The sequence below is a fragment of the Chaetodon auriga genome, chromosome 1, assembly GCF_051107435.1.
Source record: "Chaetodon auriga isolate fChaAug3 chromosome 1, fChaAug3.hap1, whole genome shotgun sequence".
Classification (NCBI taxonomy): domain Eukaryota; kingdom Metazoa; phylum Chordata; class Actinopteri; order Chaetodontiformes; family Chaetodontidae; genus Chaetodon; species Chaetodon auriga.
In genome coordinates, this window is record NC_135074.1 from 20,595,002 (window position 1) to 20,879,569 (window position 284,568).

General features: G+C 41.7%; 10 protein-coding genes and 1 long non-coding RNA gene across 18 annotated transcripts; 5 read left to right on the forward strand and 6 right to left on the reverse strand.

The window, feature by feature from the left end:
* The first annotated feature begins 302 nt into the window (after positions 1-302).
* On the forward strand, positions 303-17,858 carry alx4a (ALX homeobox 4a). Its single transcript, XM_076739249.1, has 4 exons — positions 303-654; positions 12,034-12,353; positions 16,523-16,651; positions 17,538-17,858. Exons 1-4 carry the CDS (start codon positions 303-305, stop codon positions 17,856-17,858), a joined length of 1,122 nt encoding a protein of 373 aa, XP_076595364.1.
* A 4,498-nt stretch (positions 17,859-22,356) lies between these two features.
* ext2 (exostosin glycosyltransferase 2) lies at positions 22,357-42,146 on the reverse strand. 2 transcript variants are annotated; one of them, XM_076729144.1, is made up of 15 exons: positions 42,008-42,146; positions 41,149-41,495; positions 40,813-41,036; positions 40,333-40,422; positions 39,156-39,272; positions 38,692-38,887; positions 38,389-38,528; positions 38,199-38,292; positions 32,028-32,159; positions 28,380-28,569; positions 26,175-26,341; positions 25,444-25,587; positions 24,886-25,014; positions 24,106-24,188; positions 22,357-23,798 (listed from the first exon to the last, which is right to left on the reverse strand). In XM_076729144.1, the coding sequence occupies exons 2-15, from the start codon at positions 41,461-41,463 to the stop codon at positions 23,660-23,662; spliced, it is 2,160 nt and encodes a 719-aa protein (XP_076585259.1). In that variant the 5' UTR covers positions 41,464-41,495; positions 42,008-42,146; the 3' UTR covers positions 22,357-23,659. The 2 variants fall into 2 exon arrangements, with proteins under 2 accessions (XP_076585259.1, XP_076585268.1); XM_076729153.1 differs by having other exon boundaries at positions 42,004-42,103.
* A 1,177-nt stretch (positions 42,147-43,323) lies between these two features.
* dagla (diacylglycerol lipase, alpha) lies at positions 43,324-78,857 on the reverse strand. 3 transcript variants are annotated; one of them, XM_076729123.1, is made up of 21 exons: positions 78,246-78,824; positions 62,848-62,949; positions 62,546-62,757; positions 62,267-62,368; positions 62,033-62,171; positions 61,808-61,895; positions 60,876-61,010; positions 60,695-60,772; positions 60,053-60,177; positions 59,201-59,351; positions 57,526-57,609; positions 56,362-56,439; positions 56,001-56,081; positions 55,633-55,775; positions 53,250-53,318; positions 53,085-53,157; positions 52,536-52,744; positions 51,815-51,941; positions 47,698-47,864; positions 47,415-47,432; positions 43,324-46,932 (listed from the first exon to the last, which is right to left on the reverse strand). In XM_076729123.1, exons 2-21 carry the CDS (start codon positions 62,940-62,942, stop codon positions 45,828-45,830), a joined length of 3,279 nt encoding a protein of 1,092 aa, XP_076585238.1. In that variant the 5' UTR covers positions 62,943-62,949; positions 78,246-78,824; the 3' UTR covers positions 43,324-45,827. The 3 variants fall into 3 exon arrangements, with proteins under 3 accessions (XP_076585238.1, XP_076585230.1, XP_076585246.1); XM_076729115.1 differs by lacking the exon at positions 47,415-47,432 and having other exon boundaries at positions 47,677-47,864; positions 78,246-78,857; XM_076729131.1 differs by lacking the exon at positions 47,415-47,432.
* A 2,185-nt stretch (positions 78,858-81,042) lies between these two features.
* On the forward strand, positions 81,043-84,138 carry LOC143319901 (uncharacterized). The gene is made up of 2 exons (XR_013077106.1): positions 81,043-81,186; positions 81,924-84,138. It is a non-coding gene; the product is annotated as an uncharacterized LOC143319901 (long non-coding RNA).
* Positions 84,139-85,145: 1,007 nt separating this feature from the next.
* polr2l (RNA polymerase II, I and III subunit L) lies at positions 85,146-86,583 on the forward strand. The gene is made up of 3 exons (XM_076737939.1): positions 85,146-85,258; positions 85,837-85,941; positions 86,288-86,583. Exons 2-3 carry the CDS (start codon positions 85,847-85,849, stop codon positions 86,394-86,396), a joined length of 204 nt encoding a protein of 67 aa, XP_076594054.1. The 5' UTR covers positions 85,146-85,258; positions 85,837-85,846; the 3' UTR covers positions 86,397-86,583.
* Positions 86,584-86,909: 326 nt separating this feature from the next.
* On the reverse strand, positions 86,910-93,789 carry LOC143319906 (cleavage and polyadenylation specificity factor subunit 7-like). Of its 2 annotated transcripts, none has more exons than XM_076729182.1 (9): positions 93,134-93,594; positions 92,393-92,596; positions 91,303-91,406; positions 91,017-91,162; positions 90,592-90,934; positions 90,211-90,314; positions 89,156-89,300; positions 88,625-88,857; positions 86,910-87,240 (listed from the first exon to the last, which is right to left on the reverse strand). In XM_076729182.1, the coding sequence occupies exons 1-8, from the start codon at positions 93,206-93,208 to the stop codon at positions 88,629-88,631; spliced, it is 1,350 nt and encodes a 449-aa protein (XP_076585297.1). In that variant the 5' UTR covers positions 93,209-93,594; the 3' UTR covers positions 86,910-87,240; positions 88,625-88,628. The 2 variants fall into 2 exon arrangements, with proteins under 2 accessions (XP_076585297.1, XP_076585289.1); XM_076729174.1 differs by having other exon boundaries at positions 86,911-87,240; positions 88,625-88,860; positions 93,134-93,789.
* Positions 93,790-93,832: 43 nt separating this feature from the next.
* On the forward strand, positions 93,833-97,749 carry sdhaf2 (succinate dehydrogenase complex assembly factor 2). Its single transcript, XM_076729194.1, has 4 exons — positions 93,833-93,999; positions 95,087-95,310; positions 95,789-95,898; positions 97,087-97,749. Exons 1-4 carry the CDS (start codon positions 93,976-93,978, stop codon positions 97,215-97,217), a joined length of 489 nt encoding a protein of 162 aa, XP_076585309.1. The 5' UTR covers positions 93,833-93,975; the 3' UTR covers positions 97,218-97,749.
* Positions 97,750-104,635: 6,886 nt separating this feature from the next.
* Positions 104,636-196,411, reverse strand: syt7b (synaptotagmin VIIb). Of its 2 annotated transcripts, XM_076729207.1 has the most exons (13): positions 195,964-196,411; positions 149,401-149,504; positions 141,854-141,933; positions 140,631-140,765; positions 136,357-136,557; positions 131,207-131,554; positions 126,762-126,884; positions 112,723-112,846; positions 108,064-108,331; positions 107,756-107,925; positions 107,313-107,427; positions 106,920-107,119; positions 104,636-105,601 (listed from the first exon to the last, which is right to left on the reverse strand). In XM_076729207.1, exons 1-13 carry the CDS (start codon positions 196,010-196,012, stop codon positions 105,497-105,499), a joined length of 2,022 nt encoding a protein of 673 aa, XP_076585322.1. In that variant the 5' UTR covers positions 196,013-196,411; the 3' UTR covers positions 104,636-105,496. The 2 variants fall into 2 exon arrangements, with proteins under 2 accessions (XP_076585322.1, XP_076585332.1); XM_076729217.1 differs by lacking the exon at positions 136,357-136,557.
* A 7,809-nt stretch (positions 196,412-204,220) lies between these two features.
* Positions 204,221-263,236, forward strand: apba2b (amyloid beta (A4) precursor protein-binding, family A, member 2b). 3 transcript variants are annotated; one of them, XM_076729235.1, is made up of 16 exons: positions 204,236-204,365; positions 221,774-221,824; positions 239,949-240,443; positions 240,741-241,015; positions 241,049-241,798; positions 244,347-244,427; positions 245,544-245,583; positions 246,119-246,264; positions 250,818-250,853; positions 252,949-253,035; positions 255,627-255,812; positions 257,559-257,738; positions 259,735-259,947; positions 260,070-260,189; positions 260,655-260,795; positions 261,849-263,236. In XM_076729235.1, the coding sequence occupies exons 3-16, from the start codon at positions 239,969-239,971 to the stop codon at positions 261,918-261,920; spliced, it is 2,802 nt and encodes a 933-aa protein (XP_076585350.1). In that variant the 5' UTR covers positions 204,236-204,365; positions 221,774-221,824; positions 239,949-239,968; the 3' UTR covers positions 261,921-263,236. The 3 variants fall into 3 exon arrangements, with proteins under 3 accessions (XP_076585359.1, XP_076585350.1, XP_076585342.1); XM_076729227.1 differs by having other exon boundaries at positions 240,741-241,798; XM_076729244.1 differs by lacking the exon at positions 250,818-250,853 and having other exon boundaries at positions 204,221-204,365; positions 240,741-241,798.
* Positions 263,237-264,207: 971 nt separating this feature from the next.
* Positions 264,208-267,844, reverse strand: sord (sorbitol dehydrogenase). The gene is made up of 9 exons (XM_076729256.1): positions 267,681-267,844; positions 267,539-267,572; positions 266,892-267,056; positions 266,415-266,574; positions 266,139-266,257; positions 265,547-265,612; positions 265,232-265,410; positions 264,832-264,953; positions 264,208-264,690 (listed from the first exon to the last, which is right to left on the reverse strand). Exons 1-9 carry the CDS (start codon positions 267,732-267,734, stop codon positions 264,525-264,527), a joined length of 1,065 nt encoding a protein of 354 aa, XP_076585371.1. The 5' UTR covers positions 267,735-267,844; the 3' UTR covers positions 264,208-264,524.
* Positions 267,845-269,146: 1,302 nt separating this feature from the next.
* terb2 (telomere repeat binding bouquet formation protein 2) lies at positions 269,147-270,862 on the reverse strand. The gene is made up of 7 exons (XM_076758310.1): positions 270,776-270,862; positions 270,433-270,514; positions 270,208-270,347; positions 269,835-269,923; positions 269,680-269,717; positions 269,497-269,585; positions 269,147-269,298 (listed from the first exon to the last, which is right to left on the reverse strand). Exons 1-7 carry the CDS (start codon positions 270,837-270,839, stop codon positions 269,186-269,188), a joined length of 615 nt encoding a protein of 204 aa, XP_076614425.1. The 5' UTR covers positions 270,840-270,862; the 3' UTR covers positions 269,147-269,185.
* Positions 270,863-284,568: the final 13,706 nt, after the last annotated feature.

A 284,568-nucleotide genomic window follows, 5' to 3' on the forward strand; every position in this document is an offset into this window, starting at 1 on the left:
GTTAGTGTAACTCTCCCCAAACCTGAGGGGGAGTTTGGAGTGTTTGGTCAACGACAGTGGTTCCTGGAAAAGATCTGAATCGTTTTATAACCAAAGCCAGCTGCGGTTTGGTGTGTGCTGCAGTCTCTGCGTACATTTGTGTGTGTATGTTCATCTGTATGAGGTAAAGGGAGAGGAGGGGGTGTCTGCGCTTCCTTTTCCGAGAGAGAGAGAGAGAGAGAGAGAGAGAGAGAGAGAGAGAGAGAGAGAGAGAGAGAGCGAAAAAAGTTTCGTCTTTTTCTCCCCTTGACTCTTTTTTAGGCATGAACGCCGAGACCTGCGTTTCATACAGCGATATGACATCCATGGATTCATATTATAGCCCCTCTGTAGCGCAAGGTAGGGATCACCAGACGGACCACTTTAGGACATTCCCAGCCGCTGACACCAAATACAGCCCCACTGCCTTCCTGCCCAACAAAGGTCAGGCTTACGGAGAAAAGTCCCGGAGCCCCTTCCAGCAGGAGTGCCAGTCATTGGATGCCGCCGCAGCTGGGCAAGGCACTTTCAACAAATACCACCTCTTCATGCAGAGGTCCTCTTGCAAAACACCCCCCGAGGAGGGCAAACTGCACCAAGAGAGCGGACACAACGGAGCGCTCATCCCCTGTTATGGTGAGTGGAAAAAAAAAAAGCTTGAAGGTGATTGAGTTACAGGTGTCCACTTGCCAAGGTGAGGCCAGCGCAGAGCGGAATCTCTGAAGCTGTTTCAGGAGATGAATTATCAGGAAAATATCAGCAGGCACATGTGATAAGAATGTTTTATCTGAGAGGTTGTGTGTTTGATGATATCATCTACCTGTGCAGATCATTTCTAACATGTCAGTCATCGCTCGTGCTCCGCTGGTTCTCACAAAATCCGCTGATACAGCCAAAGTGGTTTGGAAGCGTCGATCGCAATTAACGGCACAGATGTGTAAACGGGCCACCGTGGTTCAGATCTGTGACACGTCGCGCCGTGACTGATCCTGAATTGTCTCTTTACTGTCTGATAGCATCAAGTTCAAACTTATTTCAACCGGTTCGGTGCTTTTAAAATAATCCATTGTTTTGCTTTCTTCTCCATGTAAGACGGGAAACTGCGCATTCGTGCGTAAAAAGCACCAGCAAGCTTTTCTCTGCAGCGGCAGCAGGGCGCAGGACATCAGCTAGTAGTGGCACGGCCCTGCAGTTGTGTGCGTAACACAGTTAAGAAGAGGCATAATCTTCCCGACTATCAAATTGTCCCTTTGGCCATCAGAATTAAATTAGGGCGCATTTAATGCGATAATCTGCATTACAATCCTTAATATTGGAGCTGAGTCGGACAATTGAATTAACAGGTTTTCAGATGGCACAAATAGTGAGCTCCAAACTGATAATATTTTCATTTCATTGCTCTGCCTGATTGGCTCCAATTAGATTTAATTGCGTGGGGACGCTGTTGTAATGGGTGAATGATGAGGGTGTAAATAAAACTTTGACCCTCGTTAGACAGGCGGCCTCTTTGAAGCAGCATTAATCCGTGGTATTTTTTTCTCGCCTGAAAACCTTTTTTTTTTTTTTTTTTTAACCTCAGCTTGAAACATACACGATACCACAACGAAGAGCGGGGGATGCGAAAAGAGGCGTAAAATGCTTTTGGTGAATTAAACGGTGGAGGAACTCTCTGCGTGCTCAGAGAGGAGAACACACACACACACACACACACACACACACACACACACACACACACGGAGAGAGGATAATATTTGATATGATTTCAATATCATGATAGTACGTCCTCTGTATTTTAATCCAGATTCAGGGGTTCAGATTTGGGCCCCAACTTGAAAAAAAAAGAAAGCGACAGAAATCAGGAGACAAGCGCACAAACAAACAAAAAATGGGTTTTCAGAATTACTCGAGCTGCGGTGTAAATGCTGAGGAGATAAATGCCTCATCATCATCATCATCATCATTTCTCTGGTATCTTTCTGAGCTCAAAGATCAAACAAGGATCCATTTCCATTAAATTCATTTGTGCGTCTTCAGTCAAAATCTTTTCTTTTGTTGGCCGAGTTGGAAACAGACGGTCTGAACACTGAACTTTTGAGGTTCCGAGCACAATAGAGGCATTCTGCTCTTGAATAAAGTCACAAAGCCCGAGGGCTCTCTCTGTCTGTCTCTCCACTACCTCTCTTTGCATATAAAATGTGTTCAATTTGTTGTGGATAGCTCAAACATCTGAATATAATCTGCTCAGGACCATTGATGTAAACGGGTGAATCAAAGAAGTCTGTTCAAAATAAGATCAGATTTTAGAAAGAGATTTAAAACACATCTAAAAATGGTATATGTAACCCCCCACAGAAAGCGAGATGATATTGCAATAATAATAATAATAATAATAATAATAATAATAATGGAGGGTCAGTATCTTTTAGTCGTCGCTTTTACGCATGAAGCCATCGCTGTTTGCTCTTTGCTCGCCTGTCCGTCAGTATTACACCGAAACGTTTAGTGGAAGCAGTTAAAGGATGTTTTGACAGTTTCTGGAAATCGGCCTGCAGAAAAAATACTTTTACAGCTCCAAATTGTCAAGAAGAGAGATCAAGCTTTTCAAAAAGCGCATACCGGTCTTTTATAATCGCTGTTATGTTTTTTTTATTACCTATTAACCTTAAAATAGATCCGGTAAATCCAGATGAAATGAACTTTTTATATGATGTGGTGAATAAATCGCGGTTATTAGGCTGCGAGTAAATGAATTGTATGAAAATTTGGTCCAAACTATGAAGACAGAACGAATTATTTTTTATTTAAAAAAAAAAAAAAAAAATCCCTCCAATTCCTGCAGTGCATTTATTCAGTTTGACGCTCGGCCTGGTTGCGCACGAAGGGTTGAGTTAGCGAAATTGAAACTGAATCAAAAAATTTGACCTTACATACACATTTGTTTTCATTTTATTCAGCCTTTTAGAGTGAAACATGTCGGTGCAGGTTGTCAGGTTTACTCACACTCTGTTTTTACAGCAAAGAGGCCTGAATATAATGACCGGATTCACAGTGAAGAAGGCAGGAAAAAACATTTCGGTGCAACAGACAAGAAGAGCTCTGGCATTAATGCGACTCAGATGTCAGCGTCTCTGTTTGCTTCCCCTCACAGACAAACCTCCTTTAACTCCCCAGACTCGGATCTGGAGAGATTCTGTTTTTATATCTGAGGAATTTGTGTTTTTATCAGCTCATCTGCGACATATTTTTTAAAGCGCAAATTAATTTCGTATTGATGTGCGAAGAGATTGAGTCTTTAAAAAACACATAGAAATTAGCTGAGAGTGTTTTCCTTGCCGCTCTCCCTGACTGGGTTTTCTAGTTAACCCATCTTTTTACTGACTTCTACTCTGACTGGACACAAATTGAAGGCAGCAGTAAAATATGCTGAACTCACTAGCAGAGGAGAAAAATGATTCCTGATGTGTTTATTGGAAAATGCTGGTGTATTTCACTTCTTGCCTCATTTCTTGTATCAAACCTGTGTTTTACACAATCGCCGGGTCGTTTCAAATCGTCAGAGAGCGCCTTTGTTGTTATAATTTGTGGCTTGATCCGTTCAGTCAAAGGTGATGTGATGACTGGCCTCAGAGCAGCCTGAGGTACAGGCTGCCAACTGTAACTGAGAGGTTTTTTGGCCGATAGAAAACAGCATGTCTGTCTAATAAACATTTACATACATTAGAGTCACTACAAACACTTTGATAATCATGTTGTTGCATGAAATCAACAAGGCAGCTCTGACAGTTTGACTGAGACTGAGGGAAAATGAGTGAGAAGAGAAGACACACTGTTTGCAGGCTGCTTTACAGCAACAGGCCAGGAGATATCAAAATGACAAACTAAAAAAAGAAACAGTGCTGGAAGAAGTGTTCAGACCCTTTCCTTTAAAACAGCAATAAAACAATGAAAAAGTACTTTATCACAAGTAAAAGTCCTCAATTTAACATTTTTACACGACTAAAAGTAGAGCGACGTTATCAGCAAAATGTGCTTAATGTATCAAAAGTAAGAGTAGTCATTATATTGTGTTAGTACATATATTTTCATTAAACATATTTTATAAGGTGATCATATGTTTTGGATGTAAAATCTTAATCTGCATAGTGACTGTTAACAACAGCCGTCAGATAAACGTAGTGAAGTAAAAAGTGCAGTTTAGCTCTTAAATGTCGAAGATTAAAGTCACATAAAATGAAAATCCTCAGGTAAAGTAAATCCCCCAAAATCATACTAAAGTTAAACACGTGTTTGAGTGTGCGGAAAATCATGCAGGCCACCAAACAACGAAAAATGTATAAACTGATTCATTCACCGTACCAGTATAAAAATGGTCAAAACTGGAAGGGGACTTGTTGATTGGGAAAAACGGGGCCCTGAGGTTGATTCAATCAGACACCTCACGGTCTCAAAGCAGCCACCTACACGTCTTTGTGATCCTCCAGAGACGACACACCTCCTCTTTTGATGTGCCCGTGTCCTCTCTCAGTGTCTGAGGGAGCTGACCTTTAGCTCGGCCTTCCTGCCCTCGTCTGTTTGGAGGGCAGGGCGAGCTTCCCTGCACGCACGCTGCAGAGAAAATCCATTCGAAACCCCTCATCTGCAGGCCGAGCGCTGTGCAACATTTGGAATCCAGTTTTACACTGTGAACATTTAACTACAGCAGTAAGACAAAGGAAGTGACTTTGTTGTTGCATGGGTGTTGAATTGTAGACTTAATTATAGTGGGATTGAGCCTTTCATCACTTTTTTTGTCTTTTACAGTGACTGATTTTTCAGTGTAATGATATCTTAGCACAAAGAACACACTGCTGGTGTAATTTGAAGACATAAAAGGCTGCAGTTTATTCCAGCTTAAACCATAATTTATCTTTTGGGCAAGGCGAGAATTCGATCCTGCTGCCCTGCAAGTGTAAATGCTTCATTCCCCGCAGAAGCAGTTTAGGGACCGACGTTCAAGGTGTGATCGCACCGGCTTGTGAGATTTTGTCACCGCCATCTCCTGCCTTTGTGCTCCTTCACCATCTTTAACCCGGCACAACCATTTCAGCCTCTCGTAATGGCCGTCTGTGCTGATTGGTTCGAGCAGGGAGTAATGGGAACCAGCCATGCAGCCCAGACAAGTGAGGCACACTTCAGCGAGTCAATGACATGAGTGGAGGTGACAAGGACTCAGGATCATTTTACCATTTAGCTTAAAGCTTGGCAGGGCAATTTACATTAGGCCCGCTTTGCCTGGCCGAGTGAGAGCAGCGGGGCAGCGAGGCTCATGCAGTCCAGGGCTTCCTTTGGTCTCTTTGTCACCGCGTCATGTAAACTGAACACTGAGACGGAGAGCAAGCATGGGGGACCGCATCGAGGCTGCACACCCCCAGATTCTGTTTTAACCTGGTTCGTGTGGGATGAGTAAGGTGACCTTTTCACCGCTCGCGCTTCACTTTAATTGATGCGATTTAAATACTTATTTCACATTTTCCTGGAAGGCTGAGTCATTTGCTGTATATTCTAAACCGTAATGGCCGACTTTGAAAAACTGTCATTGTATCACCTCCTTGTGCACAGTCATGTGGCCTCACTGATGTGCCAAAAACCAGCATTTCTAAGATACTAAGCAGTCTCTGGGTTTCAGGAGATAAAAATTTTAATTACGAAGGCGACTGGTTTTAGAAACTGTCACGGCTTAGTGCTTGCTCGACCACTTAAATCAAGATATTAATACTGCATATATTTCAACCAAAGATGCTCATAAATACAGTGAAAATGGATTACAGAAACACAGTTTCCAGCAGATGTTTCATTTTCTGATACTTTTAAATCATTATGTGATACTGAGTTTTTAATATGCAGTTGGAGTGCACCACTAGGCCTATGAAAAGACTTTAATACATTATGTTCTGGCAGTAATTGTTTGCTTGTCTTAAAACGTTACTTCTGTATTTCCGTGGTGGGCAGATAGGCCTTAAGCCAGTGATCATTTCATGGAGATTTGCTCGGTGACTGAACAGTTGTATTTCTGCCGTTCGACGATCCTTATCCACACTTATGAACCTAAAAGACGGAGACTTGTGGTTCCAAAACCTACACATTGTTAGCACTGCTGTCTCTCGTGTTTTTTGGAGGATGGCTCTGGAAATCTTTGGTTGCGCTTTGTGCTGTCAAACTGCCGTATGAATATTCAGATTTTCAGAATCCTCAGCAGGAAGATGTGACCGTGCATTTTGTGCAGCCAGTTTCCCGGCAAAGTATTTTTCATTTTATGTGCGTGCACACAAAAATGTACTCTAGCAAGTTTTTTCCCACTCGGATGGAATGTTCTCTTTCGATCAGACAACAAAAACATAAGATGAAGGAAATTCTGTTTTGCTCCAACGTCTGAGAGAAACATTTGGAAGAGAGCTGGAGGGAGGGCGACGCAGAGGGGGAGAGCGCGAGGAAGACAAAGAGTGCGTGAGAGGTGATTTATCAGTCTTAGGCTTTATGGATTTGTTTTTTTCACAGTCTGTGAATTTTGCACAGCCTGCTGAGATGGATCATTGCTCTGCTCAGTCAGCAGAGTTGAATTTCAAAGTCACTGGCTACCTATCACATGGTCACAAAAGAAAAGTTTTTGTTGAGAAAAAAAAAAAACTTAATGTGCTGATGTTTGCTGAGGTTCTGTCTGTGAGACACATCGACTGTTTCTGCAGCTTTACATGAAAATGCATTGAGTCTACGGGCGGTGTGTGTGTGCGTGTGTGTGTGTGTGTGTGTGTGTGCATGCATGCATGTGTGTTTATTGTCCCAAAATGTTTTGATGAATGCACCTGACACCATACCGAGCAAGCACAGTGTCAAGCTATTCATAGTCCTGTTATTTGTACTACCAAAAGAGACGAGGTTAGATTTCCAGAACAGAAGGTCAGACAAACTTTGACTGCATCTTCAGCAGTGGTGGAAGAAGCATTCAGATATGCTTTACTTAAAGCGGCTATTATAGCTATTTTTTTAAGAAGAGTGTATCATTGACAATGTGAGGGACTGAACCTGCATCTGCATCAGCTTTACTGAGCTTTATAGTGAGTTTTGGCTCATACTACTGGTTTGTTTCACTCTCAATGATCTCATAGTTTCTCTACCAGCACCAAACAGCAGACATAATTAGCAGGTGAGCACAGTCGAGCATTTAGCCGCCTAGAACCAAATATTTCACCCAGGAGCTGGTGGAGACCAAAAATAGAGCTAAAAGAGGATGAATATTGCATTTACATTCATCAGGTATCCGTGGAATATAATGTTACTCAGTAACTGCTGGATGTGTAATAAACAGCTGTTTGCGGACAAGTTCATTATATCAACTTAATGATATGTCAGTGTTGCATTCACAGTCTGTTCCCACTGCCCTCAAGTGGCCAAAAAAATCAGTGATTGCAGGTTTAAGTAAAAGCAGTAATGCCACAATATAAAAAAGACTCACTACAAGTCCTGCATTCTAAAGCTTAAAGTACAAAAGTATTATCAACAAGCGTACTTAAAATATCCAGAGTAAATTATTTATGCATCAGAATGGACCCTGTCCGTGTTACAATATTAAACATTATTTTAGTGGATAATTTCTTATCATCATCATTCATTAGTTTTATATGTCAAATTTGTAAAGTAACTCATAACTATAGCTGTCACATAAATATAGTGGATTACAAAAAAAGTACAATAATTCCCTCTGAGGGGTTGTGGAGTTGAAATATAATGTAGCTCTGAAGTACAAGTACTTCAAAATTGTGCTTACGTACAGTAAATTTAGTGGTAAAACCAAAGAGCATCATAAATAACGTCACATATTACGTGTATGATACCGTTCTTACCTTGGCTTGATTGTCCAGCTCACACAGCGTCAGGCTTCGGTGTCTCAGCATCTCTGCAGCCAAGCAAAACTTAAGAGTGATCCTCTGTTCACAGCTCCATGTTACATCCCAATCCATATTTTAAGTCAGTAAAACAAACCTGCGAAAACACATATAAATAAATACCTTCCTCGCACGTTTCCTGTCCTCTGTTCTCTGCATTTAGTTTGACAAAGTGTTCTACTTCGTCTTTCCTTTTCTCTCTTTCTCCCCTCTGTTTCCATTTCCCTCGATTTCGGATATTTCTTTTTCAGTTCGAGCAACATGTTGTTAATCTCTCTCAGTCGCCGCGTGGAGTGTAATTTATAGTGTTTCCTCTTAACACCGTGAGCTGACCCCAGTCATCCCAGTCAATAAAGAGGGAGGGAAGGTGCCCTGTCGCTTTACAGCCAGTTAAATCACACTTTGATGTTGCCCCCTCATTTTCAACCGTGAATTAATAGCTGTCCACGCTGAATGTCTGACCCACAAGAATGCCATGTTGGCACTAATATCCACACGGGAAGTGCTTCACAATATCAAAAATGAGGCACGGTGGAAGCTTAAATCCTGGCATACTATGTCGCATACTATGCAAACTGTGTCGTGCTGCGTTGAACTGCACATCCCTGCTCAGCTTGTTCTGAAGCACTTTCTTTCTGCGTTTTTAATTCCTGCAGAGGTTCCTCTGAGCTCAGCACACGGAGCTGCAGACTCTCCTCTCCTCTCTGTTCACAGTAAACGGAGCAGATGCTGACTGCTGGATCGACGGCAGTGAAAATAGAACATTCTGTGGTTGCAACTCAAAACATTTTGCATGGCGTACTCATCTGAAAGGGGTGGATTATTGTGGGGACGTAGTTGTGTTAAAACACGCAGAAGTGCAGGTGTAAGCTGAAATTGTCTTTTGTGTGACGAGGGGAAAAGCTAACTGAACATTGAGCTTGTTTTTCACAGTCACCCCTTTCCAGCCGCTTTCCACAGACACTGCGCGCTGACGTGCTCGCAATAAGACTTTCTTATGTTCTTCGTACATATGGCGTTCCCTGCAGGAGGGCCCACTGCTGCTCACCTTGGACAGCGTCGGCGAGCCTCACAGCTACAGCAGATCGCATGGATAACAAGCAGGAGACTGTCACAATATCCCGCTCCTGCCAGAAAAACATCAATGACATGCGATATAAACAATGGCCTTTGATCAGCGAGAGGCCTCGTGATTTCAAACAGCCTGACAGCTCTTCCTTTGTGGGGACTGTGGATGCACGCCAGGGAAATATGATGAAATAACTAGAGAGTATTTACGCTCAGATAAAATACATTTGCTCCCTTCAAACCTAACAGGATATGTTAGTCATGGACAGCGAGGCGATGTTGCAGGCGTTAGACCCCCAGCAAGCTGCCTGCCACCGAAACACGGCCCCTCAGCCCGAGTCCATTTCAAGCACGGTAGGTCAAACATCTGAGGAGCCAGCAGAGCCCAGTGAATCTTGCAGGGCTGAAATGCATCTGGTCCGATACATGTTTCTTCAGTCCCATACAGTGCAGATCGTATAGCGTGGCAGGTTTTATTATCTTCTTGTGAGGCTGAATGAAAGGAAATCATTACAGCCTCTTTATCTGACGATGTTCATGTACATGCACAGCTCTCCTCTGCAAGGCTGTGGGTCATTAATAGTCCTGGGAATCAAACCTCAAAACTATTTTGGTACCCACTGAAATGTGCTTGTATCAAAAACGGTCAAATACTGACAGTTGGCATCAATTGCTCTCTAAATTTTTATAAAGTGTTTTTTCTTATCAGTACTTAAAATCTGGTGTTGGTGCTGGTATCAAAATCATTCAGAAACATCCAGCTCCAACCAGAAGCAATTTAATTATTAATTATTACCTATTTTACAATGAAGAAAATTCTGTTTCAACATCGAATGTAAAACAAAACACAAAACAAACCTGCAAAGCACAAGTTGGAGCTTAAATACCTGAATAGAGAAAAATAACATCAGTACAGCAAGTCCATATGACACTGGGTCTCTGCATGCACACCTCAAAAGAACAGAGGGTCAAAGGTCACAGAATAACAACAAAATAGAAACCCCAAATTATTACCATGGACAAACATATACTTACAAATAACAACAAAATGTCACTCTATTCATCGCTGACATGCACACCTCAGATCAGGTTTAAACAATATGTTTGTAGTTTCAGTCCTCATCTAATGGAGAAAGGCCACAACCTTTTCACCTTTTTACACATCCTCGACTTTTAACAGATACGCTTGAACTACAGACTTTTGTGCAGGAGTCTGTGAGAGAGAGAATGATGTGACAACCTACCCGCTCACCTTGCAGCACATTACCCAACATGGCTGCAAGCTGAGGGTCATTGGGTGCGTGTGTGTGTGTGTCTGGGGGTGTGAGAGAGAGAGATCTTCTGTGCTGACTGGGTACCGAGAACTGCACACTTAGCTCACAAGAGCGCACACACCTCCTGGTTCTAACCTGACAAATCGCTGGACGGGCAGATGAGCAGAGACGTCCTCGATCCTGAAAATAACTTCACCTCAGATGGTGTTGAGGAGCAGGAAGGTGCAGCGCTGCGGGTCGCCGCTAGACCGAGCCAGAGAGAGACGGCTCGCAGGCCTCGTCGAGCAGCCTGAAACCAAAACGCTTTCAACTATTACATCCTGAACGAGATGTGTGTATAAAGCGGATAATTCAGTGAAGGGCAGGAGCAGGGTGAAGAGAGCTGCCAGCTTAGACAAGAACACTGGCAGGGACACGGCTGTGGAAATTTATGATCAGAGAGCTGCCTGAGGTTTTACAGTTAAGCTGCAGCCATGAAGAAAGCAAGTGTGTGTGTGTGTGACGGAGGGAGAAAGAGAGAGTACAAAGGGTCTTTCTCTTTTTTTGCATGGCTACTAATGACTCCCAAGCAAATTAGCTGCAACAGTCTTACTGCCAGGTGACTTTGCAGCCACATGATTGGCCTCATCCACGGGCAGGACTGATAAACAGAGTCTGAGTGAAGGAGAGAGTGAGTGTGGGTTTGTGTGTGTGTGTGTGTGCGTGTCGGAGCGGAGGGTGTGGGTGGTTGGGGTGGGTATGCTGTAAAAAAGATGCAACTTTTTGTCAGTCTCAAATTATGGCCAGGGTGTCTCTTTCCACAGCACATCAGAGAATGATCTACGCACTACAACTGGATGCTGTGAGCAGCCAGTGATCCGGGCCATCCTCTACACAGGCACATAAACACACTGACACACACACTCCACCACGCCAAGAGATTTCACAACTGTCGCACAATTTCCTCACAAAGAGCGAGAAATTGCTTTGTTCCACCCTATCAAACCCATGAATTATTGCACTGATCCTACAGATAAATCACAAGTTATGAATAAGCTGCCAGAGGCAAGTGACTGAATATTAGAGCTGAGTAGAAAAGAGGCTCATTAGAAATATTTTTTTTAATCTGTTTGCTTTTTGAGGGTTTAACAAAATGAATAATGTTTGTCCCGGGTGGCCATGATGAAAATGTAACTAATTTATAACAAAAAATCTGTCTGGAAAGGTAAAAAAGGGCAGAGAGAAAGTCCTCTCTCAGCATTTGACTTAAGCATTCACATTTTATGAATTAAAGGCGGTTGTATTCCTCTGCTAAACCTCCATGTCCCAGACGCTTTTTAATGACAAATGTTGCAATATAGATGGAGAGTTTTGCAAAAAAGATGGTTTCAATATTTTGAACGAGAGTTGAGGATCTTTGAAGTCTCAATATTAACAGCTTCCCCTGTGTGTTTAATCTTATTCATCTGGAAAATGTGCACATGACTTAAATTGGTTAAGTCTGCATTGCAGCCTAAATCCTGAAGAATAACAGCAGAATATAATGCATCACATTTACATTTATCCTCTTGTAGTTTTATATGCTGTACAAAGTGACAGATTGTGACTTTTAGCCAAGTTCTAACACTTATTCTTGCTTAACGTAACAATCTTCATACTTAACTTTATTTCAATGTTCATCTTCAGTAAGAATGTAACACACTCGCAAAGGTCTGTTTTCCTTAGAAAATTATAAAAACATCAACCTCTTTTAACAGTCCCCCCTGTGTTTGCAGGTAAAGACAGTTCAGGTCTGACAGATTCTGACTTGGCCCCGGACTCCGACCCACCTGGAATGGACACCAGCTACCTGACCGTGAAGGATCAGGGTGTGAAGGCAGCCTCTGACAGGCCGCCAGGCACAGATTTGTCAAGCCCTCTGGACAAGGGTGATGGCAGCGAAAGCAACAAGGGCAAGAAGAGGCGCAACCGCACCACCTTTACAAGCTACCAGCTGGAAGAGCTGGAGAAGGTTTTCCAGAAGACGCACTATCCAGACGTTTACGCCCGGGAGCAGCTGGCACTGAGGACTGACCTGACTGAAGCCCGTGTGCAGGTAATGCAGGAGGCTCGCCAACAGAATCTCACATGCAGCTAAAGAGCAAAACAATAGGAAAACTTCAGCTGATTGACACATAAAAAGAAACACAAATCAACATTATCAGCGTCCCAATAACAGGCAGAGGTTCGTTTAAAAAGTTACAGTTGTCTAATCATGGCAGAAACTTCATGCAACAACATGCCTGTTCTGTCAATCAGTAAAAAAAAAAAAAACGGGCTCGTCATCACAGCAGAGCAGGCGATGTTTAAACAACACAACCTCGTGGATCCTTCAACATCTGCAGCTCTGCACAGATAACGTCACTCACAAAACAACATGAGAGATTTATCTGGTAATGTGGGAGTTGAGGGGAGAGAGTTGGGGAGTGGGAGCTAACAGAGGCCAGGGGGCCCATGGGGCTGAGGTTTGAGCTGCCTGGGCCTCATATGTGCAGATTTAGGAGAGCAGACTTTCATCAACATATGAGGAGACATGTTTGACTCTGCTGCTTGTCGGTCGTCTCCGTGGCCTTTTTCTTTGTACCTGCAGCCGGTTGGTTTCCTGAATTTGTGAGTTCAGATCTGCTGGTATTAGTTGAGCCTGAGGCGTACAGCTCATCTCTGACTGAACCCTTCAGGTGACCCTCTGGCCTGATTTACATACAATCAGGTCATGACTGCTGTAATGCAATCCAACATTCCAGCATCGGTGAACAGAGAAAGAGACCTCCACCATTTCTGCACATATGTGGGGTGTGTTTGTGTGTGTGTGTGTGTGTGTGTGTGTGTGTGTGTGCGCGTGCACCGGACTACCAAAGCCCCTGGATTTTCTGTGTTTTTCTTTCATTAACATCCTGTTCAGACAAGAATGTGTCCCTGCTGTGATGTCCGGGGTAGGTGCGAAACCCTTCCCATGAGCTTTGAGCAAGTCAGCGGCTGATATTTCAAGCCATGTCTGAATTTTGAGCAATTTTGAGGTATATGACGTATTCCAGGTTTAGCTAAAATGAATGCAAAGATACATTATCCTTGTTTTTGCTGAGTGACGCACAAGGGGTGAGATAAGAGCTCGATTAAAACCAATCTTTAACACGACGAGCTGGAACGGTGACCAGAAAGGCTTCGCAGTGAAACACAGGAAGTCTGTGTAGCCGCAGGGTTATAACTCAACCCTGAGGCTCTGACGGTATGCTGCTCTGCTCTGCTCTGCAGCTCACACTATCACAGACCTGCCTGCTTCAGATGGATGCAGTTTTACAGCCCTCGGCTCTCCCAGCGGCCCTCTTAAACACTCAACTTAAAAAGATAAAAGACACGAGATGCCTAGTCTGTCAGAGGACAGGGCTCTGTACGCTATTCAGGTCATTCACACGCAAAAGGACTCACAGCTCATGAATTCTGTGTCTGGAGTGGAAAAAATGTTAAGGAAAAAAAAAAAAAACCTAAAAGCCTTAACTTTAAAAATTTACAAGCATTTTTATACTAAAAAATGTCTTAAGTATGTGAGTTTGATTCTGAGGAGGGTGATATTACACCTCACTGTCTGATGGTTCCCACACAACAAAACAAGCGACTTTCAGTTAGAAAAACGTCAGGGTCTGGAGTTGTTTGCTTTTTCAGTCTCAGTCTTTCAAAGGGAGAAAGTAAGTTCAGCTCTGAGTCATATGCACTGCAGATACATGGGAAGGTCAGGGGTCAAAGGTCAGGGTTTCAACAACATCAGATTTCTCAGATTTTGCCGTTCTGTCAGCCCAGAGAGCTCAAAGAGCCGAGATCTCATCGGAGTTCACCAGGCAAACACAGGTGTCCGCATGAGTTCACAGATCCAAACAGTTGATGGAAGAGGGAACAACAGGAAAGCCTGATTGACTGATCAGGACGGAGATGATGGTTCCTTCAAACACGGGGTCAGTCCAGTGTCAAGATAGGCTAAAAAAGGTCAATAATTTTAGAAATACATAAAAACAGCTTTTAAACCAAGAATACTTTCATGCTTGCTTTGTTATAATATACTTTTATTCTAACTGAGGGATTAAATTGGTGATTGATTGATCAGCTGATGAACAGAATGAAAATAAGCTGCTTTTCTGATAATCAGCTAATCATTGAAGTCATTGTACAAACTGTCCTGGTCTCAGCTTCTTGATTGTGAGGATTTGTTGCTTCTATTTGTGATACTAAACAGAACATTATGACGACATCACTTAGACTTTAGGAAATTGTTGCGGCCATTTTTGAATATGTCCAGACATTTTAGACAAATCAATTAATCAACATATCAATTGTCAGTTTAATCAACAATGAAAATAATTGTTATCTTCAGGCCAAGTGACAGTATAATAATATATAGTTGAACTCATGAAGAATGTGGATGAAATGCATAATGCTTGAGCTGTAAGCCAGTCTTGGAAATTACAATAGATCAACACTATTATCAAAAACCTTCCTGCACCAACAGACAGGCTACGTGGTGGAGTCTGAGCATCAACAATTAGCAAAACGAAGACAATCAAATTCAAAGTGCACCACGTAAATCTTTTTGCATCCTGGACTTGCCTTTAACTGACATGGGAAATAAGACATTATGTGGTGGAGGATTTTGCAGAAAATAGAACAAACTTCTATTTAATGAACAACAACAGCGGTCAGAGGTGTTTCCATGATATTATTAGTGCTTTGGGGGTGTTGGAAAACTGAAACCAGGCTCAGCCTTGGATTTCTTTTTACTTTGGTATGGAAGCTGACATGAGTGACAGCAGAGGCGGGTTATCAATCCTCTGAGCCGGTCTCTCACTTCAAAGTGTTTTCAGCCCCATACAGCTCTCCTGCTGGGGCCAGTATGGCATTTCTCTGCTCTTTCTCTCTGGGGCTGTAACATAAATAAAGCCTCATTGAAAGTCCACCAGCTACTTAAGCTGTCATGGTCTTTACCAATTACTGTCACAACGTGGTGTGTGCAACACAAAAATATGTTCTCCCTGTATAATAGCCAACAGACTTGGCACAAAGCAGGCAAACGGCAGATGAGAGCTCTAAATTGGGATGCAGAAATACTGTACAAGCATCTTTTTATGTAAAGTAATCATGAAGCAACTTTTTTTTTTTTTTCTTAGAGGAACGCAGTGATCCAGTAGATCCTGAGTGAGACAGCGCAAAGGAAGATGTATGAAAACATGAAGGAAAGGATTACATCCTCTGGTCTGTGTGCTTCTTTAACTTAGGAGGAGACAGCATCTGAAAGCCAGGAGCTTCAGGCTTCAGGAAATTAAAAAGAAAAATGCAAACAAACCCCAGTTATAATCCCATCTCACTTTTCAATTTCCCATATTGCCTCCTTAGATTTACGACGAAGGGTGCGAGCAAAGAGCAGATACATGAAATAAGAGAAATCATAAGAGAGACAAGACAGACAGACGAGGCTTTCTGTTGTGAAATGTGTGCGATAATCAGTTCGGTCAGGCAGAAACAATCAGATAGTCAAGACTTGTTTAACAAAGCATTAAATTTTGACATTGAGCACGCCTAGTCGAAAGCCCGTCAGAGACGAATCCATTTGGAGGACTTTCACACACTCTGATGGTCATTGAAACACAGTAACGCTTTCAGTAAACAACAGTGTCAGATTTAAATGTCAAAGATGATTACAGCAAACATTAGTCAGGAGAAAAAGTCCTGCTCTTGTCAGACAACAAATAAGCAAAAAGTGAGGAGGACGAGATCTGTTTACATTTTGTTTTGAGGAGCTAAGTGAAGTGAAGGTTGCAGCACCATTTCCCCCGTCCTCATTTTCCTCACATTTCCCAGCGTCTTCGCTCCCTCAGCTCAGCCTACGGACTCACATCTACATCACTTCTGTGCTCTGTAAGAGAAGGCGTTTGCATTTCTGATGAGCTGCAGACCTGAAGGCAGGAATGCATGGGACCATTTTAAAGGGATACTTAGATTTTTATCTGCAGAAACTATTTCCTTGAGATTTGGGGGAAACTTCCTGTTAAAGGGGTTTAGCTGCATGAGTCACTTCACTTCATTTTCCCTTTTAGAAAATAAAAAATAAAAAATTTTAAACCTCACCTTGACTCAAGACCAAGACTGGATAACTTTGCGAGATGAAAGCGAGGATTCCTTGTTCTCACAGACAAAACGATCCAGCCAGTTTTATGACGTTCAGACATTTCGTCTCTGCAGGTGTGGTTCCAGAACCGAAGGGCAAAATGGAGGAAAAGGGAGCGTTTTGGTCAAATGCAGCAGGTCCGAACACATTTCTCGACGGCTTACGAGCTGCCTCTTCTGACGCGTCCTGAGAACTACGCACAGGTACAGAATGAACGCATTTTTCAGCCCATTAACTCCAAATCTCATGTATGTTTCTAGACCCAGATGTGACTGTTTTTACACTTTTACTTTGATTCCTGCCTGCCGGGTTTCAGCTCTACTTGTAGCCTGTAAATTTGGTTATGTTAATGGAGTTGTCAGCAATAACAAATACATATGAACCTTTCAAACGAATAGTTTGACATTTTGGGAGATATGCTTATTCTCTGTCTCGCCGAGAGTTAATCGATACCATTGTCATGTTTGCACCCTTAATATGAAGGTGGAGTCAGCAGGCAACTAGCTTAGCTTAGCATTAAGTAAGTAAAAAGGGGGAAACAGCGAGCCTGGCTCTGTGCAGAGGTGAAGACGTCTGTCTACAAGCACCTCAAAGGCTCACTAATTGACACTTAATACATTTTTGTCTAATCCATACAAAAACCAAAGTGTGACCAAATCTGAAACACTTGCTACACATACACGTGCTACCATGTGCAATGTTTTTTGGCAGCTAACTATTCCTGAACGCACCAATATGGAAGGTTTTCAAATCCCTTTCTGGCCATAATTGCATTACATAAGGCCAAGCAAATGCTCACCGTCATGAATTGCCTTTCTGAAGCAAGATTCAAGGCAAATTTGTGATCCTTGTGTGCTGAAACCGAATTGGAAACTGATGGCCTGAGAGCCAGGAAATCTATCTAAGGATCTTGCCAGCAGTAATTTAGTGTATACAAGTTGATGGACTTAACAGCCAGTCAGTGTTTTAGTTTCTGTCAGGAGGCATGAGACAATTAAAGAGCTCAGAAAAGAGGGTTATATAATGAGAGAAGCCAGTGGGGTAAATATTAGAGTCCTTTACACTGTTAATTTCCTGTCAATGTTTCAGATTCAGAACCCTTCCTGGATCGGTGGCAGCAGCGCAGCATCTCCTGTGCCGGGCTGCGTCGTGCCCTGCGACACTGTGACTCCCTGCATGACGCCTCACCCACACTCTGCCAGCGGGGTGTCTGATTTTCTGGGCGTGCCAAGCCCCGGAGGTCACATGGGACAGGCTCACATGGGCAGCCTGTTTGGAGGATCTCCCGGCATGCCCACAGGCATCAACACGTACGATCTCAACATGGACCCTGACCGCAAGTCCTCCAGTATCGCCGCTTTGCGCATGAAGGCCAAAGAGCACAGTGCAGCCATTTCTTGGGCCACATGATGTGTTGATTTACCTGCTGGATGGGGGACCTTGTCAACCCCTGAAGAGTCTACGCAAACCCAGCATGGGGTGAGGGGGCACTAGAATCGAAAACTCTAAAGGCAACAGTGACTACCTTCATAAATGTTGCAATAAAATAATTATGCAAATACACGGATGGGTGAAGATTACTCGAAGAGAAAACAACAAGAGATTTGGCGAGATGTGTGACGCGGCGCTGCCATGTTTCTCAACCCCTCTGGTGGGAGAAAGCAACCACAGTGGGACAGTGTGGAAAGCCTGGTGGGAGGTGATGCTGTACTGTAAAGGATGAGTTGCAGTGTTGTATACTGATGATAGGTGAAGGAAAATGTTAGGAAAAGTTTAATCATTTCAAACAAATCCATGCACTTATTTGCTAAAATACAGGAAATTCTGTTTGTACAGTGCTTTCAGTGTCATTGCAGTTCTCTGTTCAGGTGCTGTTTTGTTCCTACTTATTTAAATTTTGAGTGTTTTTTTTTTTCTCTCCAGTCATTTTTTTTTTTTATGCAAGCATCCTTAAAAAAACTGAGATTCAAGTTTAGTCGTCATATGCCATGTACATATTATTCTAAGGCGGTCCTTATCAGCCGTAGCACATGCAGAAGTGCCTAAGTCACACTGCTACGATAGTGCCACAGAAAACTGTTTATATCCAGCATATCTGTCACATTATGAAGCTTCTCAGATTCAATACAAACATTTCAGTCGCTAAAAAGGTTAGAAGTGGCTCTAACCCTCCAGTGTTTAAAAGCCAAACAGATGAGATGTGGTTTGTTTTTGTGCGGTCGGGGCGAGAGATCCACCTGCCGCACTGACTCAGCCTGCTGATGGCCAGAGAGAGGAAGGGATGGAGGAGGAAGTGGTATGTGGGAGTATGAGAGGGGCACAGCAGGCCTGCTGCTCTCAGGGCTGAAGAGCCTGGGAGCGCCAGCCTCCAAACAGAGCCAGCTCTGTTTTCACGAGGACAGACTCCAAGTGGACATGACTGTGCCCTTTGCATTTCCAGTCTCAGGAGTTTCAGAGAGAGAAGTGCCTACTAGTCAGTCAATCTGCCAGAAATAACACCGAAACCAGCAGCAGTCACCTTTGAAACAGAGGAGGCTGGTGGAGATTACACAGAGTGTGTTGACACATTCGAACACTGACAGGATGTCAGTGTTCAAAAGCCTTTTTCTGGACTTTAACACGCCTGTGTTTGGCTGTCATAGCCCGCTGAAGCAGCGCAGGCACAAGTGATATTATACTTTTTTCACTCATTAATTCTGTCAAAACCAAACAAAGGAAGCCATCGACCAGATTGATGCCGAGCAACCTCTGTTGTCTTCAGTGAGGGTTTTACTACATCTCAGTTGGAGGTGGCACCTTGGACAACTGAGAAAATATCAGCTGCAACCTCTATCTTCACCCTGAAGTCCTATTTAACCACAGAGACATGCTTCTGTTTATCACATCAAACATATCTTTGAATGATGCTGGATGACAGGATGTTAGTGAGTGAGGCAAAAGGAAGAGTCAAGCCAATTTCTATGGGAATGATGTTACAGTTGAGGTACTAGCAAAGCATTGTCCAGGGCCCCAAACTCCCACATTTGCAGTGTGTCCGTTGCTTTTTTTGGTTATTTGATTTGTGAATGTGCAACGCCTTGGTACAATAACAAGTGGGTCCTGCATTGTTATGTAATCTGTGGCCTTATCTAGCTCTAAAAACCTTAATTATTTAGATTTATATCACCCTCTCGTGGTATATAATCCGAGATAAAGTGTTTAACCAAATTACTGTACAACAAACTGACTGACATACTGGGATCAGGTAGCATTCCAGTTTATGTGTACTGGTTGGTGTCTGGGTCTCTGGGCAAAATGTCATGAAGTTGCTTGATACTGAGCTGTGTGCACTGGCCTTAATGGAGGCAGCATGGGCCCAACAGCTAGTGTCAACCCCAAACAGGTTAATCCTGCCATCGTTACAGATAGAAATGGTATCGTACCATGTAGGAACTGATCCAAAGTTTGAGTGCGGAGGTGTGGATCAGGTTCAAAGTTTGAGCCCAGTCTCATTTTTTTTTTTTTTTTTTTTTGGAAGATATCTGATCAGGACCTGTTTTAGTAAAACCACTAACATGTCAGGATGAAGCATTGAAGTGTGTTCCCTGTCTCCACTCTGGCTCCAGCCTTTACCCCCTGTTAACTTCTTTCTAGGTTTGGAACAGTATGTCTATTTGTTTGTGTCTCTGTGGAAAGAGGAGGGGGCAAGGTTCAACTGAGCTGGAACCGGCCAGAGATGAGCACCACCTCTCTGAGCCCAAATCATTTCCTTATATCCATAATCCTCCTATCATAGTCAATAACAAACCTTGTTTCCCCTGGCGACTGCCTCCTCCAGTGACAGAAATAGCAGATGAGGTTTGCTGATGAGGTTGAGCATGTTCTTCCTTTGTTTCCAAGGCCTGATTTAGGCCTTAAGCATAACAAAGGCTTTGGTGGTTTTGAAATGCAAACCTGATACCTTGTCGTACACCTCAGGCAGAGCAACCAACGCTAATTCTCTAAACTGAAGCACATTCACTGTCCTTCTGGGCAGGTAGGAGAAGCGGGATGCAGGCTATAACCTGTCAGCAGAGCAGATCACCCCAGAGTCCTCCAAATTACATCCAGTTTCACTCTCCGGCCTAAATCTAAGGCATATGCATAATCCTGACTATAGAGTGCATATCTCAAAACTGAGAGGGTCTCCTTGCAAATGCGGACATGGGGCCCCCTGTGCTCTAGCTGAGGGGTTGGACGGAGGGCGAACCGTGAGGGCGTCTGCTGTGTTCCGGTGTTCTGGGAAAAGGACAGTGCACACAGCTGTGCTCAGGGGGTAAATGCAAAACAAACATGCCTCACACATGCTTCCCCCTCAGCTGTCATGGCTCTGCTTTCAAAGATTCTCCCCCCTCCTCACGACCCACCTCCATACACATTGCACTGTGCCTCTCCCTTTTGCTCACTTCCACCGCGTCCACCGGCTCAAAGCTGCAGTCCCCCATGGCAGGGTCCGAGGCACAGCCGCACGGCCAGCCCGGGAAGGCTTTTTAATTAACACGGAGCCATGTGGAGGCTGAGGACTGCAGGATTGTGTGTCTGGACAGACAGGACCGTCTGTCTTCTAGTTGGTTTAATGTTGACTGTTCTTCTGCACAGTGCGCACAGACATGCTGGCATTCAGTAGCTCAGGTTTACACAATACTGTTTTCACTCTTTCCTGCGTATTTAAGCTGCATTATTCTTGGATTGAAACATCTCCGGCGACGTCCAACAATCACACAAGGATTGTTAATGTAAGATTAGCTTTACCTGAAACGCTTCGTCCTCCTGTATGCTGCGTTACCCATCATCCACTTCTCTCATTTTCTAATACTACTGAAGTCAGGCAATCAGTATAGGAGTAAATATGATAAATATGTGTGCTGATGTGTGCGTGTACATTTTTGTGCATGCAAAATGGATTGAAGTGTTATAAGACTCTCGGAAATGTTACTAATTAGATGTTGTGTTTTATTTTGTGAGACAATTTATCGAGTATTTGAGTGTATGACTTTTTTTTTCATTTGGCGGTACATGGTAAAATTGTATTTCAAGAGTTGTGTTGGTACATTTCTTTTCTTGATATGTAATTCTTATGAGTTTCAGAAGGTTTTTTTTTTTTTTTCCAAGTTTTTGTGGCTTTAAGCGGTCTTTTGAAATGAGTGTATGAATTTACTCATGCTTGTTACATTTTGTGTGTGATTAAAGTACAATAAGTTATTGCACTTCTATTCAGAATCAATATTTGTCATTTAATTTGTTATGAAATGCAATGCATGCCTGACAAGGTTTACACAGCAAAAGCCACAGTGTATAAAGGATAGAATTTCTTGCAAGGTAATGGTGGTTCCTTGTGAAACCACTGTAGCCACACAGTGCAGAGAAAAATCAAGACAACTATTCTATGAGTATTTAAAGGTCACTCGAGTCGCTCCCTGGTTCAAGAAAAGCCTTTCAAATCATCAGCTACAGATATTGCTTGGCCACAACTTGTGTCTGTTGTTAAAAAACCAATGAATTTGCAGTGTCTTATTGCATTGCACCACCCTGCCAAAATATTGTGTCATCCCCATAGTCACATTCTGAAATCCCCACGCATTTCAGTCCCTTTGAAGGGTCTCGAGTGCTGAAATGAGATCGCACAACCCGCAAGAGTATCACACTAATTGAAGTTGACAAAAATACGAACTGCGCCCTTTTGAACTGCTGACATTGAACAGGGTGGATTAGGCAAGCGTATATTAACAACAGGTGACAGGCTGGAGGGAACAGTGGATCGTCCGTGTGACGGAGGGTCCGGACCGTTTGAGATCCGAGTAAAGACAGACGTGAAAAAGGAAAAAGTCTTACGACATCATCTTCCCGTCTCACTCACACATATGTCGATGGAAAAAAAGAGCATTAAAACTGTGAGACATATTATTGTGGTTTTTACTTATGTATTACAAAGTCATATATACACTTAGATACATAAACCCTGTCAAAAAATTTAAAACAATTTCACTGACCGTATGAAAACAATTTAAAAAATGGGGCAAATAAAGACACCACGAGGCAAGACTGCACTGCTCCGAATTCTGAAGCCTAAATACTGGAGCTGGGACAAGAAATGATGACAAGGAAAAAATACAAACACACACAACAGGTATAATATAAAAATAAAAAAACTCCAAAGCATTGCATCGACAGCTTATACACATCTGTTCTGAAAAGTGTGGATGTGGGTAGTGTCCATTATTCACTGTACAGTATGCTTTCAAACACATGGCAAACAAATAATAACTCCTATGCTTGTGCAGTGTTCATACACATAACTCATAATGACTTAGAGGGTGCTTCATTTAGCACCTTTGTTTTTCTTATATATTAATATAATGAAAGGCTTGCTCAGGCAGTATAAAATTACAATTCAAGATGTTCCAGTAGCTCTGAATCAGTATTTTAAATCAGCAGTTACTCACTCTAAATAAAAGATTTATGGAACCAGCTTGGTCCAATCTGATTGTGTAAAAATGGACCGTATGTGAAACACTTACTGTACATCATCTGTTAGCCACCACGCTCTGTGCTATCACATTCAATTAACCATTACATAAAGCCCTCATCGATATGTCACTGAATCATGAAATATATATCATGTAAATTAAACATTTATTACTTTTTGTTTTCATACAGTACAGCTAAAAGAATCGGGTCCAGGAAAAAAGAAAATCCTAGTTGGAGCATCATAAATTATGACTATTATACAGCACTGCTGCAAAATACTAATATATACACTGTATACGCTGATTCCAGAGCAGCTGGAGCCAAAAGCGTCCAGCTCCAAAACAGTAACTGTGAGGGACCACAAGCCTCCAATCAGTCAGCCTGTCCATCAAACATTAAACTCAGGGTGTCCCTCCAGTAGCAGTAACATTAGTCTAGACATTAGTAACGGTAAATGTTTGACAATATTTTTCACTTTAAGCCCAATAAACAAATAATTCTCATCACGCTCGTCACCATTCTGACATTTCCACGTCCTCTGTCATTCAAGATCTTAACTTAATGTCCCGCACAGTTCTGCAGAAAACAGGTCACCTGAACCGCAAGGTGACAGGAGCATGTCTCACTTTCGTCTGAATACTGACGTCTTGTTTTAAAGACAATGTTGGTGACAAACCTTGAAGTTTTGAGGCTGTGATGAGGTCCAAGCATCTGTTGCATACTGGTCAGAGGCTGCCGATGTTGGGGAAGCTCTTGAGCTTCTCTGGGAAGTCGTCTTTATAGAGCACTGGGTCTGCACGGTGTTCCACCACCTTCAGAGGCATTGTACCGAAAACTGATGCAAACTTGTTGATACACTCAGATCTAGGGATGAAAACACAACATATTTACTTTAAAAGCAGGCTAAAGATTCATATTTACCTCCTGATTAGTAATGTTTGCAATATATATGGATAAAGTCGTTACCTTTTCTGTCTTTCTAATTATTGTAAGGGCTCCTCTTCCACAAATAAGTTTTTCTTTTCTACATTTTACATCTGTTTTTATCTGTAAACCTGAATTAAATGATTGAGTGTAATGTTAAAGACGTAACTAGAAAGACCGAAAACACACACAAACAAGATTCTACCGTGCTCACTTCACCCAAGATTTCCAACACAGAGCACCATACCTCTCCACCATGTGTGTCTGATCCAGGGACAGTCCATCAATGGCAGTGCACTCCGGGCACTTGAACTTTTTCCTGGGCGTCACCTAAACAGAAGCAGCACAAAGTCACATCAGTCATGTCAGCTCACTTTAGCTGTTTGTTAGACCTCAGCAGGCCAGACAGAAGCTAATAGACTGTCCGGTCTGATGAAATAAGTCTGTGACATAATGCGAGAACTTCTGTCAGGCACACTGTGGGGAAACATGTCTGAATTCTCATCAGTGGAGCTGGAGAGAGATGATGTATGGCTTTCCTCTGTCACATCTAGTACACCCCCACCCCCACCCCCCCGACACATGCCTGCACCAGACGCTCTGAACCTGTGAACGTATGTGTGTGTAGAAGAATGTGAGAGACCCCGAGAGGAAGACAGACCGGGTTAGAGAGGGTGAGTTTTTTCTGAAGTAACCTGTAGGAGATACGGTGGGAGGTGGGAGCGCGGGTGCAGGTGTAGGGAAGTGTGCAGCTTGTGATTTGATGGCAGGGTGTGCGTGAGCCCTGGTGAGCTTAGGAAAACATACTCTAAGGGGGAGTGCCAGTGAGTGACACCCAGATAAGGGAGGTTAAGGCCGGCTTTAGTTCAGGCCCCTGCACCTGGGCACAGTCAGCGTGGATGGGAGGAGGGAGAGGCAGTGAAGGGTGAGAGCTGATCAAACCCAGGGATGCTGGTCTGCCCTGTCAGACTTCAGTCTCCCCCCAGCGAGTATAAAGCACCCAGGCCAGCCAGAGCTATGAATGTACCTTTATGGGGGCTTTGCCTGTGATGTTCGCCACCAGGAAGTTCATGGCAATATCTTCACAGTTCATGTGAGCGTCCACCCAGTTCTTGATGTCTCCTGGCATCTTGTATGTGTACAAATAGTTGAAGTACTGGAATGGAAACAAATGATTACAAGGTGTCGCACAGATATACTGCAGACATGTTTATGTACAATAATGCAAACACTGTTTGACCCAAGAGTATGTAGGAGGAACCACTGCTCTAGGATTTGCTTTGAACTGACGTGAGTGTGTGAGGTTTAAGTAGAAGCGAGATAACCTTGCTCCCCCCACGACGCTCTGCTCATCTATCACTGTTATCTTCTTGCCTGAAATCCTGCACATGTCCATAACAGAAGTCTACTGGAAATTCTCTAATCCTTTCTGCAAACATATTGTTTAATTTGATTTCCAGACCTTCTCAGAATTTGTTCTGTGTGCATCATCATGAAGTTAAAGGTCTAACATCCATGAGCAGCTCTGAGGGCAGAGCTCAAGCAGCCAAAATGGCTTCATTTCAGCCAGAATCTCCCGAGTCACCTTGTGGTAGAAGGCGGCTCCAGTTAGGACCATGGACACCTCGTTGGTCCACTCTGACTCATACTTCCACTTCCCCATTTCATGGTCCCAGAGGTGCAGCCGGCCTGGGTAGCCCACCAGCCTGTCTGGGAACTCCCTCCATACCTGGAGCAGGACAGAAGATCAGACATTTTCAGGTGAACTGAACTAACATGAGAACTGATAGCTGATAGGCTAAACGATGAATGATTAGGGGGGTGTTCAAAATTTAGCCTTAGAGTTCAAAGAGCTTTGTCTGAGCCAAAAATCACACCGAAGAGTCAAATTACAACATTTTAGGTAGAAGTATCTTTAATGACTGGCTGAATGTCTTTCCACTGCAAGCAAGAAGCACTGTCATCTATTCAGACGGACAGCTCCTCTATCCCGTCTGCAATTCCACGTCATTATCCTTAAACTGAGCACAATTTTATCAAATGGTTTCTAAATGGATTCAGGTGAGTGTGCCGGGCTAAGGGTTGCCGGGCAGGTATGCGGGCATGGAAAGCATCAGCCCTCGACCTGTCATCATTCTTCACACATCAAACACATTCAGCAGGCAGTCAAATCCCCATCTAGCAGGAAAAGGAGACTGTAATCTCCCTGAATGACTTTAAACACTGGGATCAACTTGAAATGGTGTCCTGTTGGACTTGCCAGCAGAGAAAGGATGGGAAAGCATGTCAAGGTTTTGGAATGGGGGGGGGGGGTACCTCGTAGCCAAACTGCAGTTCATCAGATGTCAGCATGATGATGTCATCATCGATGGCCAGCACAGCTTCTGTCTCGATCTCGTCATAGGGGAAGAAGCGGTTACTCAGCTTGTTCTCTTTGGTTCGCACGACTTTGAGAGGAACACCGATCTTCGGCCAAAGAGACTCTGCCAAACAAACAATACAATAATAGCAACCACATTTCCATGTTTGTACACAAAGATACAGAGCTGAAACAATTCCGATGATTGATCATAACATCCACATTGTAAGTGGTAGAAATTTTGATGGTTAATTGTTGTTGTTTCTCAAGAAAAAACTGCATCAATTTGCTGGTGCAAGCTTTTCAAATGTGAAGAATCTTTGTATTTCGGACTGTTGTGCAGACAAAATAATCCATTTGCAAATGTGATGGGCATTTTCACTTCTCTCCCCCCCACATCTTTCATTTCAATTCATTGAGAAAATAATCTGCAACCCAACTGATTGGAAATAATTTTCAGTTGCAGACATACATCGATACATATATACAGTATGTGACACTACAATAACACTTGTTTCATACAGTTTTAGGGGTTGCACAAGATGATAAATATGGCCGCACTATCATAGCCTTATGATGAGTGAGGAGTTGTGATGTTATTTACCACTGAGAGAAATATCTGAAGTTTGTCCTGGCAGTGGAAAATAGTGCTCTGGGAGTTCACTTCACTCACTGACTCGTATCGCTACGCTAACCTCAAGCACGTGCAGATCCAACCACATAAAGACTCTTCATGAGGCATCAACAGAGTGCTTTTTTCAGGCCAGCGTTTCAGGGATCTTGGGCAGTGTCCATGGCACGGACTACGGCACAGACAGATCACACACAGAATGTGTCCCCTCATTAAAGGGCTAACTGGAGCCTGGCAGCCTATAAGAAGAGCTCCAGGTCCTCCTAACCACGTCTGAGGTCTCCTGTCAAAAGCTATTGTCAGGAAAAGTGCTATGTTAAATAGCCAGAGTTTCTTCTTTCACTCTGTCCATGTTGCTGTCATCCCTTCTTTTATTTCCAAGGTTGGAAAGACAGTAGGACGGAGGGAATTATTGGCCATTATCTGAATTTTAAAACTTGAGCTCCAGATTGACATAAAACGCAGCTGCTGTTATTTCTTTTGGGACTTCTGCAACTGGATTCAACAACCGACAAAACAAAATTGCATGGAATGAAAAATAATCTACGACTGCAATAATTGTCGCTGTGTGGCAGTTCATCTCAGCTGCTGTACAGATACAAGAAATCATTTATAAAAACACATAAATACTGAAAGCAGGTCAAGACACTTTAATAAACGTAACGTAAATTAAGTCTGTTTTAAAGCGTAATCCTCCGACTCACGAACACTCAACACAATATGATAGATTGTGTAATACAGAAACAACAAACAACATAAAAAACCCATTATGTTACTAGGTCAGAGCACTGCCTTAAAATAATCCAGGAGGAAGGAAAAATAGAAGCCTGTAAACACATCAGATCAAGGCTTGGTGTGAATGGGGAAGAAATCTGCCTTCATACTGGACTGAGCCCCGTGAGTCTGACCCGTCAATGGCCCCTTGTTAATTCTAATGGGTCACAAAGCTCCAGCCAGGCGCCGCTGATGCCTCTAATGAAAAGGCAACTCACAGCCACGAGGGAGCACTTCAAAGTCCTCTCATTACTTCATTACATTGGCCAACTCTTACAGCAGCAGGACCGATATAATTCCTGGTCCAGAACACTCTTTCGTCTCTCTTAGCTCTTCGTTGGGTAAGGCGCGATTAACTGTCATGTACTTAATTGCAGTATTAAGGCAAATAATTAGAATGCAAGGTGAAATAAATAACCATTAAATGAGAGCTTACTATGACACATCTCTAATGGACTACAACTGATGATGAAGAGTAATGAGAGGCAGAAAGAAACAGAGGGACAGACAGGTAAATGGTGTGACGGCTTCTTCAGATGCTCAGGGTACTGAGTACTGAGTGAAGTATTAACATCTCAGTTCAACAGCACAACAAACAACAGCCTCAACCTTCACAAAGGCCAGATTTATTGCAGGGTTGTTGCGTTAGACTGCATTGATTTTTACCTAATAGATGGCAACTGAGAGTATTTTCAACTACATCTCTTGGAAAGCTTCATGAACTTTCTTATTTCTGATGAGAATCTGTGATACTCACCCTCAGGAGGACTCTTGTTCTGGTTATTCCACACCACCAGCAGCTTAGCCAAGCTAGGCACCTTGGAGATTTCTGTGATGACCCGGAAAAGACTCTCAACACGATCATAGGTCAGCACCACTGCTGTGAACCCAGGTGCCCTCGGTGGGATGAGTGGCAGGAAGAGAGGGCTGTTCACGCTGGACCACTTCTGCACAAGAAACAAAGAAAAAACATCTTTGTTCATCTATTTTCACTTCCAAGAAAAGCTACTGTAGAGCTCGCTTCATGTCTTCTGTGTCAACCCCTGTCTGTCATGTTTTCCATGATTTAATACACTATAGCAGCGCTTCACTGGACAGTGAGGTCACCTGCAGTAATTTCCAGATGATGGTTTTTATTATTCAGCAAGAATCATCCAATAATGTGTCTCGGGGGCTAACCGAGGCAGAAGACAGAGTGCCAAAAGCCTCCAGCAAGAAAGCCAAGTAAACCCGACAGAAGCATTAATACAGAAGCACAAGAAAGACCGCGAAGGGGTTTGCAAACAAGACAGGTTGGCTACCCTTTTGTATCTACTGCTCCTGTGATGCTATTATGAGGGGTCTTGTGGGATGTAGACAAACAGGGTGGGATAGAGAGGAGGAAGGGAGAAATAAGGAGCAGTGAAGGAGTGGAGTCTGCCAGGGAGTGAACTGTGGCCATCGACCATCAATGTGGAACTTGGCTTTTCTGTCACTGCTCCCCTTTAAAATGGCTCGTTAACCCTGGGAGCCGCACTGACTTCAGCTTAGATCGAGTGACACTGTTAAATGCACGAAGCCAGAGGAGAGTTTTCTGAGGGTATGTGTGTGCTAAATACTAAACTTTGAAATTACACAGAGTCATTTGGATTAGAAGAGACAAGTAGAGTTAGTCTGTGTGCAAACAATGTTTTTTTTTTCTACTGAGGTTGTTCTCTCAAGCGAAATAAAAAGCCCTAGCTTTCATTCACAAACATGTGCTGTGCATGTACTACAACGCTAGCAACTATAGCAGCATCAGGGTTAATAAGCTCGATAAAAGTCTTCAAAGTCTCCAAAAATGTTCCACCCCGGTTACAGTGACACTCAGCCTGAGGAGGGCAAACAGAGCATATCTCAATCTGTGGCTACATATAAACCCTGTTTCTCCTCTGGTCCCAGGTGGCCACACAGTGAATATGTGGCTCCTTCCACAGCATCAACACAAGTCTGTCAACAGAGACACAGCAACTGCCTTTTACACAACATCAGTCACTCCTCCACCAATAAAAAGTCACTTTATTGGCAAGTGGAAACTTCCTTGTGGTCATTCTCACATTGTCAAACAAGCGGAGCGGGAAATAATTAAACTAACACATATACGCAGCACAGATGCGTTGAAGCAGAATAAAAGAGGCAGAGACCACTTTAGTCATTTGTCAAACAGAATTAGTTAGATGAAAAGAAAGCCACAGCTCAACATGTCACCAGCAGATCTGAAGGAGTTAATACTTTGTATGTACACTAAAAAGAAGACTTGTATCTTGTTATTTGAACTGCTTGAGTGGTTCTTCACTTAACTTAGACACTAGATAAAATGACCACAGTGGTGGTAGAATTAATCTAAACTTTAAATTTATTGCTAATTAAGCTGCAACACAAGATAAAATACATGTCATTAGAATTAGGATGGTGGTGTTTCTATTATTTTAACTCTACTTCAGCAGGTTAAAGTGCTGCCTTTGAGTGTTAAGGGTATTTGAAGTATTCACATCCACGGTGAGTGACCAGAGTCGGACTCGAACTCCTTTTTACCTGGAAGTGATTAGGTCTAATAAACTTTATGGTGCACGGTTAATCAGATGTGCATGTAAACACCCTCAAAGTAAAGCTGAAGGTCATAGCATTTTTCTTTTAAAATCTAACGTGCAGGAAAACAAAAAATGTCCAAATTCTTGCAAAGTGTACAGTGACTTTTAAACAAACTAGTGATCAAATAAGATTTTCATATGCCCAGGTGCCAATAACCACAATTTTTTTTTTAAACTCTGACAATGTTGAAAGACTAAGATGCTTCAATTCCTGTAATGTATAAACTTTACAAGTATGCGTACTATTTACAACTCCCAAACAAAAAGCAGCTTGTCCCCTTTTCTGAAACCCCCCTTCCAAAGGCACGAGCAATCCTTGGAAATGTGCTTTCAATTACCAGCCTAAAGACTACAGGAGGAGAGGGGGAAAAAATGTCTGCCTGATTTATTTAGTGCTCTGTGCAAGTTCTTCTCACCATCCATTCACTGAATCCATCGAGAAAACACTTCATCTCCCATCGAAGGCAGGAACGGCCAGAGGTCTGTACCCTGACGCAATTAACCTCCTCTGGCTCTGGACAAACCATGAGACCTGAGTGATACTGATAGATTGGACTGTGGGTTGAACGCTCTGACAAAACATTTTGACATAAGTGGGCAATGTCAAGTATAACTGCTGATTAACAAGCTACCTGCTCAGAGAAAAAACAGGCAACCAGAGTGAGCAGCTGCTTGACCATAAACCTATTAATTCTGAACGACTGCACAGACACGACTCAGAGCGCTTCATGTTTACACACTGATTGTGACTGCCACCTTTCTAACGTTAGCATTTCAGTGGATCTCCTTGTATCTAGATACTTGCAGACATTTGACAGAATCAAAGACACTATTATGTAGAATAAACAATTAATCAAAATGTGCAACATCCAAATCATAAAGGTAAAAAGTGTTAAAATATATGATTATAAATGAAGCACTGCAGGGCTACAGAGATGCTCCAGCCTACGAATTCATTTTTTTTTAAGTGAAAAATTATTCGTATTAACACCATGACTCACATCGCTCTCACAAAATCTCTCAAAATAATCGCAATCTGATCTTTTTTTTTTTTTGCATATTGTTAAGCCCAACTATCATTATGCATCTACGCACATGCTCACATGAACAGGCCTCTACCCCACAGGCTGAGGATGGTGGAGACTCTAGATCAGACCAGGCTGATTAATAACTCCTGAGAGATAGTCGCCCAGCCAAGCTGTCTGCAGCCACAAACTCCCACAACCGCAGGGACGCTAAACACACACACCATTCTTCACATCCAGCGTACTCTCTACAAACACAATGACTCAGACATGCAGGAACTTATTTTTCACCACAACGGAGGCATCCTCCTAGTGCAGAACTGCTGACACAAACTGGCTGCCTCAGAGCTAGCTGGGTGTATACCAAACTATGAAGCGCTGCATGTGTGGCGCTTCAGAAAGAGTGAAGGCATCTACTGTCACTCTGCCACAGAGGCTTTGATTTACAAGGCACAGGAGAGTGGAGAAGCTTATGTGGCACTGTGAGCGTCTGTACGGTCATGGCTGCGTTCTGGATGGCCGTCATTCACATGTCTCCAATAAAAAGACTTGTAGGAATACAGCTGAGTGTCTCAGCACAGGCTGTATAGATTATTTAACTGTTGGTCAGAAGAGAACAGCCTTCAGGACATAGACAGAGCTAAATAATGGACAGTTTTGAAAGACCAATGGAAGTTTAAGACACAATAATGTAACAAATAATCTTGTTCAATGGCTAAATGTTAGAAATACTGAAATGCACATGAACAACGAATCTACACAGTTACATACCACCACAGGTGGATTGTTCCACTGCTCGTAGGTGCGTGCAGCATATGGGTAGATGCGGTCATTGATGATCTGGAGCGTTGTTAAGCCAATAGCCTTCATGGAGCTGAAGTAGGCCTCCCAGAACCAGCGTGCCTAAAATGTAAACAGAAAAACAAAAAAAGGCAAAAAAGAGCAAACAAAAACATGTTTAGAGGATCAACATTATGCTGCATATTTCATAAAATGTATATCAAGCAAACATATTCAACTTTCAGAGCTGAGCGGTCGTACAGAATTGGATATTTACATTGATTGATGAAAATACAAACAACAACAATAATGCAATGTAATGTAATAATCATCATCAACACATGCTGCATACAGCTGTAAGAAATTAAAAAATCCTGCTATTGCTTCCAGAATTAGTCACCGTAATGGAATTATCAATAAAAATAATTCTGTGTCTGTACTGAAGACAACGACAATGTTTACATGAACAACATACATAACTGACCTCAACTTGAATAAGATGGTATTTCATTGTATTGAACTGCCATGTTCTTGCTTTTAACTCAGTTTTGGTATTTTTATGACATGATATGCCATTACATGACAGAAGATAATGTACCAGTATGAAGTCATAACTGTAAAATCCAGATTCTTTCCCCTCCGGTCCAAGTCTTAAAAGACTATTTTGCAGCCCTCTCCAGCCTCCTGACCTTCAACAACTCTTCTTCTGAGGCTTTCTAAAATTTCTTTTGACGGTGCCTGTTTCACTTCAACAGATCTCTGATGTGAAAAGCAGACTTTAATGATAACTGAACTCTTAACCCATAACTTAATGTTATCACACTGGCTGCAGGAATACCAAACTCAAAAAAGCAGTTAGCTTCAGTCTTTTCGGCCAAGGCGGAAAACGCGGAAGAGAGTACCTGTCCTGTACACTGAATTTGGTTATTCAGATAGTTTGTTTAAGCTCCAACCGCGTTACGGTCAAGATGCAGAGAAGAAGAAATTCAAAGGGATCTTGATCTCTTTTTCTCTTTTTATACTATGACACATGAAAGTTATAATGAATTGATCAATCTAGAATAGTGCTACTGACCATGACACATGTGGCTGACCTTCTTGCCCCCTGCAGGCCCCTATTCTCTTAAGCAACTTCAAGGGACAGTTCAGAGGCAAGAGACGCCTATAAGAGTTAATGACGCTTCAAACAACACTGTCTCCTGCCAGGAGGCACCGCGTTAGACTGAGCCGACTCCACCCCACCAGCTCCTCAATGACCCACATTTCCGGAGGAAGAGGATGTGAATATTTGAGTGTTTGAGCTAAGTTTCTATCTCGTGTGATGTGTGTATTGTTAGCTAATGTTAAACAAAGACAGTCCTTCGTGGCACGTGAACATGTGACCATTACCTAAATCACCCATGTTTGAGTATGGGACAGAGCTTTGGAGATGTAAAACAACACAAAAACAGCGTTTATTTTTATAGAGCGGGTGAGGAGAATCCAAAAAGACTTTCTAATCTCAGGGGGGAATCCCAACGGCCCATAAATCAACCAGTGATGAAAGTTTCTTTTCTGACCGGGAGGAGGCAAAAAGCAAACTGTGCTGGCCCGAGGGCCCGTCCCACCACCCTCCACCCTCTCACAGCGCCTGCAGGAATTTTTATGAGCAGGGAAGAAGAGACAGCGTTGCAAGAGAGGAAGAGAAAACCGTACACCATCTTCCAACTGCAGCATCTATCCTATAGCCTTCATCTTGTTTGTTTTACCAATGAGCAAAGACGTGTAGTAGTACAAATACTGCAGCTCTGGCCTATTCAGCCCATGAGCTAACCAAAATTTATTTCACCAATAAAATGCAAATTAAGATTAAAGCAACTGTGACTGTAGATCTGCTGCAAACATTGAGAAATAAAGCAAACAATCCCGAGAGAGTCAGATCCAAAATATACTCCTCTGTGAGTCAAATGCAACAGTCACCTGATGTGACGCTTGGTTAAACCCAAATTATCTTATTTCCTTCTAGTTTAGAGAACTCCCCAGCACCTCTCCCTGTTTTGTTGTTTAAAATGGTTAAATGAAGGTCGAAGAGATGATCAGAAACATGTTACAGTAGTCTGCATCACGTTTTTTTTTTTTGTTTTTTTTTTTTTTTTTAATCAGTGGAAGTTGTCAAGTGCCTGACAGATGATTCAACCTATAGACCAGAATTGGCAGCCAGTGAGCTGTGGACAGAACCAGGCAATCATTAGTGTTTTTGACATAATCAAAAACAGCAGCGAGACCAAGTCCGCTTCAATCATGTGAGCTGCTCACTGGGAATATTATTTTGCTCGAGATTTATTAGCACTTTACTTTTAACTGTGATCAAAACATTTCTGCACACGCACATACACACACATCTTGTTAATAATAATTATTCGGTCTCCGAGGTGTAAATCAATCCTTGCTAGGACGGCTACAGTAAAAACGAGCAGGACTTTGGCTCTAGAGGACCACGATGACTGTAGAGCACTGCTTTAGCTGCAGGTTTCATGTGGGATTACACAGTCGTGGTGCTCGTGAGCCCCATGGTTTCCTGGATTACAGACTACCCCACCGACAGATCATAGTTTGTGTGGCTCCAAACATTCTGCAGTGAGACTGCACTGTGCCCGACTCAAGCTTTTCACTTCAGATTTCATATTTAACTTTGGGCTGTGATAACTTATGTATAGGAGAATTGGTTGACAGTTCAAAGATATCAAATCTGCAATTCTAGTAAACTTACAGATCTGTTATTATATTTCTGACTGACGAAAAGGAAACTGACACCTGACATCATCTTGGCTAACTGTTCAGTTCTGTATGAGGGGACACAGGTAAAAAAAAAAGGATTGAAGAGAAGCAGGCAGCATGGAGGTGAGAGGAGAGTAGACAGACTTGACATATTCTATAAATCAGCTGCAGAGAGCAGACTGTTGTGCATGGTGGAGTGCTGGGGGACTACAACAAAGTTGGGAAGACAAGTAGGATCCGCAGACTACAAGAAAAAAGATGCTTGTCAGGTTGGAGCAGAGTAACGGAGGAAAGGACAAGGAGGAAGTTGAAATCCATCCCCGCCGCCCCCTTCATATATTCTAATTTAATAATAAAATGGATTTGGCTGTGCTAATCTAATAACAGTCTGAAGTGTATGTGTCATATTTTGAGGGTATGACCCAAACAAGGCTCATGGGAGTCAGCACACAAACATGGGCTCAGTGGTTATCATCTCACAGCTGTTTAGTATGTGGCCTTTTAATATGTGACCTAAATGGATGCCATTACATCATCTCAAATTTGAAAATGAGTTGTGCTGTCTGAACCGAGTCTGCTGACTATTGATGGAAGCTCAACAGTAGTCCATCACAATTTGACCTGGTCTTTAATACAGTTAACCGAAAGCTGCGTCCATGCAGGATGAACTGAAACTGCAGCGCCACTCGTGATGTTAATGTTACTCTGTGATAGCTAAGAAAAACAACAACAAAAAAAAACTACATGTATCTGTGTGAAATAAAAACACACTTGACCTGCCAGACAGGCAATTGATGAATATGAGTGAAAACTAATTTGAGGGCTTGGAGCAGCTGTTGTTTTATTGATCTCTCATCTCTGACTTTTAAAAGGAACAACAATAATTTATGTTGACAAGAACTGAAACTATACTAAATAGGTATGTTATTGCTGTTGATTTTTTGCATTTCCTTTGAGGTAAGACTGCATCTCTTCCTGTTAATACCTCAGTAAGGACAAAAGTCAGTCTATATGGGAACATAGACACACTGTGAAAGAGAGGGCTGCTGAGCCCTCTGCTGGCAGAACTAATGAAACACACCAACTCAACCAAACCAAAAAATAAATCAATGTTTACTCTTTCCCAGAATAACTGTTTGAAGAAATCAGATTCTCAGGAAGCATAAAAATGTTTTCCCACAATGACTAGAATTTAAATGATCCCATCTTTTACATCAGGGAGGCTGGAGGGCACTTGCCAGGACAAACTAACTGAGGAGCGATGCTGCATATATGACACTGTCAAGAGAAATATTAATCTATCATGTCCATTTATGACAGATTTGGAGAAATAACCTTTCAAAATAACAGCATATTATGTCTCTTTTCAGTACAGTAAACCTGCATGATTCTTCTGATAAACTGTACATATAAATAGACCCATGCAATTCAATGTTGTTTTTATGCAACAGCACTTTTTCAAGTGCAGTTCAGCATTTGGCGTTGGTTGTTTTTCTCACAAGAATATTGGCAATAGCATTTGTATTGTAGGCAGTAGTATTTTTATAATCTGTACATAATGTACATATGCAGTTGATTCTTTATTCTTTATCCTGTATCCTCCTTATCTTGACCCTTCCATGCCACTGTTTTATCTTATGTTATCATAAGTCAATTTAATTGCCTCTGAATATTACTGTGCTTGTAAATGACTGTTTTCTACTGTGTTGTGACTATGATTACAATTCTGTATGACTGATCCTGCTTATTTGTTGCAACAAATCATCTGACTTCCCTTGAGCCATGCTCGGTAATTGTATTTGAGTGAGTGATGGGATGCTCTTATTCCTCAAGTGTGTCTCTGAGAGCTTTGAGAGCTCTGATAGGAGTTACTGGAAATACGTCACACACGAAGGCACTTGACCACTCACAAGTACTGTAAATACGGATATTGGGACAGACCCATTATCTTCAAGAGTTTAATCCACGTGGCGAAAACAATCTTTTAACGTTGGGTTTTTAATAGGAAGTGCTCTGGAGGCCCATTAGGCACACGACTGCCTGTCTGGTAAAAATCCCCCATAAACACCTAGTTCTTATTTGATGCAGCCCATTTATAAAAAAATCAAGCTCTTCTAAAGTGACTTTATCTGCTCAATGACAGATTTGACCTCATGTCAAACCTTGACTGAACAGTGCACCTGCTCTGAATAATCTCTCACACATCCCACCTCTATAAATAATGTAAAATAAACACAAAGTGTTCATGGGGATTTTTATCAGGTAAGAAGCAAAGTAAAGTATCCAACGGGGCCAACAGAGCACAAAATGTGGCACAGTCTCTTCAATATCATACCTGTGGCCAAGTTCCTTTTCTATGTGTAGCAAGACAGACAGGACTTCTTCATTCATTATGAAGTATTAAATGAAGCCAATTCACATTAAATAAATTAATTTTCTTTTCCATAAAAGACAACATTTTGATCACCATTACATTCCTACAAACTTCAATCATCGTTTACTGACTAAAGAACTGTATGATTATTTCAATATACATCAATGTGCTGACAGGACAGCACACTTTGATGTTTTTAGCGTGGGTTTAGAACGTGACCTGTTACCAACAACATACAGTATACAGTGGTGTACCATTAGTTTCACCTAATTCAAAGCAAAATTACGCCTGTAGAGAAAAGTCCCGGACAAAAACCAACTTAAAGCCAATTCAGTCCATCTGTAGAGCATCAGAGCAGGCAGAGGACTACTGTGGATATCAATATAGCCATGCTACCAAGTTAGCTGTGAGCTACACACAGCAGAATACCCCCACACAACAACCCCTTCCTTGCCCTCCCCCACCTCACGAGCAGGCCACGTTTTTGAGCTTGTCTGATGTAATCCAACCCCAAGCTTGTCTTTGAGCCTTTGGCCTAAATGTCTGTTTGGCCAGTATAATTACTAAATGGACTAGAGTTGATATAAGAGAATGAGGAGCAGCTGAAGTGGTGCACGTCTCTCATAGCTGCTTTCACTTTTGTTTATTGTGGCTCAATGCAGATATGAAATGGAAAGAGAGAGTGAGCCGTCTTCTGTGAATTTCACTCAAGCTAAAATCAACATAGCTGAGTCTTCTGAAAGCTTTTTAAAATCTAGACTGAGCAAAGGAGGAAATTCAAACTTATAAAGAGCGAGGGCGGCATCCAAATTTCTGTCTTTCGCACATCACATAAAATTAGTTTTGGCTTACATTGACTTGAGTGATCGGTTGGTTGGTGCAGGCACATGTCAGACGTGACATGCAATTGCTCTGAACAACCTCTGACCACCATCCATATCAAGCTGAGCTCTCAAAGAGCAACTAAACGTAAGGCACTTCAATTGTTCTGAGAGATGTTTTCTCTTCAGTTAAGACACTGTGACTGTTACCTGTCTCTGCATCTCTTCAACTTGTCTGTGAGGAATACTCTTTAGGATGGTGTACATCTCTGATAGCTTCTCCTCTGGAATAACCACAGATGCCCTTTGTAGAAACACAAGCATTAAGTTAGTCAACTGAAAATGGTCAAACTGTCAAAACATTATCTTGTTGTTCAGTTGCACAGTGACTTTAGCAGACCTTTTCCAGTCAAGCACTTCAGAAAAGGGCAGAATGTAGGAGTCAGCGAGGATGACGGGGACACAGCCAGCCTGCAGCACATCGCTGAGGGCAGCCTGACCCAATCGTGCCCCCCGCAAAACCACACAGAAAGAAGACTCCTGTAGAGACACATTAGGTCACATTAGTTCGCAAACTAACTATGACGAGGCTGTATTGATCCATTCCACACTGTAAACTTCTTCATGAACCAAGGAACATTATAGGAACTTAAACTGCAATTTGACCAAATTAATCTGTTTTTAATGCAGTTGTGCTCCCCACCTGCAAGATCTGAGGGTAGTCATACACCTGCCCCTTGCAGCAGCGTTTCCGTGCAGAGGCAGCACCCTGAGAGAGGTTGCTACACTTGTCCAGAAGGAGCAATGCTTCACCATTTTCTTCCTTCAAGCGCTCCACTTCAGCACGGTACTCACGGTGAATGGCAGTTTGAGAGGACAGAATAAAGTAGCGCCGTGGCCTGGAGGAATGGAGACAGGAGATACGCCATCAGTTATCAAGGCATACTTTATACTGCTGACTATAATTAGTCAGGGACAAGGCCAGAAAGTGTTGAAAAACCACAATTAATTTTATTGCATTTAGAAGTCCTCTGTAAATATCACACATCATTATGTTCCCTTAGAGTACTGTCTGTGGTTAAGCTGTTGTGGATAAATTAGGTAAAGTGACTGTAATTTGGTCATGATGCACGACTCAAACAAGGTAATGAGAGTTAATGGGCTCACCCCGGCTGTCTCTCAGGCAGCTCAACATCTGCAGAAAGGGGGCTGTACACTGGGATGCTGACATCATAACCTTGTCGGTAGGTCCATGTAGAGAAACCTCCTCCAGCAAGCAGCGCTCTGAAACAAATGGATCAGGATTGTAGCAACGCTTCAGTTCAGCACACTGGGGAGTCTAACAGTCATGAGCTACAGAAACATATTAAAAATGCAAATTAATTCATTAGTTCTTTTGCTTCCAATGAGCACTTTTGCACCCAACAACGCTGATGTGAGACATGAAATGAAATCAAACAAGGCTTAGTGCCCTGGGTAAAAGATCTCATATAGTCCACTGAGTGATGAAATGTATTTTGGATTTTGTTCTGCTCTCAGGCAAGGTGAACATAAAGTGGAGACACAGTCAGCCACACACACCTGGTTCTGATGAGGCTCCATGCCAAATGGACTCCAGCTGGATGAGCCCAGGAAATTCCTTGCAGCTAAAGATAGTGTTCATTGTCTCAAGGCTGCGTGTTCACAAACCCAACCTCTTCCATCCACAACCATCACTCTAGCCTGCAGAACATCTTGAGACGCACCGGCTCTTCGCTGGTAAATACAACCAGATGAAACGTCTCCTCAAGGCCTCTTAAAAATATGTTATCTCCCAATTGCTTGTAAATATCTCTTTCATCTTCATTAAATGATTATTTTTAACACTTTGCGCATGGCTGCAGTTATGGTAAATGCTACTTAAGACTGCATAATCCATTGAAATGAATTTCATTTGTCCCAGAAACAGAATATACTTTACATAAAGAAATGTATCCTTTTGATTTTGTGCCTGCTTGTTGGAAGTTGCTGACAGGAATCCTGAAAACATGAATCCTTACAACATGCTTCCCTCCTGTCTAGTATTTTGAATGAAGTTTTCAATTTTAGATCATATTTAGGCTGAAGAATTCTGAACTGACTGTCGTAGTGCATCAGCTGATTCACACTTTTTGGCGGTGACTTTTTGATTCTGCACATTTTCTTTTTTTTGACTATAAGAAGCATGCAAAGTGAATATCATTTGAACATACTAAGACATTGTGAAAGGGAAACATTATTGGTAATTTTAGATTTCATTATGACTCAGATTATAATGAAGGCATTCTTGAATATTAGGGTAGCTTTTTAGATGCACTGTAGCTACCTGTCTCTGGGCACATCCAAGGCAGTGTTGTAGTCTGGGGGGCCTCCAGGTAACATGTTGAAAAGTAGGTGATTCATCCCTCTGTCCCATCTATCAAAACACACAGTAATTATTAATAATTAATAATATTTGAGTTAATTAACAGAATACTTCAACAAAGAAAATCAAAATGACTTGATTTCCCTGTTTCATACCAAAAAAACCTTTGGTTTGTTGGCCACTTTGGGTCCTGGTGACATATCCATCTTATGTGGCCATTATTTCTGGCATTTCAGGACATAAATGATAAATATATACATCAATATATTATTTGGTATTTGATAAATGGTGATGCGACTGTAAATAAATCCTCTGGGAGTGAAAAAGTTACATTTGAGCGCTAACACCAATGACAACAACACAGAGACAAGAGAGGGACTCAACCACATGGTCAAAACTCAGTGTTTCTTTTTCATGATGGGGTCTTGTTTAAACGTTTACCTGGGTAGCATTGACAGAGCCTGGGCGGTCTCTCTGATACGCAGGGAGTTCTGATTCAGCACATCAATAGACGGGATAAAAAGACAAGCCCTGGTGACATCATCAGTGTAAAAGTCACTGTCAGAGATGGCACTGAGCAGATCATTGTACTCCCGGGACAGTCCAGTGCTGCTGATGGGGACGCCCAATTCATCCACAAACTTCTGCAGAGGGTAGATGTAGACCTACAACAGCATCCATTTCAACAATGGGTCATAATGTTACACAAAAAAACACAGCAAAATATTGAAGGGATATGCTTAATTTGTTAATGCTCAGTGATGTGAGGGCCCATACCTTGATCCTGTTCTTAGGATTGTAGCCACATCTGTACACATCAAAGCAGGTGTGCATTCGACAGCTGAGGTCGCCCCTCTCAGGAATGGGACTGGAGACAGGCAGGCGGACCAGAGGTGCGTCGTGAACACTTCGCTTATCGAGGGTCCAGTCGGCTGCGGACTCAATGGAGTGGGGCCAGAACTGAAACATCCCCGTGGCGATAAGTCCAAGCAGCACCACTGAGAAGAGGGTGATGTAGTAGATGCGGTGCTTGGTTTTCATCCGCGGGATAAGAGCGGGGCCCCGCGAGCTGTATTTCCCAGAGGTATACATGCCTGATACCTCTCTCTCTCTCCAATCAGGGTCTGTAAAGACAGGTGTCTGATCAATGACAGATCAAGTACAGCCCAGTCTGCCTAACGCGCAAAACAATCTGTTACGGCCTGTAACGTCACTTCACAGAACGATAATTACGATCACAAGTTTCCCAAAATCTCAGTATTTTTTCAATGTCTCTGCTGTCAACATGAATAGTTGCACATCAAAAAAAAAAAAAAAACATTTTAACCGCTACCGAGCATTATGTCACCAGCGTAAAAAACAAAATACTTGTCCTGACGCGTGGAAAAAACCTTACATGTTGTAGAGCTAATGGTGAATTAAAAACGTGCTCTGCCAGCGCAACGATGACTATCTATTTTATCTTAAATTCACTCGGAAGCTAACTTGGCTAACCTCAGCTAACGTAGTGGTTAGCTAAAACAGCTGTGTAAACATTCATGCTAAGTTAGCTCTCTAACGTTAACTGACATTATTAAACGTAATAAAATGATTGAAAAAACACAGTTGTCTAACGTTATATGTATGTTTTACCCACCAAGACGTTTCAAGGAATGAGGCTCGACAATTCGGTCTTAATTCATGGCAAAAGTAAGAAAACAGGCTACACTTCTAGATACAGTATTAATGCTAATCTAACAGCAAGCTAACCCTAGCGCTCCAGGATATCGGTCACTGACTTCCGGAAGTCATTCTTCTTCGTTTCTGGCATTTACTTTTGTGACTCAGGAGGTAAATACTTTGCTTCCCTCTAGTGGATATGGAGGCACACGAAAATATTTTACCAATTCACAACTTTTGGTGCAGACGCTTCTTTCACTGTTTACAAAAACATTTGGCAGTTGAAATCCTGTGGGAGGGAAAAAAAGGCCCACTAACTTACATTTCTCTGAACTTTCAACCACACCTCAAGGTCTTCCTCAATGGTTTGTCAAACTAGCTACTGATTATGAGATTTTTGGACCGATGAGTTGTGCCACGAACATATATTTAATCTAAATTCAAGAATAACTCCTTCTCTCTGACATTTAATTAGAAAGTATGTGCTGGTACAGCCAGTGTAGATACTGGATGTATATATATACGGTGGTTGTCAAGTATAAATCATTCCATCCCATGACAGCATGAATCTCTCCTTGGACTCCAGACAAAATAAGAAGCACATGCAGTAAAACTACTATAGTATTAAATACAACAGGTTTTACAGGTTTCTACTGCAAGTCATGTTGTTGTAATTCAAGTAGGTGCAGATCTATCAGATCTGCCAGATCGGCACTGTCTGAAGCTGAGGAATGATCACAGATATCACAAACAGCTTACTGTTGGTCATCTATGAATAAACAAATAAACACATTGATAAAATGCCTACAGGCGATTTTGAGTTGTTTGTTTTGTATTTGCTGATGCTGCACAAGTTTTTTTTTTTTTGTGTGTGTGTGTGTGGAGAGCAGCTAAAAGGCTAATGCACTAATTCTACTTTGTGAGACAGGTGCAAGGTGCTTCAATGGTGTTATCAAACAGACATCTCCCATTCACGCTGTGTCATTTCACCTATGTCACCTCCATAAGGCTCAACAGTAGATTCTGATCTCTATCAAACCTACTGCACACTCATCATACAGTGCACCTACACTTGGGCTTAAATATAGCTCCAAACACCTCATGCTATCTTTGCTCAAAGTCCATTTGCACTCAGCAGCAACTGATGACACATTCTTTACATCAAACTTAAAGCACAAACGTGTATCTATGGTACTTGGCATTAGTTTAATACTATAAGCTTTCACAGACAGCCAAGTAAATCTTGAAAAACAGTCAATCAGTAGGGTAGTACATGCTGAAAGAGATATGACAGAAATTCATAGTTACTTTAATAGTTTGCAGTTTATTCCATTACAGGCAGGGCAGTGAGGGAAAGGGATTAAATACATTCTCATTGCGGGGCAGGAGAGGAAGGGAAGCAAACCAGGTAAACATGGACAAGACATAGTTGAATTATTCCTCTTTCAATATAGACCAATTTGTTACTCTGCCAATAGTCTGAATAAATATATTTCGGATGAAATATTTTTTTTCTCTATATGTCAATACTGATATCTTTTAATATAGTCATTATCTCCTTATTGATATATAGTTGTTTTCTACATGACTGTATTGGAATTCATCCTTTTTTTTTTTTTTTTTTAGACATCTGCATAAATAATTACACATAGAAGATGGTGCTGTACACATCATGGTGGAAAGTATTATAGTGCCTTCTGTCAGCAGTGTTCAGTGTATGACTGGCTGCAAGCGAAGCTACTGAACGGAGGAAATTGCTGGCCCAACCTTAACGGATTTCGTGAGAGACTACTGGGACTGGCAGCATGATTTGAGTAGTGTCAGACTGTAAACTGGCTGGAACGGTCTGCTGTGAGTAACCACAGCAAATCTTTTTCCAAATCGCGAGAGCGTGCAGATCACTATGGTGACTCCAGGCTTGACGGTGGCGCTGCACCAAAGGTCACCGTGAGCAGGCTGTCACTCTGCAGCATGGCTCACCACTATGAAACATTTGTAAAAAGAGCATATTGTCACCATGCCATGGCAGAATGTCAAATACTTTTCCACTCGGACAGAAAAAAAAAAAGAAAAAAAAAAAAGCTTAAATATATAACTCCTTACGATTGGGAAAGTCTAAAAAGTTCTCCACACTGTCCCAACAACTGAGATAAAAACCACTGACATCAAACCAATCTGTTGCAAGAGCAATAAGGATAATAATACCATCAAATATAGCAATAAAAGTGATAACAACATTAACGGTAATAAATAATGCAAATTGTGAGCCACCTGTTGACATCCAGAGTGATGTGGAAGATTGTGTGCCACATACAGAGTTGAGAAATGGCGTACGCAATGTTCAAGCCCACTTATTCGTTCAGTCCAACCTCGAGGATGTTTGAGACGAACCACATTAAAGGGAAGCAAACACCTCCACGTCCGTGATGGCTGAGAGCACCTTGAGAACAAGAGAAATGATATCCTGGGACACTTTGAGGATACACAGTTTGGTCCTGTCTGACGACCTGGGCCTCTCAGAAGCTTTGACTTTACATATACTATAATTTCTGGTCATGTTTCAAGCTTATTTACTGTGACTCAATGACAAGAGTTGTTCTATAACAGCCAAGCTACTCTGAAATGCATAAAGCATGCAGACCCTGACCTGGGCACGTTGCTAAGAGCTCTTCAAAGAGAAAAGGTAGAGTCGTAATGAAGCAAGTTTGTTATTGGTTCAAACCCAAGGTACAGAGGTTGTTCTCAAACTTAAAGCCATGGCAGTGTTTTAAGGTCAGGATGGCGTCTTTTCTGTGGCGTTGCTGTGTAACAGTCGATATGGGACCCAACAGAATGGCAGAGGGGGGAAGGAGATAATGAACTTAGCTTGTTTTTAAATAAAGCAATATACATATACAAAATTACATCTCATAAATACATTTGGCAATACAGTGTATTAAATTTTTTGGCAAAAGGGGGGGGGGGGTAAATTGAGCAATATTATGTGTGCAAGAGTATCCAAATGTCAATCGAAGTGGCTTATTGACAAATTCTCTTTAAAAATAAAGAAAAAGAAATCATGCACTATAAAGAGTAACCAAAAGACTCAAAAACATCCATAGGCGTCTGTAATAACTTTGTCACAATCACTACATGTTTTTTTTTTTTTTAAGACACGTGAATTCTCACCAATGTAACACACTTACTCTCTTTCTCAAAGTCAATTCTTGGTAGACCTGAGGAACATTTCATAATGTCTTCTCACCTCTATTGACTGACGAACACGTCCATCTTCACATTCCTGATTTGAACGAAATAAAATAAAAAAGAAAAGCTGCTGAGGGTGCAGGAAGTTGTACAGTACATCAACCCGGATGATGTGCCTATGCTAACCTCTTCTACAGTGTTAGATTTTGAATCCCTGCTCAGTTAACTGTTCTCCCTTTGATTTAGTTAAGTCAGGGAATTGATGCAATGCTGACGCGTCCTTACCTGGGTGAGAGGACATTGTTTTGGAATGGCATTGTGAAGCTACAGTTATATTATATTCACCCAAAAGCAGTACAGCCCCCTGGCATGCAGAGAGAGGTATCTTTTTTTTTTTCCTTAGTCATTGCAATAGTGTGAAAATGCTATAAACAGCGTTCAAAGGAGACACCTGAAGAATGGAAATAGTTTGTGAGTTGGTCCATTGAGTTCTATCATTGAATCTCTTGATGAGTGACTGCATTCCGTCGCATGCACGTACTGTGATATGTTTTCAAATTTGGATGACACCTCTCAGTTTAGAGCAAAGGACCACTGGAGTCTCGAGCACACTACACCATAGATGATAGCGTGTTCTCCTCAGGACAGTGGCAAGGGGTTGATGTTCGTAGGGAGGGTATGGCTGGAAGGGCACCCTCGCCGGGGGAAAGGTCGTTGAGCTCCTCGGACGACGACAGAGGGAAGGAGGGTGATAAAGAGATGCCCGAAGAGGGGTCAGCGGATCCAGCAAAAGTGCGTGGGGGCTTGGGGACTAGGTTAGGCTCCAGTGTTGCTCTGGCCAGAAGTTGCTTGTCATCCAACTGCTGTCCATCTCCGAGACACTCGCCCTGCCCGAAGGAACCCCGGCCTGACTCGGACTCCCCGTCAGACAGCTCCAGAGGCGGTGAGCTGCTGCCGTCCAATCTGAATAGAGAGTCTAAGTACTGGGCGAACTCCAGCACTGCCTGGCTGGGGTTCCCATTGGATAGTTGGGGTGGAGGAGTAGAAGCTGCCGGTCTGGTCTCTGCACTTAACTGTTTCTCTGCTGTCTCCTGCTCCATGTCTTCCTTTTCTCTATCCGTTGGTCTAGAACCAATCTGTGGGCTGAGGGGAGCGTCAGGAGTGCTCCCTGGACTGTAGACACCAGGAATCTGTTGGTGATCCCCATCAGACAGCATTTTTGTGTTGGCGTTAAGGTCTGGCTTGAAAGGCTGAGCCAAGACGCTCTGGTTTAGCAGAGTTGGAGAATGGTGTCCACTGTAGCGAGGCGTGGCGGGAGACAGCCGCATGGGGTAGTCCGGGGTGGATCTGGATTCCAGTGGTGTAAAGAAGGGCCCGACCTCACCCAGGTGCTCTGGCGTTGCCTGACAGAGGCAGTCAGCAGCCAGTAGTTCAGTGCGAGAGCTGAGAGATGGGTTCTCCTCTGGGATCGGGGCATCCAAAGGGAACGGGAGGCTACTCAGCATTGGGGAACCCCTCAGCGCAGCCGAGGAGCGTCGGGAATCCAGACTATAGAGGGACTCGGCGTCTGAGAGACTCTCCATGACGGCCAGTGGTGCCTTGCGATCCCTCAGCTCCACTGCCAGGCGCTCCCGTGCTCCACGCAGCACTACAGGCACTGGGGGAGGAGGGCACTCAGAGAAACCATCCAGAGATATTTCAGACTGGGCACATGAACTGGAGGAGAGGAGAAGAAGGGATTGGAGAGTAGTGACGGGGAAAGGAGGGGAGAGGGAATCCAAGACACAAGACAGACGTGAAAAATGGGTCAACACAACTTACGGAGGGTTAAAGAAGGGAAAAATAGGAATTTGTTAGTATTGAAACCATATCTAGATTCTACAGACGAGGTGAACACCAGCAAAACACAACTTAGATGGAAGAAAGAACAGAGAAACGGAGAGACTGGAAGGTCAGGAGTGAACTCTAGTGGCATATATGCTCTTGTATAAGCATCTAATACTGGAGAGGCAACATCATAATCCAACTGTCACTACCAGGAGTTCACACTGACTTTGGACAGGGGCTAAACCAGAGAGGGCGAGGTGGGAACTGAATACTACCATACGTTGCAACTGCTCTGTGGTCAGACAGCGTGCATGCGTGCATGAAAGAAGGGAGCACATTATGCAAAATTAGTATTGGCATGCATTGCTTACCGTGATAATGGTTTTTGTCTTGATTTTTTTTTTTTTTTTAAACAGAACAGACAGAAATGATTTTGAGAAAACAATAAAGTTGCAGTTAGTAGCAGTAGTATTGTTTAGTACTGGCTAGATATAAAAACAGACATGTCCCCATGATTATCCCTACAGTTTAGGAAGAGGTTTGCTCCATTTTATATCAGGTTAGAGGGGGAACTGGATATACAGAGGATAAAAAAACAGTTTGATATATTCTTGTAGGCTCCAACACACCCACAGCGGTGCCTGGTGTACTAACCGAACACTACTGTTCCTGCGGTGGTGGGTTGTAGGCGTCGGCTGCTGAGAAGTTGTTGATGCATCCATGAAAATGGACTCTGGGTTCAAGTCCACTTCTGTGGGGCTCACCATGATCTTGGCTGCTGACAGCAAAGCCGTTTTTCCTTTGTTGTAGTTCTCCAGCACCTGCCACAAGCACAGAGGTATACACAGGGATGTGTGACTTGACAGATAAAGGTACGACGAGAGCAAGAGAGCAGGGAGGATGGAGAGAAGAACAACTAGACAGAAAGATGCACAAGCTCAGTTTTAACTGGAAAAAACTTATTTTGCTACCCAAACTTGGCACTTTTTTTTATTTTTTTCAGACCAAACACATAAACCCACTGACATATTTTTCTACCCTGTTCTCAAAAACCTGGATGCACAAACAGCTTAATTTAGAAAATATGCCTATTTCTCTTCTATATCAGGAGGTGAGGTGGAAAAAAAACAAAGTTTAGATCAATCAAAATATCAATGTATAAATCACTGTTAATAGTTTGGGAATGCATCATCAACACACACACACACACACACACACAGAGTTTTCATCCATAGACGTCATTTATCATGTACAAGAATGAAAACAAGATCACAAATGTCTAGTTATGTATGTGCATCACCCTCAGTAAGATTATAACGCTTTTCAATGACCTTATCCAAGAATCCACTACATCTATATTCAGCTGCAGATATGATCACAGCTATTATTAAAGCACAGTGTCATTCAGATAAATGTGAAGTGCAACCTAAAGGTGAGCTTACACCTACTCCAACTGACATTAAACACCCACAATGGAGCCATAATGGCTGAGCAAGAACTAAGCAAGACCTACAGTATGATAAGGAATAGTAAACCAGAAGCCAACTGCATGTGCGACTTCAAAAACACTCGAGAAAACCCTGAACCGCAAAAACTTCAACTGTGTTGTGTTAATGTTAAATGTGAGGAGAACAAACACCGACGGCAAATCACATCAACACACAATTACATACACTTGGTTAACTTTAATGAGTTAAAACACTTGGTGGAAGCACATTGTGATATAAAAACAACTGGAACAGTCAGAGGACATGAAAACACACAGATAAAACATACAATTCATATGACAAATGAACATCTACTGGCAAAATTAAAATGGAAATTAATGTAAACACAGACTGAAAAGCTTAGGGACACACGTTCAGTACGTTGAAAACAGACATAAATAAAAAACAAACATGTCTATCATGTTTCGGGTTACGCAGATGGTTGTGGATCACAAATGACAAAAGGATGATGTTACATGGGTGAGTGTGACCAGCGACACAGGACGACAAGGCTGCTGCAAGTGATGAACTACAGCGAGTTATTTGGCATTAACAATATCAAACATATCACCTGCAATTTGCAGGCACGATGGCCACAAAAGCAAAAAAAAAAAAAAAAAAAAAAAAAACTAAACTAAAAAACAGAGCGTGAGCCTGCAGACTCTGCACTCAAAGAGAGAAATTTATACTTGGAGCTTCGCATTATGCAATAATGCACTGCAATCCCTACAGCCATAGAAGCACATTATGAAATGCACGATGGAGGATATGAGAATACCAAGAGTCTTGTTAATCAAAGCCCTCCACTGTATCAAATCAGTAATAAGAAGTTTGTCAGACTCAGTGATTTCAGCAATTTGACAGCAGAGCTTTGGAGCTGAGCAGCGTACTCCATATTTACACATTTGTTCCCGCTCGCTGCTCCGTCTGCTGCTGATGAGTAATTGACAATTCCTTGAAGGGATTATGATTGAGGAAAAGATGAATATACGCTTTCAAAGACGGCAAAAAGAGGGGGGGGGGGGGATATCCAGAGAGGAGAGCTGCAGCTACTGAAAAACCCAGCCAAGGAGGAAGAAAGAGCAGTTAATGTGGAAGAAATTAGGTTGCCATGGAAACTTTGGGAATACAAAGAAAACTTGTTAGCTCGAGGAACAGGGTTAGCAAGTTCATGCCACAGCACTTGACCGAATGTGCCCGAGGTGTGAGAGGAATGGAGACGGATGAAGGGCTGATTTGAGGAAGGCTGGATGATGAATCTCGTTAAGAGGAGGAGGAGCGCAGATGGCTTTGAACTCATCATGAAGGCTACTTTTACTCTGCACTGTTATATACACCATTAACCTGTGATGAGCCACTGAAAAATCCACATCACCTCGTCGTCGTGTACACACAAGTGCCTCGACTTGCTTTGTCAGTTCTTCACATTCCTTTAATTGTCCTGTTTCCTACTCTTCCTGAACGCCTTTAGACGGCATCCAGTGCACGTGCCCGGACTTGCTGGGCAGTGGAAAGAAAGCGAGCAGGAAGTCTTAAAGGCAAGAGAGGATGTTTTTTCCAGTTCTTCCTCAAGTGCTATACCGGTCGAGCTGCTTTGCACCCTGGTCATTTCGTGGCTTCTTCTAGTGGAGGGAGTGGCAGACGCTCTCCACCTCCTCTATGATGGCTTTTTAAATGTCAGTCTGAAGAACTCAGAAGGACAACAAATCCTGAGTTTAACATCTGGTCATCACATCACGTCATATTATTCTGGCCATTTTGTCACAGTATTAACAGCAATAATGACAACTATCTAGTCTGATGTATATGTATATGTTGTGCACAGAGGCTAATGAAGGCTAATACTGAGTTTCATTTCCTATACACGAGAATCAGAAGGACCGTTTTGCGCAGAGCTGTGTGATGTCACTATCTTAACTGGAGGATTTTCAATGGGAGTGCAGTCAGACTCTTCAGAGAGGCTTTCAGGAAGAGAAGCAGCAATCACATCGACACAAGGGTGAGAGTTGGGTGGGTCTGACGGGGTTTGTGGTGGAATGCATGAATCATCGTCAGCTGAAAGCGCCCCTGGGTGAGGGTCGGAGGGGCTGTTAGAAAGTGAGGGGACAGACACCGAGCACGGCTGTGAGGCAGAAGTACAGTCTGACGGAGGAGGAGGAAAAGACTCAGCATCTGAAAGAGAGGGAGCAGCAATGACAGTCAAAGGGACAGAGGCGTCTGCGAGGGAGGCGGCGCAAGGCAGGTCTTTGTGTGTGGGAGACGACGAATCGGAAGGAAGAGGGCTAGAGTTTAATTCTGTTTGTGAGGTTGTGAACACAGTGGCACTGCTAGTAGGCTGATTGACTTCCACTTCCTCTGGTTCCGAGTTTTCCTGCTCAGACAGGGGACAAAATGGTTCCAGCACCTGCAGAAACACCAGAAGTATCATACTACAGACTAGGCACAGCACACAACAGCACACACACACACACAGAAACACACTCTTCACACAGAGCCTAAACATCCATCCAGAGACATACTGACACAGGGTCTGCAAACAAATGCAAAAACAAGTAGAGACACACTGTACGCAGACAGGAACAAACTTCCAACTTTAACTCTTCATCCCCAAGACAAGCGCAATCCCCAAAGTGGATCCACCACATGCAAACATTCACATTAATACCCTGTTATCCGAAGAGATGTTCAATGTTTGTGATTCATACGCGCATAAAGACCAGAGGACACCATGAAACCCACCAGGAGTGCACATTTCCCATGCTTTGAAACTGCAGCAAATGTTGAGGAAAACAAGAGGCGTTTGGTCAGTTGTAGGATAATGATGGGTCACATGCATAAACTGACCTAATGCAGAGCTCAAACTTCAAAATCTTTCAAAAATAATGTTCAACTGAGCATTTAAGGGGCATACCACTGAAAACCCAACTTATACCAAATGTAAAACGTGGATCAGTGTTAAATCTGGAGTCTACTGTGTGTGTGTGTGTGTGTGTGTGTGTGTGTGTGTGTGGCTGTATAACACCGAATGTTGGCACACTGTCAGGTTTTCACACCAATTCAGTTGCTGGTCTGCATCTAAATTTTTTTTTGAAAAGTGGTATACCCCCTTACTCAACGTAACTGAATTTTTATCATTAGAGGCGATTTGCACACTCTCACCATCCATCAATTCAATTATCCAGTGTTGAAATCGGGAACAAGATTTAAAAGCTCATCTACCACCATTTCAAATGCCCCCCTCCCCCGACACCAGATCCATCTGCATGCACTCAGATAAAACAGACCTTGTTTAGGCCCTCCATCACCATGTGGGGCATGTGCTCATTAAGCATGGCGGGTGATATGATGACCTCATCAAAGGCCTTGTTGTCCCCCCACAGAGCAGAGTATGTTGGCTCCTCCTGGCCACAGCTACAGAGAGGGAGAGAGAGAAAGTCTGTCAGTAAAGGTGTAAGACAGGCTGATTTAGCAGTATCCTTCATTTACAATACACCACATTCACAGTAATTATTTTCACTATTAAATATTTCAAATCCTTACAGCCCAGCTGATGCAGGACGTGTATGTTTGATATCAGTGTCTGACAGATATCAGCATTAGAATTTCAATATCTCTAAACATTATTGATAAAGATGTGCCTTTAATCATATCCTCACGCTGTCTACATGAGACGAGAAGACTACAAAATAAAATATGTTTCTAGACAGCACAGCAGGCAGAAGAACAGGGGAGGGAGTCAACCCACACTGTCCCGAGTATGCAGCGTATACCTTTTCCCACTGAGCTGCCAGTTCTTTTATGTCACAGGTGTGAAACAAACAAAGATTTGCTTGATGGAACTGTGTCCACGCATCAGTTATACAACCACTTGTTCATTTGCGGGCTGGAGCTGCATGGTGAAAATATATGTTTTGTGCAAAGAGTCTCCAGCAAACTAACAGAAACAGTAAAGAACAACTTTCTAGGATTTAACCTCCTCACAGCTTTCAAAATCACTTTTCTCACCATGTCTCTGGAGGATGGTTGTGCACCACGTGGATGATCCTGCCAGGAGGGTAGAGGGGGGTGGAGGCTGACAGGGCAATGCTGAGGTCACTGGGGTGGAGCCACAGGCGACTGCTGGGGGGCGCTGCTGGCTGAGACTGAGGATCGTCATCCTCTAGTGGAAGCTCTGATTTCGGGATGCATTTTGTGCCTCCCGCAATGATCCTCCACTGTCGCAAAGCAAAACGCATTTTAGCTATACAACATACCATATGAATGTAAACTTATCTTACATACAATGCCTGTTTTTCTTTCTGCAGCAGGCAGGCGTTAAACTAAATGATGCTTTAGCGACAGCAGAGACGCTAGTTTACTCTAATCAGCCACTGCAAAAGAGAGTGATGCTACTGGGTTTATGTAGTAGATTCTAATGGCTGAAAACGGAAATGTGATGTTTTTGGCCCATAAAGCATTCCCCCAAATTACTGCAAGATGCCCTTGGCAAGACCTTATATCAGTACAGTTCAATGCATGTACAAGTCTATCTGACTGTCAAAGAGATTAAGTCACCTTTGGCTTGTTACTTTTCTGTAAGACTTCCAGAAGGTGGCGTCGGAAACCCTCCAGTTGTGACAAGCCGAGCCTACGAGAGACCAGCAGCAGATATTTATGTTGTGGTACTACTGCGGTAAAGTCAAGTAAACCACAGTGTGCTGGATATAGCAGAGGCGATACCTTGGCACCAGGTCTTTTCCTAAAACCACAGATGTGACAAACTCTTTGGAGTACTCCATGGCATCCTCACTGGGCAAAGAAAAGAAACAAACAGTTAAATGATAATGTCAGCAGCACAGGTGGAGAGTTAAGGGTGTGAAATGAGAGGAAGCTCAGCTCTCTGCAAACATTTCTAAGTCACAGTTCAAACAATGAAAGCCTGTACATTCTTCTACAGGTGATATCTAAACAACAAGGGATGACACAATACTGGAAATGATAAAAACATTTCTTAAAGTAAAAACAATTATGAAACAGTGACAGGAAAACAAGAAACCTGCCCCTGCAGAAGCAGTGGACCCTCACTTCCTATTTCCTTGTGGGTCACAACATGGGTGGGTGCAACAAGCAGCACCTCCATTTCTACATCTGATTTGCATGTGAACAGATCACCAAAAAGGGCATCAAGTGTGATCTCAGAGACTTTGAACAGGACACGATCAAGGGTGCCTGGTGAACAGGTCTAAGTGTTGCTCCTCTTTGAATGGGGCGGCCAAGAAGAGTGAATACTGAATGCACTTGAACACAAAAACAAACATAATCAAAGCTTTTGCTATGTGGGCAATGGCTCTTGATTGATGAAATATGGGAGCTGCAGCACAAAGGCAGACCGCACAGTGTTACTGTGTTGCACAATAACAGATTTTAGCACAAAAAAGCATTTCTCTTCTGCTTTTATGGCTTCCAACTGTCTGACCGGGAAAAAGGTTGACTGGTCTTATGAAGCGAGGCTGCAGCTGTACCACCACTACAGCACGCTCAGCATGAGGCCTAAACAAGATGTGCAGGACCCATCATGCAGAGTCCATCCACAGCATGGCTTAACATCACAGCATACTATGCCAGCATGTACCCACAAGCGGGCGAGTATTATTCAGTTAAGTTCTTCCTGTCATCCAGGAATTGTAGAAACATTCAGATAAAAGGATTTTAGTCATGAGCCACAATCCTCCGATATGAGACTTTTGGGATAATCCGGACTGTAGTGTTGTGTAGCTTCAGGGTTAGTTTTCATCTTTCTTTAATTACAATATGGAGGATATTTGTCAGGGGCAAGATTTAAGTCCAGGACAGGTGCTTCAGAAGAAACACAACACCTGGTGAAGGCAACTGACTCACAGTCACGCTGACATCCCAGTCTCAATAAACACAGGCACCAATGCCTCCTCACGCTGACTGTGCTGGCAGAGTCGACCCATTTGACGAGAATAAAGACATTTCCTATAAATCTGTATTTTAGGTGGTTTTTAAGCACTCAGTGTTGTTTCAGTTAGTTTTCCTTTCAATTGAAGTTAACTAAAATGATTTTTCACACCTCCTTCTGTTGTAGTTAACTGTAATAACTTTGCTCCAGAAAATCAGAATTTACTGTTTTTCCGCATTTATTCTTTTTTCTCTCTTTTATTTTGTCACCTGTCTAATATCTTCTGATCTAAGTCTGACACATCACATTGTCTTGACTTCAGTGAAACATCAAAAGGTGCACTGCAGCATTTAGTAATCTCTTGGCACAGACACTCTTCCAGCATGATTTGCATAGCAAACACAGTTAACCACTGCAGCCAGCTGTATGGAAGGGTGTTGGATAGAGCTCAAGCACAGACAGACAAAATGCTAATGAACTCTGAGCCACAGGACCAAAAATAAAACATACTAGAGAGAAGAGAGAAAAAAGGCAAATAGAAGTGCAGTTTGTGGGTTCATGACTGAAACACTTTACAACTCCCTGATTTTTCAGAAACATATGATGATATGCTTTCGTAACCAATTCTGTGTGACACTTCAAGACAGTCCCCTCTCAGACTTGTCTGGTTGTTTTATGTCGGATTGCTGTTACTCTGATGGTGGCTTACAGCTACCTACCCCACAACTCCTGTCTGCCTCTATACTGTCAAAAAAAAATGCAAACATGGCGCAAGAAAACAAAAAGCTGCACCAGATTGTTCACACTGTCATGTTTAATCTCCAGAGTAAACACAGCAGGGACCATTTCTGATTGAACCAAAAATATTTATATAAGTCTGCAATAATTCTGAGCTTCAGCAGTGATGTGTACTGAACAACAGCTACAGATCCAGTTCTTAAGTAAACACTGCTGACCAGGATTTAACCTGTGACATCACTCTGGAATGAAACTGCCAAACTTGCGCTAAACATGTGCGGGATTTCTTAACATAAGCATGGGATTTGTGAGTGAAAGTAGAGAACAGGCTTCAAATAACTTCCTGTACAATGTAGTCAAACAGAATCAATGAGGTTCTCTTGTGTAGTCTTTTGTGCACACACACACACACACACACACACACACACACACACACACACACACAGACACAGATTGACTCACCTGAGAAGGCCACCAGGTGGAGAGTAAGAGTAGCAGTGGAGTGTGGGGTACTGAGGTCTCAGCAGGAAGGAGAGGATAGCAGCAGTGCCTGCACCAAGAGAGTGTCCGACTATCACCAGCCCGTAGTGCATGGTGCCCTTGTTCTGTGGGAGACAGCCAGACACATTACGCTCACCACAGCACACCTTTGTCACCACAGTGAGGATAATCACTTCAACAAATTTCCTCTACCTCTAGTTATACAATTCTTTGTGTACAATAGGATTAGTGTGATGTTGCAGCGGTGTTAACACAAATGTACAGAGCAAATAACAGAACATGTTCATTATTGAGCTCAAATTCTTTATACAGTAAATTGAGTCGTGTACCAAGTCTCTTCCAAAGGCTTGTGACAAGATCATTTCCTGCTCCAGTTTCTTCTTAATGTACTCTGCTGAGTAAACCATCCCCTGAGAGTGGAAAGAAAGAGAAGATGGTGGAGAGGAGGATGGTGACAGAGGAAGAAATATGGACAGGAAGTCTGAGTCATTCATCTCTTATTAAACTATCTGTAGCAATTATTCTACTATTCATAACTGAAATGACCTTTGGTGTTGTGGACAATGTTACTGGTTGAAACCGAATTATGGAGAACAGAACGACTTAAGAGGGAAAATCTCAGAGGAAACCGTACAGTGGAGCATACTGTGTGCATTGTAAGCGAGTAGGTCCAAATGTGTAAGCCCTGACCTTGTGGCCAAGCCAGGTCCCGTGCTGCTCCTCTACAGGCAAGCGTTCCGAATCCCCCGTCAGATCAGTCAAGGCATCCTGACGCACACAAGACAAATTTAAAAAAGAAATCTACAAAAGACAGTCTAACACTGAGACGTTCATGTTCTTCATTGTCATATGCACAAGAATCACAGTGAAGCAGAAACTGGCAATTCAATTTTTAGTTCTCAGGGTCCCTCAAACAATGCTCAAAACAATATGTGTCAAAAGAAAATCAATGGAAATAAGAGGTAAAGACATAAGAAAGTAGAAGTGTAATGGAGGTAGTGCAAATAAATACTATGTATATGTCTAGACAGTATACTGTAGTGGTACACAAGTGCATGAAGTGAAAAAGGGGGACAATTAAGGCAGAAAGTGAAAAGAAAATATAATAAAATGTGTACAGATCAGGCACAGGCATTAAAAACACAAGTCAGAATCTCAGTTGCAAATTTGATTCTTATATTGTATTAACTGCACCTGGAGAGGCTAAAGCTATGACAGAGACATGTATAGGCTCTGTTTATCTCACTTCATATTTAACAAATCATGACAGTAATACTCTAATATGCATATCAGTGAAATATTATGGGTGAAATGCCACACAACCTTTAAAAGGCAGTGATCATACTGGATCACACCTCAAAGGCGAGGCGCACCACGATGCTTTTCTCTCCGAGCAAGGTTCATCTCAGCTCAACATAACTTACAGCGGTAGCTAACTGGGGCAGAGCTTTCAAAAAAGGTGTATTCTATATTGATTATGCATGTAAGAAGTTTGACGTTTATGCTGAGAGCAATAAGGGCTCAACACTTCGGATGTCCACCTTCATAAAAACTTAAACCTTTGTAATGTCCCACACCACATGTACGGATACATGAAGGTCATCAATCTCTCAGCTGCTGGTTCAATTCAGGTCTTAAAACATTTTCTCAAATGCTTATGTAAAAAAAACAATGGACAGGACACTTACTTCTAAAAGTGGACAGTCATGTTTCTGCTCTATGAGCGAAGGGTGTAGGAGTTTGAGAACTGGGCATTAAACTATGAGAACTTCACCTGCTCTGGAGGTGTTGGTGTTGTGAGGCACTGCTGAAGGAGTACTGCTGTAAACGCAAGACGAGAAAGCTGAAATTCACCTTTGGCGATAGCGTTCCTCTAATACTGATGACAACCTTCTTCTTTGCATGATCCACTGCCACAAAAAATGGAGTCTCATAAACCTGTACGGAAGAAGCAGAGGGACTGTGAACGGTGGTGAGAAAGTGAGAGCAACAGTGAGGAGCAGGGAAATACTTGTGCATCGTAGATCCACTGCCAGCTCCAGCAAACTGAGCGCTTCTAAAGTATTTGTCCTCAGAACTTTCCACACTTGGCCCAGTACACGGTCATATAAGTCACTCCATGAGGAAAATTTATAGATGGAAACACAGCGCTAACCTCACTGAGAAGTTCTCTGCTTTACAAATCATCAACATCATGCAGCTCAAGTGCGAATACTGTGGAAACTCTACATAAAAATAGAAATGAGTTTTTTGAATATCCAATGCAACAATATGATCAATATTTCCTAGTATGTAAGAGAGGGTCTGACTGGACTATTCATGGACGTGGAACAACATCACTGCCTGGCCGTCCCCATCACAACCACGCTGGAGTTTTTGGCGCCTGACTGGTGCCATTTCTGTCCAGGGATACAACGTCACCGTCTAACCAATTTTTTGCTGGGTAGATACAGCTTTACAAAAAAAAAAAGAGAAGTGGACAAGGGAGCACCCAGGCAATGATATACAAATCACACAGGTCTAAAACAAGTCTCCAACATCACCTACTGTACCCACTGATCAGGAAGTGACATCAAAAAGTGCTTGAACAATCGATCTCCGTCCAAATCATCTCAACTGGAACGTGGTTTGAGAAGTGAAATGAGGAAATGAATCAGTTTAACACTCTCATGACTGTTGACAATGCACCAAAAGCCAACGAGGCCACAATGTATGTTGAGAGCAGACGTGGACCCTCATCAGATGCACTTTAAGATTCTGTCCATCTGATCACAAACGGTCTTGTCCAACACCTACTGAGAACACACTTGACTTACTGCCGAGGATGTGGACACAGCAACTCGGCTTTCCATATCTCAGCAACTAAACTGGTGAATGAAGTGTTATCAAAACAGACACAAATGATGGCCAAAACTACCAAATAAAACCACCACATGATCAGACCAGCTTCTAGTTAAGGAGTTTGCAGCGCTGCACTGCTGCCTGTGTTAAGTGATGGTTGTTTGACAAGATTATGCTCTGCTTTGTATTTCAACATTTAACATTGTATTTTGCAAAAAATAATACACATCGAAGGACCAGTGTGCAGTATTAGTGGCATCAAGTGGTGACGTTGCAGACTGCGTTCAACTGAGGATCCCTCGCCTTACCCAAATGTTTAGGAGAACCCACAGCGGGTGCGAAACTCATGAAAAAAACGCAGAAGGTGCTCTTTTGAGCCAGTGTTTGGTTCGTCCGTTCTGGGGAGAAATATGGCAGTGCAACATGGCGGACTCTGTGAGCAGAAGCGCTCCCTCTGTAGATATAAAGAGCTCATTCTATGGTAACGAAAACATAATGGTTAACATTATATCCTCTTTCTGTCAATGACCCCCTGAATCTCACACACTGGTCCCTTATTAAAGCAAAAGGAAAGGCAAATCAAAACATTTTCTTGATGCTGTTCCTGACACTCCTCCACACAACCCATTCTTTGTGTCATTCAGGAAGTGAGGCCCAAACACCTCAGACTGCTCGTCAGATTACTCACAGCATCGTGGCAGGAAGTGTAGACAATGTGAACCTGCTTGAGGTCCCTGTCCAGGAAGTGTCTACGTATGGCCAGAACATTACAGCCGCAGCAATTGTCCTCCTCCACTGTCACGGACTGAGACAACCGAGAGCCAGACACTGATGTACAGCTGGAAGGAGCGAGGAAGAGGAAGACAAAACAGATCACACAAAGAATCCGGGACACTTCATTCACCAGTAACTAGTTGCTTATTAGCATGCATATTTGTGACTATTGGCTATTTGTCGTTATACTATATGCATGACCATATTCTACAGCTACAAGGCCATTAACTGAGAGTTTTCCCTACTAATAACCTACTAATTACTGCTTATTGATAGCAGGGAGGTTGCTGCACATGAATTCTAATCTTACTGACCTAAACCTTAATAATCCCAACCTTCAGAATAATGCATGAATAAGTGCTTTATATTGACTAATAAAGAGCCAATGTGCTGCTAACATGCATGCTAATAAGCAACTAGTTAAAGGTGAATAATTGTGCCTTAATATAAAGTGTAACCAAAATCAGATAAATAGCTTTTTTTAATGTAAAAAGGTGGGTGGGACAAACACAAGAGAAATACAGTAAACAGGTAAGATTACAGAGATGTAATCTAGCATCCCAATGCAGGCAATCTGGATAAGAGTGTGTGATTAACTCAACACTGCTAGTGTTGGTGAGTGAGCCTGACTGGAGTGGTATTGTCTCTGTGGATTACCACTTGGCAAGTGTTGACGCATGTGAAATCTGATCCGCACTGAAGAGGCTCAAGAGACACAGAAGCCGAACAGATCAAAACTGTGCGGGTGTGTGTTTTGAGTGCTTACGGGCAGGAGCTGGCGAGGCGGCACAGCCCACAGGCAGGCTTCCTCATTAGGTACATGGGCCAACCATATGCAGCCAGGGCAAAGAGCATGTAATAACACACATCTTTGTACATGTTCATCTCAGCCTGGGGGTGGAGAAAGGCAGACAGATGGACACACTCATCAGAACAAGTGAGGGATGAGAGCAGCAACATATTCAGAAATACTCAAGTCTACACGCATCTGTTTCGATGAATACATCATCAGTTCTCATCAAATCAACTGGTGGCTCTGGTTCATTACCACTGTTTGTTTTCATGGTGTGAAATATTCACAAAACTGCTTTGTGTGGAGGCAATAGCCAAGGAGCCCTGGGGGCCCTTAGTATTGTCAATTGTGTTTACATCTACTTACTTATTAAACTATTGTCATTTGTGAGCATTTCTGGAGAAAAATGATGATGTCCTTGAATAACCTTTGTTAGCTACAAGTGAGCTCTCTCACTGTGTATCGTTTGCTATCATTTATGAAACTTTAGGCAAATAAAATCCTTTCAAGGGTAAATGAAACTCACGAAAATCTGTAAGAATGGGTTTAAATGCATATTTTATTTTTGTGTAAACCTTTCAACCTTCACAAGAGTCCGCACAGACAGACACTCACCGAGTTCTTAAGGTCCAGGTATCTAGTATTACGAGTGACAGGCATCCCAGATAAAAAGGCTAAAATGTCATTGTTGGCCTTAGGAAGAGAATACAGAATACAGATGTTATTTTCTTAACAGCACATGCCTACACAAGCACAAAAAGACAGGCATCAACATATTCTTTGCAGGCAGTCATACCTGATCCAGGATAGAAGATCTCTTAGACCTCTGTCTCTGGCGGAGAAGCACCAGGCCAGCAATAATATCACTAGGCACAATGTCCAGGTCTCTGAAGAACTCTGCAAAAAGGCTGGCCACTTCTGAATACGCATCCTGCACAGGAGAGCAGCGGGGATCAGAACACGTTGGCAAAGCACAAAGTAACGAAAAGAGGGTCGAACCGCGGGGGGTTGACCACACAGCACAAATCGTCGTCATGCAGCCTTCATACTGTCTGACCCTCTGCTTGTTGCGCTCTGATTCAGTGACCAAAAGTCCACAGCAAATATAAAAACACATTTCTCCCAACCCTGGTTGCAGTTTTCTGGCCTCATAAATTAGGAAGCATAGCTTTAGCCCGAAGGTGAGGCAACGCACCTTCTCAGCTCAAGGCTTCTCAACTAAATCGTTCTTGTTTAACAACAATTTCTGTTTGTCATGTGAGGCAATGCCTGGATATTTTGAACTTTGTGAAGCACCCTAACCTGCGCTGGTCATATCCAGTGGATTTGTACCAACTCACTGAGGACAGCATATCAAGTATTAGTCTTCACTTAGTCAGAGAGGAAAATACATTGGACTGCTGGCCAAAAGCTGATGGCAAAATCCAGATCTGCAGTCTAGTCTAGTGAATGATGGAATGACTGCAGTTGTGCTTTACTCTTTTGCAGACAGCTTGTAAATGGACTTTGCCTGAAATGAAATCATTTTGCATTCATATTTTATTTGAAATTCTTTATGTTGCCACTAAGCAGCGAAGCAATGAGCTCCTTTGTGTCACAGTCTTGATTCATCCTGTCAGGGCTTATTTTAATGACTGGCTCACTGGATGTTATGCCTGACATATTTCTGGTTTCATTCCTTTCTATTTTACTTTCAGCGCACAGAGGAAACGAGTAACTGTGACTCACTGATTGTGTGTCCTGGGCTCTTGTGCAGCACATGAAGAATTTTAGTCTCCTGCTCCAGCTGCTGGCTTGGCCTTCCTCTAGCCTGTGTCTAATGGAGAGAAAAGCGCAAAGAATACTGTGAATTTGGAGGGTAAACTGGTAATATGTGCATGCCTGGACGCTGTGCTCTGGCTGAGCTTTGTGTCAAGAGAGAGAGAGAAAGAGAATCCAAGGGCCTGCTAATACCTGAGCGTGTACGTAGTGAGATTGCGCTGACGCCGACGGGTTGCTTTCAGTTTGACAAATGTCCGACCCGTAGGATCAAAGGTGCACATGAGGGTAATGCAGACGCTGAATATCACTAGCCAGTTGCACGCAACAATTCCTGCAGAGAATAGTCAAACAGTATTCACAGTCAAGCATAGCAAACCCCTTTTAACTTAAAATGTCCCATTCTCCTTTATATCCTCCTTCACTCACCCAAAGCCAGGTTTTTGGCAGTGACATCAGAGCATGGCTGGTAATACTGGACAAGCCAGGCAATTCCCACCACAGCGTACACGAGCTCGACCAGCAGAATGGCTGGAGAGCGAGAGGGAGTGGGGAGAATAGTGATCAATATCCAGCCAATCAATACAAATGCTGTTCAAATCTTAACTTGGAATTCACAAGTAATCCTGACAACCACCTCCTCCAATTCTCACAAGCATCAGGAGGTAATCCTGTTCAAAGAAAAGCGATTGTGCCTGCGTGTCTTACCTAGCCGTATATAGAGCACATACTGCACAGCTTCCCTGGGCTGTGTGTACAGAATGCTGCCCCTCATGCTCAACCACATGATGGCGCTCTCACAGATAAGGCAGCTGACCAGGATGCCCAGGTACCCTCGGCCATGGTCCACCAGCGTTACAGAGCAGGACTGGTCTGAGCCATACCGGAGGCCGAACAGAACCACGGACAGAACCACCAACCTGAGGAAGAAAGGCAGAGACGGGCTGATGAATAAAAAATGAAATATATATGCAAAAAAAAAACACAGAGTGAAAGAAACGCTGACTCACCAGATGCAGTGCAATAGAAAAAGGAAGAGGGCGGGCAGCACCAGGTCATCACTGCCAACTGACCAGCGCCGCCGAAACATCACCATGCCAGGCATCACTGCCCTGTGGGAAGACCGACGGGAGAGAGACAACTTCAGGGACATCAACGGCCACCTTGTATCTTTGTCTGAAAAGTCATTATGCCTCGATTCTCCACAGGTGTATGTCCTACATACTGCGCATCATAATCTGACATGATGTCGAGCTTCAGAACAACTAAAGAAGGTCAAAGCAATGATGGATGAACACATTTATACTGGCACGGGTGTGTCAACAGGTCAGATCTTGCTAAAAGATCGGCATCATCAACCTGAACAGGCCAGAGGTTTACTTTCTGTTTCATAAAGTACCTATATCAAAACTGAGAGAGGGCTGCAGGGATTATGATGGAAATAGACTCGCACAGAGGAGGAGAGTGAGAGATAATGGGAGGTGGAGAGGATGGGACTAAGCGGGTGAAGGGATGCAGAGAAAATGCACCACTTAATGAACAAAAAGAGGAGAACCAGCTTCGATATATGATGGTACCATGCTGGTTATGGCCCCATGAAAAAGCTTCTTTTACCTCACTCTGTCCATTCTCTTTGTTGAGGAAGCATTGTGAGTTTACGCAAGTTGCCTCTGGGCGAAACTGAAATGAACTGTGAAAAGCATGGTGGGAAGGAAATAGAGAGAGAAGGAGCCACAGAGAGGCTGATGCAGGCCTTATGGTGCTGATACAGGCTGATACAGCCCTTATACTGAGCTGTTCCTGCATATTTGCTGAAAGCAAAAAGGACAGCCTTGTCGGTTCTGTCAAAAAAAAATACGCCATCCGTCATGCCAAAACCATTTATAAAAAAACATGAAGCTATGAGGTGGAGATGAGCTTAGCAATAGATAAAATAGCACAACTTCATTTCAGATTTCTTCTTGGTCACTATCCAGCACTCCTCTGCTTTTTAGTATTGTTTCAGAACATTTTTTCACATTTTTTTAGTTACTGAGAAACTGGCAGCACCTTCCTCATTTCGCCCTTAAATACACAGTCATCACAGTTGTTAAAGTCTCACTCTGCATCGTGCCTGCATAAAACAGCACGAGGCACAGACGCTTCATTCCTCAGTCAGAAAGGTAAATGTACTATGATGCAAGATATATATATATAAGAATCTCTTGTTTGAAGCTGATAAATAATGCAGCAAAGATAGAATCATCTGGATTTCCACAGCGGGCGTAACTGCAGAGGGAATTTGGTGCGGTCATGAATGAGCAAAAAGCAGGAGTTGCAAGACTTAGGTTGCTAATTTAAATGGATCCCAAAGAGTCAGCGATGTCCAACTGTGCATTTAAGTGAACTCCACTTGCAAGTGGTCAGATTGGACAAAAACAGCCAAGTACTGACAAAACAAGTTCGAGGTGCATCAAAACTCTTCCTTTGTTCGATACTTGTTTGTTCACACTCGTGTTCCCTGACGTTATGTGTCTTGTTCGTGCTGCAAGTCTCGCACCGGTCTGTTGAAATTAACTGGACTGGAATGTATAGCAATGTTTTTTTTCTCTTGTGCATGTCAGGTAGTGCCAAGACGGCATGCACGCCATTCCATTCTCAGTGTGAGGGTGACCGGTGACATACTCGTTTAGAGGGTGATAATGCAAATCCTGCTGAACCACTGTAGAAAAAAAAACATCTGTCTGCAGAACCCGTGGCCCTTGTGCTTTGTATTTCACAATGTCATGTGAAGTACACCCCTTTTCACTATAAACAATAAAGAAGTATGAGTGTACTAAGGGTTTCTTGTGTAACTCCTCGTCCTAACAATCCCGACAGATGCACAGATGACAGAGTCTCTGAAAGGACTCGCTTTCACGAGAGATAACAAGCGCCTGAAAAGAAAATCTGCATTACTAATCATAAATGCTGAGTTAAAGATCAGACCTTGGACAGACTACAAGGAGTTTCCCCTTCAGACACTGACATAAGACTTCAAATCATTGTCATGCTCAACATGTATTAAATGTATTCAATAAACTAGCTCAGCACATCATCATTAATTCAAGAGGGATCTAAGGTTTCTGAGACTAAGACGCAAAAGAAATGACATCACCCAGCTTTATCAACGATGAGAAATTACCTGAAAATATGAACAAACAATTCTTGTGCAGAGAATATACACTTCATGGTTTGTACTTCAACAAGAATGCACCTAATTACCTCTGAAGGGAAAAAAAAAAGAAAAATCAGGCAAAGAGAGAAAAACATTCATTGAGGCATTTGTGCTACCACCTACATAGCTCTCAGTAGGGATGTGTGAGTATTACAGAGAAACACTGGCATTTCCTCTGTGCAGATCAGGTGGAGAAGTACCTTTTTACAAACCTTTCTCTTTTATATTGCTACACACACACAAACAGTGGAGACCTTGCTGTCAGAAAGGATTCCCATGCACCCCCGAGTGCGCTGGACTTTTAACTTGTAACAAAATTCAATATTCAGAGTCCGAGAGCTTCGCATCGACAGAATAGAAACCTGTCTCACGCAAACTCAAAGCATATTCTGACGGGTCTTCTTTGTACCTTTTCATGCTCAGTGTTTAGCCGTGTGCCTGTTATCTCCTTTACTGCTTATTGAGCTGAGAAACACCTGCGCTGATTTGCATTTTGTCTAATCAAAGGTTTTCACCTATTGTTGAGGACCAACATGGGGAAAATATGGGCTCCTATACTGTTCAGCAGGACAGGATGGTGACTGTGACTTCTCTCTGTCACATCTTCTATTTGGATTGACCCTGACCAACCACAACTATCTCACTCGACGAATGTTGGATTGCTCGGTTCAGATTTTCTGCTTAACGTCGCTAAATGCGCACTAGCAAACACTGGGTGATATTTCAGATGAAGCAGGCAGAAGACATTTAGTGTAAATATGGCTGGCATCTACATTACAGAAAGCTGGAGACCTACTGAGCTGTAAAAGCCAAGCTCACTGTGTCACTTTCAGACTCACATCACATGATCAGCTTTATTTTACCTGACAAAATATATTTACTGCAGTAAAACTGGGACGGAGGGATACTGTACAAAACCGTTTGCAGTAAAACAGAAAATCAGCTACGTGATGCGATTTTTGACCATGTTGCTGTAAGGTGTGCTACGTTTGTTGTTCTTCCCTTGCCAAAAAGGCCACACGCGCGTCAGAAGCAACATCTAACATCAGTGTGTTTTGTGTCTTGGGAATGAAAGAGGAGACGAGAGCAGTTCTACGAGTTTAGAAGGAAGACGGAGAGTAAATTGAGTTTTCTATGTCCTGGTTATTTGACTTTAGTGTTGGTCTAACAGTAAGTTGCTGATTACTTTCTCCAAATTCGTACATTAATTATGTTTCCTAATGTGTTTTTGTAGAGATTAAATTAGCCTGTGCAGGTTTTGAACACCGGCAGTGTTCAAAAACTACATGTTTTAACGAGGTGGGCTGTTTTGCTTATTGTTTGCCGATAGTTTCACATTATTCCACTTATCTACAGGTTGCAGTGATACACCGACACAGCAAATGTGCAAAGGCAAGTAGAAAGACTTGGCTCTCAAGGATACACACAACGTGCTTTGGTGAGTAACACTGAATATAAACAGGGCACTTCAAACATATAGAATATCAATATTAGATCTTTTAGCCATAAAAGTCAAATCAATTCCTCTCTATTCTGTTGAGAGGAAGAAGTGAATGCTGGAACTACTTTTGCTTTGTGAATGGCCTTAATCAAGCAGATGCCCGCTATTCACCTGACTGTGAAGCACCTGCTGCAGCTGCTTGAATATAAACAGTCAGCAGCAACGAAAAAGGAAAATATTAACTACTCATCTTCCATCAGTGGTCACATTAAGACCCTCCCCAGCGCTGACTGAAAGACGCTGAACGCTATGGCTTTTTTTTTTTTTTTTTTTTTTTCCAAGGCATGCCCTTGTTCCCAATGATGTCGTGAGTGCGGTTAAAACAGAATAAATGCACACAAAAATAATTAACGAGAAAACAAACACCTACAGAACACACTTAAACACAGTGACGTTCAAGGGCGTGCTCACGGTTTTACACTGAATGCTTCATGCAGCTGTTTTAATGTGTGTTGTAAAACTGTGCGGCTTAACGACACAATAAACTACTGGAACAACACAGCATTATAAAGTTGAATGTACACACAAAGGTCTTGTGAGCTTCATGAAACTGTTATTCACTGTAAGGCTACCAGATTTCATTCCAGTGTGTTTCTTTTATCTGATCCCTGCTTTCTAATTATGAAAAGGGGCTCAAAGCACTTGAGACCCCACAGACAGCACAGCATTTGACACAGAGGCTCAGATGGTAAAAGCTTAAGAGCTTTTTCAATCTTTTTCCCCATTAGCAATATTTTTCTTAATACCCCCCCTCCTTCTTCCTATAGAATGTATACATATAGTTGATTTTTTATTTTCTATTTTCTATGTTTTCATTCCCCTCTACATCTCCTTTTTCTAATTCCTGCTGCTTTTGCTGCCGCCTATAACACCCTAATTTCCCTTGCAGGGAATTAATAAACTGTTATCTTATCTTAGAAAATACGAACCTCCTTGATGTCTTTGAATAACACGCCTTACGGATATAACACACCAAGAAACTGTGATTTTATGGAGCGGGCACAAATGTTACAGGACAATTTGCGCCCTGTAACAGCCATTTCCTTCAGTGTTTTAGCGACAGAGAAATTGTATTTCACAGCCACTTGGCCTGAGCGGTGCTGGCAGGTGATTACAACTGGCTAACTGCGTCAAAGGCAGAGGGGTTAAACCATGAGCAGTGGAGTGACAGCATGATGGCTTTCCTTCCAATCAAAGCACTACAGCAGGTGGTCTCACTGATTGGCAGACCTTCAACGGAAGAGGACGGACAACACAGGGAAATTTGCTGTAGTAGTGTTTGCTTGGAAGACAAACCTCTTTGCTCTCAGTCTTACGCAGCAAATGGTCGGATATGCCAATATAAAGCTTGGGTACTTCCTGTGATTATTCCTAGAGAGCCAGAGCTGCAGAGGAAGCTGGGAACTTGAGGAAAGGACATTTGGGATGGCCCCGCTTTCCGCCTACAGATGCCATCTCTGCATTTTTACCCTGCTATGCGGCTCATCAGCTTTGACCTAACGACAAAGCCAGTGAAAGAAACAAGGGTGTGTGAATGGGCTCATGTGATTGAAGCCATCTCACATCTACTTGTAAAACTCTATTTGGGTTGGAGTACCATTAAAGAGGACGGTGGAAGGAGGGAGAAAAGTTAACGGGGGAAAGGAAAAAAAAGGAACATCTGAACTACCCCCCCCCCCCCCCCCAAAAAAAAAAAAAAAAAAAAAATCTCATTTAGGCCAAAACAATCAGGCCGGTGAAATCAAGCAGATCTCCTAAATGCAGAAGGCGCGCACTAGACCGCCAGGGACACTGTTATCAGCACTCTCCTCCAGGCCTGTTGTTACGATACGGCTTCAACTCCCAGAAGAGGCCCTGACACTGGAAAAAAACATTATGACATAATTATACATTAAATGGGATTAGAGAGTACGACCTTGTTGTGGTGTAACGGGTGAAGTTTCTAAGTAAAAGCAAAAAGTCCAATCACATAGTCCCAGCTCCTTCCATCTATCCATGCATCCATTCATTCTCTAAACCGCCAGTCCAGTTCAGGGTCAAGGGGATGGAGCCTATCCCAGCATGCATTTAGTGATTTATTACACTTTTTCCTACCCTATACTGCCTTAAGATATCCCTAATGTGGAATGATCTGTTCAATATAACAAACAACTGCTAACACGATGGCACCCTCGCAAACGTAAAATCGATTCAGACCTATCAGTGCTGAGCTTCCCACTTTAAATAGTACAGCAATGGCAACTAAAACCTGGGAAGTCATTCATAAGCACTGTCTTCATGAAATCTGGCTGTCAGAGGGTGTGTGATGTTAAAAGAAAGACTGATTAGCTTCCATTTTTAAAAACAATTTGGCGTTTCTCAGATCATTTTGACTGGTTGGTCCTTGCTTATTCCTTTTACTGAGCGTCCTTTGTTGTTTTGGGATTTTTTATTCAAGCTTAAAGGGAAAAATTCATGAAAATGTCCATCGCAATTACTCAATGACGCCTTTAAATTGTTTGTGCAACTAACGGGCCAAAGATATGCTCTCTACACTGATATGAAACAGAGAAAAAGCAGCAAATCGTCATTTTTGAGAGGCTGAAGCCGCAGAATGTTTCGCATTTTTGCTTCATAAAGCCAGAGGGACCGAATCGATGAAAAGTTTGGATTAAATGTCTGATTATCGATTAAGAATTGATTCACTGACTAATCATTTCAGTGGTTATGACCCGTGAAGCACTTTCTAAATTGCTTTTAGAAAAGGATTTTCATTAGCGCCACTATTATTATCCATTGTCTTTGGAGCCATGTAATCATTAACAATCACCTTTTTTGTTCATGTCATCTCATCAATCATTCTTAACACAACCCTGGGGAAGGCGGACTTTGCTGTATGTATTCAGTCTGTATTCAGGTTCTATCTTCTCAGCCCTCTGTTAGGCAACAACGGTAGCCACAGGTCGATCAATATTTCCGATTGATCACTCCTGAGATTCTGAGATCAATGTGATGAGATCACCTCAGAAAAGAGTCCGTTTAACCATCTGTGTGTGATCCGAGTGCAGCAGATCTCAATCTTCAAATTTCAATTTCACTCTCTGTTGATGATTAACGTCTTCAAGTCAACGCAAGTCAAAACCTCACAGTGGAGCGCACACTGGCCCGATAATCTCACACAGGCAAACCACCACGCTGCACAGTGACATACACAAATTTGAGCCTATTGCTCTTGTAATCGGTGCGCTGTACAACTAATCAGCACTGACCTCTGACGAGATCAGCTCTGCTAGCCTCATTTCATGGAAGAAGACTCTGGTCATCAGTATATGTCTCCACCCAACATCCTCGCTAATAGCAGTTCCCTCCTCAAGGGCTTTCCCATCCATCAGCCCAGGGGATGTTAGCCTATTAGTGGTGCTGTTTAGCTTCCACTATAGACATTAGCAGAAGCACTTAGCCTTTTTCATTATAGTGAAATGCTAACAGATCCTGCTCACATTAACTGTGCTGCACTGACAGTTGTGTTTGAGAATGTGGGACCACACCGGAAAGGCGGCGATGTTTTTATGTCCATAAGGTGGAAACACTTGGACTGTTGTAAATTATGACAACATACTTACTAATTCAAAACCAGCAAACGGAAAATACACATACTTTTTGACAGACATAGATGACGAATACCAGTTTCACAGCAAGCATCCAAAACACTCCAAAAACAACAATTATGAACGGTTCAAGGCACATTTCATTTTATTACGATCGAACTCTGGCAACTCCAATCGACATGATGAGTAGCCAAAAGAGACTGAAAATGGAGATGGTAAAAAGAAAAACAGCAACTGGGACTAGTCACATCACAGTCACATTTAAACATAAAGCAAGGCTTAGTTTAAATATACTGGAAGTCATATTTTCACTTTACAAGCTTTAGTCTTTATGTTTCTGACATGGTTACTATAAATCATTGGAAAAACATGAATCACAGGAAGAACTTTTGGACCATGGTGCAAAATGAACATGACTGAAGTTGGACACCATACACACTATTTACGCGTAGACAACCAGTGGATTAACAGATTGTTGTTGTTTTTTTAACGACCTTTGTTTCATACAGCCCTTTCCAAATCGGATTTCTGTTTTTCCATACCGTATGGATTAGTGTCAAATCAATCACTTTGAGTAGTTGTGGTTAATCACAACTTTTTCTTACATTTTCAAAGCATACTGATGCCCCCAAGTCACAGCCTGTGACAGCAAATTTGTCATTCCACTAATATCCAAAACTTCAATATTACTGTGCATATTAATTGAACTAACTCGTGGTTTGCTCATATAATTCAGTTATACCCTAAACGATTTTCTTGGTAGTGACGCACAGTCAGGATTATGGTTGTGAATGGCATGCCCATTTAATTGAACTGCAGAGAGTTTCTATCTTGTTAACACCTTCTGCTAGTTTTTTCTAGCGCGCTGTTACCTATTGGGATGTTGCTTGATTGAGCCTGCTAACTGTGGAGTTTTAATTTGTGTCTTTCCATTCGTTCTTCAACTCATTTAATTAAAGCTCAACTTAAGAGATTTTCCAATTATGTCTGCTTATAATACAGTAAAAGGTTTGTTTCTATCAGCATATGACATGGCCGTAGCAAATAACCACTATATTTCCATTTTATTCCTGTTTTGTGCCATAAATTCCCATGGAAAGCTTCCACCTTGAATGTTCTAGGAATTTTGCAGCCCATATACCAAGCTGATCCCTTATTGATGTTGACAGAATTGCAGAGAAACTTCCTAATGCCATTAATTGGTGGAAATTGCAAACAAGTTAGCATTTTTAAACCTCTCTAGCAGCAAATACATTTAGTTCCAGCACCTGAAGCTGGCACACATCGCGCACCCTGCTGTTTGTTACCAGAGATCAAAAGAGCATCTAAATGTCTAAAACCTGACCTTTAGGGCAACACTGATACACAGACAGCTCCAGGCTGAGCTGCTGTCCCCCGGCTCAGCTATGATATGCTTTCTGCACACAGCATGAGTCATGCACACTCTTGACTCTCATCCTGAGCTGGTGACTCTGTCTGAATCCAAAATGACATGTGTTTTGTGAAAAGGCTGTGACATATTCCTGCATGTGAGCAATGCTTTTGTGCTGTGCACGGCGTGCTACTGTGTGCCAGGCCCAGGCCCGTACCCACGTGACGCAACAACAATGATGTAACAACAATGACAGGGCTCCCCGTCCGTCATAATGGCTTTGTCTTTGACATGCACAGGGACACAGGCATGCAGCACAGCATGTTTTATTGGCAATGATTTTTGAACTGTCTGATGCATCTCCTACACATGCTACAACCTGGTAACATCCACAACAATGTTATTTTTGCTTTAACTGGGCCTATAGATGTCTTCAGTCAGATGGTGCACACGCTCGTCCACCATCGGCCGTAAAGGGTACAAGTTAAAACTCACCTGGTCTCACAGCTCAAAAGATTACACGCAACACTGTTAGTATACTACCAATACAATGTTCCTGAGGTGGACACAGATACTGGACCTGCATCTGAAATCTGCACACACAGCAAACTTGAGCTCCATCTGAACTCAGCATTGTGGCAGAGTGTACTGGTACGACAAGCAGCAGGTTTTTCGGGATCTCACTCTTCCATCTCGCTTGCAGTGAGCCCCCTACAGCAGCATCACCAGCCTGTTGGTTATAGCCTTTTTATTTTCTATCACTTTCTCCACCTGAGAAACCTCCGTCACCACTCTGTCAACCAATCTCAAGAAGAAGAAGAACATTGACCATTGACTTTGTGCGGCAAACATTTACACACACACGTGCACATATAATTTCCAGGATTTAGAGGTGATAAATGAAATTAGATATGATCAAACACGCCTTTTTTAACAGCACTACCACTTCTAACAGATAAGGTCAAGCCTGAACCTCATCACGTGTTCCCTTTCAAAGTGATAATTCAACCATAAACTGCAGGACGTCCTGAGTGTCACACACTCACCCTCTGTCAGCTTCAAAGGTCACTGTACAAAGACCGTTATTTCCTCAACCTCAACTGGATTTCTGTCAAATACAATGGATGACAAGTGTCCCCTTCTTGTTGTTGAAAGAAGTCAACATCTGAATGACCACAGAAACCTTTTGAAATCGTCAAGAATTGTCTCAGGCACGTTTTCGCCAGAAAATGGCTAAATACACAGCTTTTGTGATGCGCTACTGCCCCTCGAAGCTCTGCAGCTGCTATGGAAGCACGCAGCCATGTCACTGTGAAACTCAACCATTAGACACCATATTACTGAGCACATGCACGGACAGCAGAGAATTCGATTATGCTGCAACGGTGGTTTAAGCAGTTCCTATGGATGTTTTGATGCTTTCTTTCTGTGAAAAAGTGTCACCAGTGGAATCCATTTCACTAACAGGCACCTTTCAGGCCTACAGAGGGAGACTGACACAGACAGAGTTGGGGTAGAGCATCACTTCAAAAAACTTTGCTTTCAGAGTTCGAATTCGAAGGTATATGCTGGCAAAGCCACCAACAAACAGGTGTTTTTTTTTTATGCAGCGTGCCTTAGAAACAGGGAAGCTACGCCTGAGTAGCAATGTGTTGTGTATTTTGCAGCATTGTTGCCCTTTTGCTTTGTCAAGTGAGTGATACTACTGTACTGAAACTGTGTCCATCCAAAAGTAGGATGCTCTGCTCTGATTCACGCTCTGCTGACAACCATATATTTCCTAAATTGTGCTTTAAAAGACTTCATATTTTGACGAGCGACCTTCACCTCTTCTTCAGTAATCACGCTGGATCAAAATGTTTTGACAGAGCATTTCAAAAGCATTAACTCCATTTCTGAAGTGCACAAGAGCAAGACAGTAAATACACAGAGAACAACATGTCTAAATTAGATCATCTTGCTCCGATAGATACAGTAAAAAACCCCTGTGGACACGTTTCAATAATCAGTAGGGGTGTAATTCTTTACTTGCTCCCGCTTATAAGTGCCACTCATCGCACACTGTGAGTCTAAATGTCAGCAGAGAGCAGCAGCTTCCACTCACAGCACACCAGTAGAGAATCTATGTAGGCTAAGGTATGACCGAAAAGACACGTGAACAGACCCCGGCTTTCATTTAAACCCCCGAACGCATCCTGCTACAAGTACATGTAGTTTTTATAGCAAGTATGAGCTAAGAGTACTCGTAAATGTCATGCCGTCTGTACACACAAAATGTAGGGAAGTGGATTTGGGGACAAAGTTGACAGACCACATGCAGATGTGGAAGTCTGTTCTGGGCAGTGAAATTCAACCATGACATCACCCAGGTTTGACTCACATCAATATCAACCCAGTCATATTCACGGCGTTATGTGTGTTAAAGGACTATTGCATAATTAATTGTTGAACTATTATTAAAGAGAAGCTCTGTGGGAGCACACAGGTATGCAGTGTCCTCCCTGTCCTGGGGGTAGATTGTTATGGTGTCAGAATCAATAGGAATCAACAAGATAGGAAAAATGTTTGCTTGGGAAGGGGGGGGTGGGGTGGGGGGTGGGGGGGGCGCTGTCTGCAAGAAATGACGAGGTTATGCCGGTTGGCGCGACTGCAGCACGGTCCCAAATCTCTCCGTCTCCTGCTCTCTGTCATACATCCATCTGTTCCAGTCTCTCTCTTTCTCTGCCTGGGTCAGTGTCACACTCCGCTCAGATCAAGATTGTCTCCAGGATTTGTCACATCCCTGGCTCCGCTCCCGCTGTCTCTAATGATCCTGTCTCTCTCTATTCTGTCACACTACAGCGGTATTCTGTCCATCCTGAAGAATCCGCCGTCTCCATCTCACCCTCTGCCTTCTTCGTCTTCTGTCTTCCGATCCTCATGCTCTCTCCTCTTCTTCTCCTTCTACCCACACACTCATTCAGTATTCATATTTTAGAGGACATTTATGAGCATCAAACCGAGCATGTGCATCTGCACCATTTTCGGTGCAGAGGAAACCTACATTTTCTCCTCGAGCCTTCCCCTGTCCCCCTCCTTTCCCTTATCTAGCTAATCCAGATTCTGGTTTTGGTTTCGTGTTGCTCATCTTTTTTTAGACTGAAAGCCATGTGCCACTCACTCCTACTCTCCCTCTGCCTCTTTCTCCATCTTTTTCTCCCACTGCCACCCACTCAATCCCTTTCACCTCTTCCCACTCCATTTTCTCTTCTTTCAGTAGATGTGATAGTATGTGCACTGCAGATTGCATGTGTGTTTGTGTATACATGAATGTTGTGTTGTGTGTTGGGGTGGTAACATATGCGCTCTGTTAACCTGTCTGTGGCTTGCTGCCACAAACCATGCGCAGATCTCTACGTGGTCAGGTCCTGAAAGTAACTGCAGCAGTTGTGTCCATGCAACACACTACGGCAGCCATAGGCTTTCAGCGGTGAACGCACTGTGGTACTTGAAATTGGTGTTTTTCACACACTTTCATTGAACAGCTGTCTATTAATGGCTTCGCTGCAGAATCACATGATTTCAGTTCTGCAGCTCATAGATGTTGCAGTACATGCAAGCCCGTCCAGGAGGAGACACACACCAACACACACTTGCCGGCACCTGTCAGACCATCAATACTGGTCAAGGGTGTTATCTCAGAGCGATGCCCTTTTCTATACGGCTTATTTGGATCCCCTGTCCCTTGATGCAATGTTAAAAAGAGCAAGTGTATTAAGATGCATGCTATGACATCTACATCTCTAAAAGACCTTGCGAAGACCGTACACAAATCAAAGTCTTGTACGTGGACTGGATACAGCGGAGGGTAATTAGCAACTGCAAACATGAAAATGTTTATTGCCTCATTATCTCTCATAAACTTGCATTTCAAGCTCCGTGTCTGACAAATGAACACAAATGAATCCGAATCTTGAGAATAAACCATTTTCAGTCCATTCCAAATAAATAATTGGTTATCAAAATGCTGCTTTTCAATTAACACGTTTCACAGAAATAAAAGGTGTCTTTTATGCTGAAATTCGCACTGAACACAGACAACTAAATGACCTTCAATTTCAAGGGCCCGTGGCATTATACTTACAAAACAAGAGCATCACATTTTGTCTTGTTCATTATCTCAGACAAAGCATTTAATTCAAGCCTGGGCTCAATATTTGCAGTTAAACTAAAAGTGTACAGTTTCGCTTAAATCACTCAGTTGAGCTTATATGTTCAAATACATCAATCAAAGGTCTTCCCTAAGTGAGTGAGTAAAAGTGTCTGGGTGTTTTTTTTCAATATAGTCCATTCTTCTCTCACGAGCACTCACCTACATGTCATGACAACATGACACGACAATACAGATTGGGATTATACAGACCTACAACATTTCTGCATGACTGCATGCTTGTTAGTCTACAAGAGTGCTACCAATGTATTCCTTTTACATGGTATTTGTCACAGCAGAGACACACATATACTGTATATCCATATGCGTTGATGATTGTTGTGGCTTCATATACACACAAGCAACATACACATGACACCGACATTTACACCATGGTCAATGAAAATGGCCAGTGGGTGCGCGTTATTTCCAGATAATTGCACGGCTCTACTGGAGTGCCATTATTATCTTAAACAAATACGAAAAGCAATATAAAAGTGTACCGGAGGCATTTCATTCAAAGTGAGGCTACAAACCCACAGCCTTACTATGGATTTCACATAAAGCCTTAAGCCTTTGAGGGCAGCACAAACTATGTGAGAAAGGGGAAGCTGAGGACAAAATGAGGCAGAGGGAAGGAATCACAGAGAAAACTTAACAACAGGCACCAAACGCTGACAGGAGAAGAGGAACTGATCAAATCACACAACAAACATGAAAAACAAATCAAACAACAGCTTAGGCAGTAACATCTCACATGACTTCCTTCTATTTAAGGTAGTTACTGCTCACCTGTGAACAACTGCATCTAAATCTTTGGCTATGGTGTAGTCATGTTATATTCCCACCCAAATTTAAAAGAACAAGCTTTAGGTGGTTCTTAAATGCCACGTTAGACCTTATCCTGTAGATATAATTGATCTGAACTCCCTGGTTTACATCAGGAACATCTGAATTATAAAAAAGGCACACGTGTGACAAAAAAAGCAATACTGACTTGATTTGCAATCCTGCAAAAGCAATATTGGAATACCACAAATGATTAGATTTGCTTCATTAATATTGACAGCGGTTGCTGCGGGACTAGAACGAATACTGCAAAATCATCCAGTGTGCTGCTGCTTCATCCCAACATAGTGCGAGCCCTTACCGACCAGCATAAGACCCTGCTGAATCGAATAATCTCAAATAATTAGTCAATATTAGAGCAGAGGCGCCAGCTTTCACACACAATGCTTTGGAAAACAGAGAGACAATGTACTGTATCTGCCAGGACTCCCTGGAGGCACTTGGTTTCCACTAGGGTTGAAGCCTAGAGGGATGCCAGAGAACCAAGTGTAAACACTGCTGTTGATGCCGCCTCACAAGGCTGCGCTTGGATTGATTTTTTATTTAAATCTGATTAAATATGTATTGTATAAGCTTGTCTATACTCAGTAGGCTAAAGGTAAGAGGCAGGGCAGGAATCAGTGTAAAATAAGAAAGATGAAAATAGTGGAATAGCTGGGATACAGTCCAGAGCTCATCTGTGTGCTCTAAACACTCCGTGCCTCTGCTGATAACAAACTTATCTGGTGCCTCACCATAAAACAGGAGACAACAACAACAGGTCTAGACTACAGTATGTGTAATGACTACCATTTTCCTCATGCATGTTCCCTGACCTCATCTCTTGTTTTGCTAAAAAAAAAAAAGAAAAAAGGAATAAAATCGCTCTTTTTGACTGCAATATGAATATTATCATTCTTCAAAGCCCTTGGACGTGTTCTTTAGTGATGAAACACGGCTCAGTGAAGGCATTTGCACTCAGAGTGGCATGAGCACATTGGCGACAGAGACAAACAGTATCCACAAATGGAAGTCGTGAGAAAAAGCAGGGCCCAAATTGCCAGAGAAATATTCACAGTGTGCACGATAAACAGGTGTGACATTCCCCTTGCTGTCGCCTGTGCCAGGTCCCTGTTTTGTTTTTTGTTTTTTAAAGGGAAGCATTTCACTTTAGGTCTGCTTCTGCAGACCTGAACAAGAAGAGCAATAAGTCAACAGCAAAAACTGATAATTAACTTACTTCAACTGAATACTTTGGGGGTACTATCAGTTCACACCAACTAGGTCAAAACTGAGTCACATCACTTAAGCCTCTCCTAACTTGTGACATGCATTTGTGATCATTTTGGTATTTCGTACAGTAAATTGACTGTAAAGTAACAGACATATATGGAGAAAGTCAACCACTAGAACTGCAGTTAGCTGCAGCCCTGAGTTTTCATACGTGCAACAGCACCAGAAATGTGTGATTCCAACAAGTCGATTAGCAGCAGTAGTGCAGTAGTGTCTAATCTCATTTAAATCAGGACAGCTGCTTAAGGTGGCATCCTGCGGGCCTAGCTAATGTGGATGTGGCCTAAGAAATGTGTCTCAAACCAGGACTCAAACGTGGGCTAAGGAGGGGGGCAGGTCACAATGTCCGTGCCGCGGCGGGCTGGCTTCCCATGCATGCGTAAGTGTGCAGCTAAAGGCAGGTAATCAATCAGATTGTCAGTGTCCTCATCCGGCTGCTCACCTGAATTTTGACGATGCCTTGCCAAGACCCACTGCATCGGTTCCGCTCGTTCTCCCATAGCCTTCCGACTGCCGACCCGCCTCAGCCTCGCTCTCCCCGACACCGGCTCAGGGTTTAGGGAGGGGGATGAATTCACAAATGTCTCACCGACCGAATTATAATAACCATACAGACGTCATTACAACAGAGGGATGAATGGGCAGAGACATCAAAGAGCTGGAGCTGCCTCGGTTATCTGCCGGGTGTCAGGCAAACCCGATACATGCCATCAAAGAGCGGAATCAGTTACACGGTGGTTTTCAAGCCGCCAGAGGCTGACGGCTCGCTCCTCGGCTTAATTGCAACACGTCGTCGGCTGTGGCAGTTCACGGAGTGTGGCTCGTTTTCATGTCCCTCCGTCGGGGCTCGGCGTGATGATTCCTATCCACAGAAGAGAGAGTGCTTCGGGTTTGACGAGCAAGACCAGCCCTTCGGTTGTCACGCTGTAGTCAGTAGTCTGTGTGTGCCATCAACCGGACAACTCCCGAATCCCGGCACGGATAACAGCAGCTAAACGGAGGGAGCATTTCCCGTGAATCTGGCCCAACCCCTCGGACATTTTTTTTTTCTCACACAAAATACGCACGAATTCGCTATTCCCCTTCCGCGTTTGGCTGCGCAAATCCCACACGACGTTGTGTTTACGCACACCTGACTCGCTTCTGTACACGGCACACGGCACACACTGGAAATCCTGCGGAGAGAGGGCGCCACTGGTGGTTTGTGAATGTCAAGGAAGCAGAAACCGATTCAAAGAGAGCAGTGTTTTCCGAGAGGTTGCCGTTCCTCTTTGTGAAGTGTCCCAGAAAGGCCCCGGGATGACGGGGTGGGGAGTTTCATACTCCTTTGCTTGCTCGGTTAGTTTGAGGGAGCAGTCTATTTTAATTTTTTTTTTTTTTTTTTTAATCTGTATATTACCTTAAAGAATAAACGTTACTAGCGCATTTGATTGGGCCTGAGTGTGCCAGTGCGCATGCGTACTTTAGTATTTACCCACGTCAACGTCCGTTACCACAGAGACGAAACAACGATGCAGGCCAAGCTTGACCTGCATGGTAAATAAACATGAATTCTTAAGCAACACTGTGAACAAAACGTCTAAAACATGTACTTAAAACGGTCAAAGTCAATTGATTTCTTGTGTATTTTGTGAATCTGTGCTTCATAATTTTGTTTGTTTCTAGTCCTTGCCAATATTTGTACTTAATTTATTTTGCGTCACATCATGAAACTGAAAACGCCTTTTTTCCCCTCATATGACTACATTAAAAGAGATTTTAAATCCACATTCGGTGTAAATTGACATTGAATAAAAAATGGACATAAAATTGACATAAAAGTACTTGGTGCTCCATCTAACTCCATTTCGCAGTGTCTTTACCGTCAACCAGGACGCATTGACCGTCAACTCCGTGCTTTACCGATGCCTATCTTGTTATTACGATCGTCTTTGGATCGACGTTTGCTGGGCGTGGATCCGCGTCACGTCATAAACTCGCCAGATGAAAATAAGTGTAGTGTCATCTGTCAAAAATGCAGGCGAGCGAGCGTCAGTTATGCCAACAATCTGTTAGAAAGAGATCAAATGACTGAGGAAAACCTCATCAGGACACCTGGCCTTACGCAGTCACGGGGATTTCTTACTTTCACACAGCCTGCTGCCAAGACGGCTGACCTCAGGGCTCGGGGTTATTTGGCAGACATCTGCTGTTTTAAAATAGACTTAAAGCTGTTGTGTCCATTGCAACAGGATTCATTTTGATCAATATGTAGGAAATAATTGTTTGAGGAATAAAGGTTATAATGTGAGAAAGCGACATTGCTCTGCATTTTAAAGTAAGAAACAGATATTGCTCTGCACATTTGCAATGTAGCATTTCTCACATCATATAACACCTTTATATGTACAGGGGCAAACATTAAGCAAGATGACTTCCCTTCATGGAGAAGAAAGCAACATGACTCATTTCTTTATAACATGACTGAATAAGTTTTATGGGAACTGAGGGTAATGGGGGGAAAATGCACATAAAGTAAGGTTGATTTTGCCCCAACAATTTCATACCAATGATCTGTCCTTGTGCTCTTGGCTGTCACTGGTAATGCTCCTCTGACATTGTTCTCAGTTAGCTTAAAGAAAGGGTCAAGCCTCCACAACCCTGCACAGAACGAGGAGGTACAGAAAATGAGTATGAGGGTAAACAATGTTTTTGCCTCAATGCTTCAACATATTGGCTTTGAAGTGAAACGAAGTTCTGATTTAAAACTTTAATTTGGAGTTTACATCCACAGATAATCAGATTGTAGCCCTGTCGCTCTGCTCGAGCTCTATCAGAAACTTAGAGGGTTAAAAAGGGTTCTGATTCCTGTGCAGACTGTCAACAACATGGACATAAATGCCCTCAGACACAACCAACACAGCATTTCACCTCAGTAACTGTTTAATTTGAACTCAAATGTGTTTGAGTATAGACCCAAAATAGTGAAAATGTCATTTTCCAAATACGTACTCTCACTGCATGGTACCTCAAAAATGCAGAGAAAATAATTTTCACATGTGTAACGTGTGTTATATCTCATGATCATAGAGAACACTAAGCTTCACCATATTGAATCAACCCATATTGTAGCCATAATAACTCCCTGGATTAATATTTTTTAAAACAGGCTTTAAAACCCAGGATGTAAGCAAAGAATAGTCTCCCCCTATTTTCTGGACCAGATGGTACATCCCAGTCTCTCCTCCTCTCCCTCTCTCATTCTCCTCCCTCCTGCTTTCAGTGTCCTCCATCTCTGCGCTTTCTCTTATTTTTCTTATATTAAGGACAATCTCACTGCCAGAGACCACTACAGTCCCTCCTTCATCTGTTATCCTTCTTATCTCCACAGAGCTGTTGAAGAGGTATGTCATTTCCATATTTCCTCTCTTCACATAACTGCAGGATTGAATAGGAAACATTTTGTAAAGATGTGTCCAGCCCACATTCTGTAAAGTGCAGCTATGATGCGTTCATTCAATTTCAGCAGCGTTTATTCCTCTTCACTCTTTCTCCTCATTTGCATTTTCTCTGATTTCCTCGCAGAGACCATGGTCCTTATTTCTCTCCTCCATCTTGTCCTCCATTTATGGCACAAATGACTCATGCAGTTTTACAGTGAGAGAACAGAGAGCAAGACAGAGAAAGAGCTCTGTCTTGCTCTCTGCGTGTTATTGCATCTGGATTAGGCTCTTATTGGCGTCAAAGAAACAAAGATTGAGTCCTTGACTACGAATAAGCTCTGCAGCTGCAACAGCAATCCCTCTTCCTCCATTACAAAACTAGCGGATGAAAAAGCTTTACACAGGAAGCTGTCGTAACATTGTTTTTTCACTGGAAGATTATGGCACAGCTGCTGTGACCAAAATAAACAATTCCCTGTCCTCTGAGCATCCGAGTGTCCCCATCAATGTCATCTTTTTCCAAGGTCACATTTAAGGCCTCACCACCACATGACTGATTCTCTGCTGTACAGTAAATCGTGGATTTTAAGGGCTCTTTCATATGTCAGTGTTTCTACATTCAGCTGAGCAGATAACATGATGTCTGAGCCAAATTTAGAGGGATAATCTGGCTGTGTCTGTTTGCTGTTTTTCCTCAGTGAAGCAGCACAGAGCTGACCTTATAAAGGCTCCTCCAGACCAGACCACACCTCTGTCCCTAAGTCCATGGAAGCCAAGGCCAAGACCGGGGCTCCAGCGCCCAAGGCGGCATCTAAAGCAGAGAAGAAGGAGCCGGCAGCCCCGCGCAAAGCTGACCCTGCCCCTGCAGCCCCTGAGCCTGAGCATCCTCCTCCCCAGGATGGGGCAGCAGAAGCTGAAGCAGCAGCAGCAGGTGACGAGGCTGCGGCCTGTGGCACAGACTCTCTGGAACACCTGAAACCCTTTCTCATCGGTGGTGCCGTTATTGCTGCAGGAGCCATTTTGCTGGGAGTGTTGCTACTGGCAAGGAGAAATTAAAACCAAATCATTGTCTCATATTAAAGTATTTATCAGTCGATGAGTTAGAGCATCGTTGCTGAGTGGTTCACAGACTATGATGGTACATATGGGGGGTGGGGAGCCACTGTGCATCTTATTTTTATTTTCTTTTTTTTTTGGCCTGCTTTCACTTGTAGTGAACTGAACCATTCCAGTTTTGATCAAGGCTGTATATGGAGCATAATCACATATAGTATATGCATGAAGTTGCTTCAATATTGCATCTGAATTGTAATAACCTATTTCTTTAAAAAAAAAAAAAAAAAACTAACACTGTAATACTGAGCTGAAAAGCCCAAACTCTCTAAAGGTAGCTTATTCTACTGCTTTATCTTATTTAATTCAGTTTGTACAAATATTGGCATAAGCTTGCAATATTTGTACATTCCTGCACTGGAAATGAGCCTGGTTCACTTTGCTAAAAGATCATGAAAAACTATTGGTAATGTTGAAACTTATAGATATTAATACTGACTATCAGAGTTGTCCTAGGTTTTACTTTTAAATAAGACAGTTGGGAATATGCATTGTGATGTATTGCACAGATTTTGGCTTAAGTAGTGCCTAAGTGATGGAATTCAGCTTCTTTCCTCAGAGGACAGGGAGAGAGACGCTAAATCTCTGCATATAAAAAAAATGTCACAAAGGGAACGGCATAGTGCAATTAAAAAAAATAAAATCTTTTTCAGATATAGAAATATAGGCCTGTGGTGGTTTAGGAATGGGACGTAGGGGATCACTGGAGATTAAACATGCACAGTATGTGGCGGAGAATAATAGTAACGTTACTTCTTGCTGTAGAATAAGAAAGAGTTTTATTTTACTGTCAAATGATGTCACAAATCAATAACCTTTCATGTCTTACAACAACAGTCACAGTCGTGCTGGTTCAATCTGTTTACATCCCACAGTAGATGTAACTGTAACAGGCTGAACAGCTATTAGTGTTGTAGTATCAGGTTTTAAAGCCTGCTGCCAAAACATTTGAGTTGTTTCTGTCTTCACTGTGCTCCCCTTATGTAGCTTTAGGAAAAATCCTTGTTTTCAAAACCTCATTAATAACTAAGTACAAATATAATGTAATGAGAACATCGTAGCTTGCTAAAATAATGAAAGTGGGGTGTAGATGAACTACTGCTGTATAGTTTACTCAAAGGGGGGAAAAAAATTGTCAAGCAGCCACGATTTTGTTGCTGCACACACTCACCTGTACAGCTGTACACAATATTGTCCACTCACATGTAAAGCTCATGGGGAGGTTGCATAAGTAGATAGCAGAAAGACAGCTCTGACACACGCCATTACTTGATTTTAGTTGTAGGGGTGCGTATGAATTTTACCACACATTACTGGCCAAAAATATTGTACAAACATATCACATTCACCATAGTCAACACCCCAAACACATCCAAAATATAGTATGCCAACACCAAAACAAACTTCACCTTACATTGTACAATACAGTGTATCAAAAAAATAAAAAAAATAAAGATCCTATTTTCATAATTTCAACAGCGTATAAATGCAATAATTCAGATAGGACTCCTCATTTAGCACATGTGCTGTAGCAAGTTAAATTACATTAATGATGATGTAATGATACTGTAGATGATGATGTATGATGTTAGTGATGGCAATGATGGTGATGTTAGAGGTAATGATGGTAATGGTTGTTTTTCATGATGACTGTGGTGATGACAATGATGGTTATGATATATTTTTGATATATATTCCTAACATATTTTCCTTATGCACAGTCCCCTCTGACCCCAAAACTCCTAAATGTAAAAACAAAAGAGGTTGTAATGGAACCTTTATTAAAGTCAGTGAACCAGCCCAAGTGAGTAGTTTTTTGATAATAATTGCAAAAATGATCACATTCTGTTTTATTTATGTTTTACACAATGTGCCAACTTTTTGGAATCGGGGTTGTACATGAACAAAAAAAGCACAATCCTCAAAACTCAACTCAAGGAATTTATGGTTCAGCTGTAAAATATCTTGCATCAGAAGTCAGTACATGTCTTTAATCACTCGTTAACAACCACGTTTGAAGGATAGCTGCTAAAATATTTACATGTCTGGTCAGTGTGTAATGTTACGTGCGGTCTACTTTTAATTATCAATACTATAGTCGTCCGTAAAAGCCATTATCTGTCAACTCTACTGTGCTCTATGTGCAGACCCACAAAGTTGTTTCTTTAGACCTTTACTCAGGTAGAAGCTGTGTGAACTATGGGAGTTTGCTGAAGTCGCCAAGAAAATACACACAAAAACCATAAAGGTGTAGGCCTTGACTTGCTGTAACAGCAACAAAACTCACAAGGGAGTCAGGGAGGTGTCAGTAAAGCATGTGCGGTCTGTTCTGTACACACTCTTGCAGATCAGAGGTGTACATAGCCAAAATAAGTGGCCATTGCACAGAATGGTAGGATGGTTTGTTTTGGTGTGTCTGCAGTTTGTCATTCTACACAGTAACAGTGTGGCAGCTTTTGGCAAGTGATGGTTTGCTAACTGTTTTTGTGCCAAATTTACAATAATTTTCCATTTTATTGGACAGACCTTGTTAAAATGAATGCAGGTTTATACAACAGCACTCCATGGCGATTATAAGTTTTGTAAATGTAAGCAGTTCTTGTGAGAGGTGTTGAGTCAGCTTCATGGATAAATTGGAGGCTGTAGTCTGTGGAACTGTTGAAATATATTGCGCTACAATAAGAGCTGTTTCAAACATTTTGTACATCCTATTTATATCAAGGAGGGTGTATCTTGAAAACTGTTGAAGTTTTATTATTAGTTGACGTTTGTCAAAATTAGGCTTTTATTCTGAAGGTTTCGATCCAGGAAGTCTTGCTGTTGTTAGCCGTAGAAGAGAACGGAGAAAGCTGCTCTCTCGCAGCTAGTTTCGCTCAGAATAACATTACATTTAAGATTTAGGTAAACTACATTGGCGACGGTGAGTAAATACAACATAAAATCAGTTCAGACTTTGTGTTTTGACTGATAAATAACTAATATGTGAACTCGTGGGAACACGTAACCAGGGGCTAACGTTAGCTACCAGTTTACTGTTGTGCTGATCGCGTGGCTACAGTCTAAGCACTAGCTTGAAGTTACACCATGGGATTTAGCTAATAGCCACCAACAGACTCTGGAAAATCAACATTAAAACTAACACGTATGGGTGCAGAAACTGCTGTAGCTAAAGATCTCCATTTAAGTTGCGTGGCTATAATGTTAGCAAAACATTGAGCATTGTTTGCTATCACATATAGCGTCACCATTTGGAGCTTAACAGCTCAATTTCACAGGATGAATCGTGTTCATTACTACTATATTTACTATTAGTGTTTGTCGCAGGCCGTCTAAACAAATTCCTGTAGTAATCACAATAAAACTTGTGTGAAGATAAATGGTTTCACTAACATAAACCATGTAATTGATGCTAGCTAGCTAGCTAGCTACCATGCTAGTGTTAGCCTACATTCTACACTCAAGTTTGAGCATTAACAGCGTGATGTGCTCTGTCTCCAGGTGTTCTACAATGATCATCCCTGTCCGGTGCTTCACGTGTGGGAAGATTGTAGGAAACAAATGGGAGGCATACCTTGGCCTACTTCAAGCCGAATATACTGAGGGGTGAGAGAAATTACCTGCTAGTTTGTCATTGCGCCACATGTCCAGATGTCACAGATGAGTAGCTGTGCCAAAAGTTTATTCCAGACGCAGTGAAGTAGAAGTGCATCACAGCAAAACCTTTTAGTCTATTCAGTTGTCACAGGGTATGTTCATCTCTTCCTGGGGTTTAAGTTGTCCACATTGAGACTTGAATGCAATGATGGAATGAATAGTAGCAATTACCTGAGGCTATTTCGGCTGTTACCCTGACTGTTGTCTGTAATAGTACCGTTGTGCTTAACTTATTCATACGGTGATCTGTGTGTCATGCATTAGGACTAACGTTAACTCCTCTCTGCCTCTTAAGTGATGCTCTCGATGCCCTGGGCCTGAAGAGATACTGCTGTCGGAGGATGCTCCTCTCTCACGTGGATCTTATTGAGAAGTTGTTGAATTATGCTCCACTGGAGAAGTGATTGTTGCTGGCCACCTTAAAGAACTGCACAGACTTTGTGGGGCAGTGGCACTGACGGATTCATGTAGTTATATTGTTTTGTGTCAACAAATGCTGTGCAGTTAAAAGTTTTGGTTCATTAACTTGTGTACCGATTTAATAATGTATTTTTTCTAAATAAAGCTGTTAAATGACATTGTTACATTTTATTACTTGTGTATCTGTGTATCCACAATCTTTCAGCAGTTCACACACATTGATACATGGCATTGGGAGCAATCTGGGGTTCAGGATCTTGCCCAAGGATACTTTGACATGTTGACGGCCGAGGCCAAGGATTAAATCACCAGCCATCTGATAAGTGAACGACTGCTCTGCCACTGCCAGAGTTACAGTTGTTTTGACTGCTGTAAGTTAAAATACTATATTTTTAACTTCATACTGACATGAAAATACAAATATAAGCAATTATTAGAATATCCTTAATGATCAGATGTAATATGACCCAAATGCCTGAAGAAATTAAATGCTAGAATGACATTTTCAGGGAATGTTTTAATTTGCAGATTTAATACAAAAGAAAGTGATGAAAACATTACACTACATTACATAAGTTATTCAGAGGTGTTCCTGCGCATGCAAGCATTGGGATCTCATGTTCCAGCGACAAGTCTACGACCACGTTTTTCTTTAAGCAGGTAAAAGTCCTGGTATGTACAGACAACTGGAGAACAAAAATGTAACCTTAGACTTCTGGAGATACATCTTCAGTCTCACCTGAGATCACTCCAGATTTTTTATACAGCTTGGTGCAGAAACAAAAACTCCTGTCTTCGCTCTGCCTCCCACTGAAATACTCCATCAGTCTGGGGAAAGAGAGCATACTTTTCAAAGCCACATTTACACAAATCCAGCATGGACGGTATTGGCCAACAGCTTAATATAGCAAAAGCCTCTGTAGTATACAGTATATCACTCTTAAAGGTTCTGCTTATGCTCCACCTCAGTACATACTGAAAATGTCACTGTCTTATAGCCATGCAGGTATGACCAGACCTGACAAAAATGCAATGATGATAATCATGTATTAAAGAGTCTGGTGACATAATGGGTTGCTGACTTCACAGTTCATTGCACAGTACGAACTTTGTTACTAAAAATAACTACTGACCTTCTTTTCATGGACTGTAATCTATTAAAAGGGTTTGGATGTGTTGAGATGGCACATTCTTTTCATGGTTTATCCAGCACATCTTAAAACCTTCACGTAAAACAAACAATCTGCACTCTGGAGTCATTGAAATAAATATTTTGTCAGGAGAAATACAGGATGTTTCACTGAAATTAATCACGTCTAAAACAAAACTATCTGCATGTGATTTAATAAATTCTGTGTTGACACCAATTATCTACCTTATTGACTTTGTAAAATACAATATGGAGAAAGTTTTGTGCCGTGTTTGCAGAAGCTTTTCTCATTGAAATCAAGCTCCATTTTGTAAAAGAGACTGGAGTAATAGATACAGAGAGAAGACCTAATAAAACAGTCAATAGAAGGCAAGTTCAGTATTTACTCATGGAGCATGAAGAGTCAGTTCTGGGATCTGGGCTGATGAACAGTACTTTTTAATTTGAGAAGAGACGTGATGTACTAAAGCAGTCTTTGTTGGCAACTTTTAGAAACAAAAATGAGGCAGTTTTTGACACCGTAAGCAATAAGCTATTACACTGAAGGCTGCAAGTCAAGAGGGTTGAATATGGGGACCTTTGCTTAGATACATCTGCAGGTAATGGAGTTACTCAATAACATATCAACTGTATTGATGAGAGAAGCACTAACAAACAGACTTCTCTCTGAAAAACAGTACTGTGTTTCTAACAATAACAGACTTGTGTATATATATTTAAATTGTTATTTTTTATGCTCTTATTTTAGTAGATGTGTCATATTTTAGTAGATGTGTCATGCACCAATTTCACCAGAAAAAATTCCTCGTATGTGTAAAAGCATTCTTGGCAATAAAGCTTTTTCTGATTTCTGATTTCTGATTTCTGAAACACCAGTATGGTTCTCTGATAATGAACTCCTTCTACATTTCGGAGTTTTTGGGCAGCCTCTCATGTCGTGGTCTTGATGTACTTCAAAACACAGAAAAATAACATGATGTACTAAAAATCCCAACAAGGGAGCTGATAATGAAACGGTCTGATGGATGAAAAACTATGTGTGCAAATTAGAGGGAAGCTTACCAAGTCAGCGGTACCGGTCTCGGTAATCTCTGTGCCTTTCCCGTTCCCGCGAGTGTTCCTTGTCCCTCTCCCCACTCCAGGAGCGTTCCCTGCGTCTTCGAGATGCACCTTCCCAACCAGAAGAATCTTCTCTGTCTCGTTCTCGATCCCGCTCTCGCTCTCTGTCACGACCCCCTGTCCCGGTCTCTTTCTTTCTCTTTTTTTCTCTTTCGTCCCCAGAACGACTGCTGCTCCTGCTGAGAAATGTGCGCACTTATGATACTGACTGATTAGAAAAGACATCTTCGGCTTCAGTTTCTGCACAGACAGCAAGGCCCTGTTTACACCTGGTATTCACATTCATCTTGGGTGATCTGATCACAAGCAGTCACTCAAGATGCACGTGGACACACATAGTAATGCCGGGTGTGAACTGATGTATTTCGAGTTGTCCACTTGTGATTGGACCACCTAAAATGCATGTTGACGCCAGGTATAAACAGGACCCAAGATGCACTGCATCTTGGAGTCTTGGCGCACAGTTACACAGACCTGTAGCCGTAGTTGCCCTGGATAGAGACGAGACAGTCTTTGAGTGAGGTGACCAGGGCTTGGCAGCGTTCATCTCCGTACACTCTGGACTGCTTAATGATGGCAATGGCAGTTAATAGAGTCTCCATGGCCACCCGCAAGTCTCCTGCAGTAGCGGTTGAAGAAATTAGATATTAGAGACAGTTGCTTTTAAATAGTTAAGCAGCTCTTTGGGCTAATGTTAATAAAAAGACTTTAAAAAGTGATGACATTTATCCCTGCATGCAGTAATCGGAAATCAATGTAACTGGTTGGTTGTAATAATCCAGCACAAACCTGTCAGCCAATGACAATTTATTTCACCCTGATTAGATTATACTACACGTTTAAAGTTACACTAACGTATGTTAAGTTACATGCAGTTATAACAAAAGCATTTCATTTACATCGGGCACATTCTGTTAAAACAAAATATTGTTGCTTGCTATTAGTTTTGTTCAATCACTCTGCTCAAACAAACACATCCAGCTGTGAAGAAAATGAGAGTCTGGTATAAAAGTCAAAAACATTTCAAATGTCTATATTCCCTGCAACACAAGAAAAAACCGACCAGGCTTCAATCGTTTCCGCATTTTGTTGTTGTCTCAAGGATTTAGAAAGGGACACGTCTGTCTAAATAAGGTCCAAGGAACCATCTGTAGACCAAATGTCTCGTTTCCACTGCACGCTGCAGCTCAGCTCGACTCGACTTGCTCAGAACTGCTTTTTTTTGGTTTTCCACTGGCAAAAGCTGTGCATCGTACCTGGTACTGTTTTCTGTATCACCTCAGTCGAGGTTGCAAAACGAGAAGCTGAGCAGTCGTCTCATCATCTGAGCTCTGATATAGGACTTTCCAAAAAGGGGTACCACTTACTTACTTTCAATACCACTGTAAGAGGGGTGACAAACAGCTTTTTGCTGTGATTTCTTTCTATATATCCCTCAGTCTTAGGTAGGAGCCAGTCCTTTCTCCACATGGCTTATTAAGTTCTGTGTTCCTTCTTCCACTTCACAGAATCTGATCAGCTGTACTTACCAGCTGTTGCTCCAGACACAGCCTTGGTGATGGCGCTGCTGGCAACAGCTCTATTTCTGTTCATCAGTTCCTCAAAGTCTCCATCTGTACTTTGACAAGTGTGCCTGAAAAATACACACATTATTGTCACACTGATTATTTAACCAGCACAAGTTATTGCTAAACATAACTGATACCACAAACCTCTTTTGTTCATAATTGTAATGACAAAGTGTTATCCTTAATATGTCCTATGTGCTCTATTATCGGTGTATGTTCTAGTCTTTTGTATCCTGGTCTTTTGCTGCTTTAAAGGTCCACTTTCACAATTTCACTGTGAAAAAACACATTTCTGTTGATGGCTTGCACTAGCTATGAATGTAAAACAGTGTATGTTCTTACTTTTGTTGGCTGAATGCTTTGCTGCTGTGCCCGTCTTGCGCTGAGGTGAAGACTGCTGGATTGATATGCAGACTGGAAGATGGTTGACTAGGAGCATGGAATGGAAGAGGAGGGAACAAAGGGGGTGGCAGGGGTTGAGGGATGTTTGGAGGCATATGTGGGAAGGGAAGAGGTGCCTGACCTAGGAAAGGGCTGGGTAATGAGGGAAATCTGTTTATACAGGGGTTAGATGGGAAAAGTGGAGGTATTGGTGGAGGGCTGGGCTCCTGTGATAATAATGAGGGAATCTTCTCTGAAGAATCTGAATCCTTAGGATCTTTGGAATTCATGCGCATGGGTATACCTACAGAGAACACACTGTTTTTCAGCCACACTCATATTTTGCAATTAATATAAAATAATAATTAAGATTGCGCTGCTCTTACGTTTATTTGCTGTGTCCTCAAACATGGCGAGGTTCTGGCGAGTGGCAAAGCGACAGTCTATCCTTTCCCCATTGACTTGACATTTGGGTATTTTTTCCAACAATGTTTTTAATGACTGTTCTGAGGATACCACCACTTCTGCATAGCTGTATTACAGAGGAGAAAAACAATACACGCATGGCTTCCAGCAAGAACTCATCCAAGACGTCCAAATCTATCAGAAATTAAAACAAAGGCCTCTAAGACGTCTTTATATTTTAGAAACACCAGATCTGCAACCACTTACCCTCTTGACTGGCCATTAACTCTGTTCTCAGCAAATTTGATGTCTGTGATGTCCTTCACACCCAGTGTTTGAGCCATGTACATGAGGTCCTTATCAGATGTCCACTGGAGAAAAAGCAGGTTTAGGACGAAGGGATGAGAAAATGACAGGAAGGCAGACAGTTAGTCGTGATATGGATAAACAAGAAGAACAGACATTGAGCTGATTGACAGAAACGTATGAGATTGTTGTTGTAGGATATGGTTCAGAACCTTGACTATCATTAAAAGCATTAGGTTCGTCTCAATTTCACTTTGGGCCAAGTGTAAGTTTGTGACCTGGCATCTGAAATGGGTTGTGTTAACAGAGACTCAGCTGAGGAAATGCTCAACATGTAACCACATTTATTGAGGTATCTGGTTTATGGTGCTCTTTTAAAGGCCACCTGAAGCATATTCTGTTGCATCAGCACAACGCAAGGTATAACAATCCACTGGAGATCTGACACCAATATACAGTGTATTAAATTTAGGAGAAGTATATCATTTTGAGCCAGTTTGGGCTCAAATGTTGTTAAAAAAAAAAAGGCAGCATCTAACAACTGAGTCCTTTGGAGGCAGAAACAGTTACCGTTTTTTTGGACAGTGTACCTGGATAAGAGAGATGTGTTTGGCACACTAGACATTCTGCTGACGAGCATTTTTTAATGATAGGCAGGAAATCTTAAATTCACAATTGAGGAGATGCCACACCAGTTCGCAGATGTAGCTATCGACTAGCCACTTCTTCAAAAAGGCGCCCTCTGATGCTACATCTCATTCCAGCCAATATACCAATCCAACACATCCTCTTCACACACTATTCTCCTGTTCAGTGGAAGTGAACTGTAAAACTCATAAACTCATTATTTACTTTTGACTGCCTTTTTGTCAAAAGACTGGCAGAAATATGTTGACATCTGCAGTAAAACTATAAATATATACACATCTTTTTTCTCTTTCTTTTTCATGTAAACTGTGTTTTTCCTGCCCATGTGGACACAACAGAAATGGGACTGGACGATACAGTACAAAAATGTCATCAATATTAACACAGACAGGATGCTACTCACCCAGGGGAAATTTCCAACATATAAAGACAGTTTCCTCTGTGAGTTTCCTCCTTTTTGATTTTTCGCCCTTGTTGATTTAGACTTCTCTTTAGCCGCTGTCTCCTTAGGAGGCGCCACATTTGTCGTACCCTTCTTGTCCTGATCGACTGAGCCGGTCAGAACAGCATCATAAAGCTCATTTGCTTCAGCAATTCTTTCCAAATCCTGTGTGGGATAGAAAAAAAAAGTCAACTTGTATGCTGTCATCATGTGCTTCTCAATGTGCAGAGCATCAGTGAACAAAGCCAGGAGACATACATATCTAGCACCTGCAGCTGCAGCAGGGGGAAATATTTAATGGAAATGTCCAATACTACAGGGGTTTTCTTGTGAAATAAGGTAAATACCTTGATACAGATATCCTACTTCATTCATTGCGTTTTCTGCTCTGGGGGATACCTGATGTGGCCAGAAAAAATCAGAACTACAAAACTGGATGGAGGCACTTCCAGTGGATGTAACTGAAATGATTTAACGGCTGAAACAAGTTTATACACTGGAACACATGACAACAACAACAACAACAACTTCAGTGATGCCTGAGGCTTTGGGTGTCTGAGGGAGAAAACTGTTCACTGTTTTACTTTGATGGAAAGAAAAGATGTAAAACTCTGAGCATCTGTGACAACATCTACACCGGTTTGCTGCTCCATCTGATGCACTTGCTGCGATCAAAGCTATTTACGTAAACGTAGGACTCACCTCGTCGTTTTGATCCAGATCACTGTAAACATCTATGAGATCCGTCTTGGAGGTACTCGATCCTGCAGCAGCCATTCTGCAGGCCGAAGATGATTCAGTTGATGGGGCTAGTTTTGCTTGTTTTCAGTGCAGTACGGACACGCTGTAGATTATCAGTGCATAGCGACAGTGGGTGCTCTGCCCATATTCAAGAATGTTTGTTATCGTTATACCTCGGTCCTAACGGTATCTAACGTTAGCCAACGTTCCACTCAAGACCGCAAAAACAGATTTCGTGGCTAAGTTAGTTAAAACTGTGATGAAAACCCGAGAACACGACAAGCGGAGACAAGAAAGGATGTTTTAATGAACACGATGGAAACACATGCAGTCTTTCATTAGATGAGTGCACAACGGGCTCGCTCTTTGATGTGCTAAAGCTAATATAGCTCATCTCTCAGTAAATGACAGTTAAGTGCGTCAGGGACATTTTACCGTTGAACAACAACAAACAACACTTAGTTCCTAAGCTCAAGACTTTTCAAATTATAACGTGGGGTAAATGCATTTAGCTGATTATATAAAATCACTGAAAATACGCCAATACAGTAATAAGCAATTACTAGACCACGCTGACGCCGATTATGTTCTCCTTTAACTAACATTGCCGTTTCCTTACAGGTATGGCGTCACGTGGGCTGTGTCCGGTCCCTCCTCGTTAGTTGTCCGTGTGCTCCTGTTACGTGAAACCTGCTTGTGTAATTTCGCTGTTATGTGTCTGACATTCAGGCATCAGTAACATTTCCACGGCGGAGAAGCAGTTCATCTAGAAGTCTCCCAACGTCCCAAGAAGGAGGGTTAAAATGCTGTCGTCTGTGGCGAAAAGAGTGAGTTATCTCGTAAACGTTTTTTGGTTGAACTTTGAAGCTTCGGCCGTCGGAACGTTTGAGCTCTTCGAGGACTTTCTGAAGATTTAATGCCAATTTAAAGTGTAATGTAGTAACGTGATGGAACAGCTTTGTATTAGTGTTGCAAGTAACCAGAGTGAGTTCATTAAGCATTAAGGTTTTTAGCAGCGTGTCCTGTTGGAGAATTGCAGTACAACCCAGGAGTATACATTGGTACAGCAGCCTGTGATGTTATGTAACTCCCCTCTACGGTGTATTGATAATGGAAACAGCCGTGAGCTGCATTAAAAAAAGGAAGATGTAAATTTGATGCTTACGCATGGTAAGCTTAAGTTTCTTTTGTCAACGTTTCCTCATTTCACTGTGCTTTTGCACAGTCAGCCAATATATTCACGCCAGAAACCGTTTGTAAATGAAGAAAAGCACAGCAAAAAAACACTGCAAAGTAGCAGGGGTCTGATGGCAGAGGGGACTAAAAACGTCTGTATCGCCTTTGAATGAGAGGAAGGCTAAAAACTCTATCAAAATATTTGGATGGATTTCAGTGTAAATAGAAATATAAATAAATACAAAGACAGAAATGAACCTAAATTGCTCTCAGTGTGACTCACATTTTGTGTTCTCAGATAGTATGAAGACCATCATGTCACAGTAAATATTAAAGTAAAGAAAAATAATTATTAAAGACAATCAGACAATAAAACACAGTCCTTAAAACCCTTAACTAATGTTGATTAATGATGTAATGTTGGAGACTTAAAAGTGTTAACATAAAACGCCGTTCAGACGTGCACCTCATCACGTAAAAGTGAAGATCTCATGTCTGAATAAGCATCGATGCTTTTAGGTAAAGGTCTGATAATCTTACACCAAATAAAAGCAGGGTTTTAAAATGCAACTGAGACAAACAGATGTAGAGACGACGAAGGAGGACCATGTCAACTCCACATCAGCGCTGCATGTTTCAGCAGGTTTTGAACAGACTGCACAGTAAACAGTTTGACTCGTCACCTGTATTGGTTGATTCTGTACTTGTGTTTGCTCAAACATGTTTGTTGCCTGTCAGCTGGTGACAGGAGTGTGCCAGGCGGCGTGGAGACCAGCCGCCACAGGACTGGTATCATCTCGTGGTTACCGTGGAGACGCGCCAGATGACACCAGGGGTGACCTGATTGAGATCCCTTTGCCCCCTTGGGAGGAGAAACCCAACGAGCCCATTGAGATCAAGAAGCGCCGCCTGCTGTATGAGAGTCGCAAGAGGGGCATGCTGGAGAACTGCATTTTGCTCAGGTTGTTAAACTGAACTGTTTTTCTCTCATCTGTCTGTCATCCGCCGTGTTGGTGTTTTTTCTTTTACCTCACTCACACACTAAACAGCAGTGGTTCAGCACAGGCAACAATAAGCAAATTGAGAATCAGACCCAGTAATCTTGAGGCATGAATGGTAAAATGTGCTTGTATCAGGTAGGAAGTAGAAATGGTTCCACAACTGCAGAGATTAGGATTATTAGAGGTCAGTGTGAAAAGTATTTTAGAGTATGGAGTTAGTGGGAAGGGCAGGAGACGGCTGTTTACTTTTTTGGAAATGCAGAATAATGGGATATTGACGACTGCTAAAACCACAGGGAGGCAGTAATGTGACATGAAGGAACCCAGAGAAGAAGTGAGCGGCGTGCAGTCCATTCACCAGCCACTCAGATAATTACCAGTAACTATGAATGTCTGAGAGAAGAATCAGACTCAAATGAATTCTCCGCTTCTCTTTCAGCCTTTTTGCAAAGCGATACCTGAACACAATGAGTGAGAACCAGCTGCAGCAGTACGACAGGCTGATTAATGAACCAAGCAATGACTGGGACATCTACTACTGGGCAACAGGTGAGGGAATAGTTCTTTCTTTGCTCTGATGTGAATTTTTTTTCTATACACTCTCATGCAGTAAAGTAGACATCATGCATCGAAGCAAATCCTAAGTTAATGAGCTGGCCAGCAGTGAAGAGACATGTCAGACACTGAAGAGACTACTTGAGGTTCTCACAGCAAAATGTTTGAATATTTAATGACACAGACACATTTCAGCTTTGCAATATTCATGTTTCTACAAATTGCAAATAAGCATTTGCTTTGATTTGCTGTTTTGTGTTAACAGCAACAAATAAATCAGACTTTTGACTTTTAGATTTAGTCTGTAACACAGCAAAATGTGGAAAACTCGAGTGGGTGTGTTAATTATAAAAGACCTTTTTTTTCCCTTCCTTTATTTCAACTGGAAGTCATTCACAGCTGCTGATGCTGAAATAATGAAATTCCAGCTCTGCTTACAAATGAACTTCCCTTCTGTTGCTGTTTTGTTTTTTTAACCGCTCCTTCTGGCTTGAACTTCACCCTGGGAGCTCGTACACTGCCCCAGTACGACTTAACATTGTATTCTTCTGATTTCCTTTTAATTCAATTCAATTATGTGTCTGTTTTGTTGTGCACAACAGCTGAGAAACAGAATCAGTGTGAGAACAGCATCAACACATCCAACTGGCAGCAACACTGAGGAAAAAGCTGCTGCAGGCAGACTGACTTCACTGAAACAAATAATTACTGTGATATTACTAAGTTATTCATGGAGATGGTTTCCATTTTGAAGTTGATAAACAAAGACTTTCCAAGGTCACACACATAATCTCTCACTTAGCAGCCTTTAATGAGTCCTACACTGTTAGAGGTGTTTTGTCCTTGAAGACAAGGACAGTTGCCTTTTCCCCATTTCTGCAGAATGGAACAAACGCAAACACTGATGTGCATTTTCGTCAGGAGCAGAACATCATGTTGGGTCAGTCTACGTCAGCTTTTCAGTTTCATGTTTTCCGCTTGTCCGAAAATAGACCAAGGTGATGTCAGAAGGGCTCCCCTCTGTGTGCTTAATGCTCTTCAGCCATCTGTCTCATCATTAATCCTCTCAAATAAAATAAAGAATCCGAAATCTCGCTTTGCTTTCCCCTCCCAATTTTAAGATTTTAAAGAGCATAAGTTGGAATCTGAGAAGAATTAAGTGTGTTTTCTTTTCGCTTACAGAAGCTCAGCCCACCCCTGACGTGTACCAAGGGGAGGTCATGGATATGCTGAAGGAGTTCACAAAGAATCGAAACCATGAACAGAGGTTAGATGCACCCAACTTGGAGTACCTGGACAAGGAAAGTCAATGAGGTCTGGGGCCCTTGAGACCCTCTCAGAGACTCATTTTAGGTGGGGCACTGGGTGGAATATCAGTGTCATAACCCACCAGAAGAAGTTAGCTGTGTTTTGCCAGTCAAACACAGCAGAGTGTACAAAATAATGTGCAGTTCAAAACATTTGGAACACTTTACTCTCTAGTGCTACGCACGAGTCCGTGAAATATTCTCACCATGAAAGCCTCGCTGCGCTATTTCCTCCAGTCAGTCATTGTAGGGTAAAGAAGAGTCGTGGATGCTGAGGGAAATTAGGAAGGTGTTCTCAATGTTTTACTTGATTATATTGTAAATTTGTGGATCAAGACTGTAAATTGAAAGTACTCAATGTGTGCATACTGAACAAGCCAACAAGGTGATGATCTGTTTCTGTACAGTTAAACACAAACAAACTCATTCACTCTGTGCACTTTGAAGTGGAGCGTCATCATTTGGTTCTGTTCAGTCATTTCACTGTGCCTATTGCAGACATTATGGCTTACTTAATAAATGTTGATGCTTTTCTGTTCTTTGCCGCTTAAGTCAATTCTTTCATTACAGTTTTCATTTGCCAAAAGGTTCAATCACACACTGGAGGTGGCCGTGATTGATACTGTTTGAGATGATGAGATTGACTTGTCTGCAGTATGAGCTTATGGACACCAGGTGGAAGCAAGTCATCTTATTTTTAGCGGCTGTCAAACTGAAGCACCTGCTGATATTGGCGTCTCTGTGGCAAATGGGTCACCTGTCAACCACATATATCTCATATACCTTATTTTTCATGAAGGATAGGTTGTGAAAATATCAGTCCATGGCTGCTGTATTTCCTGACAATCTTTATGAGTTAAAGATGATGAGAACTGGGCCGCAAGCTGCTTGAAAAATACAAAAAAGTCTCCTTACCCTCACTGCATTACTGCATTTAGGCATGAAAGGGATCTCAGACACAGAATAGACAGTGTGTTTTTTTACACGACTTTAATGAGAGAAAGCATCAGTAAATGTTCTGTCAAGCCTAGTTTCCAATTAAACCACATGTATTTTTGCTGAAAGCCATGCAAATAAGGTCATAATTCTCTCCTCCACCACTGGATTAGTGTGCATTGACTATGGGCAAAATATCTTGCCTGGCTGTGTGTCATGTCGGTTCAGTGGAACCTTGTACTGAGAGCAGGAGGGAAATGCCCTCTGGCCAGGAGATGTGCACAGAATCTCAAAACAGATGACGGGCCTGCTTGTGTACGCCCATAGAATCGTAATGTACACATGATCCACTGTCTAGGCGTTACGCAAACCAGACAACCTCACAGGTAGGGCTGTGTGTGGTGTGTATTTTCGTTTTCTTTCTTTCTCACCAAAGAATAAATAAAAAGTAATTGTGACACGTAAGAATCCCAGCCTTCAATTCTTCTGTCCTCAGCTTGTCCTAAAATAGACCGAGGTGATGTCAGAAGGGTTCCCCTCTGTGTGTGTGTTCTTTGCTCTTCTGCCATCTGTCTCACCATATATCTTCATCAGTGGTGGAAAGTAACTAAATACATTTACTTTAGTACTATTTAAGTACAGTTTTGAGATGCTTGTACTTTATTTGCATTTTCTGCAACTTTCTACATCCAGTCCGCTGCATTTCAGAAGGTGACATTGTCTTTTTTTTTACTTTGACAGATATAGTTACTAATTGCTAGTAAAATTGTACATTAAAGAATAAATGATATGCTTATAAAGCACAATGTAATGTTCAAAATTAAACTGGTGGTTCTCAAAGAGGTCAAATGATCAAAGAGCAAAGATTAGGGAGAAGTCCAAAACATGAATCCAAACAGGGAGCAGAACATTGTTTTTGTTCTTCTCTCGTGTCCCGTGAATCATCTCAGGACCTCTCAGATTTATCTTGTGACCCAACGGAGGTACCTGACCCCTTGAACCACTGGATTAAAAAACCTTTATATAATGTGGTTAAAACTAGATGCATCTCAAGCTGCTACAACAGTAAAATGCTGTTTACACATTGATGCAGCCATTTCAACAATCTGAAAACAATGCACTATAATATATAGTAATACATATCCCTCACAGGAGCCATTTTTCTTGCTAAACAAGATAATTTAAGTATGTTTTGCTGCTAATACTTCTGCATTTTTATTTTTATTTAAGCAGGGTCATTTTAATTATTGTCTTGGGACATTTTCGAGCAAATTAACGATTTAAACTCTTCCGTCACTTTTCACTTTAATGCATGAAACAAAGCAGGACTTTCAGAAGCTTTAATCAATCATCACCTAGCTGCGCCTGTGTAAACGCCCTGCACTGCACACTACAATTTATCTGACAGTCGTTGAATGTGAGCCTTCCTCGCTGTCACAATTCCATGCCTCGAAGGGAAAAAAAGACACCACCTGTGGATCCCACGTGCAGGGGGAGCAAAATTCACATCTTCATTGCTCTGAGGCTTGTTTAGAGTGTGTATTCATCAGTTGCCCACGCACACCCACTGCGCCTATCTGTAGCCCAGCACTCCTGTCATCCTCCGCTGCTGCTTCCTGTGTCGTGACAGCTCTCTGTTTTATCCTCAGCCTTGCCGTCACCCTCTGCTCCCCTGGAATTTCAATCTCATGTTCTCTTGTTTCCTCTTTCCACCACCACCACCAGCATCCCCCAGCCTTCATCATGTCTTCCCATGTCTGCTGGAGAGTCGTGAGCAGGGGAGCGCAAAGGGAAACTGCTCTCATTGGTAACAGATACACTTCTGTCAGGTTTAACTTTGAGGAAGTTAGATAAGTTGGTAAATGAAACACACTTTCTCAGCATTACATAACACGCACAGTTTTTCTCAGAGATGTTATCTTGTGTTGAAGATGCAGTGAAACGTTGCGTGTAGGAGGCAGAGCAGGCAATTTCCTTAATTCTAGAGATCAGCACCGACTCTAAAGATCCATGTTAATTGCCCTTAAAATCTCGGCCCTATTGCTGCATGAGTTGGAATTGAGGGGGAAATAGAGAGCAAAAGTATTTCCAGCAGTTTCTGTAATAATTGTGGCTTTATCAGCCGGTCCATGTATTTGCAATTAAACTTCTACAAAAGAAGTTGATGGTATCAACACCCCACATCAGACAGAACTGAGTTAGCAGCAAGCCTCTGTGAAATTTGTTTCTTAGATAAAAACTGCACTTAAAGTCTCCAAGTTTACACTCAGATTCTCGTGGTTTTGGGGTGTAAGTTGGGCCACGTCAATCCTTCCTGCAGTGGTGCAAAGTAACACCCTTCAACAAAGTAAGTACACCTATTTAATTATAGTTTTACTTTACACAAGTATTTCCATTATATGCCTCCTCTACATTTCAGAGGGAAATATTGTACTTTTTACTTCACTAGATATATTTGACTGCTGTAGTTACTTGTTATCTTTCAGGTTAGGATTTTACCCTTAAAAAAAGCTGCATCTCTTTGAGAGCCCTTGGTTACAGTTGTTAGCAGACTGACTGAAAAACCTGACAATTTAAAGTAGTTGCTTTTTAATCTTTAAAATTGGCAGATTTTTAATTTAAATAACCGTTGGAGGTAAAAGATTAGAGAAAAGTAAAAAAAAACAAACACTAATTTGTGCGGCAGAAATTTGATTCGTCTTCTTTCCAACCTGATTAATCATTTCAAAACTCCTCAGGTGTGTTTTGTGCCCTTTAGGAGGGGCTGACCCCCTGGGAACCACGGGACCAAACTATATAACAGTATATAAAGTAGTTGCAGTCAAGCTACAACAATAATAAATGAATGCTTCTTACACAATGAGGCATCAGTATTAATGGTCTGTGAAAATGTAAAAATATACTCAGGGCCAGTGTTTTGCAAAAGGACTACCTTCTTCTTTTGATAATTTCCACATATTTTGCAGATAATATAGGACTGTTATTAGAGAATTTTTCTATTAATGTATGGTACTTTTGGAAAATGGAGTACTTTGTTCGTTTTTGTTGTAGTACAATTATTACCATAGAAGAAACAATAAAAAGAAGCTTGTGAAAAATTCAGAACAATACCAGAAGTATCTTTGTTTTATATACACATTTATATTTTTATATACACTGTACAGGTTTCAAAAAAATAAATGGTTGATATTTAACATTGTGCACCCCACGGATGTGTAACTACAAAGAGAATAGGGAGTGAAAGAGGGGGCTGAGTGATACCAAGGACAGACAGATATCAACAACCCCAGCAAATACTGATGATTTTTTTTCTTTTTTTCATACAGGACACATCACAATCATTTGTACAGTATATAAATTAAAATGTTGCTGGTTAACCTCTCTTTGCCTCAAGCAGTCCCTCGAGAGAATGCCCTAAATCAGAAATGCGAGCTTGTCCAGTAAAATCTACCAGTTTATGGTATTTGGCCGGTGAAGCGTGCAGACACACAAATCCAGCTCGATTTCTTGAAAGTAAAATATACCAAACCCTGACTGTTGTTTAACCCATAGTTGACTTGCATTGATTTAAGTGACTTTCACTAAGCCTTTGGAATGTAATGCTTTGTCAGCAGCACACAAAATAATGCCTTATTTGAACACACCGGGCCATCAGGACAGACAGATGACTGTGTCCCTGGTTATTTTGGGATGCTCCGATGCTCTGCTCTGACCTGAGACTTAGCTAACAGTGATGCAAAGAGGTGATGATTATCTCCCATCTCACCTTTTTTTTCCTCCCTCCCCCCCCCTCACTCAGAGTGGGAGCGCATATGGTGAAGAGCAAGGCGTGGCAGGGTTTATAAGGCACACAAAGAACACTTTGTGCCAGAAAGCATGTGTGCACGACGGGGGTGTTTTGAGGGAACGTCAGCTGTGATGTTATGGTGCCACCCTTCATTTTTTTTTTTGGTCTTGCTGAATCAGATCGGACCAGATAAGAAGGACAGATAGGACAAAATGTTGGTAGCTGCTTCTGTCTGAACTAAAAATCTGCTGTGTGATGGTCTAAGAAAACGGGTTTTATCTGGGGTTGTTGTAAAGCTTGTTGTGACATTTTCCCTTTGACCTTCACTCTCAGCTCATGTATAACAGAGTTGCCTCCTCCCAGTCCAAGCATCCTTTAGAACCACACGAGGAAAATAACCCTGCTATGAAGAGAGGTTTGTTCCAGCATTGTCGTCAACAAGTGCAGTGATTGTTCCAGAAGTGACAACTTTTAAAAAAACAGAGTTCCTTTGTACATCTGGATCATACTGAATAAAAACGGTAAACAATGTTGTTCTGTATTAAACTGGCAAAATAGAACTCAGTGCAGATATATATACACACACAGAGGGACTCACAGCAAATACAATCACACAACCTAAAGTTCCCCACAGTGCAAACACACACATACACACATCCAGTAGACAAAAACAAACAGTGGAATGTAGAAAGACTTTTTTTTGTCCCCCCAGATATTATTTCTCTCATTTGTTTCCATTCATCCAATCAGCACATGTCTATCAGGGACTTAGGGGAGGTCATGTTCAGGCAGTGAAGCAAACAAGTGGAAGACTGGCTTATACCTAGTTCAAACCCCCCGAAATAATAGATCAGGCCTAATATCACACTTGGACTCATCGTTCTCTGTAAAAATGGAAAAAGGAACGGTTTGTAATGTTCTCCAATGCCTGCTCCAGGATTAATGCACAGACTAATGCAGGCAATAGACACGTAGTGACGTGGGTGACAGGAACAGTGCATTTTGATGGATTAATTGATTTGTCAACATATTACCATCTGTAACCCTTAGTCATTTACTGCCTGCATTCATAAATTGTCAGTTCACCCGAATCACAAAAATATCGACTGTATTTAGACAGAAAAAGGAAAAACTAAACTCGAGGTCCTCTCTCCTTTTGACTGTATCTCATGAGTTTTCTCAGTTGAATCAAACATCCCATGGTGGAAAAACTGCACACTGTTCAATAGTGGGGTGGTGATTTGTGGTCTTTTAATGATTTTCATGTGGTCCTCCTCAGGGTGTGTATTTTGGCTCCATCATTGATGTCTTGGGCTTGATGAGGCAAGCATTCTGGTTTCAGTTTGTAGTCTGTTTGTAGTCTGAGTAGTGGTGACTGTTTCCCTTTTTTGCAGGCTTTGGATGCATGCAGGTAAACAGTCCATGTGGAGAGCAAAAGAGTTGGAACACATTGGCCAAAATGCAGTCTCCCATTGGCTATCATCTGATGACGATTTAGCTTTTTATTGGGTTGTTAATGTCCATTCAAAAGCAAACATCTGTTGATAGAGATCAGCCAAATTTTCATTAGAAAGTGTCTCAATGATTGGCAAGTCTTGGCCTGCATATCTGTCACCTGTTGTCAGGATACCCGCTTGCTACACCAGACACCCTGAAACACTGGCTGTTGCAGGCTACCACCATGTGTTCTTGCATTGAATTGAGCAAACTCCACGTGCTGAGGAAAACTGAGACGTGGTTGAAAAGGCAACAGCAGGAAAAAGCTAGTAAGGGGACCTTGAGTTATGATTTTTCTTGTCAAGAAAACATAAACAATGTTTTACCCGCATACCTCTAATGGTATCAAGCCTGCTGAAAGTTTCAGTTTTAGTGTCTGTGGCACCACTGAGGCCTCTCCATCACTGAAATGTAGTAAAAAACAAATGGAGTTTTGTTTGTATCGCTCAAGTAATTGATGTTGTTTACGACAGATGTTCTCTTCAGCTGTTTTCACCGATTTCTTCTGTTCCCATTGAAAACCATTCACTGGGTGCATTGTCTGATTAACTGGAGCATTGTTTCTGGAAAGACAAGTAGCTGTTTTTCTCACAAGTCATTTCAAATGCAACGAGCAGCACAATAAAATCCCATTTATCTCCTTTGCATTTGAAGTGGCAGCAGTGATTTCAGGAGATCAAACCGCAACATAAACATCTGAAACTATCTGCTGGCTTGATGGGTGCGAGGGTGTAGAAAATACGATACCATGTGATTCGGGTGGTTTGACCTTTTAGCCTCAGTGACCTCCCCACGTCTTCAGCTAACTTCAACACCAGAACTTCCAGCAATACCTTATTTTCACCATCATTATCAAGGGCAATGCTGTTTCCAACAATATATTTAAATTAGCTGTGCAAGTCCAAAATATACTCCCACATTCCCACACACACACTCACTCACACATGCACACACGCACACACACCCATTAACCCACACTTACGGAAGCTGGCTTTTTGCTTGTTTTCTGTGTCTGGAAGAACAGGTTGATTCTCTAAGTTCTTTTGAAAATCAAAAAATAAAACACAACATTAATCACTTTACTCTTTTTTTTTTTGTCCATAAGGATTTCTTTGCCAAGAAAATAAGAACTTTTTTTTATTTTTTTGAGACTTGCCCTATTGGACCAGCGTTAAATGTTCTTGTTCATATCCTTTTTTTTAAATTTTCTTTTTTTTTTTTTTTTTTTGGTAGAGAACTTCATTTAGGGTTACAGCACATCACCCACAGCACGCACAGACGACGAAGGGTTCCAGCCAAGGGAGAATTATTACAGTGGTGCCAGAGAAAGAGTGAAAAGTGAAAAAAGATCAAACATGAGTTGAGAGTCCAATTCCAGTCTAACTCCATCTTAAATGCAGCCCGTCACTCTTCCATTGCCTGTGTCGGTTTTCCTGATTTTTCAGGCATTTTAAGGGTATGGAGGAATGGTGACAGTAACGGAGGAGGACTTGAACAAAGAGGTGAGGCGCTGGGTGATTCCTCACTGCAACACCAGGTGGAGGGTGCTAAACGGTTTGCACAGGTCATCGCCATTCACACTCAGATTGAACGCAGCCCATCTTGCCACCGCAGAGGATGGTTGGAATATCAGTTTGACCCATTTTTGGTTGGTAGTTTGTATTCATGGGTGGCAAGAGGTACCGCTCTGATGTTAAACACTGGGAATGTTTGACTTGGGGGAGGAAAGACTAAGGAAAAAAAAAAACAAATAATCTTATAGAAAGAGGGCAGAAAGAGGAATCGAGTGAAGACATCAAAGACATTTTTAAGTTCAGACAAAGGGATGAGAAGGGGTCTGGTGGGAATCCAGACTTGACAAGGGTGAAATTTAAGGATCCTGTCACGAGGACTGAGGGCAGAGGATATCAAAGAGGCCTGAGAACAAAGAGATGACACACATTATCTGTAGCCCAGACAAGGCTGCAGTTAGGGGGTAGGGGATGTGTGCTGAGGGCAGGGGCTGAGCGGCTGATGCTGAATTCTGAGGGGAAAAACACTGTAGGCAGGTTGGTCGCTGGGTTCCTCAGGCCTTGAGAGCATGCCACTGGGACACGGCAGTGCGAGGACGACCCATCATGTCTTTCCAGTGTTTTACCTCTGCGGGGCCACTCTTCCATGAAAGATAAATCTGTGAGAAAGACAGAATCAGTGTAACACATGTAATGTCACATAGAGACTGATGGCATTTGTAAAGATCCCCCCAAAAAAGAGTAGTGGGGTGTTGAGTAAAAAATGAAAAAACCTTACTGTAAGTCTAAAGTCTAGCCCTGCTTTCAGCACTAAGCCTGCCATTCTAATCAGAATTTAACTCAAATCCAGGGCAGAAAAAGAGCCGTTAGAGGAAGAGATCTCACCAGCTGAAACACTCTGAGAAAGGGTAATGCTGACGCTAATGAAGATCAAACACTGAGTCTTTAAGTAATTCTCACATAGAAGGAAACTCCTGATCTGTGATATGCTGTACACGTTTTCATTGTCCCAGTTTCAAGTTATTTATGACTGTGGTATACGAGAATCATATTATGCCTGCTGTGTGTAGGCAGATAATGCATATGGTTAGGATGTAGCACCTGCAATTACAGTCGATGTCCATGAATGACAGAGTGCATAATAGCTCATCCATGCAGTGCACAGCGCAAAGATTATGCTTACAGTGTCAGAAGGAACAAGGATTTGATTTGGGCTTTGGAGTCTTTCCAGCAGCATTCCAGCAGAAATGATAAATTTATGAATTGTGTGAGAGCTCTATTCTCGAGCATATATCTGCACAAGGAGTATGCACAAGGAACTGGGGCTGCTGTGGTTAGCGTCGAGTTGAGTACTGATAAATGAATCAGTAATGGGATAAAACTGATGTGGATTAAATAATGGAAGAGCAGAAACTAAGGTAATGCTTTATTTCACGGGTCTGCAAATTCCTAATAATTTCTTAGGAAGTTTCCTGAGAAGAACAAATTCATTTGGCAACAATTACAACTCAAGCAGAGACACAGTTAAATTGGTACACTTCCAATAAATTACTTCCAATTAATCCAAATCTAAACTGTTGAGCTAGCGTAGCCTCGACTCTTTCAGTCAGTGGACAGAAGGTCGGCTGAACGTGCAAAGTTGAATGTATGTGGAGGATTGTAATTTCCTATAATAAATGAATAATGACTAATATTTATTAGTGTTTAAATGTGACTGTATGTATCAGAGTGTGCACCTGCATTTGCCGGCATGCCATGCTTATTGGTCATTGGTGTGAGTCTAAATAACGGCAACACTAAGAACGTTTGGAAATCTTCCCATTTGTTGCATATGTGTTCATTTGCAATGCAGAAGATTGATGTGCGTGTTCCAGCAGGGGTCAGTAGAGACTGGCTCAGTGATCAGCTGCTGATGGTCTGTCACACAGTCAGAAGAAGAATAAGAAGGAAGAAGCCGAAGAAGAGGGAAGGAGATACCTTTCCAATGACATCATTGCGACTGAGCCTGTCCTTGTCCATGACGGTGATAATTATGGTGGTCTCCCTCAGCACGTGGGCAGGCACGTCAAAGGGGAAGGACTCGTTGAAAACAGGGTTCAGGCAGCGCTTCATTACCACCGTCTTCTTCTTCTCCACACGCTTGTCCTTGTGCATCAACCACACTTTTACATAGGGGTCTGAGGATAGGAAAATGTCCCAGTTTGCATGTTGTTTACAGTGTCTCATTCCTGTTTATCATGTGCCGCCACAGGTTTAATGTCATTTTCTAGTGTCGAACAAAAAACATAATTTTCTCATTTTCATTTTGAAGCAGTAGTGATGCAGAAGGGCAGCAATAAAAGGACATGCAAGATGAAGGAGCATCTGTACCAGAAGTGCCTCCGATGTCCATGGCTTTGAGGTTGCGGGCTTTGATGATGCTCACAGTGATGGTGTTGGCTGTGGGGTTGTAGCACAGAGACACCAGCAGATCCCCTCGACTCCCCTAGAGAAATTATACACAACAACAGTGGAATTGTTTACTTTTTTTGATCCTCTTTTCACAATTTTCTCCCCTCTGTTTTTCCTGTGTATTTCTGTTTCTTCCTCTGGCTGCCTGTGTTCTCTCCGTCTACCTGTCAGCCTCTCCATATTCCCTTCTATCTCTTCTCCCACCAGCACGCTGTCACATCTCCCCCGGGAGCATCACGGCAGCCAGGAATGACATCACCCGTTACATTCTGTCCCATCTTCTCTTCTCCCCTCCTCCCTCTTCTCCTGTTTCTCTTCTTTCCTCTACCTCCTCCCTCCCACCCTTTTTCCTTCTTACTCACGCTGCCATCGCTGCATGGTTTTAGCTCCTTCCAGAAAGTCTGCATGTTGGCCAGGTCCAGTTTGTTGAGGGGGATGGACACCTCTCCTATGGGGTCATTCCTGCTGAAGCGGTCGTAGTCGAGCACCTGCAGGTATAGAGTCCTCTGGACCACCTTCTCATAGGGGAACCCTGAGAAAGACATTGACACAACAGTCTGATCAGCCATAGATATGCATACAGAAAATGAATAGCTTAAGAGTGCCTGCATGTGCTGTGAGCATTGTTAAGTTCATGTTTGAGGAATTAGAAAACCCTCCTCCACTGAACCTTCAAACAAGAAGGTCTCGTTCCAGTGGGGGTTTAGATTCTTCCTCTTGACTTTGGTCTCCAATTTGTGCTTCTTGTCTGGCAGCAGGTAGAGTTTGACAAACGGATCGGAGGTGCCGGAAAAGTCCTTAGCAGGCAAATCCTGACCCTTGAGAATTTTGACAGTGAGGGTGGAGTCTTGAAAACTGTATCCGACACTGAACTGAATGCGGCCCAGCTTCTCACACACTGGACCCTCATGATCATCTTCCTCCGAGCCTGGAGACAACTAAGAGACACAAGAGGAAGGAGAGACAAAGTTAGATTTTTATCCAACTCTAGGCGGTTGATATGTTCTTGCTATATTGTATTTTATTGGTGTATTGTTCATTCATTACTCTGTTTACTCTGACATTAGATATGTGCACAAGGTTTCAGGACCACCTACATGCTTGGAGGAGAAAACTATCCCTCTTTAGAATGAACGTCTCTCAGAGATACATTATAAGCTAAGACTGAATCACATTTCACTTGAGATTAGTTTGTTTTTAGGGTAGAAGTAATAATTGTATCATGAATTAAACCAAGAGAGACACATTTAGTCACCATATTATAGATGGATTTAGTCTGTGGTGCTGTTAAACTACAGTGCTTTATATCACAAGATGTCTCTAATATTAAGTCTACCTTCTATGATAAAGCTAACTGAGGTGGGCAAAATATTAAAAACACCTCGCAGTTTAACACCGTCAACAGCATTGTGAGCTGCAGCCTCCAAAATGACCACAAAGTTGCTAACAAAACAATTTGTTTTCACCGCAAAGTGGCTTGTGCCCTTTATACTCTACTTTCTACAATCCCACAATGCAATGTACTGCATGTTATAAACTCAATAAAATACAGCTGTGCAACATGCACCTGTCAGTGATGACACACATGATACAGTCAAAAGCTCCAGAGCAAAACAAGTGAGTGAACCTTGAGTTGAGATTGTTTTGTCAAATGCTGATCCCAAGGTCAAGAATAAAGTGTCAAGCTCGACCGTGAAGTTAAATCAACATCTCCTCAACAGTCTCTGAACATCATAAACCTCATGAAGTGAGGCTTTATGGCAGGACTGATGTATGAAACTGCATTCACTTAGGTGTACCTAATAAACTGGAAATGCAGTATATAAGGGTATACAGAATGTAGCACCATGAGAACTGCACCAAAATTACCAGACCTCTGGGTCAAGCACCATGCTCAAACACAAATTCATTACTTCAAGAGGAGCTGACAGGTGATGTCACACTAAACAGGAATCTTGAACTCCAATCCACAAGAGAAACTCATTCTGCACTTCAGCATTAAAGACACAGCTCCTCACTAGCTTACTAACATAGCGTCATGTCACATGGCCGCTGTCTGCTGTGCGATAAAGGCAAAAAGCATCCATGACTGTGTGGAGATGAGAGGCAGATTATCTGTTGGTAGACAGACCCCCTGACTGCTGGTGACATGGCCTGGAGGGAGGGAGAGAAATCCAGTTTAAAAAGTGCTATCTGATGGTGGAGGAGCTCGGGGCATTACTCAAGGAGCAGTTCCAGAAATTTAATATCCAATTCTATATTCTCCCACATATTTCTGATGGTGCTGCTCAGCCTCATTCTCCATGCTGAATATGATCACATTTCATTATGCAGTCCTCCAACCAACAGCTGGCCTAAATTGCTTTTCCCCATTTTATGCGTCGGGCTCTTTCTCTTTTTCCCAGAATCCTCACTTCTCATTCGATTCTTAAATTCTGCTCTCTAATTTCTTTTCCTGAAACTAAAACAGCCCACGTGCAGTACATGCAAATTCTCTTGGAACACAAAAGATGGCCTGGTGATAGTCGACGTTTTTTTTCTATTAAGACATTTTTTGAAAAGACCAAAACCAACGACGGACTGATTCTACTAACAAGCATTGTCTTGCTAAAGCTCGATTCCTCTGTGTCATTGGCCTCCACTGTTGTTCAAACACTATTAAAAACTCCCCAAAAAAAGCCACAGGCTGACATGTTCTTTCATTACTGTAAACATGGGCACTGTAGTTTATTTTGAGTCAAACCCATATGCGCCATCCTTCTGCCGGAAATTCTCACTAGCCCACAAAACGTGTGTCAATCCGCAGCTGAAAATAGTCCCCAACAAATGCACTTTTTATTCTTGTTTGAGTAATGTTTGCTAAAAGCTGAGAGAGAACCATGTGATGCTGACAGGACCCCCATCCATCCTCCTCCTGCCCCTATCACCTGAAACACCTGTGAGGGTTGGATGTATGTATACACTGACGCTCAGTGCCGTTTCTCAGCATCCTCGTAAAGTCTGCTGTTGCTTTTCCTACAGCAGCACAAGTGGCTCAAAGTGCTGGATGGGTATTTTCAGCATGAAAGGAGGGTTGTGTAATATATAGACGCCTTTGGCCAAACTGTACAGAATGAGTATTATCATTAAGCACCACCACTGTGAATTCCTCAGACACACCATGAGACCCACATAATTACTGCTCATACCCATCTCTGCCATATTCTTGCAGCACCCACAGCACTGTGTGTTCTTTCACAGCTAATTACCGAACCTCGCTGAATAAGGCGCACAGCCCATCCCCTCCCAGTGTCTCACTTCAGGGTGATGATTACTGTATGTTTCAGTTAGCTGAGAGACTGTATGGCAATAACTGACTGTGATGCTCTACAGGTGGGTGAGCTGAGCTGAGTGGGATAAAGACTGTGCTTCTTGAGCGATGAAAGACTTGGGAGGAGGAAACAGTTCTCATTGGACTTTGGTCAATTAAACTGAAGTGTGCAGGCTCCCTTTTCTCTCTGTCGTCTCCTGAACCAACACAGTGTATTTTTTTACAGTAGGTGGTAGACAAATAAATGTAAACACCTCATGCTAAATAATTTCACAGAATACATCTAAATCTGGCATATCACAACTTTTGTCTGAATTATGTAGCTTTTGCCATAATTTCTATCCAAACATAAATCAACTACTGTAATCTGGCATGCAAGGTAGAGCAAAGTTAAAGCAATGTTATGCAGATATTCTACCTTTAACCTGCCACAATGTCGCACCCCAAATACCTGTTCTTCAATATGTAACTTGGGTTGAATGGGTCCAATCTCCTGCAAGGCGTGCGTGATGCACTATGGCACTTAGTCACACACCATCAGCTGTGGGCATTCAGCTAAGAAGAAGCTAACTTGTTATTCTCAGTAGTACACATCTATTGCTTTTCTAATGTGCTTCACGGTCACGTGGGAAGTCTCATGTAATGTGACAGCTATATTAGCTTGGAAAACAATAATATGGTGCACTGAATTTGATAAATTTACTGTTTTTCAGACCACAAATGAGACAAGAATTAGGTTGGAAAAATGGTAGAGACTGGAGGCTGGAGGCTGGGCCTCACTGATTACTGTACAAAAACACAACATTCTAACTTTGGTCACTGGTGATATTGGATGTTATTTTTGGAGAAAATAACTGTATCTGCTGAACTAAATTAGCTCAGTGAGCCATATATAGCTACCAGTCCCCTGAGCTGACTCTGCACTCTGAAACTGCACAGTCGGCAAGTTGCAAAAAATACCAATTCTTACATAACGTTGCTTTAAACTGGTAGGTCAGTCTGTAATTATGTGATGGAAGTTTACAACAGACACTTTCAGAAATTATTTTAATGCCTATATTTTCCCTTTCAAATAAGCTTGGCTTAAAACCCACAGGACTGCCTGAATGCTTAGGCTATGTTTCTCCCCAGCTGATATACTATGTTTCCAGATCTCAGCAATTAATTTGATAAGTAAAATTCTATAATTACTGATAGAAGTGATGGCCAAAACTAAAAAAAAAAAAAAGGGGACCCAAGTGATAAGAAAGTTGAACTGCCACACTGAACACTGAACTCTAAGTTAATTACTTTGAGCTAAAGTGCCAGTTAACAGTATCTGTCATGTATTAATCAGCACTTATTTCACTACTTTGATATGTCAGTTTTTATAGGAACCAAACAACAGAGCTCCAAAAAGGCCACACCACCAAATCACAAAGTACATTTATTTTACTAACTAAATAAATAAATAAATTAATTAATGAATAAATATAGAAATCTCAAGGTCCATTCTCTGGCTTGATCTTTGACCGTATCACAAACTCATCATCAGCAGATTAAACTGCTCATAATCATCTTGGAAAATCGGTGTTAAGTGTAAGGTTGTAGTGGCTGTGCTGTACACCTGCAGGAATATGACTGGATGTTACTTTCTGTGTAGTCGTAATTGAGATAGTCACTGTGGAACATGTATGAAACTGATTTCCCGGTACAATACAACTACAACTGTAGTTAAAGTCTTATTTTGTTTTTTTAGATGATTTCGACTACCCCCTTGACTCATCTTCCAATTCTTCGTCTCAAGGCCTGCATGTAACTTTCATTTCAGATTAGGAAAGATGATCTGGAAGCATCATTCGAGTCTTTCCGCCGTCTCATTTATTATGATTTAAAAGGCTTTGCTGACAGAAGACCTCCCGCTCTTAATATAGATGAGTTCAGCAATGCAGAAAAGACAGACCACAGATGAGTTGGTGGCGCATCAATAAAATGTGTCTCATGGGGCTGCAGATATACTGTGTTGATATTGTGTGTTACCATGAGCATGTCACTGGTGACTGAATTGGCCAGGTCAGAAACGGAGGAGTTGGCATCGTGGCGGCGTCCGGTCTCGTCTGGGGTCTGACCTCTGGGGCTGCTGCCTGGCTTGTTACCCGGGGTCCTGTTAAAATGGACACAAACACTCATGTTCACGTTAACATGCTCATGTTCAGCACTGGTGTTCATGTACTTTTGTGTACTGTTGGTCTGGGCCTGGGGCTTTCAGGCTTTGGGCTTGATCCTTCAGTTCCAGTGTAGGGAAATAGAGCATGCAATGATGTCTTAGACAAGCATGTGCAACCACAATTGTGGCAATAGTTTGAGGAAGGTCCACTGCCCCTGTGAACAAGAAGAGGTCCATAGAGAAATCTTTGGTGTAGAAGAACTTGACTCCGCCCCCATCTTTTGGGATGAACTAGAACACCAATTGTGAACCAGATCTTAAGGCCCAACATCAGTATCTGACTTTTCTAATAATCTTGTGGCTGAATGGGAGAAACCTGCTTTCAAAGTGCTGTGGAAACCTTTCCACCAAAAATTGAGGCTGTCATGGAAGACTCCTGAGGAGCTGCTTCAGTCTGAGAGCTATGTGCCATGAGAAGACAGCTGAAAGCATGGGTAGGACACTTTTTGATGTTTCTACTCTACGAACGTAACCAACAAAGAAGCACACAACATGACTGCCCTCGATGAATCTCTCAAACTGTCTACAGCGAAGGGAAAAAAAATACTGTTTCTGTCATTTAACCCCTACAGTATTTGACAAAGCAGTTCTGTAAGCTAATCGTGCAGAAACATGCTTTGACATTTTAGGAAATACACTTATTTGCTTTCTTGCACAGAGCTAGATGAGAAGATCGATGCCACTTTCATGTCTGTACACCTAACAGGTAGCTGGAGCCAGAGCTGATTAGCTTAGCTTAGCATGAAGACTGTTCAGACTGAGGACACAGTTAGCATAGACAGTTAGTCTACGCTAACAAGGTGCTGGCAGTGGCTTCATATTTATTGTACAAGCATGACAGTGGCATCAATCTTCTCATCTTACTCTTGAGTTGTTTAACAGTTACATATGAGTGTAATGTTCGAGTCCACATACTTTTGGCCACGTCTCTTAAGCGATAGAGGCTGTGGTAAGCCTTGCTGCTGTGGACTGTAACAGTATTGGATTCAATAAACAATCTAGAAAGATTCACAAATATGAAACTTTGTCCACATCACACACGTCACACTTATTATCCATGCACAAAACTTTACCATCAACCAAAGCCAAATTTAGAAATAACCAATAATACATCTGACTGATGATCCTTGGAGCTCAATAAAATAAGAAAAAGAAAATATTAAAATACCAAAGAGGGAAAAAAAAGCGCCCCTGGTTCATATTATGTAACAATTTGGTCAATAGGGAAAATACAAAGATCTGATACCAGTCTAGGCATATTGACAAATAAGACTAATGAGCACTTATCGCTGCGAGAGAGATGACCCAGGAAGAAAAAACAGAAAGAGTCAGAGAGACAGAAATAGTGAACGAGCGAGCAGGTGAGCCGTAAAACACAAAGGCAAAAGCAAAAGTGAGATTAGATGGGGGTACTGTGGGAAAGATGATGTGAGAAGGAAAGATACATTTGAAGACTTATCTGTGCACAGAGGTTGAGAAAAAGTGAAGGAGAGGATTTGTCTTTGTTAAGACTCGGAGGATTAACAGAACGAACAAAGTGAGGTTACAGACTCAAATTATTGTGAGACTGAGACATCGCCAGACGCACACAATAACGCACACAGGCATTATCTGAAAGAGGAACTGAGGAGAGCAGGGAGACGGGATAAAAGCCTGGAAACAAAACAGAGCAGGTTTGGTTTTTGGGTAGAGTCACATGCTCTAAAGCAGAGAAAGGAAGCAAACTGACACGTTACATGGGCAAACAAAATAGAAGGCTGGAGAAGGAGCGGTGAGAGATGGACAGGGTTTGTACAGCAAAGAGACAAGCGAGGGTGAACGAGAGAAACAGAGAGAGGTGGAGAAAAGGATATGGTGTGGAAGAGAAAAGAATTGATTCGTCACTCTGCGTTTATTTCCTGTGATCTGCAGGTCACAGCACCAACAATGCAGCTCAGACTTAATTCAGAATGTAATGGTTTCTGCTTCAGCTGCTTGCCAAATACAGCTTGCTGGTTTATGTATCTGCTGAGAAAGACCTCTGAAACATTAGCTCTCAAACTGATGTACACAGAGAAAGCTAAAAATATCCAATTACAGTGTCTAATATCAGCCCCTGACACACCAGCGAACAATGTGTTGCACCTTAAAATAATTACATAACACATGGCAGTCACGCACATAACACCTGGCTGTCTCGCTGTGCCGCTGACTGAACTCCCACCTGTGCTGTGGTGCTGTGTGTTCAAAGACCCACTTTTTTTTTTTTACCTATTTAAGCCCATTCACTAAAAATGTGTAAACACGGTATTACAGCTGATCTCTTAACAAAGCATGCCGGAGCAGTTCAGATAATGTGTCTTTCTTCTAGGCAGCTTGAAGGAACCAAAACTGATAAAGGAAATAAGGCTGTTTTTATTTTTTATCAGTTAAATGTTTGTAATTGTGTACGTCTGTAAAGGATTCTGTTTTTGGCAGGATTTTCTGCATCAGTAAATCTCAGGTCTACCTTATTGGTATCATAAAACGTTTGATTTCGCATCACTCCAGCCTGTATTTTCAACGCATTTACTACTGAAGGAAAATCAGTATGCAGATCCTTAAAACCTGCCTATAATCCATCCGTACTTTGTCTCCTTTATGCTTTCAGACATTTTCAATGTGTGGGAATAAAAAAAAAAATCACATTATCCTTTTCACAGTTGTTATGCCTGATTGGTTGTTTACCTTTCAGATAGATTTTATGGCACAACAACCACTAACTGAACCTTAAAACTTTAATTTTATAAAAGCTCTTACGATGAGGAAATGTTATTTCTATCACCTCCCCCCCTCCAAACGGTTCAATTGCAGTTCAGCTACAGGGATGAGTCTTCGGAGGCATTCCCCACTTTGACTATAGAGCACATAATATATGGCTGTCAGCTGCGTGTCTGTAAATGCTTACTTGTAGGAGGGGTTGGCTCAATGACAGCCCGTTGAACCCCACTAAATCAACACCCAACACACAAGACAGAGTCCACACGAATCTTGAGGAACCTTACATAAACACGGCCGGGAATTTTCTCCATTATTTACAATGGAGAGCTGCATTTCATTCTACGGTGCTACTGTGAATATTCGCCTATAAATCATCCCAGCCATTCAGATCACATGCAGTACCTCGACACAGCGCATATAAAACACTTGTAGTTAATGCAGGGCCACATATATTATATTTTTTTTCCCCTTAACTGTTAACATATTCACTGCTCTGTCTGGAAGCCAGAAAGTCTGAATGTTTTTGTGACAGTTGCATAAATTTGTGAAGACTGTCTATCACCGTTAAAAGTAATCACGGGAAAAAAAGTTTGTTGGACAATAAAATAAAACTGGTTTCATTCCAGTAATACAAAGCAAATCAAAGCAAATTAATACCCTCACTTCAGGCTGGGTGCTCTGGCTTAAAAAGGACCTCAATTCAGTGTTTGTTTCCCCAAAACAGTTTTCTCACTTTTTTAACTTGCGGGTGCAAAAATGCAATTGTTTTTTTGTTTGGGTGATGTGTTTTTCACAAAGAGAGTTCACTGCTGTCATGTGCTCTGATGAAGGTTTCATGCCGAAATGTATCATCAGTTTTGTCAGTCGATGAGTTGCAAATAAAATTACCCAAAATGCTAAAAATGCGAGACGATTCTTTGTCTCTTTTCTTCACCACCTCAATTTGTTTTGGGGAAACGAACACATTTAATAGAGATGAATTTGCTTAATTATACACTTGTTTCATCAACATGCGCTGCATTCCCCAAGGACTTATAATAGACAAGTAGAGCTGTGGTGTCAGCATGTCATAGTCACCACAGATTAATGTATGGTGACATGAACAGCAAATAAAGACCTGCCGCTGCATCCTCAAATCATGAATTACATGCCTGTGAGACACGGAGCAATTTGGTGTGGTAGTGAGGTGAGCTTATCCATGCATGTACTGTAAATACACACACACATGCACGCACTCACACACTCTCAGTCTGCAGCAGGGCACTGGTGCAGCATAATGTCTCAACCAGACATGATAACATCCAGTCAAATGAGCTTTTTGTCCAGAGAAATAAAGGAAACAATGGAGACATGTTGCAGAAATACTCCCGTGTAACATGAAGGAAAGAGGAATCGCTCCCTTTCCACTCTCTTTTCACTGCAGTTGTTTGGATTCCATGACAAAACTCGACATAAACACCAACATTTCTGCCATCATCTGACGGTAAAAAATAGCACACATGTATCATGCCACGGCGACAAACTTCAGGACTGACTCAAACAGGGGGGAAGCATATTTGTAGCTGTGAGTCGCCCCTTTCTGCCTGCGAGTGACTATCTGGTCTAAAACACAACACCACTTACATAATTCATTCTTTAGAGGTTGTTGTAACCATGACTACTGAAATGTGTGCTCCCACTTAAGGTTGTACTCACTACCATCATGCATTTTACTCGGGGGTTGCAGTAACCATGGTAACAGGAGCCTTCAAAAGAGGACAGTAAAATCCAAGGAAGTTCCACAGAGAGGGGCACGTATTGAAAATAGCAAAAAGCCCACAGGGCAAAGGGACCAAACACTTAGAAAGCCTTTGAAACACACTCCTGGAACACACTCTTTGACTTTTCGTACCTACACTGCTCCAACCCGCGGTGACCCTGCGAACGCACCACGGCACATACCACTGGGCATGTGTGAGCTCATGCTGAAAATGGCTGATTCATAAATGCACAAAAAAATAAAAGTGGAGAACAACCTCCAGCCATGATACTCAAAACAACAGGCAGGGGCAGAAATGAGGAGCGATGGAGTTACGTCCTTTCCCCTGTTAATAAAACAGGCTGGATCGTCAGACTGACATGAGCTCTGATCTCGCTCGGTGCTTTCTCCACAGTAGGGAAATGCAAATAAACTACCAGTGAGTCTATAAAACAAACTAATGAGCACACACACACACACACACACACACGCACACACACACACACACACACACACACACACAATCCTCCTGGAGGTCGAGGGCAGCGTCCCTGGAGAATGACCACTTCGATCTGACGCACTGAAACTCAAAACCCTGACTTTTGACCTCATGGCCTCAATCTGGGACTCAGTTATAAGACATCTTCTTTGTAATTGGACAAAACAGGTCGTTACATCCCAGGGGACGATGCAGAGAAATCGTATCTCGTCCTGTGTCACATGTACATCGTCTATTGAAAAGTCTGTTTAGCACTGATTAAGAAAGACTGAATAAATGGAAAGTACATGCTTCATTCACCCAGCTTAGATAAAGGTATATCATGTATGTAATTCCAGGAGAAGCCACAGGACCAGCGAGGAAATTCAAGCAGAGGTTTGGCAGCAAGAAGCCTGAGCAAGAGAAGATTCAGAGCGGGCAAAGCAACCTGCAGTCCATATTCACTGGATGACCAGAATTTTAATCAGCATGTTTGTGTTTTCACACGCGTCAAAACCATATCTTCGCTCTCTGGCTATCATCCTGCTGCATGTCTGCTCATTGCTGGGACACAGGATACTATGGGATTTCTCTTGTGCATGCACATCTAGCTGCCATCTGTTTGCTTAGAGATGGTGCTTAAGTATCTGTCTGCACACTTTATGGAGCAGGCGTGGAGTTTTCATTTTCTAAATATAACCAGTCTGAGGTGTGAAAACTGATGGGAATAAAAAAAATTAAAAAAAATCACAGGCTTAGCAACAGAACATTCAGCAGAATCTGTCTCAAATTATCTCTCTTCAATTATGCATTTGAAGCACTTCACTACACAAATATGTGTACTTGTGTTTCACTCATCTAAACAGAGCATTGGATTTAAGTCGTGTTTGTATTAAATGTTAAAGGAATAAATCAGATGTTTTAAATGAGCTCCTAATTCGTCCTCATTGATAGTAAGAAAGGAAGTTGTTGTACATGAGCTATGATCTTAATGACCTAAGCCTAACCATTAATAACCCTAACCATTAATAATCCTAACCCCCAGAACAATTAATGAGTGCTTTGTAATGACAAAGTAGTTAATGGTGAATATGTGTACCTTACAATAAAGTGTTACCTCGCTTTTAACTAACCCTGACCAAGGTGCTTTTGTTACTTTGAGACGCAGATTCAAACTAGGGGCACTGCTGCATTAAGAGTCCAGGGTCTGCAGTCCAGTGTGATTTCAGGATTATAGAAGTTTTTTATATTGTTACGCTCGTCCCTGAATTTTCACAGTGAAATGTCCTTGTAGCTGTTGAATTCTTCCAGAAGGCAAACATGTTCTGCTGGAGTGAAGACCGTTGAGCGGTTTGATCATTCAGACATGCTTTTAAATTTGACAAAAATCTCAGTTTACCCAGAATTCACAGTTAATTAGTCCTCCTTAAGATATCCAAGTCTATTTGATCTCAGCCATAGTCAAAATCTGTCTTTGTGTAGATCTCCAGAATCAAAGTCCTGTGCTTTCTACATCCATCATCCATCCCGACTTCCTCCCTATGACTAACATTCAGTATAAACACTGGACAAAACATTGCCAGTGAACACAATTTGAGAAGCAATAACATTTCTTGTCAAAACAAATTAGCAGTGTAGAAATGTTGATTTTGAGAGATGGGTTGAATGAGAAAATTCTTCACTATTTTATGTCTGTGTATGGACTTAATAATAAAAAAAAATTGTTATCATAGATGCTTAGTTTAGCTGTCAACTGTGTGCGAGCTGGCTAAACATTGATCACCCAGAGAAGAACTCGGCCTGTGATAGAAGTGGATCAGACAGCTCATTTGAAAAGTTATTTTTATTGGTGTATTACCCTCTATCAGTTCCACTTATCATTTTCTCCAAGTCATGCCAAAATAATCAAGTTAACCTGCCTTAGGATATGAGATAAGTTATAAAGTGACAAAGATTTATTGCATTTATTTCCATAGCTGGCTTCACATGAGAAAACAATATAAAATAATATTGACTTTTATCATTAAGGTGAATTAAACAAGATTAAACTAAGACCGGATGAGTATTCAACTTTGGTGTGTATGTATAAACATTTTGAGGCCAAACTTAAACACTTAAACGCAGACATTTAAAGGCGATACGGGGATGTTGCAGAAAGCTGATGGTGGTGTGAGCAAATGTATACCAATGCATGAAAACTGTCCACAAGGAAATCTCATTCCTTTTTCTGACGTTCAGCAATGAGTCTGGCTGAACTGACAGTCATCCGTGCTGACAGAGGAGCGCTGCTCTGACATCATCCCATCACAACGCCAGTCAACACCCTCAGGAAAGGGTGGATTAGGTGAGTAAGGAGACAGTGGAATGGAAAAGGAGAAAGAGAAGGAGACAAAACTGGAATAACAAGGAAAATAAGAAAAGCAGGCTTAACAGATGCAATTAAATAAGGGTATGGAGGAGAGACTGAGACAGAAGGTGGGGGGAATGAAGGAGAAACGAGGAGACAAAGTCTTATTGAGGAGCAAAATGAGGGCTACAGAGGCCAGAGAGGAAACTGATGAGCGGATGGGGAGAGGAATGGGAAGCAGAGGGTGAAGGACGGGAAGTGGATGGACGGGTGAGAACATGAGGGATGAGGGTTACCAGCAAGGCCTGGATAGGAAGTGTGTCTCCATAAACATACTATATCTGATCATACACTCGCCCCAGGAGATCATGAAACACAATATAGGTCCCATGTCCCATGATGGATGAGGGCTGGACTCCGATGTCAGCCCACTCAGCGCTCCCAACCAACAGGGACAAATCACTCGGCCACCGCCCCCCTCAACGCGCAGGCTAATGTAACTAATGGAGCCATCTACAGCGTTCGACGGGCTTGATGCTCTTTGAATAGACTTCTGCTGCCTTGTTCCTCAGATTTATCCAGTGGGAGTTGCTGTTTTTGTAAATCACGCTCTGTGCATAAATAACCTGTAGCTAGTGATGTCATATCCTTTTCGAAATTAGAGATAAAAGTCAAAAGAATATTTTAAATGACTTCACAGTTTTTTTCTCCAACCACTCCCTGTCTCCTCGCTTTCCTCTCACGGGCTCTCTCAAATCAGGTCCCTGCTCGTAGCCACAAGCAGCAACCAGGGAAATGGTGAATGAGCTCCAGACTCAGATCTGACAGGTTTTTTACAAAGATGCCTCGTTTGTGCTGACCTACATCGCTTTTTCTTTCCAATCATCGCTCCACCCGGGCCACTGCCGGCTCCAGAGGCTGCCATGGGCCCAGTGGCCGGCCCGGAGAGTCATTAGGAGGCTTGACTCGCTGTGATTGCTGGCTTGGACGCGCAATTGAAAAAGTCAGATATGCCAGCTGAAAAAGGGTGGCAACAACTTCCTGCTTGATTAATACTGTGCAGTGTGGCATCCTGCAACTCAGCGAATGCAGCATCATGTTAACACTGCCAAGATTAGAACTCCACCCATACCAACAGTGTGCAGACAGATGTTTGAATAACAGCACCCGTCAAATGTACTGCACCGCTGATCTTTAAGTATTTATTCTCATCTCCAAATGACAATCTACCAAAAAAATAATCAAAAGTAATTCAGGCGAATTCATCGTATCATTCATTGGATGTGGGACGTCCTGCTCATACGTTTCCCACCTTGGACACTGAGTGTCTCCATCTTGTTGAGACGAAGGATGGACCGATGGAGGTAGAGTGTGTATACCTGAGTCAAGCCTAATGGGACCTGACATGATCCGACTGTATCCAATGGGTTAGGACGGGTTTGGACAAAAATTTAGCAGTGAAGTTTAGCAAGGAAATCGAGGGTTGGGAGGAATTTTGATCCAGTCGTCAATGCAAACAGTATAGCTGTGGGACATAGAACCAAAACAATGGGCCAAAGGACACTGAAGTGCTGCATAGAGTCAGGTGATAATTATATGTGGGTATCACCCATTCATTTAATTCACTGTTAATATAAAACTATTGATTAGCGCATGCTCAGATAGCTTCATTCAGTCAAATGACCTTCACCAGGCATTTCATTTAGCAAGCCACAGTAAACACGTACATGTACATACTTAAAGGTATTATCAGCCAGTCACAGGATTTCAAGCGAAAACACTTGGAAATAGACAGGGAAGTTTTAAAAGACCATAAACACAACAAGACGAAACATTAAATACCCACAAAAGGGATAAATTCTCAAAGAAATATGTAAAACAGAGAGAAGACAGCAGACAGTAAACAGCATCATCAAGAATGTAATGCAGTGAAAATGCCTGACAAAGGTTATTTTATCAAAACACAGTTTGTAATGAATTCATAAGTGTTGACAGTGTGTGGGAGCTTGTTTTTGGCATCACATATTCTCCATATCGCATCTGTTTGTGAACCGGTGTGCAAAGCTTTCTCTTCGTTCTGAGTGTTTAGACTTTGGAAACTTATTCGTCTTTTAATTCTTGTGGCATTTTTCCACAGATGATGTCTGCGAGGTTTGTCTCTTTCTTTTCTACTGGAGCTTCCAGCTTCTCAAGCGTACACTTTTTGTGGTAAAATGGAGCATGTTCCTCATTTAAAGGTTATAAATGGTCAACCACACTGAAAGCCTGCATGCCACACCAGGGCTTTATATTTTCAACTCTTTTCCACCGTGTTGAAAATATAATACATATATATACCTCAGTATCAGTGAATTAGAAGGACGTGAACTTATTAACTACGAAAGTCTGTGTGGGTAGAGTGTATTCTTGGTTTGTGCCGAATGGAAGCAGACTTTGACATGCTCCATTTCAGACACCGTTGCACGTTTTTACAGCTTTTACAAACTCATTGTTCAGAGTGGAAGTTGTCCGGGGCCAGTAAGCTCTTTTGGGTTTATTCATATTTATTTCCCTGTTGTGTCTCTGTGTGTGGTGAAGCTCTGAGCTCATTAAGATGCAGCTCCTCCATGCAACAGCAGCTTTCTGAGATGATAATAATGCAAACGGCTTCAGAGCTTCCATCATAGTTATCTGCAGGTGGGTGATTATGTCCGGTCCACCGCAGGGCTTTGGCCGGTTTAACACAGTCACCCAAACTGACTCACATAACAACAAGGTCCACATAGGAGATCACAGGACCTTTCACTTAACACAGAGTGTGAAAACACTGGCTTTGTCTGTAGATAACAGATCAGCGAGAAACAAAAATGTGTCCTTTGACAATAATTAACTGTAATCACAGCTGCATTGGTTCCTTATGGGATTTTATCTCTAAGATGTAATAAGTACAAGACAGGTTTTATAGGCAACAACTAGAGCTGCTGCTGCTCCAAATCACAGATTACCATTAAACTTCTCTCACAACACACTGCTGATAATGACCTGTGTAAATTTGTTCAGGGATGATTGGACTATCACCAGCACCTCATATACGCACACGAGTTCAGCTGTCACCGACTAAAACAGGCTCTTCTGCAAGTAATTAGTTTTAGGTGTTAGATGAGTGACAGGCGGTAAAAATAGATCATATCTCAGTGTTATGTTGCAAGCTTTGACGAGCTGCTCTCAGCGTCTGAGTGCACACCACAACAGTATCTGCCTGTACATCACTACTGACTCAGAAAGCCACAGAACGAATAGACAAGTCATGCATCTCCTCATTTGTGTAACCATATTTTCCTTTGAACAAGGCAAACAGGTTTTATGAGATAATTATGATTCAAGTCAGTGACTACAACTTCCCCCGCAGCTGTGATGTAGATTAGTGACCACTGATTGAATTCAAAAAACACATTAAAGCTGCACTAATTAGTATTTTTTTATATATCAACAATGGATCAAATGCTGTGAAAGAGATCGCTCGAAGTGATGAACTGACAGAGAATTGTTTTGGTTTTAAAACCCACAGATTTAGTGTTTTGGTTAAATCTCACTGCGTTCTTTTACAGCAGCAGCAGGCTGTTGATTTCAGTGGAGAACCTACTGTACACTACCTGCTCAGCACCAACCAGCTGAGGTAAGGACGTGCTATTGAACAGGATGCAGCATTTAACAGGTAAAAACCCAAATATTTTTCTCATGAGTTGGTGGGGACAAAAACAGAGCTAACAAAAGAGCGATTTTAGACATTCGTCACACAAACATGACTCCAAATGACTGTTGTTCTGTGTCTGCTGGTTGAGTGAACAGGCAAACATGTTCACCATAACAACATTAATGTTCTGTTTACTGCTTGTTCTGCTGCCCCAAAAGTGGACAAATAATAATAATATAAAAAAAAAAAAATGTGTTGATAATTATAAATATCTCAAATCTGCTGGATGAGGACAGGGTGCCACTTGGTCTGCTGTCCATATTTAGATGGATTCACTGAACAAATATAGATTTGACCTAATACACAGCGCGCACAGCTTTTGCTTTCATCCTATTATTTCTCTATTATCGGATTTGGTGTTTGTAGATATTTGTGCTGCGAGCTGTATTTGATTTCATTAATAAACCAACAGAAACCTCTATGGGAGTGTCTATTTTTATCTTGTAGCATATTTCTCTAGAAAGCGGAGAGCAAAGGTTTCCCACTCTTTCTGTCTCTCTTTCACTGTCTGACAGCGTCCTGTCTTGTCACATATATTCTGGGCCGGATCATCCTGCTCCATCGTTCTCAGTCCGCTGGGCTCCATGAAAACGGCCGGGAGCGAGCCAGCAGACGGGCGCAGAGAGCTTACGGGGTAACCACAGAGACAGAGAGACGGACAGAGATGATGATGGAGAGCTGTTATTAGTTGTGGAAGGACACTAGACGACTTGGCCCACGTGACCCCTCGGGGTGGAGGCTCGCTGGCTGGCTGTGATTAGAGTTAGGTGCTTGACAGACCTCCAGACAGTGAGAGGGAGAGAGGATGATGGGGGGCAAGAGGTAAGCCGGTCCTCATCCCCTCACTAACCCTCAGACATTTTAAATTAAATTTTAAAGGCATTAAAAAATGACAGGATTAATGCAATAACATCAAAAACAAGACAAATGTGTCTTTCCAAAGATGCGTTCTTTTCTTCGTAGGCAGACTATTTTTCATCAACCGGAAATTCATAGATGACCTAGTTAGAACAGCACACTCGGATGCACCGCAGAGAAAACTGTGCATTTTAGGATTTTAATGGAATTTAAAAGCAGAATTTCTGAAAAAACAATCAAACATGCTTATAAGCAGGTTCATGCTCAGCCTGCTAGTGTTAAAACCCTGGGTTAAGCACATTATCACTCAAACACTGTGATTCGATAAGAGAGCAGTCAGTTTAGTCCTTTGTTCACCAGCTGAGAGACAGTGTTAGTCTCTGACAGCAGCTCTGGGATCACTAGTAGATGAGAGGTTAGCGTATTTTTAGACGAACGTTTCATGTGAGGAACTTTACGTCTAAATAATGAGGGTGCCCTTCTCCTGTGCCGACGACTCGCAGATCAAACGGTGACGAGCTGCAGACAAGGAGACTTACAAAAGGTCTGGATGAAGAACACAGAGGACATGAAAAAAAAAGGAACAAGTGAACACAGAATGTGAAGCTGGGAAGAAAACATGGTGAAATGCAAAATAAAAACATAAAACAGAAGGAAACAGTGCTTAGTTCAGTGCTGGAAGTCAGAGAACAACATGTTGGTTAGAGGCAGAGAAAACCAACTAATGTAACAGTAAACAGCGGCATGGCTGAAAACACCAAGGTCATGTTCTTTGTGTTGTTTCTGGGAATGTGAGGGATTTATAGCTGGAGTCGGTAACGTTGGAGAAAATAGCATGAATACGCTCAGGCCCCCCTTAAAGACACTCCCTCAAAACACATGAACACTCACTGCCTTAATATTCATAAGAGAGCATTGGGAAGATGGAAGACTGGTTCTTTTAATTGATACAGAAATAAACAGCTTTTTTAAATCAGCCACAATCATACAAACACCAAACTAATTGTCACAAACGTACCTGTTAGTCCTTCAGGCTGAATCGTCTACCCGGCCTGACGGTTACTGCTCACTGATGTGGGTGTGTGCTCTGTGCTACTGTGTTAGCTGCTGAACCAGAGCCAGTCGCTGCACGCTCGCTCAATCATTCTTTGACTCAGAGGGCGACTACGCATTGTTGTCACCGTGAAAATTATCCAACTATCACACATGTAAGAAAACACCTACCATGATCAAAATGAACAGCCACAACAAACATGGCTATTGTTAGTACTCACAGCTTGTTAGTAACATGTTGGCATTGGGAAATTCTGGCGGCACTTTTTCTGGCATACTTGAGCGACTGGCTCACTATAGCTTTAGAAATATATCTGACTAGCCTTGTGGAAGACTTCGGTCATGTGCAGCCGGTGCACGGGCGAGTCGTCAGGTCCAAAGGTAGACAGACAGGTAGATTTATTACAGATTTCCAACAGCCACAAACCAGATTTTTCTTTTTTTTCCAGTCAGATTGACCAAAGTTGTTGAGCACAGGTGAACAGGAGTCATGATTCATCACCAGATGCTATTAACCTCTTTAAAATGACATACCTTCAAATGAAATGCATTAAAATATTGTGTTTGGTATTAAAAGTGCAGTCAGTCCTGGGCTGTGTTGCCCTTCATATTAATCCCGCAGTAAAATAAATGGCATTTTAAGCAGCTAAGATTTAGTCAGTTTTTAAAGGGTAACATTAAAATTCACCATTTCAGACAAGGAAGTATTGATCTTTCAGGTCACCCCACAGTGTAGACCACTACATCAACACAACAGACAGAAACAGTCCTGCAGGACTTTAAATTTCACATCATTATATCATTACGTGGCTACCCCTCCACTATGACAAACAGTTTCCTGAGCTATGCATCTTATCTTTATGCTGAACAGGCTCACATCATTCTTCTCTCTCTTTCTCTCAGTACCTTTTTTCTGGCGTGGTTTCGTTTTCTTTGCTCGCTGGCGCTTCCTGTAGATCTGGGAGGTTGGCAAAGTCATCCTGTTCAGCCAGGCCGATTGCTAGAGACAGAACCACCATCTTCCCCTCACTGGACACACGGACAAACAAGACATCACAAGACCACACAGGTATGTCGACAAATCGGTGCAGAGACACATGAAACACACAAACACACAGGCAGTGACACAGCAACACACATAGCACACATTCGTTTCACGTACAAAGAGAGAGTGGGAGAGAGAGAGAGAGAGAGAGAGGTCTCAGTTTACACAACACGTTACATGGCAGTGCAGCTCAAGCAGCCCTGTGGGCTACGGGGTGAGTTGAAAATACAATAAGGACTTAATCAATCGAACGCTTCCTCAATACTGAATGCATTTCTTGCAATTTTGTACGCCTGACATTTTTTTTCTTATGGTAGATTTAATATTAATATCATTGAACACTTCAAAAACATGGAAAAAAAAATTGATTTTGTTAGTTTATTGCACATGCACAACAAACCATAACACCAACAAACCATAACCCACAAAGGCAACTTACAGTTTATTTCACTGCATGTGATGCTTTGATGTGCATATTTTAACACTAACATGGATTATGGGACGATGTTACTGGCAACAAAATAAACTTCAAAGCAGCTCAAAGTTAGTATGGTTTCATCTTATGGCTGGATGTTTCATATTATGCGAAAATCTAACCTGCCATTAACATCATCAGCGATGCCCTTTACACCAAAAATGAACGCACAGCCCTCAGCTGCCTGCCTCATTTCTTGTATTAGCAAAATTGACCTCATTAGAGGTCAGAAGGAAACAGATGTGTTCACTGAAAGTTGTTTTTTCTTTACCATTCGCTTCACCACCTCTGTGTGGTGGAGAGTGTGCTATTAAAAGCCACCCAGCATTGAATCACTATTAAGTCTTATTCACACATTTTGGATAAAGCTTTGTGCCTGTGATTACTTGGTATGGTGTAGCACTACCAGTTTCTTCCGGAGGAACAGATGATTTTGGTGCCAATTTATTTCTCACGCGCTGGGTAGATTCTTCTTGTTGTTCTTTAACACTGGCACGATGTTCCATGGATCATATTAGAGTACCTCACACACTTTTAATCACTGTTTTATAACATAACGTTCAATCAAAATACAGGGAATGATACAAGTGATATTCATCACAGGCCTACTTTTCATATGTGACCAGTCATCCGTAAGGAGCTCTTCCTTATAATTTATTGTTACAGTATATGAAGTTAGATCATGCATCAGTGAGCAGTGTATGTTCTTATGAGCACGGGCATGTAATCAATTTCTTATGAGTGTTTCTTTTTTAATCCTCTATTGGGAGTCAAAGAAATGAGTTTGACTAAAATGAGCGCCATTAACAGAAAAGCTGAGAGCCAGTGATGTCGTTATCATGTTCTGTTACCTGTTTGCTAGAAAAAACAAACACGAAAAATCAAAAAGCAAAAGCCTGAAAGAAGGGTTGGGATTGTTTCAGAGGGGGATAATAGAGGCAATTGAAATGACATGCAGAAAAAAAGGGGGGAAATAAAGAAAAAGGGAAAGAAGTCCATGAAAATTGAGGTGGCCATAACAAGGCAACATATCACGTTGATTTCCAGCCTATTATTCTCCCTCTAAACAAGCCCGAAGTCATTTGAATTACATCTCACTGAAGTATGCTGCAGCGTGAATTCAGGGGGCCATGCAAACAGTGGCCTTAACAAATGAACATTTGCCCACAACTAACCTTGTAACTCACAGTCACGAAATAACAACCCACATAGGAACATATTGTACACTATTCTGGCTTTGCATGTTTTTTTTTCTCTGCTTCTTGTGCTCTTTTCCTCTTTATACAGCCTCTAACATCCAAGGACAACCCTTGTGCATTTTCTTTACCACAGTAATTTCTAAAAGGGCAATTCAAACATGACTTTTCTCATTTCTTGCATCTCTTACTTTCATATTTTTATTTTGTGGATTAGTAGCTGCGTTGGTTCGAACGCTAGCTTGACCAGGCTGTGAGATGAGATGACATGTTAATATCTATTGAAACAGTTTGAGAGAATACAAATGAGTGTGTCAGTATGAAACAATGATCAAAACTTCTCTCAAAATGTAAAGGTTTAAGTCCTGCAATGGTGAGTCAGACATGATGGCAGATCTGGATATAAGTGTGGAATTGTGCACACAGTATAAACAATATCTATAAGATGAATTTTTTTTTTGTCTGCATGGTATTTTTTGTTTTATCTGTTTCTTCTCACTTTTCCTGGACCATCTTCCTCTCATCCCTCCATATCTCACACTTTATTTTCCCAGCCTGCACGCATTTCTGTCATCCATTCCCTCTTTAACAAGAGGCTGTTTGTTGAAGCAATATCGACATGGAGAGGGAACACATTAGCACTTGAGAGACAGCGGACCACTGGGGATGTGTAAACAGTAGCAACATGATGCCCATCAATAAGGTGAACGGATTTGTATAGATGACCAAAAAAGACACGCGCACTCCAACCGGAGGGCCCTGAAATCATTACCACCTACAGCAGCTGTATTGATCTGAAATGTAAGTGGGGTGGCTCAGTTGCCACTCTGTGTGTCAGGCATGGACACACGTGGAAGGTGCAACTGCTGCATTCGGTTGTTCATACCCCACTGATCACAAACGCATGATATTCCCACCCCCCACAGTGTGTCCCCCCCCCCCCACCCCCGGGTCAACAACTGACGTGTTTGGTCTAGTGAGATTCATGAGGACAGGGACGATGGGCGATACCACCTCCCTATATATGTGCCGAGCCTTATTTGAATGATGATTCACATAGGCAGCGAGGTCACTGGCCTGGAGACACTGTTAATGGGAAGACACGCAAAAAGTGCAGGAGTGTAGAGCTGCGCGTGTGGATGTGTGTGAGTGTCTATGTTCATGGTCTGGAGGGGAGGGGGGGGGGCTTAACGTGAGGCTGCTTTGTGGAGCGTATCATCTGCAATCTATCATTCAAGTCAAGCAGAGGAGGAGGAGAGCTCTTTGTGCTCAGTATCTCAAGCAATCAGTGGCTTTCGCAAACCAATCGTACTGAGTAGCGAATGATTCGGAAGAATGTTGACGAAGAAAAACAAAAAGATTTTTGACGACTGTAAAATAATATTTTATTTAGGGTTAAGCCTATTGTATCATGTGCTAAGGTTACGTTTTTTCTATTGCTTATCAGCCTATGTTGGTTTTCTGAAGACCTTCTGGAGTTGCTAATGTAGGCATCCACAACCACATACAATACACTTGTCCAAATATATGGTAATATTCAGATGGTATATCTACACCTCTGCATTCAGCGGTGCAGGAGTCTGCTTTACACAAATGCATGCATGCACGCACAACAAAATACACACACCAACACACAATAAAAATAAACAAAGGTAAACAAGGACTGACAGCTCTTCCAAAAATCACTATGCAGCATTCTCACAGAGGTTCTCCTGTGCCTGAGAGAAGACAACATGACCTGCTGATGCCTGTCGCACTAACATGACTTTTCAGCATTATGCAGATGATGTGCATGATGTCGTAATATCTGTCACATCTGACACATACGTCAGCATCACAAACAACATGAGTTGACTTGAATCATCTCTGGCACAGCCTCAAAAATGTTATATCTTTTTGCAAAGGTACAATTCATTGCAGGTCTACTGTAGAGGATCACATTAGATTGTGTACCACCCCTTGTATACAGCAGGTCAGCAGTGTAGCAGATAGCATCAGGATGTAATGCACATTGTACACTGATAATAAGAGCAGCGTCATTAAACAATTTTTGTGTCTTCTGTCGCAATCTGGAATCACACCAAAGGGTGTAATACATACCGGTCCACCGTATCAGTGTCACGTTTCACCTTGTCTGGGTGTGACATGTTGTCATTCTGCGGTCCAGTTAGCAACAATAAAATAAAAAACATCCAGTTACACTTTCAAAACTAACATAGTTCACTCAACAGACTGCAGATTTCCGCCAGGCATACAGTCAAAGTTAGGCAAAGTTTAGGGTTAAAGTGAGTTAAAATAGCTACTTTCTTAAAACAGTCAATGCTGACTGTTGGTTTCACATCGGAAACAAACCCCAGTCTCCCGTGTTAAAGCCCTGTGTTTAGCCCATCGATCCATCCTGACCTCCATATGCAGTCATTATACTGTGTCCGCCCTGTGCCACCATCATTATCACACCCTGCTGGTACTGCAATTTCAATACACGCGTGCTCTTTTCACACCTAGATGAGGCAAACTGTGACACTGACACGCTTTCCTCAAATAGATCTGCTCTGTTACACTCTTTGCTGTGACGCCAGGCTGCAAGCTTTCCTGATGCAACATTTCACAGAGTAGAAAACTTCATGACACTTACAAGAACGACTTGACGTCCAGCCCTCTGTTGCGGATCTGCTCCACCATGTGATCCCAGCTGCCAGGATTTGACCTCGATCGGCCTGCCCCGCCTCCTCTGTACCGGGAGGCTCCAGCCGGACTCCCCCGGACCCCGCGCGGGCCCCCACGGTGGCCCCCACCGCCTGGGCCAGTGTGCAGCTGGCCCAGGCTTTGAGAGGTGACAGGGGGGTCGTTTGGACCCGGAGGGGGCTGGTGAGTGAGGGGCTGTTGGAGGCTCTGCTGCCGGACCAGGGGCCGAGGGCGGGCCACTGCTGAGGACGGGATGTGCTCCAGGGTGGAGGCAGACGAGAGGGAAGCATCCCCAAAACTGAGCAGACATGAGAGCGCCAAGGAAAGAGATGGATACAACAAGGAAGACATCAGAGTTAGAGATAAGAGGAGGCATATGTGGCATGGCACATCGTTTGGAGAGGATTGAGAAAAGATGAAAGTATGAAAATAAATGTGTTAACACATGATCATGTTGATATCAAAAGGAAGGCGCAAAGGATAAAAATGGCAAAAACATATATAGATACAGCGCAGACTGAACACAGTGTTGGCAGTGAATATCAAAGAGAGAGAGGACCAAGAGAGAACACACAATAACGAAGATCAGTGAAGGAGGGAGAGAAAGAAGAACATTTGTCAGATTACCCTTAAACATCTGTATAAAAACAGCTGCAGGATTTCAAGCTTCTGCTGTGTGACAGTGTATGAGTGTGTGGACGGGCTGGCATGTAGCATGTAAACATGCAGCAGAAGTTAAGTATCAAGCTAAATTGCTTCTGTACATTAATACCGCTCCCTAATTACCCATGACCTTCATCCACCTTCTTGCCTTGTTGCCTTTTGCTTCCACCATGTCTTTCTCTGTCTGCTCCTGCTATGTGTTCCCTCCCCACTCTTCCCCCTTACCTTTGTGCCTCTGAGCTCAACAGCTCTGACTCCTCTGTCTATTTGTCTTTTCTACACCCCCAGCCCTCACATCAATCTTTCTCCATACCACCTCCAATCAGTGCTCTTTAAACCTGCTCTCTAATTACCGGTCTGCTACTCTTACAATCATGTAATAGTGCTTCACCCCTTATCCTCCCTTCAATCACTGGCCTGCCTGATAACTGTAAGCTTGTGCTAAACAGCTCCGTCTGAAAGCTAATGCTGTGAGGGAGGATTTACTGCCTGGACTTGAGTTGTGTTAGCGGCGCTCTTCAGCATTAACTCGGCTCTAACTCTGCTGGAGAGCCAGGAGACAAGCCCCCTGAGGAGCAGAGCAATGCTGGATCAAGTAAATACAAGACAGAGCTCATATACATGCAATCCTGCATGCACTCTTTCTCTCATACACACTCACACATTGCACACCATTAGATATTTCCTGAGGACAGGCTTTGATGAGAATGTTTATTTACTTGTGCATAATATTTTAACTGAATAAATGTGAATTAATGTATAAAAGTCATTTGCTGGATTTCAGTTTAGTAGAAGTATTATAGAGTTTTGAAGTGGCGAGAGGGCATTTTAGGCATTTAGGGTTGCAGAAGTGAAAGTCTTGTTTATTTTCTGCACCGATAACGTTGGGCAACTGGTAGTTGGGGCACTTCCAAGTCTCTGATGAAACTCCAGCTTGAATTATAAGTACAAAAGATGAGCAAGTGCATTCAGAAAACATCTGGTTATTTGATAAAAAGTCAGAGGTACCAACCTGTGTACATAAAAAGCTAAATAGAGAAGTTAACCATGACTTGTCAGGTGCATTTTGATGTGAAATATCGAGTCGAGGAGCTTCAAAAGTTTCTGTGTGCCATTAAAGGCAAGTGCTTTAGTATTATTCAGTTTTCATCAGTTCACTTTTGGATGACTTGGGCAATTTTGGTGCTGTGTTTTGTTCCCAAAAGGAACAAGAAAGTGTTGGTGATTCACACCTCTTCCCCATAGCAGCTGCAGCTGAGGCTATTGAGTTTTGCAGTATTTAGAAGCCATCTGCCATAACAAACTGACGGAAAAGTCAGGATTTCAAAGAAACATTTGAGTGGGGATAATTAGTTTTAATGGTCATAACAAACCCACATTATGGCAAAATCATCCAACAGAAACATTGAAACATGAGAAACATTCAGGACATCATTAAAAGAAAACTGCCAATTTTATTTACAGTGGGGGAAAATACTTCCACAAACAGAAGCTGCTCACGCTTTGCCACTCTGTATGAAAGATGTCAGAATATTTTCCGGCTGCACGCACTCACATTCGGAGCTCATTCTAGTCGACTTCATGCTCAAATGAGCTGAAACACTATATAGGTTCAAGTCACAAAACAACAACAAAAATCTCAATCTTAAGAACCAAACCTGAATCTAGGGGTCAGATATTATCTCTCTTTGATCTACCTTTCCTTACCTTATACATTTTGTATTTAAAATGCGCATAAACATTTCAGTTCACATGATGCATCGTTCCTCAGGTGAAGACTTGTCATGTGCCGTGAGGACTGATGGTCGGAGGTGAAATGAAATGCTAGAAAAATAAAAGGAAATGTATGAAAGCCTAACAATGCTTTACAAAGAAACTACTGTTATTTGAACATCTGAGCATATAAACCAAGCACTGCAGCTCTGGTACAGTCAAGTCAAGATCCAGTGACACACATAAAAATCTCTGTGGTGCGCACGAGCATGGCATCATAACTGACATCATGATACATCAATGCATCTGGCTTCTGGATTCATGGTGGCACTGGGCCAGACATCTGGGAGCCAGTCCATGTGCTAATAAATTTTGCCAGTCTGTTCAGCGTCACACATTTGCCAAAGAATTTAATCATGAATGAATTTACTCAAAAAGTTCCAAAGCTCTACAGCACAGTCCGTTCCTCAGTGATCCCCTCAGTTGTTGGATCTGCTTGTGCTTTCAGGTACTGTACATCTTCATTCATGAGCCCTGAGCATGAGCCCTCTTTATCGGCTGTATCCTATTACTGACTTAGAGGGTTATTTTCACATTTCTTCTTGCTTGAAAGTCAATTAAGATGACTATAAACCTCAATGATTTTGTAATTAAGGAAAATTGAGGAGGGTGAAAAACAAGGAGACAGAGTCAGAGCGAGAAAAAAAAAAAATACCAACAGTGTAGAGTGAAGGAGAGAGAGGGAGTGGGGGGAGGACAGAGAGGAGGAGAGGTTAATGCCCAAAAATAGAAACCAATTCCAGAGGAGAAATGGAAATACAGGTAGATCTGAAAGGAGGAGTAAAAAGGGAGCAAAACAGAAGAGTGACAGGAGTGAGGAGCAATGCAACAGGAGGGCTGAAAATTCAAATTCAAGTCAAAGTCTGACTGTCATGTTGTGTAAAAGCCTCACACTGTATCATCATTATCATTATCATAAGATTTATTTAAAGCTTTAAGAAAACCAGTCAAACATGCCCGATGATCATGTGTTCATCATGTGTTCATCATGTGTGGAGGCAGTTTATAATGTCCAGTCGAAGGAACTATCTGATCTGAAAGCAGTTTTCTTTCTTGTTTCTATCTTCAGCATCATAACAAGGACGGTATTATAAATTCAAAGCTGGCTAACAATGAATGAGTGACTGGTGAATGAATGAATGAATGAATGAATGACACACTGTATTTTGCTCTCGATATACTGAATGAACCTTTTAGATGACACAGTACAAAAGACTGTTTGAAGATTTACATTCAGAGATCTTATAGTTATCATTCATTGGACTCTTCAATGTGCTGCTTACATTTTCCAAAAACATGCACATGCCAAGCAGCAACCACCATTTGTTTTCCAATTTCCACATCCAACTCAATAAATATGGGAAATGTTTGAATTCACAGCATTTGTACAGTTTTGTTCTCGGCTCTGATCTCATCGCCGCTTGTGAGCATACGTGTAAATCTCAGCACAGCTGGAGATCAGGAAGTGATGACTGTGAGACTTTGGATTCTTTTGTCTCACTAAATGTTTCTCTGCAGCCACTTTCTTACCTCTGCCACTTGAAGGTGGTCTGACTGGAGGATTGTGTGATTTGTGTGCTGTGATCACCCACCCATAGTTTTTGTGATAAGACCAGACCACATGGACTAAGAGCAGCGGTTCCAAACGGAGCCCCCAGAGGTGTCGCAAACTAAATCTGTGTGGTCCTGAGATGATTAGAAGGATTGGATTAAAAACATACTGTGTTACACAAAATGTTGTTTTTTTTTGTCATGTTTTCTTATCATCGTTCCTCCTTTGTGAAATACTTGATGCTGTCAACTTTTCAGAGATCAAAGAATCATAATCTAATCACAAATAATCTCTCATTTGCATTACATGATGTATTAAATCTACCATGAGGGGTCCCGAGTAGATACTGTTTTGCTTTGAGGGAACACAAACTAAAAAACGTTGGGAACCACTGGACTAGAGCATCAGCAGTAACAATTTCAAACTTTCATTTTATCATTTGATTCGATAAAAGCATCACTTAACGTAATGGATAGAAACACTGTGTGATTGCTACTAGGAACTTGATTGGCTGAGGTTGATACACAGTGGACTCTGGTTAAAATGACAATGCATTTGTTACATGGAAGGGTTTTATTTGTATCACTGGCCTAATAAAACTCTGCTGCTGTTTATGCAACAGCCCTCTCTGAATCTAAAAGCTGTTACTTCAGATGAGCGAGCACGCCCTTTTTGAAGATTTTCTGGGAGCATCTGTTTCGTTTGAAATTCTCAAAACTGTCACAGCCTTCAGTAAATTGGAGCCTGCAGAGGAACAGTATGGCTTTGTGGATTCACTTTGTCTGAGACTGTCCTGACATCAGCTGGCGGAAGGTTGGCAGCTGACATAAAAATAGTATTTGTTTATGAGTGACGAAGCTCTCTGTAGTCAAGAGCCTTCAACCAGCAGTTACTCATGCATCACAGGTACATTCTGCAAAGCAGCTGGCTTCTCTTCCAGCCCTGCCTTACATTATTTTCACCGTCAGACATAGCTTCTGGTGATGTCCATGCAACAGTGCCATTCATGATCGTTTTTACAAACTCAAACTCTTCTCTGATATCCACACCATGCTGTTGTTGTGCCCACTGAAGCCCCTCATGCGTGCCCCCTGTCACCATGCGCCACTCACTTGCTAAACCGTAGGCCTCCGGCATGCATGTGGCTCTGGACCGTCTGCCAGCGCCCGGCCTTGCTGCCCCCCGTCACCATGCTCCGAACGCTGTCACTGCGACTGGGCCCTGCCCCAGTCCCAGAGCAAGCACCACCCCCGCTGTCACTGGCCCCCGGCGAGGGTCCAGCACCGCCCTGCCCACCCTTATCCACAGCCCCACTGGGAGGAACAGTGGGGTCGATCGGACACAAAGAAACACGGACAGACAGAAAGAAAGGACCAGGAGAGGATACAAGGAAGAGAGACAGACGCACAGACGTACAGAACCGGAGAGCAAAAGAATTGTCAGTGAAGTTAGTCAAACGGTGAGTAAGACACTGTGAGCTCTCAATCCAGTCACAAGTGTCTAGTATACAAAGAACCTGAGCATCCGCTGCTGGCGAGCCAGACAGTCAGTAAAACAGCAGTGAAGAGGTCTGGGCTGAGATTTACTGTGTAACCCTGTGAGGAAAACAGAGACCACGGTTGCTTTTTCTGTGGACACTTGACTGAGACGAAAACATGTCTTCCAAAGTACAACCCTGATTTGACTCAAGAAAGTTGGGAAGCTGTGTAAATGAGCTACTCGCCATACTTGACAGATACTCAATTGAAAACAGTATCAAAAACAACATATTTAATATTTCACCTCATCAACTTCATTGACTTTCGTAAATATCTGCTTCTTCTGAATTTGATGCAGCAACACATTTCAAACATGTTGAGACAGGAGCAACTAAAGACTGGGAAAGTAGTGGAATGCTCCAAAAACACCTGTTTGGAACATTCCACAGGTAAACAGGTTCATTGGTAACAGGTGATAGTGTCATGATTGGGTCGTTCACAAGCAAGGATGGAGTGAGGTTCACCACTTTGTGAAACACTTGATTGTATAAAGAATATTACTACATAGACTTGAAGAAATCCATTATCAGTAAACACAGTTAGTTTGCAAATGATTGTGTTCTGTTTGTATGTTTTTACACAGTGTCCCAACTTTCAAGGTTTGACAATCTAGGTTTTGTTCTTTTCAAAACTGCACAGTGGATTACTTTACTGTAATACTTGTAATGCCAGGTTCACTCGTATAGTGCAAAATATGAGCACTTTTGCATATTCACTAAAGCCTATTTTGGACACATTTGAGATGAGAAATAGGCCACAGAGTATGAGGAGTTTGTATATGCAGCAGGTCTGTCCCATTTCACTCCACAGAGGAGACAGCTGTGACCAGTCTGCTGTCTCTGTGAATTGGGCATAATAGCTGAGTAATGACGCAGACGCAACATCTTCAGATTTTGACCTGCAGACCTGCAGAAGCAGGTCTGATGATAACAGAATACTAATGTGTCTGTAATTTCACAGCAGCTCACCTGCAGCTCATGATGAAAACAAAAGCACTTTTATCTAATGCGCTTGTGCAAAAATGTTTCCACAGTAAAATCCCTCAACGTAGTCCTCATCGCGCTTCCTAACCCACCCCAGCCGACCTCGACTTAGATGTCACAGAGACGAGCACAGACAGAACGTCGACTTCAGCACAAGGACCTTCTACTGAGTGAGGACAAACCACACGACACACAGCTGCACACCAGGACATCCATCGTCTTTAACAACATTTAGACATTAAGTGTAAGCTGACGGTAAAATGAATGAGTTCTCACTGAATGATGAGATCTTTTCTGGCTTCTGTTGTGATACACGCGTCCATACAACACTCACAAATCAGCACCCTAAAAACGCAGCTGTCGTTTAATATTGTTACTTCATTTGTTGATTTCATTTTCCTTTTAATTGAGTTTTTAATGTTTTTCTGCATTTCTTTACCTCATATAATGCACTGTGGATTGCCCGAGTTTGAAATGTGATAAACAAACAAACTTGCCTTGCATGCCTAAAGGCATCATTATTTCAACAGTAGGGAGTAAGACAGAGTTGGCTGATCCACTATCGCACATCTCAGAAATCATCAGCCTATTAAATGCCACTCAAATATGAATAATTATCTCAGTAACGTAATGCAATGCAATCACAACAATCGCAGCTGATTTTACAATAGCTTCAACATCGCTGCACACATACAGAGTAATTGATAACCCTGTGGTTTTTAAGAGTCAAGTGAGTTGTAATTAGAGAGGATAAGAATGAACTGGTTCTGATACCAAACAGACGTTTTACCATCCAAACACTTAATTGTTGTACTGCACATGACTGAGACAGTATGGATGAGGGCTGAGTAGACCTGACTCAGGAGGGCTATCAGGCACTTTACGGCACTTACAGTACTATGAGTAATAGTGGGGGTCATGAGAGCAAATGAGCAGGAAACAGCGAGTGGAGGAAGAGGAGAGAGGAAGAAAAACATGTAACAACTTCATACACACACACACAAAAAAAAACATCACAACAGGTAGAGAAGTAGAACAGAAACCACCCCATTAAAGGAAAAGTTCAAGATTTTGGGAAATAACATCTGATAGCCTTCTGGCAGAGAGTTAGATGAGAAGATCAGCACCACTCTCGCATCTGTCCGTTAAATATGAAGCTACAGCTGGCTGCCAGTTAGCTTAGCTTAGCACAAAGACTGGAAACATAAGGAAACAGCTATTTCAAGGTAACACAATCTGTGTACTAACTCCTCTTAAACTCACTTGTATCTTGTTTGCTTATTCTGCACAAAAAGTGTGAAAACAACAGTTCACCATCTCACAGGGTTGGTTACGTGCTTCTTGGCCAGGCGCAGTAACTTTCTGGAGTCTCTGCTAGTTGTCTGGAAACAACAACGGCAAATTGTTTTTTTCACACTTTGGTTTTCATCAGTGAGCTGAAGAGGTGCTGGTAGGCAGATTTTGTAACGTTTGGACAGAGCCACTCAAGCTTCTTCCTCCTGTTCACACTCTTTAGTTTAGTTTAATTTATAAGATGGGGTGGCTGTAGCTCAGGGGGGAGAGCGATCATCAGGAGGTTGGTGGTTCGATCCCTGGCCTCCGCAGTATCCTTGGGCAAGATACTGAACCCAAAAGTGCCCCCAATGCTGCGCCATCGGTGTGTGAATTCGTATGTTTGTGCCAAATGACTACTTGTAATTGTAATAAGCACAATAATGTGAATACAGATACATTCAGTATAATATGCTAAGCTGAGCTAAGAAGCTGCTGGGTGAAGCCTCACATTCAATGAGACAGAGTGAGAAACAGAAAGTGACATCTCATCAAACTCTCTGTCAGTAAACCATACCTGATAAAATATCAAGCTATTCTTTAAAGTAACCCACTCAAAGATGAAAATAAATCAATCAAAATCAACAGTCAACCCTTTGTGGATGGAAACCCTAACGGTTCCTGAGAAGCAGATGTGAATACTGAGGCTGGATTGTATAAACGGGGAAAAGGTTCAGGTAAAACAGCGAGATCTGCTCTCTGAGGGTTGTCCGTCTCCATGGTAACGCTCCATGGGCTGCAGGTGAGAGGTAAAGAGGATCTGATGAGGGTAGCAGGGCTGTAGGGAACGGGGCACGTCAAACCTTTCACTTATACACCCGGCGCACCACGTGAAAGCAAAATAACTCCGATCTGTCCGAGTTTTGACAAAAAGGAGGGTCTCCACCATAAACTTCTTCTTCTGTGTAACGTTTGTGATTTAAAGCCTGTTCTCTGCTTCCAGATGGGACATATCTGTCAATGTCTGTTGGCAGACAGAAAGGCTCTCTGTCTCTCTTTCGATCATTTGGAAATTTGTTGGAATTTCTGTCAATGTTACGGCAGAATCACACTAATACTGAGAGATGGTGCTGCACACCTCTATCAGGTGCTGCATGGCCGGCAGTGCATACTAAACACCGAGTCACTGTGGACATATCTGAAAGCAAAGAAATTAGGATTACCAGGGATGAGAGGAGACTTCTGTTTAAAGATATGTGCCCACACAGTGTTACAAAATGAGGCTCTCTGCCGCCCTTTAGGCTATTAAATGCAACCGTTTCACTGCTCAGAGTGATATACTGACCGGCCTTTGATTCTGAGTGGTTTTTTTGCGTTATCTGTCAGGTACTTATGCACACAAACAGCCAAACATTAGATGCTGTTAAAATTTGGTGGGCAAGGCAAATCTTTACTGTGCTAATAATGTCCAATTTTTATTATGTCCGCCTCTCATACAGCTTTGCAGGAGCTTTCCAAGGTGCTTACAAGGCCCTGTTCTTTACAGCCCTGCCCAGATAGAGGGATCCCTTACCAGCCATGACTGAGACTCACTTGGGCGTGAGGCGAGGGTCTCCGTAGGGGGCATAGGGAGACATGTTTAAGAGGAACTCCTTGGGCGGATAGGAACTCCACCTCTGTTGCACGTTGCTGCTGTCGTTGTTATTCCAAAAGTCTCTGTCTAGATCACTGCAGCCAGAGAGAGACAGAGAGGTAAGACAGGTGAGAGCGGCAAGCAATCAAAGAAAGTAATAAAGAAGAATAACGTGACAGATGAGAGAAGTGGTGAGAAACAAGGCAGAAAGAAAAACATCATAAAACGAGCAAAGTTAGAATACTGTCTCATAAATCTAAAGGTCAGGGAGAGAGAGTTAATAAATAGGAAAAATATAGTAGTGTCAATGGCTGGAAAGCTATTTTCTAAAACTGTGCACAGCTCTTTGAGCAGAAATACTGAATATATTTGTACATGAAAATATAAGGTGAGTTAAATTAGATTCACGGCTTAAAAGGGAGGTTGAACAGAAGTTTGTTTTAATTCATGTGTCCAAAAACCTGATAGCAATGAAACTTTGGTGCAGGATAAGACACCAAGAATGGAGGGAAAAAAAAGAAGTGACCTGCATGTTTTCCACTCTGTCAGGGATGAGGAAATGAGTAAAACAGAAAAAACTGTATAAAACAAAAACAACAGGTTATTGAAAAAGGACACATTGGACATGAAAAATCTGTGAAAACAGCAAATTAAACAGCAACAAAGCAGCGATGCCAAAGATAAATTCTTAGCTGGCCACCTTTCAGCACCTCTAATCTTTAATCACGCTAACAACAACATCAAATCAAATATTACTGTATGAAATTACTATGTGATATAACAGCACAATTCACGAATGCGGCCATTTGTGAACATTCTGAACGTCACTATTTCTCAAATTTTACTGCAAGTTATAGATAACACAGTTTAAGGGTTGCGGTATGATGTTGGACTAATTAACTAATTTGACCATTTGAGTCATGTTTTGAGATGTTATTTTGAGGTACAGCTTCCATAACTCAACCTTTGAGTTATACAAACAGAAAATACAAGTACCTCTCCCACGCTGTGCGTACAATCTAATCTCCGATAAAGGCCATCGTGTCACGGTGGACATTTCAGACCATTCGTAGGGTGCTACAACATTAGCTTTCCAATCAGAGAAGGCTGATAAAGTGCGATGTTATCACCACATCATAGATCATTTCCATATGCCTCTGACTACACCCTCCCTGACACCTACTTGATGGCTTTATTTTCCCCTCGACCTCTCACAGAATCTGGAGAGCTGGCAGCCTCCACCCCGGGCTTATTCCTCTTCCCCTGCAAAGAGACGAGAGAGACAGAGACAGAGAGCGGAGGAAGGAGACGGATCTTAGAGCCATGTCTTGATCGCTGTTTACAAAAGCATTTTTGCCAGTGAAGTGCTCATTATAGAGGCTTTAGAACAGCATCAGGTTCCAAACATGTTGTAAAATAAGATAGATGAGGGAAGAGCAACAACTGGTCAGACGCCAGGACTACAGCCTGCTTCTGAGGATCGAAACGTGACGGGGGACCACTTAACTACAATGAGATGCAAAGACACACTCTCACATGCACAAACGTGTCTTCACAGACGAACAAAGGAAATGCTTACTACACAATGCAGTTAGCTGCACATCAGACACAGAATGAAATCAAACACATTACAGGACTCGCATACATATCTACACGGAGCTTTGTATCCATTTAATGCTCATAATGCTATAATATGATGCTTGTGTTTGCTCCTAAAAAGTATCCAATGCAAGTGGAGACTGAGGAGACAACATTAAGAGTGTTGAAGAAGTCTCAGTCTTCTTCTGAACAAAAGAATCCAAACACAGTTAAGGCAGGGTTTATAACTGCCTGATGATGAGCAATAAATGCATCTAGTGCTGTTATCAGTGAAATCTGAACTTCATGTCAAGATGCCGTGGGTATCTGCAGCAGGACTGCATTTAAACCCTGGTGTCAAGTCTAAAACCAGCTTAAGGAAACTGAAACAAGGGCATCCTAGATATGGTTTTAAAAAAAATGCATACAGGGAAAAAAAAAACACACTTTCAGTAACCTAAATGTTTTATTCTCAAAGCAGAGAAGATACTCTCCAGAGCTCTTCTAGGGAGAAACAAGCTCATTTGGAGCATGAGAAAATTCGTACACAGCCTCCTTTCCTTACTCTCTGCACGTTTACCATTTAATGGATAGTGCTTTCAGCAGAGCAATATGCAGCAGTTACAGTTATTGACCCCTGCGTTTTATTGAACTCTATATTTATTGAACTCCAGAGGGTGATAACACCGAGCTGAGTCACGCAGACTCTTACATAATGCCTTTTCCATGGTAACCTAACAACAAGGACATGAAGAGCACATAGGCCGGGGAATGTCCACCAAATAGCCAAGACCTCTATTCATTTCTCAGCTTGAAACACATTTAGACATACCGAGTCAAGTTTTATCTATGATCAAGCAAACAACATTCTGGACTTGCTCCTATTTGGACATCTCGGCGACATCGCCATCTGTTGCTGTGGATAATTATCTACCTCATCAACTTGACTGAGTTTTAATCACATATGTCATATTTTGACAAAATATGCAGTACTTTGCAAATGACTCCAATAAGAAACACCACATCTTGCCAGACAGATCCCAAAATAGATTTAAAAGAGCCGAATCTGCCTATTTTGGCCACATTTCGATGAGCTTTATATATAACATTAATATAAAAGTCTTGCAGAGGGGTTGTGTGATGAAAGGAGAATTATTTACTTTGTTATGAGCAACCATGATTCCAGAAAAGTTGAATGTGGTAATTTGCTACTCCCTTTTGACATAATACTCAACTGAAAACAGTACGAAGACAATATATTTAATGTCTTACCTCATCAACTTCACTGATTTCTGTAAATATATGCTGATTCTAAAGTTGACCTCGAAACGCTCAGCCGTTCACAAGCAAGGACGGAGCGGGGTTCAGTGCTGTGTGAACGCATGATTTTATAAAGGGTAATACTGCATGGGCTCAAGAACACTTCATAAAACGGTTTGTTTGCAAATGACTGCATTCTGTTTTCATGTACGTTTTACACAGTGGCTCAACTTTTTGGGAATCAGGGCTGTAAGACGTTATTGTTTTCTTGCTTTTTATAGCAGTGAGTAATGCTGTTTGTACATCCAGAGGGGCCTGCTGGTCTGGGCTCGATCAGGAGCTGGTTTGTGATGAAGGTCTGCCCTGTTTCAATCCTACACTCTCAGCCCTGCTGCTTTTTTACAAGAATTCTCAAAGTTAGTGTTGTACTAATTCATTACTCTTAATAAAACTGAGATCTTGGCACTAATAACTGCTTGCAAGCAGCTCAAGAGCAGAAAACAGTAGAAGACCTGATGATGCTAAATTAAAGTGATGCAATCTGCCATTAAATCTTACTCTGAAATTAGAAGAAGAAGAAGAAAATCTGTCCTTTTTTGCTGGTTTTATATGTTGTTTCTGTTCTGCTGCCTGCTATCAGCGTCTGATGGCGTATAAAAGTCACGAGGGATCATTTTACACTTCACTTCACTTTAACAATCCTTCTGTTTTCACAAACAGTGTAATGTGCACATCCTGTTACGACTAGGACTTTCTGGCAGTTTAAGGTGTGAAATCTTTGAATCGGGGACACTAAGCAGACCTCTGTGTGGAGTCACATCCTCTGCGGTATATTCTTTTTCATGTCACATGCTATAACTGTTTCATATTCACAGGCTATTTTTAGTTTTCAGTTCGCTTGACCTGCATGTCTTACGACTGTTGGAAGAGACTGAAGAAAGCAATACACTTACAGAGAGAACATTTAAAAATGTGCCCCGCTGAGCAGCGGGTTCAAACCGAGGACCATCGTGTTTGTGAGTGACGCCACTAACCTCCATGTCAGAGACATCACAAAGTCTCAAAATGAGGACAGTCTGGCACCATGATTTGCTGAGCTGACTGGGTTTGTGTTGCTTCAATTATTTATGGTGTGAAGAGTCACAGAGGAGTGCCTGTCGCAGCGCACAGATTTACTAATAAAAAGGTATAAATCCAATCATGAGATTATGGGACCTTAAAGAAGTAAGAGTGGAAACCATCCAGTATTGAATGAATGACTTCTTTATAGAACCCTTAAGAGGTTCTGGGGGATTAAGAGCTGTTTAGACATCTTGTTCAAAGGCTCTCGGTGGACGTACTGTACATATGGATGGCATTTAATGCAACCTCATAAATATTTAAGTGCTGTCTGAAAAGCCTCTGAACAGATGGTTCCAGACGTAGACAAAGAACACCGCCAGTTTCTAGTTTCCTCACACTTTGACAAAATAGGTCACTTGTCATTGTTGTCCACAGATTGGCCCATGTGACCGTTCCAGAAACAACTTGTGCACGTTTTCTGATCTAAGGTTTGAAAATGTCTTGTGTGTCGTCGTTTTCTGAATGTAACAACAGGACAGTAAAATATTCAGTCAGGAAAGTCAGGAAAACACAATAGGTTGTATTACAAATATTACAATATTCCAAATTTCATGCAGGTCATATAAACACCTTGTTCCAGTTGGATATTCCAAATTAGGCCTTATTCTGAATTGAGCATTTTCCAGTTAAGACTTGTGGGATATGCTGATATTATTTCGGTTTTAGGAGCATTCTTTGGACATGTAGACAGGACATTTAGTATATGCATCTGAGCATTATGAATACTGCATTACTGCAAGACCAACAGTGTGTTTACAGTCATCTCTGTGCATGCAGAAAAGAGAAGCCCACATCTTCGGTTAGAGGGAGAAACACACCTACTTTTAAACATTACGAAAGACTTGGATATCAACAGGTTTTTGGATACATGCAAATATCACAATGAATAATGATGTATTTTTGTACATCAACGGGAGTATGCACGGCTGCGTGCGTGGTCTTTTTAGGAAAAAGGGCAAAATGTAATATTTTGTGCATGTGAACAAAGTCACTGTCATCTGCTTTAAAGATACTTGCATTATTGGAAAGAGAAAACAAATGTTTAATGCTAATGCTAATGTTTATTTCTATGTGACTGAATTTCTTAGCAGACTGTGATCGATGCTTTCTCAATGATGAATGCAAGTATTTACTCAATAAAGGATTTTAAGCAGCATGCAGCCTGGAGGCTTTCAGACACAGCACAGTGCTGAATGTTTATCTGAACACAGCTTTCAGTGTCCTGCAGACAGGTGGCCTCTTTATGAATTCTACTGTATCCATCTCTAATGCATCCACAGCACAGTCTATTATTTATCATGTCACATCTCATGTGACCAGCTCAGCACAAACATTTTCAATAGAGAGCAAAGCTCAGGGCCTGACCTAATGTGGACCTACATTCAGCCACCTCACTGCAAACACACACATACTGTACAGTGCTTACACACAGGTAAGAATAATAAGAGACTCAAGGACTCAGAGAAGGGTAGATTTCTAGCAGTCAAGAATATGCTATCAAGTGCAGCTCATCTATCATTAAACAGAATCATAAAATCTTGAGGAGGCTGGAGAGGAGAGGGTGGAGAAGGTACAATGTTGAGAGAGTGTGGGAGGATGTGAGAAACAGAAGGGAAGACCGAGAGGAGGGGGAGAAACAGGAGTACGACGGCAGAGTAGAGGGGCAAGTGAGAAAACTGAAAGGGACGTGATAGAGGAGGGCTGAAACAGAATCCACAATAATGGAGCTGTCATAGGGGAGCTTAAAGATGCCACATGAGACGAGCTGGAGACGTGAGAGGGACAGAGGGGGATTCCCTGTTCACAGCCCTGCTTCCCCATCCTGCCATCACACACCTGGATGTTCAACACCGACCACCATCACCTTCTCCTCCCGCCTGTCTGCACGCCTCTGTGGCTGTTTATGCCTCTCATGTCCCCCCTCCTCCCACTCTCCTCCCTCTTCCACTCCCTGAAAACAACCAATGGCATGAGACCACTTCCAGACAGCGTCATCTCTTCTGGAGCAAATGCGTTCGTGTGAATCAGAAACGTGGCATTCATATTTATGATTCATCAAACCAAAAAAAGTGACTTATCTCTTGGATAGCACACACGAAACTTGATTTTATCAACCTAATCTCCCAGAAATCATGTTTAGACATTATTTATTTATTTTCCCAGTTACTTCTGGTATGAAAAGAAACTGCTGTCTGGATTTTGTTCCCTGGAAACATTTAGGCATTAAAAGCTGAGCAGGTTGTCATGAGTTGCTGGTCAAAACACACACACACACACACACACACACACACACACACACACACCCACATACACACACACACACACACACACACACACACACACACACACACACACACACACACACACACACACACACACACACACACACCTGGTCACGCATTGTCTGTGGTGCACAGTCCTTACCCCTCTGTGTGATGTGTGTGTGTTCTGCGTTTTACTGATTATTCAACATGTAGCTGCTGGTTGAAGAGTTAATACTGAAAGTACAGAGAAACAGTGTTTCAAAACATGGTCATATATAGACTGTACATCAGGCGTGTTAATCACCTTAATCATACATAATTGTAAATGTACAAATGTGTGTGTGTGTGTGTGTGTGTCACTTACTTCTCAAATGTCAGGATTTGCTGTTTTTCTTTGTCTTATGATAGTACATTTGATACCTTTACATCTTTTTCTTTTTTCATCTTTACTTATTCCTGACATTTGAGAGCCAAAACGGGAAAATAATCAGCACATGAATAGATGATGAAAATCATAATCACTTGCAGCCTTATTTCTGACCTTTACATATTTTCATGTCTGGCACGTTGCTTCTTGCTCTGTTTTTTTTAACCTGTAGGTGTTTATTTAACCTTTAGGAGTGTAACACTCAAACCAAACAGAAGATAATAATAAGAAAGATTAAAAAAAGACAGACAAGGACTACGAAGGGGAAACTTCCAGAGGCAGACGAGAGGAAAGAGGGATGATCCCGGAAAAAGAAACCAGTGACATTTTGACAAGGACATGGAGATAAAGTGACAAAGGGACGAATACAAACCAGACCATTCGGTATAAAAGGAGAAGAGCATGATACAAAACAAAGACAGAGACATAGATAACATGAGGGTAGACAAAGATAAGAAATGGGTTTGTTTCTCAGGTTCAGTAGGTTTGGTTACACTAAAGCAATGATAGCAAATTTGATTTTAAGGAGCACTTAACATACTTCTAAAGAATCTAGTCTGGAGATTCTAAATGTAAACATAGAAAAGTCTGTCATTAGCTATTTGTCCTCTGAGAATAATGTTAACTGTCAAGTTGTGTGTGCTTGATCAGCCACTGTGCTGCGACCCCGCCCCAAAACAGAGAGACAGACAGAGATGACAGAGCGGGACAAAAGGGAGACAGAGAGGGAGGACAGCAGGACAGAGTGTAGGAAATGCCAGCAGATCAAAATGTATAGGAGGCATTACATTTGCTCCAGCAGCAGCCAATAGCTCAGAGTGATGCTCATTAGCATATGAATCATTAGCGTGGCGCTGGAGGCAGGCAGCCATGATGCACAAAGCTCAGAGTGCACAAAGACATGTTTACAGAGAGCACTAAGGTCTCTGATCATGTTTGCTGTCATGGCCAAATATACAGCCTGTCTCTGGCTCCTGCGCCAGAGAGCACAGAAAGTAAAAAAACACAAGTCAACAACAACAAATCGGTGTATTCTTTCAATTCAAGGTCACAGTGTCATCAAAAGAAACCTTGACTGCTCATTCAGCTGTAGTCCACGTGCAATACAACAATGTTGTTCAGACACATGTTACAAAAGAATATGGCGGGCTATAAAATGTTGCTGTGGAGGAAGATGTGTTTTCATGAGAGCCATTTGCCTTCAGTCACAGGGAGGAGCATTGAACCTCAGACTGCAGTAGGTCTGTAAAACTTTAAAATGCTAACAGCTGACTGTGAATGTTTCATAAGTCTTTGATCAAATACATCCTGGTTGAAATCACATTTGTTTTCTAATTTTAGAATATATTTAGTGCCAACATCTGTTTATGTTATGTTTAAACATCATTTTATTGTTTCGATTACTTATACTTATTATACCACTAATTTAACATTAAACGGCTGACACGATGTGAAACTTGCAGAGTGCATTGTGGACAGGACTTGTTTTATTCATGACTTATTGTCCAAAAAAAGACAAAAAACACTTGTTTAATTATTTTGTGGAACCAATTACCGAGAAGCATCATGTCAAACACAAACACATTTACATATTTTAAGGTATCAAGATTTTACAAACATGTTGATGTCTGGAAGACGTGGATGAAACTGGGTGCAAAACCTTCATTTTAAAAGGATTCATAAATAATGACTAAGCGGTGATGTAAGCGAGTGATGTAAACATTATCAGCAAATTAACTAAAAGCTCATTTATTTTCTGTCACAAGCAGAAATCAGCCCACAAAGAAAAACAATGAACGTCACATGATCGACTGAAACCAGGTCAGAGCTATGAGAACTGTATCATCATCTGCATCTATTTGCTGTACCTGCTGGTGTTTTCCTTCTCATTATTCTTTATTCCGTGCAGCTGTTCCTGCGCGGGCCCATCCCCCAAACCAGAGCCATTTTAATAAAAAATAACTTCAAAAATCCCAAGTGTTGTTCCTCGTCTCAGCTGAGATAACTTTCTCTAAAACATTTCAGATAAATGTCAATAACATGCTGGTGGAAAAGTGACTAATAAGCAGGGTAACTTACCAGCTTACGTTGACACCAGGTGCAGACGCCACACAGAGCTACCAGCCAAACGGCACATACGACGAATGCAACAGACACCAGGAATACACTGAGAGACACTGAGCCTGAGGGAGAGAGACAAAGACAGAGACACATAGAGAGGACAGTATTAGTGCACTTCCTTAGGTTTAAAGTTCACTGTTGAAAGTCCCACAAGCGTATGTTGGCACCGAAGTACGAAGTGTGACAAAGCTCCCATTTTAGGAAACATATAGGTGTAATCAGGGGCGATGCCTTGTAATGTGCCTTCCTTCCGTCTTTCCTTCCTTTCCCCATTCATCCTTGTCATCTGGCATCTGTCATCAGTCAGACACTGAGAGAAACGCACCAGGAGTGAGGGGGGAATGACACAAAGGCACTGAAACTGCTTCATGCTCATGTTCCCTGCATGTATCAATAGGAGACGCGCACATGTCAGGAAGAGATAATATCATGGGGCCAGAAGCCATGCAATTACCAGCTTCCGCTTTCTCTCTTCCATCTCGTAAATCCTTCAGCAACTTTGTTCCCGTCTTGACAGATGATGAAAACTTCTTCCACGGCCGTCTATTCCTCATCTCTATTTCTTTCAATTACTGCCTCTCAACGATGCTGTTCATTCAGTTGTCTGCCACCTTGTCTGCCAAGTAATTTAAAATGCAAAGGCACGCTGGCAAAACAATGTCTGCAAACAAGGAGCTCATAACTGCTACATCCTTTTTCTCAGCAATACAGTCAATCTTTTTCTGAGTCTCTCGCTACCTGGAATATGCATCTGGCTGCTGATTCTTCCCTTTTTCTCTACATTTCACTCTCCATCCCTGCCCAGGCACGTTCAACATTTAGACGTTTTTGGGCGGCAATAACAGAGGAAGTGTATTACTTCTTCAGGTGTGTTATGCACCTTTTAAACAAAAGTTCAATACACTGTTATTCTCTGGTTTAGAGTTAGAAATTGTGGTTGTTACTCACATTAGAAGCCGTCTCTTTTTACAAACATTTGATAGTGTCAGCTTGGAGGCTCCCTGTCTCCCTTCGCTTATCCTTATCAACTTTGTAATAAAGGCATAAAAAGCCCACCAATACTTACAGAAAGAGCAAGAAAGAAACATGGCTGCTTGAAGAAAAGTCTAAAATGCACTACTTGAGGCACACAGCATTCAATAATCATCACTGAAATTTGAAAAAAGTTTGTTCTTTGACATTCTTTCATAAAGAAAAAATAACTACAAGGCTGACTGGATTAATCTATCCTTGTACGTCTCCCAGAGGCTCATCCAGTTCACTTTCATGCAGAGGTTTATATCCTTGCTTTTAGCAGTCTGAACTCCTCCAATCATTTAAGTGTCAGCTTCTTTTAATCCACCGGCCTCACCAAAATTAAAAGTCTGTCCACCTGTTTGATAGGGCACCTGATTTTAAATTGTGAAATATTAGGCATGGCAGAATATGGTGGTGATAAAGATCACAGTTCTCGCTCTGAGCCATTCAGTCTAGCAGCAGAAGGTGTCTTGTGGTAACTTTCAAAAGCAACTCAAAGCTTAACAGATAAGTCGTCTCAGTCTTACTGGTGTTCTTGCCAATACATGCAGAAAAAACAGAGTTCGCTTCATTGAGACAGCTACAAAAGCTGAAATACTCCTCAGCTGGAAGGAATACAACCAGCTGGAAAGCAGAATGACTCCTTTTAGACCTTTTAGAACTGCCAGACCTCCATGTGTGGACACACAAGTCTGACAGTTTTTCACTTGGTGGGGTGTTATCAGCAGGGGGACTTGATGGTACCAGGCACTAACCCACAAGAGTTACTTTTTTCAAGTCAAGACATAATATAACCAGTCCTGTGCAGATTACATGATGGTTACTGTGGTTGTGTTCCTTTGCATCCTGTCCCTGCCTGTATAAAGGCCTAGCACCCACATTATGAAAACCACCAGTGACTAGAGGTGTTCCTAAATCAACCCATCCTAAAATAAACTACAGTTCCATTATAAAAGGTTTGCACTTGGAAATCATCTGCCCATCCTTCTTTGCTGTTGAGTCTGTTTCTTTTCTGGAATTGTTCAGCTGATACATGTGATTTTGGGAGCAGGTAGTGAAATGCGTTGGGTGTTACTGAGGATAAGTTTGTGGTTACAAGGAGGTTGACACTTTAATAACTGGATGAATTCAAACTGCTAAAAGCAAGGACACAAAGCTCTGCATGGATGTGAACTGGATGAGCCTCTGGGAGACACACAAGGAAAGATTCAATGTAAGGTTGTACAACCTGATCCCAAAAATGTTGGGTCTCTGTGTAAAACCTAAAGAAAAACAGAATGCAGTCATTTGACAACAAAGTGTGTTTACTGACATTAGTTTTATAAAGCCTTCCTGAGCTCATGTAGTGACATCCTTTATACAATCATGTGTTCACAAAGTGGTGAACCTCACTCCATCCTTGCTTGTGAATGACTGAACCTTTCCAAGATGCCCCTTTCATACCCAATCGTGATACTATCACCTGTTACCAATGAACCTGTTTACCTGTGGAATGTTCCAAACAGGTGTTTTTGGAGCATTCCACTACGTTCCCAGTCTTTAGTTGCTCTTGTCCCAACTTGTTTGAAACATGTTGCTGCATCAAATTCAGAATAAGCAGATATTTACAAAGATGAAGTTGATGAGGTTAAAAATTAAATATATTGTCTTTGTGCTGTTTTCAATTGAATATCTGGCAGAAAGTATTAGCAAATGATCACATTCTGTTTTATTCATGTTTTCACTGTTTCTGGAATAACTATAACTGAATAGAGCTACAGTTCAGCACCATGGACAGCATCCATCCCCAGTGCCCCTCCACCTGCAGGCTCAAGTGAGATCTGCACACCTGGTGGACAGACTGGGCTAAGCTCGTATGCATGGAGCTCAGGAGGGTTTTTGCTGTCCTGTTTCATCATTCAGGTTTTATTGTAAATATGTCAAATAAATGTCAAGTCAACTGCAAGGATGTCTGGTTCCTGAGTCTGTATCACACAGAAAAGCTCTCTGAATCTTGAAAATTGATTGCATGCATGTTTTCAGGAGCATTTAAAGATGTCACATAGAAAGATGCCAGGAGCCCAGCGTATGGGAGTATTTGTGTTGGTATTCACAAACCTACGCGTTTATGGAGTCCTGAACACATTCACAACTTGAAGTACGTGCATACAGACTGATAATGCTGCTACAATAATACCCCCACACCTGCAGAGAAACCTCATTTGGAGCCTCTCTCTTTTGGCTTATGATTACAGATGAGGGCTGAACACATGAGGGCTTTGTAGTTCAGCTCTCACTTTACTGCCATGGTCGGACACAAACCTCGTATTACCTCAGCTGCTGCGCCCTGTGAGCAATCTGTATGATCTCTTTTACCCTCACTTGAGAACAAGATCTTTGCCAAGGAGATGAGCTCATTCCCTCCAAAATCCACTTCCCTCTGTGACCTCTCTCGCAAAATGACCTCCTGAGCATCTGTTGCAGGAAGTGGCCTCATTAAACTGTACTAATCATTGCTGAGAAGCTTTTTTCTTTTAATCTACTCTACCTGGAACAATGGAGCATTGGTAATGAGGTCCATTTCTAATCTTGTTTTTAAACTGCTATTGACACCTTCAAAAGAGTGAGAGTATTACGCTGTATCCTCACCTGTGCACTCATTTGAAAAGTGACTCAAAAGCAAAACAAGAACTAAATGATTCACAGGAAGAAACAAAGTGATTTAAAAGAAATTAAAATGATCAAACAAAAGTTTTAAAAATATTTCGCCAACAGTCTGAACTGCTAGTTAAAGTCGCTAGAAAAACTGCCATTACTAGATTTTCCATGTATGTTACAGAATACGAGGATCACCTAAAAGGTCATCTCCATTTGCAGTGAACTCCTCATAAATATGCTAAAGAATGACAAACAAATTAACAGGGATGGACGGCAGAGATCCACATCAAAGGAGGCACCAAAGGTACACACATTCAAATGTTAACAGTTCATGACAGGGTGAGGAGGCTCAGTGAACCACGTGGACCTCTGTGTCGAGCAACTGCTCCTCCACTTTGAGAGGAGCCAGCTGAGGCGGCTCAGCCACCTGGGCGGTAAAGCTCTCTCTGGAGTGGCCACGACAGACTGGAGGGAGACCACACGACAAGACATGATAGACATCCTCCATCTGGCTGGAGGAAGCTGCAGGTTGGCTAACGCAGCTGCTTTGGAGCTAATTAAGATGTAATCTAGATCATTTAAGCATCTGATCTGCTGACATTAGGTAATGTGAGCAACCGGCTTCTTCAGTGTTCATTCAGTTGAGTTGGTTTGACCTTTGATTGCCAAATTTAAGACTTTTTGTTGAGAGATTGCCTATTATATCGCGTTCAGTATCATTTCTTACAGTAGATATACCACCAACTATACCACAAGTCAGGGTCCTCTTTCTCGCTGTTTCCAAAACTTTCAGCCATATCACACAGTCTTCATTGGTGGATGGGCTCAGTTGTTAGCTCAGTAGCTAATACGATTTTACCCAAAGTACTTTTAAGACTTCTCATCCATGTTGGTTTAAAAGTTAAAGATCATGCAGCACACTCCTTATTAAACCTTATTTGTCTAAAACGTCTATCTCGTGACTTTTTCCTGAGTGATGAATCCATTTACTGTCCGCTCCGAGCTCGACTAGTCTTATTTTCGACGAGCAGTCATAGCCTGCTCAAACCCGTCCTTGCAGAGTACATGCTCTGCTGATGTAGTGACATAATGTCAGGTCATGGGAGGTTCAATAAATGTGGACTGCCTCCAGACGCAGCACCTACTGTGCTGTGTTTGGCATCACACTGGGTCCCTCCCATGGCTCCAAGTGTAAACAAGAGACTTTTGCAGTACTGCTCCCATCGCTCAAACTCCCTCTCTCTCTCCATTTTATGTATTTTGGAGTGACTGCACACATAGATCATTTACTTAATAATCACAAACCGTAATTCAAAGACTGTTTGATATTTAATTACAGGCAGAAGTGTGGTGCCGTTCTCCATATTCTCTTTATAATTGTTATTCTTGTCTACCATCTTCCTTCTTGCTGTCTCTCTGCCAACACATCATTATTTTCACTCGTGGTAATTATTTAATTAATAAGACAACTGATTAGAAGAGTTCATCATAAAATAGCCTTCATAAAACTACTGTTGTCCTTCTCTATCCCAATCCCACACCTATTATTTCATATTTGGTAGCAATTTACAGCACAGGACTGATAACACTGGTGCTATCAGGTGATGGGAAGGTACAGTATATAGACGGGTTTTGTACTGAAGAGAGCAAATGATCTTGTCAACCACAATGTGCACATTCACAGGTAATACATATATGTCACTATTCTTTGTTAGCTGTGGCTGCAGGTTCCTCTTTCTTTACTGTGGACTCTGAGCATATTCATCTGTTGAGTTACTCACTGTTGAACGGTCTTAGTGTTTGCCGTGAAGCACTGATAACGATGAATTACAAAAATATAAATTACATCTACAGGTCAATTGAAATGAAAATGAGGTTGCTGATGAACATTCAAAGACGCATCATCCAACAGAACTCCACACAGCTTTTTACTCTCTTTTAGCTTATTGTTTTGATTTTCTGTACAATTCAGCTTCATCGCGCTCATTGCTGTGTGTCTGTCAGCTGGTTTTGAAATCATTTTGCCCGCTAGGTCCCGAGCATGAACGCATGAAGGCGGGATAAATATTTCTGAAGCTGATCATGTGATCTCACAACCATTAAAACACAGACTTTTATTAATTCTTTTTTCAGTCTACAGCGAACAAATGTATGCTATATATACCTCTTAAGATCAATTTGTTAAACCCAAAATCAAACTGAAATGTAGAAACAGTAAGTAAGTGATATGGGGAGTTACTTGCAGTCACGATTTCTTGGCCAACAGCGACTGCACACAGTCTTTATGGGATCCTGTTGTCACCTTGAGGTTGCTGGGAAACCAGCAGTTCAGTTTGTGCAACTGGGCCCTCACACCAGCAGCACAATTAAAACATTGTGAATAGTAAGGGTATTATTTCCAATGGAGAGACTGGCTGCACTGTCCACTGGAGCCATATCAGCACACACCACACTGATTTTCTAAATTAAACTCTGACCTCAAATGACTCCACATCGCATGTCCAATGGGATTCTGGCATTGGTGGGAGGTGGATGTTAAGTTGGTCACAATTTTACTGTAAAGAGGAATGGGGGAAAAGTACCCCTACTCTCTGATCCTACCATGCCAGCTCTATTCTACCAGGTTAGAAAACTAATCATGCGATTATTTACATACAGATGGAGTTTATAGTGTCCAGTTTTGCTGCTTTGTAGGATAATGTGCTGCTCACGCAAACTATTCACTGTTTGGTTAGGCTATCTGTGTCCCCCTGCTTCAAGTCTTTACGCTAAGCTAAGCTAATTAAGCTCCATACTTAAACAGGAGAGTGAAACTGATCCTTTAAAAGCTGCCTGATGTCTTTTTAATGTTTGCAGATACCAGAAGTTAACTGGCTAAGCGCAGTGTTGGTATTACTGACAGGAAGGATAACACCAAGTCGTGATAAACTGTAGCTTCAGCTTCCCGCTCTCGAACACTTCCCCCCCCACTGTCCTTCCTAATTCAATCCATGCTGGCTTGTCTTGTGGGCACCAGTATCTCTCTCTAAAAAAAAGTGGCCCTTATTCTCTCTGCAGCTCCTCTCTTCCACCTGCTGTGCATATCTGTTTGTGCTCTGTTCACTCTGCTCCTGGTGTTAGCGCCTGGCACGACACAGAGAATAAGCACTGTTAGTCACTGGAGACCTCCGGAGGAGCATCTCTCGCCGCAGGTCGGCACAACATGGAGAGGGCCGGCCCCATGGGAGGTGACCCTTGACTGGCACAACAGACGCACTGCCAGAAGAGTGGCGACCAGTGGGAGGAACATGGACATCCAATTATACAGAAAACCAAAGGGGAATGAAAGAGAAAAGCATGTCTCTGTTTGAAAGACCTCAACTGTATCCAGGCTCAGCGTGGACTGAAAGGCTGAGAATAAATGGTCATAGTTCATTAAACCTGAAGATTACATTATTTACTCTTCATGATTCAGTATCAATGGCAGGGGCTAAAGAGAGAGGAGGAAGCTGTGAGAAGTTTGGCAGGTCGAGTAGACAGCCGGCTCAATCTCGAAGTCCCAGCAGGTGTTTGTTTGTCTCACCTGTAAGAACCTGACTGCCCAGTTGGCTGGAGATCAGCTTTGCTGAACCGTGCTGTCACAAGTACAGGCTTGACTCGTCAGTAAGCCTTTATTTGTGATATTTAATCTGTGAAACTGCTTCCACAATTAGCTTTCTGATTACATTTCACTAAATATAAATAATCTGACTCCTTTATTTAACTCAATTTCTTTGACCAACTAGATATATATTTGACTGCACAGATCTATTTTTTGGTTCGACTTCCAGTTGCACATCACTGAACTCCCCCGGAACTTCTTGTTCCCAGCAACACTCGCTCCAAATCTTTGTCCAAAAAACACTGGATGCCTGCGGGGGATGTCATTCTTTCCACCGCTTTCCCCCAGAGTAGAGCCTGAAGCATGACATTTGTACAAGTAACAGAGGGAAAAAAAATCCACTTCTCTTTGCATAGGGATGTTTTAGTCAGGGTAACGTACTGCAGAAGGGTGACTTTACGAGCCCTTCATCGGATCCCGTCATTTCTAGGCCTGAGGGTTTTACATGACATGCTGGTTAATCTAGTGAGAAGTTCTGGAAATGTTAAGTGCACAATTTACGTATTCTTGGGTTTGACATTTGAAGGGTAGCTGGTTACAAAATACACGTTCAAACTAAATGGCAGGTGGTGGATGGTCAAGGTACTGGCTCTGTTGTGGCCAACTGTGGTCAGGAACGGTGGTTCAGGCACAGTGTTCATGAACCACAAGAACAGCAGTTCACTGACATTTATGACATTACAGCTTCCAGAAAAATTGCAGTAAGCTGTCGTCACCTCTTTGGCCAACCAAGTCAGATGCAGCCTCATCATATCTCAGGTTTTAGGGATCATAAATCAACACTGAACTGCAGAGAGGGACCAACAATGTGAAGTTTTTTGACTGATCAGAGACTAAAGCGTGTAGACAGACACAAGGCAAAGTTAAAGGCAATAGAAGCTAACACTAGGAAAAAGTTGGAGAGCAATGAACTCAGAAGGAACAAAAACAATCTGGCAGGAGGACAGGGAAATCAAAGGAGTATATAAACAGGGCTGAATGATGACAAAATCAGGGACAGGTGAGTGATGAGAGCAGGTGTGGATAACCATGGGGGCGGGAGACACACGAGGGCTGGAACTGAAATGAGACTAAATTAAACAGGAAATACAATATGCAGAAACTAGCTGGATGTTGTAACAAAGCAAAAAAAAAAAAAAAAAAAAAAAAACTCAATAAACAAGAAACAGCAAACTTTATACAAGTGCAATGAAATTACTGCTGGTGATTTTACACCTAGCTTCATTGCTGCAGTTCAAACACACTATAGTTTGTTTGTCTGTTTTCGGCCATTTGGTTGATTTAAGCCTGTGAGGAAGAGTTCATTTCAACAACTACGACAGAGGCCGCTGGCACAGGCTGGTCTTGGTCCAGCTGAAGGTGCAGTTCATTTGTGGTATGAAAACAAAGTGGACCGACCACAGGGATTTGAGATAGCAGACATCAGCATCATTTTAAAAGCCAAATTACTATTCATTTCAGCTGGGGACTGGGGTTGCCAGGGATCTGTATCAGGCTGTAGCCTCTACATTTGTGCAACATGATTTGGTGACCATTGTAACACACATGCATGTTAAAACATGAGGGATTTCTGTCGAACATCACCAAGTTGAAAGCTGTTAAAACAGAGGTGTGTTGTGCCTACACCCAGCATATTGGCAAGTACCTCATTTAAAAAACGACTGAAATGTTGTATCCCCTCCATAATATCACAGTACAAAATGTTTTCTTTCTATTTCTTATCTGTCACAATCTTCAATAAGGCTCATAATCACGTATTTCTTTGCGACACCAGAGAAGTTAAAGGACAGGTTCATAATTTAAAAAATCTTTCTTACTCTTTGAGTTTTCTTTCTTTTCTTTCCCTCTAGAGCTGCAGTTGAAGAACGGAAAGATAAAGAAGGATTTTTGCAATAAACAGGCTGTAACTTTGGAGAATATCCATTTATTTAGTCTATCTCGGACTGAAGCCTCATTAACTTCAGATAAAATTTGGAATGTTTGCATAAAAACAGATACTGTGATTTCTGTCCCCCACCACTGACATCAGGCCGTTTCAGGATGGGATCTCTTGGCATTCACTATGAACTAGAGGAACAATTACAGCACACTAATGATCATTTGGGCACCTGAAAATAAACGCATCAGCTGAAATGCAATCACTGATTCAAATGCAGATATCTGTTCATAGATATTGCTGAAATGTTCACCTCTCACCTCTAGCTGAAACAATGCATGGTGCATGGAAGAAGAAGTCTTGTTCCAGATATCTGTTATCTGTTATCCAGGTATCTGCTGGCTACAGCGGGAGCCCCAACACACTGACATTTCCCCCAGAGGCTAAATCCCCCCAGATGGTAGCTGATGGGTCCTAAGATTGGGCAACAACTATGGCAACGATTATCTAAAAACCTTTATGATGATAACGATGATCCCTAACCATAACAAAGTACTTATTTAACCCAAACCACAAGCTTTCCTAAAATTAACCAAAATTCTGTGTCTTCACATCATGAAACATTATTTTTTCTGTTTGGACTTGCTGCATGAACAGTCCCTCAGTTGACATGACTTCACGGTCTCTCCTATGGCTTACAGGTATGAACGGCGTGAACACCAAACAGACCCAAACTAAAAGGCAGTAGAGGTATGAAAGTGACAGCGGTGTGGGTTGGCTTTAAAATCTCTTACGGTAAATATTGTGGAAGCACAGTGCACCTTAATACAGTGCGACGTGGCTAGAGGGTGCCACTGTGTACACTGTCGTTCCAGTGGAGAAACAGGATTGCAGTGAGCTATTATTCACATGATCGTGAATGAGACATGAATGAGACAAATCCCACTTGCATTCGTATTGTTCACTGTCAGTCCAATTTTCCATTCCACCTGCTATTTGTTTCCCCTCTCTCAGGAAGCCATACATCCTTTTTTCACATCGCTCCCCGATGCATGCCAGCTGACTTCATTAGACTCCTGCCAAACCATCAGCGTGACTATGTGCAACCCTGCGACTCATTCAGTTGAAACATCAGAAACATTCGCTCCGGTGCCTTATTCTTAACCAAGCCAAGCCCCACGGGGAATGGGCATCCACAACACTGGCGACTCTCCAGTTCAAATGGTATTTTTTCTTTTTCTTTTAAATGAACAACATGTGTCTATGAAGAGAGATCTATGACTGCTGCTGGGATCAAGCAAAGAGGGAAACCTTTGGTGAAACGACATACATTTCCCTGTCGATTGTTGTAGTGACTGAACAAAGAGCGCCATGTGTTTTGTATACGCACATGTGAAGTGCAGCAAACAGGCTGCTGGCTGTCTCAGAGGGCAATAATACCACAGACCCATGACAGACTCATAACCTAATACATTTGACTGGCAGGTGTGTTTATCCAGGCAAAACATCTTAACAGTCTGCAGGCAGAGCCATCAAAGTGTGTTTCTGTAAGAACTGTGATCTGTTGTCTGTAATGAGGAGGATCCAGACGTTTGCTGTGTGCGACAAGGCAGGCTATGGGTGAATGGCCACAGCTGAAGAGTCATTCTGACTCACAGAGATGCTGAAGAGTTGGAGACAAAGATGGGCTCTTAGGGACTGTTTTTTCAGAAAGTGGTGGAGGACTGTATCAAAGACAAAAAGAAATGCCACAGAGTGAAAGCAGATACAGTACTGTTGTACAGTCAAACTCTATTATCAGCGACTTTCTTTTTTATTTGCCTGTTGATCCAGTTTTGCATCAAGATGTCATTACATTGCCATAATATGCCTAATACGCTGTGATCTGATCCTGTAGTATAATGCATGTATCACTGCATTTTTATTTAAATTCAGCCATTTCATTGCAGCTATTAAAGGATGAGTCTGGTGATAATATAAATACCAAAACCATCAAAGAACTGATCCCGCCAACAAGTATTATCTGTGTATCCAAAGCCTGACATCTTATTCCTCTGCACCACAGCCCTCCATTGTTGCCCAAAAACTATTAAAAACACATTAATGAGCCACACTGTTGTTTTCAGGCACTCAAACAGAAACTATATATTCATGACCCATTTCTATAATACATTCTACTAACATTAAAAATTCAGTAGGAATGTATGGACTTGGAGATGGCACAGTAGGGAAGTATAAACAGACTGACTGACTCACGCCTTAGCCTTTAATGTAACAATGCAAACCATTTATTTTGATAGGTGGTGGTCTTGAAGATAGTCTCAATTATTTTATTTCTTCCCACGACTCCCAAAAATCTGCGAGATGAGGAAATTCTGAGGCAAACTATAACAACATTCACCCAACTACAGATGTAACGTGTGATGGCCATGACATCATGAGATGTTTGGTGTTGTCAGCCTGAGCCTGTGCCTGTGAGTGCAGCTCCTTGATTGGAGTAATGTCAGACACCTGTGCTTAGAGTGAGGAGGTTATTTAAGCTCCTGCAGTCACACAGTCTCTCTCTCTGACCTGGCCTCCACACAGGTATACCACACATTTGGCTTTAGTTATGTTAGATTAGGTTTAGTTCAGTTTGCATTTTACAACATTTACACACATTATCTTCACTCATGCACATCTTACACTGCTGACTCCACTGATTTATACACTTCATGCTTTAAATATTTGATTTGATCTTATTTGAAGTAATTTTGAATGTTTAATTTGGTTTAATTTGGTTTGACTTAAAAAATAAAGACTCTTGAACTTTGCCATGGTGTTGTCTCCCTCTTTTGTTGTGACCGCCTGAGCCAGGTCATGACAAATGATACTAACAAACTGGATGAATACTCTCAAAAGTATCTAAAATTAAGAGAATATAATGTGTGGAAACATTTGTATGTATCCAACATTTGTCCCCAGCACATGTATTACCATACATTCTGTGAGGGAAAGATAATAAATATTAGTGAGGAAGAAATATTTCAAATATGCGCTCACATTCTTTTGGGTATAGCACAGTCAGTAATTTGAACATGAGCAGCTCTTACCCAAAGCAAAGAAATAAATAAATAAAATTACATAACCAAGCCACTAATCTGTGATATGCAAACGTAAAGCTGGAATCAGCAGCATTTACAATAAATGAGATTAACCTTGTGGATTCATAAGGTGTGAATAATAACTGCATTACTCCACAGTTGTTAGTTATTAAATACACCCTGGTCCCATGAAAATAATCTTGGATTCATCCTCTTTCATTTCAAAATTAATTCTTTATGCAGCGTGACATCGACAAATAGCATATTTTTAAAAGGCTGGCGTTGCATCTTTATCACCTTTTTAAAAAAAAAAAAAACATGTAAACCTATTCTCATCTGTATTTTGTTAGTGGAGTGGCAAATTTCTGCACTTTCACACATAATTTCCACAAAATCATGCTCCTGTTTGTTATGAGTCTGAACTTGTGCCACATCGGCTGCATCCGGCCCAAAATAAATGTTGCTGTAGCGGTTCATGAATCTCTGTTGTTTGCTCATTCTCTGCTGCAGTTGCGGTTCGTGTGAGTACAATTCCCTGTTGCACTATTGCCTGACAGAGACACTGCCTTCAGCTCTTCCAACCCTGAAAATGCAGACTTGTAAGCTGGCATGTTTCAACCTACTTGGCTAGCCTGAGTTTGAGCTTATCATTTGTGATGAAGGAAAGCAGCCCCACGAGCCCTTTTCACAGATGCAGTTTCACTCTGAAATCTTACACATATTTTCAGTGATTTGCTGATGAGAGTTGGAGCTGCAATTGATTTACGGGGTGACGATGACAATCCGGCAGACTCCTCAGTTAAGGCCTAGGGCTGTTTCAAGAGTAGCTGCTAACTAAGTGGCAGATTTAAACATGCAATAACTGATGTATTTCAGCCATTTGGGGGCTTTAAGAACAAGCTGTGAACACAACATTGATATATCATCACCCAACCAAACTGATTTAAACATCCAGCAGTTACAGAGCAACATAACTCATCTGGAGTCTGGCCACCTGGCGAATGTCAGTCAAACATTGTTTTAGCTCTGTTTTTGGCCTCCACCAACTCCTGAGGCAACTATCCGGCTCATTAGCTGCTAAATGGTTAACTATGCTCACCTGCTCACTGAGTCTGTCTGCTCGTTGGTGCTGAGCAGGTAGTGCACAGAGGGTTTTTGGGAGCATTTTCACTGGAAAAATCTGCCTGTTGCAGCTGAAAATTCGGCTGATTCGAGTGATAATTCCCTGTAGGATCATCTCTGTGGATGACCCTGTTCAGATATAGCCACGTGGAATGCATTGTCAGTATAAAAATACTGATTACAGCTGCTTTAAGTAGAAGCTCCTAATTTTAAGGCTCTTAATTACTCGGCGTAATTCATGAAGCACCTTAGCATGAAGCATTGCCCCTTTTAATTAACTTCTGATGCTCTTGACCTCTGGATGTCCCATAAATTGTTTGATATATCTATTGCAGGTCTTCTATTGTGAGCGAGACTGTGAAATCTGTGAAGGAAGTTGCACCAGATAATATAACATGTTCTGTGAAGAAACCAGCACTTTCGTTTCAGAACGCAACAAATACTCCAAACACAGATCCTGGCAAAATTCTGTGACTTGCTCATGGCAACGTCCGTTTAGACAGGAAGAGGCTGGAGTCTGAGAAGCAGTCAAGTGAGTCTTTTCATAAATTTCCTTTAAACTGGCCACACTCTGAAACAAAGGAGCCAAGGTAAGATTAATAACACACATTAATGTCAAGGCATTGCCTGTTCCCTCTCCTCCTCCTGCCTCCAATTCACACTTTTATTAGTCTCTTTACTGTGTCCCAGTTCTGGAGCTGGAACCTCTGAAGTCTACATTTCTAGACAGAGTATGTCGGGCTGACATGGCCTGTCCCATTTCAAAGGCTCCCCCAAACGCGGCCAAGAAATACAACTATTTCATACTCTGCAGCCCTTAGTTTGTCACAATTCATCGTGTAGCCTTGATTGTTTGATTAAACATCAGGAAATCCTTGTCAGCGTGTAAAACCAGGAAAGGTCAAGTTATGTATGTCACATTAACAAGGTGTGAGTTTGACCCAGACTGTCAGTTGTAATGTCATGTGTGAATGGATATCAGCTGCTGTAAACAATGGCATAACAATGCAGCGCTTTATAAATGAAAGCAGGTGGGAAGATGAGCAAGGAAATGGGCAGATTTTGAACAAAAGCATCATACTCATCAACACAGTACACCAGCACGTGACAGTGAAACTGAGAGGGATGCAAATAGAGAAAACCGTCCAAACAAAACTGAATTTACGGACAAACAAATTTAATAAACAAATATGTCAAATCAGTGGCAAACATGTGCACCACCTGCACTTTCCCCACAAGTAATCTGTACACAAATACATCAAAGCCAGATATGTAAGGTGACCCTGAAACTCAGAAATTCAATTTTGAATTTTTTACTATACAAATCCATTTGCAGCCGGTGTGGAGAGAGTGCCAGGAGATAGAACTGAATACATTTCACAGCAACAGCATGCAAGAGAGCCAACTCTGAATCTCGGGTGGGGAGAAAATTTGCCTAACAGGATGCCTCTGCTCCGCCTTCAGGCCACCCGCACACTTTATCTGGAAGCGCCTACTGTTGTTGTGTGAACAAATACTCTCTGTGAAGAGGATCCACATGTCATTCCACATGTTCCCCCAACAAACATCTCCTCTCTTTTCAGAGAGTGGTCACAGCTCAGGGCCACACTTCCACTGCAGGAGTGGTGAATTAAAGAAAAGCCAGAGCTTCTGTATGTGTTGTATGTGTGGAAAACATTTCTTTTTTTTTGTTAGTTCTCTCTGCCTCATTCCTGTTACTGCCTCGTTTCTTTGCACTGCAAATTCACAGTTATACTGTTCATAATAGGGCAAGACATGAGGTTTTTTATAAAGCAAATCGAATTGCATTTTTCTTGACTTCAACTGTTACTTTAATTTCTCTGTCTTATATGTAATTTATTATGTGTGTAGCATGGAGGGAGCTGCAACTCCATTTCACTGTGTAATTCTGTATTATATACTGGCAATAAAGCTCAAATTTGAAGCAAATATGTCATACAATGTCAAACTTCGGAGACTGAAAATTGACTGAGGTGACTGAGGTTTAATGTGGGAACAGACGAAGCAAAGAAATGAAAAAGATGGAGAGAGAGTTTACATTAGGTTCAGTCGGCCTGTCTGCCTGCAGTGTTCATGAGTTCTGAATGTAAAAGCCAATTTTTTATTTATCTATCTTTTTTTTTTTTTTTTGCCTTGAAATAAATATGATTTCTTGATTTTTGGACGATCACTGCACATGGTCCTGTACACCACATCATCCCTCAGAGCAGATAAAGCAGCCAGACGACTGGTGATCAGCACATTAGAGTATTCAGTTTGCTGCAGGGTCTTAAATATAACTTTCTTTTTTGTTCTCTAAGAGACAGATTATATTTTAACAGAGCCACTTACGATCCCCTATTTCCATACATTACTGTGAGCAATCGTAGCATCATTAACCCTTATGAAAGACCTATTTAAAATGCCTGAGATTTATCTTTGTGCTTTTTTCCCGTACAATATATTACATAATTTACCTTCACTAATATAACGTCTGTGGCCTTAATTTAAGAGCTGTGGACTTTTTGCCAGGATTCAAATTCGAATCTTCTCAGTATAACATCACAGCAGCGATAGGATCAGTTTTCCATCTCAGCTCTTCCGCTGTCTGTCCACTTCCTATCTGATCTGTTTTTCTCTGTATCTCGCCTTCTTTCTCTTCTTTTTCAAAGACACAAAGACAGATACACACACGGGCCTGCACACACCTTCTCCCCATTACACAAAACACTGTATGTTGAAGATATGAGTCCACAGAGCGTCCATTCATAGGCTCACATCAGACGTAAAGAGAATAACATGTTAACAGTCGACTGTATAAATCAGGCTACACCCTCGGACATCCACATCCTCAGCTAACTGTATAATCCACTGGAAATGTTATGGAGTTGGATGTGGATTTGTTATTAGGTTACCAAGCTGCACTGCCTTCCACACCCTCACTTATTTCCAAACACAGCTGAGCGTTTCAAATGAGGCCAGCATGAGGTCAGCATTTCAACCAAAGTAGGATTATGAACTACCAAACTACCTAGATTTGACCTGCTGGTGGTGCTTGACAAAATCTGAGGGCATCATCATTTAGTAAGTAGGTAGGTTCTTCAGCCCAGACCATGGCGCTAGCATGGCTAACAATAGACATAATAACGATTAACAGACAGATAGAAATAGTAGTTTCTCATCCTAACTGAACCAAAGTTATCCCCGGACACCTCCGGATTGAGAACCACTTACCTACACTCAACATCTACCCCAACATCATCCTAAACTGGCCTAAAACAACCCGTCAGGCTGAATGCATTCAGGCTGAAAAGAGGCTTTAAAAAAACATGCACCTCCTGAAGTTTAACTCTGTCAACTTCTTGTCACCCACCCACTGTTTTTTTTTTTTTTTCTTTTCTTTTTCCAGCGGTAACGTAGCAACAACTGCTCAGTAGCATACTTACTAGCGCGTGCCCTGGAGCGGTGTGACTGGCATTTTAAAACCGTGCTCTCTGACTGTCACCTTAATCACATAAACACAAGAAGAAGGTAGAAACAGAGTCGAGCAGAGCAGACTCACACACATGAACCCTGCTAGCAGTAAGTATACTCCATCATATAGCCTAAACCAAACAAAGTTTATTTGGCAGGACATGATACATGGTATATCTACTGTACACGTTTTTCTTTGCTTGGTCGCACTGATTTGAAGAATGTAAAGCGGATGAGGATTAATGTCAGGCAGAACATGTAGGCAAGCTGGTGTGAAGGATTTCAAGATCTTCAAAGTGATGGAAACACACATACAGTATGCACGCATACACATGACCAATACTGTATTACACTGATACCAATATCAATACGTGAGTTTAAAAATATACTGTATCTGAGGATAGCTCATTTTTAATGGTACCGCTTTCAAATACATAGATATAAGTCAGCAGTTGTAAATTCTATTAAGCTGTTAATACATGGATTTAGTCAAGATGTTGTGCGGCCCTTTTCCAAAAGGTCAGTTGTCCGGTGGTTTATCAGAGGGTCCTTCCTGACTGACACCGCAGCTTTAATGCTGGAGGAGGATAAACACATGTTTTTTCTTATTAACAGCTGAACTGACCTATAAAGAATTAATAAATTACTTATTCCCTATCAAAAACAGCCTTAGTTACAACCGATTAATTCTTCATATATGTCGACTTATTAGAATGTCTTTAAAGAAATCTTCAATGTAAAAAGTGTGACTGTCACACTAACAGTGTTTATTATTCAAAAAATTCTATAAAAATAGCCAACTTTCATATTGCAAAATCACACACATGGACGGGTATTCCTTCTATTTTGAGCAGACAAGTTTGCCAGATCTCATTAGACTTTTTGGTTCAGCCAAACGCTGCTTCAAATTTGACCTCAAACATGTCTTTGCCATTTCTCCGTTGCTATTGCTTGCTACTTAATGACCAACATGTACACTTATATCGACATGCCCTGCTACATTCGGCTGATAATATAGGCAATGTCAAAGAAGTGCATAAACTGTTTTACCTACCATGTGAGTCAGCTTAATGAGAGCGAGCTGCCACATGTTGGCAAAAGAAAGCACAGATGTTCAGAAACCTCATGCAGCAGAGGCCTTATCAGCTCAGTCTTATAGTAACCAGCAACTGGTGGCGCCAGTCGCTGTTTCTGGCAGTGTCGTCACTTTAGGGCCCCTGTGTGGAGTGTTTTATGACTTCATTACTGGCACTTAGACCTGAGAACAGTGTTAACCCTGCCCCACAGCGCTATGATGGACTGCCCTGCTGAGTGGCTTTGACAGGGAAGTCCATATGGACACATCTCCTTTAGCCCCTGTCTGACTGTCTCTCGGGGGGGGGGGGGGGGGCTGACTGCGTGCCTCTGTCACTGCTGTTCTGAACCTGAACTGTACTTTAAGCCTGTTGTTGGTGCTGAATTTTCTTTTCAGTGACCTCTGCAACTTGCTGAGTAAAGGCATATAGAAACATCTACAAAGCCACTCATGTGCGAAGACAAAAACAGACACATGTACACCTGGGTTGTGATATACAAGGACCAGCTGAACTGGAGACATCTGTGCAGAAGACAGAGCGATCAGGAGCACTGTGTCTGCTTGTGTTTGGGGATATATGCGGATACGTGTGTGTGTGTGTGTGTTTGTGGATGCACAAGTGAGTGGGCCGGACCTGAACAGCCTCAGGACCAGTCAGATCATCAGTCAAGACTGTGTCCCATCTGTTTGACAAGAGAAAGTCTTGCTCATGGAGGGAGCTGTACTGTCATCCTACGCTCTAGTTTGCACCCATTAAAAAGCACCCAGGATGCCCTCACCACCATCACATCAGGAGTACTTTTAAAGATGCCATTGATTAGAGATGGCACAGCCTCAAGGTCAGAGTCAGAGACAGGAAGTGGACCACACCATTGATTTCTGCTGAGCCTGTGTCATTATTGTGGTGACATGCTTATCAAACTGACAACAGACAAAAATACTTCTGAATAAAATTTAAAGTCTATTGTTCTTCGTGAGGACTTTCATTTTTCCTGGTTAAAGAGTTTTTTAGGGAGTTTTTCCTCATCTGAACGAAGCATCTACCGATAGAGGGCGTTGTATGCTGTACAGATTTCAAAGCCGCTTGAGGAAACTTGTGACTTGTGATACTGGGTTATATAAATAGAAACTGGCTTGAAAAGGTCACAGTAGCCTCTGACAGTTTTCCCTGTTTGGACAGGTCAGGAGAAGAAGTGTCTCTTGTGCTATTTTGAGATGACAGTAAGTGAAAACCCAACTCTGATAAAGGTGAAAAGAGAAAAAAAAAATCAGTGAACACTATCAGAAGCTGGATCTAGCGGACAACTCCCATTGTGGATGTTTTGTTGAATGACATCCAAAACTCCCAAAATCTCCATAAAAAGTGCTATTTGTTGTTATTTCGATCCCACTTGGCACGAATCAGACCCACGCACAGCAGAAGTATCTTATTTAGGTCACCAACGACCCCTCAGTAATTTCTGACCCCGCCATTTGTCTAAACAACAACACTGCAGCTGATGGACGGGCGATCCCTTCAGCCCACTCAGCGGCTCGAAAGCTGAATTATACTAACAAAATGTTAAAATAGTGAAGGCACCAGAGTGGTGTGTAGACATGTCAATCATTACCTTAACAGAGATTGATGCAATTCAATTTATTTTTATCTTAATTGTTTTTTGGCCTTACTGAAAGACAACTTCAGGTGTAACCATTGAATATATTTAGCGCTGAATGCAAAAAAAATCAACCTAACGCCACGGCAAAATAAATTAAAATAGTCTGCTTCCTTGAATAATAAAATGTCTTAAACTCAAAAGTCAAAGGTCACATGCATGCTAAATGGTGAAATGAGAGGCAAGCAAATCCAGGTTTCTGACTCTGTCCAAACATGGACCTTTGTTACAAGTCATTCCCCATCTCTCTCTGTCTTTCCTCTAATTTGTGTCTTCTCTCTAAAGACACAAATTAGAAAAAAAAAAACATATGGTGGTCAAAATCAAAGCAATTGATGCAAGATTTCCTGATTTTCAGCTGTTAGCATGGGTCAAGCCCCAAAACACATGCAGTGTTTTGCAGTGAAACACCTTTTATTCCACCCTTCCTCCCTGCTAAATACTCGAATCTTTGAAATTCCACACTTCTAGTTTGTAGTGCAGGCTTTTCATCAAAAATGTTAAGTCTCTAAGCCAATGCAGGGTTATTTTGTCAGACTCTCCAGAGCGACAGAAGATATTCTAAAATAAAACTGTTGTCACAGACTGGATAGCTCTCCCTGTGACAACAAAATCATTCACCATAGATATATAGATATAGATATAGTACAAATTCAGTGGAGTGCTCCTTTAAGACTCAAGAACAGATTAATTCAAGTATTTCAATGCTAATTATTGCTGAAGTGAAAGTCATTCATTATATTTCTTTCAGCAGATTAAAGTAGGTGAATCAACATGATTTCTAATCAATGCACTGATGCAGTCAATGAATCCTTATGCCAGCCTGGTAGTTTGTCATCTTCATGAAATGTGGTATTGTGGGTTTTAGGAATGCTTTATGGAGCACATATTTTCACTGCCAGCCTGTAAATGGAAGTAACAAATCAATATAGTTGGTGTTAATTGGTGTTTTGTCCAATAATGGAGCTAATAACAACAGCTCATTTATTTCCTCCTGTCAGGAACTGAGTACTGGGCCACACGTCTAAACCGCAGCATTCTGGGGTTTGCCAGATTTAAAAACGTATTCGAGTTTGACTTTCACCTTTCACAAGGTGATTTTCCATTTAGGACTAATACAATACTGCTCAGTGCTTGAATCTCATACAAATCAACAGACTTTCCATTTTTAATCTCCAAAGTAGAAAAGATTATTTCTATGGCAAAGGTCTATGAGTTATGTTTTAATAGACACCAGAGACAGACAACCTTTTTTATGCTTGACTCACCTATTGGCATTTCATGTGGGTTTTGCATTTATATTGCATTCCCCTGCATGGAGAATTTCCCTGGTTAAAAGCCACTTGGAGGCATGCCAGCAGGCATTTAAGAGAATGTGTTATTGCTTGAGATAGATGAACCAAGATGAGTACAAAAACATTTAGGCATGAGAGTCCCTTGTCTGTTTCAATTTTGGAGTATTTCTTCATCTTTCTGTGAAACCTTAATGCAGTCAAAGCCTAATTTAAAAACAAAAACTTTGGGATATTAACCAGCAGCCCTTTATTCCACAATAACAACATGCGCTACTAGATAGTATGAAATTCAAATTACTACACAAGAACAATATTTCAAATTTCATCCATGACAATATGGCATACTCTGTTAATCTGAGCATTAAAATGTTAGTTATACTCCATAGCCGTTAAGGAGGATCTTGTGCTTTTTCTTACTCGTTTGGAGCAAAAGCTTTAACCTACATTTACACTTTGGTAAGGGAAACAAAGTGTCTTGCTCATTTTTTTCAGTGGTAAATGTCTCGACAAAACAAAGGCCATGTGTCATGTAGGACAGGCAAGTCGCAGAGACAGCAATTCAAAAGCAGTTTATCAAACTTAGCAGGGAAATAGATGGAAAAGAATGAAACTGTAGACAGAAGACAGCCTGACGAAAGCTGTAAAATATGAAGAAAGGAATGACCAATGACATAGCGCCTTACCGGAAAGCTGCAGCGATTATCAATAAAGACCTCAAATGTCATCTGAGGCACAGCAACACTTTGACATGGACACTTTGACCCCTCAGATTGAAGTGTTTAACCTGGAACAAGCTGGCTTTTAACTGTCTATTGAGCAGATATCAAACCTTCACTGTGCATACTTCTACATAAAGAGATTTCTATCGACTCATACTGAATTACCACTGAGCAGACGGGTTAAGTCTTAAAAATGCAAGAGACTAAACAGTCCTCACTCGCATGACTTAGTAATGTGACAACACATTCAGGTGGCTGTTTACTCTGCAGACCTTTCACTGCACCGAGAATGTGCAGTCAGTTAGGCCATGAATGGAAGACACTTTAAAAGCTTTAAATAATTTGACAGGGGAGCAGAAACTGAACAACAAAACCCCGAACAGTTCACTCATGAAGTGGATCAAGGAAAGTCCGTGAAATGAAAAGGATTGGTCCTGTCAGGAGTATAAATGTGTTCAGTGAATTTTAGAGCAATTTGCCCACGAGATTTTGACGTTTGTCAAAAAATGGAGGTGATTTTGTTTTGATGGTATTGCTACAGGTCACCTAAAACATTAGGATTACTCGTCTGTGGATGATAACTATCCACAGGAACTGTAATCGAATATATATTCATTAGTTTCTGGGATCTCTCGCCACGGATCAAGGGCTTCGCCAAGGGGGCGAAATTTGACCTGATGGTGTCACTAGATGAAAGTTCAGGGAATCATCAAAATAATTGGGCTACATCCTCAGGATAAGATGAAAAGCTGCACAAAATTTCACACCAAGGAAACAGTTCTCAGCATATTTTGCTCTAAAAATCCAGACAACCATTAGTTATCCTAAATCTCTGCTGCGGAAATTCTACATGTGACAAGAACAGCTGTCTCCCTTTAGTTTTTGACTGATCAGACAAGGAGGCAGAATGATGTCGTCGTATCAGACAACAGGCAGTTCGACAGACTGTGTGTTGCGGCAGTGAGATGGGATGTTTAAACTCTGTGGCTTGGTCAGCCGGACCGTTTCTCCGTTGTTGCAGAGAGAGCAATGTTGTTGACTTGGGAAATGGTTGGTTTTGGTGTTGTGACAGAATTACAAGAGTATAGGTGCAGTCTAGTGAAAGCAATTTCACCTTATCAGTGTTGGGGAAAGGTATGGCATTTCTTGCTGGTAGGCATTCATGATGGAAAGTGCTCACAGCTGCAATATATAACCTTTGATTTATCAACAACTCACCTTCAGCAAATAATTTGTCTGAAATCTGAGCCAGGTCTCTATGTAGCCACTCAGCTTTTACAGAGTTTCATTACATCCACTGAAACTTATGAATGCTGTGCCATGTTTTCAAAAGCAACCCTTTCAAGATCTGAAAGGGTTCAGGGTGAGATGTGCCTTAGCGCTTCTGCCAACCTAATGTATTATTAGAAATCAGTAGGTGTTTCCAGTCCAGGAAGGTGTACTGCAACTGTTAACAGTCTTGGAGACTTCACAGACTACACAAGACATCAGATGGAGTGTACTGGCTTCATGTTTGCAAATCTAATATCCGTGAAGATGCCTTTTTCATGCCCTCAGTCCGCCCATCTTGCCCACTTTCCTTCTTTCCTCCCAGCCAGCTGGCTTTCATCACTCCTCTTAGTCGTATGTTGGATTCTCGTTGCCCGAGACATGCCCTCTGAATGTGAGAGCCTTATTGAGTTATTTAATCTTGTCTAATCCCTAAAGAGGCTTGAACAGTTTACGCGACATAAGTGTGACTTAGTGCTGTTTTCTTTTTTTTCTTTTTCTTTTTTTTGCTCTAAATAAGGATGAAATTTACCACGTCGTGTTTACTTGATCCTGAGTTGGAAGGTGCCCTTAAAGACTGGAGGTGGCACTGTGTTGTTTTATCCATCACTGCTACATTATGTCTAATGACCCAGAACTTTAAGTATTTTGGCCAAAGGCATTTGTATTCAGTGTATTTCTTATCATACACCCACACTATCATACTGTGTCTGTTAAGATCTTAAACTAAACTAAAATTTGTTTAGAGAACCTGTTGCCATTTTTATCTTTAATCTTTCAACAGTAGCATACCATTGTGAACTGATTGGCTAAGCATAGCCCTATTGATGCTAAATGTGCACGACACATTTTGCGCTTGAAATGTCACTTTTAACTTTACAAGAACAGCAGTTTTTAGCATACACACTAAAATGCTGTGTTTGGCTCACGCTATCTCGGGTAATGTTGGCCACGGTTGCTGGAGTGCAAACTTCAACAGAACAGAGCTGCTAACGTTAGCCTAACATAGCCTAGGGTTCAGAGCTGCCTTTCACACAACACTGGATGTGATGTAGTTGTTCAAAACAAACCTGCAACCCCAAAAAACTAATTAGTTAATTATGTGCTTCTTTGGTTTGGAAGAGACGCTCAGTTACTACTTTAAATAGCAAGCTAATTAGCAGCTTACACTTCAGCAGATAAACACTGTTCTTTAACTCTTTTGGTCTTCCGCTTTACTTACATAACAGATATAAATTTTATGTCTTAAAACTATTCCTTTTATATGCTGTAATTATTTCAGTGAGTGGCTTTGATTTTAATACATTTTTATCTTCGAATATCATCATCAGTGAACAAACTACAATGCGTATTCACTATTTTTTGAGACCTGTAATTTCGTTCTTAAACTTGTGCAATGAAGCACATATTCATTTAAGCATCTCCAGATGCTTTTACAGGAACCCAATTAATTGAGTACTGCACTAAAATCGGTCACCAGGGTGGTTACCTCTAATTAATCAGGTCGACAGCATGTAATTTGTCCAACCAACCATCAGTAATATGTCTGCTCCAGGTTTTCCTGTGGAATTAACAGATATTTTTCCGGCGCGCAACCATATTTTAATAATTAACTTCCTGTCATGTTGATAAATATTATTATATGTGATGAACACACTCCACACAGTCCCCATTAATCTCACCATTTGCAGTGATAAAGCTCAATGAGCTGCACGATAAGATTGTGCATACGTAATACAGCTGAAATACAGCTATTGAAACAATACGGGGGTTTTTTTGTGATTCATCAGTGTCTTGAGTTGAATGCAGTCTTTTCATGGTTTTGTTTGGGTTAGTGGGTAGGGGGTCCCACCATAGACATCTGGGCCACAGAATCTGATGGGTCACAGAATTTGGTGTAACACTGGTGCAATGGATTCATACCGAATAGTTCAACATTATGAAAGTTTATATGTGAAAAGACTACCATGAAATTATATTTTTATTTACTGTATATTGTAACGATGAGACTTAAAATTGGGTTCAGTTGATATGAATTACTTGTGACCTGATACTGCAGCCATGCAATTTATGGACTTTCAGACTGGCAAAGTACTAAAGTTGAATAGTCTCTGCTAAACTTACAATTCACACACAAACAGACTGAGGCCCACGTCAGTTATTAGTGCAAAATAAAGTCACTCAAACAGTGACATTGTAACAGTTGCATCAGCACCATGGACAGCACTACACATCAAACAAGCAAGGCTACGACTGTGTGTAGCTCAGGGTACATTTTACTCTACTCTCTTTCATACATAGTATAGCATAGTACAGTATTATAATGGCAAACATACATTGAGAAAGATCCAATATATTTAATCACCTAAAAGCTGGAAGAGTATTCAGAAAAACAACACACACAAAAATAATAATCTGATTGTGGTGGTCTGCACTGGCAAAAGTGTACCTGTTTGGATATATCCACCCGGAGGTCATCTGGAATTACCCTGCTTAATTCTCCTAGATGAGGGTTGGGAGAAGGGCAGCTAACAGATGCACCACTGCCATCTGGTTCTGCAGTAGCTGCTGGTGGTAAGAAGAGAGACCCAGGCCCCGGTAGTGGTGGTGGTGGATGAGAGGGGAGAGGAGATAGCAGGAGAGATGTAGTGGTGGCTGCACTTGTTCTTGCTATCATTGTTAACTTGGTGGTAACATCAACACTTTTTCCTGTTTCATTACTGGAATCAGCAAAACTGGCAAGTGCTGAGTGAGCATTTCTTCTTGGTAAACCACATGTGTGGCCCCCACCTCATAACAGCTCAGCAGTTCCCTCCTGTGAGGAGATACCATGTTCCTCTCATGTTTGTGTGTGTGTTTCCTCCCACATTATCCACTTCAGCATATACTCATCATTTATCCACCTGCAAAACCACCGACACAATCTGATTCAGTCTGCATAAAACCGCTGTTTCTTGTCGTGCCATTATGTTTTATCAGTGTATGAAGGAACACCACACTTGGCACAATTATAATTGATTGTACTTAATCATAGCAAATGAAAGTCAAATTTCAAATGTGCATTATGGCAAATGTATACACTTTAAAGTGACCGGTTTGATTTTGCTCACTGCTCTTTAACCTGTCTGATGATCTTACACCATGTCACTTAGAGAACTGGAACCAACACCAAATACAGTCGCTGTGAGTGTGAGTGTGAATGTGTTTGTTAGTGTGATGCCTGTGATTATACTAGCAGTCCGTCCAAGACATTTTAATGCATTTTGCCCAATGCACGGTGGGATGGATTCTATTAAACAGGTATTGAAAAGGGATAGAAGAATGGATGGATGAATTTTCAGAGTAACTCCACGCTGGTTCTTGTATGGAGGAAAAGCATTGGTGCATTGGTAAATTTGTGAACACACCCAATATCACAGTTAGGCCCTCTGCACATGATCAGCAGCAGAACGGCTCTGCACCAGTGTTTTTTTATGGAGTGAAGACACATAGCACAACCTCAGCCACAGCACGGCACACCACATTTACACCTCACTGCTTTGAACAAAGCTCAGTTAGTTTCAACTTGGAACTTGTTTGTTAGCGACTTTTTGATGACAATGACATGATGGCTGCCTGCAACCTGAAAGCAATCCTTGATGCAGTCAGGCAAATGCATCCTGAATCACCTTTCTCTCCAATGACAGACAACTGCCGGTGACTTCTTTTTGTGATTAATTGAAGCACACAGTTCACACACTGTCTTGGCTTGGCTCATTGTTTGTTTTTTAAATTTCCTTGCACTTTGCTGCCACCTGGGGCACTTTGATGACATCAGCTGAGGCTGTATGTGACTTTTGCTATGCGCTCTGAAACCCACATTCAGGCCTGCAAACTCCAGTGGGATGAAGATGGGGACAATTGTGGGAATAGGGCTGAACCTTGCTTTGAGATGCAGTGAATGACTTACAGTGCGCTGCTGCCGCTGCTGCTACTGCTGCTGCTGCTGGGCCAAACAAAACTAAAGTGGTTAAAGTAAATGTGGGTGTTTTTTTGGACTGCACACAAAACCACATGGATTCTGGTTGGAATGCAACATTAACGCAGGTGATTTTCTAGCAACATACATATTGTGTTTAAACTGTAAAATGCTTAAAATTAGCTTGGATGTGTCTGGATTTGAAAGTTTTGTTAAGCTGAATTCTGTGGCCCCTTACTAACTGTGAAACTGAGGTTTCTTTCATATCTTGTACATGAACAAGATTTAAACATTGCATAATAAACATAGCACATGGGAAGACAAATAGCTGCTATATTCAGAGCTATATTCAGAACTTTCAAATATATTATGGACTGACAAGTCCCTCATAGTAGCACACAGCCTCTCCTAGCAGAGCCACTATCGCAACTACAACACAGGTACCCTCACAGAAGCTCTCAGAGGGTCATAAAAATGCTTCTAGTGTCAAAGCTCCACCAGACTCCCTGTTTTTCCAGCAGAGAAATACAGTTTGACAGTAGCTGCTCATGGCTGGTTAGCTAGCTACTAGCTCTACATCGCTGTCTAAAATGCGATGAGCAATGATCAGTCAGTCTTCCCTGTGTCACCTGAGCCTCCCAATGGCACACAAAACTCTTCAGATCCTCACAAATCACAAGGATGCCATATTTTTCATTCAAGACAGTAAATTTTCCCCGAAAGGTGTCACGTTGGCAATTTGCACATTGCATAGGGCACAGATCAGGCTGCTGCTTAGGTCCACCATGACACCTAGCTGTGATGTAGCATTGCACTATAGTGCATCGAGAAGCCTTGTACTGCTTTGTGTGGAAAGATCATGTAGCCACCATCAGTAGGCAGAGCAAGCAAGATTATGTTAATATTGTGTATTGTAATATGTTTGCATAGAACATGCACTGTTTATAAAATAGTGTATCTCATTACAGCAACACTGCACCATCACAATATGGTCACAATACATTTACCTGAAGCTGTGTGCAAGTCTGTGTTTTAGATCTGCTGTTTTCATGTGTGTCTGAAATCAGTCATTACACTACAATAAGACTCCTATAGAGTAGTACTTTCTTTCAGTTGTGATAACTTCATGGTGCACTTTATTCACTTCATTTAGAACCAGGACTCTAATAGGTGCAGGATGTAATGGTATTGTAGTAGGTATTCTAGACAAAAATGGGAATTACTGTTGTGCATCAAGTGTGCAGCCTGACTGACTGAGGTGGCAAATGGTTCTTTATCTGGAGGTGTGGAGTCCAGCCACACTGACCTCATTCATTGCAGAAGTGTAATTATAAAATGTTGGATGTGTCATACTGATGGCAGTTTTCTAGAGAATGGCGGGGGTGGGCTGCCACTTAAGTGATCCTTATTCTGTCCTGTTTTTGGGGGGGAGGGCAATAAGTGATTATTAATTCTTCGATGTTGTTAGGTAATTCATTTGCTGTATTGTACTCCCTTTTTTATCATGTTGCCCTCTTTAAAGCCTCTTTATACCAATCTGATACAGAATATATATATATGACACTATGAGGATGTAATGAATAAAGAGGACTTTTCCAACCTTAAAGTTACTTGTGAGAGAAAAAAAAAGGGAAAGCCATACCTTCATCGCTTAAGTTGCTCATAACATTATGCCTTGTAGAAAAATTCTATGATTTGAAGCCTGGTAATGAGAAGACACAGGGCAGAGATTTGGTTCTGTAAAATCATGGCCCTGTGGCACCGTGTAAATAATTAGTCATTATTAAAGGTAGGCCGTTTTAATATTGGAATCGAGATGGAATCCCTTGTCATAATTAATTCAATGCACTCTGTAATATGTCATATCTAATTCATAAGAGAAGTCAAGCTCTACTCACTGAGATCTACTTTGCAACACCTGGGGGGCATGACAGTGGTAACCTAATGCACCTTGCCATTAAGTGCATGAAGCTGCTGGATATTAGCTCTGATTCTGTGTTCTTCAGAGCTGTGGGTCTGTGGGCGTCTGTGATGATTCAGGCACAAGATTAGTTCGATCCAGACACACACGGCACTGACATTAGACATATAGGAGCATAAAAGTACATTTATCCATGTTCTGCCATGCCAACACTGAAACAACAACCACGGCACCTACGGAGATAATGGCTAGAAGAGGAGAAAGATGGAAAACAGAACTCCCGTAACAATTTCAACAACTGTGTGGACTTGATGCCAACACTGTGCACACTGGCTAAAACGTTAGCGAGCCAAAAAAATATGAGCCTGGTTCAGAGAATCCAGGTGTTGGCCAAACAAATACATGAAGCCGTGCTGTTTATTGATTAATGATTAATCGTTTTTAAAGCCGTTTTTAATGCTCTCTGCATGGCAATATCTGTATTAGTTACACTTGAAAACAGTACAATAAACTTATGTGCGCTGATTTGCTGACTAATAAGCCTTCAAAGTCATGCATGCACTACTCAAACCTCATCTTATTGCCTCACTAGTACCAGAAATAGCACACCCACACCAAAGCAGCCCCTCGCATTTTTAACGCCGCGTTGCTTTCAGTCTCAACGCCTCATGAGTTACATTGCAGGTTAATGCATCGACACTCCAAAGGGGGTTTCTCCATTATACTCGTGCAACTTCTATTGACTCGTTTGAATATTTTTTTTCCATAATTAGGAATATCTTGTGTGCTAAGTTTGTTTATGTCTGTATTGTTGTGCATGTGTGTGCCTGTGGGTGTGTATAATTACTCAGACATGCAAGGTGACTCACCAAAGAGCCGGGAGAGATAGTGAGAGATAAAGAGAAAGCGAGTTAAGAGAAGAGACAGAGGGATGGGAAGACAGGCTGGTGAAAGATTTGTGGGAAGGGGAAATAAATGATGACCTAGAAGTCATTGCAAAAATGAGAATGAGAGCGTACAGTCTTTCAGTTGAAATTCAGTTGCAGTGCCCAACAAATCTTCCTGTTCACTGACGAGAGGATCAGTGAAGCCATGATGGCAAAATATGTATACTCTTGGTAGCTGATTAAGTTGTATGTACAGTAGATACTAGTATGTATCGACACTGGCTGATAAACTATAAAATCAAAAGTGAAAAGTGGTGAAACTAAGCCAATGCTAATCAGATATAGTTTTACTAAACCTAACCAAGTACCTTTGGAGCATAAACTTAAGGAACGACTGCAGCTGCTTCACAGTGTTAACCATGTGACAACAGAGGTCCAGTACAATGAAGGCCCTGTTCAACCTCAACCAAAGCAAACGGCGCCGATTCACAGCATTAACCATGTGACGATGAAGGTTGTCATACTTATCAACTGGTGCTCTCCAACATTCATATATGTCATTTCGGGAGTTTTTGGCAATCGACCTATTCAGTCGTTTAGGATTGAGGCCGTGTTGTGGTTGTTATGATTGAATACCCCTTTTGTTTATTGTCATGCACACACACAAGCAAGCGACTGACACCACACACACACACACACACACACACACACACACACACACACACAGCCAATGGTTTCACGCTGTTCCACTGATCTACAGGTGATGGTTGTACATCAAGAAATGCAGCAATGTGCCAGCAGAGGCAAGAAAGAAAGAAAACTGCTCCCAAGTCAACATGGATGTTAGCAAAGCAGGTTTCAAAACGATCAAAAACGTGTTTTTGATTTTTATGAGGAAGGAAATTCACACAATTCAAACACACTAGGCCTCCAGGATTCACACAATGCAGTTCGGTGAATAACACTGAATGTACAGTAAACAGACACGCTGTTTACATAAACACCCACAGGGCACCTTTAGGCTGTTTGCTATGAATCACAAATACTTCTACCATTTTTACAATCAGCAATTTTGGCTGACAAAAATATGTAATCAGATGATCAAACCTGGAACACAAGCAACTGTCTACATCACGAAAAGGATAACATTGATTTTGCAGCTTCTCGCAGGCAGCGATTACAGTCCGGCCGTTAGAGTCTCTGATCACTGTTTGATTGCACCACTACACCTGCTTTTCAAATCAGTCCACACATTACAGTGTCTATTAACATAACTTTGACAAAAGTAAAATAAAGCTCACTCTGATGGAAAACCAAATCAATATATGTTTTTTTTTAATCTTCTGAATATGAAAGCCTCTCTTTGCCAGAGGGTCAGAGAGTAAAGGCACTAATATTTAATGGAAACATTTCAAAGTTTGTTTATTCCTTTCTTGACTGCAGGATAAATACTGTTTGTCCCCCAAGTTTTTACTGCTAATCTAACGAACCACTGAATATGACTCTACTGTACTTACGTTTTCTTTCTGTCCACAGCAGAGAGAGCAGAGCCTCGACAGCATACTTTCACCCTATTAAGTAATGTACGACACGCCGTGAGCCAACTTAGGCGACGTCTCAAGCCTCCGCGAGTGTTGAAACCAAACTATATGATAAATGAACATGAACATTAAACACAAGTGAATCAAAGCTTTTATCAGGCGAATGTGGAAGGATGATGTAACAAGTTGTAACTTGTTTTGGAGTACAGAGGACAGAAGAAACAGAATCGCTGATGACTGAAGCCTACACGGGTCCCACTGAAACATCAGCTCTTATACTGGATTGAGTCTACATCAACTGAGATGCAGCTACACTGCTTTTTTTTTTTTTTAATCCACCTGTGTTTACACAGGTAAGGTGGTGCTTTTAGCTTGTTGGAAGCCGTGAACATCGACGTAACTCTGCAACAGAGCTCCACACTGTATTCTACCCCTCTGCCAGCTGTGCAGCTCAAGGAAAAGACAACAAACAGCAGCTCAGTTTGCCTCTTCACCTTCTGTCTATCTCTCACGTCATCCTCTATAGTGTCTCTATATCCCCTCTTCTCCCCGTTTCCTATCCAGCACACACACACACACACACACACACACACACACACACACACACACATCTACATCTGTTCCTCTCACAAGCATCAACACACACACAGTTTGTCTGTCACACAGTTGCTCTCGCTTTCTCTTTTGCTATTTTTTGCTATTTATCTCTGCCTCTGTGTGTCTGATTGTGCTCCTGTGATCCATGCAGCACGTCATTGTTTTATGATTCTGGGCCCCAGTGCCACAGCAATCTGCGACATCACAAGGAGCAGACACTGGAAATACTGTGGCGTATGTAGATAGTGAGACACAAAGACACAGACAGACAGGTGGGGGAGGTAAATTGATGTATAGAGAGATTACAACCTGAGGGATTTTTTTTTTTTGCCTGCACAGTTTTGAGAAGATATGGGACGAACTGTCGTCTAATGCTGTTATCTGAGTCAATCTTTAGAATATCTATCCGCTTTCTGTCAGGGAAATTGACTAAGCACTTTTTTTCACTGACACCCATTGAAGCCTCTCTTCCTCAGGCGCACCTTTTTGAAGACACTGTAAACCTGAGAGTACCCTGAAATTCAGGATTTGGCTTTGTATCTCCTGTTTGTCCAATTTGGGAATAGCTCATGTGGTCGCTTGATGGTTCTTCTAAATTATTCAAAGCGTTTATTTATAAATAAACACCGACTGAGCCTGTACCCAGCTGTCTAGTCCTCTCCCTTGTAACTCTGTAACCTCCAGCAACCAATCCATCCAACCAAGCAAACAACCAGAAAACCCACCAACCAGCCCCAGAACGTCGCTCTTTGTGTCCTGTTCACTGTGCCTCCGAATGAATCTGACCATGTCTGCCTCTCTCTCTCTCTCTCTCTCACTCTCTCTCTCTCTCTCTCTCTCTCTCTCTCTCCTGTTTCAATAGTTCTCTCATACATTTTTTAGGCACACTTGCAGCTCAGTAATGTCTGTCCATCGGTCAGTTTTTCAGCCAGTCCACCACTTTAGTCCAGACTCAAATATTTCAACAACTATCGGATGGATTGCTGTGACATTCTGTAGAGACATTAATGGTCCCCGGGGGATGAATCCTGATGACTTTGCTGATCCTCTGACTTTTCCTCTAGCGCCACCATCACATTTGATTTTGTGCTCTTGAGTGAGACGTCTCAACAACTATTGAATGGATTGCTGCGAAATATGGCACTCACATTTTGGACTTCGGGCTCAGGATAACTTGTAAGACCCTGAACTTTTGATCTAGCACCATCATCAGGTCAAATACCTGCACGCCAACAAGCTAAACTACATTCAATGGCGAACATGAGACATACTATACCTGCTAACCATCAGCATTTTTAGCATTGCTGTGGCTCAGAAGGTCATCCATCAATCAGAGGGTCAGCAGTTTGATCCCCGTCTCCTTCAGTCCGCATGTGTCCTTGAGCTAAGATACTGAAGCCCATATTGCTCTGGATGCTGTGTCACTGGTGTGTGTGTGTGAATGGGTGAATAAGGCATGTGTTGTAAGGCGCATTGAGTGGTCAAAGTAGACTTGAAAAGCGCTACAAAAATACAGTCCATTTACCATTTTAACATTGTCAGTGTGAGCAGATTGCCACGCTCGCATCAGCATTACGCTCCACAGCAGAGCTGTGTCTAAAGAACAGCCTTACAAAGCCGCCAGCATGGCTGTTAACAGTCTTATCCCTCTTTCAGTGCTCTAATTAATTACATACACTGTCTGAGGCCACATCTACTGTATACATTACATAACGTGTTCACATACACACCCCATCATTCATGCGGGATGATGGATGCAAAATGAACAGACAAGATGGAGGCAAAGAATGCCACCTTGGAGGCGGATGCCAGAAGTCAGAGTGTATTATTGTGGTTATACATTACCCTAGCATAAACTACAGCTATGGCAATCCTATAAATCCTATTGTAATCATTTCTATATGCTGAAGCCAAGCAGTGTCAGACTCCCGTTAAAACCCTGGTGAGGAGAACGGTCACAAGCACATGTTGATCGCATGTGTTGATTCAGACCAATCTCTCACACCGTTTAATCCACTCTATCTACTGTGTCTGTCGGAGAGGGGTGAAAATGCCTGGGCTTAGTAGTGCATGACAGTAGAACTATTGCATATTTAGGGTCTCAGCTGGCCCAGCCTTGAGCTTGTTTTCTATATTTTCATACTCTAGATGAATGCAGATATATTAACTCCCCTGTTTCTTCAATCTATCTTTCCTTACTCTTCAAATCACCTCCTCTTTGCCTTCTCTCCTCTCCTCTTCCCAAAATCCTCAATGGAGTGCCATCATCCATTCTCCTCCTTTCCTTCTCTCTCCATTCTTGGCCACTTTCCATCACTATAATTTAAGCATTTTGAATGTATGATGGTTTTAGACACACAGGGAAAATAAAAACAATCCATTAAAAGCAGAGGCAGGGAAATTGAAGGAGAAAGGTGCAGAAGTGAGGCTGGAGCAGGACAGCATCAGCTTGACGCCGATACAAAAATTGATGCAGACGTTGTCACACATCATTGCAAACACAGACACACATATGCATGAGCAAACACCCTAATTTACAAAGAGATGGGACCCTCCATTATGCCAACCTGTAAACAAACACACACACACCAACTCATATTTCTCTATCTCACTCCCTTGCGGAGCGAACACTGTATAGATAGCTGATAACAAGAATATGGCAATTACATTCGTCACTGGAGCAGGTGGTGGGCGTTTAGTTGTAATGGAAAATATCAGTGGCTTGTATTGGGAGGTTGTGCAGGTCCTACTAGGTTTTTAAAAGCACTTCATATTCTATGTGTGCATTTCTAAACTGTATATATAACTTTTCTTTTTCTGTCTTTTCTGTGTTTCCTCAAGCACAAATTCACTGAATCCACTGTGAGACAGACAACACTATCCTACAGTGCTGGCCATACTAACAGCAGACAACAAGAGCTGCCCACCAAGAGTGAGCTGACTACTGATAAGTGAAGGGAGGAAAGAATATATATTTGTATTCAATAGCAAAGGGAATACACGGGTATTGTACAAATAAAACACATAACAAAGGGAAAGATTAATGTGCTGGATTATTGGGAAGGATATGTACAAGAAAACTGAAGAAACAGATGGAACAACAGCGAGAAAAGAACATTTCAACGCAACCTGTTCAGAAGTTTCTTGAATTAATTCACTGCCTCTGCAATAACTTGTCCAGTCTGTTCTTCAGGAGTGAGGCTGAGTCACCTCCATGCCCTTGACGCCTCGGGAGAAGAACGCTGCAGCAAATCTTCAGCTGTTGCTCGGTGGCCCTGAGACGCACACCGTGGCTGCATAGTGACCAGGTGCTGAAGGCTGTAGCAGACATCATCCTTGGGGGCCCCGTCCAAGGCGAGCCACTTCATCCAGCAACGCAGACCACTGCTTTCATCAGTGGGGGAGAAACAGAAGTCGGGATCGCCAGGCCTCAGAGCAAAGTGAAACTGGCAGCTGAAGGTTGGCAGAGGGAAGTGGCTCAAATTCTCAAACAATAGAGTTTGCATTGTTAGGTCAGACTTTGTGCTTCTGTCTAAAACAGCAGGGAAGGGAGGTTTTTGCTTTCTGTGGCCACCTTAGCTTATTGTTTCATGACAGGATGGGGGCAGGAAAGGCAAAGAGGGAAGACTAGGACAAAATAGTAGCAACACTTAGTGGTTGATGGACAGAAATTAACCTGTAACAAATTAATCATCAATCATTTATCATTTAGGTCATTTATCAAGTAACAAGACAAAGAGTCTACAGCCATGCTAGCCACACTGTGAGGCTAACAATGTATCTAACATGCTGATGTTCAGCAGGTACTGAATAATACTGACCATGTTCACCATCTTAGCATGGTAATGCTTCCTCAACACAAATGCACCTCAGAGATAAATCAGTCTGGACTCAAAAATAATAGACTGGTCAATACTGGACAGTCAAAAAGTGGCCCATTCAAAAGCAAACACAAAAAAATCAGTCCTATAGCCTCAGATCCTCTGTTTCATCAGTATAATCAGGCAAACTGACAGCACTAAAAAGCCTTCAACATAAGGTTACATTAGAAAAAAAAGTTTTAACTCAATGCATGAACAGATTAGCAGTTAGCTTTTTGCAAGTCTTTTGTTGCTCGGACAGCATAATAATTAGAAAAGGAAAAAGCTTTCAACTTACTTGCCCAATTCAATAAAGAGTAGCACAATATGGCAACACTGTCAATAGACCAACATCGCCATCACAATAGACCATCCCTAGAGCCACACTGCTAACATGGCTATAAATGCCAAATATTCTCTGAATCCAAATTCTCAAATTTCTTTGCTGCTTTTCAGTTATTTTACTTGGCTATATTGTAAATGAGGTCTCCACCTCAACATATTTCCAAGTTATAATGAATGAATGAATGAATGGATCTTTAAGTCTTTTACTGTTGTTTGGACAAAACAAGCAATCTGGCGGTGTAACTTTGGCCTCTAAAAACTGGTGGTGGGCATTTGTCACTTCTTTCTAACATTTTCTAGACTCAACAATAGATCCATTAATCAAAAAAAAAAAAAAAAAGAAAGAAAGAAAAAGCAATTGATTATCTGATAGTTGCAGCTCTATGCATCACATATATACTTTGCAGTTACTATATCAGTCTGAAACAAACATTGACTGAGAGGTTATTGACCCCTGTAGCTGGAGGCCAGAACAAACAGCAAATTATGCAGAGTGATTTAGGTGATGACTCGCTCTGACTCTCAATAACATGATACTGCAGCTAATCAAGCAAGTTTCTGCAACTGCATGACCTGGACATAACCCAAGGAAACCATTTCTGGTGAGTAATGTAAGACAAAAAATTGACATTGTACCCAGAACGGCTGCCCTTAATAAGCAAAGATCTTCGACAGCTCAACGAGTGGTACGTTTATACAGTCAGGTGCAGGAAAGGTTGCTGCTCACGCTTCATTTGCAGAGAATATTTGTCAATCATTTATTGTGCAATCCACCTGAACCTTTTAAAAGCAGAATCTGACTGAGTCTCTTCAGACCACAGTGAGTGAAAGTTGCCAGAAAAGTGAAACATGGGAATTAGGGCCTGAGCCAGCAGTGTGGTGAGTGTGTGTCCATCAACGTGAACTGCAGCAGGTTTGAACACCAGGTCTCCAGGGTCCACAGCTCCTGAGTATCACAGGGCCTCAGGACTTCCAGGATTCCACAGGCCACCTGCACACAAGCCCACACCTGCTCTACCCCTGAGTGATGCTTAGGTTAGGATGTCTGCTGTGCATCAGACAAAGTATAAACTTAATTAACTGTGAACTAAACATTTGTGCAACATTTAATAGTCCCTAAGAGCTTCTTTGCATTAGCTTATTTAATTATGTTGCCTCTCTAGTACCTGTAATGAATAATTTACCAGTCAAACGTAAATGTTTTTGCTGGGAACAGGAATCTAAAACTGGATCATATGAAAGTGCAGTGTACCAGTCGGGCATCAGTGTTAGTTAGTTTTCAAATGCATCACTGTAACATTTTAAGGTGATACAATAAATAAACTGGAGGATGGATGGAGAGAGGAAGAAGACGAGGGTCGGCACAGTAACAGAGAACAGAACAAAAGAGGAGAGAGGACATGAGGGGTTGTTGGTGTTTCCGTGACAGCAATGCAGAATTTGAGATCATTTACGCTCCTTCATCAAGACTTACAAGTCCAAGACTGTGTTTGTATGTGTCTGTGCATGTACATGCTGACACTACTCGCTGTCGGTCCTGTATTGGCAGGAAGAGCCTGTCTGTGCGTAGCTCTGTCTCACCATCTGTTCCTGGCTAGACTGCTGATATCTGTTCTTATAATATCCTGTGCACCTCTCTCATTCTAGGTGGGGTGCACAAGCTTTGTGTCTGGATTATTTCCCATTTGTATTTCCTATTCTTTGTCCTCCATCCATCCATCCATCCATCCATCCATCCATCCACTCATCCATCGTTACAGACAGCCACCCAGCCAGCCATCAATCCTCCACTTAAACAATTAATTTGTGTGTCCCGTTCAATAACACGGGGGGAGCCAAGTCGCACTCTTACTCCCGATGCGACAGTGCTCCCTCTCTTAAGCCTCCATTCTGGGCAGGAGTACAAACCACAAATAGCCCTCTGCCTTACTCATCATGAGTGCCTTTCAGAGTCACACAAGGCCACTGTGTGTTGAGACAGGAGTCCCAAAAAATATCTGTCATTCCATCCCATGTATCCAGCAAAATAAAGTAATCACCACTTGAAGCTTGTTGCTGCAGTTTCCAAGCCAGGTTTTGTTCCATAAGTAGCTCAGAGATCAACTCAAATGCCAATCAGAAGGTCTGTCAGGCGAGCGCCCTCATCCAAGATGCCTTAATGTTCATTCAGCATGAAGCAATAATGATGCACAAACTATTCCAGTGGTCAACAGGCAGCGTTCACTGGTCACGTCTTTGCAACCCTATCACCAGACAAGAACGTTGATATTGGACAATTCTACAAAAACCCGTATTGATTCAATGACAATTACTCTCTCTCTCTCTCTCTCTCTTTTTTTTTTTTTTTTTTTTTTTTACATCCAATGGCAAAGTTTTTAACAGTTCACACTTTCTGAAATGTCATGTCTGGTTAGAGTTCGGCAATTAAAACATTTGGTTAAAGTTAGAAACGCTTGTGTTTACAGTCAGTGAAAAGTGAACTCCTGTCTCCTGCATGAAAGTTGGATGACCCCGACCCCTCCACCCTTACATTGGACCTTGCCACATACAGGGAGGACTACTTCCTGTATTGGCATTGAATGCTGGCATTGGATGTAAATCATGCAGTGGACACTGGGCTGCCTTTTGGTAGCAGTGACCATGAAGTGACGCCTACTGTTTGGCAGGGGCACCTGTGCTGAGGTGGACTGGAATCTGGATGAGATAACCTGAACCTCTGCATGCATTATAACCTCATGGCTGACAAGTGAAAAGAAGAGGCCAGTGACTCATGGCGGTCTACACAATCCCCAGGCCAGGAGTGGAAACTAGCAGAGACAAGGAGCACAGACGAAACTGGCTGCTCCTGAGGAGAAAATAAAAATGACCATAAGGGGAAATATCCCATAAACAGCATCTGAATGCGTTTTGACGTCTTATTCGGCGAAGACAGATATAAAGCCTGTGCATGTGAAGGTTCAACACTCTCTTGTTGCTCGAATTACACACTTGAGTCAATGCTCAAATAAATCTGCCATGTATGTTAATTATATACAGAGGCAACCTTCTGTCTCACCCCATGAGTCTTATCGAGACTTCAGACTGGAAGAAACTATATTTAGTTGAACTAGAGATACTTAAACATACCATTATGACTGTCAGCATTTTACCAAACATTAAGAGCTTGGAGAGCATCTCTCTCCAAATCCGTACACATAAATCACGATCCAAAAAAGGCAGATCGAGCTTCTTCTCTTCCTTTCTTCTGCTTTTCTCCTCTTTACTGCCTCTACGCACAGTATCTGGAGACCAGTGTTGCTTCAATGAGTTCACTGATTTAAAGGCCGAGTATATGTCTCTCTCTCTCTCTCTTGCTTCCTCTTCAAAAGTACTCACTACTGGGAGACATAACATACATATTCTCTCAAAAACTAGACTGCCTCCCTCTCTTCCTCTCTGCCTCTATCTCCAATTATCTATTTCTGTCTTTCTCCACCAACCCCCTATATCTGCCAGTAACATTTTCAACCCACACTGCTGGTACAGTGGTAGGCTACTTTCTTGACGCAACCTCATACAGATTTCAAAATCTTCTCTGCCATCTCTGGCCATCTGTTTTGCTTGTGCTCAGCTACTTATCAATAATTGCGAGGCACAAAGTAAAACCCAGACATGATGGCAAGCAGGGTCAAGTGAGAGGAGAGGTAGAATCAAAATGAACACACAAAACAATTAGGCTGCTGTTGGAAGCATGGACAAGCTGCTGAGACAGGGTTATATAAGAGCACAGGCATGTCTGACACACACAAATACAACACACAAATGTACACATACACTAAGTCTTGCAATGTGTTTGTCTTTCCCAGAACAGGTTTAGGACAGGGGTGTAAACAATATGAGTGAATGATTGAGATTTTAACAGATGATATGCTCTTTTGCAGTGAAATTTCTTCTCTTCACAACAGTAAGTAAAAACAGACAAGCTGAAGTTAAGGACTACCTCAAAACTGCTTGTCAATACCTTCCTTAAAAACAGCTTCATTTTCGTGGACTTCCTTGCACTGCACGCGCAACCCCCTTCTGTCCACTTATGGAATATGATGAGCAAGTCCTCTAAATTAAATGAAGAAAAAAAAAAAACATAGTTTGTCCACTGTTATTACGCAGCTCTCTAGGGGAAATGGAAGCAACATAAAACCAGAGGGATTAGGTAAACAAGGGTCTTTATTGCTTGGATTGGTCCAAGGTAACTCAGATTTACAAATAACAAAAAAAAAAAAGGAAGTGAACAAAGGAGAAAGGGCCTGAGGCTGCTGCTGAAATCAAATAAACACATACGACCAAAAGAGGACTCCAAACTCAGCATTTTAACAAGGTCTACCTCACTCTTGATGAAAGAAACAAAAATCGCACCAATCTGACCTCTCCAAAACCAAAAACATGAGACAGCATCTACGCTTGCAGTGTTTCTGAACACACATATTCCTGAGTGTGTGTATGCGCAGTTTCACTGAAAAAACGAGTGCCTCAGTTTCACATCAAAACAAAGGTCTAATATTTACGGTAGTTTAGCACTTACAGGATAAAGACAGATCTAGAGACACAGTGGCGTGCAGCTCACATCAAATCAGCACCTCCTCGACTGGCAACAACAGAGAGTATACAGCTTGTCTGATGAAACAGCATCGTTTTGATTGGAGAACTGGGCTTGGTGCCTCTCCAATAAGGGTCCTCAGGATAGCAGTCAGGAAGTGAAATGGATGTCATCTTGGCATTGGAACCATTGTCACACAGGCACCAAACACTCCACTTTATATACATACAAAACACTGGATAAGATTAGACTCCAGGGGGTCGGGGGGCACCAGCTGAGGTTGTTAAACTCCTCCCCTTAAGACACAAACCGTGAATCATGCAAGATGACAAACCTACACTCACACTTTCTAACTTGTAATCTTGCACGACCAAAGCCCACCACGTAGGTCAGTTGTGATCGTACATGTAGGGCAGAAAGATGCAACAGCTGTGATCACTGTAGATAACGGCTGGCAAAGGACTGGATCCAACATGCATCTCTGAATGTCAAGAGCAAAACCAGGTTTTCCTATTTTGAATATTTGATTTGTGCTTGTTGAACTTTTGTGAACAAAAACTACATGTGGACTGAGCACATTGTTCTCAGGAGAAGATTCTTTTCAACAGAGAGTGATGGAAATGCAACCTTATGAGTCAACATACCTGCTGGCTAACACAGCAGCACAGGAAAAGTTCACTTTCTCTGCATTTAGGTATACTACGATGCAACTGATTGTCAAACAGGCTTCTGTTTACCCTGGCGAACTCAACATTAAGTCTTCTTTGGGTCTCGTTAATGATTTCTGAATTTTTGTAACAGACCAATTTATAAACACGTAGGATTGCAGCTTTAACCAAATCGTTCTTTAGGCTGTGCTCTGAAGGAGGCGCAGCTATGACTTCTTGGGCTTTCCTGTGGATTTTGTACTTCAATAAAAAAAGGACAGATTTCACTCGACTGATGTGTTTAATGCAATAAAATAGGAATTTACTTCAGTTTCACAAGTGGTTGGCACCAAGTCTCCTTCTTAGACTTGAGCTCCAGCTGCCTCAGCTTCAATTTCCAGCTGTTTGAGTCGGGCTTCCATCAGGAGACGAACGAGCAAGGCGCACTTTCAGTCAAACCTCATCTTTGGACCCAGTACCAGCAGAGGAGAGGGAGTCATATTGAGGAATCCTGAATGTGTTTTCATCCGTCCATCTACCTCAACATCCACCCCTGGGACTGCTTGGACACTGTGAGGTTCATCCTCAAGCTTACGGCTGCCCAAAACTCCACTGGACCATACAGGAGGCAACGCCTGACACCATGATCTCTTTGACGACACACAAAAGCTTTTTCTGATGTGACGCCCCGATCAGCAGGACAGCATCATTCGTCTGTGGCTTTCAAAACTGTTACAAATCACTGAGGAAAAATAAATCACTTTCTTCTTGGCAGAGAAGCTTTTGTATGTATGAGGAGTATAAATGGCTGAAGGAAACAGGTAAACACAGAAAATGAAGCAAACCAGACGACATCCAGCGTCTTCCAGCACTGACCAGTCAACCCTTGGTATAAATATGAACACAGATATTCTGCAATGTAAACAAATACAAATAAAGATGATAGCTTCGTGTTGCACTGCGATAGCAATAAAAAAGTAAGAGTCACCTTGCATCTTGACCATTTGGGTGATTTCATTTACAAATAATGAACATCCAAACATGCTGACGCGTTTGGCTGTGAGGCGTTCCTCAGGGAAAGACCTGGTTTTTTATGATTCCTCTACTTCAAATTGTACACCATGACAGAAATCGATGTGACAGTTTTCTGAAACACTGAAGAATTTATTTGTCTAGCCCTGTTCACCGCACACAAACTCATCTCGGCCCCTCTCTGTGACACGTTGTGTCTTTTTATTGGCCCCCTCCTGTCTGACTTTTCTATCCAGCTATCATTTTGATGTGAGCTTCTATCATACTCCTCTTTGGCTGTAAATATCTGCGCAGCTAAGTAGAACAGAGCAATAGTTCCCCTTTCATGGCCCCAGCGTCTCATCCCTTGAGTCTGTAAATCTCGACGTCTTGCTTCCCAACAGCGAGGCTCAGAGTTAAACTGGAAATGTAAATACCTTTGTTTCAGATTCTATTAATTACTGCTCTGTCTCTCTCTTGTCTCTTGCAGCTTGTCTCAAACCACTAATAAGATTCCAGCCCATTAGTTTTGAACCATAACGTTAATTAAACGTTTTCCTCTGAATCTGAATGCTACTAATATTACGCAATTATCTCTGACCATTGACGTGCTGGATTAATAATGAGTCTCTTTTGCACCTTGCACTGGGACCTACTTGACACCTGACATTTACACCTGGCCTGTTCTGGAGAGATTACAACAACACTGCAGGAAGACCTCGACAAACAAACTGCAGAACACTACAGCACATGTATCTGTGCTTGTGCTCCACAGTGCTTCCTCTGATTCATTGCACATTTTCCACCTGATCATCTAAAGAAATACATAATAACATCCTGTGGATTGCAGGTTATGTACTCTATTATTACTGCTTAGACTAGCACAGCCTGATCAATACTTGTGAAAACCACAGTCTTACATTGTATTACCACATCAAAATTTAGGCCGACTCATTGACATCAACACAAATGAGGCCCTGAATAATGTTTGGATTTTTAACACTGTAAATCGGTTGTGGTATTGACACTTCTGGAATTAAGAATTACACCACGAAAAGCTGCCAGAGCTTGAGTTTCCTGATAACATTAAAGGCTAAGGTCTTAATATCGGTAATTATATTACAGTTAAGTAACTGTCAGCCAAATAATTGTAAAATAAACAGGGCAAGACGCAGGACTAAATTATAACAGTATAACAGTGTAACACATAGAGAGAAAGGCATTTACTCATATTCACAACTGCAGGCAACCGCAATCTACAGTTAAACTAACCTGCAGCTTCTCTGTCAGTGTAATTATGAAATTCTGTCATGTTGACTCAGTATATAGAGACACAGCAATCCCTGGCATTATGTCATTTAAGAAAAAAAAAAGTTCCACAGTGTAGTATACAGTTTTTTCACATTTGCCGTAAAGCACTGGTATCACTATGGTACTTGCTATTGGTAGATACTCTGAGATGAGGTGTAGGAACTGATATCAGGAGAAAAAGTCGGATCAGTGCATCCTCATTCTTGCCGAGGCAATAATGCCTGACACCGCACCATGTGCCACCCAATATACACTGTACTACAGAGACACCTCAGAAAATTGATTCTGCTGCACGAATCTCAAGCATTAAGGAAAACATGAATTCAAGACACATGATAACTAAAACATCCAACTAAGTGCTGCTCGGGTATATTGATTCGTATTTATTCTCAATTTATCATATCACAGATAAGCACAATTTGTGAGGGAGTTGAAACTACAGCTCGTTTGTATCTTTTGAGCCAACAAGCACTTAAAAAATAATGTCTTCAATCACCAGCTAAAGTGTACACAAACACACTAATCTGACTATTCTCAGGAAGTCTGGGGTTTCATACCAAGTTAGATTGACTTCTTCCTGTTTAGCTCATAGCACAGCTCAACCTCACAAGAGAGCTAATGAGTGCTGAGATGGCTTAACGCTGGTCTCTTTATGAACCTGCAGGCTCACATCTTCTTCGGCTCCATGGTGAACACTTCATGCTTCCCTAAAATTAATCTCGAAATAGATTTTCTCTGCAATAAAATAGGTTAAACTTATTTTTCATTGTCTCTAGACTATCCAGGGTAATGCAACATGACAATTAAAGCTGGGAGCTGGGCTATAAATTTTTTGGTAATGAATCAGAGCTATCGCTCAGATTCATTTTGACACAGCAGATAGCCTATAAGCCTAAAACACCATCTGCTTCAGTCGAGGGTTTAAGTGGTAAAACAGGCTGTGGCCCGACAGAAAGTTAAAGGCTTCAGGCATCTTTAATATGTCACAAACACGAGGTTACAATGTTAGAAAAGCTGTTCGTCTAAGTTACAGATTTATAGTTTAAACATGGATAAAAACAGTCCTCTTACTCCTCCTTGGCTCACAGTGTTTCACCATCGCTGTTCGTGTTTGTTTCATCTTTCAGTCAGTTGGATGGAAGATATTTACTTGATGCAATAAATCAATAAATCTGCTTGCAAGGTTTACTCGAGTATGGTAATGTCTTCCAAACTGTTTGTTTGTATGTGAATCATTTGTAAATCCTAAAAATATTGACATCAGCACTTTTCTGTATCATGCATTTGAATTATTCACGGTGTTAGCAAGTCCAAAATCTGAACTGAAATGAACTGAATCGCCACAATAAGAAGCTGTTTCTGAGAATTATTATTATTATTATTATTGGTTGTTGGAATGCTGCAATTTCTGATTGTGATGAATAAAATACTCTTATATTTATTGTTGTTATTATTATGCCTTGTAATAGCATCATTGTTGTCGCTGTTATTTATTATGTTTTCATGGTAGAAATCATAAAAGTTGCTTCAGATGGCTTTATAGGAAAGTTTTACTCCAGTATTTTTTTAAATACACGGCCCTGTGCTTCATTGTGACTTATATTTCACCTTTTCACCAATGCTTTTTGACTTGCACACCTCTCTCTCACACATTCCCTCTCACTCTCAGATGCAACAGAATTCACACTCTCTCTCTCTCTCTCTCTCTCTCTCTCTTTCCTGTTTGTCTCTCTCTCTGCCACACAAACTCTCCCTCACACACACATGCCTGTCATGTAATCATGAAATCACTTCTAGTTGCAGATGGTGACTCATCTTTTGTCCCCGTGAAACCATATCTGGCAATGAGGTCGTAAGACATTTTGGAACGATGCAGTGTGCCACTGTGCAGGGCACCGCTCACCACATGCTGGCTAAACAGCATGCTTTACAGCTGGTAAAAACAAAGATATTAGACGCCCATAAAGCTTGACAGCTGCACATAAAAAAATGAAATGTATTCCCTTGCCAGCAATATCACATCATTATCAGCATGCTGCTTAGATGTAAGAAAAGGAGAGTTTACAGAGAGATTTCTCGCGCTCACAATGTGGTATAATGCTCTTCGTATTTTAACTACAAAAACTAGATTTCTGGCCAGAATTGTACTGCTGATATCTCACTTATTTCACATTTGCATGTATAGTTGGGAGACTTTTTGAACATCGCATGCAATAAACTGGTGAATCTAAAACAGGTTAAAACAATGCAGATGATGGTCATACTGTGCAGACTGCATGCCAATCATGAAAATGATGCTTAACTTACTCCATGTGGGTGTGGTGCACACAAGAAAAGTCCTATTGGTGCTTATTTAACAGTGCATAACAAGGCACGGGCTGCGTCATGTCGACAGACATTCAGAGGCGAATCTCCTTCAGCATCAGGTGTTAGTCAGTGACCTCGACCTCAGTTCAAAGATTGAGAGTAAAAATACCCCGTATGGCTCTGGCAGAAGCATCATCATTACTTATCCTGATGGGATGCTCGTGTCATTACACACCGTCTGCTCTCTCCCCTCCGACCACAAAGGAGGACACACATCCGTGGCGACTCAATTACAGACAACTATACAAACACACGCACCTCGTAGCTACACAAACACGGCGGGCTGCTCATCAATATGACCGAGAATGGATGACCTTGTGCATATATGCTCAGGTCACCTCGTGCGAAAACGACCAAATCGAGCACAACAAGTGCCCAAGTGGCTGTCTCACAGGCAGTCACTACATTGCCACCTTGGGTGTATCACCCCTTCTCGCAGCCGTGCAAGGCTTTTCGTGTGAAAGACACACGGGTAATTGCACAGCAGTTACCATCAGCTTGTTGGAATGACCCCCAGCATCATTACTTGACATCAACATGACACACTCAAGGGCATCTGGCAACCAACGCGAGAGCTTTGAACTATACAGAGAGTCTGGATTGAAATGATCCACCGATGGCCGCTGGAATCTTTTGCTCACCTTTGCCGTTATCTTCTTCTCTGTTGAGATGCATGACTCTTCTTACCATGTACTCATTTAGGCTGCCTTGTTCTTGTAGCAAAGCTCTTTCCCCAAAGAGTTCTCAACATAAACTCTAATTCCAATTCTGGATCTGTGGTCCTTTGCCCGCTTATTGTCTTGTTCGGCTGGCACGCATGGACGCGCCTGCACTTGTGCGTCCTCCTCCCCTTGTTGTGCTGGAGGAGCAGGTAGTGTAGGTGATGTTGGAAGTCTGCGTGTATTTTGGCTCTCTCACTTTCCCCCCCTCTGTCTCTTCTTTTCTCCCTCTCAGCCCAGAGTCGCTCAAAGGGATGGTCGCAGCGAGGGCTTTAGGGAGGAGACGGCAGGCAGACGGGCGGGGTGATGTGAAGTAAGTCGGTAGGAGGTCGTCTACTCAGCTGAGGCGAGGAATCCGTGCGCCCTCAGTGCTGTTGACCGTCTCAGCAGAGGTTCCCGTCTTCAGCATCACACCCCGAGACATTTTGTTTCACTTCGAAACTACACACTGATGAGCTGCTCATGATGACATTTGAAAAGAGATGCATTTTGATATCCGTGTGCATAATTCGTTTTTTATATAGGCCATTATCGATCATATTTACAAAAAAGAAAAAAAAAAATCGCCCGTGTCTAGTCATACAGCTTTCAAGGTTTTAGCCCTCCTTTTTGATATAGTGGTAATTATAGACAGACAGCCGATTCTATTCATCTAAATACAGTATAGTATAAAAGCCTGCCGTTGCTCTGAGAGATGAAAGAGCGCGTGTGAGCACAGAAGTGTAGAGAAATTGGCAATGTGATCCGCAATGACATGAATTAATGCTTGTTTTTCTAATCAGTCAAGAGATCATCAATCATCTCCACACCGCTCGGAATCAATAATCAATGGGATTCACGTGAGAGTCTCTGCGCATAGAGATACGTTTTTACGCACAACCTGCCTAAGTTGCAGCCCACTTAACTCTCGCTCACGTGTTGAGCCTCTATTAAGCTTTTCATTAGTGTCAGTGTCATGAGCAGCCTGTGTGCTTTCATTATGACCATCATGCCATTACAGCCAATAGGCCCATACAGTCGATAAGGCACATTTACTCGCCATTCACGTTCGCCCAGAGCCACGCGTGTAACATGGCTCACTGGCGGTCTCTAGTGTTGCACATCAATCAATGGCAGTCGTCTAGTTGCTAATGGGGAGACCACTGCTCCCGTGCGTTATTGACATTTGATCATACTAAACTTAAAATATGTATATTGTATTTCACTAGCAGTGGAGGGAAAATGGTATTATGTAGTCAAAAAACCCAACAAAGCAGGTCTATTGATATTAGAATAATGATGATCAACGTTGTGAACCAACCTTTTAACACTTTGTCAACACTATGTTCTTCAGAGCACTAGCATATATTGTCAGGCAAATATAGCGCTTATGCACAATTTCATAGGAACACAAAGCACAGACCTGACTTAAGCTTTTTAAGATCAGCTGGTAACTGAGATGACTGTGTAACATCTATGGCATGTCTGTCCAGATACGACTTCTACTGATATTACTGTGGGTTATGCATTTATTCCAGTGAAGTGTTGTTTCGGTGAGTTTTTATTAGCTATTTAATTGAGGGTCTAGTAACAGAAGGTGTCGCATGTGGTGAAGGTGTAAACAAACTTGTTATTTAATCTATCTGCCACAAGTTGCATTTAAAAGAAACAAGCTGAAGTTGATCTGGAATATGATACAAAGCTTAAATCTTATATTAGAATGTCCTTCTTCATGCTACAGTTTACCACATCTGCTTGATTAGTCAATGCAGGTGGTTTCATAGGTGCCACATCCTTGGTTGTGGATTTTACTGCACTTTATGGCTCAGTACCAGTTCAGTGGTCTGCAATGTTGAGTCTTACATACACTTTTGTTCCTTTGCTCCACCACTTTCTGTGATAGCCTCTCTTGTGATAGCACCTTTGACGTCTTGTGTGATTTTTGTGCATCTGTATAAAGCAGATAATGTTCCAGTAAAGCCTTGTGGTTCTGCTTTATGGCATTGTTTAATTTGATTTATTGAAGAGTGCATTCATTCCTGGAAAAAAAAAATATGCTCTCTGTGTATCAAACATGAGACAAAAACAGTTTTTTCGGCTGCAAACTTCTCATTGCATCAGCTCTCCTCCTCACCCTCACACCCTCCCTTTTCCTCACATTATCTTTGCGATGAATATTTATTAGCCTGTCACAGTGTCTTCTCTGAACTCAAAACAACACATTCATCAACACAACTCGAGCCATGCTTTAATCCTCCAGGGGTTTTCAGTGACGTCGCATAATTTCTTCGCAAAGATTTGCTCAGTGTGTGGGATGTTTTTATATTTGAAATTATAAAAGAGAGGTTCATGAGCACTCACTGATTCCAGGTAATTTTAGAGCCATTATATCGCAGTCAACACCATTATCGTTATAAGCATTAAGGAAACCCAGCTGAGATGGTGAACAGCAGCCTTGGGAATAATGTGCTGTATTGTTAGAGTGTATTTATAGACTTCTGATATGCACAAGTCGAATGACACAAGTTTGAGCTACAGAATATACATGATATGAAAGCACATTTTATATTGCTCTATACGCTCAAGATGGTGTTACTCAGCTGAAGATATTACTCAGATAAAGACATTTGAAGTGCCCAAACTCCTACAGGTGGGTCAGCCATTATTCCATCAATGAATTGCACACAATTGACCTGTCTCAGCTAGAAAACCATTTCCGTTATATTCTGTGGGGGTCAATTAGCAGAGGTATTGATATTTTGACATGCTCTGGAGGCATATGAAGTTGCCTCCTCTCTGAAAAAAGCATCAGAGGAGCAGTAATTTTTGGATTACAAAATGTTGCTTATTTGATGCATTGTTTTTTCATGTAAATCTGACAATAAAGTACAATCCAATGAACTGTATTCCAAAAGAGAATGGGTCTATTTCTGTACATACTCCTGATGAATGAGGAAGAAAAGACAGTTGACAGATTGGTGTGATTGCAGTACAATGAACTTGCCGTGATGAGAAAACACAAGCATGAATTTGAATGAAACACAATCAGCAGAACAATAGCAGAAAGATTTCCCTTCTTCTGTTGCTAAAGAATGTGAATTAGCTCAATGATAACTCTGGTTGAATGCAACCCTTTCAGTGAAGTGTTTGTTTGGTGCTTTGTCGTGTCATGAGTCATCAGGCAATTGCATTAGAAATGTTTATGCACCTTTCTTAGTCTTTTGGAATATGTTTCACAGAACCATAGTAAGTGGGATATGTGTTATATATTACATGGAATCAGTCTAACTGGAGTGGAAATTTACACTAATGTGCAGTGTTCTACAGCAGAGCTGTGCTTTAAGATGCCAATATTCCAAAGTATGATAGTGTATAAATCTTACCAAAGTTTAAAATCTTCCCTCCAACATTAAATCTTTAACGTGGAGTATTATTTTGGGTCACGAAAATGGTGGTCGGGGAAATGGTGGTGTCAATATAATGAACGTACTAATCAAATAATATGACAGCGACAATGAGTTATGGTGAAATAATAATCATGCAATAGCAGAGGTATTTCAACTATCAAGAGAAAAATCTCAGACAAGAGATTATTCTCTGATGAAAAGAAAATCACAGTTAAAAGCTCAGGGAGCTGGTACAACATCACAGCTGCACAAAGAGCTGTTTCAGTGAGGGTGTGATAAGAGGCTTAGAGAGTACAGACAGGTCAGCGTTGTCAATCAAGCTGCAGTTTCAGTGGGTTCGTGAATGGTCATAATGGATATTAATGTGTGCTCTGCCATGACACATACTTATTCAGTTTTTAGGCAAAATACGCATGAACTAATACGCCAGTGAACACAAACCACTGAACCTTTGTAATACATGTAATGATACCAATCAGTGAGATGATGTTTTCAAGTACTGTAGTATGTGGTCTTCCACTAAAAATACTACTGTAATATAATTCTAAAATAATTTCCTGAAATCCTGAAGTGTCTCAGAAACTTTACTTCAACACCTCTGTGTGGCATTAAGGAGTCAAAACTGTCGAAAAAACTGAACTTGTTGTGATAGTGGCAATTTACATTATTGTGTACCATTATGGGATTTAGCAAAATTGGATTTTGGGGGGTCACAATTGAAGTTTTTGTACTGAATTTCCAAAATTGTTTCTGGTTTTAATATGATGTTGTTTGTTTGCAAATATCTAAATACGCTGATGTATGCTATATATGTGTATATATCACTGTTGTAAGTGTTGTAGTCATTTTCCCTCGAGCTAATACAGGTCTCCATTCAAATAAAACATGCAAAAAAGAGTAAAGCTAATTTTCAATCAAATTTCTGTGGACTTTGTTCACGTCTGAAATTACTGTCTGACATCTTCTCATTGACAAAAGGCCAGTACTCTGTGTTTATCTTGTCTCTGTCAACATAAAATGATTTTTTCTTAAGAGCAGCTTGTTTTTCATTGTGATTCATTCAACGCAGTAAACGATGTGCTGCACTCTTCTGTTCTTTATCTCCATAAACTCATTTACCTACTTTCATTTCAACAGCACTGACACGAACAGAGCTCCCTCTAGTGAAAGGACTGACACAACACAAAATTTAAAGAGTAAACAAATGCAAATATATGTAGGATCACTTAGCTGGTAGGAAGAGTTTAAAAATGTGGGTTTGTAAAAACTGATTTTCCATCTATTCTTGAAAGATGACACAGGCTGAATTTGTAAGGATGTTCCTGACTTAAGTTTCAGTTCTGCTCTTCTTTTGATCAAGAGTTGAAGCGTCACCTTTTCTTGGTGTCCATGATTACAATTACTGAGTGTAATGTTAAATATTTAGTATGGTGTCTTTCTCACTGTATCGCTTAAATCAAGCATAAATAATGAGTAAACAAAACATTCTCCACTTTCTGACCAGTATCTAATGATATGTAGCTAGCAGGAAACAATAAATAGCAAATTGAAAAAAAACCAAAACAAACAAACAAAAAAAACTGGTGAAGCCTTGTCCAGAGATCCTGAAAAAATACAAATTCAATAACAGGAAGAAAAACATTTCTATTTTGGTATGTGAACAAAAATGATGGTTAAAGAAATGAAAATAAGGTTCTGTGTCAATCTGTCCTCTGTCAGAAATAGGAGAAACATACAAAACAATCCTTAAACGTCTTCCCATGCTAACATTACTATATTATCATCAATTCTATATTACAAATGTGCACACACAAGTCTTTTTTTTTTTCGTGATCTCAAATGATGCTTAATGAAGTGTTTTTTCACGTCTCTTTCATGTTGGTTTCTAGTGCTTGTGTTTGTTTTTCTATATTTCTGTTATTCTCCTCTTCTTGGCTGCAGCTGCACCAGGAATGTGATATTCAGGTCCAAAGCAATTGTTTACTACTGCCACCTACTGTTTTGGAGGTATAACAGCACTCAAATTTCTAATGGTGTTTCAGGACAGACAACGACTCAGATTAATAGAGTCCTCTCTACTAAGACATTCTGTACAGACTTGGTCTGTACTCTGCAGGACCTGAAAAAATGTATAAATGTATGTGTATAAGTTTCTGTTTTTAATGATAAACTCTGTAAGTGTGTTTTGCTTTGCTTTTAGACATTTAGAACCATGGCGTTGCTTCTAGCAGGAGTTCCTCTGATTCTAGTTGTGGAACTCAGTGCTGAGTGGCACATGTGTCCTGCTGAAGCAGCTCAAGTTAGAAACATGTCCTTTTCAATGTCTCCACAAGAACATGATGCACACAATATAAAAGGATAATAGATTTGGTGTCTGTTATCTGTCGAGTTTTGTTCACACTGGCATTAAACAGGAAATATCTTAAGAATTTTGCCAGGACCTTGCTTAATGTACTCAATCATGAATTTATGACAGAAACATAAATCAACATCTCATTGAAATACTGTCTGTGACAGTTACATACTTATTTTAGCAGTCTTGATTTTTTTTTTTTTTTTTTTTTTTTTTGAAAATGTAAAGTGGGGACCCAATTCTCTGTTGGTGAAAAATTGTTGCCTTTCAAAGGGATTAAGTGGGATTCTCTGTGACATTTGTGGATTTAATGTGTCAGATTTCAGCCTTATCCATCTGTCATGTGCTTGGTTCTTCATTCAGTTGTAATGTTAACACATGGCCACTTAGTGGCAGTGCTGGCTCACCCCTCACTTGAGCACTTACAGGGAATCTTCCTTGTGACTTAACTTACAAGTGTACTTTTACATGACAGTGAAAGCAAAATATTCATGGATAACAAAATAAAGCCTAAGGCTGTCCATTGTGAGCCACTGAGGTTGAAACAATTTGCAACAGAGTTAATGACAGGGATTACAGTTAAACTCTAAAATGAAACAAAACAGCAATGTGTCTTTCCAGAAACAGAGTTGCTGTTATTCTGGATAATCCACAAATCTCAGAGTGAACAGTTTTCTTTGGAATTACTTTCCTCATGAGAAATACCCCAGTGAAAGTGTCACACATCATTATTGATGCATTTATATTGTTTCAATCCAAACCTCTTAACAATTAGTCTCTCCACCAATGGTGGTGAGCTACTATGCCAGGGATGAGCTGGGGATTGAACCACCAAGCCTGTGATCAGTGGACAACCCACTCTACCTCCTGCAGCCACAGCCACAGCTGCATTACATTTTAAAATGTAATATGGCAGTGCTATGAGCACCACAAATAAAATTCCATTGACCTCCATTGTATTAGGGCGAGCAGAGAAATGTGAGCTGAATATCTCAGGGCTGCAAAGATAACACTAGAGGTAGGAGAATATTGTGTTCTTCTGTCATTTATGTGAACTGAGCCTTTAAAGATCCCTACACATCATTAAAAATATATTTAAAGACATATGCAGATTCCTCAAAGACTCATAAATGTCCTGCACACCCTCACAAATGTTATCAGTTACTCTAGTTGATTAGATTTCTGTTCACTGTGGTGTTGTACTGGGAATTACATGAAGTCACCAACCGCGACCCACCAACAGGAACAATAAAGTTGAAAGTTGTCATTCTGAGCAGTTGCAAATTAACAGCAATGATGAAGACGTTGATTAAGCACAGTGAGTTCGAGGGTTGCAGCTATATACAGGTTTCATGGTAAATTGTGGTCTGAAAATTTATGTTAGCACACCATTTGCTTATCTATGGAACTGAGTTCTACAATATTTTATTTAGAAAAAAAAATCAAGTTTATATCAACTTTCATGTCTGTTAGGGCATAATATTTTGTGAAATAATAATGATAATAATAATGATAGTTGTGCAACATGAAAATTTTATACCATTGCAACTTGTCTGTTTACACCAACACAATCCTGCAAATTGCACTAATCGAGGAAATAAGTGAAAACACCAATGAGGATGGACCATGGGCGGAGTTTGGCTCAAACAAAAATACTTTTGAACCTATTTAAAAGGTTAAACTGATTTTTTTTTTTTTTTTTCAGGCCAGGTGACCTTTCAAAGTGTCATTTTATGAGGATTGCAGTATTTTCTTATTTATGACAATAAGCATTAACAGACATGTCTCCGGATACAGAAAATTCGTTTAGAGACGAGTCACTTCCGGCTGCCATCTTTGTTTACTCTAAGGTGAAGAGATATAGTTCAGGGAAAGGATAATTTCTCATTCTAATGGGAGAGTCTTTGGTAAAACTAACAATGTACAACAAAGCGGTGAGTGTTGTAAAATGGCTTGCGGGATTTTTCAGAGTTTTGTCTTGTTATATGTAGGTGCATTGGCTCTGGTGTAAAGTTAGATAGCTTAGCTAACTTTGTTAGCTATCTTAATTAGCTATAGATGGCGAATGGCAATGGAGCCTCTACCAACGTCCATGCAACATGAAAACATTTAACGTAATTAGCATTCATATGCTTTTATGGTAATTTATAGTGTCAATTCGGTGCAGAAAAGTACAAAAGTGTTATTGAAAACAAAAAACCCCCAAAACATTTTGTTAATACAGCCTTGACAGTAGTTTCTGTTGTAGCTGTAACTTAGCGAGTTGACTTCTTTGGATATCTGATTCTCGTACCTATTTGGTATAACGAATGTGGTAACGACTGAGTAACGGATTACGTTAAGTAACGGTCGCGCTCGCGCTGCTCGGGTGGGGTAGCTGGCTCCCGTGCAGGCGTTGTGTTCAGGGACCAGACAACTGCAGTGGGCTCGTTTGTTTTATGCTCGTTCCGGGGCCCCGCTGTCAGGCACTGTGCCCCGTACGCTTTCTGTCGCTGAATCGCAGACTGAGTGATGCGCGACCAGCCAGCACCATCCCTCACGAATCTCAAAAGGAGGTGACTTGATCAGCATATGAAATTCTCCAGGTAAGACACAGTTTTATTAAAATGTCATAAAGAAGCAGGTAATCATCGGTAAACATCGATGAACCTCGCTCTGTCAGCGTCGGCTCTGTCTGTCCGTTCAGGCGGTAGCAGTCCTCCTCCAAGGCATCCGGAGGAGCGGTGGATGGATGCTGATCTGCGCTGCCCGTAGATTTGTCCACAGCATCAGTGTTAACAAGGGCCGTGAGGTTTGACCGAAAACGTTTCTTGCTTTTTAAGTCTGTCGTTTAATTTACGCTACATGTATTCCTGTGCAACTCGGTTGAAAGATTTGAGCTGTTCTGAAGTCTGTTCACATCTAATGCTAAATTTTTCGGTGATTCATCAATGCGCAGCCTTGTCTACGCCTAAAATAATCGATTGTAGTTTTATTGCCATAGGCCTGTAATGTCTCATGAGATGCGGAAGGTCATTAATTTTTAGATGTCCTTAATGGTCCAATTCCTTTCCTGCATCGTTTTAGTAAACGGCACCTCGGGCATGTGCAGGCTACTCTGAGTTCTCTTTGTGGAAATGGCTTATTCAAGCTTGAGATCTATTTTCTTTAATATACACCCTATTGCACCACACTTGTTCAACATTTGAATGGCATATTAAGTTGAATTCCTCCCATCCATGTTGTTAGTCCCAAGGTTGAAGTTGAAAACAGGGCGAGGTATACTACACAGCATGAAAATGCTGGTTTCAAAGTTAAGACCTTAACACTGTGTAAGGCTTGTGTGTATCTGAAGCCTATATGTGGTGGAGGATTTGTGTATCCTTCACTGCCTGCTGTGCACCACTCTGTGCCAGTCCCGGGCCACAGGGGAGGGCAGTTGCTGACAGGCGTTGTGTCTGGCCGTTCATTGTTCAGAGTGAGCAGGGGACAGGCTCAAAGGGTCTGCTTTGCATCATACAATGTTATGTCAGTGTTCACATCTGTCCTCATCCAGTCATGCAGAATGCATTTCATCAGCCATCCTCTGCTTTGTGATGTCTTTGGGCTGTCTGATGTTTACAGTTCAAGACTTGTTTTGTTGGTTTCTTTCACAACAACAATACTGTTGCTGGAGTTGATTCCGGCCACATCAAATATGCAGTACGTGTTATTAAGCTGCGTTAGGTAAATATGGGTTTTGCGATGATACAGTAAGATTTAAGACTTCCATGCAATATTTGGCTGTATTTCAGATGACTCAACATGATATGATTAGGTCCCCTCAGTAATCTATGATCATGGCTTAATATAACAGTAGGGGAAATTGCAGCCTCTTCATTGAACCTCTGCACACCTATTTTAAAAACACTAGTAATCACAAACCATATAGCCCTAAACAGATGATAGTCACTCACATCTTATCCTTTACAATTGATCAACTAGTCTGAATTTGTAAATTGTTCCTTGTGAGAAGACAGGCAGACATTTAGTTTTGTGTGACACAAGAGGAATGCTGATAGAATGTGGAAACATTTCTGTAAAACAAAGAAAGAGGTTAATGGTATGACCGAATAAATGTGGAAGACGGGGCTTGTAAAGTCGGGGGTAGAGAACAGAAAAAAAGAGAAGGACAACGATGGCTGTGTCGCAGCTGAGGATGACCAGTGCTGTAGCGGATGAGGGCAGATAGAGGAGAGTAATGCATGGCTATTAGAGAAAGTGAAGGGCCCCTGGAGAGCCATGATAGAAACCTATAAGGCCTTGGAGGATGCAGCTAGCATGTTGACCATGTTGAAAATGGTGATGCTAAGTTTTCATTTCCTCCTTCTCTTCCCAGCTTTTCCTCTATGTCTGTCCTCACTTGCTCTTCACTCTCCCCTTGTGCTTGTCTCTTTCACTCCCCTGCTTTGTCTCACCATCTCCGTAGCCTGGGATAGTTTTCTGTTTAGCACCTGCACTGAAGGACAAACACCCTCTCTGCAGCCTGCTGGGATTTTATTCATGCTGCAGTCGTAGGATACTAAATTGGACTTCGGGGGAGGAAACAGAATAAGGCAACAGCCTCCATCCCTGCTGTACAATTTATGAAAGATAATAATGACTATTTGGAAATCTGTGATTAAATCATTAATCTGTCAAGACAGTTGATCTAAGTGAACTTGTTATTAGGTTCAGCTAAACAAAAATATTTGTTTAGCAGAAATTAGCCTGCCTTAGCATCGTGGATGGGAGTGCCACAGAGAAATCAGCTATCCATTATATAATATCATGTATAATATCTTCTTAAAAGCTTTGCTCTGTAAGCTATGGATTTCACATATCATACAAACATAACGTTTACATTTTCTGTTCATAACATTGGTGTGGGCGGAAGTATAATTACATACTATTATGTCCTTTGGCAAAAATAAAAGATTTTTAAGATAATTAAACCCATATACAGGGCAACAGGGTGGGTGTTGATTTTCACATTGTGTAAAACTGTTAGAGGCAAAAAAGGCAATTGAAACGATGATTTATGATGAGGCTTTTGTAAGATAAGTGGTGCTGCAGTGTTGTTACAGACATCTGTATTGCTGTAGAAAAGCTTTGTGTGAGCAATTAGAGCGAGCAAATTTCTGTTCAACACAGGATTTAGCATGTAGAGGACAAGCTGTGAGCCACACGGTTGCTGTGTGTTAGCTAGCAAACAGAGACAGAGAATTACGGACGGGGGGGTTTATCTCTGAATGTAGAGTAAATTCCATTCAAAACAAAAGAACTGACCAATTTAACAGAAAAGGATATGTCCACCCTGAAGCAGAATTTCTGTTATGCCATTCATTTTAATTTTGGACTACTGCATGGCTGCATCTTCTTGATATTTTTCGTCAAAATGTTGATTATTTTAGGTGTATTCAGTTAATTATTTACCTCATCAAATATCAGTTAATTGTCAAAAAAGCCTAACACCGTTTCCTAAAGCTCACGGATCTACAAACATAGTCAGCTGTCACTGTAAGGTGGAAAACACAGCACCACCACTTAAAATTGGTACAGTGTTACGTTACTTGAGATATTACGTCCAAATTGCTTTAATGTGAATCAAAGCTCTGCCGTTGTGAATCACCAGTAAGATCACCATGGCCCCTGTCATATTGTCCTATGAGTTATTCAATTATTCACCGTCTGTAGAGGATATATCTCCAGATGACATCATCAATACAGTCAGTCTCTCAATTTCATTAAGGAAGACTGAGCTGTACAGTATTACAGATATCAGATACACGTGAATCACATATATAACATACATACAGAATTCTTTACAGCAAAGATCATGCTGTCTTTGTTGAGTCAAATCAGGACCGAGATAGAGAAAAAGAAAGATGTAAACATTTTGAACTATTCAATTTAGTCAGCTATACCATACGTAATGTAGAATAAAACCCCAGAAAAGAACTTTGTTACGGCTAGAATGGTCAATAGCGAGAAAGAATGTAGAGCTGACAGATGCATTTCACCCCTACATGTACTGATTGAAATTTCTTTCTCTCTCCACTGGCTGCGTTTCATAAGGTAATTTGAAATAGCACTGTAACCTAATATATCTACAGAGCCTGTGTACTTCAGTTTGTCATCTTCCACTACACAGCTTGCTGGCTCTTCTGTTAGCACAGTAAGGAGTTTAATCTTCTGGATTTCAGCTTGCCAGCAGCTGTTTTGTTTTTCTTTTACCTCAGGGTTTATAGACGAATCACAATTCACTGTTCATCATGAGAGGAAATGGTTTTCTGGTTCACATGTTGGCTTGATTACAGCATCAAAACTTAAAGTTGCAAGGAAAACTGACTCACATATCAGATGATGATGCTGCTCGTAGGAAACATCCACGTTACATATTCAAGTTGACATTCATCTGCAAAATTGACCTTTTAAATTTAAATTTGTACCCAATGATTATGGCAAAATATGTGAATGTCATACTGGACTGATTCATATTTTGTATACATGAGTAATCTGAGAGCCTCACATAGAATTTGCTTTTTAAAGTTGTGCCTCTAACTAATATCTGATCAAAGATATAATTTTGTAGTATCATAACCTTACAAAACGCCAGGCTGTATAACGCTTACCGTCAGTTGTCTCTAAGTAAAGCGTGGATATCCTGAAGGAGTTGGGTCAGCACTTGTTGTCCAGATTGACATTGTTCTAGTATCACACACATAAATATGACAGCCATATCAGTGTTACTCAAGTTGTTTTGACAGCGCTGTCTCATTCGATTTCTGTTTTTCCTTGAAAGTGTGATCTGTGTTTCTGCCTCTGTCATGCTTGTGTTTTTTTAAACCCTCACTAGACTACTTTGATTCGGAGACAAAGCTATCCCCTATAGCTTTCATCCACTGGATACTGTCGATCTGAAGTGGCTTGATCGGTCTTTGAGAGGCCAAGCATTACTCTTGCTGAAGTGTTGACTTGCGGCTCAGGGGTATAACATGTTACTATTGCTTTTTACTAACAGGTGAAGAAAACGTGCAGAAATCCAGGTCATGGTCTGGGCCATACATAGTTAACGGACACTGTTTTGACATTTCTCGTTTAAATGTTTGTGACAGGTCTTAAAATGCAAGCCGGGTCTTTGAAATGTTTGTTTTTTTTGTCTGAGGGAACGAGAACCGACGGAGCTCTGTGATGGTTCAGCTGGTGTATAGATGGAGTGCAAAGTCACTTTTAATGTAGTTTCTATTGAAAGACAAAGGAAAAGAGAAAGAAAATCACCTCTGCGCCAGTGATAAAGCATCAAGCTAACTTCTACAGCATGCATAGGCTGTCCTCACTATAATTTGTTGTTTTTTCCTTTCAGTATTCCCCTCTCATTGTCAGTAACACCCCTCTGTCCTGTTTTATGGCCCTGCTGTAAGTCTCCAGAATTCGTCCAACACTTGTCTTCACTCCCTTGACATTCTTCAACACTTCAGTGATCTGCACCTTCAAGTAATCAATATCGAAGCAGTGACTAGTTGAGGCATGAAAAGGGTTTGTTAGAAATGTCGCACACCAGCAGGATGTGTCATTCACACTTTCCTCAGTGTTCAAAATGAAACTGTGCTGTGTCATGTGAAGGCCAAGGTCACATTGTCTCTAATGGAAGGTCCTGAAAACACGCAGGTGTACCAAAATCTCCTTTCACTGTCCCCCTATGAGACAAACATGATATTATCTTCACTGCTGCTTAGGTAATCTATTGCTTCCACGCATGCAATTATATAATCAAATCTCCACTGGTCTTTATAGGTGTTCTTGTTTTGACTGCTGTTGGTGGCAAGAGTGGGATGTGAAAATATTTGAAACTTCTTTTGCACACCTCCCCATCCATTTAGCAAAGATTTACGTTTTGCATCTTTTTTGTTCATTTTTTTGATGATTATCGGACATTATTGAGTTTAAATTAATCCTTAAAAAATAATTGCTTTAAAATCAGTAACAGTTAAATATGCCTTTGCAAGCTGGATCCATTGATGTAACAAAAACTACTACTGGCAGTAATGATCATAATAATGATTATAGTGATACTTTTCTATCTTTCATATAAGAAATGCAACTTGAAGTGGCTTACAACAAATAAATCACATGTATCAAGTGTTCCAGATAAAAAGACACAGAATGAACATAAAAACAGGGATAGAAAATTCATGTATGCGGTGGAGAATAAAATCCACTTCATAATAATAGGAAAAATAAGATGAAAGGAAAATAAAACCACCGAATAATAGTGATAAAATTAAATATAGCATGCATCAAGTCAAGTAAATTACAATCATTTCAAAGAAGTACAGCAGTGCACAAGTGTGAGACAAAGCACAAAAGTTTCAGGCCTGTATCAGGAAGTCATCGGTAGTTAAAGGCCAAAGAAGATATGTTTTTAGCTTTCTTTTAAAGGTATTTTGTGAGCTGACTTCCCTGATAATCTGTAGTGTTTCTTCCGGCGGAGAATTTCCAATAAACCAGCAATGTAGCAATGTAGCTTGGTCCTAGCCCATGAAGGGCTTCGTATACAAGGAGGAGGACCTAAAATCAATTTTAAATGTTACAGGACGCCAGTGCAGAGCAGCCGAAACTGGACTAATGTGCTCCCTCCTCTTTGTTCTTGTTGGTAGCCGAGCTGCAGCGTTTTGGATGAGCTTATGTCTCTCTGTTTTTTTTTTTTAAGAGACCAGTAAATAGTGCATTGCAGTAATCGAGGAGTCATTTTGAAATAAAGTCATGAGTCAGTTTTTCAGCATCTCTTTGATTTGTGCTTTAGTTATTTTTCCAAGATGGGAAAATGAATATTTTCTCACCTTGTTGATGTGGGACCGCAAGATATAGAGCTCAATGCAGGATAAAACCAAGATTTGTAACCTTAGTTTTAAATCAGAGTTACTTCTCCCAGATTATTACACAGCACTTCCCTTTTTGTTTTAAACGCACTCATTTTTTGTTGCTCTCCACCTGGAACCAGCTAATACTGTACCATGGTCTATTACTTTCCCTGGTTTGCTTGTACATGCTGATAAAATATATCTTCATTATAACTGCACATTTGTACATGTCCGTGAACTTGTCCCATATGCTAGCTTCCTGTCCTGAGTACTTGTGTCTGAAGTCTTGATCTCTTTATTGTTAATAGTACTACAGGAAGAGCATGCTCTTTCATGCTATTCCCAAGTGAAATGTATGAATATTGAGCGTGTGAATTATATAGTTTAAGCTTCTGATCATTTTTCCAAGTGCACTGCTGTCCCCTAGAATCATTGAGGTGATGCGTACACATCATTTCACCTCTCTTTATGGCATTAGCATGTAAATGAGTCCAAATCAGTTTCACACTCTGTGACTAAATCAGGTCACATTGGGAGGAAAGCAAAATGGCTAAGAAAGAAAGAACGAAAGAACCCCTTCTCCCACAGTGCTTGGTGAAAGAGAAACCCATTCATAGCTGCATTAATCATGGGTGGCACTAAAGAATCGCTCTGAGGCGGCACCCAGAAAGAGAGCCGGGGAGAGAGAGGTATTGAAACAGCCTTATTCGTTAACTGGATCTGTCTGAATGACACCAGTCTGTTTTCCCTTCACAGTTCTGTCCTCTGTGATCTAGCTCCGTGTAATTTAAAAATCTGATAAATGTACCTGGGATGCAGTTTTCATGACACTTGTATTAATTCTTCTCTGCTCTGTAGTATGTTTACATTTTTTGGAATGGCTTAAGGCCCTCTACTTTATTCTTCATTAAAATAGAGCTAAAATCTAGAGCTAATAAATTAATGGCTAATGCTTTGGTTTGTGGTTTGATGGCATTTTATCGCATCAGAATCAAACATCAGATTCGCTTGTTGAATCCAACTCAAGGTCATTTTATTTATGTAGACCGATATCACAAATCAGAATATGTCTCTAGGGGCTTTACAGTCTGTACAGCATACAACATGTTCGGTCTTTAGACCCTTGATTTGAATGAGGAACCCCCCCAACCCACCCCCCCAAAAAAAGACCTTTTAACAGGAAAAAAAACCTCAGGAAGAGCAACAGAAGAGGGATCCTTCACCCAGGACGGACAGACAATAGATAATCTTTCCAAATCCCTTACTGACTGTAGGTGCAGCTTTGAGCATTTTTAGGTAGCAAAAAGCCTTTTTAATAACTACATTTCAAAGATTCATTTGAGATGTGTAATAGTGTTTCGTTGGCTGAGAAAACAGAAACTGCATTTATGACTTACAGGCTTATGAACTTCATGTCGACAACCTGTAGCTACAATTCAGTAATGAGATGAAGAGCATCAGATACGAAATGTTGATTAAATACGCCACCGTCTACTTACATAGTTATTGTACGGAGTGGTGTTTCTTTTCTGATAACATTATCTGGCTTACTTTTCAGACTGTTGAAAGCTCCTTTCAGACCCGCAGAAGACATTATGACAGTTTTCACAAGGGGAATAATGCTCCTCATGACAAGTAAAGTTATTGTCATGTCTAAAATTGCCCCCTTTGAAAAAACAAAACAAAACAAGACATTATTTGTATTTTTAAGTATGGAACTGGATCCAAAATGGAATCTGACCCTAATGTTGATCCATGGTTTTTGTGTTACAGGACAACAGGGCACATGAACATGAAAAATATGAACAGTAAATATAGCCGCAAGCAGCAGTCAAGGGCACCAAGCCAGAGTACATCAACTAAAATAGATTGCTCATAGATACAGTGAGAACATGCCAGTAGGGGAGTACAAGCCACAGGAGGTGTGCCAGGTGTGGCTGACATGATCAGGAAGAGGCACATGTGCATGCATAGATACATGGATACTACAGTATTTACTGATAATGGAATAGAGTTTTACATTCAATCAGAGGATCTTATTTTGGCACTGAACTGCTATTTCTGTTCTCACCTACTTCCTGAAACTTACAAAATTATCTGTAATGTGTAATGGGAATTCTTGTTATTCATCTTCTCTGTACTTAATCATAAGTATTCACTGTCTTTAAGCCAAATGAACAACCATATCATATGATTAGGTGCGTGCGTATGTCATAATCTGCTGACCATGTAACCACGTACAGTATGTTATTATGCACTGATTAAGTGAACCTTGTGTCCTGATTGTACAACACATTATGACGTGCCTATTGTGCTGACATTGTTCTGATGATAGAACAAAGTCATCCTGTCTACAAAGATAATATATTGTATATAATCTTTCAACTTCTCTTGCTCCGACTTGGCGTTGGCAGGATCCTGCCGACAACGCCAAGTTTGTTCTGGCAATTTTGTACTAAAAAGCACAGAGTCGTTCGTTGTCTTTCTGTGAGTTTATTCTGACGCCTGCAGACGGACTCCCTTCTTGCTGTCTCAAGTGTGAGATGACAAGAAAGAGCCCGGAGCAAGAGAAGTTGAAAGATTATATACAATATATTATCTTTGTAGACAGGATGACTTTGTTCTATCATCAGAACAATGTCAGCACAATAGGCACGTCATAATGTGTTGTACAATCAGGACACAAGGTTCACTTAATCAGTGCATAATAACATACTGTACGTGGTTACATGGTCAGCAGATTATGACATACGCACGCACCTAATCATATGATATGGTTGTTCATTTGGCTTAAAGACAGTGAATACTTATGATTAAGTACAGAGAAGATGAATAACAAGAATTCCCATTACAAATGACAGACCGAGCAGGCTTTAGTCCTTTTGGTTACACCTTTGCTCTTGATCTTCATGGCTTAATTTGCAATTTAGAGTTGTAGCCATTTTGCCAACATTTTAATCAATAAAGTCCTTCGTGATTTTCTTATGCAAGTATTCTCAAAGATGCAACACTGCATTTGTTTACATCAACTGTTCATTAGTTACAGTTCTCAGTTGCAAACTGAATGTTTTGCAAACTTGTGATATGAGTGTGATTGTGCACGTGCGTGTTGCACTTCCCAGGTAGCGTAGGGTAGAGAGTCAACAATTGTCACTTTGGGCTAAGATAACTCTTTCTCCAGAATTTGCCTTTTCATGCTGAAGATGCAGTTTTTAAATATGCATAGGATGTAAGCAGAAAACTTGGAGTTTGAGAACAACTAACCTTGGCCAACAGTTGGCATTGTTAGTTTTTAGGTTATGTGTGTGTGTTAGTGCCGAATATGTGTGGCCTTAATATACCAATCTTACCAACCCTCCTGCTGCATTCTGAGTCATAAGATGACTCCTCTCCCGCGCTATGCTGTCACTTATGTCATTACTTAGGCTTAAGATGCATTCACCAAGCCAACTCATTAGCTACTACCTAGCGTTTGTTTGAGGAGCAGCATGATATTAGCATTTAGATGTGCACACAGCCTCACCGGCTGCTGTCATTTTTGGGCTGCAGAGACAAATTCACATCTGGTTAATTTCCTTTCTCAGCAGTGAGAGATTGCTGCTATTGGAAGAAACAACGTCGTCTATAGCTGCAGAGGTAAATGTATTTCCATATAAAATGCAGCACGCTGTTGTTGTTCAAGCAAGACGAATGTGAATCAGGCTGAATCTTGAATTGCTTTGGAGTACCTGCCTTGGGGCCTTTATTTCTATAGCCAGACATTTTCGTTGATTGACAGCACAGATGATTGTTCATCATTTGTATGATAAAGGTGATGGAGAACAACCAGATGGCTTTTTTATCATCACTGTGAGACTTGCTCAGAGAGGAATGCGGAAAGAGGGGACGTAGATAAAAAGGAAGAAAGTGGCAATGAGAATGTGAAGAGATGCAGGGTGCAAACATTTAATTCTATACATTTTGTCTGAAAGAAGCTATAAATCAGAATGCAAGTATTAACAAGCGATTTTCAGCATTTCACTTTGATTCAGTGTTGATATAAAAAATATTGGTTGATGCTTGATGGTGCTCAATGGTGCCCTAACCTAAATCTCGATTGAAAGTATACATCAATTTTGACCTGTTTAGACCATGTGCAGGTTGCATTCATCTACAAAAGATGTGCAGAAGTGTCAGAAATGAGCTGAAAGAGGCCTTGGGAAGTGAACCTAAGAAGTGATTTCACTTTGTGTTACAACGGTACCTCATGAAAAGTTTCACTCATGTAGTTTTTCACTCCACACAGCACATTAGATATTGCTTGATTAAGTTGCAGTCCAGCTTATTTTCTTTTAGATAATTTTAAGCATTGCAAACTAGTGGTGCTGTTGTTAGGTCTGGGCATCCAAGGCTACAGCTCCAAATGTTTTATGAAAGATAAATAAAAAAGTCCCTGTATCCATTCATTTGCTATTCAGATTGTGTATTTAAGCCCTTGAAAATAATATGATATCATTTTAGGTCCTCTGTGTGTCATTCAAGCAGCAGATGTACTTCACAGTACTTGTCATGCATGCATTTTGTGTGAGCGTGAGAGAGAGAGAGTGCCCAGATTACAGAGCTTGTCATTGTTGGCATCTGGTGGTAGCTAGCCAGCGAAATCAGTAAGGCTATAAGAAGCTTTTTCAAAAAGAGAAAGGATCAGGGCAACGAGGCACAGGAGAGGCTAGAGGATGTGGAGGAAGAGTTATTTCCTGTTGCTGTAGCAGCAGATGAGGCAGGATGTGAGAGTGCCACCACCTCATCTACAAGCTCAGGTTGACGAAGAAGAGGGATCTTTAGCTACCTAGCTAGTCTAGCTCAGTTGTTCTCAAACATTGTTGTCACAAGGCACACCATTTATGAAAACAACTATTTCCAAGGCACACCACTACATCTGATTATAGCTATGTAAACTGTTAATGTGGTTAGATTTTGGTTGGCAAAATTGTATTATTGTTATGATTTTATCCTTTTATGAGCAGGACAGGAGAGAGGAGAAGAGAACAGGAAGAGAGAGCAGAGGAGATGCAGACAGACAGACAGATGAGACACCAAAAGAGCTGCTGCAGAGGTGAAGAAGAGATTATATCAGATAGACAGATAAGACACAGACACAGTTAACACAGTTTGTCTCAGTTCAAACTCGTCACATTTCAAAAGGAGTCACACAATAGAAGCAGAAGCAATGAGACCGGGGTTGGTCAATTTTCAAAACTGAACAAAGCATTGGCAACATACAGTCTAGCATATGACTGCTTCATCGACGTTTGGCCTCTTATTTTCTCCCGCTGCTGAAAAGGACAATAATCACAAAGTTGAATGAGGATTCAGATTGCTCTCATTTTATTTATTTTGATTTAACATTCCAAAAGACAGCCTATGCCCCTGCCAGAACCTTTTGGTCATGGCCTATCTTATAATCCCTTTACTCTGAAGTAACTTCAATATGGTGCTATTATTGGGTGAAAATATAAAGATTTCTGAGGCTGGACTAAACCCCCAATGTTTCCAAGATGTCAGAGCACCTGGAAAAAGTATTGAATGACTGAATCAGAATGTGATGGGTGGGTGTTGCAGATAGCATTTGTTTTGCCTTGTGAAATTGTTGTACAGCAGTGGCATTCGGTTTTCGTTTGACGTAACCTCAGACACCTGGGTGTGCCTGCACAACAAATGCTTTCTCAGAGACTTGGACAGAACATTAGCAAGGGTGGTCAGGTTGTTAGCCAGTCAAGCTGAGTGATGTTCAGCTTATGGGCAGTTCTGCCCATATGCTGCAGTGCTGTTGTGTGTTCTGATAAAGGTTGAGAAAAAAACCCTTATAACCCTCAGTAACACATCAAAGACCAGACTCAGCAGGTCGCTTTATATCTCTGGCCAAAACTTTTCTCTTTGTTCTGCTGTCTTGTTATATAGGCCATCTTTCTGTTACTATTACTCACTCACCTTATGGGATACAGTATTGTTGCAGCAAAGAGCTTACAAAACTGTAGCACTATCAAAAAGCATCTATTGAGGATGTGCCTTCTGTTTATGGGCCCATTCTGTTTGCTGGTCTCTATGAGGTCAAACATGATGATCTAAGGTAACAGTGGCTAGTGGCCTCTTCGTGTTGCTGGGTTAAATCACCAAACAGTCTGTGGCTGAGCTGTGGCTCTCACTCTTCTTCAGAGGCACACCATTGAATTATCAAAATTAAATGACAACATTCGCCCCCCCAAAAACAAGCTGGGATATGAGTCAGCAAATAGCTGAAAGCCAGTGCATTCGTCCAATCGCTCAACCCCATTTCAGTGCAGTGTTTTGGAATTGCACTTGAATGAAAATAATACAGAAGTCGACAGATCTGTGTCTAGATGGCTGTGGTGATTATCCTAATGAGTGTCTTTACATGGATGTCAATATCCAGTCATTGAGTATGTTGATATTGAGCTTGTGTATATACACAGTGGCTCTGTGCTTTGAAACCTTGATGAAACAATGAGGATTTGCTGACTTAAGTACGGTTGGTTGCGGTTGAGATGCATTTATTGTATGTGGTTTGTCAGTATTTAATACTGAAGACCGTACTTTGAAAGTTGCATGTATTTCTTTAACCACAGATATCTAAGTACAAAGCAAAATACAAACATCTAATTTAGAATGAGAGCCCAGTCGCTGATATAATCCTGGCTGTTATCTGGTGTGTTTTATGCATGCTAATGTAATCAGTGACAGCAAGGACATCCAGAGTTGTGTGTTGGAAAACCAGAAGCATTCACAAATGGCTTACAGTTTTCTGAGAGATAACCATGAATATAAAGTCAGGAGACGACATACCATCTTAAATGCAGCACTGCAGACTTGTGTACACACCCTTCAGAGGGAACACACCCACACAGGGTCAAAGCAGTGCTGAACGATGCTTACATGAGTGGGAAGGTGAAAGTGGTCTCATGTCTAATATCTAATGTTAAAGAGCCATCAATCAGTGTTGGTTTTGATCAGGATTTGCCTTTTGGATTTACAGCATGTGAAACCACCTGGTTGGTTGTCTTTTACAACATAAACATGTCTAATTACATTACATAATTTACACTAAATAACATTTTGAGAAGATGCCTAAAAATGATGTAGATATGTTATTTTTCTATTTAATTTTGTCAATACTTTATCCAACAAATTAGAATATCTTGTAATCACAATTGCCTATAGAAAAGCACCCAGTTTGGGTTTGTCATGTATTAATACAATGTTTCTGTAAAGTATTACACATCTCTAAACACACAAACAGACAACACTGAACATGTAGTACATTGCATTAAACTAATTGCCACAGACCTGCATCAAAGTTTCATGTACCTTCTGATTTTGGTTCAGGAGGCATTTCAAAGGTCAGAACAAAGGTTCCTCACCTCAGCAATAAACTGAAAAACAGCCCATAAGTTTGGTCTTACATGCTGAAATTGGAGCTGTCTGTGCTGACCTCTCGGCCTTCAGTGAGTTGAGGCTAGCTGAGGAATACTAATGAGAGAATTAATAGAGGTCAGTATGAAGTGAACAGATAATGTATCTGGAAATAACAACACGGGTTCTTGTGTCAGTGTTCATGCTACTGCTTTATAATTCCCCTGATGTGATGTTGTATACAATATTATGCACCATATTCTTGAAATCGAATAATATGTATGCTGTATTGGATGTGTTTGCTCATAATGCCGACTGCTAACCGGCCCTGAAAGTAAAGCTACAGGTCAGGACATCCTAACTGGACTGTTAGCAGCCAGCGGCTTGGTTATCTCTTCTGTGCCTTAGAGCCCTCTCATTTCATCCTCTGTTCCATCTTTGGGTGCCTTATATCTGTAATTCAGCAAAGACAGTTTAGTTATTGCTCTGGGACAGGAGGTCACAACAGCATGGCTGTGAGCAACCTTGTAAAATGTTGACAGTGTGTAAAATGGCAGGGAACAGCTTATGCAAGGTTTTAGAGTGAAGAGGGCACTGTAAGCTTTTGCCTGTGATGGCAGAGGAGAGCAGGAGGATGGAGATAGATTTCCTGCTGGAGCTGGCCTCTGATGAGCTGAGATGTAGGTGTGTGAACAAGTCTGTTGTGTATCTGTCAGCTTGTTTTTATGGGTATTTGCTCATGTGCGAACATGTATAGTATTGAGGTCTGCAGATTATTCTCAATAACATGCGCTCTCTGCATCAGGTTCATTACGAAAAGCATTTTTAAGAAGGGAAGTCATCATTATATCACACCGTGCTCTCCCCTTGAGACTGGGTCTTGGTAAAGTGTGACAACACACCATCCTAAATGAAGTGTTGTGCTGCTACAGTCCACAAACCATATTCTCCAGATGTAAGGGAACATGCTTGTTTGGTACAGACCCCATCAACAGTCGCCTCGTCATTTTTCTTTTGCTTTTTTCAGTGACAATGAAATATAAAAATGACCATTCCCTCTAAAATTGTGACTTATATCACAGCTGTAGTATCTGTCAAAATAATGGCAATGTGATGATTATTATTTTTTTATTTTTTTTTGTAGTTATGATCATCATTAAAAAATATGAGAGGACTCTAAACTGAATATGCTCACCATCATTTAAAATGACCTACCTTCTGTGATTTGGAATTTTGGACAACCTACATGGTGTTGTCTGCATATAGTGCATGTAAGTGCTGAGCCTGAATTAGGACAAATACCATTTCTTACACGGTGTATGATTATGGTATGGCAAAAATAAAATTGCAAGTACTTATACTAAGCAAGTGTATTATCAGCATTTTTGCAGACTGCTTGTGTGGGCTAATTTCTATTTTTGTAATGTATCAGAAGGGAGAGTCACAGGTTCTGTGGATGTCTCATAATCTGTCCATGGACTTAAACATGTCTTTTCTCCCTGTAAAATATCTAAATATCAGTCACATGCTCATGTGCACTCTGATTACCCCTGCCTAATTTCTGGGTTGAATGCTTATGGCCAATTGTTACACTACATTAAAAGGATTCTTGAACACTGCGGTAAGTTAGCAATGATCTATGACATTGGTAAAGGACAGAAACAAAAACAGCAATACTAGCAGTTATAATAACCATAGTGATTTATATATCTGGATTTAGACTTATACAGAAACAAATGTGGTTTTGCTGTGTTTGCTTCTCATCATCTGAGATCATATGGTGCTGGAACGATGCCACACAATAACCTCATATTACTAGACTGCAGCTGACTCGAGTATCTCCCCCTTTGTGAATGTATTTATTTTCTTTAATTTGGGTCGGCCGTGTGTGTGATCTGCTGAGTGTTTTGTCTCAAACACTGTATAGCTGCAGTGTGCTGCAGTGTGAGTAGGACCTGTGGGACCGATACAAGCCTCAGGGCTGTATTAAAGTAGGAGGAGGGGAGCCATGGTGAACTACGGCAGTCATGAGATGTGAGAAACATGCCATTGTAACCACTTTGAACATAATCTGTGTGTTACATATTTCTCACCTGATAGGGTCCAAAAAAATCTGATCATACCAACTCAACTACTGTCTGAAAACAAAGATTTGGTTAATCTACTACTAAATCTAAGACTAAGACCCACTTTTCAGCTTATGGTTAGTTATGTTTGGAGTAATTGTTGGAGTCAGGCATGTGGATGTCAAGGTGTAACTTGGGGAGTTATGGAAAGTCAAGACAATGTCCCTACAACTGCAGGTCAAATGTATACATTGCCATTGAAAAGGAGAACTAAACATGTCTTGGATATTGTTTTTTTTTTTTTTAGTGTTTACGAACAAATGGCCAGAGAAGCAAGCACCTGATTTGCTCTTTTCCCTCCCAACAGTTTTTTATAACTGCTTTATTTTTTGTGCTACATTGCTCATCTCTTCTTCTCCCATCTACCAAACTTTGTATTCCCTTGGGAGAATGAGTCACTGGGTATTGATCACTTGTACTTCAAAAGTCAGTTTTGCTCTTCCATTTATCCACTCTCCAACGTTTGGCCAGATAAACCAATGAATCTCTGTCTGAGATGTTTTTAGTTCTCATTTAAAGCCAGCTTTTTTTGAAGCAAATTTTGGATTTTCTGTTACTGTGATCAGTAACTATTGCATATCAAGTGGAAATCTCTTGATATGATTATGTGTTATTTTGGAGTCATGACATATTAGCTATTCTGTTATTTGGTACATAGCTGCCAGTCTCGTGGTCTTCAACACTTCTTACACCTGCATGGTTTTCTACACCCCTCTGACACCTGATCATTTCAGTCAACACAACCCCCGCTAGCTGTTGTGTAAGAGCTATCATACTGACGCCAACAGTGTGCATGCTGCTGGTGTGTCTTCTGGCTGATCTGATCCAACCGCTGAGTAGGGACAGCAACTTGGGGCTGTCACAAGGGGAGTCAGGCCACGAGGATGAGATGTGACATGCAGCCATGGCTTAGTGGCAGATGGTGAAGCCCTGCTGTCAGAGTTACAGCTGAGCTAATGTTGCTATTTCTCGAGGTTTACTGTAACTCCTGGCTTGAAATCTTGTTACTGGCCAGCCACACCTCTGTCTCAAACAATGGAGGAATGGAAAAATCCTGTCAGGAAGCACATCTCACTTCAGATTTGCATATGATGTACATGTATACTGTACAAGTATTGGTTTGATATTTCGATTTTCTTTCAGAACATGTAGTAGACTTACATAAAAACCTGCCATAGCCAATCCAACTTCACTTCATATTCCTTCATTACTTTATAACCATATTATTTAGTAGAATTTATGTAGAGACGAATGTCAGTGCCAATCTGTGTCACGAAAGTTTGTTCAGGATTTGGACAGCATACTTTCATCCCTAGCATGATGCAATTGCAAAAAATTCTATTATGAATTCAGGTCCTTATTTCAGAGTCAAGTGACAGCTGCCCATAGTGTCAGTCTCTGTTTTGATTTAGTCACCAGACGTCCTCTTAACAATGCGACCCAAACTATTCCATTTCTCGCCATCGCCCCTCGTATCTTCCGCACATCCAGGCACAGAAAGAGATAGGAGCTCAGTCTTCATGTTGAACTGTGTGACTTTCATGTGGGTTGTCAGTTTGATGCTCAGCTTGACGCCCTCTCTCTCCTTTTGTGTTTTAGGTCATCGCCTGGAGCAAACAGTAGAGCTGCTCTGCCTACCTACAGATATCAGTAAGTTAGCTCTACTGTGCCTTGACAGGTTATTACACCATAATGGTATACTGAAGAGTGTGGGAGGAATTCTGAAAGTGTCACATATCTACTAGATTGTAGAGACATGACAATAATGATAGGATGACCATTGTCCAATGTTGTGTGTATCTGTGTGCTGTGTCCTGTTTCGGAGCACTGAACAGCCACACATAGCAGCCTCTGGGCCCGGGGGAGCTCCTTAACCTGCCCGGCTGTCCACTGAGTCATGCCACTCTGGTATAGAAACAAACAATGAAGGGAGATGATGAGAAGGAATAAGGACTAAAAGGATGGAAAAAATATGGAAGTGACGGGTGAAGAGACTTTATTGTGTTTATTTAGCAAGGTAGCAAGGTAACTTTTTTTGGTGTTAACGGTTGCAATAAAGCTCGTATCTGTAATGTTTTTACTTATTATCTCCACTTGTGTGGTGGAGCATTGCAAAAACAGAAACCCTCTGCTGGAATAGTAACTGCTACACTTATTGGCTTGTGAGCATACACCAGTCCGTGTTGACAAAGCCAATAAACTCGGTTCCAGACAGAACAACTCACACTGTGTCAGTATTTTTATGCATCAGAGACAAAGCCCATTAATTGATAACACACTTCAATGTTTTGCAGTGGTCAAACAAACAAACTGTGCGCTGTTTGTAACTCTGCTGCTGTAGAGTTATTGAATTCAATGACTTTAGATGAGTAGAATGAACTTTGTTGTTTATCATACCACTGATGATAGTTTGTTATCTCATGTGTAATGTTAAGAAGGTTCCAATAGTGACATTGTTGATATTGAAATTTTTGTCAAAAATATTATTATGGATAGATGTTTACATCCCCCAGCTCTTCTTAACCACAAGTACAGGGTGAGAAGGCAGGAATGAAATAGAGAAGATGGGTACACTGAGGGAGCATGTGTGCTGATGGAGGAGAGGGGAGGGCATCATGGGAGAACCAGACTAAAGACAAACTGTACAGGGGTGGAGGAAAAGGATGCAAAAACAATAGTAGAGAAATTCAAAGTGTTGTGAGCCTCTCAACACTGCCTCCCCTCATCATTTATTAATATTCTGCTAGAATATTCATCCACCCTGGTACAACGCCATCCTCTTAGAGAGAGAGAGAGAAATTAATAGAGCTCTGTATCATCCTGACACTCAACAGTGTATCACAGCCGTTGTTATTGTAGTCATTTGAATATCATCCATCATCGACCGCCTCCTTCCGTCCATTCCACTTGTCTGCTTCATTCCTATTTACTGTTGATTTTGACCACATCCTTTTCTTTTAATAGACTAAAGAGAGACAGGGCAGGGCTGTTTATTCAGGCTTTCAAACTGTGAGCCACAATGTGGTTTGAAAGGACCTGTGACTCCAGCGCCGGATCACTGACACTAGCCTGGCAACCATACTCACACTCGGGTAGATCCGTAAACGGCCTCAAAATAGGTCTCCATCCATCTGCATGTCACTGATATGGGAAATCCATGGCTGTTAGGATCCATACGGAGAACTTTAGCGGTTGACTACTTTTAGGGATGGCTGCGTTTGGAATTTGAGTCATCCAGTGCAGTGCAGTGATGTGTGCTCAGTCTGCCAGCTGCTATGCTTCACTTATTCTGATTAAATCCTTTGAAGATGAAGGGAAGGACAAAGAATCTCGCAGTCCCATAACTTGTTATAAATCATCAAAAGCAGGAGCAGCTCCACTAATGTGTACGCCGGTTCTGTGATATCACACTGTGAATGTACTAATAATTAACCCCTAAGTCGTGGTGGAATTTGATATCACGCTATGAAGTCAGTCACATCTGTCATCACATATGCTGTTAACTGTGTGAGAAATCATCTGCGCTTTCCCTCGCTTCTCATTTCTTCTGCTCTTCTTACGGATTGCAATTACCTGAAAATGTACAAGAATCCACATTCAGTATTTTGTGCATATATGTGTGCCCATGTCCACATTGTAATACAGCATGAAAATTCTTCTGCTTATTGCCATTTAGTCAAATTTGCCAACCCACCGGCACAAAATATATGAGGTTGCCATAAATGTAGGGGCGTCCTCTGAGACAGCTGTGAACAAAGATAGTTAGAATTTAATATTTTCCACCTCAAATTGTTTCTCATCCCCCTGGTCATGTGGTAGCCCCAACCGCCTAGTGTAGCTCATCTAAAGTGCACAGATACACTGGTATAATCAGAATGATTCCTATAAGCTCATTGAACCAACCTTGGAGTATTTTGATAATATACACTGTATAATACAAGTAAACAACAAAAAGCACATACATAACATAACACATTGATGGAACACAAAGATTTATATAGAATATGAAATGACCATGGACAGTGGTAGTGAGGTTGGCTCTAATATGTTAAAAATGGAGCTAGTTATCAGGTATTAACAGCAATGATCTACTCCCATTTAAAATCAGCACAGATATTGACTAGAACCAAAGTTCATCAGTGGCTGTTCAGATTACCTCAACTCTTCAATGATGTACTCAAAAGTATTTAGAGTGGTGTGAAGATAATGTCAGCACTTCATTCACTCCTGCAGGTCGATGAAAGAAGGTCAGGATGAAGGGCCAAATACTGAATATTGAATCAGGACCTGTGGTGATTCAGTGTCGTGCTCAGAGAAACCTCAGCAGGTGAAGGACAGCCTTTTTATCCACAAGGCCATTATACCGGCCCTTAATACTAAATGGGGGGGAAAGGTCCATGGTTTAGTTTTAGAGAAGAGCAGAGAGACCAGATTCAGAGCGACGTGATGTAAGGGGATTCAAATGAGAGCTGCAATAATCCAGATTTCTGTCATCATGGGATCAGTGCTGCTGTTGACTCTGTTTGGTCAGCCAGCCTTGTTGAGCCCTGTCAGACCCTTCTCTGTCCTTGCGGTCTCTTATGATCCCTGGCTGCATCCCCAGGGGCAGTGAGATTAGTACTCAGCACACCACAGTGAAATGACTGAGGCAATGTATCTACAACCTGCCATCTTTGGCATTGATTTATTTCTCCTCAGATGTGACCTTTCATAAAATAGATAAAAGCATGACAGCTCTCTCATTGAGCTATTTGTATATATTGATAAAACATAAACATTACACTTTAAATTTGTTATATATTATATAGATTTAGGTATTTTGGATAAAATGATATCTTTGCTACATACATACATGATTTGAACATAATTTCTGTTGTTTGAAATGCAAACCAAAGTTGTGCATTCATGACAGATGCAAAGTAAATGAAAGAGTGCTATCTCCAGCCAGAAAGTGTCAACAATTTTGCTTTGCACTTAGTTTAATTACTTCATATTATTCTCATCCATTTCATAAACTTGAGAGCATGAAAGCATTAACGCCTCACTGCTTCAGCCAAGAAGCCTTTAAAATCTGCACACAAATGGAAAGATGGAGTGTTTTTGTGTTAAGTGTTTTGCCTTCATAACTGTTGAACCTGACGTCCGTTACCTGGAACCACCTCTATAGTTTTTGTTCATGTTGTCTGGAGCTTTAGATATCCGGTGTTTTCACTGTGTTCTGGGATTTTGTCCCTGTAAGCTGTAGTTGGAGCGACAGATGGAACTCTGATTGGAACTGGGAGCCTCTTACAGTCTGTAGTTTACTTTTACTTAAGTTATTTTATATTGTTTGTATTATTTATATTGTGATTTTATGTCTTTATTGATGCAGTAGTTATGTTTTTTGGAGAATTATTTCTGTAGACCAGTGATTTCAGTTAAAAATCTATGATTCATTGTTTTTTTTTTTTTTAATTGGGTGACATTGCTCTACATTGGTTTGTGCATACAACACAATTCACAATGCATTTGTTATCTTTTGATTTCCTGTCACGTTGCTGCAGCATTCTTTTTTTTTTTTTTGACTCCTCCCTTTTCTGTCAGACATTCATCACACCTGCAGCACTCTAATCTTTCCTCTTCTTTACTCCTAAAGCACTGTACATTCTTGTATTTTCCTGTATACATACACAGAAAAACAGGCTGTTGTCCTCTTCAGCCCACAAAGAGTTAAATTGCTGGAAATGTTGCACAGAAGTGTAACTTTGACAAGAGGTGGATGTCAGTCTGTGTTACAACAAAAGTTTTTCACTACAACAAAAATGGCAGACCATGTCCGGACTCTGTGTATCACATTTACTGTATATTTGACAAAACATTAATTGTAACAATTAATCTATTAATCTAAATGTAATTGAAAGAGAATTTGATGGTGAAACTAATGGTTATTTGCAACCATTTTGGCCTGTAAGTCAGAAACAAGAAGACAATTGAGGACTTCACCTTGAACCCCAACCCCAAAATCATCATAATATTCAGCCTGAACGTTTTGCTACTTTACTCCTTCAATGGGTATTACTGAGTCTTGATAGTTAATAATCATAAAAAAATCCACAGTCTTCTTAACTGCTCATTTGATCTTGATGTATTATCCAGGTTTTTATCTCCTGACTTGTTGGGGATTTACTGTGAGATAGAAGAGAGAGGGAGAAAAGCGATTTTTCTAAGTAGAAATGACTGTGATCAGGGCTCCTCTTGGATGCCTGCCGGTGTTGCCTTGACATTCACCGTTTAAACCAGGGCAAACAGAGCAGACACAATGTGATGACGCCAAATCTGAACAGATACATGTTCCCCCACCTTGTCTTGGTAAAACACTGAGCCGGAGCCAGCCTCATTACCAAATCCAGGCACTGACTGTGTTCCTGCTTGGCACAGTTTCCACTGAGCAATGTGAGAGAGATTTCCCTAAAGAAATCTAGGTTTAGCAATCCGCAATCTTAAAATAGCTTTGAATCATACATTATTACATAGCAGGCCTGCCTTCTCTGTCAAACTACACTTGCTGCTGTGATTATTGTCTCCTTGTTTTCGCCAACCTTCCACATCTGAAAAGATTCCCCAGCCTCATTAGCATAGCTTTATAGTTGATATGAAGAGACTCACAGATGGATTTTCTGTCTCTCAAAAGTAAATGCACTTGAAAAGAAAAAACAACTTTGTAGATTACGCAACACAAACGAATAGATATTGTCGTGTTTTGAAGTTTGAAAGTATAAAAGAACAGTTGCTGGGGAATACAGAAAAAAATACATATAGAGCTGCTTTTAGAACATCAGGGCATGAAGGGTGTGTGTGTGTGTGTGTGTGTGTGTGTGTGTGTGTGTGTGTGTGTGTGTGGGTGTGTGTGTGAATGAGTGAGTGGAGTGGCAGATTTCAATCATCCACCCTGACTCAGTGTGTTTCCCTTGGGTTCAGTTAAGTATAAAGGATGCTGGGAGGTGTGACCCACCCCCCCACCCCCCCCAACCTGCCACTGCTTCAAGAGGATCGATGTGACAGTTAAAGACACACACACCCATACACACAGTGTCATGTTTTCATCTCTTGTGGGGACATTACACAGACTTATATTCATATCCTGGAGAATTACCTGAAGTCTTTACCCTAAAAATGAACATTGTATGTTAGGGGAGTCCCCACAATGTGACCGTGTAAACAGATTTATGTCCTCACAACATGAGTGATACACGTCCACACACACAGTATACACGGATGCAGATGCAAACAAACTAGAGCCACTGTGTCAACTGTTAGCGCGCTCTGCCATACAGGTCCGAAACACAACACGCAAACACATTTGTGTACACACAGATGTCAGTGCAACATGGGCCTGGACTGATAATCAAATCCAAGCCTCTTTGTGTATGTCTGTCTGTCTGTCTTGTCTGTCTGCCTTTTGTTCTTGTCAGAAGTGGTGCTGCCCCTCTGTGTGGCCGAGCAGGCGCTGTCTGTGTGATTAATCCTCAGCCTGTCAGCTGGCCAGCAGCGATACTGAAACCAAACAAAAACTCAACCAAAGCATATCACCGTGCATGCTCTCATGGTCCATTTCAGGATGTGCAGACATGCGCAGGTCGGGCTTGCAAATCACATCACTGCAAAGCAGCAAAGCAAAGCATTAAACCCCACAGTGTTTTTCAAGCGTAAACATTGATGTGAGAAACCTGAAGGTTGACCATGCTTTGTTTTCAGTGTACACTTGATTACAGTCAACATTTCGGTGTGTGTTTTGCAAGGCATTTCAGTCACAAATGCACGTAGCCTAGGCATGCATGTATAGATGTTGGAAAAGGCAGGCTTGGGCTGATTGTGTGCATTACAGTATGTGTGTTTGTATGTCATGAAACCTGATGAACATTTTCCTCCTGTTTTCCCAGAGGGGTTGTGTGATTGACCGAACCCAGGAGTTATTTCATGTGCCTGCCACCAAACTGCATTAGCAGGCCCAGCCGTCAGCGCTCTGCCTGTCTGTCTCTCAACAAGATAAGGGGATATTTCCCAGCCCAATATTGCTTGCTCTGTTCTGTGCTGTCACTGAATACAATGTCCATCACTGCATTCAATGAATATTATTAGCATTTTTCTCAGAATGCTGTCAATGGGGAAGACAGCTTTGTGGGAGTAGAAGTACAGGCTGTTTTTGCTGTGGTCTGATACCTGAGTTGACTCTTGGAGAATAGAGTTGATGCTGTGGTGTATTGTCCAGTAGAAATGCAATTATGAGGCAGCTGTCAAGTGTCCATAATCGGTAGTCATTAACAAGAAGTCCCCTGGCTCAGCAGTTTCAAGCCGCTGCCGTTGTTTCAGTTTGAAAGAACCTGACAGGTTAAGACAGTGAAGGCTGCTGAGCAATAACTGCTGTTGATTAAAAGTTGACAAAGAATGAGGATTAGAGGCCTTGGGAGAGAAGCTGTTTCTGGAGAGGTGACAGTAAGAAGCAGGATTGTGAAAGACCTTTAACTGAGGGATCAGGTGGACCATTGTGTCAGCCAGGGAGCAGTTCTCACCTTCATCTCTCCAGACTTCAAGTGACAATTCAGGAGGGATGAAAGGTCAGTGTGGCAGACCAGGCTGCATTAGTGTTCTTGTCCATTCTGTGTGGCGGTTTGCTGAGGTCCATACAGTCTATAATGACTGCTGTTCATCCTGTGACATTTCTTTACATGGTTTGACTCCGAGCTCTATACAGCCCATGAGATTGTTGGATCCCGCCCACGACGCAATTCAAATAAATACAAAAAAGCAATTACTTTTTCTCAGCGAAAAAAATAACACGAAATTGAGGAGTAACACGTTTTTCTGATCCTCTGAACATAACACACAAGGAGCAGCTGATATCACGGCAGTGCATCCTGCCACCTGTCAACAAAATGTAAGTAGATGCAGTTTTGTGCTTTCCAATGGAGAAACGGCTATCTTTTTGTTGAAGTAAAATGCAAGCCAGTTTGTTGGTACGCTCTCTCAGTGATGTCATTACAGCCAGAAACATGCTAAAGTAGTTGACCTTCAAGGACAAATGTACTTAGATGAAGTTGGCACTCTTCAGTGGAGTTTGGATGCCCAGCAAGCAGCTTTCACAGACCACATTCTGGCAGAGAAAGTGTTATACAGGCACATTTTGTGGTGAGCGAGCTAATAGCAAAGAAGGAGAATTAGTGAAGGAGAGCTTTATTACAGCTGCAGAACTTCTAGCACCAAACAAAGTAAATTTGTTCCAAGGAGTCAGTTTGAAATAATTCATAGAGATGAAGGAAAACCTGATGTGGAAACTCAGTGAAACTCATTACAAAGTACCTCTCAGAGCTGAAACTCAAGCTCCAGCCAGCTTTTCAGCTCTCTGCTGTCAAATCATTTGAAGTAAAATTAAAGCTGCATCAAGTGCAGCTGGAAAGGGCTAACACTGTACCTTTTCCTACCCTGTAGGAACAAAAGCTGCCATGACATCTGAATTTGCTGCTGAGTGGAAAAACTCCTTCCAGTGTTTACTTTGTGGGACCAGCTGATGTGCCTGATAACCTAAAAGACGAAAGTATTGTGCTGCAAAGCAACAACCTGCGACTGTGAGCAGCTCTTTTCAAAACATCATTTGCTGATGTACTGAAAAAGCCTTATGGTCAGCAGCAAAAACAAAAGACTTTTCGACAAATTACATTTCAGATACTCCATAACAACTTCATTTATGCTGTTTACTTAGATTACCAAAGAGTTTTATTATATATGTACTTTTCCTTTTTGTATTTTTCACTTCCATTTCTTATTTCCTGATATTTATGTACACACACCACACATGACTAATACCCTTGCAAACAAAAATAAACAGTGCATCTTTTTTTCTTTTGTCCTGTATGTTCCCACTCCACATTTTATCAGCAGACAGGACAAACAGTGATGGTTTTTAATTAGCAGCATCTCCACAATCACAATTTATTATGCCGCTTCTTTTCTATTTGGTTATTGGATTAATACGAATTTTATTGTCGTTAGATTTCAGCCTGTTTGCGACATAGTGGTGTGGGAGGATTTCTCATTAAATCCAAAACAAAAATGATTTCCTTGCTGCTAATGTAGGTTCAGTGGTGGCAGTCGCAACTGTGAATGGTAGTGTGATGTCACTCCACCCAAAGTTAATAATTTTACATGTTGAAATAATGCAATGCTTTGTATGTGTCTCGCTCTCTCTCACTCATTCCGTCTCATCAGTAACCAAACCCAGTTGACAGCTTCAATTAAACCCTGTGAAATCGCCCCAGTATCTGTCTCCCTCTGGGGCCGTTTAGCTGTGTTTAGCTCTCTGCAAGCTGGGCTTGTCGCCAGGCAAACTTTAGAGAGTGTTTCATGTTCCTTCTAAAAATGTAGGCCAACCTGGTCCCATGTGCCACCTGGCCAGCCTCAGAAGCCACAAGCAGAAGTATGTGTTCATACTGAGTTAACCTGGGTGATCATTCGCTCTGGTTGCAGTTAGTGTTAGAAGCCAAATGTGTGTTATTCTCTTGCTGTGGTAAAAGTTTGTAGATAATTTTTTTATTTAGCTGGTAAGTTTGTTGACTTTGTTGACTCAAAGGTCAGCTGATCAGAAATACTGTTTAAAGTGGAACTTACACACACTGCAAAGACCACAGCCAACAGCCAGCTGACCTCTAAACCGTACTTTATACACCTACGTGAGAAGGTGTATGAACTAGTCTGTATTTGCAATCCAAAAACATCCCAGAACAACAAGCAAAACAAACTTGGATACCATTTTCTTTTTTGGCAATTTTATTTTTCTGTCACTTTAAAAATATTTTTTAAGAACATGAAACAAGATTAAGGGATTTATTTTCCTGAATCCTGCTGTGTGGTACAGATTGCAGTCAAGTGTCAAGCGTTTATTTCTGGAAGTATTTTTAAGTGTCATTTACTTGCAGTCGATTTGAGTGTTTTATATGCAAAAAATGATGGGTGAAAATCTGGGAAATAGTTTCCTGCTTAATCTTCATATTGCTCTTGTACATAAATGGGATCCTGGTAATGATCTGCAAATCAATTGGGATTTTTAATGTAATCTTTGGTTTCTGGGAACACCACTATGAAATTTAATCTGATGAATCTCATCATTGCATCATGCTGGTGATCAGCCACACGTCTGCCTGTGTTGTAACAAAGCTCCACTTTGGCCAATCGCACACAGTCTTTGCCCTGGTGACCCAGTGTTTTGGTTTTAATTGATTAATGATTTCTTCCATACTGTGTAACCTGTTTTCAACAGGCTCGCTTGTCGACTTGCAGTAGAAGACTGCAGAATAATTAATGAAAAGAACATGTTTGAGAAACACAAACATATCTGTGGGTGATTTCCAACAGTCTGTTGCATAATGCATGAAATGTGACCAGCGGATGTGTCGTGTGTAACGTCTTTAGTTTTATCCAGATCCACAGTTATTTATCGTCCACTTTGGTTGTCTTCTCCTTTTTCGGGGGAAGCTCCTGCATGAAGCCACGTTGCCTCTTGTCTCTGAAGCTTAATGATGTGGCCTTATGATGTTGGGCCACCCGAGGAAAAAAAAAGTGTCCATCTGGTGGATTTATGCTGCCTTCATTTGTTGTGAAGGGCCAAATTTACTCCACACAGCTGACACCCAAAGTGTTGCAGTGTTTCTTATGTTTCCAAAACGACGAAAAACGGCTATATTAGCAAAGTAGCATTGTTTGAATAATGTGTGCATGCATGTGTGTTTGTTCTGTAGAAGGGGTTATTTGATGATTGGCTGAGACAGCTCTCCTCTGAGAGACTGCGCTGGAAAACAAAGGGTTGCCATGGTAACAGTCAAGGGTGAAGGAGGAGGGTGTGTCTGTGGCATGCTTCGAGTGGCGAGATGGACATTGGCAGGCATAATGGTGGGGGAGCGAGCGATACGTTCTGTGGTCCTGTGCCATTCCTGCTGCTCACCAAGTCTCTGCTTTCCTTCTCTTCCTGTCTCCCGCATTGCTCTCTTGTTGTCGTCCTGAAGCGAGTGGGAGGCTGTAAGGAGAACAAATGCTGAATCTCAATGAGACAGCTGAGAGGAAACTCATTTTCTCGCTCTGTCTCTCTCTGATAGTGCCTTTAGTCTTTATTTACAAGCAGCATAACTCAGAACGGTCAGGTTATTACACAATTCATGAACATATGTTTAACAGTGTGGAAGTGTTGTGAGGGTATTTTAATGTCATACGGTTAAATGTTTACAGGATCACATGATCAGAGCTGACCCTAATAAAGATGACAGATGGCAGCTTCATGAAGGGCAACAGAGTATTTCATGGATCACAAAATTTGAAGTTTGACATTCATCTCAGAAATTCAGATTTAGTCCTATAATGCTTGAATTTAATCTTCAGGTCAGTCTGACAAAATTTAAACCAACAATTTTAGCACAGCTGGTCATAAGAGATAAAAATTTTAATACTGTACTTAAGGAAGTGGGTATATTGCAGAAATGCTGCCACGAGCAGAGGAGAAGGTGGGATGGCAGTAGTGGTTAATAGGTGATCCCAGTTAAAAGGGCTGAGGCTTGCTTCTTTTCCAGTTTGGCCTTATCTATATAAGGAGTGCTTGATCAAAAGAGTATGTGCCTACAGGCTTCATAACCTGGCTGACACAGTGCCCATCTACCATAGATTAAATGAGTGTTTTCCCCTTCCAGGAGGAATACAGTAAATCAAACTAAACTGAATTTCTTACTTTGTAATAAAACTGGATATGCTGTCAGCTCCTTTTTTGTCGTTCTAATCACTGGAGCCAGAAGATTCTGATTTGGTGTTGTATCACAAAGCATTTACATGAACAGAAATCAGTTTGATTGACATGTTTTTTTTTTCCCTCTTCGATCAAAATGTAAAGAAAACTGGTGAATTGGTGATTTTAAAATGTTTTTTTAATAGCTCAACATTTGTTTGGCTTTAATTGAAAATAACATTTTAAGTAATCTACAGTTAGAGGTACTTACTTGATGATAGTATTATTTATTTGCAAGGGGCTGCAGCCTATCCCAGCATGCTGTGGGCTAGAAGCAGAACAGTAGTTGATTTTGCTACAGCCACAGCTGATGTTTAACACTTTCCTGGAGCAACACTGTGGACCTGTGACGAGCCTGTGTTTTATTGGTTCGTGCCATTCAGTGCGAATATGACATTTACATGACATCAGCCCTAAAGAATGTGTAGATATATATGTGCCTATTAAATGTGGGTGATTGAGTTCAATGAGTTTATTCTCCATTACATCCCTGTTGGTCTTTAAAGAACAGGGACATGGATTTATGTGGGCATTTTTGTGCATAATCACTTTCTTAAGCAAAAACACTATGTTCTGTCCGTATTTTTATCTGCAAGTGTGTGTGTGCATGCGCACAAAAGAGGGAAAGAGCAGACAGTACACTTCAATTGAAACAGCAATTTCCTCTGTGCAGAGTATAGCAGCAGGAAGCCAGGGGTCCGTCTTTAAAAGAAATGAAACAGAGAAGATTCTTCTCTCCATTATCATTTTCTCTCAGGAAACTCATAGTGAACTCCTCCATATTCCATCCCTGTTTGTCAGCTTCTACCTTATGTTCACCAGACGGGTTTCATTTTTTCCTTTCACTGTGAAAAATAAGCCACAAGCAGAGGTAAGACTTCACCCCAAAGACAGAATGAAAAAAGTATAATGTAATCATTTAGACGGCAATATGTGCACATACAGAAAATATTAAAAAAAGACACCAGAGAGAGAGAGCAGAGGGAGGTGGGAGAGACGGCATGAAAGTTTCAAGGTTCAGTCACGATGCAGCATAAATTGAGGTATTTTGCAGAAAATGCCGAGAGTTTACTAGTTTTGCAGAAAGATCAATAGGATCAACTGCAGGGTAAAGGGATCTTACAAAAACAGTCGAGTACAGACAGACTGAGACAGTCATGGGTCAATAACTTTGAAAAGTCAGGGGTCCAGCTAATGCGAAAAGTGTTCACCAGAGAGGTGTTTACCAGGCTGCTGACTGCTGCCTGAGGTTGCTCGTAGGATGCATCAGTATTGAAATGAACTTGGAATAAGAGAGAACGTGATGCTCCACGTTTCCAACAAGCTACTGCCTCCACTCCCACTCCTCCTGTTCCACTGCGCAGAGCTCACACACAGTACCCTTTTGCAGTGAAATGATAATTTGTTGTACACAGTACACAGATGAGCCTGCAGCAAACAATTTGAAAAATGATGAGAACAAATAAGAAGAACAAAGAAGTGTCCATAACGCAAGACAAGCAAATATTGTCTTTACGTTTTACGACATGAAATTCATTTCATACGAGCATCAGAGCGGCAGTGTGTTTCATTTCAAAACGTGTTTGGATATAGAAAATGAATAAATGTTGCTGAGTGTCGCTTAAGAAAAGTCAATTACATGATCTCCTTACAGAAAGTTATTTTAATGTGTTTTTAGGTTTGCAAAACAGTGCTGAAGCCAGGGGGGTGCTAGATGGTTGAAATTTATATCACAATATTAACGTACATTTTCAGATATTAATATCTTTCACTATATGCAAAATACTCCTAATTCAGTTCATGTTTATTGCAATGAACTGTTTTAGACAAACTTGCTCATATAATCTTATACTTGTAAATTAAGAACTTGAAGAGCAACTTAACAGCAGCTGGGAATCTTGTTTTTGCTGACATCCAACAGTTTACTGTCTCACTTTGCTGCAGTGATGTTTAGGTGCACTCCAGGGTGTGTCAGCGCTCGGTGACACCGCCCCTGAGCTCGGTAATGTTGGGTGTGGTTACAGGCACAGTAGACCTGAAACTACTTTTCACACCAGTGAAAAGCTGCTTTCAAGTCTTTCTAAGTCTAAATGTGGGATGTCATTGCTGTGTCATGTTTTCACCTCTCCGCGTCCCTGAACGCTGGAGACCTCTCAGTTAAATACTGAATACTGATTTTCATCATCACCTCTCCACAACCTAAGAGGAATTGTTTATTCACATGCTAATGTAATCAAAAGACATTTTTCTGTCTGTCATCTTCATTTAAAGAAGACTTGAATAGCCATGTTGCAGTTTAGCGGATAATCGTTTTTTTTCACAGTTCTTTAACACTGCAGGGTAAACGACACTCATCTGTTCTGTCTTGCCTCCTCCCTGAAGCCTGACTGTCTAATTCACTGGTGTGAACAGAGGTCATAACTTAGAATTCGAGGCAGAGAGACATTAGTATTCCCAAGGCTCTGACCAAGCCATCTGCTGCTTTTGAACGGCTTCTTTTGCCCTCTGTCCTCTCCTCAGTCCTGCTTTTAGGCGCACACACATGCACGGGCACACACACACACTTTTAAGATGTGTCTGCCAAACAAGGGGAGTGGCTGAGGGTAATTTAAGGCTTTATCGTACTGTAGATGAAGCGTTTTGTGGCAGACATGAATAGGTTTGTCCGTGGAGACAGCCCTACGCAAGTGGTCCCCAGCTGCAGCTCAAGACAGACAATTGGGATACTGCAGCCAGGCAGGCTGGTATGTTACTGTCAGTACTGCTGGTGTGTATGTGTGTCAAGCCTATTTTAGTGACGAAGGTAACAGCTTGAAACGGTGACTACATTTCAACGCATTTATGTGTGTGTGTGTGCAGGTAGTAAGAAGGCACAGTGATGGAGACAGCTGAATTCTGATTTCTTTTTGCACCAATCATTGATAATTTCTATCCATTTCGATTCAGATTCCCTTTCGGCTGGAGCACATCCCTGCATGCATTAGGCAGAAGGCAGACGAACAACCTGTCCAGGAGAAACTAACTTGGATAAACAGTCCTTTAAACCCACGTGTGCAGCTATGGGCAATTTAGAGATGGTGTAGGAGGAAGTCAGAACAATTTAAGAATGTCCACTCTTCACAAAAGACTTACTTTGATGCATTAGAGTTGTGAAATAAGGGTGGGCGGTGGCCTATGTGTTTAAGATGCTGACCATGTGTAAAGTAGAATAAACAAATTTGTGGAGCTTGTCAATTTGACGGGGGGATGGAGAAGAGGGAAGAATATAAAAAAAACCATCGGAAGAACTAACTTTCAAGTTCGTGAGTTCTTTTTCAAGTTCCAGAAGAAATTACCCACAAATTTGTGTGGAATTACTAGTAAAAAACTAACACTTATGTACGTTGTAAGACGTAAATTGATGCAAACAGATTTTAGTTCTGTGAGAAATTAGTTGTCAGAGCCAGTTTCAAGTAGTGATGATAAAGACGTCGCCTGTTTAAAGTTGCACACGTGGCAAAGTCAGCAGCTGAGGGCCAGCACAGTAGATATTCAGTCGTCTGAATTTAACTCCAGGTAACACTGCAGAGACAAAAGAAATGAAGTAGCCAGCCATTTTCCTGGCGCCATGAATCTAAATAATCTCAGAACAAATGGAGAATATGTCTAAATGAATAATTGCAAATTACACTGTAAAGTTTTCTCTTTGTCTCACTTTGTCCTGTTGTGGAATTTTGCTAGTCAAAGAATAGAAAATGTTGAAGCAGCAAAAAACAGAAACTGCACTGCAATATGGGACATCACTGGTTCGGTGAGGTGTGTCCTGCTTACCGACTGCCTCCTGCGGCAATTCAGCATCAGCAGCTGCTGTCTTGAGCTGACTAGAGCTGCCGGTGTGGCCACTCATGACCCAGTGGTGCCTGACTGCCAACTGCTGGCTGGACCTGAAGACTGGACCTGATATATAATGTAAAAGTTTTTAAAAGTTAAGTTTAAGGTAATGACTGGCCAAAACCTTGCAACACAATTCAATTAAACAAACTATTATCCTTTAATCACCAAGTACCTGAACTAGGTGGGAAAATATGGTTGTTGGAAGTGAAACAAAAAAGGAAATTGACAAAGTGCTAATGAGGAAGTTTCCAGTCAGTTGTTCAAGGCTCAGTACCTGTGAATGGACTGTTTAGCTGTATGAGAAACCTTCCTTTCCCTGCAACTGCAGTATCTACTAGAAAACAAATGTTCTCCTGATCTACATGATAAGTAAAAATAAGGATATTTGCATGTAACGACAGATGCAGTGGAGCTCATATACAGATTTAGAATTAATGCCTAAACTATGCAGTGTTTGTTTTATAGGGATCTTTGTAAGCTAAAACCCCCCCAAAGTCACTAAATTTCCAAAGAAATGCAGAGGATGGCTGTGCTCATTCAGTTATTTTGGAGTTATGGATTGGCTGGTAAATGGACAAACAGAAGTGCAGCTACAAACTGGCCTCGTGACATGTAGACACATCCTGTGTGTACAAATGTAGTTGTGCCATATGTCATAATTCATTCTAAATCTGTCCTAATGGTACTAAACAGGTGGGACAGATCCCCCGTGTGTCTCAATGATGGCATTGCCGTTCGTGTACAAATTCATGCAAATTCAATAAACACAAATCAAATCTGTAATACATGCCAGACCAAGCAGATTTGGGAAAAGCCACCTGGCCAGGGACTTATAGGATTTTCCAAATTTACACAGCAATTATGATGACACTCGGGGAAAAATGTCAAAAACGTGACATGAATCAAATGCAGCAACAGCACACCAGAAAAATAGGGCTTGTGAATATAGGAAAGCAACAAAGAGGAGGTCACAGGTTATCAGTCCCCGGGGGATGCAGTTACCCATAGTTACCAATCCTCACCCTCGGCCCCAGGGGAGGCAGGGCTGGGTCTCTTCAGGAGGATGCGGGGATACAATGTGGAGGAGGATGGAGGGTGGAGTCAGGGAGGTGCATGCTCTGTAGTAGCTGGTGGGGGAAGGGAGGAGCGAAGCGAGATGGGAAATAGGAAGGAAGGGAGGAAGGGGCCGTTGTTACAGCAGTTCCCGATGCTATTGTATACCACTTCCCAGCTCAGTAGCTCAGGTAAGAGATGCAGTCAGTGCACTGTTTCTTTGATCTTAACAAGCTGAGGTCATTTTTAAGCCATTTGCAAAAGTTTGGAGTGAAAACCTTCTATGAGCTTTTTTAAATGATGAACCAAATAGCCTCATTAGATGTATATGATGTATTTCATTTGGTGTTCATACTGTGTGTTTTTGTGTCTCTGGATGCATGTACAAATACTGCGTGATTAGTAATCACCATGGAAGTGCTCTTATTTATTTATATGCGTGTAACCTTTCTGTGCCATATAGCAGCAACAGCCCAGTACATGTGCTTTGTGTGCACATGTACTGTGTGCACATGTCTTTGTCCCCTGACTTGGCTACCTGTGGCGCAACCAGCTGTGTGCACGCGTGTTCTTCTGTATTTGTGTGTTTGTGTTGTAGAAGGGATGTGTTTGTGCCAGGTTGTGCAGAGCTAATTAACCAGCATAATCACTGGCAGTGGAAATGTAATTATGGTGAAGGTAAATGGGGGAATGAAGCAACACCCCTCTGAGGGCTGTTGTTCATGGCAACTGGATGGCACAACAAAGTGGGGATGGAGGCAAGATGGATGACAGGGACACAGAAAGAAAAACATTCTCTGAACTTCTGTAGTCAGTTGTTGAAATGCAGTACAACTAATAGTAATGTGCTCTTATGGCTGTAGCCCTGGATTCTGTGTGTTGGTGTGTGCTGATGCTGGCTTGCATGGTTTCGTGTTTCTTTTTTATGTCTGTAATGGGATTTATTCATGATTTATGGGATACCTTTATTTTGTTTGGATACTTTTTTTAATAAGATTCTATTTTGTATACGGGAATGTAAACCTATTACTTTATATCTACTCTATCTGCCTGCTGTGGGTTGCTCTGAATGTAAACATAACCCCGGCTTGAAAAACTTTATCTAACTGGATTATGTAGCCGTTTAAGGCCTGGACATGGTTTTGGCAGTTATTGATGTTTGATGATAAGAGTTGAGTTTCATCACATGAATTACATCACACTGAAGCAGTGTAGGTTCTGCTTTGTGATTATTCAAGAGGCTCTCAGAGGAAAGAAAACATAATTTGAGTGTGCAAGTTATCAGGCTACTTCCTCACCACAGCAAGAAACAATTCGCTGTCTTCTCACCTGCACTACTTAACCAGGTCTTGTGCAAGAAGGGACTTTATTGTCTCCCAGGTCGACCATTCTCAGCTAGCAAACTACTTAAAGATCAATACAAGTCTACCCTGACATCTGTAAGCCCATTGGTACCATGTGCAGCACCTACGATATGTGGAGATGACCTTGATTTAGGTATTGATTTATTCTCTGGCAGTGTCCCATTAGATTTATGTGAAGGCAGTATCCTGACAAAGGCTCAGCTCTGTGTGCCTATTGTTCTGACGCTGAGCTTGAATGATACTACGTATTGAGCCTGCTGTTGTGTATTTGAAGCCAAAGTTGTGCTAAGTAAGCACAAAAGTGGTTCAAGTAAAGCAGAGACTGTCATGCTTAGTTACAGGAATAGATTGGTTTGTCAGGCACTGAAAATATGTTGCAGCCGTATGCAAAGTGCAGAAAAAGAATGAGAGAGATGAATGGAGGACTGTGTTTGTAAGGTTGTGCTGAATGTTTGATAAAGGGACTCTATTGTGTGCACATTTGCCATTTTGACAAGGGCTGCTATGAACCTTCTTGGGCAGCTGAAACACACAAAGCCAGAATTGTACTTGTTTGATCAGCTCCAAAGCTTACCGGCTTTAGCCTTGAACATTGTATTTTATTCTGTTCTATTGTAGTATTTTCCTCTCTTGTGATCTGATGTTGCTCTAACTCTGTGCACCTGTGTCTTTATCTGACTCCTAGGATCAAGCCAATAACAATGCATGGCCTGTAAGCCGCCAATCATGGCTCATAGGAAGAGGCCGGGGACCAGCGGAGCAAACAGCATGGCTGCTCCAGGCCCCGCCTCCTGTCCCACCCCTCATCCTACCGAGTCATGTGATCTGAAAGCTCTCCCCTCTCGGCAACGCCCAGTCTGCTACCCCAAAGAGTCACATGATCCGAAACCTCTCCCCCGTACCTGTAAGGCACAATATTCCTCTCCCAAGTCTCAAGATGTGAGTCGTAACAATCCAGACGTGGATGTAGACACAGAGGTTGAAGTGAAGCGGTACAACAACCAAGCAGATGCAGAACTGGAGGACCAGCGGCCAGCAACACCCTCCACACCGGAACACGACCATGACCAAGATGATCATGACCGGGCAGCCTTCCACGGTGGAGCTGACAGCCTGGATGATGACTCCAGCTCTGACTACATCAACAACACCTCAGAGGATGAGGAAGACTATGATGACGGTGAGGACAGTGTTAATCATATGGATGATTATATTTTATTATTATCACGGGTAAAGATTTTATCCTTGCCTCTCCATAATCCAGTCTCCCATTATTGATCCTGAGCTCACCATTCATTCCTGCCTGATAAAATGGACAAAAGGGAAGAAACTGGAACTGGTTTTATATGGGAACTGATTGATTCCCATCCCTAATGAGTGCTTCTGAATGTTTGGTAACTCAGTGCTTATTGTGTTTTTAATAAAGAAGCCCCAGGTATTAAGAAACATGTCTGTTTGTGATCATAAATCCCTGCAGGGTTGGCAGAGGAGGATGAAGGTGTGACCTACTACATCCGCTACTGCCCAGAGGATGACAGCTACCTGGAAGGTATGGATTGCAGCAGCCAGGGAGACTGCAACCACAGCCACAGCCATAGCCACAGCCAAGGGGACTGCACCGGCACCATGCAACCAGGCGGAGCCCACACCGATGAATGCCAGGAGGCCGTGGAAGGGTGGGTCGAGGAGGGAGAGGTTGAGGGGGAAGTGAGAGAGGACGAATGGGTGGAGGATGAGGAGGGAGAGGGAACAGTGAGGGAAGAGTGGAGAGAAGAGGAGGAAGAGGTGAGGGAAGAGTGGAGAGGAGATGAGGAGGCAAGGGAGGAGTGGAGAGAAGAGAACCAGGTCAGGCAGGAGCAGTGGGCGGGGTGTGAGAGGCACAGGATGGAGGAGTGGGCTGAGGGAGCAGGGGAGGTTCGCTGCGAGGTGGTGGAGCAAGATCCGGACGAACAGATATACAATGGAAGACCAGAACCCATCCTGGACCATCACCATCACCACCACCTCCACCACCAACCCTCTCTGCAAGGCACCCTGCACAACCGAGAGGAAGAGGAGGAGGCAGAGAGCGAGGAGTACTGCCCTAATGAGGAAGAAGATGAGGACGGTGACGAGGAGGACAGACATGGAAGGGCCTACACAGGAGACTACTATGCTCCAGAGGACAATGGGAACTCAGTGCGAGTCTCCCCGTACCGTAGCCGTAAGGTGCTGGTAGTGGAGGGGGAGACGGGGGAGGAGGCGGAGGAGGACATTGACCAAATTGTTGCGGAGATCAAGATGAGTATGAGCATGGGGAGTTTAAGCAGTGGCACTGACCAAAGCCCAGAGGAGCTGGCACAGGACCCTGCACCAAGTGACTACCCTCACCCAAAGCCTGACGCAGCCCCCTACCCACCACCTCACCATCGCCACGACAGCAGGCCCAAATCTCTGAACCTGCCCTCCATGCAGCACAACAACCCAGACCTCCAGAGGGGCATCAAGGCACACCCGCGCTCCCCTGAAGACAGGCAGAGGTGGACACAGGAGCAGGTGAGCTGTATGTGAGGGGTTAAAGCTGTGAACATTGCAGGTGCAGATTCATGAGTATTGAGCTGGTAATCCAAAAACAATAATATGTTTAAAGGTTTAGGGATTCCCAATAATGTTTACTGTCCGCCAACTGTCAGCCATTGACACTTGAGTATTACTGCAAGCTACCTGTCTGAAAATGACATGATGTTGTGAGCTGGATGCTCTGGAGGAAGACTAACCACTTTCACTCCTTTTGAACCGCTAAAAGACACAGTTCACTCTCTATCCTTCCACATATCAAAGTGATACAAAGTGGTGCTTATTTCTCAAGTATACAGCATCAAAAATACAAACACCTGCATACAGCAACAGCTATCATATTTTTATTATTCACATCTGTGCTTTTCATACTGTGGCATGTTTGAACGTCTTATCTGAAAAAGACATAAGCAGTAAATTCAATACTAGTGGGAAAATACACACCATGAAGGGACCGACAGCAGTATCAACATAAAGACTGTGTTGCTCATTGCCATCCAGAGAATAGCTGGAGCCTTTCCCCTCCCCCATGTTACCTTGAGATGTCCCCCTCCTCATCTCTCTCAGACCTGGATAAGTGCACACACACTGTACAGACACATCGATAGGCTTCGACACACGCAGAGCCCCCCCCCCCCATCTTTTAAAAGTCAGATGGTAAAAGGAGAACAGAGATAGTCTCATGTAGGCAGCATGCTGATACACACCTGCTCCACAGTGCGCACATGTGCTCGTACATTCACTGTGCAGCTCATTTGTAGCACAGAAGTGGGTCAGACAGTAGAGCTCGATTAAATTGGAAGAATGTACAGTACACTGCGGATTCTGATGACTCCCAGACTCACTGAGATGATGCGGTCGTTCTGACCCGTGTTATCAAATGAAATGTTCTCTGTACACCACTTCAACATGACCCGTGAACGAACCGGGACAACCGCGAATTTGATAAAAGCTTTTCTGCACAGTGTGGAGCCAAAAGATTATCTTAAAAGAAGAGTTAGAAAACAGAGGGAGGTCATCTACACACACATTCTGTTGGTGTGAGGGAAGTGTATTACACAGTAATTGTATTTTAAATGGTGCTAAATGTTTTAACCATCAGTATGTCAGAGTTTGGACAATGCTCAAGTGCTTTGCAGTCTAAACATTTAGACCACGTTTCCTATAATAATCTACTTCTTCAGTCAAATATTCCTCTTTACTTGCTTTCACTCTGTTTTGGGATGCAGTGAAGTTTGTAACCATTATGAGTCTGTTGTATGATTTACCTGAAAGGCTTAACATGTATACTCATCAGATGGATGTGTATCCATAATGATATAAGCATTCATATTTAAACTTGTCTAATGCTTCTGACTTGTAATATTTTTCATTTAATTGCTGTTTTGTTATGTGTTTCAGTTAGATAATCTGCTCAGTATTCCCCACAGCATATTAAAATTCATTTCTTGCTGATAAAATCCTCAGTATTGTGCAGCGGTAGCTTCTCTGTCAGACAACGGACTGCTGTGGTGGCTTCAGTGTCGCTTAATTAAAAATTTAGCGTGAGGCTGATTTGTTAAGTACACAAGTGCAAAATCAGACACTCACAGTTCCAAAAGATCCTGTCCTGTAGTGTACACATTAAAGCTCACAATCCCCTCAAATTCGTGCATGTAACCTCTTTATGAGTTCTTCATTCAGACGAAGGCATGTGCAGGGTTTGTCTGGATCCACTCGGGACTCTGTACATGAATGTAGTTTTGTAGAACATCACAGTTTAGCATGCTAAACAACAACACGAAGCTCATTAATTTAATGGTTATTTGCACAACTGAGTTGGGCAGCATGATGAATACTGATAAGCACTTTACGTTTAGCTCCCTTTTTGCAAATGAGGCCACTAGTGTCATGTTTGTGGTAATTAATTTCAATTCCAGATGCACAGCAGCATGGGCTGTTCCTCTGGATTCCACTTTTAACTGCCACACAAAGGAGCAATAGGTTTTATTGCAGGAGGATTTCATTTCGGCCTGTAACATGATTGAATGGTGATGAGCAGTTGTGGAATGGAAGATGGATATCCAGGGGAGCAAATGTAATCCTCCGTCTGTGTGATTATATGTTGGATGTGCTGTATATGACCATATATGTGATGAAGATGAGACTTAAGAAAGAGCTGGCTGGAGGATAAGTAAAAGACACAAGCATGTGTCAGCTTCCATCAGTTTGAACCATTCAGAGGAATATTTCCTCATTAAGATGATTCCTTTCATTTGTAGGTTAACACCTCTGTCTTTGTTGTTATTAAACAGTGCAGGACTCTTACACACACCTTGTTTATAGCAGGCCTACCCACACATTTAAAACCTCCCACATGTGAGTCACATGACCCTCCCTCCCACCCGAACCTCTGCTTCCCATTCCAACAGGAACAAAAAGGAAATGTTTCCATGTTTGGTCATATACACTATCACACTCTGTTCAGCTTTATCCCATTCTCTGATTCTTATTGGCTCTCACCTGTGCTTCTGTGTTGACCCGTCAGGTGAGCAATGGCGCAGAGCAGCCCAGAAAACAGCAGCGCTCTGACCTCAACGTTCCCCTGGAGAACAACAATGTACCCGAGGTAAGATGCTGCCGGGTGTTCTGTCGCAGTGTTTCCTTCATCATTCCTTCCATCCACAGGATACTGTTGTTGATGTGCTTGTGTGCCTTTGCGCATACATGTGTGCCACTGAGTAGATTAGTAATTGTGTAATTACAACCTCAGCGCATGTCCTCTGCTTGTGGTGTGATTGCATCCTGGTAATTGAGCAGCGTGTCTGCTTGCGCTTTTATGAGAGCCATTTTTCACTGAGATGTCTGCAGTGGATGCTTCAGCCGCACCTCCCTGTCCTCCCTGTTCTGATTGTGTAGTAGCAGGTGTAGCGCGTTAGACAATCCAGTAGATCCAGGGGGTTGAGTGTTTGAATCTCATGAATCACTTCACAATTCACAGCTCTCTCCGTGGCCATCTCTTGTCTGTAGCTTAATCCTCCCTCCTCTCCCTTCCACCTCCCACAGCAATGTCTGTGTGTGAAGTGGATGAGTAACACTTGGCACTCTCTCCACACCCACTTTTGAAGTGCCCTCAAGCAAGGCGCATATACCCAGTTTCTGCAGCAGTAGAAAGTAGAGAAGTAATCAGTTGTAAATGTCTGCAAGTGTGTATGTGGGACAAATAACAGAAATGTCTGAATATTTATGATGCCTTTCCTAAGTAAAAGCATCTCAAGAGGGATCAAGAGTCAGTTATGAGTATTCATTTGTGAAGGGGTTCTGCCTTGTTTGTAATTGACATCGATTCTGCTTTCCTTTAAATGTACACATTTAGCCTTTTGTGTGTCCGCACCTGATAAGATTTTGTAAAATGTTAGTGCTATTTTGTTCCATCAAACTTTAAAACCAGACGAGGGATTTTGTTTTGCATATCTGCAGTCATGTCGAGCCACATTGTGCCACAAAACATGAAAACAAAACAGTTATTGTAGTAACATGGTGACTTCTGTCACCACTTTCCAAGCAACAGGTGCTCTTTAACATTAGATGTATACTTGTATCCTGTGTAACACCTGAAAACATTCACCAACACAGTCAAACAAAGAGGTTTTGTCTGGTTTGTTTGAGACTGGTGAGACATATTTAATCCACTGCAAACCCATTCACAATCATTTATCTGTCATATCCTGTGTTTGTCTTCCAGCCAGCGAAGAAGGTTGCATCCTTCCCCAGCTTTGTCGATGGTAAGTTAATCTGCCTGCACACCTGTTTGGTGATGAAATCAAAATATTGTAATTGCATGGAACCATTCCAAGTATTACTTAGCCTTCAGTCTGCCACATCACAGGCTCTGATATAACTCTTCCAGTGCTCTTTCCCTGCCTCTGGGCAGATGCTCAGCCTAATAATGTGAGAGGGGCTTAGCTGCCTATCTGCTCCTTCAGATCATGACAGCACATTGTGTTCCCGAGTGGGTGTCTGAGAGTCCACATCTACATATCACAGACACAGATTAATCTCTGCCCAGCCTCCCACCAGCACTGCACCTCCATCAGCTCACAGCCAGTGGCCATCTCACTGCTCAATCCCACCCGGCCTGTTATCTCCATCTTTCCATCCCCAGAGCAAGTGTTTGGCTCCATTTCTCCACACAGCGCATTGACTGCAGTGATTGCAGTACCCTCTCCACCGCACGCCAGCCCTTTCAGTCTAACCGTGCTCTGTCCTTCCCCGTGTCTCTCTGTTAATCACCGTCCTCTCTGCTTCTCCCTGGCCCAGTCCCAGGACCCTGCGAACCAGAAGACCTGATTGATGGGATTATCTTTGCTGCTAACTACCTGGGCTCCACTCAGCTGCTGTCTGAGAGGAACCCATCCAAGAACATACGCATGATGCAGGCCCAGGAGGCTGTCAGCAGGGTCAAGGTACTCAAAAACACACCCACTCACACTGACTCACACATACAAACACACACACTCCCACACACACACACACACACACACACACACACGCACACACACGCACACACTGTGCTTAGTTTTTGGCCCTAAGATATTCATTTCCATTCTCTCCTCTATCAAGAGGCTGTGTTTTTCAGTTATCTGTGATTTTTATCTGGAGGACTTGACCGAATAGTCCCTGGAACTAATCTCAGGAACTAATTGGCGGTTTCTGCAACAAGAACTTTCCCAGGGAACCAAGAACTTTTTTAAGGAACTCAGGATCTTTGCCTGCTTTTTGAAACAGAGAATAAATTGAACTAAACTTAGTTCCAGGTGTATAAAGAGTTCCTGCTCTCTAGTATTTTCTGATGGATCTGTCAGGGTGGACTTAGAGTCTTAAGAAAATTATTCAGATAATAGAACGAAAAACAATTGATTTATTTTAGACAACAACACATTCTTTAGGTTTTGGTTTGTAATTTGCACTTGCACGACTCTGATGTTGCTGGGACGTCGACTACATATGTGACTCGATTAATATCATCAAGAAACAATAATGATAGTGATAATACTGTGATGCTTTTTACACAAGTTGTAGCAGCCTTGAGACTCAGTCAGTGTCAGCACAGAGAACTCTGCCCCGGTAGTTCCTGAGTCATTGGTGACCACCATAGTCTGGACTTTTTGGGGTCCACTAAACACATTTAGGTTGTAGTTACTGAGCACCCAGAAAGGTCCTCTGCTTCCTGGAAAAGTTCCTGGAGTGGAAAATGGCTATTTGAGAGCCTGTTGCTATCTAACTCATTCCAGACTCTTAGGTGTTGTTAAGATGTGTTTGTTCACATCCCAGGAGACAGCATGTGATCAGTGCTGCTGGTTCAGAGCATTTTATACAGCATGACGGCAGCTCTCTTTGTTCTCCCCAGAGGTGCCAGCGTAATGTTACAGTCGTCTTGTTGTTATCTGGGCTACATTGGTAACACTCTGTCAAATTACACAGAAGCCCTGCAGGACGTATGTCCAGTGGCTTTATATGGCTGATACTGCATGTTTGATTGTATGTGTCATGCAGTATCTGTATATTCTCACATTACTGGAGATGTATGGAAGGGAAAGTAGATTTTGATAGACATTATTTCACCATATTTTTAAAATGTTTTATCATTCGTCCTTAATAGTTATCATGAGATATTTTTAGCTTCATGTCTGGCCTATTTTGCGTCCTAATAAAATTTACATGGACGCGAGTGCTATTTGTGTCTTGAGCAAAGCATTACAGTCATACATATTAGGCATGAGTGGTCTTTTAGGGCATCTAAAGAACTTGGCCAGATTGTGCTGCAGGGTGTGTGTTTGACACAGCTGGCTGGTTAATGGGACTGCTGGCATGTGAACCCTATATTTCCCTTGTTGACACTCGCTCCCTGCTGTTCACTAATGTTGCGTTGATGATGTTCCAGTGCAGTCTCAGAGACACGCTGCGGATGGTTCCAGTGCAGCGTACAGGAGCTCGTCTCATATTCTTTTTCATTAGCTTGATTCACTGTTCATTACTGTTGCTTTGCCCAAAGTGCTTGTGTTCAACAGCTACTCAAAATTCTTAGTCATGGACTCGTGGCTTGTGTGATCAAAGCAGCAGGTCTCGTGACGTGATGACATCATGCAGGCAGAGCTGATGTTTTGATGCATAGTTGCCACCCAGACACCAGTCTCTTTTATCTCCCTCTCATGTGAACACAAGCTTGGCTGAATTTCTAAATATTAAATGACCTCCCGTGTAGTAGTCTACTTTTAGAGAGTTGCATGCTGTAATGACGCCTGTGAGGTGGATACACGCAAGTGTGGGACACGTCAGGAACCAAAAGAGTAAAGAAAACGTACGTTTCACGGTGCATGATATCAGCAGACATCAGAATAGCATGAAAAGGTAAATAGCAGGCAGTTTGAGTGAACTGAAGAGACCTGTTTAGGCCTGTTAAATTGGTTGTTTTGTCTCTGTTTTAGCCACATTTTGCATATTTTTTATGTTTGATAGAAGCAAATTAACATATAGTTTGGCTGTTTAATTAAGGGACAGACTCAGATGATTAGGTCCTTGTCGTAATACTTCAACAGCCCTACCACTCGGCACTATATCCTCATTTTACATGCTTCAGTGTAGTGTAATCTGTCCCACTTCTAATTAGGATGTAGGGTTAGTGGTCCCCGTCCAGGCTCCGAAATGAGTCAAATTGTGGCTGAAGAGAGAAATAAATGACTACTGATGCCTGCAAGTATTTAGATAATTATGCAAAAAATGTAAATATAAAATCTGTCAGACTATCATAGTTTAATGGACGTTGCCTAGAGACCATTACAATAACAGAATGTTGTTACTGATACGTAATTTGAGCATTATAATCATGTTTTTCTACATCATTAAGTTTTGACAGAGAAGTCAAACTTTTCAAATGTTAAACACTGTCAAGCATGTTTCCAGAAAGACATATAGACTAAAACTAGCAACTGGTGATTAAATCATTCATTTAAATCAGTACAAACAACAAATTGGATTTTTGGTGTTTGACACTTCTTGCCGCTTGGTCCTGCTGACACTTTTCAGTTCATAGCAAAAGGATATCGAGTTTTGATTTTGAGCCATATTTATCAACCTTGTCACTGTGGATGTGACATGAAAGACTACAACTTAAAAAAAAGTCTTTTGGACCATCGGCTGGTTTCAGTCTAAAAGCCCTCTTCACCTCGATGATGCCAACTGACAACATTTATCCAATTTGTGTTTAGTTCTTCTCTCTCACTCACTCACTCACTCACTCACTCTCTCTCTCTCTGTCATGCACAGTTGCCTGCCCTGCAGAAAGTCTCGTCAGGATCAAACCATTTTAGCTGTTCTCCTTTGAGTGCGTTCCCCTGCTCTGGAGCGGGTCCATTGAACAAGAAGTCGTCCATTATCTCCTCGATTTGTCCCTCACGGGCAAATGAGTAGCTGTACAGCAAACAACGTTTTTAATCTTTGACACTGAAACGTCAGTTGACTGTTCTCAAACCTGCCAACACATGCGGTCACTTGCATCCATACGTGTTACTTTGCTCCAGATCAACCCGAACAAATTCACATGTTGTCTTACGAGGACCACGCTTAGACCCTGCAGTGCTGAACTGAGCAGAAAGAAGTGTGCCAGGTGAACTGTAGCAAGGCTTTAAAGGTTATTTATGCAGATCTTTTTGGCATGATGTTCACTCTGTTTGATGTAATATTTATGCAGCTTCAGCCCAGCCCACCTCCACTCACTCTTTCCTGCTGTCTATCCCCTCCCTGCTCAGCAGAGCCGTAGATGTTGCTGAAAGCCTCAGATGTCTGTCTTGCGTGAGAGCTGATCACGGTGGAGGAAACTTTAAAAAAGGAAAACCCAAAAAAAACACTCTTCCCTTTGAGCTGTTTTCTCTGCTTGTTATTTATTTATTTATTTAAATACCGTCTTCCAGCTCCTGCGCTGCACAGCGGCTCGGGCAAACATCCAGTGTCACACTTCTAATGAGGGTCAAGATCATTTCCTCTGGTCAATGGCAGCTGGAGAGAGGAGCAGTAGCTCGGCATGTACTTTACACAGAGGGGTTGATTTTGAAAGATTACAAAGTACCCCAAAGGATTATCAGTGTAAGATCAGCAATCGCCGGGCCCACGCCAAGACCAGAATCACTGATGAACTGATCAAACACATTAGCTGTGTAAAACTGCCTCCATGTTGATCTAAGCTGTTTAATTCCACATATAGTGACTCGACTTTTTTTTTTATGCAGCCCAGAGAACAAATCCCAAGCGCACAGTTTAAATCCTTGCTAGGGGCTTTACCCCCTCCCCTGCCTCTGCGAGAGTTGTTGATTGTTTTCCGGCAAGTCTTTCACTGGTAATAGCGTTTAGACTGTGACATGAACATCGAAGGTGGTGAGAGCGGTGTCGATATATTGTACACATAGCCTGAGCTGTAGACTTTGTTAGCTGTAAGGCTGATAAGAAGAAATAAACCCTCTAGACCCTCCTGAAGGAGCGTTACATAGACGCTAAGAGTGCAGGAACAGTGTCAATTCATGTCTACACACTTTTGATTTGCTGTGTTTAAAAGAGAAAAAAGCAATTATTACCCTCTGTAATTGCTGTTTTGATTTGTATCTGATAACCAACACGGCTGTGCAAACGCTATCTCCACAAACACACACACACACACACACACACACACACACACACACACACACACACACACACACTCTTCCTCTCTCTCTCTCTCTCTCTCTCTCTCTCTCTCTCTCTCTCTCTCTCTCTCTCTCCCCCTCCCTCCCTCTCTCTCCCTCCCTCTCTCTCTCTCTCTCTCTCTCTCTCTCTCTCGCGATAGCACACCTGCCGTTTGGTTTGGGGCTTTACTGTCTTACCTTCTTTTATTTACCTTCTTTATTTCCTCCTCCTTTCCCTCCTGTTTTTTGTGCTTCCGTATCTGCTGACCTTGTCCCGTCCCAACGCCTGCCCGCCTGCCTGCCAGAGGGTACAGAAGGCTGCCAAAATCAAGAAAAAGGCGGTGTGTAATAAACAGAGCAAAAGGAAGACCCATTGGCTACTTTCCCTCCACTCTCCACCTTTTCTTTTTCATTTCATTTGTGTCTCCGTTCCCGTGTGTCCTCTCCCATCTGTGTCACGTTTGTCGTTTGCATTGATTTAGCCGAACAAATCTGTGTCAGGTTTTCTAAGACTGAGACAAACATGTTTTGTCTTGGGTGAATGGCTATGCATTTTGGCAGTGAGAGTCTATCATTAGTCTTATTTTACAATAATGTCTCAAAATCAGCGAAACTGAAATGACCGATTCAATGAGACACATCATAAAATGCTTTTGTTAAAAGACCTTTTATGCTCAGTGAAGTTGAAGCTGTGTTGTAAAGCTGGAGCCAGAGTTAATAACAGCACACTGACATGAATTTATATGCAAATGCTGTGGCCACACGGTGACAGAGGACATGTCAGTGGGGCGCTGTGGAAGGAGCTGCAGCCTGGATTATTTCTTGGGATTTCTCTTAAAACAGTGCCATTATTACTACCTGTGCAGTAATACCATGTAATGTTTCATGAGATCATAAATGTATGTTTAAGAGTTTAATGACACGCTCTAAGTGCCTATTTACATATTGTCATTAAATTACCAAAGCTCTAGTCTATCAGTTGTGTCTAATGTATAATTGATTCCTGCTGCTTTACTCTCTGAGTGCAGGAAAAATTTGAAGTGATTCAAGCAACGCGCGTCCTAATAATAACATCTGAGTGAACATGTCTATCAACCAGTTTGCACGGTTTCCTAACATTGTGAATATGCCAAGATAACTGGAAATGATGACAGAAATGGATTTGCTTTGTCTAGTTTAGGTTTTGCTGACAACAAAAGCACAACATGCTCGACGTGACAGCCTTTTAAATCAGGGCCAAAGACATGTGGCTTCATTTTAGCAAAGGGAACACTTGCCAATGCAAAGCTCATGTCATAAGCTGCAACTCGAATTTTGTTTATTTAGTACTTTTTCCATATTTTATACTTACAGCGCTGTTGCCCTTAATTAAGTTAAATTATGCATTTAGGAGATTGTCATGTGCGTGGTTTTCATCAGCTAAAGCACAAAGTAACTGTGGCTGTAATATCTCAGTTCATAGTGAAGAGAGGGATCATCTGTAAACAACCTCAGCTATGACTGTATCCATTTTTGGCTCAATGTTATGAATAACTTTGCAGAGCTTTTGAGAAAATTCATATAATGACATGTTGTTGGTTTTTTTTCCTCTATCTGTAACTTGACATCACAGTTTTGCTTTAATCAAAAACATTTCAGTGATGAACATCTGGTTTTAGCTTCAATCATACTGTGAACAACAGCCGATGGAGACATGACATTTTTGAATCAGGAGTGTGGCTGCCATCATGAATGCTCACACAAATTAGCTAGCTGTGCTCATATGCTAAGATGATTGAAGACCACAAACTGTTTCTCTGGACTAAAGGCATTCTGGAAATTTGTACTTCTTAAATGAGCCTCAAATAGATGATTCACCATTTAGGACACGAAATATTCGTAAAGCTTCATAAAGGTCTTATTCATTATTTAGCACGACTGCCTTATTTTTAAATGCATCTGGCAAGTTTAATTAAGCTAAATCAAATAGAAATTTATTAGCCTGCACTACACAGTGATTAGAGGGAAATGTGTGCAGGCTTGTTCTGTGCTGAAGCTGCATTGCTCTCACTGGCAAAACAGCCAGCTGGTTAGGTTTTAGTGTTGAGCTCTTTCTTGTTTCCATGCCAGCTCGTCATCCTCGTGCCAAGACAGCTGATGTAAAATAGCACCAATGCCAAACGCTTCCTTTCTCTGCCTTTTCCACCTCACCTTTAACTCAACAACCTTTCCATCTAACAAGCATCTCTCCAGCTGGACCCTAAACTATGCATGCACTGTGGATTTCTGAATTAATACTTTTCCTGCATTTAACACAGACAGCATTCAGGCAGTTGTGAGTAACTGTTAGCCATGAACGGCCATGTTTGGTACAAAAATCTTGAACAAAGGGGGATGATCTCACCAACTCTTACCGACTCAATTTTTTGTCGTCTGTTTGTTTTTGTCTTGCCACAGAGTGCAGACGGAGACGCTCAGACCCTCACTGAGGTTGATCTGTTTATCTCCACTCAGAGGATCAAAGTTCTGAACGCAGACTCGCAGGTGAGCACCAGCAAACACACGAACATCATGTGACCGTCCAAAGTGTCTTTTTCTCAGCTGTGAGAATAAAAGCCGTTTACCCTGACAGTCCCTCGGACACCCACTGAGGTATACACGTCAGGGGAGGGCTGTCGTGTCATAGCTGACGTAAAGGCAGCTTAACTGTTCATACAAACTGCTTCTTATGAAACGCTACCACTCATTGTTATTTATTTATTTAATCTCACGAGGCCACGGCCAGATTTCTGTCCGACTTGAGGGCGAGAATAAACTCTAAAAATGTTGTGTGAGCATCATCAACGGAGGGTGTGTCGGAGAGAGGAGAGAAACATTTCTTTATAATTGTGCATTAATTGGATATCGTCAAAGTATCAACCACATCTGCACTCGTTTGCCAGTGTCCTGCAAGTTCACGCAGATGAGACTAAAATGAAGTAGTTCACGTTCATAGTTCACAATTTTGAGCTAAGTTCCCAGCAGATCTCACAGCAGATGTCGTCCATTAAATTACAAGTTTGTCTGCTTGTTGCGGGGCAATGAAGGAAACCGCTCCTTTACAAAACGCTGTGAGTTTGGCGGGTGGAGGAACATGGCGGCTGTTGGCTCGTGGTCTAACCTTTCATTAACGATTTCTAGTGAGCATCGTTCATTCTGATGCTTCAACGCGATGTGTCTTTTGAATTTTGTTGCTGATATGGGCGACGCAATTTGCATAAAAATGTGAGCTTTTTTCCATTTGAATCTGAACTGTTGCTCATAAAACTCCTTCACATATTCATAGCTGCGTCTGAATTGCCGTGCTGGCATGCCAGGTGCCGTAAAGCACAGCCTGTGATCGTTGTTCACTCTCACGGGAGTTGACGGCCCACATGTTCATTAGTTGCAATGTGATACAAAATATGAGCATGTTCAGTGAGCACATGGGCATCTCTGTGTTGTTTTCTTCCATTGTTTTACAGACAGAGTCAAAAAGTCAGACTTCAGATTGAAGTTTGACTTTCTGAAGGTCTTTATGAATGAAAAATCAAATTCATCTGTGAGATTTTCTCCTCTTGAAGTTTCTTTTTAACAGGTTCTCTCCACTCTTTCAGGAGCTTTGTCAAAGTTTTCTTGCCTTGTAGCTTTACAAGAAGCCGCTGTGTGAAGCAGCGGCACAAGTCTTCACAGGAGGTGGAGTCTTTGATGGAAGCAGATAGATGCCTCTCAGAGCTCTGCAGTTCAGGGGATCATAAATAGAGCTTTTCGCTCACAGTAACGGCTAAATGTATATGTGATAGATGATTCATTTGCAGTATGTCAGTCAGAGCTGCTTTCTGGCTGTGTGTGTGTGTGCGTGTGCGTTTGTGTGTGTGTGGGCAGCCACCTGGCAGAAACTAACGTGCTGCAACGCAGTGTCTATCTTCCTCCCTTTTCCATCTGGTAGCCACTGGTCCTGGCAGTCTTAAGAGAGAGATTCTGAGTAAAAAAAAAAAAAAAAGGCTTCATTTCTGCAATCAAAAGGCTTGGTGCAGCTTGCATGGGGTTTCTGACATTGATTCATAATAAGAACAACTCCAAAGGTGGGCTGGAAGAATAGCGCTAATTAGACTAATGGAATGAAATCACCAGACACAGCTGATGAAGTGAAGTTAACCAAACTGAAGTGAAATCATTAAACATGATCAAAGACAAGTTTCCTCTCAGCAGGCCCACAGTTCCACGTTCGTATCTTCTCTGAGTTGCTGCTCGTAGTTGTGTTCAGAAACAATGACTCATAAAATCTACATTACGACACATAAGACAGACAATTATTTGGCTGAGTAAACAAACATGATTACACAGATCAAATACTCATCAACACAAACCCCCTCTGAGTTTTTTGCGCACCTGTTCATTATTTTGGGAGGAACATGTACCACATTTATCAGAGCGATATCGGGCTATAATCAGATTACACACCAGCCTTGAATTCAGTCAAAAGCGGGCCCGTGTGCTTTCCATCATCTTCTCACTCTCTGCCCTCAAAGGATCATGCAGCTTTGACAAAGAAAGGGAACAAATATCCTGCACACTGGCACTTTAACAATGACTGATCAAAGTAAACCCACTGTCGGATAATTACCAGAACCAGATACAAATTATTCCTCAAAGCCGTGACAGAATCAGATGAACACAAAGAGGAAGCTCACTGTGGTGAAATATGTGATATTACATCGTTTTGTCAGTTAAAACGTGTGATTGTGTGGTGCAGTGTTTTGTTCTGCTACCATGTTTGTTATGATCCAGTTGTAGTTCAGTGGCGAAGTGTTAAATAGGACAGTACAGCAAGTAAAGACCTGTTTTTATGACATCATCGGTATTTTGGGAGTTAATCTGGAGACTCTGAATTATTAAATGTCTCATCATGCATGTTTTTTGTTTCAGATATTCGACCCAGATTCAGATTTTATTTGATTTCAGGTCTCACAGCTGTGAATCAAAAATGTCCTCATATAAACTAACATGGCTGCTGTTACATCCTGTCTGGATCACAAATTAAAACTAAACCTGTATGTTATTCTAAAAACAAATAGGTCGTTTTCAGTGTGTGACTTTGCTTGATTTGCCAACAGGAGACGATGATGGACAACGCACTCCGCACCATATCCTACATTGCCGATATTGGGAACATCGTGGTACTGATGGCAAGACGGCGTATGCCACGCACAGCCTCGCAGGACTGTATCGAAACCACTCCGGGGGCCCCCGAGGCCAAGAAGCAGTACAAGATGATATGCCATGTCTTTGAGTCTGAAGATGTAAGTGCTTCAAGTGTGTTTTCCAGTTCAGGAAGCTGCTGTGTGTGTTGATGATAGAAACGGCCTGTTTTAAATGGCTGGGCGTCGCTGAGCGGTTGCACGGACGACAGCTACTAAACACAGTCATGTTGTTATTTTTCTGTCATTATGTAAGAGGACTCATTTGGTAGATGAATCATCCAACATCTAAAGATAAAGAGATGACACTTGTTGTTGCTTCGTAAGTGTTATTTCATTGTCAGATATTATTTCAGCTTTCAGCGATGGTCATGTTGTTCCTCAGTTTGTCAATTTATTTGTCTGTCCTTAATGTAGTTTTTCCATGTTTTCACCACGTTGTTGTCACTTATATATACGAATTCTAAAAAAAATAGCCTTTAAAGCCGGTCCCTTACGTGACACGATGTAAATTGGCCGGGCATTTTTTTTATGTTGTATTTATTTTTTAACACGCAGAGCTGCTGCTTGTCTTGTTAAAGCAGATTCAGCAAGACTTGGCATCATGAACAATGTTGCACAGAGGAACTCGGTGTCTGCTGCCAGTCAGTATAAAGGCTGGACTCCAGTCTGTCCTCTCTTCATCACGTTTTGTTGCCAGGTTTTAAAAGCCAGCCAGAGTCATAATAGAAGCATTCAGCTCCTCATCTATCAACTTAGAAACTGTTTCTGTTATTGTGGCACCACGGGCTGTTTGCAATGTTCGCCTGGTTTTGACTTTTTTTTTTTTTTTTTTTATTGTTCTGCAAAACTAATTCACAGTGTATTGATTCTGAAAGGCTGGACCATTACTGTCTGCAAATTCTGCCAGAGATTTATATGCAAGCATAGAATTCAATGAAATAGGGAAGGAGTGGAAATACAGCTTGGAAAAAGACGCATCCTCTGGACTGTCTTCATCCATATTATCAAGTTCATGTTTTAGTAATTTCACTTAGTGGGTGTTTTTTTTTAACACTGTTAATTCTATGAAAATGTTTATTGTTACAACAGTTATTTTTTTATGGAAGACATACTGATCCTGTTAAGATCTCCCTTTTTTGTTTGGTTTCCTATGAGTTCCTGCACATATCAACCATTTATCCGTCAGTTTTGGCTCTCTATTTGGACTTTTTGCTTACTTGTGAACTGGTTCTAGCACATTGTCAGCCACAGCACATGGCGTCAGATGCTACAGCTGCTCTGGTTGGTGGTAGGCGTGTCCTGTGCAGTCAGCCTGTTGTCGCTGATAGTTTATGGGTAATTGTGACAGTAGATCTACTACAGATCAACATCAGACTGATTTTTAATCCTTTCTGTGTGGTTATTTTTCCCCTAAACACACACAGTGTTTGTGTGGATGAATAGTTTTGGTTTTGTTTTTTAGCTGAGCTACTCCACATTCTTTCCAAGTACTTCCTGGCAAATACGAGTACTCTGGATTTGTGTGGCTGGAACTGTATCCCTGTCGTTAAACAGATCATTAAGTGTGTGTAGATTTAGTTTGTCCGCCCATTGTCTTCATTAAACTTCATTCCTCCTCATCTAAGCTGCAGCTGAAAGTGTTCTCTCTCAAATAGCTTATGACAGCAAAAATCAATTTATATTATGCCTTAACATATTCTTGGCTCACTCAATACCACTATTGTTTGATGCCTGTGGATGCTTTTTTCCCCACCGTATTGTTATTTATATACAACTCGGTGAAGGTTAGCTTCTGTGGATCTGACAAAACAAGATCACAGGCACTCCTGCTTCTTCTGTCTGCAGGCCCAGCTTATCGCTCAGTCCATCGGCCAGGCGTTCAGCGTAGCTTACCAGGAGTTCCTGAGAGCCAACGGCATTAACCCCGAGGACCTGAGCCAGAAGGAGTACAGTGACATCATCAACACCCAGGAGATGTACAATGACGACCTCATTCACTTCTCCAACTCTGAAAACTGCAAAGAGGTTGGTCTATATTAAGTGTGCGGCACACGCATAGATTTCGTGTAATTTTGAGATTATTCTGCAGATGTGTGTGTCAATGCCGGAAAAACAACACGACACTGTGAGACTTTACATGTGTGGCACAAATCGCACTCGTGCTGCAGGGCCATTAGAGAAACACACAAGTATACAGTTTGCTGTTAACTAATTAGACAGATTTAAAGGCAGATGGTACAGTAAAATCTGCTCAAAGTATGTCAGCGCTTGCCTTTTTTTTTTTCTTATATCACCACAGTATTTCCTCTTTAGCTTACACTGTGCCCTGAAAGCATTACCGGAGGCTTTGGAGAATTAGAAACCGTGAAACTGCTCCTGCTGTACGAGCCGAGAGGCTGCATGGGCACCACCACACAGCTGCTATTTCTGAGGCATATGAGTAATTTTTAGCGATGGGGAAACTGGGCTTTCTTGAAGCACTAAAGCCTCCTAACCAACCGTGTTAAGAATAAGATCATTTCTCAAGGCTTCATGCGTATGCGAGTCACATCTGCCAGTCGAAAGGGTTGGAGCAGGAAAACGTATTATGTGCTACATTAAGGCGGTGTTGAGATGTGCACGGTACCCGCAGCTATGAAGGCCTGTGAATTCAGAGGATGATGTAATAAATTATTCTAAATAAATCCCTGGTAACCTTTTAGTGTTTGTGCCTAACATAAATAACATATCCAACCTAAACAGATCTGAGTTGCGATGTAGAAATGTCACGTCTGGCTCACAGCACAGATTAGCTTGATTGTGGCAAAGGAACACTGTCTCATTGTTTTTTGAGATAAAACCAGGTGGAGGTTTGAGGTGCAAATGCATGGATGGGTGTATGGAACATGTTCATTAAGATAATGTGGCGTTTAATGTCAGATATAGTACTATATGATAAAAAATGTTATTTATAGAGCACTTTTTTAAACAAAAGTCAACTTACTCAACTACTATATACTAATTCACACATCTGCATATACTACATGTTATATACAAACATGAGCTGTCCTTTAAGCTGCTGTATAAAACACAACTTCACTTATAATTTGTAGAAAGAATGATTTTCATATATTTTCCTCATTTGAGACAATCGTAGAAAATGAAACTGGATTGACTGGGTTGTCAAAGAAAATGTCCTTCAGCCACTGAATCCCTGAATGGAGGTGGGCAGTAATATAATGCAGTATTTATGTAGATCATAATAAAGTAAACTTTATCCAGTCATAGAGAAAAATACAGATTGTTTTTAAGAGATATTTCTCTAAGAGATATTTCTCTACATCAATGCAGTAATAAATATGAAATGCAACGCTGTCATAAAGCAGTGCTGATTTTGCAGCATTCCCTGCAGTCGTCTAATGCAAGCAAAGACACAACCCCGATTCCAAAAAAGTCCTTTTTGATACATCAGTTGATAACAGTACAAAGGCAATATGTCTGATGTTTAAACCTCATCAACTTCATCTTTGTAAATATCTGCTTATGCTGACTTTGATGCAGCAACATGTTTCAAACAAGTTGGGACAGGAGCAACTAAAGACTGGGAAAGTAGTGGAATGCTCCAAAAACACCTGTTTGGAACATTCCACAGGTAAACAGGTTGATTGGTAACAGGTGATAGTGTCATGATTGGGTATGAAAGGAGCATCCTGGAAAGGCTCAGTCCTTTACAAGTGAGGATGGAGCGAGGTTCACCTCTTTGTGAACACATGACTGTATAAAGGATGTTACTACATGGGCTCAGGGACACTTCAGGCTGCTGTTGTACCACAGATTCAAGCTTTGATCAGAGAAAGGGAGAAACACACTAATGCATCAGAATGATAATAATCAAAAAAACTGCTGAAATGTTGCACTATTGTCGACTCCAATCAATCAGTTTGCTCCAGTCATAGTGTTTTAATCATGTCGACCAGTTTTTGTAGATGATGAAACAGATAATGACCAACAATCTGCCCCCCCCCCCCCTCCATCTCCACAGCTGCAGCTGGAGAAGAGTAAAGGGGAGATCCTGGGTGTGGTGATTGTGGAGTCCGGCTGGGGCTCCATTCTGCCCACAGTTATCTTAGCCAACATGATGAATGGCGGGCCAGCGGCTCGCTCTGGCAAGCTCAGCATCGGAGACCAGATCATGTCCATCAACAATACCAGCCTAGTGGGGCTGCCACTCGCCACCTGTCAGGGAATCATTAAGGTACAAAGACACTGAAAATGTGCACAACAGTGAGGCTGGAAGAGGCAGCGTCAGCTATGAAGTAAACAGTTTCTGTGAGACCGAACAGGTTTTTTATGGCCTTGTTTTCTCCTGTGTTTAAGGGCTTGAAGAACCAGGTTCAGGTGAAGATGAACATTGTCAGCTGCCCTCCTGTTACCACTGTCCTCATTAAGAGGCCGGATCTTAAGTATCAGCTGGGCTTCAGCGTCCAGAACGGCATTGTAAGTATGATTCTGAGCACGAACGTAGCTTGGACGTTGGAAATGTTAACATTTTTCACAATGATTTTTCATGAGAACTGTTGTGTTTTCCTCATGTATGACTTGTTAACTTTGATGTGTAGTGGGGTGTATTTAGTGCTGTGCAGCATGTGTGTGTTCCCGTCTCACTTTAGATTAATCTGCTCATTATTTTATTTGCTCTGTATTGGATACACAGAAGAAACACTGTGTTGTTTGCAGTGCTGTGATAAATTATCCACGTAATACAATCCCTGCTAAAAAAAAACAAAAAAAAAAAACCCTCATTATATTTAGCAAGGACGCGCCGTGCAGCTTATCAGTTTATCATTGTCTTTTAAATATAAACGGTCTGTGGGAGCCTCACAGCCTCAGTGTCAGACTTCACCCGTCCAGTGGCGTTCGTTTTCCATGTTATTTCCTTCTGTGTGTGTGTTTTGTTGTCAGATATGCAGTCTGATGCGTGGAGGCATCGCTGAGCGAGGCGGGGTCCGTGTGGGTCACAGGATCATAGAGATCAATGGGCAGAGTGTGGTGGCCACAGCGCACGAGAAGATCGTCCAGGCCCTGTCCAACTCTGTCGGAGAGGTTAAACTGACGCACACACATGCATACACACACACACACACACAGAGGGGACAGTAACATGCACATTCATGTATCACAGTATTTTTTTTATTGAATCATGGGCTGCTCCGCCATGAGAAGAGTTATTTAACGTCTTGTGCCGAGGGAAACTTAATAAGTAAAGCAGGAAAATAATCCTGATTGATTTTTTCTGACTGGGCCTGGTGGCTGCACATTTTTAACATAAATCCTGCATTACACACTGCAGTGTCGAGTTTGAAAGATGTGGGCATTTACCAGGCAGGGGAAGTCTAATAAAAGATACAGTCCAGTAGCTTTATGAGAAATGTGGCCTCCACCTTGTTTAGACACTAAAAGTCAGAGTATCTCAGCCCGTGCTGCTTTGATTTGACGAGTCTTTTTTTTTTTTTAATTCTGTCTCTGGAAAGACTACAACTTTATGGAAGTGCAGTACTACGTGGCTGGAGTAGTCAGAGCCAAACTGTCACTGCTGAAAAATACAAAAACTGCAAATATGGATGGAAGTTTCGGTTGTCGTGGAGCGATGGCTTCAAAAGCTAATGAAGCTTTTAAACAAAAGGATTTGTCAGGTTGTTTTCTGTGTGGAGCCTGAGGCTGCGTCCTGCGTATAAGAAGGCAAAATCAAAAACTCCACCGAGGTCTTTCCTCTCACCCGGCTGCCATCTAAATTTACCTCTTTGAACAGCCTGCACACTGCATAATGGAAGATAAATCTTGTTTAGCGACTATTGATTTTACACTACTTTTTATGTTTCATTGTGGGATAATTTAAGCGTGCTGTGTAGAAACCAGGCGATCAGACGGCCTTTAAAACATAGAAAAGCAGAGCTGAAGTGCAGATGCGTTGTTGCAGTTTTCTACCTTTTTGGGTTTATTCTGAAACCATTGTCTGGAAGCAGCGGCTAATAAATAGCAGGTGTGCCCTCAGGCATCAATCACACACACACACACGCCTGTAAATGTCTTTAAGAAAACACTCCAAATGTTTGGTCTTTGTCTGACATCGTGTTTTGTTCTTTCTCTCACCGCCAGATTCACATGAAGACCATGCCGGCAGCCATGTTCAGACTTCTAACAGGACAGGAGACACCTATGTACATATAAACAATGGCGAGGGGCTGCTCCACAGGATGGGCTGTCAGCTGTGATTGGTTAACAAACCGAGCTGACCAGTCACTCCCTGTCGATTCATTTCTTCTTTTTTGTCTTTGAGCTGATGACCTCAGTTCTTCATCATCTCTTCCCTTGTCTGTGCTTAACATGCGACGGCCATTTTATTGACATGAGATGCTTTTTCCATCTGACCAGCTGCAGAGACTGTGTGTATGTGTGTGTGCGTGTGTGTGTGTGTGTGTGTGTGTACTGTTTATTTATTTGTCCTGTGCTTTTCTGTGTCACTTCAGTTAGACTGTGTGGACGAACTTATCGAGTGAATGCGTCACAATTTATTTTTTTATATTCATGTTATGCAATATGATACTTCTACTATACATCTTGTATAGTTTCATTTTCTTCTCTGTTTATTTATTTCTCATGTAAATACATATTTTGCTAATAGTGCGAGTGAAGGCAGTGGGGAGGGAGGGGCCACAGCTGCGTTGTAAATATTTATTGAATCTTGCTGTTGAATCGAAAGCAGTCTGTGATGAAGGCAGCGACACAGTTAAATGCCGGATGTCATCGTCAGTGAAAAGGGGAATGAGTTCAGTGTTTGAGATGTTGGGTTTAAATATGCTAAGTTGATATAATGTACATGTGAATCAAACCAATGCTTGCAGCAGGGGTTTATGGGAGAAATGCCATATCCTTTTGATTTCCTTCATTATACGGCAATACACAAGTTCAACCTCTGAATGGCAAGATTAGTCTTTTCTAAATCTCATGTAAAAACACTCACATTTAAATAACAAGCAACTGAACACGACCATTAACATGCATCAATTCTGCTTTTGATATGGAAGTCACACGTGTGAAAAATGAAGTTCCTTTTGTGTGCTACTCTACTGACGTTCATCTTTAGTGTTCCTGACTGAAGCTCATGCATACTATGAGTGGATTGTGAATGTAACTGTGTTGTGCGAGCTGTCCCATTGCCATAAGCAGTATTAGAATGTCTGTACATAAAGAGAAACTTGTCTAGTATCGTGCTCATGTTGAAAAAAAAAAAAAAGCAAACAACAAACAGAACACACAGGTTTAGTCACTGCAAACATCTTCCCACCTGTATGTTGGCTTTAAGTCTTGAGAGGGAAAGAGAGAACTGTGAATCACACACTGTGACAGAAACAAGCCTTACCGCCGAGTAATGGTTTTACAATGCATCGTAGTGAATTTTAACCATATGAACATTATCTGTGTGCATGCCTCGTAAAGTAGTATCATGTCACTGTGGCAAGATAATAAAATCTGAGCTAAACCTGGCTGGTTTTGTTGGACTGGTTTCAACTGAAAAATTTACCGTGTGAAAATGTGTCTGGCCTGTTTTTTATGGAAGCCCACTGAGCTCAACGCTGCAAGGAAGAGCAAAAAAAAAAAAACTTAGACGAGATAAAACATGATGGTAATTCAAAATTATCCCTCACTGTCTCTTACTGTAATTTTAATGTGGTTAAAAGTTTGACTTACTGTGCAAAGTCAAACGAGAGTAAATATCTCATAATTTGACTCAGCGTGTTGAAATTGAAATCTTCAGTAAGTAGACATTTTTGACTCGTCTCGTAATTTTGCTTTCATAAGACTTGAAGTTAAATTCAGTTTGATTATCAGGATATTTCATTTCAGAAGTTATTAGACGGGTCTCAGGGTCACTGCGTCGGAAGTCTAAGCAGGATTTGAACATGAGGAAATAGAGGAGCTACCCACAGGTGCAGTGAGTCTAATCTCACTGATGCCTGTCAGTGCATCAGTTTCTGATCGTACACAGCTGTAAACTGGATGGTATACTACCAGTATGCAGTGTTAAAGTTGCCATACTGTGTAGTATTTCTAAGCAGGTTTTGAACATGTGTGTTCTCCCGCAACGTGTACAGATGCATAATTAGCCAATTAATGAATTAATTGCAGTTGGTAAGACGGCCCCAGACAGATCCTGGGGAACATCAAGTGTTAGACTTTTGGAAGGGCGCTTTGCTTCAATTGACAGCGACATACCAAACTCCAGTCTGACTGATGCTCCTGTAGGTATGAGATGGTAAACATGTTGATTTCTCGTTACTAAATGCAAAAAAGTCCATTGTAAAGCTTCTCATGTGGTAGACCTGGTGTACTGTTGGTATGAAGCACAGAACAGAGACAAGGACGCTGCTGTGTTCCCACTTTGAGTCTCTAGTTCCCCCTAATGCCCTGAACTTGGTAGTGCAGGTTGTGTGAAAAGGAATATAAAAAGAAATATTTAATACTTTGTTATTTTATTATTTAAGGATTTTCTTTTTACCTCAGTAGCCTCATGTAAAATTATAAGAAATTTCAAACAGAGCGCAGCAGTAAATTATATACAATCATAACACAAAATGTTGGTTATAAAACATCCCAAAATAATTACTCGTACCATTTGACGCTAATTACACATCTGACCTGCAGTCAGCTGCCTGTTATTAAGTGTGTCTCTCTGAACTAGCTCTGTTATCTTTCCAAGGGTCGATGTCCACCTTGTGTGTGTCACGCTGAGTCGCCCTCAGTCAGTCATGTTTGGCTCGCTGCAGCGAGTGATCAGGGCTTCTGGTCACTCTGGTCACACTTTAACATGACCTTTATCCCCAGACCCTGACGCGTGGTCTCAAAGGCCTGGACCGCCTGCTCCAGAGGGAAACGGTGGGTCACGAGAGGCTTCACGTTCACTTTACCTGACGCCAACATGGCTATGGCCATCGGCCAGCTGCAACACAGCAAGACGACACTTAAGAGTGTAATAACAAACAATTTCTTCATTTATGATCTAATTATCACTGCCCGTAAGATAAGTTGAACTACATCCAACTTTGCTTATAGGACGAGAAGTTCATGGATATCTTCTTACGTGTTGCAGTAGCGGAAAACCCCTCTGATGTCTACTTCTCTGACGGCGGCATTGATCAGAGGAACAGTGGCCATCTCCGCGCCGAGACCCACCAGCACCACCACGCCTCCCGAGCGCGTGGCCTGACAGGAAAAAACAAATATCACTTGGATTATTTTATCTGCAGACACTGAAGCTCTTTGACATGTGTGTCATTCACAGTGCAGTGAGTAGAATATAAATAGCAAGTAGCAGTGGAGAAAATAAATAAGTACAGCATCTCCCTCTGGATTGTGGTGAAGGTGAAGTATTAAGTGAGTCCCGCCCCTGAGTAACTGCACTATTGTCTATAATCTGTGCAAAGTGACCTCATGATTCTGAATACAACTTGAAATGGTCTTAACTGAGAGGTGTCACATACATAGATGGCAGTCTGAATGCTGCTCTCAACACCAGTGCATTCAATGGTAATGTGAGGCTGAGCGCCCAGCTTGTCCTCCACACTCTTGGCCAGCTGCTGGGGTCCGTCGCCTCTCTTCACTGTCAGCTGGAAGTCTGCCCCCAACTCTTTGGCCATTGTCAGACGCTCTGGGGACAGATCTGAATGCAGCAAAGGTGGATGAGAGGACGGACAAAAGACTGAACAGAAGATGCTACCAGAAGCTGTGACATGAAGTCATTTCAGCTGAGACAGGTGTTTAGAAACTGTGTGTGTGTGTGTGTGTGTGTGTGTTACCGGTGATGACGACTTGCGAGGCCCCCATTGCCTTAGCCACAAGCAAACAGACCAACCCAATAGGTCCTGTGGAGAGAGAGGAAATAAAAAACATTGTACTCTACTGCAGAGAGTATGTTAAATATCTGACAGCCGAACACTTCAAGACCTGCACTAATTATGTGATTATAGACACGTTTTGAAGCTTGAAAAAGAGTCAGAGTCATTACGTGTGTTCAGCATGTGTAACCCTTACAGGAAACAATCAACTATTTCACCTGATTATTGCTTCAAACAGGTGACGTAAATGTTCATTAGCTTGTTTTCACAGCATAAGAGCTTCGTTAACTATTAAGTCTCTTACACGGTGTGTTCAGGTTCAGCAGTTTTTCCCTCACTCACTTTCTGTTGAGTCAGTGTGATTCTCACTTTTGTGACTGCACCCAGAGTCTTATGTTAGATTCCTTACTTGCAGGGGCATGTAACTCAAATACAGTACAATCACCGTGTTCATTTTACTTGGCGGCATGCCCCCTGAGATGAGGTCTGCAGGACCATGTGGATGGAATATTCCTTCAAACGTTGTCTTTTATCGTGTGAATTTAGTATTTACCTGCACCGCAGATGAGCACGGTGCTGCCGAGGGAGACGCCGGCTCTGCGACAGGCGTGGATCCCAACAGACAAAGGTTCAATTAGAGCGCCCTCCTCAAATGTCACATTATCGGGCAATCTTGATCATTGGAAAAAGGCCACAGAGAGAGAACATAAGAAGAAAGACAAAAGGATGTATGCAATGGTTAGGCAAGAGTGTCAGTTGGCACACAGAGATCATGCAGTCGTTGGGTAATCTCTGGTGCAAAGCCATGCAGTCATGAACAAACTGTTACTTGTAGCAGAAGTTGGCACTGTGCTTGTAGTATCGGCACAGATTTCCATCGTCGGGGGGCGTGGCGCAGAAGAAGATGGTGGGAGACAAGTTATATCGTCCGTTTTTGAAGAACTCGTCCATCTCGCGGGGCACGCCGGGCTCGATGGCCACTCTGTCACCTAAAAGATAAAAGTTCACAGCACTGGATGAGTTTATCTGGGTTTTATGTAATAACATAAAAATTAAGAACCACGTGAGACCCTGCATCAAAACTATGTGCAGTGCTGTGAATGCATGTATGTAAATGCATTTAAGGAACTGCAGGTACAGTTTGTGAAATAACCGCAGTTTAGATAATTAATGGATTCTAAATATTCAGGAAGATACACGACAACTTCCATTCTAACAGAAGATTTCTGCAGTGCACACTGACACTGCCTTTTCACAGTATCTCACAGCTCTGAGACACACACACACACACCACTCGCCCACTTACCTACTTTAAGGTGTTTTACCGCTGATCCAAGCTTCACCACCCGCCCTGACGCCTCGTGCCCCAGCACCATTGGTTCTGTCAGCACAAAGTCCCCGATTCGGCCGTGCTGCCAGTAGTGAACATCTGATCCACAGATTCCAACAGAGTGCATCTGGAGCAAAACCTCTGGGTGTAAAACATCACACGAGACAGTGAGTATGTCACAGAAAGACACTCCAGACTGGTCCCAGACGTCTCAATCATTTACTGCATCTCACACCTTCCAGGCCTGAAACTTGTGCGGAAAACCTGGCACTTATGCACTGCTGAACTTCTTTTAAACTGTCTTTAACTTGATTTTATGCATTCTGTGTACTCTATCTTATCTTATTATCCAATGTTTTTTTTCCAACTTGTGCATACTTTTTATTGTATTTTCATTCTTATTTTTATCTTGTTTTGCTATTGTTTTTAAGTGGATCTTGCTCCCCATCTTATCTTCAAATTCTTGTATTTTTTTTTTATGTGAACCACTTATTTACTGTAAATCACTTTAAGCTGCATTTTAGTTATGAAAGGAGCAATATAAATTAGAATTACTGTTATTATTGTCATTATTATTATTACTATTATTATTATTATTATAATTGCTGTTGAATATGTCATACCATTAGGTCCTGGTTCCGGGACGGGACGCTTCTCCTGTGAGAAGTTGACAAAACGCAAAAAGGCTGGGGTCAGTTTAACAATGCTAAAGATTATAATTAATCGTCACATGCAAACGGTCCCGGTTTGTGTCGGGTCTCCTACCAGCCTGAGGTCTCCCTGCGAGTGCAGCACCACGGAGAGATTTTCTTGCGCCATGACAGATGAAACAGTGAAGACAGCAGGCTGAAGATGAACCACAGTCCGCGTCCAAACAGAGAACTCTTCTGCTTCTGTCAGTATCAAAGTACAGCAAGCTTCGTCTTCCTGATAGCGGGGCCGGTACCAAAACAAAGCATGTGATTGGCTGTAGACTCCCGGAACAGTCCACTTTGTAGGGGTGAAAGCGACGTCGCAAACAAATTGAACAGCACTCCAGAAGTTACTTGTATCTCCGTATACTGCTTTATATTACTTTAGGATAGGTTTGTTTTATCATTATATTGATTATACGTTGCTATTAGCCTGTATAATCGATCTGCCGTGGTGCAATTAGCATGAAAACCCTTTAACTTCTGTCGTCGTGCGCTGAGTCTAATACGGTTGTCCAACAGAAAACGGGTTGGGTCAGTGAATAGGTATTGGTTTGTGCTCTGGTTTGTTTTCAGTAGTTTTGAGTTACACATACATATTTTGTGACGTTGAAACGGATTTGGATAAGGTGCCTTTCATGTTTCCTTATGAAATACACAAATTTATGATTTGTATTGTGATAAAAATGACTTATTTTTCAAGGTCCTTTTTTTTGGCGTCTACATTGCAGGGAAATCTTCAAATTTCTTTTTGAAGTTTCAAGTTTTTCGCATCTTTGTGACGGAAGTGCTTCTATACACAAATTAAAAACAATTGTAAACCATTTCCATTGTGGCATATTTGTTTGTACAATAAACATTTTGTATGTCCCTCATGTTTCTTGTTACCTCAGTTTGTACAGATTTGAAAGGGGAAATCAATGAGAGAGAACAGCTTAGACCTGGATACATGTTATTACAAGTGCACTAAAAAAAAATGTTTTGTGCATTCTGCATACTTACTTGCAATGGCTCCAACAAGACTACCAACTGATGATTGGAAACTTAAGAGGCCAGACTGTGTCAGTATAACTGCACATTACCCACTGTGCTGCATTTCTTACAGTTAGCAAAGTATTGTTTGGTAAGCTATGACAACAGACTGAGTTAAAGCAGAGGTAGTCAAGCAAGTTTCACTCCTGTGACACGTCCTATTGTCAACTAAGATATTTTGACTGGGGGCAAGTCTGAAACTGAACAGTACTGCACACACGACAAGACAGATTGCACAAATGGAAGAAATTATGTCATTTCCATTGTGGACCTATTTGTACCATTTGCCTCTTTTCAGATATGATTCGTTTTGTTGGGAACATGAGAAAATAGGGACTATGTCAGTATAATAATGAAATGATGTGGATAAAAAGACACCAGCATTAGCCATGTTACACTGCTTTATTTTATGTCAGTGGACACTCCACACATAAGTGTAGGCAGGCAATGCAAACATAATAAACAAACATAGTAACTCATTTCCTGATACATTGTCTGCAGCTTGTATCTGTGAGCAGTCACTCCTACTTCGACATGCTTTTCTCTTCATGTGTGCGGCAAGCAGCAGTGGGCTTTACAGCTGGAGCATCGGAAACAACTGGGATGGAAATCACACAGATCACCTGAATATTTCTGCAGGTTGTCCATGCTGACATACCCTGTAGTGAATAAGACGACAGAAAAAAGATGACAACACATTAAACAGCACAGAAGCAACTTAAAATCGCTTGTTGACGACTGTCTCATAATCTAAATATAGATTGCACCAGACCCTCTATACGGGTTAATTATCTATTATCTTATTAGAAAAAAGTACAGACATTTTCTCAAAGAGTAAATGTTGAGGAATGTTTCACCTGTAAACATGTTACTGACTGGATAATCCTGCAGATTACCACACAGAGAGGCTTTACTTCCCGATGAGTCTGAGTCAGATGATTCAGAGCTGCCAAAAGAGCAATGGGGTAAATTATTTTACTGAAGAGTTTACAGTATATTGAGCTCCAATGCTAAATGTTTACAGCGGAAACATAACATACTCGCTTCTGCTGAATTCTCCTTCACTGGACTCCTCTGCCTGGTGACTCTTATGGGAATGAAGTTGATGAGGTAAAACATTCAATGTTTTGTTTTTTTACTGTTACTGTTACTACTTCATTTGAAGAGATGTCAAAAAGCACCAGCAATTGATCACATTTTGCTGTCTGTGTTTTACACTTACCTGTGCGACTGACTGCTCATCTTCATACTCCCAAATCAACCTCCCAACCACGTTTCTCACCTCTTAAATGATAATCAGAGAAACATGGCATGAGGTATAATTCATAAAATTGGTGTGCATTAAAACAAAGGTCAAAGCGTCACTTGAACTTGAATATGTTTTATAGGCTTGAAATGGTGAATCTATCCTGTATTTAACAGTAAAAACACGTTATTTCCTGTCTTCTTAATCATCTTGACATCCTTCAGACTTATCTTGGGATCTTGTTGTCAGTCTTTACCCCAAGGTTTGAAACCACTGATTTAGTAGGTTCACAGTAAATCAATAAACATACAGTCGTCCTCACCATCCTGCACCGAGGCTGGAGGCAGCACATAATGACCGATGCACACGGACTTTACGCTCTGGCGCTTCTCACAGGTGGACAGAAACAGGCAGTGAAAAACCACCACCTTGTTCCACAGGTAATCTTTGCTCTGAAATATCCTGAAAAGCAGAGCTAAAGTTATAGAAAGATGACTGACGTGACAGATGACGGATGTGCAGCTCTTCAGATCATCCTCATGCTCACCTCAGGGTATCAGGACATGAGGCATCCTGGCTGAAAAGGTAATCTGCTGTTCTCCAACCAACGATGGCGCCACCCTCCAATGCTACAACAAAAATGTTAAGAGCCAAAACAAGCTGTGCAAATGCAAACACGAACTACAGTAGGCAAGAGAAACCACCATGATACTGGCAGCATCTATTTTAAGACTTAATATCTTGTATCATGGGCATATTCTACAGTACCTTACCTTCCAAGGCAGCAGGATTTGCAAGTCAAGTGAATTGCTAGCTACCAACTAGCTAAATCAATAATTAGTTAACATTACAAACTCTGACCTGATAATAGTTAGCTTTAGGTTACTTACTCCAGAAGCTGTGGCATGTCTGTGGCACACTGCTTGAAAACCAGGCAGACTTATTCCTGAACATAGCTACGGTCCTCTCTTTTGGAAAGAAAAAGTCGTTCTAGCTTGTTTTTGCTAGTAAATATGACGGTATCTGTTGTCTAGGAAAGAGGCGTCTCTGCTAAACGGTGCTGTTTTGTCCTTTGGCGCCCAAACGGCTCAGCTGCGTTTAAATGCTGTCTGGAATGTTGTAATTCGGAGAAACTGTCAACAAATCCAACAGTTACCACGCTTGAGGCTAGTTAGCTTAATATTCGGCTGTTTAGTTTCAGGAAACAATTGTATAACCGTGTTTGTACTAACTGTTTTGTCCTTACCACGACTTTACCACGTCAAACCACGGCTACTTAAAATCACAGCCACCACTTTTGCTCTTCACACAGTATGGGCAGTTAAAGTTAGCATTAGTTAGCCAAGGTAGCTTACGTTAAGGATAGTGCGGTAATGATGACGTCTTTGATGAGTCTTTATTTATGCTCAGAATTTGTTTAAAGTCAAACTGGGTCACAACATGTGGGTATGTATCCAGCTTGAATGTATTATTTAGAATAACATTGCATCTCACTTTATGAGTGAAAATATTCAGTGTTTGTTTCTCCATGGTGACCTTCCCAGACATGGCAGCTGTGGATGGAGAGGAGCCAAGAGACGAACCAGCTGACAGCAGAAAGCAGAGCACTGTGACCAGCCCGTCTGAATGAGCAGGGTGTCCTTAAGCCCAGGTATTGCTTATCTGATGCAAAGTATTTTCTGTCAAAGGTCATACAAGGAGTGTTTACAGCTGTAAGGAGATAGATTAGATCCTCCTTTAGATTTCCCTGAGCCTTCCCCATCACCTTACCTGAGCCATGAGTCTAAGATGAAAAATATAATTAAAACTGACAAACACATACAATAATGAAATCTGTAGAGGCTGCTTGATGTTTGTCAGCCTGAACAGAGTGTGCCTGTTTTTACATTGATGGTGTGTGAGGGATCAATGATATACCTCTTCTGTGTGTAAATCAGAGATATAAATTTAATCTCTGTTGTGACAGATATTGTAACCGAATATTACGACCTTGGCATCTTGCTCATTGAGGAATTGACAGTTATACAGACACAAAGCTGTGTCTGGATCCAAAAGGCACTCCCTCATGTAGTGTTTTGGTCACGTTGGTCTGATATCTCCCAGATGTTTCAGTGTGTTGACATCTGGTGACTGTGAAGGCCACAGAAGATTATTTAAACCATTGTTATTCTAATCAAACCATTTATGGTCCCCACATGACTGAGAGGAAGCGTCTGCCTGTGTTATCTTTCTTTGCTTATTTATTGAGGTTTTTCCTTTGTCAACCACCTGGTCAGCAGTGTTTTGCAGTACTCCTTCTCACCACCAGATGGTGATATTTTGTAATATATGCAGTTGTTCACTAAATCAGTCCATTTTCTATGGCTTAAAACATTTAAGTCTAACAGAATATTTAAAGTAAATACTGTATTGATCAAGCTGTTATGATTTTGGTTTAGCTCTTTTTTTAATTTCATGAGTGCGGCTGCCATTGAATAACTTTGACTCTCTACAGGACGTGTATATCTTCTAAATGCAGCTACCTTGAGAAAGCATGGCGGTGTCGACGGTGATATTGAGCTGGTGACTGAGTAATGGTGCAGCGTTCAGTTGATGGAATTACAGAAGGGGTTTCCAGTGGTGGTTGTGCCCCAGCTTTTAATTTATCCACATCTGGTGAAGAACATTTGACTATTTTTGAATAATCAAGCAATTTTCCAATCTAATACTGTTTTTATATTTAATGTTCAGCTACCAGAAATGTTTATTGAAGGCAAATCCAGTCTTCTTAAAGACAAATGGCTGATAAAACATTTAATTTAAGCTGTTTGATTGTCAAATCTCACTTGTTCACAATAACATCTGGGTCTGTGTGCTGGCTGGTAGATTCACTCACAGACTCAACAGCAGTTTTCTGTAGATAGACATCAGCAGCTCTGCTTCCAGTTCTATAACATCCTTGGTGGGGTTGTCTGCAGGTCAGGCGCTCATTGCTGTCACACAGACGCTCACACAGAACCGGTTGACTCCTGTTTATGAAGCCCAATAATGCCATGTAACCTTGTGTTTTATAACAGAGCCGACCTATTAAGGAAGATATTGCTGTACGGCAGATTGCTGGTGTAACTGATGGGCTGCGCTTGTTTGAACCCTGAGAAACCAGAGCATCTATCACTCTGTCACGTAAGGGACTGGCATGGGCTGCATCTCAGATCACTACAGGTCTTAGGCATTGCTTGGAAAACCATGAGCACACCGTGGAGCCAGTCCATGTGCAGGCGCTCAGCTCTGTGTTGACGTGCAGGCACAAAGGCAGAGGCTTCGTGTAGATTACTGCATGCATGTTTGCAGTGTTTTTGTCAGCGTGTCTGCATATACTGTCATTCCTCCACTCCATACAGTCACTGGTTGTGGGGGTTCAAAGCAGGGGTAGCTCTGTTGCCATGACAACAGCGAAGCCACACCCTGTGTCTTATACCCAGCCCCCCAACATGCTCCGTTCAGTACAAAGCAGCGAGAAGAGGGGCTGGGTGGTGGTACATGTATGCACTGAGGTTGAACATGAGCAGAGAAAAACAAAGGCAATCACATATGTGATGTGGATTAACCTCAGCAGGTTGATTCACCTTTGTTGTTCTCATAATATGGCAAAATCAAAATTGCTATAGGTTACCATTTTATTTTCCTGAAACATTGAATGGATCTCCATCATATTAAATGTAGTGCTGACACAACAAGTCAAATGATTTATTAGGGGATTGACATAAAATTAATCCACAACACTCCTGATAATTGTTTATGGTTTAAGTCATTTACTACGCAAACATTCCCTGGATTCAGCCTCCTAATTGTGGGGATTTGTTGCTTCTCTCTGTTTCATATGACTGTCAATTGCATATCTTTAAGTTGTAGACTGTTGGTTGAAAAAAGCGATTTTTATTGTATTTTTTTAGTCCTCATATTAATCTATCATTAACATAATTGTTTGTTGCAGCCTTAATTAAATGGAGCACTGAAACAACCAGTCAGTTTGCTCTAGTCCTTGCCTTATGAGATGATAAATAAAATACCTTTGGGTTGCAATTAATCCACTAAAAAATGATCAGATTTTGATAAAGAAGCAGCCCCAGGTAAATATTCATGTGTTATCATCATGCAGTCCTGCTGCAACTCTTCCATTTTGCATGTCTCTTGCTCTCCTCTTTGACTCTGGCCTGTTGGGTGTTTGTGTGTCCTCTGATGTCCAGGAATAATTCACATAATCTAAATTATGTAAAAATGACAGGATCTGTCCTCTTCCTCCCTTTGTTGGCCGTGGTGCTGTTTTTGTCCTCTCAGCTTCCCTCGTGCTGGACAGAGTGAATGGCCTGCGGTGGCAGAGCTGGCTGCCCCGGGCTCATCCATCTCCCCTCTGTCCCTTATGATATTGTTCCATTGTGTGGTAGCCTAGATTATTGTGTTGCCATTGTCGTTGTATTATTTCTGTTGGTGGTAGAATGTTTTAGGGCTTCAGCTAACAATTATTTTTGTTTTGGATTCATCAGAGATTAGCTGATTGATCATTTGGTCTATGAAATAGAAAAATAGCCCATCACACTTCCCCAGGACACAAATTGGCATCTTTATATTACTAGTTAATCCATAACCCAAACATATTCATTTTGGTATCAGAAGACTAAGAAAACAAGCAAAAATTCACTTTCGGGAGGATGAAACCATTAACCTCTACAAAAGGATTTAAATGATTATTTTCCTTTTAAATTTGTGATTTGGTCTGATTCATTTTCTGCTGATCGATCAATCGTCTAATTGTCGCAGCTCTGGTGTGCTGCTGTGACAGTACAACATGAAAGCCGTAGTGTCATCGCTTCGATCTGTCTCTGTTTAGATTTTTCTCTGGAATGAGACTCAGCTGTGATCCCGATCCAGAGATGTGGTTTGGGTTTTCCTGGAGCCTCTGTTTGGCCTGCTGTCAGTTTGTCTTGGACTCCTTTGGTATTTGCTGCTGCGGCCATGTTTCAGATGGAGTGACACATCAGAAACATTTATTCAATCACCTATTTTTTACATGTTTGTGTCGTAATAGTCCTGTCTGCTCTTTACCTTGAGCTCTGTTGTCTCTTTTCTTAGCTATGTCTGCTCCTGTATTCCTGAGAGCAATGAAAAAAGTCCTTGTTTGTCTACACGCAGGCAAAGAGGAGCTGTGCTGCATATGTTTTAATTGGATGGTTTGGATGAAGTGAAGGCTACATTCACAGGGGAATTGAAGTGGGAACACTGACTCATATGTAATCTTTATGAAACAAGTTCAGTTTAAAGCATAAATAATAGGCAGCCTGATTAAACACTGCACAGAAAAAGCAGCACAAAAGCAGATTTTTTAACGATTTCCCAACCATGTGAGGACTGTGGAGACATACTGTGGATGACTGGGAGCAGGGAGTGTCTTTATGAAGTGGCTTTGAATTTCATATATTTCCAGTTTTCAGAGATCACCAAATAGCCAGTCAGCAGTCTCATGCCGTACTTTGTCAGTGAGATGGAGCAGTAATAAGTTAATAAGAGTTCATTTGCTATCTGCACCAGTCTGTCACCTTAACTTGCATTCACTTTAGTTCGGTGTTAAATGAGCAGTCTATTATCTCCCCATCTCTCTCTGTTTCTCTGCCTCCCTATCAAGTCTCTTTCTCTCCAGCTGAACCAACAACATCAAAGGAGTGCGCTTCAAATCGCAGGTGTTGAAGGATTAAGGCCACCGCAGGATGGGGTTTTATTCTCAGCCTCATCTTTGATGTAGTGTCTCTTTCACTCACTTGTGTCTCTAACCTGTAACATGGATTGGTAGCTGATGGTGTCCGTTGCTTACCTAAAAAAACTGGACAGGAACTGGTAAATATGTCCTAAAGTGATTAATGTCACTGTTGCACATATGAAAACAGTGACAGCAGGAGCCAGGGACAAGAAGATATAGATACCATTAGATGATAGAAATTTGTCCATCCTCAGAGATTTTGTCCATGACACTCCCACCGTGGTTACTATCCCTTTAACGTCTCTGGATGAATTAGGTCATTATGAGCAGTGTTGTGCATGAACGCACTAAAAGACTTCATCGGATGTGCTCATGTTTTTTTGGTGAACGTGAGCTGAACCTATCAGTTTGCAACTAATGAACATGTCTTGCAGCACCCAGCATGCCGGCACGGTGAGTGCAACTGGCAATTTGGACACAGCTATGAATAATGAAGGGAGCTAAATGAATAAATCAGTACAGATTCCAACGGCGAAAATCTTACATTTTTATGTCAGTCACATCGGTTGAATCTGACTCTACACATTGAGTTGAAGCATCTGACCAGATTTGTGATTGAGTGGTATGTTTCAACAGCTGTTGTATGGCTTGCCACAAGATTTGGTGCAGACATCCATGCCACCCTCATAATGAAGTGTAACAACCTTAACTTTGCATCGGCAACCATCCCTTGTGTTTGCCATTGTGAGTAATTTCAGTATTTGTTTAGTGACAGAATCCCAACTTAAACAAATCCACCTGCTTATTTTCTAGCTTTTCACTGTTGTGTTTTATAGTCAGGTTTGAGCTGGTTTGAAATCAGCCATGATAATAATGTGATAATTAACATAATGCTGGTTTTGCCCTCTTGATGCTGTGTTCAGACATAAAGTAAGATGTAGGAAGGCAGCTGCCACAGAGTGTTAGCTACAGAGAGGTGTCGGCAACTCTGTTTTCTCTGTCTGTTGGACCTGCTGAGAAAGTGTGATACATATTTAGACCAAAGCTTTTAAGCAGTCTCTTCAAGGCACACAGACATTTCAACACTAAGAAGTCCTGCCACTTTGAAACTGCTTTCAAATTCAAACTTATTTTGACTTGATTGAACGTATTTAAATGAGAGGTATTGCAAATTACACTGTAGATCTGTATTACAATCTCTACGACTGAATGTCATGACGTTTTAGCAAAACTATACATCCAGTGCTCACCTGCCAAACCTATTTATTCACATAAAGAGCTCCAACCAAATTGAATGTGAAAATGTCTAAAATTGCAAACTCACGTGCAAATATTTTTCCACAGTGCTGTGAACTCACACTTGTATCTCAGTGAAAGTGAAGCAGAGGAGACAAAGAAACTTTTGCAGAGTGACCGCTCTGGTGCTCGCTGTAGGCTCCGTGCTGACCTTTAACCCTGGTTGTGTCACCGGGGTGTGTTGGTGTGCTGAGGAGGGACAGGAGGGTACATTGCTCCCTAGACCGTTAAGAAGCCATGTAGGCAACAGCTGAGCAGCGCCTGACAGTAGGGTGAGAGGAAACGTCGCAGGCTCCACGGGCTTACCTTTAGGGGAACACACTCACTCTTAGGCAAGCATATACTGTAGAGTCATACATGCATCACGTTCACGTGCTCATGCATGCACGTGTTTATACATTCAGAAGGCTGCACAGAGGTATCGGTTAGGCAACGCACAGAGTGAAAGATGTATTTGAACAGAGGACACCTGCGAGACAGAACCTGCCAACAGAATCAAAGTTTTGACTGACTGTAGCTGAGTTTGTGTCTCACCAAGGACTGTCGTGCTGCGATGCCAGACCATGTGTGAATGTTATTTGCCCTGGATGGGTCTACGATGAGTCATCTTGTGGAGTTTGGAGGATGGCATCACTAAGAAATGGCTGCTCCCTGCGGTTAACACCCTGCTGAGCACCAGCCAGCTAGATTAATGACCTGACTTCCCTTTTCTTTTTTTCACTTTCTTCCCATCATCTTCTCTGTCTTCTTTAACTTTGCCCTTTGAGTTTACGGGTCGATATTTCATCCAGCGTTTTATGTTTTTTCCTCATGGACAGCAGAGGTAGAAGCATTTACGTATATACTTAACGGTGCCCTGTGGGGTTTTCTTGTAAACAAATGAAAGTGTTTGCATTCAGGGTTTCTCACCAAAATGTGCGGCATGTATCCTTGAAGTCTAACAAACAGGCAAAACACATTTCCCTCGGCCTTGTTTACATACATGTTGACTAGCTGCCAGTCTTCTCCTTCCCTGCTCTTGCTGGCACGTTGCAGTATACCATACCTCATATATATCATACCAGTTGATCAGTGCAATAGTGTGAAACCATTGATGACCATTGAAGGTTAGTAACATGAAAGTCGAGTAACTATTGTATATACATTGAGGTTTAATTTAATGTATAACAATAATTGTCGTATTTTGTATGTGCATTTTTAAAAAAAAAAAAAAAAATCTTAATCTGCAAAGTAAATAAACAAATCAGAGTAAAACACAATATTTCCTCTGAAATGTTGTACTTGTACGTGTACTTAAATGCTTAAATAAATGTACTCAGTTACCTCCACCCCTGTGTAGGGCACCAGGGAAGCGTGACTGTGCTCGAATCATTCTTTCACATCCAAATTTCCTAATCAGCCACTTTGGTTTCTCTGACGGACTTTTCCATAATTGCATTTGTTGGCATATTAACAGGAGACCTGTGACTATTACTAATGATTAATGGCCACTTAAATGTTTGAAAAGTGTTCTTCTTGTGTTAACAAAGTTGACATACAGCAACGCTGGAAGAGAGTGACTGGAGTGTCAGCTTTTTCCATTTATCATGACACGATCTAAACAGTGAACAAGTGTGAACAACTTAAAGAATATTATTGGACGTCGGGCTTCTTTCTTGCTCTGTGGTACGCTGTCATCTCGAGACCTTCTCCTTCTGGTTTCACCGGCACAGGATGCTCCTCTCTAAACACAGGCCCCGCACTCTTCTTATAACACTCACTCACACCGCTTGTGTTTGGCAGTGTCTCTCAAACTTATATCTCTGTTTTCTGTAACCTGCTGTCAGAGAAGGAAAAGGAACAAATCTGAACTGTATCTCTTCAGTAATGGACCTCCACCATGTCATTAATTAAGCTGTCTTCCTCGGACTGTTAGTGTGAAACTGGAACAAACATTTAGTAGTAGGTCATTTACAATAATACCTACAGTGAATAGCAATAGGCAACCAAGTTATGTGGAAGGAATGCCCAAAGCTTACATCAAAAAAAGTAAATCCAGATGGTTTAAAGATACGCTCTGGTTTGTATAAGGTTGCTTATTTTATGAGTTTTCTCTTGCTTGCCAAGGCCGAATAGCAGGAAGGCTGATGCTATCATTATTGTGGCAAATTCTAAACTGTTGAGACTAATCTGCCAGTTTGTGTTACTGATGTAGATCTCCCCTAAGAGGCAGTGAGATCCGGGGACAAGCTGACTGGAGTTTTACACAGAGGATTTGGTTAAAGTGTTTCTGACTGTTGCTCTGCAGGCCTCCGTAGGGCAGGAACATACAACTTGAGTCACTCCACAGTCAAAATCCCTGACTGAAATGGCCCACTAATTTACCTGCGGTCATTTATGACTTCACCACTAACCTATCACTCTGAAACTTTCTGCTGGTGTCCTCAGCCGTGATAAAGCAGCTGGTGCCCTCCAACGAGGACAAGCCCTTTGTTGGTCTCTTGTCCTTTTCCTAATAATTGACGGTCAGGCTACAGCTAAGAATTATTTACATTATGGATTCATCTCTGGATCATCTTGCTTTACTGGCGAGAGTGGAAACACAGGTGAACAGCTGTCTTGTTGTCACAGTGAGGTTGCAAGGAGAAGCAAGTTCAGGCTCAGGCTCCACCCGAGAATAGTCAAGAAACAGCACATGACCTCTTTACGACCATGACTTGTAGTTTTTACACTTGGATTTTTGTACAGAGTAAACAAAGGAGGAAGGATGTGTTTATCTGGACAGAGCCAGGGCCATAAAACAGCAAATCATTGAGTTTGAGAAGCTGGAACTAATGTTTTTGCCTGATAAATGCCCTAAATTATGAATTGATTATCATAATTGTTGGCAGTTAATGTCTGTAGATTGACTAATCAGTTATTTGACTGATAGTTGCAGTACTAATCGAGGGTGAGGAGTGTTTCAGATCTTGTTTGGCTTCTTTGCTGCATGTGGTAGAGTGCATTAGTGATGTGTTCAGGAATTTTCTAATCTAGTCTACATGTGTTTTATGGATTTAGCGAGCACTTACAAAGCTGTTTCCAAAGACAGCCTGTGGGAGATACTGCAGAGTACTCAAGTCATTCCATATCTGTTCCCACAGAATGACAGCTCTGTTTGCTTTCTGAGCATGAAGTCAAACACATCCAAGATAGGCAAGGGAGTCTCGACAAGGCAGCTCAGTTGCGATCTGGAGATAAGTAACTTTACAGTGGCATCTCTGCTATTTGTGGATGATTTGTTTGGGTTTTACAGAGCTGGCTGTACTGTAATCCCCAGTGTGTTGGGAGGTTGTTTGCATCTCAGTGTGATGCTGTCAGGATGAGAAATGGCACCTCCAAGTCTGAGTTTGTGGTCCTTTCGTGCAGGAACGGGGACCAGTCTTATCCAGCAGCCACCCTGCGAAGAGACTTCCTGGTTTCTCAGGAGCTTAGCCTTGAGTGAAGAAAAAGAGCAGTGACAGCGCGTTAGTGTTGCCTGGTCCTGTGAGCTGAGGTTGTCAGGAAGTCCATCAGTGAGATGGCTGACACCTGTGCCGGCAGACCTCCAAGGTATACACTGTATAAGCTGGTGGTGTCAGTCACTGTCTTTCTCTGTCTGTCTTCCTGATATACTGATGTTTTCTTTTGGTTTGGGCTTACATCAATCAGAGTATTTACCACTTTTTCAAACTTGTAAATAACATTCACGTCAATATCCAAGGTGTAATTACAGCTTGGAAATTTTGACTGTATTGAGTGTTTGATGATGTGAATACCAGATTTTTAGAGCTAACTCCTCTATCGTGGAGCCTGTTAGCAGTGTTATTTTTGCTTTCTGCCATGCTCGTCGTTGCTGTGGGTAATAGCATGACGTCATTACAAGAAGTCAGAATATTGCCATTATCACAATATGACATTTTTTGTCATATTAAAAATTATAATGGTAATATCGTGAACAGTGTGATGTGGCACACCCAAGCGGCAGCCTCCAGGGCTGATTGATGGAGCCACTGCACAAGTGTCAAAAACTGCAGCTCCTCGAATGGCCAGTTGAATACCCAACTTTACAGCAGAAATCAACATGTTTACAGTCTGGTAAAAAAAAAAAAAAAAACATTCATGACAACTGTACGTGAGGTGAATTTTTATATAACTCACCTGTTTAAATTATATTAAAGCTGCAGTAGGTAAGATGGAGAAGAGAGCAGACTTAGCCTGAAAATTTGAACCAACACAAGTTCCACGTCACTCCCCCTCCCTCTCCGCTGCCCTGCCCCCAAGCCCCTCCTCCCTGCGGCATCTGCGCAGCTGCCGTGACAACCAGTAAGGTTAGCCTTAGCATCGGAAACAAGCTAACTCTGCCCAGCCACTACATTACAGTCACTAACATACCGTACGAACTGCGGAGTGTTACTGTAACAATCACTGTATTAGCTTTCTGGTTATTTGCTGTCGTTGGCAGCGGTGGTTTGGGCAGTTCCTCCTTTGCGGGTGGCCGTTGCTCCGCCATAGCTTTTACTAGCCTCCTGACGCAGCTCACAGAGCTGTTTGACTGAGCGGCAGCCGATAGCAAGAGGGAGGGGGCGGTTCGTAGCGTGTGTGGGTAGTGATTGACAGATCTCAGACAGTCCTTCAGGTGTTCCTCTGGCTCTGATTGGTTGTTTTTGTGTCAGTCGCGGTGGATCCTTGCAAATTGCAGTAGGAGCCGTTGGTGGGACCAATGGAGCCTTTTTTTTTTTCACAGATTACATGTTTCATGTGCTGCTGTCTGGGCATAGGGACAGTTTTAGCAAATATGACAAAAAATTACTTTTATACAAGTTACCTACTGCAGCTTTAAGGCTTAAAATTAAAGTCCACCCACGCTGCACTTTGTTTCCTTTCTTTCATTTTTGGATTAGCAGGGAGTTTGGCAGAGTCAGGCACTGCCAGGATGGGGAAGGCCAGAGCCTGTCACTGAGCTTCACAATGACTCTTCAGAAAACTATGAGTCATGTCATAGAGACTACATCTCTACATCTGCAGCCATACTGCACCTACTGTTGATGTTACTATTTTACACATTTGACATTGTTTGTCACATATTTGACATCTGTAATGTTTATTATATTAGATTTTATCAAAGTCATGTGTGGTCTTCTTGATGATATGCGGATGATCTGATGCTCCTAAGCAGGATGACACTGAATCTGTAGAGTTGGGCTTCAGTGCTTCTCTACACTGACCTAGAGCATCTTACATCTTCCAGCATTAATGGGAGCACGTAAGATCCCCAAGAAAAAGCGGGAGGAAGTATAATGTATGTCTGGGCCAAACCTGACCTGAGTACGGACCTAGAAGATATTTGGAAAGATGGATGAATATGTGGATGTACAGATGTTTTAATGGCTCACATTTATTACGGTTTGAGGTCTGAGTCTGAGTTCTGTTTCTTCAAACTTTGATGTATTTTCATGCCTCACTAGCCTTAGGCAAGCTGCAGCATCTTGTGTTCAAATTCTGGGAAGCTTGTTGAATAAATTACTCTAAAATACATTTACCAGCCAGCTCAACATATCAAGAAAGCATGGTGCAAGCATTAGTGGAACATTAGTGGAACCTAAATCCGCCTTGCTTGAGAAACATGTTGCAGTTTGAAGCAGACACTGTACGAGTTCTTTCTGAGCTCTGATTTTACACAGACTTTCTCTCCCTTCTGTTACCTCGTTGGGTCATTTCACTTTATCAAAGTGTTCATTGGAACCAGTCTGTTTCATGTTTTACCTTATAGATGAAGGAACAATGCAGCAGCAGTTCACGTAGAGCACACACATGAATATTTTACTGTGTATGATGCATCACTTTGGGTGACTACTTTGCACACAGGTGATTTCCTCAACTGGATTATTACAGTGATTAGTTCATGTCTGACTTAATTGACATATTGATTAATTATGATTCAACAATCTGTGCAGTGTCAGCTACCAATAACAACAAACACTATGTGGAAAGATTGAGAATCTGCAGGGGGACAGCCATCTCCCACTAAAAAAAAGAAGCAGCATCACATGACCCACAGTAAAATCTGATCTGTGGACAGTTTGAAGACAACATAAATTCTCTCTTGCGTGTATGAAACCTGCATATGTTTTCCATTCACACCAGGACAAGGGCAAGCATTTTTTTATTTCACACTCAGGCTGGAGATTGTGAGGGCTCTCGTGTGTTGCAGTTGTTGGTTCAGGTTACCTCTGCCTCTGGCGGGAAGTAAGCCTGCTGTGACCTTGACCTTGGCCCTGCAAATCTGCTCGGTGCAGCAGAATCTCTCCCTCTCTCTCTCTCTCTCTCTTTTACACACATACTGTATGGACTCCACCCACTCTTTCACCCCTAAATACACTTTATCATTGTCTTTTTGTTGTTTTCTGCATGTGTTTGACGCCACTGTTAATGTAAGAACAGACCCCGATGATGTAGTTTGAAAAATATCAAAGACGCAGTGGTTAATAATTTGGACAAAGTCTAACAAACTGATTCAAATAAAAAGTCCGACTTCTTGCAGACCTAAAAATGCTGACCCCTAGGTCCTCTAGCAATGTTAATTTCACTTCCAGCCATCAGTGTGACACCATTACATCAGGAATATCACAATATGAAATGTTTCATCACATTAAAAATTATACCGATGTTATCATGAACGATATGATATGGCACACCCCAACTACGCTGTACACTGCAAAGTCCAGTTGTTAAGTACATTTAACTACACACACCCTACACCCATCCTTATTGATTACACTAACTGGCTTAATGAAGGTGCTAGAATTAAAACTTGTATCATTTTGGACACCATGTATGACAAAGGTATCATGTGAGATGAATGTGGCTGTGGCTGCAGAACAGGGCACGCTGTCTCCATGCCATAGCAAAATGCCATAAAGACTTTTTTCTTTGTGGCCGAGAGACACATAAAATCACACCCACCTCAAGGCTAAAGGGAAATTAACTGTGCGTACTGTATAGATAAGAAGGTCAACATTTAAAATTTTGAAAAGCCAGACATTTCCAAGTTGTTGCACCTTGTTACAAAGCTGACCAAGAGATATCATAGAAAGACATTTTTCTTATAGTGAGACGTAGCTTGCAAACATTCTACAGTATACATCACTGTCCACCTTCAGACATCCCAGTGTCAGGCTGTCAAAGTAACGGGCTTGTTAGTGCAGGTTGGTACACGCGTTGCCTAGTTGCACGCCATGGCCCTCGAAGACTGCTCCTGGAGGAGTGTGTTGCTCTCTAAAGCACATCAGCTGTGCCTATTCAGAAGTGGGTTTTAAAGTTTATGTGTTGTTATGTAAGAAATGCATCACACAGTTCAGCCGCAGCAATGAGAGGCAAAGGACTCGGTGATGCACGCACATACAGTAGAGACACGGGCTCCGAGGCTTGCACACTCCTGTCCGCTGGACTCTCTCAGGACTGTCTGATCTCTTCCTTCTCGCCTTTCATTTTTTGACATGCAAGCTGACTGGTCTCGCTGTGGTTTGGTTTGCCTGTTCACTCTGCTAATTGGCTGCTGAACCACAGACTATCGTTGCTTGAGAGTATCAAGCACAACTTGTGCATGTTGTGTCAACCTTGGGTTTTTGCACAAAAAAAATGAAAAAACAAATAACA

What these genes read in the sequence shown, in the direction of transcription:
- sord (XM_076729256.1), bottom strand. Translation starts at nt 267,734, where the DNA reads ATGGCGCAAGAAAATCTCTCCGTGGTGCTGCACTCGCAGGGAGACCTC. An exon ending in AGTGCCAACTTCTGCTACAA is followed by an intron (nt 266,258 to 266,414) that starts GTAACAGTTTGT and finishes CCAATGATCAAG; the next exon opens with ATTGCCCGATAATGTGACAT. An exon ending in CTCGCAAGTCGTCATCACCG is followed by an intron (nt 265,411 to 265,546) that starts GTAACACACACA and finishes TGCTGCATTCAG; the next exon opens with ATCTGTCCCCAGAGCGTCTG.
- apba2b (XM_076729227.1), top strand. Translation starts at nt 239,969, where the DNA reads ATGGCCTGTAAGCCGCCAATCATGGCTCATAGGAAGAGGCCGGGGACC. An exon ending in AGAGGTGGACACAGGAGCAG is followed by an intron (nt 241,799 to 244,346) that starts GTGAGCTGTATG and finishes TTGACCCGTCAG; the next exon opens with GTGAGCAATGGCGCAGAGCA. An exon ending in CCTGTCAGGGAATCATTAAG is followed by an intron (nt 259,948 to 260,069) that starts GTACAAAGACAC and finishes CCTGTGTTTAAG; the next exon opens with GGCTTGAAGAACCAGGTTCA.
- ext2 (XM_076729144.1), bottom strand. Translation starts at nt 41,463, where the DNA reads ATGTATACCTCTGGGAAATACAGCTCGCGGGGCCCCGCTCTTATCCCG. An exon ending in GCTCTGTCAATGCTACCCAG is followed by an intron (nt 40,423 to 40,812) that starts GTAAACGTTTAA and finishes GTGTTTTGATAG; the next exon opens with ATGGGACAGAGGGATGAATC. An exon ending in AACTGCAGTTTGGCTACGAG is followed by an intron (nt 25,588 to 26,174) that starts GTACCCCCCCCC and finishes GTCCTGCTCCAG; the next exon opens with GTATGGAGGGAGTTCCCAGA.
- sdhaf2 (XM_076729194.1), top strand. Translation starts at nt 93,976, where the DNA reads ATGCTGTCGTCTGTGGCGAAAAGA. An exon ending in TGTCGTCTGTGGCGAAAAGA is followed by an intron (nt 94,000 to 95,086) that starts GTGAGTTATCTC and finishes GTTGCCTGTCAG; the next exon opens with CTGGTGACAGGAGTGTGCCA. An exon ending in CATCTACTACTGGGCAACAG is followed by an intron (nt 95,899 to 97,086) that starts GTGAGGGAATAG and finishes TTTCGCTTACAG; the next exon opens with AAGCTCAGCCCACCCCTGAC.
- dagla (XM_076729115.1), bottom strand. Translation starts at nt 62,942, where the DNA reads ATGCCTGGCATGGTGATGTTTCGGCGGCGCTGGTCAGTTGGCAGTGAT. An exon ending in TTTCTATTGCACTGCATCTG is followed by an intron (nt 62,758 to 62,847) that starts GTGAGTCAGCGT and finishes TTTCTTCCTCAG; the next exon opens with GTTGGTGGTTCTGTCCGTGG. An exon ending in TTAGTACACCAGGCACCGCT is followed by an intron (nt 46,933 to 47,676) that starts GTGGGTGTGTTG and finishes CCTCTCCTCCAG; the next exon opens with TTCATGTGCCCAGTCTGAAA.
- polr2l (XM_076737939.1), top strand. Translation starts at nt 85,847, where the DNA reads ATGATCATCCCTGTCCGGTGCTTCACGTGTGGGAAGATTGTAGGAAAC. An exon ending in CAAGCCGAATATACTGAGGG is followed by an intron (nt 85,942 to 86,287) that starts GTGAGAGAAATT and finishes CTGCCTCTTAAG; the next exon opens with TGATGCTCTCGATGCCCTGG.
- syt7b (XM_076729207.1), bottom strand. Translation starts at nt 196,012, where the DNA reads ATGGTAAGAAGAGTCATGCATCTCAACAGAGAAGAAGATAACGGCAAA. An exon ending in GGGGAAAATAAAGCCATCAA is followed by an intron (nt 140,766 to 141,853) that starts GTAGGTGTCAGG and finishes CTCTGGCTGCAG; the next exon opens with TGATCTAGACAGAGACTTTT. An exon ending in CTGGACGTCAAGTCGTTCTT is followed by an intron (nt 126,885 to 131,206) that starts GTAAGTGTCATG and finishes CCGTGTGTCCAG; the next exon opens with TGAGGGGAAGATGGTGGTTC.
- LOC143319906 (XM_076729174.1), bottom strand. Translation starts at nt 93,208, where the DNA reads ATGGCTGCTGCAGGATCGAGTACCTCCAAGACGGATCTCATAGATGTT. An exon ending in AAAGCATTCAGCCAACAAAA is followed by an intron (nt 90,315 to 90,591) that starts GTAAGAACATAC and finishes TGTATTTTTCAG; the next exon opens with GCACACTTGTCAAAGTACAG. An exon ending in CAGGGCAACTACGGCTACAG is followed by an intron (nt 88,861 to 89,155) that starts GTCTGTGTAACT and finishes CACATTTCTCAG; the next exon opens with CAGGAGCAGCAGTCGTTCTG.
- alx4a (XM_076739249.1), top strand. Translation starts at nt 303, where the DNA reads ATGAACGCCGAGACCTGCGTTTCATACAGCGATATGACATCCATGGAT. An exon ending in TGACTGAAGCCCGTGTGCAG is followed by an intron (nt 12,354 to 16,522) that starts GTAATGCAGGAG and finishes TCGTCTCTGCAG; the next exon opens with GTGTGGTTCCAGAACCGAAG. An exon ending in GTCCTGAGAACTACGCACAG is followed by an intron (nt 16,652 to 17,537) that starts GTACAGAATGAA and finishes TCAATGTTTCAG; the next exon opens with ATTCAGAACCCTTCCTGGAT.
- terb2 (XM_076758310.1), bottom strand. Translation starts at nt 270,839, where the DNA reads ATGTTCAGGAATAAGTCTGCCTGGTTTTCAAGCAGTGTGCCACAGACA. An exon ending in GACATGCCACAGCTTCTGGA is followed by an intron (nt 270,515 to 270,775) that starts GTAAGTAACCTA and finishes TTTTTGTTGTAG; the next exon opens with CATTGGAGGGTGGCGCCATC. An exon ending in AGTCAGTAACATGTTTACAG is followed by an intron (nt 269,299 to 269,496) that starts GTGAAACATTCC and finishes TATTCACTACAG; the next exon opens with GGTATGTCAGCATGGACAAC.